At 37.8% G+C, this 288,358-nt stretch overlaps 3 protein-coding genes and 1 pseudogene across 3 annotated transcripts in view; 3 read left to right on the top strand and 1 right to left on the bottom strand.

Moving 5' to 3' along the window:
- The first annotated feature begins 68,993 nt into the window (after window positions 1–68,993).
- Window positions 68,994–69,808, top strand: LOC112415899 (SIN3-HDAC complex-associated factor pseudogene; annotated as a pseudogene).
- Window positions 69,809–94,524: 24,716 nt separating this feature from the next.
- GPR149 (G protein-coupled receptor 149) lies at window positions 94,525–165,176 on the top strand. The gene is made up of 4 exons (XM_024769147.1): window positions 94,525–95,541; window positions 96,642–96,834; window positions 101,958–102,415; window positions 164,604–165,176. Exons 1-4 carry the CDS (start codon window positions 94,525–94,527, stop codon window positions 165,174–165,176), a joined length of 2,241 nt encoding a protein of 746 aa, XP_024624915.1.
- Window positions 165,177–171,607: 6,431 nt separating this feature from the next.
- On the top strand, window positions 171,608–219,272 carry DHX36 (DEAH-box helicase 36). Its single transcript, XM_024769065.1, has 25 exons — window positions 171,608–171,931; window positions 182,774–182,898; window positions 183,685–183,916; window positions 185,444–185,482; window positions 186,862–187,032; window positions 188,759–188,838; window positions 189,569–189,643; window positions 189,789–189,955; window positions 191,505–191,586; window positions 195,421–195,561; window positions 195,840–195,942; window positions 196,323–196,410; window positions 199,149–199,204; window positions 200,678–200,742; window positions 201,465–201,608; window positions 203,813–203,930; window positions 204,933–205,031; window positions 209,580–209,753; window positions 209,902–209,988; window positions 210,927–211,010; window positions 213,168–213,267; window positions 213,360–213,450; window positions 216,332–216,452; window positions 217,118–217,270; window positions 217,669–219,272. Exons 1-25 carry the CDS (start codon window positions 171,665–171,667, stop codon window positions 217,852–217,854), a joined length of 3,048 nt encoding a protein of 1,015 aa, XP_024624833.1. The 5' UTR covers window positions 171,608–171,664; the 3' UTR covers window positions 217,855–219,272.
- Window positions 219,273–226,857: 7,585 nt separating this feature from the next.
- Window positions 226,858–288,358, bottom strand: part of ARHGEF26 (Rho guanine nucleotide exchange factor 26) — a 148,176-nt gene continuing 86,675 nt past the window's right edge. Inside the window, exons 9-14 of the mRNA XM_024769139.1 lie at window positions 278,689–278,778; window positions 271,428–271,582; window positions 251,294–251,503; window positions 237,705–237,772; window positions 236,330–236,434; window positions 226,858–229,521 (exon numbers count right to left, since the gene is read on the bottom strand). Coding sequence (XP_024624907.1) covers window positions 229,379–229,521; window positions 236,330–236,434; window positions 237,705–237,772; window positions 251,294–251,503; window positions 271,428–271,582; window positions 278,689–278,778 — 771 coding nt within the window. The 3' untranslated portion in view covers window positions 226,858–229,378. The remainder of the gene's footprint in view (window positions 229,522–236,329; window positions 236,435–237,704; window positions 237,773–251,293; window positions 251,504–271,427; window positions 271,583–278,688; window positions 278,779–288,358) is intronic.

Genomic DNA, 288,358 nt, shown 5'->3' with positions numbered 1-288,358 from the left:
TTGATTTCTTGACATATTTTTTTTAGTGTCTGGTATTCTGAATTTGCACATATAAAAAACTCTTATAAAATTTATTATGTTGAAAGGTAAAGACAACATTATACTTAATTTTATTCCATACCTTTATATAAGCCATGAATAAGACAAATCACCACATTAATGAATAGATTTTTACCTCTCTGAAAATAATATCTGCATCTTTCAGTCCTTGATTTTTACAGACCGTGGCCAATGGCCTCAAAACAGCTCCATGAGTTTACTGAAAAACATTTTTCAGGATTCACTAATCTATTTAGAAGCAGCAGTATTATGCTTTCATGACTGAAACTAAAAAATGAAATAAATTTCCTTTCTGTACATCTTTTCTCTAGGATTTAATAACTTACTGCTTAATATTAGTTCAGTGACCTTTCTTGTCATATTTATTCACATCTGAAGGAGAATAAGAGTAAATTCTTTAACAGAATAAAAAGACAGAATTCATTTACCTTTAAAAAAAGAAAAGGGAAAAAAACACATATTTGTCTTTACGTTTTTTATCAACAGCCAAATTGTATGCATGTCATCTATCTCCATAATGGAATTATATATTGTTCAGAGCACTATGTACAAAGATTTTATTATAATTAATGATTCTGACATCACAATGATTAATGTACTATTACTGGAAAATCAATTGCTTGTAATAAGTTTAGAAAATGATTCAGTTGAAACATGATTGAGGCTGCATCTAAATAAAATGTCTAAGTACTAGTGCAGCATGAATCATGACTTTTAACTCAAAATGTATTGTTTTACATTTCCCACATACTCTCTAACAAGATCAGCTCTAAAAATGAGTGAGTGGAAGTTCCATCTCTGTATCTAGTACTGCCAAACATTGAGAAATTTACGTTTTAATACTAACACATTCACGAAGAATCACTGACAAATCTGGGCTTTTGCATCTGCTGATTTCATTGGAAGCACCAGCCACTGGGACACTGTTTTCCATAGATTGGTCAAAGCACCTGCTTATAACACCAAAGGTTTTATTTTGTGTTTCTTTCATTATTATATAGTGACCAGTTTTGTTGCTCTGTTCCCCCATTACAACTTAAACATGACCAATAATATCTATATGTATGCTGTTGGTCATAAACTAAATCTATGACAAAGCCTTAAAGAAAATCAACTCAAGACAGATGCCCTCCTGATTAGAGCCTCCTATATCATGAATTCCTGGCAAGGAGGAACACTGTTGCCTTTTTTGTTGAATCCCCAGTGCCTGTCACATAGTTTTGATAAACAGATGTTTGTAGAATAAAACTTAACCACTGGTTACCCATATCAACATAAAATATGAAGAATATCCTGAGTTCTGAAGTTAATGTTACTGCTACCTGCCCTTCCTCTGAATTTCTATAGCACTTGTCTAGAAAACACATATGAAACTTTGCAATGCCTTAAATTAGATATTTTTCTTTTTTTCTTCTTTCCTTTCTTTTTAAATCTGATATATGCCATCTGTCTAAAGAGACTCTAAACACCTGGAGAATAGGAGCTCTGTCATATGTTTCTTTATAATCCCAAACATTCTTATAAAGCACAAAGTTCAAGAAATAAATTCAGATTGAAACATAAAGTTCTACTTTCTTCCCAAAGTATACTTATTCTCTTATAATCTTATAGCTTTATTAATGAATTTGAACACTTACAATAAGGGCAATTTATTAACTAAATCTACTGAATTCACATGAATATCAAGATAAGATTAATCAGGGTCTTATGATTTTAAAGCTATTTGGAGATAGAATGATCATTTTCAAGAGGAAATTCTTAGAGCATAGTGACCTAAATAGAGTTCCTTCCCCCTCCACTGTCAACATTAAGCTATATGTCTTTCTGGCCAAATACCTCCTTGGATCTACAGGTTTAAGTAAGATTTTGAGCTCACTCTGCATAAGGAAATAATGTGGGACTTAATCCAAGTGTCAGGCCAAGGACAAAGAATGGAAAGCGACAGGTACTGGGAAGATTTTCCCACTTAGAGTTCCAAAGGCAAAGTTGCCATGAGCCCCTTAAGACTGTGGTGGGTGTCCCTGACCTTAGAAAGAGACCAATAAAGAGTTAATAGGAGAACTGAATTTTTCTTGCACTTGAGGTTTGGAGGAAAACAACAATCAAAGAGGCTCTGCCAGGTCCCTCAATAGGCAACTGACAGCCTGCCTACCCCTAAAATGGAAGACCACAGGGATGGAAACAAATCAGCCATGTCCCACCACCTCTGGAATCCCACAGTTTAAAATATCCGCACAGCAAGACCTGAGCTGTTGTAAGCCAACAAAGAAAAATTACATCTAAAAGAGGCCATCAGCCAAAAGAATCACTTAACAAGTTCCCAATGAAACAGAACTGCTGGAGGACACAAAGTAACCCTGAATTAAAAAGTAATAATAGGAGCACCAAAAGAGATTCCAAAATTTGGGTACTTCTCACTACCTCCACCACAATTACCAGATTCTATGCCACCATCCTCTCTTGTCAGTGTTATTGCAATACCTCCTATTGTTCTCCTTATTGTCTCTTCTTCACACAGAAGCCAGATTTTTTTATTGAAAAAGCAAGTCAGAGAGGAGGCATTGTGGAAGATTTTGGCTGCACAGGCTTGGTTTGTGAATCTCCCAAGACCCCTCATAAAGACAGAGAGAGCAACTAGGAAAGCAAAAGCAAAGACCCACAGATAATGTATATAATAAAACTAGATGACAAGATATCCACAAAGTATAGGGAGGTGATAAAAACCACTGAAATTCATGTGGTATCAGCATTTATGTGGGAAGAAGTGGAGAGAAAGCACATAGGCTTCTGTTAGCCCTGAGCAGGGAAGCCCTAAAATCATGAATAAGTACACTCTAGGAAGTGCAAGGGACCAATCTAAGAGTTACAGTGGAAACTTTTTAAATTCACAGTGAGTGAAGGAAACTACAATGGACTGTACTATAATGGTGCCGAAACAGTCTGGGCCTTATAAACGCTCAATACTGACAAATCAAAATTTCTTTTCAATAGAAAACCCTACACTATAGAAAAATTGCTTTTAGTAGGATACAAATTGAACAGGACAGGTAAAAATGGACAAAGAGACAAAACAGGGAAATATGGACAAAGAAAGAGATCCATACAACTGTAGGAGGGACACAAAGGAGGTAGAGCTCTGAAAATATGAGGGCATATTTTAATCACTTTGCAAAAATGACAGAAGAAATATTTTAACAAGGGGTCAGAAAACTATAGCCCAGTGGGTGAATGTATCCTGTGGACTGTGTTTTCTATGGTCCCACAAGGTAAGAGTGGGAAGAAGAAGAAGGAGGAGGAGGAGACAAAGGCCTTATGTAGCCAGCAGAGCATAACATATTTGCTATGTGACCCTTTATATAAAGCTTTTGCCAACCCCTGCTCTAGCAGAACGGAGCTATAAATGCTATGTTGACTACTCTTCCTCCTAAAAGTAGATGAAAGATAAGCAATATAAACGAATCAAGGCAAAGCAGTTTTGATGAAAAAAAAAAGAATAAGGAACAGAATGACGTTTCTACATACATACTCACAAAACAGATGAAAACTATAAGTAAACTTATAGCCTAATATTTCAAAATGAGAATAAAGAAATTTTTTTAAAATTATAAAAGAAAAATATAGATTAGAATTTTTTTTAAGTCAAAAACAAAGTGATTAGAGAAAGGAAAAATTTGAAAAGAGAGGTGACAGACTCTGGGAAGAATTAGAAATGAACCAAAAATTATTTCATAAATGAAGACTAAGGATGAACACAAGAGTGAATAAATACAACATACTAAAGCATCAGAGAGCTATTTAAGAATTATTACAGAAAAAGAAGGTACAAGCCATATGTATATATAGCACACAGTGAAAATTCTAATATCACTGTAATTGGAGTCCCAGAAAGAAATAGTGCAGAGATAAGTTTTGAGGGTAAATGATTTTACTGCTTTTGTCTTTTGCTTGTCTCTAAAACTTTTGATCTTGCTATCAAATCTGAATGAAAGCCTTGCTGGGTAGAGTATTCTTGGTTGTAGGTTTAGAGACAATCAAAAGCAAAAAGATTCAGAACCACCAAATGAGCTTTACAAGAGATGTTCAAGGGACTTCTCAAAGTGAAAAACAAAAGGCCAGAACTATAAACATGAAAATTATGAAAGGAAAAATCTCATTGGTAAAAGCAAATACATAGTTAAGGTAGTAAATCAACCATGTACAAAGCTAGTGGAAAAGTTAAGATAAAAGTAGTAAAATCATTTATATCTGCCGTAAGTAGTTAAGAGATACACAAAACAAAAATGTAAAATATGATTTCAAAAACAGTAATCATGGGAGAAGGGAAAAAACATGCAGGGAAATTAAGTAATCAGCAACTTAAAATAAGCACACCTATATATAGATTGCTATTTATAAACCTCATGGTAACCACAAACAAAAATCTGTAATAGATACACACACTAAAAAGAGAAAAGAATCCAAATATAACACTAAAGATAGTCATCAAATCATGAGGGAATAGAACAAAAGAAGAAGAAAGGAACCAAATCAAACTACAAAAACAACCCTAAATCAATTAAAATGGCAATAAGTACATACATATCAATACTTAAATATATATGGACTAAATGCTCCAATCAAAACACACAGAATAAATGAAAGGATTAAAAAACCAAAATCCACAGATATGTTACCTACAAGATTCACTTCAAATCTAAAGATAAACAGAGACTGAAAATGAGGGCATGGAAAAATGTATTCTACGCAAATGGAAATCAAAAGAAAGCTGGAATAGCAATATTTACATCAAACAAAATAGACTTTAAAACAAAGATTATAATAAGAAACAAAGAAGGACATTACATATGATAGAGGGATCAACTCAAGAAGATGTAACAATTGTAAATACATAGGCACCCAACATAGGAGCACTTAAATACATAAAGCAAATATTAACATATATAAAGGAACATAAATTGACAGTAACACAGTAATAGTAGGGGGACTTTAACACCCCACTTACATCAATGGACAGATCACCCAGACAGAAAATCAATAACGAAACACTGTCATTAAATGACACATTAGAGCAGATGGACTTAATAGATATATACATAGAACATTCCATACAAAAGCATGTGGAACATTCTCCAGGATAGATCACATGCTAGAACACAAAACAAATCTCAGTTAATTTAAGAAAACTGAAATCATATCAAGCATCTTTTATGACAATGCTATGAGACTAGAAATCAACTACAAAAAAAAAACTACAACACTCATGAACATGTGGAGGCTAAAAAATATGCTACTAAATAGCTAATGGATCACTGAAGAAATCAAAAACTACCTGGAGACAAATGAAAATCTAAACACAATGATCCAAAATCTACAGGATGCAGCAAAAGCAGTTCTAAGGGACTTGAGGAGTTTACAGTGATACAAGCCTACCTCAGAAAACAAGAAAAATCTCACATAAACAACCTGAACTTATACCTAAAGGAATTAGAAATGAAGAACAAACAAAACCCAAAGTTAGTAGAAGGAGAGAAATCATAAAGACCAGAGAAGAAATAAATGAAATACAGACTAAGAAAACAATAGAAAAGATCAACAAAACTAAGAGCTTGTTCTTTGAAAAGATAAACAAAACTGATAAACCTTTAGCCAGGCTCATCAAGAACAAAAGAGGGCTCAGATCAATAAAATCAGAAGTAAAAAAGATGTTACAACTTACACCACAGAAATAAAAAGGATCATATGAGATTACTTCAAACAACTATAAGCCAATAAAATGTACAACCAGGAAGAAATGAACAAATTCTTAGAAATGTACAGTTTCCCAAGACTGAATCAGGAAGAAATAGAAAATATGAACAGATGGATTACCAGTAATGAAATTGAATCAGTAATTTAAAAATTCCCCAAAAACAAAAGTCCAGGAACAGAGAGTTTCACAAGTGAATTCCACTAAACATTTATAGAAAAGTTAACATCTATCCTCAAACTACTCCAAAAAATTGAAGAAGAAGGAACACATCCAAACTTATTCTACAGGGCCAATATCACACTGCTACCAAAACCAGACAAAGATATCACAGGCAAATATTGCTGATGAACACAGATGAAAAAATCCTCAATAAAATAATTAGCAACCTGAATTCAGCAACATATTAAAAGGATCATACACTATGATCAAGTGGCATTTATCCTAGAGATACAAAGATTGTTCAATATCCACAAATTAATCAATGTGATACACCACATTAACAAATTAAAGAATAAAAGTCATATTATCATCTCAATAGACGTGAGGAAAGCTTTTAATTCTATTCATTTTTGATAAAAACTCTCAACAAAGTAGGTATAGAGGAAATATACACTTCAGTGTAATAAAGGCCTAATATGATAAGCCCACAGCTAACATTCTCAATGGTGAATAGCCAAAACATTTCCTCTAAGGTCAGGAACAAGACAAGGATGCCTATTCTCACCACTTTTATTCAACAGAGTATTGGAAGTCCTAGCCACAGCAAACAAGAAGAATAAAAAGTATCTAAATTGGAAAGGAAGAGGTAAAACCGTTGCTGTTTGCAGATGATATGAAAATCCTAAAGATGCCAACAACAACAAAAAACCTATTAGAACTCATTAATGAATTCAGTAAAGTTGCAGGATGCAAAATCATTATACAAAAATCTGTTGCATTTCTGTATACTAATAATGAACTGTCAGAAAGAATAAGAAAACAATCTCATTTATAGTTGCATCAAAAATGATAAAATACCTACAAATAGATTTAATGAAGGAGGTAAAAGACTTCTACTCAGAAAACTATAAAACATTGATGAAGGAAATTATAGACAACATAAACAAATGAAAAGATATACCATGCTCATAGATTGGAAGAATATTATTAAAAATGACCATGCTACCAAGGCAATCTACATATTCAGCACAATCTCAATCAAAATAGCAATGCCATTTTTCACAGAACTAGAATAAATAATTCTAAAATTTGTATGGAAATACAAAAGACTCCAAATAGCCAAAACAATCTTGAGAAAGAAGAACAAAGCTGCAAGTATATTGCTCCCTGGTTCAAACCATACTACAAAGCTATAGTAATCAAAGCAGTATGATACTGGCACAAAAACAGACACATAGATCAATGGAATATAATAGAATCCAGAAATGACACCACACTTCATATGGTCAATTAATCTATGACAAAGGAGGCAAGAATATAATGGGGAAAAGAATGCCTCTTCAATAAATGGTGTTTGGAAAGCTGGACAGCTACATGCAAAAGAACTAAACTGGATGACTTTTTCATGCCATATACAAAAAGAAACTCAAAATGAATTAATGACTTAAATGTGAGACCTGAAACCATAAAACTCCTAGATAAAAATATGGGCAGTATGCTCTTTGACATTGGTATTAGCAACGTTTTTTTGGATCTGTGTTTTCAGGCAAGGGAAACGAAAACAAAAATAAATGGGACCTAGTCAAACCAAAAAGCTTTTGCATAGTGCAGGAAACCATTTACAAAACCAAAAGGCAACCTACTGAATGGGAGAAGATATGTGTAAAAGATATATATCTAATCGGGTTAATATCCAAAACACTTTTCCAAGAAAGACATACAGACAGCCAACCGACATATTAAAAGATGCTCAATATCACTAATCATCAGGAAAATGCAGATTAAGACCACAGTAAGATACCACGTCATACCTGTCTGAATGTCTATCATCAAAAAGACAACAAATAACAAGTGTTGGCAAGGATGTGGAGAAAAAGGGACCCTCCTGCACTATTGGTGGGATTGTAAATTGGTGCAAACATTATGGAAAACAATATGGAGTTTCCTCAAAAAGTTAAAAATGGAACTGCCATATGGTTCAGTAATTTCACTTCCTGGTATTTATCAGAAGAAAACAAAAACATTAATTTGAAAAGATATATGCGCTCCATGTTCACTGCAGCATTATTTATAATAGCCAAGATATGGAAGCAACTTAAGTGTCTATCAATAGACATATGGATAAAGAAGCTGTGAGATAGATAGATAGATACAGACACATATATGTATGTATGTGTACACAGACACACAAAATAGTATAATACTCAACCATTAAAAAGTGAAATCTTGTCATTTGGGACAACATGAATGGATCTAGAGTGTATTAAGCTACGTAAAATAAGTCAGACAGAGACAAATACCGCATGATCTCACTTACATGTGGAATCTAAAAAGCAAAAACAAACAAAACAAAACAAAAACACATCATAGATACAGGGAACAAATGGGTGGTTGCTAGAAGGTGAGGCATGACTGGGTGGGTGAATAGTTATAGGGGATTAAGGTGCATATAATAAGTCACAAGAATGAATATACAGCATAAGGAATATGGTCAATTACACTGTAACAAGTTTGTGAGGGGACAGATGGTTAGTAGACTTATGTTGATCATTCCATAATGAATGCAAATGTCACATCATTATGTAGTACACATTAAACTAACAAAATAGTGTACTATCAACTATATTTCAATAAAAAAGAAAAATATTGCATGTTAACTCTATAAGTGTATAAACTTCTTGATAAGGATGATTTCCTAGCAAAAGATAAAATTACTAAATTTGACCTTAAGAATAAGTCAAAAATTTGAATAAACTTATTATAATAAAGAAGTTGGAAAACTTGTATTATTAAAAAAGGAATTCCATGTGGGGATTCAAAGGAGCATAGTTGTGAGCATTGATTTGAAGAAAAACAAAACAAAACATTTTTATGTTTGTATCTATTTAATTTGGCAGCCCTCAAAAAAACATTCACAACTGCCAGGAAGAGCAACTTTACCAGTGTCTAGAAAAGTGGCTGTTGGGCATACCCTATTACCTAGCAAATCCCTACAGAGGCTTTCCCACAAGAGCATACAGAGCCATGATCGTGAATATTCACTGCAGCAATACTTGGCAATAGTGAAGATTTGTAAGTAATCCAAATTTTATGGGAAGGGGATAAATAAATACCTTGTGATGCATTCAAGCAAATTAACATAATGCAGCAGTAAAATGGATACAGTTCAAAATATGTTGAGTGAACAAAGCAAGTTGTAGAAAAATACATCAGTATGTGAAACCACTTATGTAAATTTTAAAAAATAAACACAACAATGACTACATATTTGTTTCAGACACATATATGTGTAATGAAAACATTAAAATATGAACTGGATACACAGTAACATCACAAGGATCGCCTCCAGAGAGAAGAGGAAGCCCATACACTAGAAGGGAAACAATGGGATTTCAACTTTAATTTTCATCATTTGAAAAACGATCTGAAATAAACATGACAAAATGTCAACATGTTTTAAAATTCTGGAAATATGCAAATTTTTGTATGATTCTTAGTCAAAGTTTTAAATTTATATTGACTCCCCAAAGCCCTTTTCTGCATCCTTTTCCTTCTGTATGGTCCCACTTTCCTGAGAGGTACCCCATATTGTCTCCTTCCCCATAGCAACTTGCCGAAAGAAATCTAATATCTGCCATTGGTATTTAGTGTAAATTAAAGCAGCTTATTACTCTCAGAGATACCTAATTATCTAATTGTTGAATCTATATCCATATGTACTTTCCAAACATTACAAATATCAGAGAACAGGTGGTTGCATCTTTGTAACTGTAGTGTTGTTTTTCTGAGAAAATGGTTTTCCCCAGGTTCCTGAAATCACATCTGCCAGGCAACCGTTTATATGCTTGTGTGTAATTCAAGGCTAGCTCAATAGAAATCAATTAACTTGAGGGTTGTTTTATTATTAAATTAATGCAAGAGACTTGTGTAATGAGATTCTGGTACTCACAATACTGCATATAATTGCATGAACACATGTCTCAGTTCCCCAGATGGATAAGTTGACCAAACATATCTCACCACTGTGGCCTCTACCATTGCGGAGCACAGGCTCCGGACGCCCAGGCTCAGCGGCCATGGCTCACGGGCCCAGCCGCTCCGCGGCATGTGGGACCTTCCCGGACCGGGGCACGAACCCGCGTCCCCTGCATCGGCAGGCGGACTCTCAACCACTGCGCCACCAGGGAACCCCCAAATCTCAGTTTTACTTCCAGAGACAATGTTTTGCTGAAGGATATAAAGTAAGAGAAAGATAGGTAGAGGGACGGTTCAGTTTGGAATTAGGCACCTGATGCGACAGGTAGAGGGACGGTTCAGTTTGGAATTAGGCACCTGATGCTATCAAGGCTGCTTCTCTTTCAGAGGGACCAGTAGGCTATGTCCCTATAATGTGCAAGCTGCAAAGTAGGATATAACTCATTGACTGTACACATGCAGGCAGGCTGTCATAAGCTGGAACAGAAAGCCAATAACTTCCCTATTTGCATTGGATTTAGATTTTTATCTCGGTTTACTTTAAATAATTTTTGATATAATTCAAGATTCTTTTAATGAGTGCAAACAACAGTTTCGTAACATAACAAGCAGTTTCTCAATTGGCAAATTCACTGGAAATCTCCCAGAATATAATTTCTTTTGAAAACTGCTTTGTGAGTCCTCCCACTGCCAATATGTCTATACAAAAAACAAACAAACAAACAAAAAACCTCAATTTGATGACCCACGCAATTTAATAGAATATTCATTGTCTATCCATTCTTAAAATGTAAAGAAATTCATTCAATTGAAGCTTACCTCTTAGCATTACCAAAACTGTAAGGAAAAAAGTCAATTGAAAAAATGAATTCAGGGCTTCCCTGGTGGCGCAGTGGTTGAAAGTCCGCCTGCTGATGCAGGGAACACGGGTTCGTGCCCCGGTCTGGGAGGATCCCACATGCCGCAGAGCGGCTGGACCCGTGAGCCATGGCCGCTGAGCCTGCGCGTCCGGAGCCTGTGCTCCGCAACAGGAGAGGCCACAACAGTGAGAGACCCGCGTACCGCAAAAAAAAAAAATGAATTCAATATTAGGGAATATTCTAAGTTAACAGAATATTAAAGTCATGCCAATTTATTATGTTGATTTTTAAAATGCAATCTATGTATATATTATATAACTGGTAAGGTATAAAAATAGATATTTATACTAAGATTCAATTTTTGCTAACGTTTGGGGAAAAGAATTATAAAGAGAGAAATTTAAAGCATAACGTCAATTCTAAAATCTTTACAAGTGTTACAGGACACTAGTAAATTTAATAGTTCTTTTCCAAGCATAATGAGAAATTATAATTTATGATGTAGCTAGAATAATGGAAAGTAAACATTATTGTAAACACATTTATGCTTGGTTTATCAAATTCCAAGGCTATAAAATGGGTGCTAATAATATTTACATAAATTTTTGTACTTATATATTACATTTAAAATTTAGAAAATATCTCGCACACAAATGTTAGTATTTCTCCTTCCTAACCTTGGCAACATTTGATTAGGGAAGATGAGAATTGGAGGAAGAATCAAAAGAAATACAATCTATGACAATATAAACTAAAATAGTAATCCAAGTATTATTTACTAACATAAATTTCTCTCAGGAACAGAAAAGAGCTTTATGTAAATAAGACCAGTCTTTTTTTTCTTTTTACCTTTTGACCCCCTTCACCCATTTCTCCCACTCCCAACCCCCTACCTCTGGCAACTACCACTCTGTCCTCCATATCTGTAAGCTTGATTTTTTGTTTGCTTGTTTTTAAGATCCTACATATAAGACAGATAATATGGTATCTGTCTTTCTCTGTCTGATTTACTTCACATAGCATAATGCCCTAGAGGTCCATCGATATTGTTGCAAATGGCAAGATTCCATTCTTTTTATGGCGGAATAATATTCCACTGTAATATATATACACCATAATTTCTTTATCCATTCATCGATCAATGTACACTTAGGTTGTTTCCATATCTTGGCTATTGTAAACAACACTGAGGTGAACATGGGGGTACCTATATCTCTTCGAGTTACTGTTTTCATTTACTTTGGATAAATAACTAGAAATAGATTTCTGGATCTTATGGTAGTTCTATTTTTAATTTTTTGAGGAATTTCCATACTGTTTTCCGTAGTGGTGATGCTAATTTACTATTCTTATTTCCTTAATGCCGACCAGTTTTATTTAATGATTAAATATTTTGTTTCATTATATTTTTTGTATCTTGCTTAAGAACTCAACTGCACAATAGCCTGATGTATGTAGAAATAAGCAAAACCAAACATTTAAAATATATTCTTTTTGTTTGTTTGTTTTTGCTGTATGCGGGCCTCTCACTGTTGTGGCCTCTCCTGCCGCGGATCACAGGCTCCAGACGCACAGGTCCAGCGGCCACGACTCACGGGCCCAGCCGCTCTGCAGCACACGGGATAGTCCCAGACTGGGGCACGAACCCACGTCCCCCGCATCAGCAGGCAGACTCCCAACCACTGCGCCACCAGGGAAGCCCTAAAATATATTCTTTTATTCAGTTAATCAATACTTATTGAGGGCAGACATTCAATTATGTGTGCTAGGAATTGGGTATAGAATATGGTCCCTGCTCTGAAAGAGAACGTGGTATGCCTAGGGTTCAATAATTGAAAAGGCAAACTCACCACCTGATATTATTCCAGGAATCTGACATGTATTAATGTGCAGCTTCATGTAACTTGAGAATAGATCTTATAAAAATGTCTTTAGGGCTTCCCTGGTGGCACAATGCTTGAGAATTTGCCTGCCAATGAAGGGGACACGGGTTTGAGCCCTGGTCTGGGAAGATCCCACATGCCACGGAGCAACTAGGCCCGTAAGCCACAACTACTGAGCCTATGTGTCTGGAGTCTGTGCTCTGCAACGAGAGAGGCTGCGATAATGAGAGGCCCACGCACCACGATGAAGAGTGGCCCCCGCTTGCCGCAACTAGAGAAAGCCCTCGCACAGAAACGAAGACCCAACACAGCTAAAAAATAATAATTAATTAATTTTTTAAAATGTCTTTAAGTTTCCTAATGTAATGTCAGATTTGCTATATTTTTAGTATATTAATTATTCCATGAGCTTATCTGTGCAATTCACTTTAACAAACATTTATTGAGTGGTAAGATTATTTAACTTCTTGAACCTCAGTATCTCCATGTATAAAAGAGGCTGCTAACAGGATCTAACTGGTGGTAGTGTGAGGGTTAAATGATATCATACCTATCAGCTTATCCTTAGTTTAGATGTCAGTAGAAAAACATTTCCCAGTTTCATTCTCATTATCCAGAAAGGGTTCACATGCACAGCTGAACGAACCATCATCAAGAGGAATAGAATTACTTATAACTTTGAGACATAGGAGGAAAAGTAGACACACAAATAAAACTGGGTTTTACCAGCAAGGAAGAAAGGAGGAATGGCTATGGGAATGCCACCATGCATGTGTGCCAGAGCAGGGATGACTTCCCTCAAACAGACTATGGTGAATGTTAGCGGAATTCAATCTAGAAAGGAGACTTTGATCAAGGTTCTCCTAGAACAAGCATGGATTTACTGAGGGCAGGTAGTAAGGTAGATACAATTGTAAGGTCAGAAGACATAGAGCCCTTAATGCAAGTCTGAAGCTCAGTGACCAGAATACAGGTCTTGGGAAAATTGGTGAAAACAAACATAGTGCCACTTTTCTAGGAACTGAATTTAGGTTGTAAATGCATGAACACAAATCAGAGTAAAGTGGCTGGAATTACAGTATGGGAAAGAAATTTTGTCACAGAAAAAGGCCAATTCCATCTCCTTGGGATATTACCCAGGAAGGAATGGGTTAACCACTGGCGTATCCTCCCTCCCAGCCACAAGCACACTTAAGTAAAGCTTGACTCTTAATCAAACTTTTTTCAATACCAACTGCAGCAATGTATCCATTGGAAACAGATGTCCCTGAGCATACTGAACCTGGTTGTCAGGACTGTTTATTGTATAGCTTGGTAAATTATGGACCACAGCTAAGCTATGAATGAAAGCTAAATCCACATCCCTCTGGGTGCTAGAGAACTGACAAAGTATTTAAGTTGAAAAGATCCAAGACCCTAAAGCTGTCCTGTGTTGATGCAACCCAAACACACACCACTTGTCATCCCTAATGACCAAAACACATCCTATGTGGTAACTAGGATAGTGAAGCTGCAACTGGGAATCTGCAGCCTCCATGATGCTATTTTATGCATGATTCTGTGCTCCCTGTACTCTATACTTTCTTAAAATTATGAGCTTTGTGCTGAATAAGCCTATTCTGTTTTATGAGTTTGAATAATCTAAAACTGATACCCACTCTGGTGGTCTTATAGACAGGTAATATGAATAAAATGGCCATGAATAAAGTCTTGGTACTGAGCTAACTACTAAGCAGGTGTTATTTGATGTACACCTAACTAGTAATAGCATTGGTTCCATGGTCTTGGGTGAGAATGAGTCTCAAGATGAATGGACAAAGTTTAAATGTCCCAGATTTAGCAGTTAAAGAGTGAGTTGACAAGGTGTTGTTGACAAAGAAATAAGTAGAAAACTTCAATTCTATTCATATGTTTATACCTTAGTGAATTAACACTATAGTGCAATGAAAAGAGTCCTTCTGAGAGAAGCACCATTAGAATGTGAAATTGATAATGTACTATTCTGGAGAAGGTACAGAAAAGTGCCTTTCACCTTAAGTTTCGCAATTAGATAGCTGTTTACTTCAAATCTTTCCAATTTTTCCTAAAGGCATTAGCGATAATTTACTGACCCAGATGAACCCTACATTAACTAGATGAGTTGGAATATGCTGTTTTAGTTCATAAAAAAGTTAAAAATAGGATTACCATATCATCCAGCAATTCTACTTCTGGGTATACACCCAAAAGAACTGAAAACAGACTCAAAGAAATATTTATACAACTATTTTCATAGCACCATTTTTCACGATAGCCAAAATGTAGAAGCAACCCAAGTGTCCACTGATGGATGATGACGATAGATAAACAAATGTGATATACACATGCAATATAATATTATTTGGCCTTAAAAAGGAAGAAAATTGTGACAGATGCTGCAACATGGATGATTCTCAAGGACATTATGCTAAGTGAAATAAAACAGACAAATATAAATACTGTATGATTTCACTTATAGAAGGTATCTAGAGTAGTCAAATTCATAGATTACAAAGTAGTATGGTGGTGGCCAGGGGCTGAGGTTAGTGAGAATGGACTCTTTTGCAAGATGAAAACGGTTCTGGAGACAGATGGTGGTGATGGTTACACACGTGAATGTACTTAATGCCACTAAAACATATACTTAAAATGTTCAAGATGGTAATTTTTATGTTATGTGTATTTTACCACAATTTAATTTTTTAATGGAAAAAAATGCTCTTAATACTCATCATCTACTTGAAGTTTCCATCAAATTAAACGGTTAGGCACTTTAATAAAGAGAAAAGAAATGAGAAGAGAGGAAAAGGGGAGGAGAGGGGGTGGGAGGAAACAGAGGAAAGGGAAGAGGAGGTGAGCAGGGGAGGGAGGGTCCTTGCTTGGCCTGTACACAGGCGGTTATGAGTCAGTTCGGTATGCTAGATACCCGGCAGGAGAATTCCACAACACCCAGGAGTCATAGCAGCTCCTTCACTCCTTCAGTGGGTGCAATTTATATGCACCCAAATAAGTGTCTGAATGCCTGGATTATATTAAACTACTCGCACAACATGATTGAGTGGCATAAAAAGAAACCGCAGATTGACGATGACACTAACAATGCAAGCACAGGACAGAAACAAGAAAATGATGGAGCTGAAACTTCCCAATTCTAGCATGAGTTATGAGGTCATCAGTAACATAAGACATAAAAAAGTAAACAAATATTTAATCAGATCTGACAAGAAGTATGCCAGTCTCAAAAACTATAAAAAATACTGCTTAGAATACAAATTTTTGTCCACTATACTTGAAGATGAACATGAATCTAAGAATATGCTGTTGTTTGAGACATTAACTAATAATTGGTATATTTATACAAAATATATGTTTTTAGTAAGTGCATACATGCGGGTGCAAACTCAAATTTTGAATGAAAGAGTATGCCATCAAAATAATATGGAGGGCTTCCCTGGTGGCGCAGCGGTTAAGAATCCGCCTGTCAATGCAGGAGACACGGGTTCAAGCCCTGGTCCGGGAAGATCCTGCATGCTTCAGAGCAACTAAGCCTGGGTGCCACAACTACTGAGCCTGCGCTCTAGAGCCCACAAGCCACAACTACTGAAGCCCGTGAGCCTAGAGCCTGTGCTCCACAAGCGAAGCCACCACAATGAGAAGCCTGTGCACCACAACAAAGAGTAGCCCCCGCTCGCCACAACTAGAGAAAAGCCCGCGCGCAGCAACGAAAACCCAATGCAGCCAAAAATTAATTAATGTTTTAAAAAAGAATCTAACAGAGCAGAAACCAAAATTTTAAATTATAATAATAATATGGAGACTACTGCTTCAGGCAAATGGGCTGATAAATTATAGATCATATTCAGGTTTGTTAGAAATCTTAGTTATATCCATTTTAATAAATCTAGTAAATACAGATTTCTATACCATTTAATATCAGGTAGTACACAACTTATGATATTAAATAAAAGCCTGATTGACTGTAGTTTTATTAGTTTAATTTCTTAATTGGTCCATTGCACTTATTTATAATCTCTGAAATTCTCTAATCAAAATTAGAAACTTCTGTTTCTATTATGAAGTTACATAAATGATTCATGGAAATGTTAAAATCATACTGATAATATAAGAATTTCAATACAAGTCATATGATCAACTTCGTAAATTTAAATCACTGTTTTTCGTAAAAGCACATTTAAATGTATAATATGCCCATGCATTATTGGTTCCTAAATATCAATATTCCCACTTCATAGTACAAAAATTACTTACATAGCTTAGGAATAAAATTATATTGTATACTCAGAGCCATTTGAGTTAATTTATATGACTTTTTGGCTTGGAAATATACTCATATAGGCCTAAATTTTAAAAATATATTATGGGTTTAATATCGAGGTTTTAATCTTATGTCACAAAATATTTGATAGTTCTGTGAAAACTGTTGTGATAAAGAGAAATTACAGTAGTCACTAGTATTAGAGTAAGAAATTTCAAGTAGATATATTTATTACTATAATCTATTACTATAGAATCATTGTTATTTGATATGTAGAGGAAATAAAATGTAAAATATTCCCCTGAAGGCAAAAATATTCAATCATATTTCATATAAGAATGAGGTAAAATAAATTAAACATCTACCTCTAAATATTCCATATTTATCCAAAGAATTTGCAAACTCTTTGTGAATAAACCTAAGATGGAATACTTATCAAGAAAAAGTGATCTCAGTATTGAATGTACCCCCCCAAAATATAATTCTTTCTACTTAGTCTAAAACTCTGAAGGCATTAAGTAAAGGTATTTCTGTAGTTATTCAAAAAGATGTGCGACTACTAAAAGAAGTGATAATGATAATGAGTACTGGCTCTGAATAAATGGGTTAACAATCCTTTTTCCCTTAAAAAAAGAAAAAATGGGGGCTTCCCTAGTGGCGCAGTGGTTGACAGTCTGCCTGCCGATGCAGGGGACACGGGTTCGTGCCCCAGTCCGGGAAGATCCCACATGCCGCGGAGCGGCTGGGTCCGCGAGCCGTGGCTGCTGAGCCTGCGCGTCCGAAGCCTGTGCTCTGCAACGGGAGGGGCCACAGCAGTGAGAGGCCTGCGTACCACAGAAAAAAAAAAAGGAATTCTTTCAGAGCACAATGTATCATCAGGATTCATATATACTATAAATGGAAATTTGCCTTATTCCCAAAAAGGTTTTAAACAAATACCTCTAAAATGCTTTAGAATAAGTGCTTTTAAAGATCATCTTTGTTAAATATTTGATGCACTAGTTAAGGCGACACTAGAAACAATAATAACTAAATCCCAACGTGCATAATGACTCAAATCTTAGTTTCTTACTGTAGCAGTCTAGATCTAATCAGGAGAGAAAAACCACACGGTGATGTGAACATGGAAAGCTTAATATAAAGAATTATTAACTATAACAGAGGATTGGAGTAACAAGAGATTGTCTAATAAGAAGTAAAAAGAACACTAAAGAATATACGAATAGCAGATATAAGGAGCAGCCACTGATTTTAGGACTGAGATAGGGCACCCAAAGAAGAGGCTCTTTCTCCTATGACTGAGACCTTAACCTCACTGGAGATGGCATGGTCATGCCTCACTGAATGGCAGAGAAGTCACTATGGTACGGTGTCAGCAGAACTCTGCAGAAATCTTCCAAATAGGGTGCCGGAAAAAGCTATTCATGGGGAGATGTCTCCCCAGAAGCACTCCACTCTAAAAGCACCAGGGGAAGCTGCCGGCGGCTGGGTGCTGCTGACCATCATGCACCAGAAGGAGACAGAAGATGGAGAAGCTGCAAGTGCACAGGAGCCTGCTGAATGAGCACACATTGGAACCAGAAAGCATGGCCCTTTCCTCATTCAATGTCTCTCCATCATCTACTTGCAAAGCCTCAATGGTTGGTGGCAATGGAAAAATAGATAAGGGGCCCAAATCCATTTTCATAGAGTAATACAGAAACGTGAATTTGGAGGTGAGAGGCAACCAATATCCATTACACTTGTTCAGGTCAAGTTCACATGGCTGTCCTGATTTGTGTGCAGGGTTCCTCTAACTGGTGATTTGAAGGCTCTGGCTTTTCCTTCTTTGTGGTTTTTCCATCTTCTACATGCAGTGTTCAGCGTCACAGCCCTTGGTTATATCAAATTAGTCAAAGGGGAAAGAGCATGTAGAAGTTCATAAGAAAGTTTTCTAAGGGCAAGGTCTGGATGTGGCACATACCTTTCAGCTTACATGCCATTGGCGAGAACTCATTCATATGGTCTGAGTTAGGTCACACCTAACTGCAAGACAAACTACAAAATGTAATTGAGGTGGTGTACAGGACAAAGAAGAAATGTTTTTGGTGACCAGCTAGTCAGTCTCTATTACAGATTATTTCTTTTAATTTATGGTTTTATTACTCCTGGCAGCAATGCATCTTACCCCTGGTCACCATTTCCCCTGGACTGGGTGGTGGTAATGTGTGTGCATATATATTTAGACTGTCAGCTAAGATTCCCTGTGCCCACTGAGTTCCAGATAAGATTTACCCAAACTCCCAATTTTATGCCCCAGATAGGTCTGCAAATTCCCAGGGTTCTTATATTCTCATAGTCTTCTCCATGCTTAATTTCTGCTATTGCCATTCTTCACTGCCTTGACTCAGATATGAAATCTAGATTTTTCAGTGATTTCTACCAAAAATTCCTTTACACAACACTTGTGGATATGGAAAAATTGCCTGAAGATTTGAGAATGACACAGGAGGTTTAAATTACAGCATCAGGAATAATTTCAAAGTACATAACAGGCAGCTTACTGTCTTTTAGTAACCACTTCTGGGAAATTTTGGTGGCCCTTCACCTCATCTGGTTTTCTTCCTCACATGTCTCACGGCTCCCTTTCTCCCCTGAGTCTCTTTACCTCTCGAGAAAAACAGATCCCCCTTGCTTTGTCATGCCGAACAACTTAACCATTTTAATTTAGTTGTCTCCTAAGATCCTACTGACCCCAGTGTTCTTGAGGGTCTTACTTTCCATCCCCAAATAATCTGAATGCACTCTAAGAGAAATCCACGTGCTGGGGGTTAAAGCTAAAATTTTCACATTATTTCATACAAAGTCAAAATGGCTTGATACTGACTACAGAGTATATTAAATGAGTTCTACCAGATCAGCATTCCCAAAGTATGTTCTATGGTGCACCAGCCCCATGAAATAATTTGTAAATAATAAGGTCCATGATCAAGCAATTTTGAGAATCCCTGCATACTATATCCCCCCTCTCTTGGAAATTCACAATGTGTATTAAACATACTGAAAGCTGTGAGAAGTCCCATACTAAGAAACTTGTTTAGCTATGATAATAGCTAAGTTACTTCATGACATAACCTTTTATTCACAAAATGCCTTCTAATGTACAGAATGTAAAAAGTCCCTTATAGCTGTAATGTTCTGAAACACTGTAATTCTTCAGCACCTATGTAACTAACAAGGAAACAATCACAAGAGAGTCGGCCCAACAGCGTGGCCAGAATGGGAGCTGTCATGTACTCTCTGACTGTAAGAGCCCTCCCAGGTGACCACTGCCCCCAGCCAGAGCTTAGAGCCATCTGGTTATTCTAAGAAAGTGAGGCAGTGCCCCTCAGAGACTAAGCAGAAACGAACAGGAAAAAGAGAAGGCAAACTTCCCAGCTGGTGCTGAGAGCTCCCTGTCTTTCCACTTTCATCTTCACCAAGGCTACTGAGGCAGGGATTTGGCTGTCTTCCTGACAAATGTCCTCTCCTTTTCATTTTGGATTCATCCACTCTGGATTCCTGTGTTCTCTGAACTGCTCTGCTCCTTGCACCCCTCCCCAAGCCCCACGGTATTTAAACTTTCACTAACCCTGGTCTTGACTCTTGATCCTTTTGGTCAAAAGTACACTTGGTTGCAACCAAATTTTACAGCAAGTCAGCAGTCTAGACAGTAGATGACGGTTATTGCCCCTGCTAATCTTAAGACTACGGAACAGTTTGACTTTTGCTCTAGTAGAACATATTGACCAGTGAATTTTCTTTTAAGGAAGAACTACTGTTAGGCAGCACAATTCACTTGAATATTGTCACTAAGGCACAGGTTCACGTTTTTATCAGTCTGAAAGCGTCTTGAAAAACACAAAGTGTGATATAATACAGTAAACCATTAGTATTTCCTGTAGCACTGTGAGGAAGTCTCCCTGCTGTTTTGGTACTTCAGACACTGGAATAAATGCATGTTGAAGTCTCATTTCTTCTCTTCTCAAATAAACTAACTGTTAAAAAAAAAAAAGTAAAAGCCACAGTACCATGATTAACCTGTTTTGTGAATTCCAATTTGATGTCCTAATGAATAAAGGCTAGAAAATAAGTCTCTCTTTATAGCGAGGATTATGGACCCCTTTGAAAATAGGATAAAAGAGGACAGAGGAAAATGGTTTTATGCATTGTATCAGTTAAGATAGAATTGGGCTATGAAAAAAAAAAAGAAAGAGAAAACCAGACTGGTACCTTGAGCCAAGCAGGGGATTTTTTTTTCCGGAGTTAAGCAATCCATGATAGCAATCCAGCAACACAAGCAGATCTGAGGTCCTTCCCCTTTTCTGTGCAGCCGTCTTTAGCAAGGTGGACGCTCCACGTCCAAAACTGAGTCTGCGCTTCAGGCAAGGAAAGGAGAAGGATAAAGGGCAAAAACTTCTGCCATTTGAGTCACTCTGAGTAAGAGTCTAGTTGAGTCTTACAGGATTTTCCCAGACGCTTCATCCAGTAACTTCTGCTTACATACTGCCGGTCAGAATTGTCTCACATGGGCACTGCTAGCTGCAGGAGATGCCGAGAAATGTAGATTTTTAGCCGGGCACACTGTTGCCCTCAAACAAAATCCAATGGTGTCTGCCAAATGCCCATATACAAAATGTGGAACTCCTTTAAGGATATCCTTTCACCAGAAAAGCCCACCAGGCCCCCGGGGGAAAACGAGATGGAATCCAGGTGATAAGGTCTAACCTCTTTTGGGCTTCGTCTAGTTTCACTTGCCCACAGGGGGCCTCGTGCAGAGGCCTTGGACCTAACACGTCAGATTAGGGTTCCCGGGACAGAACCGCTGCGACGGACACCTCAGCTGGGCGAGCAGACCGCAGAAGCGCTGCGGGAGACACTCAATTCAAGATGGCGGTGGCGGCGGCGGGCCGTGTGCAGAGACGCTGTGCCCCGCTCTGCGATTTGGTGCGTGAGCGGCACAGCTGCGCCGGACGCAGGCGAACTCCGCCCCCTCCCCGCCCCTCCCCATGAGAAGCCCGCGGTCTGTTAGGAGAGCCTGCGCTCTGGAGCCGGAGCTCGCACGTTTTCATCTTTGGTCAAAGAAGAAAGCTTTCCTTTGCTTCTGAGCCAAACTCAGTTGCATTCTCTTGGCTCCAGTGACACTGAGCAAGAGGACCCTTGTTCGAGCCCGACTGGAAAGGGTCCGTAACAACTCCAGGTTAACAATCGTTGATTGAAGGACAACCCACAGGTAAGGCAGCAAGTGATTTCCTATTTATTAAACTTGTTGGTGGTCTGTAGATTGGAAATCAATGTTTTAACCTTAAGGTGGTAGGATGATAATTGTGTTGCGGGAGAGGGAAACGTCGCATTCCGGGACCCGCAGGAATCCTTAGGACAGACCGCCAAGTGAGGATTCTTAGTTTTGTGCAGGAGAGAATTCAAGACGAGCCAGGGTAAAGGGAAAACAAGTTTAGTTAGAGAGATACACATTCCATAGGCAGAATGCAGACCTTCTCAGAAAGTGAGAGCGACCCCAGAACATGGGGTTGTAAGTTCTAATGGGTTAAGTAATTTCATAGGCTAATGAGTGGCAAGAATATTCTTGCTATTTCGGGGTAGGGTGGGGATTTTCCAAGAATTGGGCCGCTGCCCACTTTTTGGCCATTTATGGTCCCCCTAGGAACTGTCAGGTGTAAGGGGGAGTGATTTTTTACTATTACAATGAAAGTATAATGAGCCAGAGGTCAAAGACCGGACTGTTCTCAAAGCTACCCTGGTTTCAGCTGGTTCCAAGTGTTCTTTATCGCATCCAAACAGCTGCGCCCCTTCTTCATTATCTAACATTAGCGTCCTGCCCCTTTCCCTCCTGTCTCAATTATGTATAATAGCCTAAAGCAATGCCTGTCGAGGTGTGGGCCGTAGTATCTGTTATATACATATCTGTGATGCTGCTTCTGGAACACAGAGATACAGAGACCTGAATCAGAATCTCTAGGGAAAGTGCTCAAGAATTTTCTTTTCCATCAGTGGTTCTTACACATACTAAAGTTAGAGAACCAATGGCACGAACTCAAATGTTTATGGAGGTCAGGAAGTAACACGAATAAGTGAATACACTGAATATATATAATGCAATAGGAAATGGGAGACAGTGGGACATATGACCTAGCTCAAGGACATAAACACTACTCAGTGCTTGCTTATGACTACCACATGGCAATGTTGACCCTGCATTTCCAATTCTTTTCACTTTTTTCAAGGGAAGAGGAACATCAGATTTTTATGTAAAATCTCCTGATTTCTAATGGCTGGCAACTAGTTTTAAAATATTTAAAGGAACCACCATACAATCCAGCAATTCCACTTCTGGGAATATATCTGAAGGAAATGAAATCACTATCTTGAAGAGATATCTGTACCTCCGTGTTCACTGCAGCATGATTCACAGTAGCTGAAACAGGGAAAAAACTTGTATTCATTAGTGGATGAATGGGTAAAGAAAATGTATGGCACATATACACAATGGAATATTACTCAGCCATAAAAAGAAATGAAATTGAGTTATTTGTAGTGAGGTGGATGGAACTAGAGACTGTCATACAGAGTGAAGTAAGTCAGAAAGACAAAAATAAATACCATATGCTAACACATACATATGGAATCTAAAAAAAAAAAATGGTTCTGAAGAACCTAGGGGGATAAAGACACAGACATAGAGAATAGACTTCAGGACAGGGGGAGGGGGAAGGTTAAGCTGGGACGAAGTGAGAGAGTGGCATGGACATATATACACTACCAAATGTAAAATAGATAGCTAGTGGGAAGCAGCCACGTAGCACAGGGAGACCAGCTCGGTGCTTTGTGACCACCTAGAGGGGTGGGATAGGGAGGGTGGGAGGGAGACACAAGAGGGAGGGGATATGGAGATATATGTATACGAATAGCTGAATCACTTTGTTATACAGCAGAAACTAACACACCATTGTAAAGCAATTATACTCCAATAAAGATGTTAAAAAAAAAAAAGAAAGAAAGAGAATGCGTGTGTGTGTGTGCATGTGTGTCTATGTGTGTGTATATATGTATAGTAGTTCCCCTTTATCTCCAGGGGTTATGTTTCAAGACTCTCAGTGGATGCCTGAAACTGCCAATAGCACCGAACCCTATATATACTATGTTTTTTTTCCTATGTATGCATATATGTGATAAAATTTAATTTATAAATTAGGCACAGTAAGAGATTAACAATAATAATTAATAATAAAATAGAACAATTATAACAATATACTATAATAAAAGTTATGTGAGTGTGGTCTTTCTCTCCCTCTCTCTCAAATATCTTATTGTACAAATTTAGTGCCTTATCCATCTTAACTAAGCACTTATCACTAACTGTGGCTGTAACTTTTGCAGTTTGAAGTGTGACAGCAAAACTAACATAAATTTCTTTTTCACAATTTCAACAATAGAGGATTCATTCTTACTATAAGTCTTAGCAACCTCAGCATACAATTTTTTTTCTTTCCTTATTAAATCGAGAACTTTCATGTTTTCACTCAAAGGAAGCACTTTACAGCTTCTCTTTGGCATATCTGAATTGCCGGCATTGCTACTCTCGTAGGTTGGGGCCATTATTAAGTAAAATAGGGTTTCTTGAACACAGTTACTGCGATACCAAAACGGTGGATTTTATAACTGAGATACCTAGGAAATCCTGCCATTTGCAACAACATGGATGAAGCTTGAGGGCGTTATGCTAAGTGAAGTAAGTCTTACAGAGAAAGACCGATACTGCATGATCTCACTTATATATGGAATCTATGAAAAATGAACTCACAGAAACAGAGAATAGATTGGGGGTTCCATGAGCTAAAGGCTGAGGAAAATGGGAAGATGTTGTTTAAAGGGTACAGACTTCGAGTTGTAAGATGAATAAATTCTGGGATCTAATGTACAGTAGGTGACTATGGTTAACGATATTATATTGAGGGCTTCCCTGGTGGCGCAGTGGTTGAGAGTCCGCCTGCCGATGCAGGGGATGCCGGGTTCGTGCCCCGGTCTGGGAAGATCCCACATGCCGCGGAGTGGCTGGGCCCGTGAGCCATGGCCGCTGAGCCTGTGCGTCTGGAGCCTGTGCTCCGCAACGGGAGAGGCCACAACAGTGAGAGGCCCGCGTACCGCAAAAAAAAAAAAAAAAAAATCAGCAAAAGACTTGAACAGATACCTCACTGAAGAATATACAGATGACAAGTAAGCATACGAGATGTTCAACATTACGGAATTGCAAATTAAAACAACAATGATATACCACTACACACTTATTAGAATGTCCAAAATCCAGAACACTGACAACACTAAATGCTTATGAGGATGCAGAGCAACAGAAATTCTCATTCATTGCTGTTGGGAATGCAAAATGGTACAGCCACTTTCGAAGACAGTTTGCAGTGCCTTACAAACATACTCCTATCACACAATCCAGCAATTGTGTTCCTTGGTATTTATCCAAATGATTTGAAAATACATGTCCACACCAAAACCTGCACAAAAATATTTATAGCCGCTTTCTTAATAATTGCCAAAACTTGGAAGCAGCCAAGATGTTGTTCAGTAGATGAAAAGGTAAATAGTCATGCAGACAATTGAATGTTATTCAATACTAAAAAGAAATGAGCTCTCAAGTCACAAAAAGACACAGAGGAACCTTAAATGCATATTACTAAGTGAAAGAAGCCAATCTGAAAAGGCTACATACTGTATGAGTCCAACCATATGACATCCTGGAAAAGGCAAAACTGTGGAGACAGTAAAAGGATTAATGTTGGCCATGGGTTAGAGAGGTTGAGTGGCAGGACCGGGTTGGGGTGGGGGAGAGGGAGGGATAGGCAGAGCACAGAGGATTTTTAGGGCAGAGAAACTATTCTGTATGAAACTACAAAGGTGGATGCATGTCATAACACATTTTCAAAACTCATGGAACATACGACACCAAGAGTGAACCCTAATGTAAACTGTAGACTTTAGATGATGATATGTCAATGTAGATTCGTAAGTTGTAAGAAATGTACCACTGTGATGCAGGATATTGATAGTGGGAAAGGTTTGGGGAGGGGCAACAGGGGATATATGAGATCTCTCTTTACTTTCCACTCAGTTTTGCTGTGAACCTAAAACTCTAAAAAACAAAGTTTATTAATTTAAAAAAATATTTAAATAACTTGTATTGGTAAATCAAAGCAGGTCCTGGGTTGCCAGTTCACAACCTCTAAGCTAGAGTATAAACTTGTATTTTTGGAGTGAAAAAGGATATTAGAGATTATCTGATTCAGACCAGTAATCTTATAAATGAGAACATTTAGTCTCGAAAAGTACATGATTTGACCTTGAGAGCAGAGTTATTGTTGACAGAACCTGTCCAAGCACCCAGATACCAATTTGCTTTCTTGATAACTTTTACATGTAGTAGCCCTTAAATTTGAGTTTTAAGAGAGAGTGTCATTCTCTATAACAGTAATATTGGTAGTATTTTATATTTATATTAAAATCTTAAGAAGCATGTCTTCTCATCAGTATGATACAGAATTATCTCCCCACAAAACACCCTCCAACAAAGATCAATAGAGATAAATAAATGTTTTAACTTAAAAATACGTATGTCTGCTTAAAAGTACATGGGGAAAAAAATAAATAAATAAAAGTACATGGGCCATGAACAGAACAGAAGCAGACAGTAAGAGGTAAAGCTGGCCCTTGAACCTACAGAGCTCAGGATTGTTAAGAGGCAGGGGTACTCAGTCTTCTGGAGTTATGGATGCTGCATACAGGCCCTCTGAGTAGAGTGGAGGACTTTTTTGGCCAGGAATGCAACCTCCAACAAGCTGTAACCATTGTCCAGGGCTCTTTGCCTTGAGTTGTGGTAGGAGCAGGGAGCACCTGGGTCAAGTCCTTTTCAGACTAAATCTGTAACTATCCCTAACATCACCATGGGATGAAATATTTAATGAGACTCTCAAGCCACCAGTTTCTGAGCCATAGATCCGGTGAAGGCAAACAAACAAACAAAAATACACAAGAGAAGGGTGAATACAAAATGCAAACAAAACGCACCATTTTTATTGATGAACAAATGGAGTCTCAGAGATGTTAATTATCTGCCTAGCATACAGTACTGGAGTCAGAATTCAAACTCCAGACAGTCTGACTCCTGAGCTTGTGCTCTTAACCTATATAGCACACAGCCTCCCCAGTGAAACAATGACCTGATCTACAGAAAGCCTAACTGTTGTAGAAGCAACTACTTTATTTGGTTATATTTTGTATATTTTGTTATATACCCTGCAGTTTTGAAAACACCCTGCCATAGGCAACCATTGTTTTGATTTCTGTCACCATAGATTAGTTTTGTCCATTCTTTATGAGAATGGAATCATACAGTTTGTAGTCTTCTGTGTCTAGATTCTTTCACTCAATGTGTTTAAGTTTCATCCATGTTGTAGCATGTATCAAGTTCATTCTTTTTTGTACTCCATTGTATGAATACACCACAATTTGTTTATCCATTTTCTTGTTGATGGACACTTAGATTGTTTCCAGTTTTTTGCTACTATGAATAAAGCTGCTATGAAAATTTTTACATGTCCTTTTTTTAGACATATATTTCCATCTCTTTTGGATAAATACCTGGGAATACAATCGCTGGGTCATACAGTAGGAATTGCCAAGCAATTTTCCAGAGATATATTACCATTTTATACTCCTAACCACGTTGTTTCAATTCCTTCTTATCTTCATCAACTGCTTCTAGCGGGGGCAAAATGATAACCTCATTGTAGCTTTAATTTGCATTTCCCTTATGAATAATGATGCTGAGCAGTTTTTCACGTGCTTACTAGCTATTCATATATCTTCTTTTGTAAAGTTTCTGTTCAGATATTTTACCCATTTTAATTGGGTTGATTGTCTTCTTAATATTGATTTGTGGGAGTTCTTTATATTTACTGAACTCAGGTGCTTTATATGATATATGTGTTGCAAGTATTGTTGCTCAGCCTATGGCTTACCTTTCATTTTTCTTTATGGTATCTTAAAGAGCAGAGTTTTAAATTTTTATTAAGTCCAATTTATCCATTTTCTTTAGAATATTTATAGTTTTATGTTTGAGTCTATGATTCATCTCAAAATAATGTTAGTGAATGATACAAGGTAATGATCAGGGTTAATTATCTTTCATACATTTATCCAGTTGTTCCAGAACCAGTTGTTGAAAAAACTTCCTTTTTCCATTGAAATTCTTTATATCCTTGTTAAAAATCTATTGACCATGAAGTTGAGTCTGTTTCTGAATTCTACTCTGTTCCACTGATTTTTTTTTGTCCTTATACTAGTATCACACTATCTTAATTACTCTAGCTGTATAGTAAGTCTTGAAATCAAGTAGTGTAAAAGAAACCTTGTTCTTTTTCAATAATGTTTTGTTTATTCTAGGTTCTTTTATTTCAGAATAAATTTTAGAATCACCTTGTTGGTATCCACCCAAAAGAAAAAAATGGCCCATTGCTATTTTAAGTGGGATTGCACTGAATCTCTATGTCAATTTGGGAGGATTTACATCTTAAAAATATTGGATGAGCCCATCCATAAAAATGGTATGATCTTCCATTTATTTAAGTTTCTTGAAATTTCTCTTAGAAATAATGTTAGTTTACTCTGAAGAAGTCGTGCACACTTTCATTAAATTTATTTATAAGTATGAAATTGTTTTGATGCTATTATAAAGCATACTATTTTCAAGTTCCATTTTCCAAATGTTTGTTGCTAATACATGGAAACACCAATATTTCTGCTGTTTCAGATTTACCATGTGAAAAAAATTTTTTTAATATTTAAAAAGCAAATCAATAAGTTTATGAGATATATAAACCACGTATAGTTTACTTACACATAAAATTGATTTTTCAGAATTTATTTCCCAATAATGACTTCATAAATTGATTTTTTCATCCATAATAAAACTATTAGGGGGAATGTGACAGATGGCACCAGAAATAAAAACTCAAAGAATTTATTTAAATGCCTCAGTTTCTATGTTCTCTGCCCTAGGCTTACCAACCAAGCCTTAATCTAGTAAATTTTAATTTAATCTAATCTTTGTTTTAAAAAGTTGAATTGTACATTTTATTTATTTTTTTTTAAACTAATTTATTTTTGGCTGCGTTGGGTCTTTGTTGCTGCACGTGGGCTTTCTCTAGTTGCGGCAAGCGGGGGCTACTCTTCCTTGCAGTGCGTGTGTTTCTCATTGCAGTGGCTTCTCTTGTTGAAGAGCACGGGCTCTAGGCTTGTGGGCTTCAGTAGTTGTGGCTTGCGGGCTCTAGTAGTTGTGGCTCGCGGGCTCTAGAGCACAAGCTCAGTAGTTGTGGCGCACGGGCTTAGTTGCTCTGCGGCATGTGGGATCTTCCCAGACCAGGGCTCAAACCCGTGTTCCCTGCATTGGCAGGCAGATTCTTAACCACTGTGCCACCAGTGAAGCCCTAACTTAATCTAATCTTTTAATCTAGTAGTTAGTCTATGTTCAAATTCATGTTAGAGGTTAAAAAAAAAGTATTTTAAGCTAGTTTATGAAATATATTTATAAGACACAAAAACTGATTAATAAATCCAGTGTTTATGATAAAATTTATATATCTCCTCTTCAACATCTTTCTAATTTTATAACTATCTTCTCTTCCTTCTCAAACCTCTGAGGTCCCTACCTATTCCCATACATTTTCCTTTTCGTCCTAATATCCTTAGTATTCTTAGGTATTCTTAAGTATTCTCTCCCTATACAGTGCTTTTCTTACTTCTATCTTAAAGGTAATTAGATTTTGCTTTTCTTGAATGAATCTTCATGAAGGCGCTTCCTCCAGCCCCCACCATGTTTTTCTCTTGGCTAAGCTCCTTGAGTGTCTTTATCAGGCACTCACGAAACAGACTTCTCATATCAGCACATGCCTGGAACATAGAAGGGGTTCACTTTATTTCATGTAAGTGAAATAAATCTGGATTCTATTCTCAACTTTCCCTAAATTCCCTAATTAGCATCCCCATAATCAAATTCAGTAATTGTTTTTCAATCCTAACCCCTGTTGAACATTTTTGCTGCATTTGGTAACACTGGAATCCTTGACATCTTCATCTTGTGTTTGTTTTAATCCCTTCTCTTCATGTTATGTTTCCATCCTATTGTTCTGTTCCTTTTCTTCCTCCCACCCAGTTTTATTGATCTCCTAGTTATTTTTCTTTACGCTCATTTCTCAAGAGTTCATCCAATTTGCAGTTTAAATTAATTTTATGGATCAGACCTTCTACTATCTCACAGAGTGCCTGTGTAAATGCAAAAAAGGCAGACTTTCTAGGTAGACACAGCTCTGGAGATGCACAGATTGTGAATACAAGCCACTTTTGTTCAAATTTGAAAGATTTTCACCTTCCTTGGACTCAGCCAGGTACACAAACCATATACAGAAGACCTGTGAATGGTTCCCAATTCTACATTTCTAGCCAGGATACCAGGCCTGGATTACCTCTAAGGGGGTCCTATGAATCCTCTAAGATTATATGGGATTTGACATGTCAAATCAGAATTCTTTCCATCCAAATGGCCTTTTCTTTCTAATTGTAAGATTGCAGTAATTTATCAATGACCAAGCTGTTCTGACACATACTTAACTTTCTAACTTGTAGTTTCATTTTCTTTGAGAGACCACCACACTAAGACAAGACCCTACAGTCTGATGATTTCACTATTCCAGTGGTCTCTAGTTAGAAATGTTTATCTTTTAAATTTCTCTACTTGATGACTTTTCATTGCTCTCAAAATAAAATTGACTGAAAGTCCACAAAACTTTGCATGACCTGGCACTTACCTCCCTTCCCTAAACTTGATAATAGAATTAGTGTCCCTGATATCTCATAAATCTGCATCATCCCTTGACAGTTTATCATTATAATTAAACAAATATTTGTAAAATTATGTTTTATATTTGTCCCTTTCAGACTCACATTCACCTAAAAATATAAGGATTATGTCATCTTACTCAGTCTTTATGCCCAGAACCTAGTACAGCACCTAGCACACAACAAGCAATATGAATCTGTGAGAGAATAATGTATGTATCATAACAGTATCATTTTTAAAATTGAAAGGATCTGGTTAAATATAGCCTATATTTTAAAAGCCTAGAATAATAAAGTGTAAACTCTGCCATGCAAACAGAAGATGAAGAAACCATTAATCATTCCCACAATTTTCAGAGGTCTTAATTTCTCCAAGAACAAAATCAGTCATTGCTACTCATCCAGACCTCATGTTTCAGTATCTCACAAGGGGAAGGGTCCCTAGCACTCACCATTTGACATTAGCATTTAACTAGTGCATCTTACTTTATTAACGAGGGCTAGCACTGACACAAACAGCCAGAAGAAGGAAAGAGCTGTTTAAAAGTGAAACATAATTTTTATTCATGTGTTTAATATTTTAAAGGGAAAAATGGCAGAAAAGCAAATGGAAATACACATGGACAAAATATACAATAGTTTAACTGTACATACTAATGGGAAAGGAAATGAGTGTTCATTTATTTAATTCTGTTTAAGTGTGTGAAACAGGAATGCCAGAGCTAAAACTCCCCTACTCCAGCCAAGTCAGGCCTCCATCAAGCCATTTTCTCTTCCTCCTTTGGCCTACAGAACTTTTTATGTACAACTTTACTACTGACTGAATAACCATATAAGAGTGTATGTGTTTCCTCATTTGTAAAAGTGGGATAATACTCATCCTTACCTGGTTGCACCTAAGATGTTTAATCATAGTGCTTAGTACATAGCAATTAACCTGCTGATTCATTATTATTAGTATATAATATTTATAGATGGAGATTTGATAAATTTCCTTGGCATCAAATTCCAGCATCAGTCACCACTTCTATCAGTTCTTTCTCCAGTTATACCTAAAAGTTTTTATCTACAGTTTAAACTCATCAGAACCATTTGTAAAGTCATTATTTAGACCTACTCACACCAGTCATTACCCCTTTGTTAAGAAGATCTTTGCTCAGTGGGCTGTCCAATTACCTGGCCTTTACGCTATCCCAGTTTGTATCTTGGTTTCATAGGGTGCCATTTTAACCCCCCAGTTTTTGCAATCCCCCTGTCTGCTATTCATTATTCAAATATGGATGGCCAGCTGATACATGCATTAGGACAACAAATATTTCTTCTTTTACACTGCTTTTGCATAAAATGCAATTGATCTACCTCCCAAATCATTATGAGATGTAAATTTACATCTTTTATCACAGTTATTTCCATATTTGCTTCTTTGAACATTTTTAATAACAACGTGGAATAACTGGCTGTTATCTAACAGAATTAAGGAATTTTTCCCTCTGTTAAGAGACTTAGAAGCACATTCCAGCATATCCAGGGCCAAGCACCAAGGAGACTATCCAAGAATAAATGATACCTACCTTTCCTCCTGACAAATATGTATCGCCCATCCGTGCCAGACATGAGTGACCCATTACCTCAGGCATATTGAGATGACCTCCCAACTTTAACTGGCTGCTTCCATGACAATTACACCTCTAGCCCCACTCCACAGCATGTGACATTCCAAAATGAAGAAGATGAGAAGATTCCAGCATTGAAGAGGCATGTGACAATACCAAGAACCCTTGGAAATACCAAGGACTTCTGTAGGACATGATTCACTGGGAATGTTATTGAACAGCAGTTCCTCAAAACTCACTTCCCACCCAGCAAGAACAGAAACCCATCAGGTTTTATAGAGGTAAACCCAAGATGGAGGCTTGGGGAAAATAGAAGTCCCTTCTGTCTAGAACCCTATAAACAGAACAGGCCTACCCAGAGAATATGGCAGCAATGACATCTAATGTTTAGGGGGATTGTTGCCAGTATTTGACCGGACTCTTGTTTGCTCTTTTATTCTCTATCTTTCCGGTTCTGACCCTCCTTGAATTCTGATTTTGGCTCCTAATATTCATTCTAGAAGCCTTACACTGGGAATCCATTGCAGACACATTCCTCTAGCCAGATCCTCAGCAATAGTTCATGATTCTGACCTAGTTTTTCTCCCAGGCTTTAAATAATGAGGATGGTGTTTCTGCTTTCTCCCCAGGTTTTGCAGGCCCTGGTAGGACTAGGAAATCCTCCCAGGCCAGAGGAGTCAAACAGACCCCATTTATAGCTTTACCTTCTATGCATATGGATGAAGCTTTACTCCTGCAGATGCAATACTATAAACAACTATATAAAACTCATTAAGTATGACATGAATATAAGAATTAAACCAAAACGATTAAGGGAATAAGACATATATTTTCCTACTTTCTTATATTAATCTTTGAAAGAGACTGATTATTAAGTTACCACTTATCTATCAATTCTCTTCAAATTCAATAGAGCTAAATTCTTTTTTAATTAAAAACCAAATACATACTTTTAAAAAATGTTTTCTTCTAGACTTTCAAATCTCTTTATAGCCCTCTTTTTAATTTTCATAAAGATATGTGTATAATTTAGAGTCGAATAGTTTTACAAGGCTTGTGGGGGAAAAACTGTCTCTCTCCCACCCCATTTCTTGCCTCACATAAACAGCCATTTACAACTCTCTTTGGTGATTCTTAATGCTAAATATAAAACATGTTCTTTGATTTTCAGTTTTAGGCACTTTTCTATGAATCTATAAGTAATTAACAATTGTACAATTGGGAATAACAGTTTTACCTAACATAATAATTAAAACATAAATTTTCAGTTAGAAACTTTTCACAGTTGTTTCCATTGTACAATTGAGTAATATAATTTAACATTTTCTCTCCTGTTGGATATTCAAGTTATTTCCAACTTAAAGGAGAGGTAGACTTATGTAAAGTAGAAATTAAAATATAATCTTGATTTAGGAGGTCAGAAGGCAAAATGACATTTTCTCACAGAAGGATTTTCAACTCTGGAGTAAGAATTCTTTTGAGATTCTTGACAGATGGATACTTGCTTGAAGAACAGGGTTCCATAAAGCTGGAAGATTTATACTAATATGTCCTTAAGAACTGACACCCAGCCTGCCAGCTGGCTGGAAAATGTGACTCCTTATGTTGTGATGAAAAACAAAAGCAAAAATAACTAAAAAGATAACTTACTGTCTTAATATGATCCAAATCAAAATGCTTAATGAATTTAAGGTTATCTTTGTCAGTAGGAACGCTGCAGAAGGTAGTGAGTCATTTCAAATATGGCAATTCCTCCTCGTTCAGAACAGAAGGAAAGCCATCCTAACATTGCCAGGCAGCTGCCCTGCCTTGACATCCAGAGTGTGGATGGCCCGCAGGGAGAAGAGATGAGTGATGATGAAGATGACAAGCACTGACATCACCACAAGTCTTGTTAAAGGTCAGAAAAGCCAGCCAAGAAGCTGTGGCTTAAATAACCATCATTTGGCAGGTTTCGAGTCCAGTCATTTTAATGAGGTGGATATTTTACTTCTCAAATTTTTAAGAAATAGTTATAAGCCCTGCCACACCATTGGCATCTAGAATTATTTTCCAATTTATTAACTAAAAATTAAAATACACAGTGCTGTAAGTGTTTAATGGCATTAAACAAGGACTGTGGAAACAGTTTCCCCAAAGTAAATACATGGTCTATTTTAAGCCTCTTCACCTTTGCGTACTCCATTTTGTCTACATAAAATCCTCCTCCTCCCCCACAACTCCTTACCTTGTTGTTGGCCAGTGAGGTACTTACTACTCAAGACCAAGGCTCCACTAGTCTCCTCTCCATGGACTTGCTAGAAGCTAATTTTCCAGTGTCCAACTGACAGAAGCTGTTCTACACCTCCCTCAGGACATGCTGCCCCATCACTTACTTGTGTTTCCATTCCCCAGCTGTCCTCGCTCACCCTTGTCCCAAGATTGCTGTCCTTGTCTCGACAATCTCCTCCCACATCCCTATCAATTTCTGAGAGCCTCTCGCCTCGAAGTTGGAGAGGACCTAACCCAGAGACCTGTTACAGGAGGCTCAGTGGGACGTTCCTGCAGTCCAGCTAAGGGTCCCACATTCTGAGCTCAGAGAACCATCAAAGGCTATGCCATCGATTTCACTGCAAGGACTATTTGGAGGTGTCCATTCAAAGACTATGTCCTTATGCCAACCAGGACTCCACACACAGTTCAAGACATTTGAAAGGAATGGACTGTCTTTTTGAGTAATTCATCATTTTTTTTTTTTCAGGATGAGGAAGTACATTTTTTTTTTACATCTTTATTGGAGTATAATTGCTTTACAATGGTGTGTTAGTTTCTGCTTTATAACAAAGTGAATCAGTTATACATATACATATGTTCCCATAACTCTTCCCTCTTGCGTCTCCTTCCCTCCCACCCTCCCTATCCCACCCCTCCAGGCGGTCACAAAGCACTGAGCTGATCTCCCTGTGCTATGTGGCTGCTTCCCACTAGCTATCTACCTTATGTTTGGTAGTGCTGTGACAAAGCGAGAGAGAGGCATGGACGTGTAGTTCATCATTTTTTAAAAGAGTCTATTTCCATCAGCTCACCCCAACCCTCCCACAGGGTAGAAGTGCAGGGGGCTCCTTCCCCTTCACAAAGTAAAGGAATGGGACTCCAGGAGCATCATTTAATAAAATAACTAGAAATATCAATGTATAATTTTATTAATTTGGGTTCTCCTAGAGAAAATCTTGAGACAAGAATTCAAACACCAGAGTTATTTGGGAGGTACAGGAAGTATTGGTAAGGGAGAGGGGAACTAAGAAAGGGAAGGGAAGGCAATTGGAGGTTAATCCTTTCAAGAAATTCAGTCAGTGTAAAACACATGCCTAAGAATTTTCCTTGAGGGGCAAGGGAGCTGGGGTATTTATACACCAACTCCAGTCAGTAATTTGTTGAAGGCTTTCCTGGGGTGGGGGCTGCGGTAATATCGCAACACTCAGAGCCTGCTTCAGGTGCTCCAGGAGGGCACAGGGGACTCAGTAGGAAGAGATAAGGCCCTCAGGTGCCTGGCTGACTGCAGTCCTACTAAGGGTGTTACCCAGTAACTGAACAGGAGTCCACGTCTCCTATATTCTAGCAGTGCTTCAACTGCACCAATTAAGCACTTTCAACTTCTCAATATTATCCATTGCCTTTTTAAATTTTATTTGACCTCCTTCTACATATGAAATAACACTTCAGAGAGGAAACTAAATCATATATTCATGAGTTTTTGAAGGAATCACACAGCTAGTGGCAGTTTGACTTAATATCCAAGACTCCTAACTTTTAAGTCAGTTCTCTTTACACCTGTGAACTTCCTTGGTCCTTCCTAGACATTCCATTTTAAAAATTATCAGTGCTAACATCAATATATTGCTCTTGCCTTGAATACGATGATACTGATTTTCTTGTCAAACTGATGTTCATTTGATGGTATCTCTGCCGAAACAATACACCCGTACAATCTGAAACGTGAGGATGAACCTGACATCCACATGCCTAGATGAGTTATGTCCTAAGTCTCTTCAATATATGCATTACCAAAAAGATCCACTACATTTTCAGAGTGGGGCGAGAGGCCTCTTTGGCAATATAAACAGTAATAAGCTCTTTTTATTTCCTATGTTTTCACATAACCCTACAGTGGAAAAAAATACTGTTGTGAAACAGGTCAAGAAACACTGTCTGTATTAAGGGCTGCACAATAAGAGTGAGTGCATTAGGTGGGCTTTCTTCCAATCAGGCATATTTCTATATTCCTGAAAAGGAATATTCAGGGGTGTGGTAAATGGAGAAAAAGCCTATAATATGACCCTGTTATAGTAAGTAAAATTTTCCCTTGTGAGTAGTAGCTTTCCCTTGCAAAGAGCCAGCACAGAGGTTTTGAATAAATGGTTACTTCAACTGATATTTTCCCCAACTAGTGTCTTGATTTTTATTTTTGACTTTTTGGAGTTTTTTGGAGTTTTTCCACCTTAGAAGTATCAAGGGTTCACATTGGCTTTCTATTTGATTTCTTTTCAGTATCCTACTTAGACCAGTATAATGATGACTGATAGTTGTTTAGTAACAATAGGACACAAGAGAATGATTCGTGGATGGCTGTGTGTTTTCAAGAGCTTCAGTCATGCATGTGAAGGAAAGATAACAAGCATGGCATATATATTAATGCATACAGATTCCACCTAATATCTAGAAAGGAAACAAAACAATTCCAGGGAAGATCATCGTTATGTCTGTAAGAGATTTTCTTAAAATATTAGAATGCAATTTTAATATCTGTATATGAGAGGGGAAAATGTGTTTCTATCCTTCAAAATTGGAGCTGTTTTTGTGATGTAATTCAGAATACTCTCCTAACCAAGCCTGCGTAGAGAATGGCAGCTCACCATTATGGCTACAGAGCGTGAGTTTTCTGCTAACAACATGGTAAATCATTCATCCAACGAATATTGTTGTGAGGCAAAGGGATATAAAAGTTATATAAGTTATAAAAGACCAATTTCATGGTCTTTGACCTCTTGGAGATTGAGCTCAAATGTGGAAGGCAGTTAACTAAACAGGCAAGTGTAATGCAAAATAAGCACAAATTAGGGTATAGGGGAATACATAGGAGGGACAGCCAACTCAGTCTTTGGGATTCAGGGAAGGCTAGCAGTTGGCTTTGTGAGACATGGAGGAGCTAAAAATATATTCCAGGCAAGGACATCGTTGCAGAGGCAAAAGAAAGTACAGCACCTTTGGGGAACTGAAACTAGTTCTGATGGGCTGCAGAGTAATGAGCAAGGACTATAGTCTGGTAACCAATGGGGCTGGAAAGGCGAGGCCTTTACAAATCATGTTAAACAGTTGGAAACCGATCTAAATATAATAATTCATTAAGGGGGTTTTAGAAAGAAAGTGTCATAATCTTGTGCACTTTTGAACAACTGCTCTGGTTGGTACCATGGAGACTACTCTTGGAAAATGTAAGACAAGGCAAGGAAATCCATAAGAATGCTGTAGCAATAATTCAGACAAAAGACAATGGTGGCCTGAACTAGAGTAGTGGTGATAAGTATAGTGAAAAATAGATTGACTTGAAAGATATTTAAGAATTAGACTTTGTAGGCTCTGATGATTGGTTGGATGCCAGCAGGAAGGACGAGGAATGATCAGGACTTCTGGCTTGGGCAACTGGATAGGTGCTGTGCACCTACTGAATATTGGAAACCGAGGAAGAGATGTGGTTTTTATGTATATAAGACACTCCCTGGAAATAAATTTTTTTTTCATAATAACATCTATAGTTTTTTTAAATTGTCTCAAGTTTCTTTACTTTGCCACCAGTTACATAGAATATACATTTTACAGGTGAAACGTTAAGGCTTTAAGAAATTAAATGACTTGCCCAAGATTACATAGGTCATAAATGGTGACACCAAGACTGAAGCAAGATCTTATGTTTCTAAAACCATTGCTTATTGTGCTCTGCCTCCCTTCCCTGGAAGGTGCATTAACTCTTCTGAGCCACAGGGATAATATCTTTAGTAGTATTATTAGTGATTTTCTAAATGATGTTCTGATGACCTGACAGAGATGATGCTGCCTTCCGAGCTATTCGATCCACTCATCCTGCAAGGCAATTTCAATTTCCCAGAGCTTGCTGTCTTTACTGGGATTTTATTTTTAAGAACAACCTTGAAATAGTTTTTTCTCCCTTTCCCTTAAAAGTATTCCACAACTATGATAGAAATAGATATTGCTTCAAAAGTAATAGTTAAACGTTCAGAAATAGGTCCTCATCAGATAATCAAATCATCATATTACAGTATTTGCATGACAAAAATATCATGGAGTCTATTTTATGACTATAGGTAGATTATTTGCCATGGAAGTTTTAATGTATTATTCTATTTTCTGTAGCTATAGTCTTTGTATTACTATCTCAGCACCACAAGTGGTTATCTGATACCAGTGTCCAGTATCAAAAGTTGCTTGTTGATATAAACCAAGTGAAATTCACTTTTCCCAAGTTTTCAAAATACTACTACTAATAAGTAATGAATAGAATCTTCTCAATCTTAATTTTCTTCCATACATATTTATTAAAATTTGATACCTGCTACAAATTATCTATATCAAAGTCTAGTGTAAAAGGATTCTGGGAAGATGGTGACAGCAACAAGCTTTGAATTCCAGTGTAAAAAGAGACAGAACAACCACACAGAACAAACCTTGGACAAAATTAGGTGATAGACAACCCTCATGAACCGCAAAATACAAGCAGGTGAAAACAAGCTATAGCCACAACACTTGATTTTATTAGCATTTGAGCAGGAGAAAGCAGAGGGAAAAAACAGGGAATCTGATGGATCTGAGAATAAGAAAACCCCAAAAGAGCTAACAGCTATCACTGGAAAGCACATCAGACTAATTTGGAAGCAGCAGTTGAAATTGGGAGAGGTTTTGCTCAATTCAATATTGGATAAATGAAAGGAGTCCATGAGGGGAGCTAAAAAAGTTGAGTCTAGCCCAAAGACTCCATGTACTCTTGAAACCAACTTGCCATGGTTCTCTTTTAGGAGAGAGCCCACATTGAGGAGAAACTGCTGGGAACAGAATCAAAATCAAGCAGGACATGTGAAACAGAGATGGTGGAAATAGAAGGTCCAGATAAAAGTTGGGAAGGAGAAGAGAGCTAGGAAATCTCAGAAAGTAAGTTGCCATCTCTTTGAACATTACAAATAACCAAGAAAGGAGAGAGCACTATGAAAGGAGAAAAGCTGTCTGGCAAAGCCTCCTTCAAAAATTGAGGGAAAACAAATTTTATATAAAAATGCACAAAGATTAAGTAGTGAGATCAATTCTCATACAAAGCTATTATATACCAAAAAAGAAAATAAGGAGCAGGATAACATCCTTATAGATAATTTTTTTAAATGCTGGGAAGATGCTCATTGAACAGACCAAAAGAGTTAGCTTCTACTTTAGGCAGAGCTAAAAGACATTAAGAAAATGATATATAAACAATGAAAGAATAATATAAATCAGTGATAGAAAACCTTAGAAATTAAATGACAGAGCTCGGGGTTAAAAAAAAGAGTTAAAAGGAAATGAAGACTAAACCAGAACACAAAAGTGAGTAAATACCAGAGATGATGAGAAAATCTCTTTAAGAGAAATACATGGTGAAAAGGAGGGAAAATATTTTAATTAAATAGAAATAATGAAGAAGACACAAAAGAATTTGAGATAAAGTGATAAATATTTAAGATAGGTTAAAAAATCCAGTGTATGAATGAAAGGAATTCTTGAAGAAAAAAACCAAAGTGAGGGAACAGGACAAATACTAAAACTCTGTAAGTCAGAAAAACTTCAGTTAAAATTTTTTTTTAATTGAATCTATATATTGAAAGTTCAGTCTATGTACTTTAGATTATCACTTGGATAAACTAATGCCAGCTCATATTTTATTAAAACTGTTGGATTTTAAATAAAAAGAAAAAATCCTTTGATCAGCTAGGCAAAAAAAAAAAAAAGCAAATGACCTATAGACACTAAATTGTTAACAGACTTTTCAAGAGTCACAATCACACTTTCTTTCATAATAAAATGGAAGACATTCAAGAAAAAATGAGCCAAGGATTTTAGATACAGACAAACTATTACCAATATGCAAAATGCAGGAAATATTGTTCTCTTGAGCTTTTCCTAAGGAACTTACTAGAGAATGAGCAACCAAAACGACTAAAGAGAATTAAACATGTGTAATATGTAGTCACTTTTAAAACAATGATTAAATAAGAGTTAGAAAATAGACCGTACTGTATGTTATGGTGATAAGAAGAGGCAAGGTAGATACAGTATAACTATAAAAGATGGTGGAGAGTAAGGAGAACGTATGCAAAAAATATTTTAATTGATTATAGTGGTGATGATAGTATTAATATTGTTATTCTACAACAGATGTGTGTATGATGGGAGATAAAGTTAGTAAGCCGTTCTAATTTTACCACCTCCTGTGCCTTTCAGAACTGGGAGTACCAATAATATGGATAAGGTTATGTGAAAATCCTGTAGTCCTGAATTTGAATTGCAAATATAAGTGTGAAATCATGAGGTATTTTATCTTAAAAAATGATGTATATTTTCTGTCTACTTAGGAGCCCAGAAACAGTAGCAAATGAGCATTCCTACCACCCAGACTGTGGTCCTCACCTGCCATTCTCTAGTAAAGAAAAACAGTTTCCTGGAGAAATGGCTGATTCAGGCCTGAGGCAGGAAATGTACATGATGAACCTAAAAAGCTTGTCCAATTTATAGTGAGAAAGCTATAAAAAGATTTCTCCGGTCATGCCAAAAGGAACAACTTGAAGATCTTTGGGCGTTAACATCTTTAAACATCACAATGAGAGATAAGCAGACACTAAATGCCTTCTGATGAAGGAACACACCATGACCTAGGCAGAGTCTTGCTAAAGAGATCCCATCTGAATTTAATTAATGGATTAAACTCCATGTTCCTGCTACCAATTTACAAAGGATAGAGGTACATAAATGACATTCACCATGAAAATGCAATCAGCCAAATCCAGTCGGTTGGAAACTGTACTAGTCAAATGTCTGGGTCTTTCAATAGATACAGTGTAAGGGTATGAGTGGGTGGGAGGAGGGGGAAATAAAAGGGGAAAATTGTAAATTGGAGGAGACTTTAAAAACATTTCCAAAAAAATTTTAAATAGCAAGACTAAACTATATTTTCTAGGGATTCACACTTGGGTGATAAAACTATGTTTAAAAAAAGGAAATGATTACTTTAGGAGTCAGGATATTGGTTAATTTGGGGGTACTGCATACATGGAAGGACTCCTGGAGAAGCTAGCAAAGTTCTATTTCTTGACCTGCTACTGATTCCACATGTGTTCACCTTTAATACATCAATAAGCTATCCATCTGTTTGTAAAGATTTTCTATATCTGTGTTTTACTTTTAAACAAAATGGTTTTATAAAAATCCAGTATAACATGTAACTGTTCTAGGAGGAAACAGCATATTTTGTTATTTTGAGTATTTAAATAACTTTTATAATGAAGCCATGAATCCTCCGTGACTCTAGTTTTGAGTTAATTCATTATCTGACATTTGAGAACAATTTCAATGAGCAAGGACTTCCCCCATTGGTGTTCTCCTGCTTCATGTTGATAATCCTACAGCCTGGCATGTAGTAAACAGACAATAATATTCGCTGAAAGAATAATGGCTGCTTTTCAGATTGCACATTTGGTCTTGAATTTTAAATCTCTTGAAAACAGACACTTGTTCATTTGCCAGCCTTCATCAGAGAACACTACTGTCACATCATAAAGCCAGCTCATTCTTTGTTATCTCACCATTAATCTGTGGACAATTTTATTTTTTAACAAGAAATCCTAATCATTTGAATAAGAAGTACAAATCTTGTTTTCTTACATGAAAATTTTCCTATTTTAATCCCTTTAAAAATACAATTATAAAATAAAGATTTTTAAAACTTAAAAGAATAAAATTAAATTTAAAAAAGATAAAATTCTTATATAAGTTAAACAAAAGTTGCTTGTTTTCAGATGTGAGAATTTATTCATATGGGAAGTCTTAGAAAGTCAGACAAATTAAATTACAGTCATTCATAAATTTAATAATATTTATATATCTGGCTGTAAAATTGAAATTGTCCCCCCAAATCCTATAGATATGTGCCCCAAATTTTTAGAGCAATGTTGCTAGAAAAAGAAAAGTCGACTAATAAAGGTTTTAGTTACAAGTAAAAAAAAAAAAATATATATATATAGGAAAGTAAAGAAATGGTGGGTAGCATTATATAAATATAATGCCCATGATATTTGACATTAAAAAATTAAATTTTAGTTGGAGATTAGGGCCTACAATAGGAATAATATTACACTTATCACCAGAAAATGCACATCAAGATTTTATAAAGTAGAAACATGATAACCAGTCTGAAACTTTCAAGTAAAATAATTTGTGCTTACGGTTATTTAGTTTGATGTTCAAACCTTAGGATCTATTTCAGATATAGATTCATTTTTAATTATGACAGAGTCTCCTAGTAACTTAAATCATGGTTATTTAACTGCTTTCTACACTTTTTTCTCTCGTTTGTTCTTTCTCTGATTTCATTTTTTAAAGTGCAAAATCTATCTCTGTTTCCTAAATATGACAATTACATTTAGATCTTTTTAAAAGGAGAGCTATTTTGAGCTGTTGTGTTTACTTTCAAAAATCATTACCTGTGTCTTGGACAGAGAAACTTCAGAGTAGACAAAGTATCTAAAAAGCAATTATCCTTGATTTTTTTTCCTTGAGAATTCAAAGCCATTTTTATCCTATGCCCTAGATAATATCTCCCTGATCAATTCTATTTTGTTGTTTCTGACATTATTTTTTTCTAAGATTTGGAAAATTTATACGATTCCTCCTAGAAATAGCTTGGAAAATTCCAAAAATACAAAGTTGTTTTAAAGTTTAAGTTTATAATCATAAGCTTTCCTAGTCCTGGGTGCTAATATTGCCAGCAGGATCATTTTTTCATACCCTTGTGTTGGTGATCACAGAATATTGTCCCATGCAGAACTCAGTATAGTGGTCAATTCAGAATAGGCAACAAATTTACCAACTTCATAATTATTAGCAAATTAAAGCTATTAATTACTCAGCCATGAAAACTTTAGATAAATCTGGAACTTAGAAACACATAGATGGTTTATAAGTAGTAATATATTTACTTTGTTTTAATACAGAGCATCACACAGACAGAGATGATGGAGGGGAGTCAATTCTGTACATCATTAGAACATATGGAAAAAATAACTCAGAAGTTCTAGTATCCCAATACAAATGTACACAATGATCAGAGAGATAGAGGCCTACAGCCAACATTCACTTAAGGAGAGCATTTAGTACGAAAGCACCCCTAACAATGATAGAAGGAGAGCGTTTTCAGATGCCAAGCCCCAGTGCTGCTGTTTTGGGCCCTGCAAAAATGAATGACCAAGGAGATAAAGAGAGCTAGGATCCATCCTGTGCTCTGCTCACCAAGCCCCACACCCTTGAATGGAACTGCCTTCTAATAGGCAAGCCACGCCTCCAACTGGCGGCAGTCTCAGAGGGGTGCCTTATCCTAAGGCCACTAAAGAAAATATATAGGAGTGGACCCCCATCACTTTTTATTTTTTAAATCCCCTAGTGATTCCTAAAGACTCTCCATGGCTAAGGGCAATTTTAGAAATAGCACTATTTCTCGTACAACATCCTTTCAATACATAGGAATCAGAGTGTAGGCTGTGAGAGATGTCTCTGGGTTCAGTATTGCCTGTTATTACACAGAAGCCCCTTCCACTTTGGTTGTCTTTGTTGCCTTTGTCTGTCGTGAAATGTATAGCATACTCCAGAAGGACAAAATTGAGTCTGTCCTGCATTGTATCCACACTGCCTATCACAGTGCTTTGCGTGAATTCAGTAAAGATTTCTGAATGAATGTATGTATGAATGGATAAGTGGGTGGGTGAATGAACATGTGAATGAATGAATATATTCATGTGAACCAGCAGTTTTGTACTAAGCTACTTATCTTCATAATACATGGGTTAAATCTAGATGGCACAAAATCAATCCAGTGATAGTTTCAAACTCTAGTCACTCTATCAACATACTAGATATAATACTATTAAACAAATAACTTGAATTTCCCTCCAAGGATTTCATAAGTTGGTCATTTTGGCATTGTATAAAAACAACTGTAAAAATTAATAAACAGAAACCTAAATTAAAATAGAGTCAGGAGGCCAGAAGGGGGATCTCTCATACCCTATGACAATAGCAAAGCCGTCTCCTTCTTCCTGCTTGGTAAGAGCTTAACCAATGAGAGACTGTCACAACTCAGCCAATAAAAAGCCACTAAACTTCAAACTGTCAATTCCTCCAGTGGACTTTTTGTTTACTCTAGCCTTCCCAGCTTCCCTTGCTTCTTTTTAAAAGAGTTGTCTTCTTGCTGTGGAGTGACTTGAAAGTGGCTCGCCATGGTTGCAGCCTCCAAACTGCAATTCTTTGTTGATCACAAATAAACCTATTTTTGCTGGAGAAATAACTGGCAGTCTATTTGTTTTAGGTCAGTACAACGTAAATCACAACTTATAGAAATTAAAACACTAAGAACGGTAAAATGGCAGAGAGAAAAAGGAAGACACAAATAACTTTTAATTTCAGGAGAATTTGGGAACTTTATCTTTTTAAAAAAATTTTTAAATCAAACTGTAGTTGATTTACAATGTATGGGAATATTTTATTTAGATAGTCTCAGATTTTCTTAAAACTGAGATTGTTGGTTCAGGGAAAATAGACACAGAAGAAAAAAAAAGAAAAATTAACTGTCAGCTGATTTAATGAACTATGGCAAAATTAAAATGAGATTTATGTTTTTATGTTATTTAACAGCATGAATGGATTCCTCCAGGGAGTCATCAACAATGACCATAGTTAGGCTTGTGTATAAATATATGCTACAAATGGTGGTAAAATAAGACTCCTGGCCAAGGTAACAGCATGAGAAAATCCAGGGTTTATAGTCAGACGTTTTTAAAAATTCTGGTTCTATTATGTGCTGCCTATAGTACATTAATCTTGCTAATTTCCCTCTTCAAGTTTCAGTTTATTCATAATGCTTCAGTATATTTCATAAGATTATATGTGAAAGACACACAGAAATTGCCTAATAGTGCAGGGTGCAAACACTAAGTATATGTTAACTTTCAGCCATTGATTTACTCATTGGCATGGCTGCTACTCCATAACACTTGAGTCTCTTGAATCCTGAGTGGAAAGCCAACTTTCTCTCTTCAGGAGGAATCAGAAGCAGAGAAAATGAGAGTGTGCATGATGTGTTAGGCATGGAAACCTAGGAAGAACAGAGTCAAGAAAAGAGGCGCTGATTTCAATTTCAAAATTTTAGAGTTGTAAGCTGGTAAACCTCCCTAAAATATTCACTTGCTTCTCACTCCCTTAAGCTATAATTTCTGTTAGTATGTTTTAGAACATATTTTTTTCATTCTCTCTTTCTAGTCCATCTCCTCTTTCTCCAGTTTATTTACTGTGGGGTCCCAACTCTGCCAATCCAACCACCTCATAGAAACTGAGGTGGTCCATTGACCTTGCCACTTGATGATAATGCCCCTCATGTTCTCACTTCCTTCTTTATCCAACTGGGCAATGGGAATCCATCTCTAGTATCACTCTCCTATATAGATCATTCATTCCCTTGCTCCTCTCTCTGTTCACCTTACTCTTTTGAAAAATCCTAACTCTGGTTAACTCAACTCTTTACTCATTCTGCAGCTGAATAGAGCAGGAGAAAGACACACAATTTTGGTGTCCCTTTAGGTTTGAAAATGCAAGTGGGCACTTGGCACTGCTCTGCAATCTAGTTACATTCTCCTAATAAATTAACTTTCTTCTTCTCTTAGAAAACTAATTCACATCTTATTTCTTATACTCAAATCTCCATTATCTCCTCCCTTTTTTCTCACTCTGTCCTGAAGACCTTGACTCCTTTATCACTCAGAAAATTAGAAGTAATAGCAAAAATACTTCTCCAGCTTCCAATACCATATCTGCTAAACCCCCTGCTTCTGTTCCCATATACTCTACTTTCATTCCTGTTACAATATATATTCTTAACATTTTGTGTGTCTGTGTTGTGAGAACTTTTAGCAGTCTGGCAAAGACTATAAACTTTTCAGAATAATGTTCTTGAATGCATAAAATAAAATGACTAGGAATACAAAAACATATTAAAATTTAACTATCAAGATGTTTTAAAATTTGTGTTATAGTAATATGTGTTTCTTTATTAATACATTACATAAGAAGATCTAGCAGGTGGTCTAACAACTACATATTTTAGTGTAGTGAAGAGAGAAAGTTATATTTTAAGATATTTCCAATAGTTATGTGATTTGAAAATATCTATATTAGTACCCAATTCTGATTTGTTGATTACATTCATTATTAAAGGAAATATTAAATTTCAATCAAAGATTAATAAAAAGAAGGATGTAGTCTTTTGCCCATTCAAGTTCACAAACCTTCTGAATTCTCCTGTGGGCTTCTTGGAAGTTGGTGGATACCAGATTTAAAACCTGAGATAAAGCCAACCCTTCCACTTGTACAAAAATTGGATTGATCCCTTAATCATTATGTAGTGTCCTTCCTTGTCTCTTGTAACATTCTTTATTTTAAAGTCTATTTTATCTCTGAGTATTGCTACTCCAGCTTTCTTTTGATTTCCATTTGCATGGAATATCTTTTTCCATCCCCTCACTTTCAGTCTCTGTGTTTCCCTAGGTCAGAAATGGGTCTCTTGTAGATAGCGTATATATGGGTCTTGTTTTTGTATCCATTCAGCAAGCCTGTGTCTTTTGGTTGGAGAATTTAATCCATTTACATTTAACATAATTATCGATATGTATGTTCCTATTACCATTTTCTTAATTGTTTTGGGTTTGTTTATGTAGGTCCTTTTCTTCCCTTGTGTTTCCCACTTAGAGAAGTTCCTTTAGCTTTTGTTGTAGAGCTGGTTTGGTGGTGTTGAATTCTCTTAGCTAGAGCTAATCAATGAATTTGGTAAAGTTGCAAGATACAAAATTTATGTACAGAAATCTCTTGCATTCCTATACACTAACAATGAAAGATCAGAAAAAGAAATTAAGGAAACAATCCCATTCACCATTGCAACAAAAAGAATAAAATACCTAGGAATAAGCCTACCTAAGGAGGTAAAAGACCTGTACTCAGAAAACTATAAGACACTGATGAAAGAAATAAAAGATGACACAAACAGATGGAGAGAGATACCATGTTTGTGGATTGGAAGAATCAATATCGTGAAAATGATGATACTACCCAAAGCAATCTACAGATTCAGTGCAATCCCTATCAAATTACCAATGGCATTTTTACAGAACTAGAGCAAAAACATCTAAAAATTTGTATGGAGACACAAAAGACCCCAAATAGCTAAAGCAATCTTGAGGGAAAAAAATGGAGCTGGAAGAATCAGACTCCCTGACTTCAGACTATACTATAAAGCTACAGTAATCAAGACAATATGGTACTGGCACAAAAACAGAAATATAGATCAATGAAACAAGATAGAAATCCAAGAGATAAACCTAAACACCTATGGTCAACTAACAAAGGAGGCAAGGATATGCAATGGAGAAAAGACAGTCTCTTCAATAAGTGGTGCTGGGAAAATTGGATAGCTACATAGAGAAGAATGAAATTAGAACACTCCCTAACACAATACACAAAAATAAACTCACAATGGATTAAAGAGCTAAATGTAAGACCAGACACTATAAAACTCTTAGAGGAAAACATAGGAAGAACACTCTTTGACATAAATCACAGCAAGATCGTTTTTGACCCACCTCCTAGAGTAATGGAAATAAAAGCAAAAGTAAACAAATGGGACCTAATGAAACTTAAAAGCTTTGCACAGCAAAGGAAACTATAAACAAGACGAAAAGACAACCCTCAGAATGGGAGAAAATATTTGCAAATGAATCAATGGATAAAGGATTAATCTCCAAAATATATAAACAGCTCATGCACCTCAATATTAAAAAAAAAACAACCCAATCCAAAAATGGGCAGAAGACCTAAATAGACATTTCTCCAAAGGAGACATACAGATGGCCAAGAGGCATGTGAAAAGCTGCTCAGCATCACTAATTATTAGAGAAATGCAAATCGAAACTACAGTGAGGTATCACCTGACACCAATTAGAATGGACATCATCAGAAAATCTACAAACAACAAATGCTGGAGAGGGTGTGGAGAAAAGGGAACCCTCTTGCACTGTTGTGGAAATGTAAATTGATACAGTCACTATGGGGAACAGTATGGTGGAGGTTCCTTAAAACATTAAAAATAGAATTACCATATGACTCAGCAAACCCATTACTGGGCATGTACCCAGAGAAAACCATAATTCAAAAAGACACATGCACCCCAATGTTCATTGCTGTACTATTTACAATAGCCAGGTCATGGAAGCAACCTAAATGCCCATTGACAGATGAATGGATAAAGAAGATGTGGTACATATATACAATGGAATATTACTCAGCCATAAAAAGAACGAAATTGGGTCATTTGTAGAGACGTGGATGGACCTAGAGACTGTCATACAGAGTGAGGTAAGTCAGAAAGAGAAGAACAAATATCGTATATTAATGCATATATGTGGGATCTAGAAAAATGGTACAGATGATCCAGTTTGCAAGGCAGAAATAGAGACACAGATGTAGAGAACAAATGTATGGACACCAAGTGGGGGAAACAGGGATGGGAGGTGGTGGTGGTGGTGGGATGAATTGGGAGATTGGGATTGACATACATACATTAATATGTATAAAATAGATAACTAATAAGAACCTGCTGTATAAAAAAATAAAACTCAAAATATTGGCCATATGCTGGGACAAAAAGCAAATTTCAAGTGATTAAAATCTGACCTCAGTGAAATTAAACTCGAAATCAGTAATAAGATAACTGGATAATATCTCTCTATTTACAAATTAAGAAATACTAAATGTGTCAAATAACAAATTAAAATAAAAATTAGAAAAGTTTTTTATTTGAATTATAAAATTATCACAGAAGTTTAAGCATCAACATTTTTGTGGTACAGATTTTTTAAAAGTTGAAGGAAATTTACAGTCATTAAAATTAAATGCATAAATTTGAAAAGAAGTATTGAAAATTAATGAATTAAGCATCCATTTCAAGAACTAAGAAAAAGAAAAAGAGACCCAGATAAAATGAAAAAAAGGTAAGAGTAGAAATCATTAGAGAAATGCAAATCAAAACTACAAGGAGGTATCACCTCACATCAGTCAGAATGGCCATCATCAAAAAATCTACAAACAGTTAATCCTGGAGAGGGTGTGGAGTAAAGGGAACACCCTTGCACTGTTGGTGGGAATGTAAATTGATACAGCCACTAGGGAGAACAGTACGGAGGTTCTTTGAAAAACTAAAAATAGAACTACCATACCACCCAGCACTCCCACTACTGGGCATATGCCCTGAGAAAGCCATAATTCAAAAAGAGTCATGTACCACAATGTTCACTGCAACTCTATTTACAATAGCCAGGACATGGAAGCAACCTAAGTGTCCATTAACAGATGAATGGATAAAGAAGATGTGGTACATATATACAATGGGATATTACTCAGACATAAAAAGAAATGAAATTGAGTTACTTGTAGTGAGGTAGATGGACCTAGAGTCTGTCATACAGAGTGAAGTAAGTCAGGAAGAGAGAAACAAATACCGTATGCTAACACATATATATGGAATCTCAAAAAAAAAAAAAAAGGTTCTGAAGAACCTAGGGGCAGGACAGGAATAAAGATGCAGATGTAGAGAATGGACTTGAGGACATGGGGAGGGGGAAGGGTAAGCTGGGACAAAGTGAAAGAGTGGCATGGACATATATTCACTACCAAATGTAAAATAGATAGCTAGTGGGAAGCAGCCACATAGCACAGGGAGATCAGCTTGGTGCTTTGTGACCACCTAGAGGGGTGGGATAGGGAGGGTGGGAAGGAGACACAAGAGGGAAGAGATATGGGGATATATGTATATGTATACCTGATTCACTTTGTTATAAAGCAGAAACACACCATTGTAAAGCAATTATACTCCAATAAAGATGTTTAAAAAATTAATGAAATAAATTAATATATGTTAAAAGGAATCGACAAAGTCACAAATTAATTCTTTGAAAAGGCTAATAATCTGGTAAAACTCTTGGAAGAATGATCAAGAAAAAACGAGGCAACACATACAACCCAAGGAACATCACTACAGATCCTACAGATATTGAAAACACATAAGAGCATGTTATAGGCAACTTTATGTTGATAAAATGTTGAAAACTGAAGTAATATGGACAAAATTCTAATAAAGAACTGTTAACAATATGAACAGAGATGAAATTAAAATATTATTAGTCCTTTGACTATTATAAAAATTCAACCCATAACTGAAACCTTGTCTAAAAGAAAACTCCAGGCCAAGATAGCTTCCCTTGGTGGAATTTTCCATCCATTTAAGGAAGAGTTGTCCCCAATATTATAAAAACCCTTAGAATTAAGGGGAAAAGTGAATATTGCTCTATTTGTTTTGTGAAGTTATCATAGTCTTGATATCAAAACCTGATAAGGAAACCACAGGGAAAGAAAATTAAATCCAACTCCACCCATAAGCATGGACAGAAAAATCCTAAGCAAGACGTTAGCTAGCAAATCATATTCAACAGATATAAAATCTAATAATCAAGATGATTTACTCCAGGAAAGCAAGGTTGTTTTCACACTTGAAAATCAATTAGCATAATTCACATTAACCAAATGAAGAAGAAAAAGCATGGGATTTCAGCAGATGCAGAAAAAAATGGTATCATAAAATTTGACATCCATTTATAATAATTAAAAAGCACTCAGCAAACTAGAAGTTTATTTAATATGATTTTTAAATAAAAATAATTTACAAGATATTAAATAAATTTAGGTTAATGAGTGAAAAATTGAAAAAAGCCATTTTTTCAGAATAACAGCAACAATAATTTAGAAAATAACCTTCATAAAATAGTACTACTCAAAATAGCATCAACAAATATCAAATAAGCATGTTTGTTCCAATTTGCTAGGTGAGGGAAAGCCTAAGGCGCCCCAGGAGAAATGAGGGGGAGGATATTGAAATGGAGTACGGATGGCATTTAAGGCAAAGACGTGCGAGGGAGGTAAGAGCTATTTAAGGAGAAAATTCTACAGACTGATTAACCAAACATGAGGAGAGCAGGTGCTGCAAAGATGGCGGCAGCTGTGACAGTGTCTCTACTGACATTTTATGTTATATTTCAAGTACTTGAAATAAAAATGAATGCAAGTTTAGGAATCAATTTGCAAGAATAGAACACAACTGTATGTTCTACAAGATCTCCCAGATCAAAAGATTACACCAAGAAAATTTTTTTTAAATAAATTCAGGTTTATTTAGCTACAACATAAATGCAATAAAATTGACTCCTTTTGTATATGCATCTTGAGATACACATTCGGTCATGTAACCACCACCACAATTGGGATGGAGAATATCGGCATCATCCTCAAAAGCTTTGTGCCTATTTGTAGTCAGTCCTGTCCCCTCCACTCTAGCCTGTGGCAAAGATTTATATATTTTAGGTTCTTAGAGTTTTGTCTTTTATGGAATGTCATACGCCTCTTTGCTTCCAGAAATATATTTTAAAAGAATCTAATATTTCTAAAACACTTCAAAGTTTACTCACTACAATAGCATTTTATCATAGGAATCTCTTAACAACTTCATATTCTAGCCACAATTCTAAGTAAAAATTCCATGCACAGTATAGTCACGTGTGTTAAAGCAGACAAAATTTACACAGATGAAAAAATATAAAAATAATTTTAATAACACATATAGTCTCTTCTGTGTGCCAGTTACCTTTCTAAATACATTAGTCACGTGTGTTAAAGCAGACAAAATTTACACAGATGAAAAAATATAAAAATAATTTTAATAACACTTATATAGTCTCTTCTGTGTGCCAGTTACCTTTCTAAATACTTTCACATATATTAAATCATTTCATCCCTACTATTATAAATAATTTTACATGTAATAACTCATTTAATTCAACAAAACTATAAGGAAATTACTATGATCCTAATTTTATGGATGAGGAAATTGGGGATCAAACAAAGTAATTTGCCCAAGGCAAAAAGCTAGTAAATGGCATAACCAGAATTAAATGCAAGCAAGTTTGTTATGTATTCATTCTTTTAAGAAAAACAGGAGAAAGCAGAATATAATATTCAACCATAATAGATTGGATCATAGCAACCTGGAGACTGAGGCTGACCTAGTCATGCACCTATGTATGTACACTAATGAACTAGATTTCACCAAATCATAGCACACTGCATACAGAAAGGAACTTGCAGCTCATCTTGTCAAATTCCTTTACTTTATCACTGAAGAAAATGAGGCCCAGAGGAAAAAAAAAAAAATGTCCTCTATTATTAGGCTAATTTATGGCTGACTTGGCAGTAAAATACAGGTAATTTCTCCCACACTATTTCAAAATATCCCTAATCGCCTTGAAGCAGGTTATCTATCATGTACAGAGCCCTCTTCTGAAAATCCTCAAGTGCCTTCATTCTCACAGACCCCTTCTGAACAAAACTAGACAGAATACCTTATACACAGGCTATTATGCTTTATTTCACATGACTTCACTAGTCCAGGATCTTTGCATGACCAAAGGTGCGTGTAATGTGTCTAATATAAGAGCTGTGCCCTACAGAGGTACTCTCTACTGAAGTGACTGGAATATCCAATCGAACCTTAAACTCCCAGGCACAGTTGGCAGGTACAAATGCAGAGGGTCACAGAGAGATAAAACAAAAAGCAGAAGTCATGAAGCACTGGATTCGATGAGTCCATGGCTTCAAGGACTTGAGATAAAAATGAGAACTGCTATCAGAATAAGATCAAACGAATATGGAAGCAGAGTCGAAGGGACCAAATCACTAGCCCTAGAATGCCCTGAGGTCAGCACAGTGACTTTTATACCACTAGGTCAGGGTGAAGTAGAATCACTTGGGGACTGGTTAGAAGTGCAAATTTTCAGGCCCCACACAGACTTACTAAGGGTAGGGCCCAGAAAACTATGTTTTTAATAAGCACACCAGATGACTCTGTTGTACTATAAAGTTCAAGATCCATGAAACTAGGCCAGCGACTGTACCCTGAACGTTGGTCAGAATGACATTCTAATTCCTTGCTTCTTTACTTAACTTTCCCTAAATCCTTTAAGATAAAAGCCTAGGAGTTATCTAGGAGTAACCCTGCAGTTTCTGTTCCTTGCAGCAATCTAATTAACAATCAGCTTCAAGTGTTGGAGAACTGCGTATAATCAACTTTAATGAATTGTTTGAACTTTATTCAAATTATGCTGCTCTTTTGCATATTAATTTCTTCATTCATTCAATAAATAAATATTTATTATTCACTGTTTACCATGTGCCAGACAGTACATAGCAATGAAAATACAAAAATCCCTGCATTTGTAGAACTTAGATTATGGCGAGAGGAAACAGACAATGAACAGTTAAATAAATAAAGTAGGACATATGTCAGATGGTGATAAGTGCTATGGGAAAAATAATAAAGAGGCAGGGAAGGTGATAGGGAGTATAGAGGGGGCTTTGTGATTTTAAATAGGGTGGACAGGAAGGCAACTCTACTAACGTGCCATTTGAGCAAACACCTGACAGCTCAATGGGAGCAAGCCTTGTGGATACCTGGGGGAAGGGAGATCTTAGAGGATTATAGGAATGGCAAGGAGGCCAGTGTGACTAGAGCTGAAAGAATAATGGGAAGAGCCTAGCCATAGGCATAAAGTCAGAGAGACTAACAGGAAGCTAGATGGTTTAAGACTTTACAAGTGATTGTGAAGACTTGGGGGTTTATTCATTAGTTTTGTAAGTTGTGGATAATTTATTTCTCCAATCACAGAAACTTTGAGATTCTTTATTTGATAGGAATAAGTGGCCTAGCCTTTTAACCAACATACGAAGTACAGTTGTGCCATTTGATAAGGCAGCGTTACGATCATAATTCCAGGCTGGCCCTGGAGAGGAATATACCAAGAGAGTAGTCTATACGATCTTAACCACTGTAACAGGGAGAATCAAAAAATAAATCTCTCAGGCTTCCCTGGTGGCGCAGTGGTTGAGAGTCCACCTGCCGATGCAGGGGACACGGGTTCGTGCCCCGGTCTGGGAAGATCCCACATGCCGCGGAGCGGCTAGGCCCATGAGCCATGGCCGCTGGGCCTGTGCGTCTGGAGCCTGTGCTCCACAACGGGAGAGGCCCCAACAGTGAAAGGCCCACGTACTGCAAAAAATAAATAAATTAATTAATTAATTAAATTAAATAAATCTCTTCTGGTTTTCTGGAGATAGACAAATTCTTCGCAGCATTTTGAGTAAAGTGACTTTATCTGAGGTTAAAATGATTCCACAGAGAAAGCAATTCTCTTTAGAAAAGAATTTATCATTGGGCTGGGAGGATGCATGAATTTCTTCTGAAACCTTTTGTTACTAAGTATATGGAAAGTTATAGTTACATGAAAATATTCAGCTTGACACAGGTCTAAGACCTAAATCCATTAGAACAGACATGCCTGGAGACAGAAGTGATTGTAGAGAACATATCCCTTCTTTGTACACCATCCCAGACACACTGCGTGTGGGGGTGGTCTGCAGGTCTGCAATGAATGCAACAGACAACAGTCCCTGCCACGTGGAGATCACATTACAGGATAGGGATGCAGAAAACAACACCTAAACAGTAAATTGGCTGATTTCACATAGTTATGAGTGGTATGAAAAGGGTAGCAGGACAAGGAGTGACCGGTAGAGTTTGTGGCTTTCTACTTGAGATTAATTGCTCAGGAAAGCCCTCTCTGAGGAGGTGACATTTAAATTAAAACCTAAATGATGAGAAGAAGCCAGCATTGCAAAGATCTTGGGGCCAAGAACAATGTAGATGGTTCAGGTACACAGTAACCCTTAACATTTATATTGTCATCTACAGTTTTCACTTCTGTTTCACATACATTGATTTTTTTTTTATCCTCACAATAATACTGTGGAAAAAATACAGTCGACATTTTTTGACCTATTGTGCAGATTACTAACTAGGTTTCAGAGAGGTCTAAGGGCCTGCCAAAGGCAAGATTAGTAGATGGGCTTTGGCAGGCATTCCTTCCTGGCCCAGTTTGTTGCTATTGTGATTCCAAAGAAAATGAATATTCTCAAGTTGAGAAATACTGATGTCACATAGAGGACAAAAAGAAAAAAAATTGTATTTAGGTTTCAGTTATTTGTAAATGATAAAATATAATTCACCTGTAAATTTTTAACTATAGGTTTTAATTGCTGTTTATTTTTCATTTGAGAGTTTTAATTTGGGCCATCTAGGTTTGAGGGGTGATATAGTGGTCTCTTCTGCTAAGTCTTGATTTGCATTTCCTTCTAATTTTAACCATAAGAGATACTTAAGGATGTAGCCTACACAGATTTTTGCTACATTCTGAGCTTATACATTCCTCATATGCACAGATTTATAGAATAAATCTACGTACAACTTCCAAATCTAGGGTTACCAGGGCAAGGATACACTTGATTATCAAATGAGGTAATTAAAACAGTTTTAAAAAGTAAATGTGAACAATTTTACTCTATTATTGATATTAGTATTAAGATCTGTGCAAGGATAAGTGTTTCTTCAGTTCCTAGAGGCCTATACCACACTACATTTTTCCAAAAATGCTTTTGTTTCCTAACATTCTGATGACATTGACTATGTGAATAACAAGAAATTTTTTCTACCTCTTCTGGAAATGTGTAGTCCTCTGTCATTTTACAATAATAAATTTCAGGGAACAAATTTAAGAAATATTCATGTCATCTTTTCATGAAATGAGAAATTCCTTCTTTGTCTCATGGATCTCAGAAGACTACATTGATAAGTTCAGCTACTACATCACAGTTATATGAGAAATACTTCTAAAATTTACTGAAACATAATATTTTGAAATTATAGCATAAAATATTATCCTATTTAACGTTAAAGCTGATTTTGCACACAGTCATCTATATCAGTACCTAATAAGCCAGGATGTGTGTTCTAGGCTTTTTGAAAGTCACAGCACAAGGCAAGAAAAAAATGGAGAATGACAAGCTTTGATGGTGATAAAGTCAACAGTAGATGCAAGTTGTGGTAATAGTAGTATTTTATGGTTTCCTTTGCTGTGCAAAAGCTTTCAAGTTTCATTAGGTCCCATTTGTTTATTTTTGTTTATTATTTTGTTTATTTTTGTTTTCTTTTGTTTATTATTTTGTTTATTTTTATTTCCATTCCTCTAGGAGGTGGGTTAAAGAGGATGTTTCTGTGATTTATGTCATGGAGTGTTCTGCCTGTTTTCCTCTAAGAGTTTTATAGTGTCTGGCCTTCCATTTAGGTCTTTAATCTGTTTTGAGTTTATTTTTGTGTGTGGTGTTAGGGAGTGTTCTCATTTCAGTCTTTTACATGTAGCTGTCAGTTTTCCCAGCACCACTTATTGAAGAGGCTGTCTTTTCTCCATTGTATATTCTTGCCTCCTTTATCAAAGATAACGTGACCATATATGCATGGGTTTATCTCTGGGCTTTCTGTCCTGTTCCATTGATTTATATTTCTGTTTTTGTGCCAGTACCATACTGTCTTGATTACTGTAGGTTTGTAGTATAGTCTGAAGTCTGGGAGCCTGATTCCTCCAGTTCTGTTTTTCTTTCTCAAGATTGCTTTGGCTATTCGGGGTCTTTTGTGTTTCCATACAAATTGTGAAATTTTTTGTTCTAGTTCTGTGAAAAATGCCATTGGTAGTTTGATAGGGATTGCATTGAATCTGTAGATTGCTTTGGGTAGAATAGTCATTTTCACAGTGTCGATTCTTCCAATCCAAGAACATGGTATATCTCTCCATCTGTTTGTATCAGCTTTAATTTCTTTCATCAGTGGCTTATGGTTTTCTGCATACAGGTCTTTTGTCTCCTTAGGTAGGGGGGATATATGTATGTGTATAGCTGATTCACTTTGTTATAAAGCAGAAACTAACACACCATTGTAAAGCAATTATACTCCAATAAAGATGATAAAAAATAGTATTTTAATAAAAGACAGTATCTATCAGCAGTTGCAATGTACCAGGTGCTAGGCTAAGCACTTTACTTACACTACCTTAGCCATCCTGCTCTGTACAACCTTATTTCCCACTACTCTCCTAAATAAATCCTGCATTAAACCTATCTCCTCCCTCTACCCCAAATATGCTACATTTATTAATGCTTTATTCATTCACTAAATAAATATTTATGGAACATTTGTTATATATTATGTACCATGAAATGCAGCCAGTGACTTCCAGTGAGAGAGACAAACAGAAGGAGCCATGCATAATGACGAGTACTCTGACAGAGGGGAGTACTGGGTCCAACAGCAAGTACAAGCAAACATCTAGCCCAGCTTTGAGAAAGTTTCCCAGAAGAGTTATCATCAGAACTGAATAAAGATGAGTGAGTGAGCAAGGGGGGATAACTGCAAACATTGTTCCAGACAAAGGCTATGTGCAAAGAAGTTAGGAAGACCATGTAGGACTGGGTACCAGCAAGTTGATCATATGGCAGTAATGTACCTTAAGGGGGCAAGTGCAGAGCAATAAACTTGGACAGATAGACTGAAGGGGAATTTTGCTGGTCCTAGCATACATTCCTAAGGAATTTGGATTTTATCCTATAGTATAGACCAGAGATTGGCAAACCTATTCTGTAAAGGATAAGAGAGTAAAAATGTTATGCTTTGTGGGCTACATGGTCTCTGTCACAACCATGTAATGCTGCCATTGCAGTGCACAAGCAGTCACAGACAATAGGTAAACAAATGGATGTGCTTGTGTTCCAATAAAACTGTGTTTAAAAAGTGGTAGTGGGCTAGATTTAGTCCATGGACTATAGTTTGCCCTACTTGCACTCCCAGTATAGATTCTTATTTCTCAAAGTTTTATCTGAGGCCGAGCAGTAGCAGCTGAAAATTTGTTAGAAATGCAGAATCTCAGACATCACTGCAGGCCCATTGAATCTGAATCATTTAACAGTTTAATTGTGTACACATTCAAGTTTAAGAAGCACAACTGGAAAACACTGAAAAATTTTAAGCATGAGAATGACATAACAGGCTTTGTTCCAGTTACAATGTGACTCTTTCTGAATATCCCCCATCCAGTATTTTCCATACGTGTAAACCTTCAACATTGTTCAAGCCCCAGCTTGAGTCTACCTCACCCATGGAACCATATGCCACCAACCTGAAGTGATAATTTTCTCCTCTGATATCTTAAACACAAAAACATGTTTTATCATTTAATTGTTTCTGTGGCTTTTCATAGGTCATAATATGCCCAAGAATAAGAACTATCCGTACATCTTTTGTATTTCCCACCTAACAAACCTAACAATGAATTATATGGAGGAAGAAATGTATTCCAAAAGAACCTGCCACTTTAGAAGTTGGTGTTGGTAATTTAGACTGGGGCTACAGAGTTCTTAACTGTGGCATTGGTATTGCCTTAGGGAGCATAGTTTCATATCCCACAGAAGCCAGCTTCCACTGGGCTGGAAAATTCTCTAAAAGTGTACCTCTAGACCATGAGTACTTCTGGATGCGCAAGGGCTGGGTCAGAGGAATTGCACGGCTCAAAAAGAAAAAAAAAAAACTCATCTAAAGTTTTTGGAGAAAAAACAATTCTAGGCAAGGGTATCATCTTTGCATAGTTCTTCAACTCTTGAAAGTCTGATCTTCAGAAATATCCATCAATACTTTGTTTCACCGTATCAAGAGACTTACGCAGTTCCAAGGCTCCAAAAGCATCGCTGGGTTAACTCGAGAAGTTTGTTATAATCTTGTTACCATCAATTGAAGGTATCTGGCATTCCAGGGTCATCTCATTTTCTCCTAGGATGGGAGGCTACACTGACCCTGAAGGCCTTATTCACACAATCTTGGGTCTCTCTGCATAAAAACAAACATGAATTCCTAGTTCTCCAGGGATATCTAGACTGGAATGCTCAAGAGTTAGGGCACCTACTGACTCTGTCTCTGGACAGGCAAGGGTCTGGTATAATTTACCAGAGCCAAGGTTCTAGGTGACAGGACTAGGGACTGAGTAGAACAATGCTGGTCCATGGGCTGTAGAATATAGAACCAAGGAGGAAAAACTGAAAGAGAGACTGTCTAAGGGTAAAACCAGAATCAAAAAGACTATCTAGTACAAGTGATCAGGATAGTTAGATAAGAAACTGGAACCATAAAGCAGAGCAAGCATATGACTAATGGAAAGTGGAAGGCAGAGCCAGGAGTGATTCCCAGAGGTATGGGATGATAACTACAGGACTTTATGGGGTGCCAGAGACATTTCCTGTGGGAGAAGAAGAAGTTGTTACAAACACTCCACACATTGGAACAATAGCATTTTGGTCTAAGTTAAATATATTTCATCTGGTTTTATAGGGCAAAAGATAACATCAGTCTATGTACCCCGTAGTTTCCTCTGCATAATGGACATCACAATTGTTTTTAAAATTTTTCATGGATGGTTTTGGGGAAATTTAGATTCATTAACTTTTAAAAAGAAACAGATTTAAATTCCCTTCCCTGGCCAACTAAGCCCTTGCCCATGCTTATCTAGAATGAGGAGTGGCACTAAAACACAGAGAAATCCCATCAAAATTGAGGCCTGGCAGCCACAGTTCAATTTAATGCCTAAATATTATCAAGTTTTCTTCAAAGAAATGCCATTAGGGAGGCATTAGAAAAGCAATGGGTTAGCATTTCAGAAATTGTCTATGAAAATGGTACCATAAATTATAGTAATGGAATAAAATTAACTTTGAATACACTGGGCCTCAGCATTCTATACAGATGATCGCATTGTTTCCTCACAAAATTCTTTTAAGATAAGTGCCAATGTATTTCCCATCTTATAGGTGAGGAAGCTGAGGCACCAAGAGGCAGGTTCACACATAGCCAATCCGACACTTTGATTTTAGCCACCACATGGATGGCAACCCACCATGCTGTGTGCTTAGCAACCTATAGAATCCTGGCTTCTGAAGTGATCACTGTCTAATGTAAAAGAACATTATCATCAACGCAAAAGATAGTTTCAGATACTCCTGTTTTATGAATGGCTTTACTAAAATACATTTAATTACATTTACAAACTTTTCAAATATCAGTAACAGCTTTTCTCTCACAAATTCAGCCTCAGTGCTGAAAGTTACGGTGTTTTGTTTTGTTTTTATAATGCACATAAGCCTAAATGTTTCTCCAAATATAGTATTTCCATCAATCATCTTTCCTGTAAAAATGAAACTAAAAGATCCCAGTAACACTGAATTTCATTAGCATGCAGTGATTTACAGAACATTTTAGCATTTTAGCCCACACAGTGTCTATGAATGTTTCAGACTGAAATATGACAAAACCGCAATGAAAAATAAAGATGAATGTACTAAAAATACAGCAATTAATTGATTTAAACATGGTAAATAATAACAAAAGATCTTTTTGAACAGAATGAGAATTTTTTTCTGTCTACTTCAAGAAATCTATAAGGAAAATGGTTGAGTAAAATATTCATTGAAGACAGGACCATTTTTTAAGAGTATATGTGTGTTTACTATTATTTAAATTATCCATAAGAAACATGGGAACTATGACATTCTGCACACTTATTCTTATTTACAGATATTGTTCAGAATAAAAGAAAAAAATACTTTAAAACAGCTCATTTTCTAATTCCTTTCTAACACTCTTTATTTTTATAATCCATCTTTTATAAACTGTTTTGTTATTTCCATAAACTCTGAACGTAAGAGAAATACAGATCATTTAATAAGAATTTTGACTATAAATATGTGTACAAAGTACCTGGAATATCTTAACAAGTTTTCAAGATGAATAAACTAAATTATTTAGTACTAATTATGTGATAATTACACTATTTGTCCTTTTATATACATTATCAAAGAAGCTGTGGGATGTATTTTGCTATCTCCAGATGAGAAAGCTAAGTGACCCACCCAAAGTCACACAACTAGTAAATAAAACTCAAATTACTATTTGATTCTTTTTTTTTAAAGATTTATTTTTTTTAATTTATTTTTGGCTGTGTTGGGTCTTAATTGCGGCACGTGGGATCTTCGCTGAGGCGTGTGGGATCTTTTGTTGTCGCTCTCGGGCTTCTCTGTAGTTGTGGCACGAGGGTTTTCTTTTCTCTAGTTGTAGCACACGGGCTCCAGGGCACGTGGGCTCTGTAGTTGTGGCAGGCAGGTTTAGTTGCCCCGTGGCATATGGGACCTTAGTTCCCTGACCAGGGATCGAACCCACAGCCCCTGCATTGGAAGGTGGATTCTTTACCCCTGGACCACCAGGGAAGTCCCCACCATTTGATTCTTCATATCCCAAATATTTCTGCATTCTGACTGACATCAAAAAGAAATCTTTGTATCAAATAGGTCTACAAGAATCTGGAGTAAAATGAGAATAAGGTCAGAATAAATGACAATGATTCTAACGATGTTGATGCTATTTAAAAGCTTACTATGTACCTGACATTATGTTAAGCATTTTATATGTATCATTTCATCTAATCTTAAGAATATCATGCAATAAGTTGTTTTACTACCTCTGTTTTATAAATAGAGAGAAAAATGTTTAGAAACTCGTCTCATTTCAAAGTTAAATATCTTAATCTCCCCAGGATTAGACATGAAATTGTATAGAAAAATTTGTCAAATTTAACTTTAATGCATTGTAAGCCTATTAAAATTATGTTTATGAAGCCTATATAATAATGGAAAATGCTTGTGATATGATAGAGTTGAAAGGAGGGTATACATATTTAAATATACTACATTATTACAACTATATAAAAACAAGCTTAATGGAAGACTAGAAGAAGAAATATAAGTGAAAGGCAGAATTCTAAAATGATCTCCAATGATCTAAACAAATGGTACAAATGAGCGTATTTAGAAAACAGAAGTTGAGTCACAGATGTAGAAAACAAACTTGTGGTTACCAGGGGGAAGCAGCGGGTGAGGGATAAATTGGGAGATTGGGATTGACATATACACGCTACTATATATAGAATAGGTAATTAATAAAAACCTACTGAATAGCACAGGGAACTCTACTCAATACTCTGTAATGACCTATATGGGAATAGAATCTTAAAAAGAGTGGATTTGTGTGTATGTATAACGGACTCACTTTGCTATACATCGGAAACTAACACAACATTGAAAATCAACTATACTTCAATTTTAAAAATTAATTTAAAAAATTTAAAATGCAGGTACAAGATGATTATGTTGCAGAGATCTCCCATACAATATCATGCTTATGGTTAATACTGTACTGTACACTTAAATTTTTTTAAGAAAGTAGATCTCATGTAAAGTGTTCTTACCACAATAAAAAGTAAAAATAATACAAAATAAAATGATATCCAATGACCCATGCCCTTGGTGAAAACTGTGAATATGAGAGAATTTCACTCCTATGATTATATTATGTTATTTTTTAAATTTTTATTGGAGTATAGTTGATTTACAATGCTATGTTTCTGCTGTACAGCAAAGTGAATCAGATATATATATACACACACACGCATGAATACTCTTATGTGTGTGTGTGTGTGTGTGTGTGTGTGTGTATATATATATATATATATATATATCCACTCTTTTATAGATTCTTTTCCCATAGATGTCATTACACAGTACTGAGTAGAGTTCCCTGTGATATGGCAAAAGAATTTTTGCAGATATAATTAGGGTTCCTAACCAGTTGAGTTCGTCAAAAGGAAGACTATTCTAATTAATTCTAATTAGATGAGTTTTTAAAAGGAGGTCTAGAGATTGAAGAGATGCTCCTGATGTCCTGGAAGAAAGCAAAAATCTGTGTTGTGAACTGCCTGTGGAAGCCACATGGCAGGGAACTGTGGGCAGCCTCCAGCAGCTGAGAATGGTCCCTGGATGACAGCTACTAAGAAGATGGGGATCTTCATCAGATAACCACAGTGACCTGAATTCTGACAACAACCTTAAAGAGCTTGGAAGAAGAGCTTGAGCCCAAGATGAGAACTGCAGCCCTGGACAAAACTTTGATTGTAGCCTTCTGAGACATGAACAGAGGTGCAGCTAAGTTGCACCCAGACCCCAACCTGTGCTTCAGTTTTCTCATCTATAAAATAGGGTTCAAAAGAGTGTCTATCTCATAATGTTGTTTCAAGGATTAACGAGTTGATTCATGCCGACTGCTTGAAACACTAAGTTTTAGTTACCTATTGTTATATAAAAAATGACCCCAAAGTTTAGCATCTTAATACAACAAATATTTATTATATGGTGATTTCTGAGTCAGACATCCAGATGCAGTTATCTGTGTCTTCTAGCTCAGGGTCTCTTCACAGACTGCAAGCAAGGTGTTGGCCAGGGCTGCAGTCAAGGCTTGACTAGGGAAGAATCAGCTGTCAAGTTCATTCATGTAGGTGTCGACAAGATTCTCAGATTGTTGAACTGAAGACCTCAGTTCAATGCTGGCTGTTGAAAGGAAGTTGCCCCTAGTTCCTTATCACACGGGACTCTCCACAGAATAGCTCGCAACACGGCAGCTTGCTTCATCAGAGAGAGCAAGTGAGAGAGTGTGAGCAAGATGGAAGTCATGTTCTCTTTGTAACCTAATCTCAGAAGTGAAAGCCAATCACATTTGCTGGATTCCATTTGTTAGAAATAGATTACTAAATCCAACCCATGGTCAAAGGGAGGGATTGCACAAGGGCATGAATACCAGGAGGCAAGAATCATTAAAAGCCATTTTAGAAGGTTTCCTACCCCCAGATGCTTGAAACAATAGCTCTCAATGAATGTTAGCCACTATTGCTATCATTAAGTGCTTTTAAGAATAAGCTAAACACAAAAATAATAATAATAGCAAGATGACTTTTTGGCAGGCTTAAGAAACCAGTTTAATGAATTTTTATTGAGTGCTACATGCCAGACACTATCCTGTAAAGTAAGAATACAAAGATAAATGAAGCATGGTTACTTACCTTTTAGGAGTTGATGGTCTAGTGGGGGAGAAAAGTCCCAAAAATGTCATGTCATTTGCTGTGATGGAAGTAGGTATACATTTCAGTGGGGCTACAAAGAAAAGAGTGAATGGCCATCTTAAAAATTGAGGTGATGCTTGAGCTAAGTTCTGAACAATTGATAGGTGTTCACAAGATTGGGAAAAGAGCATTCTATGGAGAGAGAAAGCTGTGGATAAAGATAAGAACAGGCAAAAGAGCATGACATATTTGGGGAACTACTGGTTGACCAATATGGCTGAAGAGTAACAATACATAAGTCTTCAAAGAAAGTGTAGATTTCTGGATGTGAAATAATTATGGTTTAGCTTGTAATGTGAATATGAAGACTTGGAGGTAGGACATCTAGGTGTAGAAAGGCAAGTCACATACAGGTTTCTAACTGAAGGGGGATTTTTTTTGTTTTGTTTTGTTTTTTTGCGGTACGCGGGCCTCTCACTGTTGTGGCCTCTCCCGTTGCGAAGCACAGGCTCCAGACGCGCAGGCTCAGCGGCCATGGCTCACGGGCCCAGCCGCTCCGCGGCATGTGGGATCCTCCCGGACCGGGGCACGAACCCGTGTCCCCTGCATCGGCAGGCAGACTCTCAACCACTGCGCCACCAGGGAGACCCTGAAGGGGGATTTTTGAGTTGGAGAAGTAGACTTCAGAATCTTCAGCAATCAGATGTTAATTGAAATTCTGGGATTAGGTTAAGTCTCCTGGTGAAAGTGTATAGAATAAGGAATGGGCTTGTATTAGGAACTTTAGGAAAACAATATTAAAGGGGCAAGATAAAAACATAAGAAAAAGAAGGAATAGTCAAAAGGGTAGGAGTACAATCAGGAAAGCATGATGTCTTAGAAGCTGAGGGAGTAAAAATGTTCAAGAAATAGGGAGTGGTCAACAGTGCCAAAAGACAAGGAGAGAACAAGTAAAAGTGACCAAGTGAAATGTAGATGGTCAAAAGGAATCCGACTTAGTAGGCAGGAAGGAAAGCGTCAATTATCGATTCATACTACAATTGTTATGTCCATCAGCCTTCTATGAACAGTATTATTACCCTTAGTTTCCATATGTACACACTGAACTAGTAACTTGCCAAATATCACACAGCTAGTGGATGGTGGAGCCAAGATTTGATCCCACAGGTTTCAGACCCCAAAGCTCACTCTCTAACCCTGAACATAAACTAAAGTTTGGGTAACGTTGGTATAGTGGGTTAAATGTTGCCTTCTCAAATGATATATCTGCATTCTAACCTTTGGAATCTGTGAATGTGACCTTATTTGGAAAAAAGGTCTTTGTGGATGTAATTAAGTAAAGAATCTGAGATGTTCCTGTATTATCCAGGTGGGCTTTAAATCCAATTAAAGCCATTTTTATAGGAAATAAACAAAAGAGAGACACACAAGGAGAAGAGGAGAAGGCCATGTAAAGACAGTGGCTGAAATTAGAGTGATGCAGCCACAAGGTAGGGATGCCTGGGGCCACACGAATCTGGAGGAGGCAAGGAAGGATTCTCCCCTAGAGCACTCAGGAGGAGTCTACATTATATTTCATATTTCTAGCCTCCAGAACCATGAGAATAAATTTCTGTTGTTTTAAACCACTAGGATTGTGGTAATTTGTTACGGCAGCCTTAGGAAGCTACAGTTGACCTTTGAACAATGCAGGTATTAGGAGGCGCTGCCACCTTGCTCAGCTGAAAATCCAAGTATAACTTTACAGTCTGCCCTCCATACCACAGTTCTGCATCCCTGGAATCAACCAACCACGGATTGTGCAGTGCTATAGTATTTACTGAAAAAAATCTACGTATAAGTGGATCTGTACAGTTCAAACCCATGTTGTTCAAGGGTCAACTGGAATACAGTTGGTTTCTTAGTCAGCTTAGGCTGCTATAACAAAATACTATAAACTGGGTAACTTACTAACAACAGGAACTCATTTTCTCACAATTCTGAAAGGTGGAAGTCTAAGATCATGGTACCAGCATGATCAGGTTCTGGTGAGGACCCTCTTCCAAGGTCTCTCTTTTTCTTTTGAAATAAATTTATTTATTTATTTTTGGCTGCGTTGGATCTTCATGACTGCACGCGGGCTTTCTCTAGTTGCAGCAAGCAGGGGCTACTCTTCATTGTGGTGCGCAGGCTTCTCGTTGCAGTGGCTTCTCCTGTTGCAGTGCACAGGCTCCAGGCACGCAGTCTTCAGTAGTTGTGGCTTGCGGGCTTCAGTAGTTGTGGCTCATGGGCTTTAGAGCGCAGGCTCAATAGTTGTGGCGCACGGGCTTAGTTGCTCCGCGGCATGTGGGATCTTCCCGGACCAGTGCTTGAACCTGTGTCTCCTGCATTGGCAGGCAGATTCTCAACCACTGTGCCACCAGGGAAGATCTCAGGGTCTCTTTTATAAGGGTGCTAATCTCATTCATGATGGTTCCACCCTCATGACCTTATCACTTTCCAAAGGCCCCACTTCCTGATACCATCACACTTGGGGTAGAATTTCAACATATGTATTTTGGGAAGACACAAACATTCAGTATATGATAATTGGTAATGGTGAGGCTTTTTTTTCTTTTGTTTTGGGGGGCTTTTTGGGTGGGGAAGGGGTTGGCCACATTTTAGAAGAAAGAATCATTCCAAGGAAAAAGGAATTAGATTAATCAAATAAACGATTTTCAAATTAAAAGCTTTTAGATTATTGCTATATAAAGGACCATTACTATGTACATTTTTTAGAAGATCAAAGCTGTCTTATCATTTGAATTTAATATCATTGGTATAGCAAAACCTCATAATAAACCATCAAAACAATGGCTTTCAATTAAAGCTTTTGTTTGCAATTAATAACAAATGCTTTAAAAAGCAATATATTTTCCTTTAATATTTTAGCACTTTACGGCAGTAATCAACTGTCTTTTTAAGTCATATTTAACAATTTTTTTCCAGAAAATTCTTTTATTCAACAACATTGAGATATTATAGCATCATGTAAAGCTGTCTTTAGCTTTACTATTAGAAAGAATGTTGGTGATCCAAATTAAGGAGTAGTAAGTGGTGATCCCCAACCAATATTTTCCCAGTGAGTCAAATTTAAGATTTATAGCATATAAAGGGGAAAATCTCCATTTTTAAAATTTTTCAAGTTTATTATAACTTCTTTTTCTATGTCAATATGTTTTCATTGGTGGATCACCAAAGATAATACATACTCTTCTCCAAAGGTAATTTAGAGACCTCACATTACTCTTTCACCAGATTTATAAAGGATAAATGATTTTTATACATGGCTTCATTCCTTTTTACTATTTGACACTGTGGCAGATCCTGATTTTAAACACCATAACTCACTCAATATAATTATGCCCTAGTTTATAGCTTGCTGTATTATATTTGAAAAGCACGTTATTCATTGTGGTCTGAAAACATTCATAGGATAAGTGTGAATGTATTAATTTAGTTAATAATGTCTCAAGCAATGTGCATATAATATTAAAATAGATGTTTTCTTTGACTGCTAGCAAAACACATTATAGCAAAAAAAAAGAAATTATTTATTTTGAAGGCTAGTCATGTTATACTAGTATCTAACAAGTAGTGAGATAAATATCAGAAACTAGATTTTTTTTTTTAATTTTTATTTTACATTGGAGTATAGGTGATTAACAACGTTGTGTTAGTTTCAGGTGTACAGCAAAGTGATTCAGTTATACATATACATGTATCTATTCTTTTTCAAATTCTTTTTCCATTTAGGTTGTTACGTAATACTGAGCAGAGTTCCCTGTGCTATACAGTAGGTCCTTTTTGGTTATCCATTTTAAATATAGCAGTGTGTAAATGTCAATCCCAAACTCCCTAACTATCCCTCCCCCTCCCACCCTTCTTCCCCGGTAACCATAAGTTCATTCTCTAAGTCTGTGAGTCTAGATTTTATTTTAATGCACCATAAAGTTAAAAGGAAAAGGAGATGCGGTTAGTTAATTAAAAATAAGTACATTTTGAAGGCAGTTGAGGAGGAGGGAGCGATTAGGAGGTGGGCTTGGCTTGGCGTGCACTCCGCACCTCGGGAACGTTATTGCGCATGGAACGTCTGCTTTTGGCAGACTATTGTCCAGAAGAAAAGATGTTTGGTTTTCACAAGCCAAAGATGTACCGAAGTATAGAGGGCTGCTGTATTTGCAGAGCTAAATCCTCCAGTTCTCGATTCACTGACAGTAAACGCTATGAAAAGGACTTCCAGAGCTGTTTTGGGTTACATGAGACTCGTTCAGGAGACATCTGTAATGCCTGTGTCCTGCTTGTGAAAAGATGGAAGAAATTGCCAGCAGGATCAAAAAAAAACTGGAATCATGTGGTAGATGCAAGGGCAGGACCCAGTCTAAAGACTACCCTGAAACCAAAGAAAGTGAAAACTCTATCTGGAAACAGGATAAAAAGCAACCAGATCAGTAAACTGCAGAAGGAATTTAAACGTCACAATTCTGATGCTCACAGTACCACCTCAAGTGCCTCTCCAGCTCAATCTCCTTGTTATAGTAACCAGTCAGATGATGGCTCAGATCCAGAGATGGCTTCTGGCTCTAACAGAACGCCAGTGTTTTCCTTTTTAGATCTCACATACTGGAAAAGACAGAAAATATGCTGTGGCATTATCTATAAAGGCCGTTTTGGGGAAGTCCTCATCGACACACATCTATTCAAGCCTTGCTGCAGCAATAAGAAAGCAGCTGCTGAGAAGCCGGAGGCTCAGGGGCCAGAGCCTCTGCCCATCTCCACTCAGGAGTGGTGACTGAGGTTGATGTAGAAGGGGAACAAGAAATGAGTTAAATTTTGGAAAACACCAACAAAATGACCCTCCTGTTTTTAACTTGGATACCTGTTATTCTGCCAAAAGATGATTTCTAGGATAGTTTTGAGTGGGTTATTTTCCCTCCAGTTCCACAAAGTCTGAAGCCAGTATCTAGCTTACTTAAAGGAAAAAAAGAAGTGTACATAATATTTAAGATGCTGAGTATTTCATAGGAAAGCTGAATGCTGCTGTAAAGTGCTCTTTAAGGCTTTTTAAAAAAATCCCCTTCTAATGAATGAAATTAGGGGAATTTCAGGGGACAGAGATGGGATTTGTTGTATGATAAACGTATGTAGTTTTAGTCTTTCTATATTGAGAAGCAGTGGTTGGGGCATTTTTTAAGATGGCTGGCTACACTTGTTTTCCTTCGTTATAATAAATTTGTCATAACTCAGTAAACACAGACTTGCCCCTAGAGGTAGTTGTTAATAACTTTGAAATATTAAGGTGTTGCCAAGGTTCTGATGATTCAAACCTGTACTACTGAATATTAAGCGGGACAGACTAAGCTCTCTAGTGCGAATATCTTGGAGTAATTTCTAAATATACAGAGGTAACTTGACCGTATATGTTGCATCCTGTGTCACCTCCCTCCATATTTTTTTTTTTTTGTACATTTTGGCTGCAGTATTGGTGGTAGAATATACTATAATATGGATCATCTCTACTTCTGTATTTATTCATTTATTACTAGACCTCAACCACAGTCTTCTTTTTCCCCTTCCACCTCTCTTTGCCTGTAGGATGTACTGTATGTAGTCATGCACTTTGTGTTAATATATTAGAAATCTACAAATCTGTTTTGTACTTTTTATACTGTTGGATACTTATAATCAAAACTTTTACTAGGGTATTGAATAAATTTAGTCTTACTAGAAAAAAAAATAAGTACATTTTTACCCTCTTAAGGCAATTTCCAGGTCGTGTAGTGTTAATGGAAAGACCATGAACCTTCCACTCAAAGAGACATGATTTTTAATTTCTGTTCCACTACTAATTAGTTAAGTGATTCAGCACATAGTAATTAATCTCTCTGAGACTTTATTCTTACCTGCAGTGGGAGAGTACCTACTAACTTCTGGGCCTCTGTGAAAATTAAATACAGTAAGTAAGTAGGGCAGTTAATAGTGACTGACATAATAAATAATCATTACATGATTGATGTTGTTGTTGAATCTACCTTTAGAATTTGAAGCATTGACAGGACAATTCCATGATTTGTGAGTCTTCTTAGCTATGATATCATTCCTTTTCTCAACATCTCTTCTCAGATTCTTCTACCATTTCTTTGTAAATTTACCTTATTGCTTATAAATTCTATTACAGAGAAGTAATCACAAATTTGAGATGTCTTATACAGCTGACTATTTCATTATCATGTGGCTTCTTAATATTTTTAGGCAACCAAGCTCACTTAAGAGATATGGAATCCACAATAAATGAAGAATAATATACAGTTGACCCTTGAATAATGCAGGGGTAAGGGGCACTAACCCCAGCACAGTTGAAAATTTGCGCATGACTTTTGACTCCCCAAAAACTTAACTGCTAATAGCCTACTGTTGACTGGAAGCCTTACCGATAATATGAATCATCAGTTAACACATATTTTGTGTGTTATATGTATTATATGCTGTATTGTTACAATAAAGTAAGGTAGAGAAAAGAAATGTTATTAAGAAAATCATGAGGAAGAGAAAATACATACATTTACAGCACTGTACTGTAATTATGGATACTATAAATTTGTCATCTGTTTACAAGATATCATCTTGTCTGTCAGTACCTACATCAATATTGTCTTATCGAATACAAAGCACTATAGATGTTAGATGTATTACTAACACTAGACATTAGAAATGAAAAGATGGTGTGATAAAGGTATTCATATTTTCAGGTAAAACAATTCATGCCTTGATAATGAAGAAGCAGCAGTATGATGGCTTTATGGTAGCCTAGTATAACTGATACGATTGCCTCATGGTAGCCTAGCTTACACACTAATGGATGAATTGTTATGAAAATGTTATGGCGTGTAATATTACAGTCATATTCATAATACAATATTGGAAAGATTGTTACATTTTTTTTAAAAAGCCACTTACCACTGATGATAGGCTGATACATAGTTTCTCCAATTATGAGAGAGAGGGGCATACTGTACAGTAATGTAATTCTTTGAAAGCAAATTATAAAACAGTAAGGAAACCTACGCATTATTAAGTGTATACTAAATAGCACTTGCCGTATGCCTATGTAAGGATAGATTGTCCACCTCAATACAAATCTTGCACACGGTGTTCTACACAATGAATACTTAGGCGTGATGATAATGACACATAAACATCTCATACAGTTCTTGCCATGTAGTTATTACATTTTCACACTCACACACAAACACAACACATAAGTTTATGAACTATACAGCATGATGATTATTTAGTGTGCATTAAGGGGAAGTGAATCATCATAAAGGTCTTCATCCTCGTTGCCTTCACATTGAATAGGCTGAGGGAGAAGAGGAAGCGGAGGGGTTGGTCTTACTGCCTCCAGGGTAGCAGAAGCAGAAGACGGAGAGGAAGTGGAAGGGAAGGCAGAAGAGGCAGGTACACTCAGTGTAACTTTATGGAAATACATCATAATTTCCACCTGAATTTTTGCGTTTTCATTTCTCTAAAAATGTTGCTATATGGTACCAATTCTTCTTCCACCATTTCCTTTGGTTTCAATGCCCATATCATAGAAGGGTCCCTGTCATAAAAGAAGTCAAAAGGAGACTTGAACAATCAAAAGCCTTCTGCCAGATTGTCTAACATCAATTTTTTTTTCTGGCACTGCTTCTTCTACATCTTCTTTCTTATCATCTGGCACTGGTTCAGAAGCACTAATCTCCATCAAGTGGTCTTCTGTTCATTTCTCTGGTGTGGTGTCTATTAGCTCTTGAATTTCTCCAAGAGCCATATCTTGAAACCTTTCACCCTCATCATTTTTTTTTTTTTTTAACCATATCCGTAATCTTTTTCATGATTTCCTTGATTGGCTCTGTCATAAATCTTGTGAAGTCATGCACAACATATGGACATAATTTTCTCCAGCAGGAATTTATTGTTTTAGGCTTAATGGCTTTCATGGCTTTTTCTATTACAACAGCGGCATCTTCAGTGGTGTAATCTTTCCAGACTTTTATGTTGTTCTCTCTGTTGAGGTTCTCTTCCATTGCATCGACAATCCCTTCCATAGTGTACCATGTGTAATGAGCCTTAAAGGTCCCTATGACCCCCTGATCTACAGGCTAAATTTCGAGATGTTGTGTTTGGGGACAAGTAGACCACTTTGATGCCTTTGGTCTTGAACTCATGGGGTTCTGGGTGGCCAGGGGCATTGTTCAATATTGAAAGAACTTTAAAACACAGTCCCTTACTGATACGGTACTCCCTGACTTCAGAGACAAAGCATTGATAGAATAAATCCAGAAAAATGGATCTTGTTGTTCAGGCCTTCTTGTTGTAAAATCAAAAGACTGGCAGCTGGTATTTGTCTTTTTCCTTCCAGGCTCAGGAGTTTGCAGCTTTATAGATGAAGGTAGTCCTGATCATAAGCCCGACTGCATTTGCATAGGTCAGTAGAGTTAGCCTACCCCTTCCTGCCTTAAATCCTAGTGCTAGCTTCTCTTCCTTAATAATAAATGCATTTTGTGACTTTTTTTCCCAGAATAAGACACTTTTGTCTGCATTAAAGACCTGTTCAGGCAGGTATCCTTTCTCCTCAATAGTTTTCTTAATTGTGTCTGGGAACTCGTCTGCTGCCTCTTGTTCAGCAGAAGCTGCTGCTTCTGTTATCTTGACATTTTTAAAGCCAAACCACTTTCTAAAATTATCAAACCATCCTTTGCTTGCATTAAATTCTCCAGTTTTAGATCCTTCACCTTCCTTTTCTTTTAAGTTATCATATAATGACTTCACTTTCTCTTGAATTATATTAGAGTCTACAGGTATGACTTTCTTATAGCAATCCTGCACCCACATAAAAGCTGCATTTTCAATAAGAGGTAAAAAGGTATTTCATGAAAAGTGCAAGGTTTTCATGCCTGCTGTCCTAGCTGCAGTGACAGTTTCATGAATTTCCTTTTTTTTTTTTTAAACGTGTCCTTATGCTGGATTTGTTTACCTTGGAATGGTGGGCAACCACCATTTCAGACCTCAATCTGCAGTACCTATTAAACAACTGAACTTTTTTTCTTGTCATGTCATGACTTTGCTTCTTGGGAGCACTTCCAGCATCACTAGAGGCACTTCGTATGGGTACCATGGTGTTATTTAAAGTTATGGTATTGTACTAAACACAATGAAAAATACACAAGAACCTCGAGAGTTCACTGCAATATGAAATTTCCTGGAGAGGTGAACTCATGTGGAGACGATTAGCATCACAAAGTGTTTTAAGCAAATACTTGCAACACTTGTGCTGTCTGCAATAGCAACAGGAGGTGGCTACAGAATTATTACAGTAGGACAGTGTGTACTACAGTTTTATGAAGCTACGATTTAATACTGAATCTTTATGTTTGTTTACATGTACGGTCTGTGTGCATAAGTTTTGATAAATTTTAACATTTTATAATAGAGTTGTGTATATTTTATGGTGATAAATGGTAGAATAGTATCTACACAGATTTCATGCATTCATATCATATCTTTTTCTTAATTTTTTCAGCATTTCAAGGCTACACGGTTTATCTGAGAGTATTTTCAAACTGTCACAAGTCTCCAGAGTATTTTCCGATATATTTATTGAAAAAAATCCGCATATAAGTAGACCCACACAGTTCAAACCCATGTTGTTCAAGGGTCAGCCATACTTAGGAAATGATTCCCCAGATGCACCTGAAGTGAGGCAATGATAAATTTTTTGTCCATCCTGGTGTACAGTAAACAAGCAGTGGAATATAGTGCAAACCCTCAACAGCAGATTTAGTCACATGCAGCACCTCTTCTTTAAAAGTGGTAAATAAATCAGAGGTTTTTAAATTTAGGGTATTTCCTTCTTTTTTCTATTTTAAAAATTACTCTTTAAAAATACCCAATTAAAGGTTTTTAGTCCAGGTTTTTAGTTTTAGTTTTAGTTTTTAGTTTTTCCTTTCTCACACACACACACACACACACACACACAAAAACTAGCAAAATCATGTGATAATCATCTTTTCAGGTATACTACCTATTATTTCATAGTGTTGACAAAAGTTCAAACTCCTCTGTAAGAATAAGAGAGAACAGAAGTCTATCTAGGCTGGGGTTCTGGGAGATGAGCTTAAATGAGGAGTAAGGTAGGGCCAAGCCTACCTTGTGCAGGAAGGATCCTAGGCGGAAGTGGAGGCAAGCTTCCATGGAGGAGGGCAGCTCAAGAGCCATATAAACTATCCTCACAGACAGTCAATCCCAAAGAGACCAAGCACAGAGATGAAAATGGTTACAAGGCACTAGGTCTGTAAATAGAGGTAAATATATGAAGAAGACAGATAAGAAGATGAGCCTGATAAAGACCCAGTAGGTAGAAGCATGGACAGTTTTTTCAGTTGTCCGTGGTCTTATCCATGGATGTGAATGGAGCCCTTAAAGGTGTCAAATCAGTCCAAAGAATACAACCAGGAGATACTATCATTCCCTCAGTAGCTGACTTTGGCAAATGTTGGTTTAAAAGAGAGCCTTCAGTTCTACCTTCATCAAATGTTCTTTGAGCACTTGTATGGCAGGATGATCTATTAAATGACTTTCCTTAGTCACTTCAAGCTGACAATAAAACTTACCTTTACTAAAAAACAATTCATTGCCAGACCCAGGGTGAAAACATTCAAGGTGAGTCTAGAATATTATTTCTTGCCATACCAATATGCTAGGAAACTATCAGCTACTGGAGTTGTGTCAAAAGGACTTAAGGACCAACTTTAAGAAGCTCTCACTAGCCAAAGTTAAGAAGATTTGAGTATCAATAAAGAAAACTGCAACTAATAGAAAATAATTTTAAAATGTATACCCATAAATTCATAATAATATTTTAAAGATAATAATAATTGGTCACCTTAGGAGGATCTTAGGGTTTCAATCATTATTTTGAAAACTGGTAACAAAGGAAAAGAATAAAAAATCTGTTATGCTGTTAAAACATACTGTACCTCAGGATAACTCAATAGTTGATGAGGGAGCTAACAAATGAAAATGAGTTGACAGAATTTCTTAGCCTCTAATGCATTAATGGATCTGGGGAATGATCATCAGTGGCTCGCGACATCACAAAAATGGAGGCAACCAGACATTGTATGTCTCCTGATGGAAGTATACATCAACTATACAGTATTTTTCAAAAAAAAAAAAAAAGTGAACCTGAGTCTTATCAAACCTCTAAATCTAACTTCCAGTTCACAGAGGACAGAGGAAACTTACAAATTGACAGCACAGGAAGCAGTCTGATCTACCAAATCCAGACTGGAAAAACAATGCATTTCTTCAACAAACAAATTTCAAGAAAAGCAAAAGATTGAAGGAGAACCTATAGTTGAAGAGATACTTAAGAGACAGCAACTAATCTAAACACTAACCTAATCTTATTTGGATCCTGATTAAACAATCTGCTAAAAAGAAAGAAAAGGAGAGAGAAACAGATTTGGTGGGGCTGGGGGAGAGAGAGAGAGAAAATTGGGCAACTGGAAAAATGTAAGTCCAGTCTATAAACTCAATGTGATAGGACTTTTTGCAAATATTTTTAGGCGTGATAATGGTATTAAGGTTATGTTTAAAAGAGTAATATTTATCTTTGAGATATACATACTAAAGTATTTACAGATGGAAAGACATGATATTTGGAATTTCTTTCAAAATAATCTGGAAAGAACTGGTGGAACATAGATCAAAGAAATTTGACCATGAGTTTGTTGAAGGTGGATAATGGGGATTCCTTATTCTATTTTCTCTACTTTTAACATATAAAAATTTCCATAAAATTTAAAAAAAACCTGTTGACCTTGATGACATCCTTTTTGGATGAATTTTTGTGGTTAGGATCACAATTCTAAGCATGTTAAAAGTTATCAAAAGGAAAGAACATTGCTATAACCCCTGCCTTACAGTTTTGATATGAAGTCACAGATAACACACAAAAAGTTCCTAGCCATTGTCTTGCAAATCAAAGTTGTCCAATAAATAATGGTTACTATTATTATATGTTTGACCATTGTAACATCCAAAGTGAGTGCTGCTGAAAAGACAAAGTAGAATCTTCCTGGATATGGGGTAAATTGAGATTATGCCAGAAGCATCATCACTGCACAAAATAGAGGAGAAGTAATTACCCAAAACAAAAGGGAAAATTGGTATGTTTCACCACAGGTAAAAGAACAGAGGCTGGGTAGCAAAAAAAAAAAAATCCACCATATGGAGAAAACAGGAAACTTCTGCTTTAAGCCTAGTACTTGGCTTTATATAAACTAAGGATTCAGTACTGATAGGGTAATACCGGTAACATTTAAGTTACATCCTAAATCCAAACTAAATTTTTATGAAAAGATTTAGAGTATATATTATGGTGATTAATTTTAGTCAGATCGCACAATAATTAATATTTAGTTTTAAGTAGAGTTCTTTAAAATATACATTATTATCTTCCTTCTAATGTCAATTTGAGAATGTATCAATATCTCACAATTTATATAAACTGAGTAAAATTTCACCATCCAAGTTATAGGATAAGTTTTTGAATTATATGCCTAAAATGATAAATATATTTTTGAAAGACCACAATTTACTCTGCCATGCACATATAAAAGTGTCTGACTACAATGAAGAAAACCAAAACATAATATTTTAAATTTTGTTCATATAATGGCTCAAAATATTCTGTTCTGGAAAAAATGTTGACTTTTTTACATGGCTAAGATTTCAAAAGCCCTTAATTTCTTTCAGAAGGCAGTCTGTATCAGAAAACAGCCCTAAAGTGATAATTACATTGGTAATGATTAAACATATAAATTTCTGTTTAGTTTAGCCCTCACTAAAAAAACTGTTCAAAAGATATAGGAGGAACTTGGGGTAAATTATTTGAAAGATGCAACCCAGTAACTCAGCAGATATTTATGATTCTTCCTTTTTCCAAGAACTGTTCGAAATCCTTTGTATACAATGATGAGTAAGATACCATACCATCCCCTCCTTTAGTGCCCAGTGAAGAAGAGAAGACCTCTGTCTAAAGAATGACTGTATGATATAACGAATGCCATGACAGAGGCAAAAACTCAGTGCTCTGCAAGATGGAAAAGAGGTGCTAAGATTTTCTCAGGGTTCAAGAGTAAGAAAAGTTGAGTAGAATATGAAATAAGTAGTAGCAACACAGTTGACTGTAAATGAGAGTCATTAGATTACATACTCCAAATTAATGTTTCAAATTCGTAGAGTCATGGTCACATAATACACATATTTTTAGAAGGATTACTTTGGCAGTAGTAGAAATGGATTGGAATGGGTGAGGCTGGAAACAAGAACACTGGAAGAAAGATATTTCAAGAGGGGAAAATTAGGACAAAGGTGAATGGACGGGAAAGTTGTATGTGAGGATATTTAGAAGGTAGGATTCAGGAGACTTTGTGAATGAGCAGAAAGAGGGAAATGGAGTAAGAAAAGCAGTTAGTGGTTCTTAAAGCAGAGTACCTGGAACAGCAGCAGCAGCATCCCCTGGGAACTTTTAAGAAATGTAAATTCTTTGGCCTCACTCCAGACCTTCCAAATAAACTCTGGATATGGAGCCCAGCAATCTATGTTTAATAAGCCCTCCAGGCAATTCCGGTGCATGCCACAGTTTGAAAAGCACTTGCAGCGGTTGATTCTCAAAATTAGCTGCATTGGGGAATTGCCTGGGGAGCTTAGAAAAAGAAAATTCCCACCTCTGTGCTATACAGTAGGAACTTGTTGTTTATCCATTCTATATATAATAGCTTACATCTGCTAGCCTCAACCTCCCACTCCTGCCCTCTCCCCTCCCCCATCCCATTGGCAACCACCAGTCTCTTCTCTATGTCTGTGATCCTGTTTCTGTTTCATAGATAGGTTCATTTGTGTCATATTTCAGATTCCACATATAAGTGATATCATATGGTATTTGTCTTTCTCTTTCTGACTTTCTTCACTTAGTATGATAGTCTCTAGTTTCATCCACGTTGCTGCAAATGGCATTATTTCATTACTTTTTATGGCTGAGTAGTATTCCATTGTATATATGTACCACGTCTTCTTTATCCATTCATCTGTTGATGAACATTTAGGTTGTTTCCATGTCTTGGCTATTGTAAACAGTGCTCTATGAACATTGGGTTACATGTATCTTTTTGAATTATAGTTTTGTTTTGTATTGTTTTGTTTTTTTTGCAGTACGTGGGCCTCTCACTGTTGTGGCCTCTCCCATTGTGGAGCACAGGCTCGGAAGGGCAGGCTCAGCGGCCATGGCTCACGGGCCCAGCCGCTCCGCGGCATGTGGGATCTTCCCGGACCGGGGCACGAACCCATGTCCCCTGCATCGGCAGGCGGACTCTCAACCACTGTGCCACCAGGGAAGCCCTGAATTATAGTTTTGTCCGGATACATGCCCAGGAGTAGAATTGTTGGATCATATGGTATCTATGTTTTTAGTTTTTTGAGGAACCTCCATACTGTTCTCCATAGTGGCTGCACCAACTTACATCCCCACCAACAGTGTAGGAGGGTTCCCTTTTCTCCACACCCTCTCCAGCATTTGTTATTTGTAGACTTTTTAATGGTGGCCATTCCGACTGGTGTGAGGTGGTACCTCATTGTAGTTTTGATTTTCATTTCTCTAATAATTAGTGATCATGAGCATTTTTTCATAGACATCAGGATTTTTTAAAGTTCCCCCAGCTGATTTCAGTGTGTGTCCACTTGTGTAGACTGCTGGTTCTGATGGGGGAGCTAGTGGATAGTACTGATACTCACGAAGGAAAAGGGGAAGGTTTAAGAGAAGATCTGGGGCTTCCAGATTTAAGTGGGAATAACAACAGAACCTACCTGTTAGGACTGACTGAGGATTTAAAGCATTAATAATCGTAAAGTTCTTGCAACAGTGCCTGGCACATGGTAAGTGCCATGTAAATTTTATTAAATAATTTTTTTTTTAAGTTAGCATGGAACATTTGGTGTATAAATCAAAAGGCAATTCAAGGGCTTCCTAGTACAAGGGAAGTAATTTGTACCAGGCGAGCCTCACTTGTGTCTCCAGGAGACACATACAACGTTATAACTCCTGTAACTAGACTGCCAAATCCTTGCAGACAGGTGCCATGGCTTACTCACCTTTGTATTCCCACTTTCTAGCACAATGCCTAGCCTATGGTAATTAATAAATATTCACTGAATAAATGAACTTGTGATGGATTATTCATTTCATTCATTAAGTTTTACTCTGTGTAGAAGATAAGATCTCATATGGTATCTTCCAAGAGGAAATAACCAGTTTGGGGATGATGATTTAAGCCAAAGTGTCCCAAGATGAAGGTAGAAGATAAAGAGAACTGCACTACACATCCTACCTCATTTAGCTCTAGCCAGGAAATCAGGTAGGTCTGGGCCTGCAGAAGGATCTATCAGAGATTCTGGGAGGGGCAGAGGCAGGGAAATGAGGTTGGGACTGACATTTGGAGTGGAGGGGGAAAATAAAAAGACTTAGACAACCAGAAAATCATTCTGAAGCAGTTTTCATTAGCCTAGAAGAAGAATAGGGCAATTTTATAATGTCAGAAATTCTGCCAAAGAAATTAAAGCGTTATTTAAGACTTGATAGACTTGGAATCAGGGCCAGCTCTGCCATTAGCAAGCTCTGACCTTGCCTGAGTCACCTAGCCTACCAAGTCTCTCTAAGCCTCAGTTTTCTCCTCTCCAAAATAAGGCATTGACTAATGATCCAGAAGGTCCTTTGCAGTTCTGTAGTTCTTTGATTCTAACAGCAGACTGAAAGTTTAAGCTCTTCCAAGGAAAAATAATATACTTTCTTTTTAATTCATGGAGCTATTGCAGGGACTCTATATCTCCTTTCTGTGTGCAATAATACTATCTACTCTTAAAATTTATTCTGTGTTTTAGACTTTCACTTGTAATGATATGGACTGACACCCAGCTTAGGATAATTAGCAAAAAATAGAGCTTAATGCACTAGACCAAATTTATTTTTAACTTAGAGTCACCCATCACAACTCTGTAACAATATGCTATGAAAATCGTAACATCTCTAAAGAGTCTTTGTAAAAAATAGCTTGAAAATACTACAATACCTGTTTAGTTCTTGAACAATTTATTAGTAAACTTAAACAGCTGTACCCTTCATCTGAGTTACAGTTGCTCTTTAGGCTTACAAAAACAAAACAAAATAAAGCAAAGCAAAACAAACAAACAAAACTGAACCACTAACTCTGAAGTGGGTAGGTAAGAAGAATGAGTCACAATTCTATGACTTTTATGTTTCGATGCAAATTGCACATATCACACCTAGGGATTTGTGTCAAACAGGTTTAAATGGTGGAAACTGATTTATCTATTTACTTGGTTCACAAAGGTTCGGAGCCTCTAGGCAATCAATCTAACTCTTTGCAAAAAGACATCAGTTATTTGAGATTTTTACCTCAAAACCTACTGTGCCCCCAATGTGCTATCTCTGATTATTGTTAAATGAAGTCTCAGTTGGCAGAAAAGTTCACCATACTAGGGCTCTTGATAGCTTCAGAGAAATACTTCATTAAATTCTAAAGCACTCAAGCCATACCTCCAAAGCACAAGCAAACCTCCAGAGTTTCCTTCAGAAATTACTCACAGCCCAACTACTATTGGGGCCATAAAAGGCATAGCATCAGAACCACAGAGCTAAGGTAGAAACCAGTTCTTTGCTCTGCTAACTCCATAAGGAATATTTTCTTGTTATCAAGATCTCTAAAGCCCCATAAAATACCATGTTCCTGTCAACATCGACTTCAGATAAACACTACAAACATGAAAGTAGTTCCCAGCAACTGTAATTCAGTTCTTGCTTTGACATATAGCTGGAGCTTGTCATTCTCAATGCAACATTTATCACATTGAGTATTTCTAAGCAATCCAGAAGGTTCATGCCACTTATCAATAGTTTTGCCCAGTTTGTACATGATGAGTCTTTTGTGTAGGAGTGAGACATTAAGCTAGTGAGTAAAGCTAACTGAACACACAGCATCTCAAACTCTACAACAATTTTGTTGTTACCTACTTGCCATCATAAAAAATTGTTCTTTATTAAAAATCTCCTCTGAAGGAGAGTCAGCTGCTCATGATGGTGATTAAAATGCAGAGAATCATAAGCTTCCCAAAGAGAGATACTAACCAGAAAAAAATTCTATGGGGAAAATTACAATATATGCTGTAGTAAATTATCGTCGTGTACACACTGAAATTTTTGAAGTACAGCTACTGCAAACGTTGAAGGTCTGTTTTCATATGCAAAAGGCAAATGATAGTGAACACTTGTAACTATTTGTTAAATCAGCTATACTGTATTAAGAGTAAAACAGTTCACAATGTAGGTGAAATTGCTTAGTAACCTGTAAGTCACTTTACAAAAAAAAACTAAGAGCTATGTAGAGAAAAATACTGAGGCGCATCAACATTTAAGGGTGCTGGGGTGTAATAAAAGATAAAGAGACCTTTTCTGTAATCCTTCTGAGAAAACAAAAACTTCCAGTTATATGTTGCCTCTATGTCATTCATATTTCCACAAGTTCCTAAAAGGGAATTCTGTGTTTGGAAGCGCTACATGAAAAATGAAAAGAGAGAGAAAGACAGAGACAGAGAGAGAAGTAGAGAGAGAGAGACAGACAGAGTGAGAGGGAGAATCTAAAGGGCTAGAAGTTTCGTATATTGCATGTATTCTGTAATATGGGACAATATGGATGAACCTTAATTCTATAATATGGGACAATATGGATGAACCTTAAGGACATTATGCTAAGTGAAATAAGCCAGTTAGAGATGGAGCGATTCCTTTTAATTGATCATCTTTTGTTTTTCTCGGTTTTCAACTATTGCAAAAATATTCTTTCCTTTTGTTACCACTCCAGAAACCTTGTTCATGGTACTTGTTTTTTTAGCAGAAATTCTTAATTTTGATGTAAAAAGCTGCATCAATACTTTTGCCTTATGATTTGAATGTTTTCAGTTTTAATTAGTAAGACCTTCACTTCCCTGGCTTCAGAAGAACTTAGTAGTTTGCCTTTTATATTTAGGTCTTTGATCCATCTGAGATCACCTATATATATAAGATCAGGATCAATTTTTATTTTTCTCCATAGAGTTAGGTGATGATCCTTCAGGGAACCACACTTGTGATATAAGTTGTTACATAAATATATAGGCCAGTCTCTGAATTCTCTGTTCTGTTGCATTGGTAGTTTATGTTGTTTTTTTTTTAAACATCTTTATTAGAGTATAACTGCTTTACAATGCTGTGTCAGTTTCTGCTTTATAAGAAAGTGAATCAGTTATACATATACATATGTCCCCATATCTCTTCCCTCTTGCGTCTCCCTCCCTATCCCACCCCTCAGGTGGTCACAAAGCACCGAGCTGATCTCCCTGTGCTATGTGGCTGCTTCCCACTAGCTATCTGTTTTACATTTGGTAGTGTATATATGTCCGTGCCAAGCTGGGACAAAGTTTATGTGCTTTCGTACTAATCACACTACCTTTAGAACAATGGCATCATTGTATGAATTACTCCTTTTTTATGACACTGGCTAAGCTCTTCATTGACCTCTATCCTTGCAAATAAATTTAAGTTTATTGAGTTTTTCAAGAAACTCAACTAGAATTTAATTGGGATTATATTGAATACATAGATAAATTTAGGAAGAATTTATATCATTTTAATACTAAATGTTTTATACAGAATCATGGAATATCTCTCCATTATTTAGATCATCTTCTATGATCTTTTATTCAAGTTTTCTCTAAATAGGGCTTGAGTGTCCATGGTTAAATTAATTTCTCAGGCATTTCATGATTTTTACTGCTTCAAGGATTTAAATTATGAAAATATATATTTTATTACACTTTCTTTTTTTAACATCTTTATTGGAGTATAATTGCTTTACAATGGTGTATTAGTTTCTGCTTTATAACAAAGTGAGTCAGCTATACATATACATATATCCCCGTATTTCCTCCCTCTTGCCTCTCCTTCCCACCCTCCCTATCCCACCCCTCTAGGTGGTCACAAAGCACTGAGCTGATCTCCCTGTGCTATGAGGCTGCTTCCCACTAGCTATCTACTTTACATTTGGTAGTGAATATATGTCCATGCCACTCTCTCACTTCGTCCCAGCTTACCCTTCCCCCTCCCTGTGTCCTCAAGTCCATTCTCTACGGCTGAGTCTTTATTCCTGTCCTACCCTAGGTTCTTCAGAAGCATTTTTTTTTTTAGATTCCATATATATACGTTAGCGTACGGTATTTGTTTTTCTCTTTCTGACTTACTTCACTCTGTATGACAGTCTCTAGTTCCATCCACCTCACTACAAATAACTCAATTTCGTTTCTTTTTATGGCTGAGTAATATTCCATTGTATACATGTGCCGCATCTTCTTTATCCATTCATCTGTCGGTGGACACTTAGATGGCTTCCATGTCCTGGCTATTGTAAATAGAGCTGCAATGAACATTTGGTACATGACTCTTTTGGAATTATGGTTTTCTCAGGGTATATGCCGAGTAGTGGGATGGCTGCATCATATGGTAGTTCCATTTTTCGTTTTTTGAGGAACCTCCATACTGTTCTCCATAGTGGCTGTATCAATTTACATTCCCACCAACAGTGCAAGAGGGTTCCCTTTTCTCCACACCCTCTCCAGCTTATTAAACTTTCTAGTTGGTTGTTGCTCCTATTGATTTTTAAAAATGAATCCTTTGTCCAACAACTGAATTCTCTTTTTAGTTGTAATCATTTTTCTGTGAGTTCTTTTGCTTCCTAGGTTTATGATTATATCATCTGCACATAATAATTTTCTTTCTGAACTTCCACCCAGTCCAATCTCTTGTTTGTATTTTTTCCTCATAGCATTGGCTAGGACCCCCAGTAATATGTTAAATAGTAATGGTAATCGTGGACATACTTGTCCTGTTTCTATTGGGAGATAATTATCCATGCATATCTTGCATCTCTGTATGTCTTACAAGCAGAGACACTGACTGTCTTTTTATATTTTCTTTTTAGTGATGTCTGTATCCAAAATAAAAGGCAGACTTGCTTACAGCCTTGGAAGAAAGGGATAGTGTCTCCCTGCAGAGTGAAGGACAGGCATACTTACTGCCCATGATAAACTGTTTGTGTTCCTAAGCTAGTTCAGGGTTTCTCTCCTGACACAACCTCCATTGTGTGTGCAGGTGTCACCTGGCTCTCTGCATGTGACCCTGTGGGAATTTGGGCTTGGGAAACTGGCACAAGAAAATACTGATACTCTACTGCTGTTGTTGTGAATAATAAAGTCCTTTGCTTCTGAACCAGGAATCCCCTTATTTTGCCATGAAACTGCAGCAAGTTAACTTACAAGCTTGCAAGTAGGGTAAAATCTACAAGTGTTTGTTTGTAATAGCCCCAAACTGACAACAACACAAATGTCCATCTATGATGGAATTGACACATAAATTGTAGGCTATTCATAAATCTGGAATTCTACATACCAAAGAAAAAGAACCACTATATTAAAAAACATGGATGAATCTCACAAACATGACATTGAACAAAGGAAGCTAGACTCACAGCAGCACATACTTTATCTTTCCAAGGAAAATTAGTCTACAATTATAAATTAGAAGTCAGACCCTAGTTACCCTTGGGGTGTGTTGTTGGAGCGTGGTTCAGTGGTAACTGGAAGGGACACTTGGGGGCTTCTGACATCCTGGTCATGTGTTTCCTCATCTAGGTGCTGTAACACAGGTGAGCTCACTTTGAGAGAGTTTATTAATTTGTGTGTTTATCATTTGCACACCTTTCTGTATGCATGTTATAGAATTTATAAAAATATATATTATTTTATGGGATAGGAATCAACAGAGAATAATCTGTATAACAAAACAGAGATTCGAAAATAGACACAATTCATATAGGAAATGATTATAACTGTATCTTAAAGGTGTCATAGCAAATCAGTTGGGAAAAGATAGACTATATAAAGTTACGTTGGAGCAACTGGATACCTACTTGGGAAATAAAAATCAAGCAAAATTCTTTTCTAAATCCTTGTACCAAAATATATTTAACAGGAAAATTTTAAATGCAAAAGTGATTCCATACTAGTATTTTAAAATGACGTAATTTATTTTACACTTTTGATGTGAAGTATTTTGTGTGACACAAAGGAAACTGTCAATCAGTTTGCCTTAAAAGAAAAACTCCTTTTAAAAATAAGCCATAAAAATATTAACAAGTACCCTTGAGAGATTATTTCTTAGACCCTGCTTCTCCCCACTCATGAAGTCTTCAATTACCTCTAAGTTGTTCAGCGACAAAATTTGTTTTGAACAAAATGGGAGAATGACAATGTTGAACTTTATCTGAACCCTTTGCTCCCAGAAACCAGTAATGGTTGAGAGATTCCCACCCTTTATGCTCTGGGAAATGGCTAAATCCAAAGACGCACCATATTCTGGCATTTCCCCAAATAAAACCCACCTCCATCCTTACCAGTAATTCCTCTGTTACTTCCCTCAGTACAAACAAGGCCCCTTCCTTTTCTTTGAGTTATTTCTCATTAATAAATGCTCTCCCAATTGCAATAGCCTGAATAATAAAATAATTTCCTAAAAAATTTATCATCAGCAAAATCATAATATAATTGACAAATTCATAACAAATATCTGAACATATGAAGTTCTTATTTCTTTCACACCAGAAGACACTTACAAATCAATATTTTTTAACCTAGCAGATGGAGCAAAAATATTTAAAGCTTTCATATCGCTCAGTACTGGTGAGAATGTGGGAGAAGCAGGCAGTCTTAGTATATTTGGGTTTATGCTACCATTATTGGTGCACGTTTTTGGTAGGCACATAGACAAATACGTCAAAATTAAAGCAACTTTGGCCCAGCAATTTCAACTTTAAGAATTTACCTTGTGTATGTACTTACAAAAAGGTGCCTTGATATGTGTACAATGATGTTCACTCAACATTATTTTTTTAGAGCAAAACAAGAGGGAAAAAACCTTACACATTCTTTCATAAGGAACTAATTAAATAAATTACAGTTCATTTATATAGCCAAATATAAAACATCTCTATAAATAATAAAGAAGTGCTGGTATGAAGTGATTTCCAAAATGATTTCATCCATAAACAAAATGTAAATATGATTACATGTGTGTATAGATTCCTTTTTTGTGCACACATGAAACTGCTCATTGTCATCACTTCTCCACAGGAAGAGCAAGGTTTGCTTCTGTAGTTTTAGATGGGTTTTTTGCCATAGCTTTACAGTTACATTTCACCCATTTTCAGGTCTGACTTACTGGCTCTCACCTCCAGTCCTTTCTGGAACAAGTCAATTTTAAATTTTAAATTTTAAAATATAGAATCTGTGTCTATCAGTTTGTCTTTATCTCTTACCCTGAACCTTGCTAGGCCAGCCGTATTCCCTCCAACTCCAATGCCTGTCGCCATGAGTACCATAATGTATCAGCCCAGATACCTCCAGTCTACTATATATTCATTCATTCTCATTCTCTCTCTCTCTCCGCCCCCTATCCCTGCCATCCCTCCTTTTCTCTATCCTCTCTTCATTGCACATTTTATTAATTTGAGCATCAAATTTAGAAATAGCACGATTGCTTGGTGACTTTATGGTTCTGATATGCATCAGACATGGAAGGAAAGGAAGGAGATAAATGCTCCATCACAACTGCTTCCCCTTTATTGTCATCTACCAGAGAACCCTGAGCTGGTGCTAGTGTAGTCTTTCACTTCAAAGGGAACTGCCAGTTTCAGAGATAAGTATACTAGAAACTCATCTTTATTTATTCTAACCTTTTATGATGCTTTTCGTCTGAGCTTTTCAAATTCTTCAGGACAGGTATTATTTTCCTGTCTATGAAGATAGAGGAACAAAGCCATAGGTGAGATGAAGTGGCTTGCTGAAGGATTCAAAGCAAGCCTGTTGAGAGTTAGCAATCATTCTGGTTGTCAAGTCCGGCTTCTCTACCACAGTGACCAGAGGATCAATATCACTTTTCACCTCTGCAGGACTACTATTTCTAAGCCCTTACCGTGTCTCTCTTTCATGCGAGATTTAAAAAATACTTCATAAATACATAACCTTTTCATTTCAAATACACCCAAAACCTGCAGTATTTCTCACTACATAACCCTGAGACACTGCTGCCCCTGTGAGTAGACACAAATGAGAAAAAGGAGGAAGGTGAATTTAATTTCCACCTCAGTCACTGAATTACCGCATCATCTTCAACAAGTGATTTTGCTTGTATGCTCCAGCTTCTCGGCTGTAGAGTTTGGATAAAACTTCACTTCTTAGGGAAGTAAGAACTACTGAGATAATTTCTTTAAAACCCTTGGAGCTCAATGATACTACACGAAAAGAAAGAACAGGCGGCCGTCTGTATCATTCTCTTACTGAGTTAGGACTTCAGAAATTTGTATTGCCTCAGGAAGTTGTCTTCCCAAGCAATCCCTCTGATTTATTAAAGCTCACAGAATGTTTGCAAAGGCAAGAAATCTAGAGAATAATAAACCACACACAATTTTGCCTCTATAAGCGAGGGGTGTGTCTCTGAATAACCTGAATAAAGCCTAACGTCTTCGTTTACAGGCAGTGTAATTTTAGGTGGGTTATTTACTCTCTGTGCCTCAGTTCCTTTGTTTGGAAAGTGCGATTAAAACTAATGCTCACATCTTAGTATTGTATTAGTTAATTAGTTAATACATGTAGTTAGCTTTATTAGAAGAATGTCCAACACATTATAAGAACTAAAATTGTGTTATCTGTTGCTATTATTTTTGTTATTGATATTAATTATATAATTTATATATAAATATAATATATAATTTATTATATAATATACTATATATTATTATATATGTTAGAACACATAAGATGTGGGTTTGTCTAAATCTCACAAATGACCCAAACATTCTATCAATTGGAGTTACTTTGCACTGAAATTTTCCTGTTTTGGATAAACCAAGAATCAACATATTTTTTCTGTAAAGTGCCAGATAGTAAATATTTTTGGCACAGTCTCTGTCACAACTACTCAGGGCTCAACTCTGTTGTTGTAGCTTGAAAGCAACCACAAAAAAACTTAAACAAATGGGTGTGGCTATGTTCCAATAAAACTTTATTTACAAAAACAAACCATAGTTTGCCAGACCCTAAAATAAACCAAGAAATCTTTCAAAGTCATTGTTTTTACTTAGTGAAGTAAACTGGGACCTTAATAAGGAAATTACTCTTCCTTCCAAAAGACATGAGAGAAAACATGTTTCCCATTACTATGCCCCAGATATCACCTCAAGGCAAGACAATGATACTCCTACAGGACAGAGTGCTCAGATTAGAAAGCAAAGCCATAGCACTGAGAGAGAAGCCACTCCTACGACAACGAGTGGCATTCATTTTGCAAAGGACTGGAAAGAGCAATCATCTTTGAGAACATGGTTGATGAAGTTTTGGTACTTAAAGTGAACCTTGAGCCTTTATAGATGTAGAGACTGAGAAGTTTCTGAAATACTAAGGAAGGCTTTATTTAAAAGGCAGCAAGGTCCCAGCATGCACTGGTATGGCTCGCGAACAACGTGGAGGTGGTGGTGGAGCTGGGAGGGGGGATGGTCACATAAAAATTAAGGATCAGCATAACATGGGCCGTGCGGGATGAAGAGAAATCTCGACCAGAATCAAGAACTACTCTCATAGCTACTTAAGAGATTTCACCAGCTCCCCAGTGCAAAGAAACTAAAAAATAATATCAGAACTGCTTCGTATATCACTTATAGTCATAGTACTGAGCTGAGGATATTATTCTATCCTCAAGATACTGAGATGTTGAAATAATTTCTTTGAAACCTTATAGCCCAAAAAATAAGGTACAGGGGCCCTCCTGTATTACTTCATTACTAATTTAAGACTTGGTCAACTTGTGCATAAGGACACTCTCATCCTAAGCATTAAATATTTATTGTGTGGACTCCCTTGGGATGAGAGATTATTTTCAGAGAGGAATTTAGGGAAGAAGATAGTATGAAAAATAACTAGACCATGAGCTTCATAAGGGCAGGAACTCTAATGTTCTGTTTATCGTTAATGCACATTGTCTGAACTTTAGACACTCAAACGAATGTTGAATGAATGAAAGTTTACACTGTATAATTATGGTTAGAATAACTATATATTATTTATATTTTTATTCTATGGAGTGGATTCAGTCATTCTCAGTCCACTCAATGCTTCCCACAGCTCTATATTAAAACTCTCCTCCAGATATAATCTTTATTATATGACTAGCTGGACCTTCAGAACTACCATGAAGATCTTTGCCCAGAATGAATAAAAAGAGTGACCATTAACAGTAAACCTATTTCTCTCTGTAACTGTTCTACATTAACATATATACACATTCATATATATATGAAATTAATCTCTCTGACTTGGCACCAAGTTGAATTGTGTCCTTATTCAAAGTTATTAGACAGTTTTAAATATTGTACATTTCTGATGAGACTTTGAAAAAGAAGAAAATAAATCACAGCATTTGGGCTCTCCTATGACACCAAATTGCTGGTGACTTTTTTTGGAAACTATCAGCTAAAGCAGAGTATGCATATGTTTAATACAATCTGTATTTTACATATATATATTCACATATGTTATAAATTTATATGTGTATTATATATTTATATTCATAAGTTCTAGACTTTACATATTATGTATATGTATGCATATGCATTGGATAATTTATGATATCTTTCGCTTGAGCTTTGATGATAAGTTAGTAAGAGTCTTAACCTGGACCAGTCCTTTAAAATGTTTTGGTTACATCCTATATTTTTAGAAACAAAGAAATGTTATGATTAAGTTTATCTGTGATGCTTTTTTTTAATTTTCATAATACAAGACTAAATGTCTCCATCTGATTCTGTGGTTACTTTTTTATTGCCAAAGCTCTGCATTGCTAAGGATGTTATTTAACCATATTCAGCCAGAATTTTTTCTGCTGTTTCCTACTTTTTGAGGATTTTCAGATATACTGTAGACTTTTAGAAAAATGAGTTGCCTGCAGTTCTTTGCAAAGGTACAATCCCATCAAGGACTTCATAAACTAAAAGCCTAACAAAAGTTTTTCCATGAAATTCTCTCTAGATTGTTTTATAGTCTCTAATGCTATATGTTTCAAAGTAACCAAAGCAGCAGTGGGACAATAAATAACATCTTCACTTAAGCTGTTCTGGTGTAATCATAATGTCAATTTAAATCAAGTTAAATTTGCATTATTAAGTAATTTGCAGACAGGATTTTCAATAATTGAATGTTTAAAGATTTATCATAAATGAGACAAGAGGAGCAAGGCTAATTCACAAGAACTGAGTAAATCTAAGGCACAAAGGGGCTTCTTAGAAATCTTTCTCCCCAGACTCCTAAATGTTACCCTGGTTACTTGAAAGGCAGTTAGGGTGATTCTTTTTTTTTTTTAGCTCTGGAGGATATTGCAAAGAAAATGAGATTATGGCTAAGGGGAAGGCTTACAACTTTCAAAAAACTCATGTATAATATACATATTTATTATATATATACACAATGTGTGTATATATATTATATATATTAAAAAACATAAAGTTTGGTAAAAGGTTGTTTATGAACTACAACTTTGAAAAATGAGATATTTCAAACATGCTTTCTGAGAAAGAAAAACAGAAACAAAACTTTATAATTGTGAACATTCCTTGGAAGTGTTCCCAATCATGAGGTGCTAAGAGGGGGCAATTAGAAAATGTGTGTGTGTTGTGATTAAGAATGCAAAGCCAGGCTACGATTTTAAAAACTGGCTCTACCACTTACTAACTGTTGGGGCAACTCTATACCTAACCGTATTAGGATGAGCTGAGTTACCATCCGATAACAATCAACCCCCAAAACACAGTGACTTACACAACAAACTTTACTTCTTACTCATACAAAACTTACTGTAGGTTCTCACAGCCCTCCAGGGCAGCCATGATCCTTCAGTTGGCCTAACATTCCAGGCTGCTTGAATCTTATATCTTCTTCATATTGACAAGGGCCTCCATGTCATCACAGCAGGGAAAGAGAAAGCATGGAGAACCCAAGCATCAATTCAATGTTGATTATTGTGAAGTAGGCAGAAAATAAAATTAAGATAAAGTTAACCTGAACTATTTAAAAATTATATCATTCAATTTTAGAACTTGAAAGGGCCTAAAAATAATCCAGTCAAGTCCCCTTATTTTACAGATGTGGAAACAGATACCCAGAGAAAGTATAAGAATTTTTGCCCAAGTTTACACAGACAGCAGTAGCACAGTTTGGAATCAAATTCAGATTTCTCTCCTAGCTCCCTGCTGGCTGCAATTCCACCACCAACCTTTGGAAATGTACTAACACTCTTGCCCCTTCTGTCATATCGTAGAGACAAGGGCAGCATGGTGGTTAGGTGTCCTGCCCCTTTTCAAAAATATATTTAATAGAAAACCCAGAGATGATGGTAATGACAGAAGGAATGTCCCCAAGCCTCAAGTGGTATTGTGACAGCCATTATTTATTTCCACTCATTGCATTTGAACAATGTGATACGTATTGTCCAACCCCACTAAAACTCCAGGGTTAAATACCATATGGAAAGGTAACCCAGAGCCTTCTTAATCACACTACACTGCAAGGTCTATTACTATCAGTAGGAAGAGCCAGAGTGCTGAGCTGGCTGTCACAGGTGGCTGAGTGAAGGGGAAATCAAACAATATGTCAAGATAAGTGAAGGGCCCACTGTTTATTGACGGTTATGGCTGGCAATGACTAATACAATTACTTTTCCCTTGAACAGATTCAGGTTCAAAATGTAGCTTCCGTTACCTCTAAAATGAAAGGAATGTTCAGAGTTCTATTGCCACTTCCATGTACTTAGACCATTACCAAATGAATGTTCTCCTTTCCCTTTCCCTGCTTTCCTTCAGACTTCAGCACTGTGTGTGGAAAGACAGCCCTCAGGTCATGAGGCTGAGCTGAGGAGGAATACTACCCCCAAAGCATGCTGGGAAATGCTTGACCAGAACTATTGCTGTCTGTTACTTCTTTGCTAAACCACTCATCTTGCAAAACCAGCGAGGTGGGAGGGAGACACAAGAGGAAGGAGATATGGGGATATATGTATATGTATAGCTGATTCACTTTGTTATAAAGCAGAAACTAACACACCATTGTAAAGCAATTATACCCCAATAAAGATGTTAATTAATTAATTAATTTAAAAAATGAGTTCAGAGACTCAATTGTTTTACCAAACACCCCAATACTCTGGTTAAAAATGTTTTTGTGAGATAACTTCCTTTTTACTCCCTATATAATGCCATCTGACTTTAACAACTAGAAATATTATTTATTCAAATGGAAGCTTGCTTACTTTATGACATTGACATAAAATAGTTACATGGCTAAAGTTAGAATGGCTCCACCCAAAGATTCTGCAAAATCTGTAGTGTAGTGAGGACCATAATGACATTCTTATTAGTAAGTACAATACATATTTTTAAAACAAACAAAGCTGGTACCTCCTATTTTCTTAAAAATGGCATTAATGATATTCTTCCTGCAGTGGATTATGGAACAGAGAGGTCTAGATAAGAGTAAAAGCAGCCCCTTAGTAGAGTAGCTTGGACCTCTCAAAGTGGTTATTTGTCATTCACATCAAGCCTGAGCAAGTATTTGGGTTAGTTTTATATGTCAAAACCGAAGGGGAAGGCTTAGCAAAAACATTGTCTCTTGCTCCGAATAAGGCAGGCTGAGGAGATGTACATCATTTCGCTCACACACTGGACTCCCCTCCCTTTTGTTCCTGCTTCTCTCCTGCTTGGAGCTGACTCCTCCTTCCTGCAGCTCTGAGGATCACAGGCTGATTGAAGAACACAGCGGTTCCGATGGGGAGCTGTGCTCAGTGACTCACTCTCTCTCTCATTTTCTCTCTGTCTCTCTTTGTCTCTGAACCAGCAAAGCTGAAAACTGCCTGATAAGCTCTCTGCCTTTGAATCCAGCTCTGGAACCAAATGCATCATTTTACTGCTCTTAAAAACTGAATAGAGTTTGATTACCTCAAGCCAAAGCTGCTTTGCTCCATAAGAAGGACCCGAAAGGACCCACACATCATTGTTTTTCAATCTACTTGAGGAGGTTTTGCTTTCATGCCTGAAACGTGCTGGTTTCAGGAGGGAGTTTTTGGTTTGTCTGTTTTTAATTGAAATGTTGAAAAGTTTCTTATTGCTGCTTTAAGTGGAACCCAATTTTAAAATATGGGTTGAGTCAGATCTAAAGGAGAGTTGTCCATTTTCTGCCGGGACTGACTGGTGAACATCTTGAGGGAAACTTGATAGGAGATAATGAGATCTGATTTGCAACTAACAGCCATGCTTAATTTTGAGAATATTTATAGACTCATTGAAAAAGAAATTAAATATTGACCAAGGATAATGTCTGTATTTCTCAGTAACTTATCAACAAATGACTCTAGCCTGTGGAAAGAAAATCATAATTCGACAGATCTTTTAAATCCGCCAGGAACCGTGAATATCTATCTTTTTTGCCTGACAGGCTTAATGACTCTCGCAGCCCTGGCAGGCAGCATTTATTCACTAGTTTCCCTAATGAAAACGCGGAACAGAACTGTTGTGTCCATGCTTGTGGCTTCCTGGTCTGGGGATGATCTCATGAGCGTCTTGTCGGTGACCATCTTCATGTTTTTGCAGTGGCCAAATGAGGTCTCTGACTACTTCCAGTCTCTGTGCACCACCTCTGCCTTACTATATTTATGCCAGGGCCTCTCGAGCAACTTGAAGGCGACTCTCTTAGTCTGCTACAACTTTTACACGATGCACAGGGCTGTGGGGAGCCAGGCAGCCTCCAGAAGATCCGGCCAGGTGCTCGGCGTGGCGCTGACGGTGTGGGCAGCCAGTCTGCTGCTCTCCGCGCTTCCTCTGTGCGGCTGGGGCGCCTTTGTACGCACGCCTTGGGGCTGCCTGGCCGACTGCTCCAGCTCCTACGTGCTGCTACTTTTCGCTGTGTACACTTCGGCCTTCGGACTCCTCGCCGGCCTCTCGGTCCCCCTCACTCACCAGTTGCTGTGTTCGGAGGAGCCGCCAAGACTCCACGCCAACTACCAGGAAATTTCCCGCGGAGCTTCCACTCCAGGGACCCCTTCAACGCGGGGGAGAGTGCTTTCCCTGTCCCCAGATGATGCTCCGGGCCCGGCCCTGCGGTGCTCTGGAGGATGCTCCCCGAGCTCGGACACCGTGTTTGGACCGGGTCTGCCCGCGAGGGTAGGGCTGGGGCAGGGGCCGGGGCGCGGTGCAACCGCTGTGGCTGGAGCCTGCAAGCGTGAGGACCGGGGGACTCTCTATGGCACCAGGAGCTTCACCGTGAGCGTAGCGCAGAAGCGCTTTTCTTTGATCTTAGCGATGACAAAAGTCACCCTTTGGCTGCCCATGATGGTAAAAGTGCGGTTGCTCACGGCGCGCGGGGGCGGGGGCTGTGTGCCAGGCAGTATGAGTGCGTGTTGAGACCACCCTCCCCGGTTTGGAGGGTTACCCAGAGACGTGCATTAAGTCCGCTTACGAATGTATCTCGCTTGGTTTTAGAGAAGCACTTGGAGGAAGGCAGTTCACGGGTAGGACTAGCAGCCGCGAAGCCTTTGCTGCTAAGTGCTTCTCGGTTCAAAACTGGGGAGGAGGGGCTTCCCTGGTGTCGCAGTGGTTGGGAGTCCGCCTGCCAGTGCGGGGGGGTGCGGATTCTTGCCCCGGTCCCTGCGCGTCCGGAGCCTGTGCTCTGCAACGGGAGGGGCCACAGCAGTGAGAGGCCCGCGTGCCAAAAAAAAAAAAAAAACTGGGGAGGAGTATGGGGAGTGCTTTCAGGCGCAAGAGACTTAGTTTTCTGAGATCTCTCATGGTCAAGGGTGTCCTTTTCTCTCGTAGCGATATCTGGGAGTATTCAGTAAAGAGGGTTTTTGCCCCCAATCCTCTGTCATGCCCTTCTCTCTGCTCCGTTCCTCCCTAGTAAGGACATCGCCCATCCCCAGCAGGGAGACAGGAGAGGCGTGGTCAGAAGTAGAGACAGCAGAAAGTAGACAAAACAGGCTTTTGTTCAAGCCTCCAGGAAAGAGCCCAGCTGAGAGGTGGCAGGTGGTGCCCTAGTGTGACAAGCATAACCTGGCAGAGGTGAGGGGCCAGGGATGTGACAAAGGACATCTGGAGTACTAGGTACAGGTTTCACACATGCTTGCCTGTTTTCTGGGATAGCATTTTCTGTATTGTGACTGTGTTTCCCTGGTGGAAACTTGAGCTGGCAGCTAGCACAGACCAGGCTGTCAAGAGTGGAAACCCTCAAAGCCTGTGCAGTCTGGAGCAGCGGGCCTCCTCCCAAGGATTCCCAGTCCATCACCCAAACTGAGGATGCCAGCCCAGGAATAGAGCTTCTGGCTCTCAGACAGGAAAGGGCCCTGGAGAAGGGAGCTGGGGCAGCATGCTTGAGGGAAAGGCTTGGCAAAATGGAAAATGTTATCCTAGGATAGGTCTGAAGCTCTCTGCTTTTGCAGATCCACATGGTGGTCCAGCACGTCGTGGGGTTTCAGAGCCTTCCCTTTGAGACGCTCAGCTTTCTGCTAACCCTCCTGGCCACCACTGTAACTCCAGTGTTTGTCTTGTCCAAACACTGGACACACTTGCCCTGTGGCTGCATCATCAACTGCAAGCAGAACACATATGCAGTGACGTCTGATGGGAAAAAACGTAAGTCCTGAACAGTGCAGAGGTTGGGAACAATATGCATATGGTCAAATACAGAAAGGTGGTCTGTTGAGAGAGTTGCCTTAGTAGGGGATGAAGAGTCCAAGGACAAATGAAGTGGTAAATGGAAGAAATTATAATGTGAAACAATTGTTAGCACAATATTGGAGTAAGTTTTAAATGAGGCAAGTTTAAAACAGCTCTGTGAACTGCTTGTACATTGAATAATTATTTTAGGTAAGAAAAGAAGAGAATTTATTCAAAACAGCATGAAGTCAACAAAGGCCTTTAGGTGTTATATCTACCATACCTCTTAGCCTAGAGTAGAAAATAACTCCCCCTCCCAAATCTACGTATGAGAAGTCTGCATCTTTGAAAAGTTAAAAACTCATTATATTAAAGTTCATTATTGCTGAGTGGAACAATAAAGAAAAGCATTTTCTTTAGTGTGCTGCTTATATTCTTCCAGGGTTTTGGAAAGTTTTCAGAGTAAGCAATCGGAGTGACTAAAAACAGTTCCAAAACAAATTTTAAGTGTTTGCCTCTGCTTTTAGAAAACATACATATATACACAAAACAACCCCACAAACACCTATAATTTCAAAAAAGGACAAAGGTGGCAGAGTTTGTCAATGTATGTTCATGTATGAATCTAGCCATGCCAGTTACTTAAAATAAACAAACAAACCAAAAAAAAAAAAAAAACCAACTATGTTCTAAAGAGTACCTCTAGACCAGGAGTGCGGTCAATTATAAAACTCACTAGAGTGTAATTGTTCCTATTCTGAGACAGGAAAAGTTGAAGAATGACCTGTATATTCTGACTCTTCCATAAGGAAAAGGATATTTTTTTGTCATTCCAGACAAAAGATAGGATGTTCTACCATTTAATAAATCCAAGACTACATTAGTGTATGCTGAATTAACTGTTCCATTAATTGTCCTTTGCTCAGAATAAGCAGGTATATTATTCTTTAACAGAGAAGAAAGAATAAATAAAAACAGTCCATCTTAGACTATTTTAGGGCTATGAAAACTGGAGACTATTAAAGAATATTCTGCAATCAGTTCTTCAACAGGTTTATTTTATAAACATTAAATAGTCATGAACTGGTCATTTTCCATGTATTCATGACATTTAATGTCTAGATAATTTTCAAATGACCAGAAGATTTTTTTTAGTATTAAGGATGCCATGAAGTTTTATTGTTAATAGATGCCAAATTCATCTATGCACTTAAAATAAAATAACCATGGAACTTGTAATAATTATGTGCTTTTGGATATTAATATCCAGAGCAACAGTGACACAGAAAATTAATAATAAATCTTTTTGAACCACATAGAAGAATGTAGAACATGTAAAAATCACTTACAAGCCTGAAAGTTCTACCATTCTATCAAACATTAATATTTTGTCACTAAATTAATGAACTAACCCCATCTTAGAGTATTTAAAATTGTGAGAGAGACAAGAAGAATTTAGGGCAGTCATTTTTAAGAACTGAAGGGCACCTCTATCAGAGCTGAAAACAAAGCAATGCAACAGATCTATCCCTATAAATGGTCTAGGAAGCACTTCTGTCTTATACTGCACAAAATAGAAGAAACTACAGCAGACTAGCAGAATCAATAATCCTGCTAATACCTCATGTTTGAAATTAGAACCATGCCTTTCAAGATCAAAATAATATTTTTCCTCTAAAATTATCGTTGCCCTTATTTGTATTCATTTTAAAATTTCAGGGAAGGTGTTGAAATGTGAGCTTAGAGAGGCATGGCTTTGAGAATAAAATGTTGTGAGAAACGTTAGTTTAAAATGGCTCCATTCTCTTTTTTTTTTTTCTAACATCTTTATTGGAGTATAATTGCTTTACAATGGTGTGTTAGTTTCTGCTTTATAACAAAGTGAATCAGCTATACATATACATATATCCCCATATCTCCTCCCTCTTGCGTCTCCCTCCCACCCTCCCTATCCCACCCCTCTAGGTGGTCACAAAGCACTGAGCTGATCTCCCTGTGCTGTGTCTGCTTCCCACTAGCTATCTATTTTACATTTGGTAGTGAATATATGTCCATGGCACTCTCTCACTTGATCCTAGGCTCTGTCACAGGAAAATTATAAGAATGATGTACTTTCCTTGTCTGAGGACCCACCATAAATTTTCCTATTGCTAGGATGACACAAAAACAGAATTTTGAAACTCCAAAGACGGCTCATCCTCAGGTGGGCAGGTGCTTGATCAGTTGTAGTACTTTGATTCTATGTAGTTATAGTACTTTGATGGCTCCAGTGTCACATTTAAGCTTTTTCTCCTTAATAAATTAATATCCCCCTTTTACATTCTTTTGCTGGGAACTCCAGAAACAAGAAAAGGAAAATATTTTTTCCTAACTCATATTTACCGTAGGTTCATTTTGGTGATGTAAGGATAATTCTACATCTCAGCTTCACTGTATGGATACTGAGAGACATGCAGCCAGAAAATGAATGTCAGAAATGGAAAATAATTTCCAGAAATAACAGTTCTCTCCTGTTTTCAACAATAATCTGTATTACTAGTGTCTCAAAACAAAAGTGGTTTAAAAAAAGCTGGTTTTAACACAGAGGTCTCAGGTGGTAGACATATGGATTGGATATGGCTTTCAGACCCATTTGGTTTGAATGACATGATGCGTTCTTTTTTAAATTAAATAAACAGTTAAAATAAAATATTTTCTATAAAAATCAGATTTTCAGCTTCTGTTTTTTGACAAAGTCAAAGTATCTGCTGACATGTTACTCTGAAGAATTATGTATATATATAAGCTGATATAATTACTTATGTCTAAAATTGTCATTAGTAAGATGTGATTAAAAGCAGAAGACTAGAGCTATTTCATGCCGTATCCAGGGTTTTGCTTTTCAGAGCAAATGTAACATTATACTTTTTTTTCATAAGTGTACTGTAGACTTCAAAAGACCCTGACTCTATTCTTCTAAGTTTCTTGTAAGTTACTAGTCAAATATTGTCAACTCTGTTTTGTCGTTATAGCCTATTACCTTCATTGGTTAGTCAGAATTTACCTCTAGTGTTAAGGAAAAGTCAATAACAAGAAATGTTTCTATTGGTAACATTTCATAATTAATGTACTTCCCTTAACTCAAAGATAGCACATCAGGGACATTCTGCTTCCATTAACATACTTCATGGATCTGATTAGCAGTAAAGCAATTTCAAATAGAGGTTAATGACTTCAATTCTGGAGTCAGCTTTAAATTAAAATCTCTTTACCAGGTAAGTAATCTTAGGTAGGTTTCTTCTATCAGCCTCAGTTTTCTCAAATGCAAAATAGAACCAATATGCCTTTTATTATGTAGGGTTGTTGTTTTGTTAAATGTCATGACCTTTGTGCATAACTGTCCCTGGAATGCTCTAGTTCCCCACTGTATCTTTCTCAATCACACTTCCTTCTCATAGCCTACCTCGGACTGCTTCTTGCACCCAGTGATGTGGAAGGAGATTCTCCATCGACACATTCTGCACAGTTCTTTAAAAACCTTACTCACTTTTGCTTTATATATTTCATAGTTATAATACACAGCTAATAAAATATATAGCCATAGATATCCATTTATATGATAAAATTGGGATTTTATGACAGTTTTTGTTTGCTTAATATCCTTGAATTGACCACTTGTCACTTTATAACTTTTTTTAGAGAAAAAGGAAACCCAACAATAACTGAAACGTCTTTTAGTTCCTTCAGCTTTCACACTATTAAAGTTACTTAAAAATTCTAATTTAATTTTACTGGACTATATTACTAGAAAAAGTTAAGTATTACTGTAAATGAAATAGTGTATAATGTTAACATCTGTTTCTACTTTTCCATTTTCTTTGAATAGAAATTTTTGTTTGTATCCTGGCTCAATGAATGTTTTGGCTCAAATAATGAGTGATACCTATAAATTCTCTTTCAGTTAGCAGAATTGGTTTGTAAATCTTCAGTTCTGAGACAATTTCAGTAATAGAATCAGCATATGAATGACATGAGGTTGTATTGTAAAATGAATCAAATTTTACCTGTTCTCATAGAAATTTTATAGTTTTTAATAAATTTTTCCACCAAGGATAGCTAAATGTGTGCTATAAAACACAGAACTACCCAAGTAGAAAAACATTTTGAAATGAGCCATGTTTGGAAGATGAAAATCAAAACATTACATTGCATTTTGTCTACCATCTTGATATAGCTTCATTCTTAATACACAAAAATTATCTAGTATTTAATGATGTTCACATACAACAATTGTATCACTTCTGTCACATTCTCATGTGTTATTCTACTAAGACTTTATACAGTATTCACCAAATAGTAGTGCTATATGTAAGATCCTATCATATTTCACCTGATTTAAACCATGGAAAGTTTTATGTGTTCCTGCTAAACTGCTCTTGTAGTTAATCAGGTATATACATGTTGTAAAGTGCTTCAGTTCACAGAAATATGTCTATAGACTCTTCTTTAAAATTCATTTCAAATTTATTCAGAAATGTACATATTATTTTTAAAAGTTTAAAAACTGTATTGTAGCATTATCTAATTTTTACTGTATGCATTTATAAACATATAAATGTCAGGAATGATATACATCAAAATATTTAAAGCAGTTATATCTGTTGTTGGTATTGCCAGCAGAATAGCTCAAGTAATATTTAGAGCTTTTTAATAATTAAGTTGTAGCAAAATAAAATTTATAAACAATGTATTTTATCCCCAAATAAAGAAATGTAGAGATAATTGGTAGACTGATAGAGCTAAAACTAAAACTGAGTGGATATGAGGCTATTCTAATTTATGGATCAATTTTTTACATAAAATTTCTTTAAAGACTTCAGTGTTCTGGGGTTGTATGTATTTCAAGCCTTCCATTGTATAAGTGAGAACAGTTAGGCCCAGAGTGATAAGATGGTTGAATTTGCGAGGCACAGTTGCTTTGCATAATTGACAAGAAGTAAACGAAGATAATTCAACTAATCAGGTTGAATTCACTTTCCTATTTTTATTCATTTTGTATATCCAAGCACTGTTTATATCTATCTTCCTAATCATGGAATTTTGTTTTTGTTTTTACATAGCCAAGAGGAGATGCTTTGAATTCAATCTATCATTTCAACGAAGTTATGGAATTTATAAAATAGCACATGAAGATTACTATGATGATGATGAAAATTCAATATCCTATCACAATCTCATGAACTATGAGTGCAAAACTACAAAAGACTCTCAGAGAGACTCTCATAATGTATTCAATGCCATAAAGGTGGAAATCAGTACCACGCCCTCTCTGGACAGCTCCACACTAAAAGGCATCAACAAATGCACAAACACTGATATTATAGATGCTAAACAGGATTCCCACAATGAAAAGGGTGTTGATCCACTGCTGTCTGAAAAAACAGAAGGTGATATTAAATATGATGAAACCACCCTTTTGGAAGGGCCAGAAAGAAGACTTTCTCATGAGGAGAGTCAGAAACCAGACCTTTCAGACTGGGAATGGTGTAGGAGTAAATCAGAAAGAACCCCTCGTCAGGTACAGTAAAGGTTGTTATTCCTCTTAAATTAAAAGTGATACCAAATATGACAGCATGCAAAAAAATTATCCGTTGCTTATTTCATTCATCCAACTCCAAGGTTATCTTCACTTAATTAATTTCCATAATACTAAGTTTTATTTCAAAGTGTCTTTTTAAATTTTTTTAATTAGTTCTACATTTTCAGTCAAATTCTATCTATTTTGGAATTGGCAGAGCTAAACAGGATCTTTGAGACGAGCCTCTATTTTAACCTCAAGTAATCTGTGTAAATTCAGACTAGACTCTCAAAACTTATTTCAAATTAGTAAACTTGTAGGTTTTATATTTTTTCTTCACCTGAAAAGTTTACACAAGTGTCCAAAACAGGTTTTGGGGCAAATGTTTATCCAACTACCAGTAAACAGGTAGTCCTTTTGCAACTCTACTATTCACATAGCTTGGCTCTTAGTCTTTTTTTTGTTTTAAATTTTATTTTTTTATACAGCAGATTTTTAAACATCTTTATTAGATATTTATTAAGATATCTTTATTAGATATTTATAAAGATATCTTTATTAGATTTTTTAAAAAAAATCTTTATTAGAATATAATTGCTTTACAATGGAGTGTTAGTTTGTGCTGTATAACAAAGTGAATCAGCTATACGTATACATATATCCCCATATCCCCTCCCTCTTGCATCTCCCTCCTATCCTCCCAGTCCCACCCCGCTAGGTGGACACAAAGCACCTAGCTGATCTCCCTGTGCTATGCAGCTGCTTCCCACTAGCTATCTTATTTTACATTTGTTAGTGAATATATGTCCATGCCACTCTCCCACTTCATCCCAGCTTACCCTTCCCCCTCCCCATGTCCTGCAGTCCATTCTCTATGTCTGCATCTTGATTCCTGTCCTGCCCCTAGGTTCTTCAGAACCATTTTTTTTTTAGATTCCATATAGATTGTGTTAGCATACAGAATTTGTTTTTCTCTATCTGACTTACTTCACTCTGTATGACAGTCTCTAGATCCATCCATCTCACTACAAATAACTGAGTTTCATTTCTTTTTATGGCTGAGTAATATTCCATTGTATACATGTGCCATATCTTCTTTATCCATTCATCTGTCAATGGACACTTATGTTGCTTCCATTTCCTGGCTATTGTAAACAGAGCTGCAATGAACATTGTGGTACATGACCCTTTTGAATTATGGTTTTCTCAGGGTATATGCCAGTAGTGGGATTGCTGGGTGTTATGATAGTGCCATTTTTAGATTTTAAGGAACCTCCATACTGTTCTCCATAGTGGCTGTATCAATTTACATTCCCACCAACACTGCAAGAGGGTTCCCTTTTCTCCACACCCTCTCCAGCCTTTATTGTTTGTAGATTTTTTGATGATGGCCATGCTGACTGGTGTGAGGTGGTACCTCATTGTAGTTTTGATTTGCATTTCTCTAATGATTAGTGATGTTGAGCATTCTTTCATGTGTCTGTTGGCGATCTGTATATCTTCTTTGGAGAAATGTCTATTTAGGTCTTCTGCCCATTTTTGGATTGGGCCGTTTGTTTTTTTGATATTGAGCTGCATGAGCTGCTTGTATATTTTGGAGATTAAATCTTTGTCAGTTGCTTCATTTCCAAATATTACTCCCGTTCTGAGGGCAGTCTTTTCACCTTGTTTATGGTTTCCTTTGCTGTGCAAAAGCTTTTAAGTTTCATTAGGTCCCTTTGTTTATTTTTGTTTTTATTTCCGTTTCTCTAGGAGGTGGATCAAAAAGGATCTTGCTGAGATTGATATCATGGAGTGTTCTGCCTATGTCTTCCTCTAAGAGTTTTATAGTGTCTGGCCTTCCATTTAGTCTTTAATCCATTTTGAGTTTATTTTTATGCATGGTGTTAAGGAGTGTTCTGATTTCATTCTTTTACATGTAGCTGTCCAGTTTTCCCAGCACCATTTCTTGAAGAAGCTGTCCATTCTCCATTGTATATTCTTGCCTCCTTTATCAAAGATAAGGTGACTTATGTGCGTGGGTTTATCTCTGGGCTTTCTGTCCTGTTCCATTGATCTATATTTCTGGTTTTGTGCCAGTACCACACTGTCTTGATTACTATAGCTTTGTAGTCAGGGAGCCTGATTCCTCCAGCTCCGTTTCTCTTTCTCAAGATCGCTTTGGCTATTGGGGGTCTTTTGTGTTTCTATACAAATTGTGAAATTTTTTGTTCTAGTCCTGTGAAAAATGCCATTGGTAGTTTGATAGGGATTGCATTGAATCTGTAGATTGCTTTGGGTAGTAGAGTCATTTTCACAATGTTGATTATTCCAATCCAAGAACATGGTATATCTCTCCATCTGTTTGTATCATCTTTAATTTCTTTCACCAGTGTCTTATAGTTTTCTGCATACAGGTCTTCTGTCTCCTTAGGTAGGTTTATTACTAGGTATTTTATTCTCTTTGTTGCAGTGGTAAATGGGAGTGTTTCCTTAATTTCTCTTTCAGATTTTTCATCATTAGTGTATAGGAATGCCAGAGATTTCTGTGCATTAATTTTGTATCCTGCTACTTTACCAAATTCATTGATTAGCTCTAATAGTTTTCTGGTAGCATCTTTAGGATTCTCTATGTATAGTATCATGTCATCTGCAAACAGTGACAATTTTACTTCTTGTTTTCTGATGTGGACTCCTTTTATTTCGTTTTCTTCTCTTACTGCTGTGGCTAAAACTTCCAAAACTATGTTGAATAGTGGTGGTGAGAGTGGGCAACCTTGTCTTGTTCCTGATCTTAGTGGAAATGCTTTCAGTTTTTCACCATTGAGAACAATGTTGGCTGTGGGTTTGTCATTTATGGCCTCTATTATATTGAGGTAGTTTCACTCTGTGCCTACTTTCTGGAGGGTTTTTATCATAAATTGGTGTTGAATTTTCTCAAAAGATTTTTCTGCATCTATTGAGATGATCATATGAATTTTCTCCTTCAAGTTGTTAATGTGGTTTATCATATTGATTGATTTGCACATATTGAAGAATCCTTGCACTCCTGGGATAAACCCCACTTGCTCATGGTGTATGATCCTTTTAATGTGCTGTTGAATTCTGTTTGCTAGTGTTTTTTTGAGGATTTTTGCATGTTCATCAGTGATATTGGCCTGTAGTTTTCTTTTTTGTGGCATCTTTGTCTGATTTTGGTATCAAGGGGATGGTGGCCTTGTAGAATGAGTTTGGGAGTGTTCCTCCCTCTGCTATATTTTGGAAGAGTTTGAGAAGGATAGGTATTAGCTCTTCTCTAAATGTTTGATAGAATTCACCTGTGAAGCCATCTTTCCTGGCCTTTTCTTTGTTGGAAGATTTTTTTTTTTTTTTTGGCGGTATGCGGGCCTCTCACCGTTATGGCCTCTCCCGTGTGGAGCACAGGCTCCAGATGCGTAGGCTCAGTGGCCGTGGCTCATGGGCCCAGCCGCTCTGCAGCATGTGGGATCTTCCTGGACCAGGGCACTAACCCGTGTCCCCTGCATCGGCAGGCAGACTCTCAACCACTGCGCCACCAGGGAAGCCCTGTTGGAAGATTTTTAATCACAGTTTCAATTTCAGCGCTTGTGATTGGTCTGTTTTTATTTTCTATTTCTTCCTGGTTCAGTCTCAGATGGCTGTGCTTTTCTAAGAATTTGTCCATTTCTTCCAGGTTGTCCATTTTATTGGCATATAGTTGCTTGTAGTAATCACTCATGATCCTTTGTATTTCTGCAGTCTCAGTTGTTACTTCTCCTTTTTCATTTCTAATTCTATTTATTTGCGTCTTCTCCCTTTTTTTTCTTGATGAGTCTGGCTAATGGTTTATCAATTTTGTTTATCTTCTCAAAGAACCAGCTTTTAGTTTTATTGATCTTTGCTCTCCATTCCTTCATTCTTTTTCATTTATTTCTGATTTGATCTTTATGATTTCTTTCCTTCAGCTAACTTGGGGTTTTTTGTCCTTCTTTCTCTAATTGCTTTAGGTGTAAAGTTAGGTTGTTTATTTGAGATATTTCTTGTTTCTTGAGGTAGGATTGTATTGCTATAAACTTCCCCCTTAGAACTGCTTTTGCTGCATCCTGTAGGTTTTGGGTCATCATGTCTCCATTGTCATTTGTTTCTAGGTATTTTTTGATCTCCTCTTTGATTTCTCCAGTGATCACTTCGTTATTAAGTAGTGTATTGTTTAGCCTCCATATGTTTGTATTTTTTACAGATTTTTTCCTGTAGTTGATAGGTAGTCTCATAGTGTTGTGGTCAGAAAAGCTATTTGATACAATTTCAGTTTTTAAAAATTTACCAAGGCTTGATTTGTGACCCAAGATATGATCTATCCTGGAAAATGTTCCATGAGCAGTTGAGAAGAAAGTGTAATCTGCTGTTTTTGGATGGAATGTCTTATAAATATCAATTAAGTCCATCTTGTTTAATGTGTCATTTAAAGCTTGTGTTTCTTTTTTTATTTTCATTTTGGATGATCTGTCCATTGGTGAAAATGGGGTGATATGTCCCCTATTATGATGATATTACTGTTGATTTCCCCTTTTATGGCTGTTAGCATTTGCCTTATGTATTGAGGTGCTCTTATGTTGGGTGCATAAATATTTACAATTGTTATATCTTCTTCTTGGATCGATCCCTCGATCATTATGTAGTGTCCTTCTTTGTCTCTTGTAATATTCTTCATTTTAAAGCCTATTTTGTCTGATATGAGAATTGCTACTCCAGCTTTATTTTGATTTCCATTTGCATGTAATATCTTTTTCCTTCCCCTCCCTTTCAATCTGTATGTGTTCCTAGGTCTGAAGTGGGTCTCTTGTAGACAGCATATGTACAGGTCTTGTTTTTGTATCCATTCAGCCAGTCTGTGTCTTTGGGTTGGAGCATTTAATCCATTTACATTCAAGGTAATTATCAATCTGTATGTTCCTATTACCATTTTCTTAATTGTTTTGGGTTTGTTATTGTAAGTCTTTTCCTTCTCTTGTGTTTCCTGCCTAGAGAAATTCCTTTAGCATTTGTTGTAGAGCTGGTTTGGTGGTGCTGAATTCTCTCAGCTTTTTCTTATCTGTACAGGTTTTAATTTCTCCATCAAATCTGAATGAGATCCTTACTGGGTAGAGTCATCTTGGTTGTAGGTTTTTCCCTTTCATCACTTTAAATATGTTCTGCCACGCCCTTCTGGCTTGCAGAGTTTCTGCTGAAAGATCAGCTGTTAACCTTACGGGGATTCCCTTGTTTGTTATTTGTTGCTTTTCCCTTGTGGTTTTTTATATTTTTTCTTTGTATTTAATTTTTGATAGTTTGATTAATATGTGTCTTTGTGTGTTTCTCCTTGGATTTATTCTGTGTGGGACTCTCTGTGCTTTCTGGGGTTTATTGACTATTTCCTTACCCATATTTGGGAAGTTTTCAACTGTAATCTCTTCAAATATTTTCTCAGTACCTTTTTTTTTCTCTTCTTCCTTTGGGACCCATATAATTTGAATGTTGGTGCATTTAATGTTGCCCAGAGGTCTCTGAGATTGTCCTCAATTCTTTTCATTCTTTTTTCTTTATTCTTCTCTGTGGTAGTTATTTCCACTATTTTATCTTCCAGGTCGCTTATCCGTTCTTCTGCCTCAGTTATTTGCTATTGATTCCTTCTAGAGAATGTTTAATTTCATCTATTGTGTTGTTCATCATTGTTTGTTTGCTTTTAGTTCTTCTAGGTCCTCGTTAAATGTTTCTTGTATTTTCTCCATTCTATTTCCAAGATTTTCGATCATCTTTTCTGTCATTACTCTGAATTCTTTTTTAGGTAGCCTGCCTATTTCCTCTTTTTTTTTTTTTGGTCTAGTGGGTTTTTACCTTACTCCTTCACCTGCTGTGTGTTTGTCTTCTCATTTTGCTTAACTTACTGTGTTTGGATTCTCCTTTTTGCAGGCTGTAGGTTCGTAGTTCCCATTGTTTTTGGTGTCTGCTCCCAGTGGGTAAGGTTGGTTCAGTGGGTTGTGTAGGCTTCCTAGTGGAGGGGACTGGTGCCTGTGTTTTGGTGGATGAGGCTGGATCTTGTCTTTCTGGTGGGTAGGTCCACGTCTGGTGGTGTGTTTTGGGGTGTCTGTGGCCTTATTATGATTTTAGGCAGCCTCTCTGCTAATGGGTGGGTGTGTGTTCCTGCCTTGCTAGTTGTTTGGCATAGGATGTCCAGCACTGTAGCTTGCTGGTCTTTGAGTGGAGCTGGGTCTTAGTGTTGAGATGGAGATCTCTGGGAGAGCTTTCGCCATTTGATATTACATGGGGCCAGGAGGTCTCTGGTGGGCCAATATCCTGAACTCGGCTCTCTCACCTCAGAGACTCAGGCCTGACCCCCAGCCAGAGCACCAAGACCCTGTCAGCCACACGGCTCAGAAGAAAAGGGAGATAAAAAAAAAGAAAGAAAGAAAAAAGAAAGAAAGAAAAGAAAAAATATTAAAAATAAAACAGTAATAAAAAAAGAAGTGAAAAAGGAAGAAGAGAGCAAACAAACAAAAATCAAATCCACCAATGGTAACAAGCACTGGAAAACTATACTAAAAAAAAACAGACAGTCAGAACCCTAGGACAAATGGCAAAAGCAAAGCTATACAGACAAAATCACACAAAGAAGCATACACATACACACTCACAAAAAGAGAAAAAGGAAATATATATATATGTATATATAATTTAAAAAGGAAGAGAGCAACCAAATCAATAAACAAATCTACCAATGATAATAAGCTCTAAATACTAAACTAAGATAAAGATAAAACCAGAAACAAATTAGATGCAGAAAGCAAACCCCAGGTCTACAGTTGCTCCCAAAGTCCACCGCATCAATTTTGGGGTGATTTGTTGTCTATTCAGGTATTCCACACATGCAGGGTACATCAAGTTGATTGTGGAGATTTAATCCGCTGCTCCTGAGGCTGCTGGGAGAGATTTCCCTTTCTCCTCTTTGTTCGCACAGCTCCTGGGGTTCAGCTTTGGATTTGGCCCCGCCTCTGCATGTAGGTCTCCTGGGGTGTCTGTTCCCCACCCAGATAGGACAGGGTTAAGGGAGCGGCTGATAAGGGGGCTCTGGCTCACTCAGGCCGGGGGGAGGGAAGGGTACAGAATGGGGGGCGGGCCTGTGGTGGCAGAGGCCAGCATGACGTTGCAACAGGCTGAGGTGCGCCATATGTTCTCCCGGGGAAGTTGTCCCTGGATCACAGGACCCTGGCAGTGGCAGGCTGCACAGGCTCCCGGGAGGGGAAGTGTGGACAGTGACCTGTGCTTGCACACAGGCTTCTTGGTGGCGGCAGCAGCAGCCTTAGTGTTTCATGCCCATCTCTGTGATCCACGCTGATAGCCTCGGCTCACCCCCGTCTCTGGAGCTCATTTAGGGGGTACTCTGAATCCCCTCTCCTCGCACACCCTGAAACAATGGTCTCTTGCCTCTTAGGCAGGTCCAGAGATTTTCAGAGACTCCCTCCTGGCTAGCTGTGGCGCACTAGCCCGCTTCAGGCTGTGGTCACGCAGCCAGCTGCAGTCTTCTCCCAGGGATCTGAACTCCGAAGCCCGAGCCGCAGCTCCCAGCCCCCGCCCATCCTCGCGGGTGTGCAGACAAGCCTCTCGGGCTGGTGAGTGCTGGTTGGCACCGATCCTCTGTGCGGGAATCTCTCTGCTTTGCCCTCCGCACCCATGTTGCTGCCCTCTCCTCCGCGGCTCCGAAGCTCCCCCTGCTGCCCACACCGTCCCTGCCAGTGAATGAGCTTCCTTCACAGCTCCCTCCCAGAAGTGCAGGTCCCATACCTATTCTTTTGTCCCTGGTTTTCCTTTTTTCTTTTGCCCTACCCAGGTACATGGCGAGTTTCTTGCCTTTTGGGAAGTCTGAGGTCTTCAGCCAGCATTCAGTAGGTGTTCTGTAGGAGTTGTTCCACATGTAGATGTAGTTTTGATGTATTTGTGGGGAGGAAGGTGATCACCACGTCTTACTCCTCTGCCATCTTAAAGGCGCCCCCCTATAGCAGGTTCTTATTAGTTATCTATTTTTTACACATTAGTGTATATATGTCAATCCCAATCTCCCAATTCATCACACCACCACAGCCACCCCCTGTTTCCCCTCCTGGTGTCTATACGTTTGTTCTCTACATCTGTGTCTCTATTTCTGCCTTGAAAACCGGTTCGTCTGTACCATTTTTCGAGATTCCACATATATGCGTTAATATACAATATTTGTTTTTCTCTTTCTGACTTACTTCACTCTGTATGACAGTCTGTAAGTCCATCCACGTCTCTACAAATGACCCAATTTTGTTCCTTTTTATGGCTGAGTAATATTACACTGTATATATGTACCACACCTTATGTATCCACTTTGCCTACTAGTCTTGCTGGAACTAGTCCCTCTAATACTCAGCGAGGAAAAAAAGACCTATTCCAGAATAGACCCAAGTGAATCTTGGCAAAAACCCTGCTAAATGTTCCATCCTTTTAAGGATTGAAGAATAGTTATATAATTTTTTAAATTTTTTATTTATTTATTTGTTTATTTATTTATTTTGGCTGTGTTGCTTCTTCGTTGTTGTACACAGGCTTCTTATTGCTGTAGCTTCTCTTGTTGCAGAGCATGGGCTCTAGGCACGTGGGCTTCAGTAGTTGCAGCATGTGGGCTCTGTAGTTGTAGCTCACGGGCTCTAGAGCGCAGGCTCAGTAGTTGTGGCACACGGGCTTAGTTGCTCTGTGGCATGTGGGAATCTTCCTGGACCAGGGATCAAATCTGTGTCCCCTGCATTGGCAGGCGGATTCTTAACCGCTGCGCCACCAGGGAAGTCCCTATATGATGTTTTATAATGAAAGAATGTGTACCTTAAGCTCATCCCATTCTTTCCTAGATTTAAGCCTGCCTAGAATGATGAGGGGTACTTCTTATTTTATTGAAATTGTAGTGTGATATTGATATAAGATTGTTCTTTCCTCCAAACGCTCATACCTGATAATTAAAGTTGCTCTTGCCTTCCACACAATTGATTTACTAGGAAAAGATATCTTTTTCTACATGACTTAACGTAAATCAGAGTCCACTTGCCCCTAATCTCTGGAATCAAAACTATAGTTTTTCAAATATCTGCTAGTAATAGTGCAGTCATTCATCACAAGTATGACCATCTAACACCAACTATGAATATGAACAGAATAATCTGAGATTTCCTTTATTCTCCTTGATTAATTAAAACTACTAGTTTTTCTTTGATATCACCAGTTTTAAAAGTTGGATAATAAAACAAAATATATGATTAAAATAATTATTCATAGTGATTAGGTATCTCAAAAAAATCTAAATATTTGCTGTAAATTGCAAAATACAGTGAAAATTATATTACTGACAGTATACACTGCTCAGTATTTTTAGAACAATGTGATACCCCAGCTAAGAGGGGAATCCCTACAATATCATCATCAATTTGTTCCTAAATAATCTAATCCTCCTGGTTTTCTTGCACTTAAAAATTAAGTAATATTATGAAGCATGTGTGTATATCTCAGTAACCTGCAACTACAGTACCCTGTGTGCCACTCCCCTATTCCATCCTCATGCTCACCCCTTAGGGGTTTCAGCTATCTTGAATCTTCCTCATGCTTATTTGTTTTACTGTTTTAACACAAATGAATGTATTTCTAACACAATATATTCCTTAGTTTGCTTCTTTTGAGCTTTCTAAAGATGGTATCGTTTCTGGGACTTGCTTTTTTTCCACTCAACATTACTTCATTACATTTCATGTAATGAAATGACTTCATTTTCTAATGTATTTTGTCAAAGCAGTGGGAAATGCCATCTGAGCTAACACAACATACAGCCCTCATTTAAAAGCCTGAGTTATATTTTGGAGAATATAATCAATTAAACACATCTAGAAATATGTGAAAAGATCAGATACTGTTTACATATAAGCATATTGTCTTACGAGAATGGTGCAGCACAACTTACACACCTCTGTAAAACAAACAAACAAAAATGCTACATGGAAAGCATAAAATGTTTATCAATTCAGGTATCTTTCAACTACAAAGATTTGCTTATTAAGTATTAATATTTTAACATTTATGAAGAGCAAGTAGTTCAGGAAACTGATTTAAAATGATACTTGTAAAAAATGTTTAGTGGTTAAATAGATAATACAATATTCAGGAAAAGTAAAATTTATATTTTAAGAAACTAATTAAAATTAAATGAAATACTATCATAAATTTAAAACAACAGTAAGAAGTCCTTATGCCACAGGCTGATGTTATTTGTATGACTTTCCCTTAGCAAAATCACCTGTGGACCTAAAGATTAACATTATAACAAAAATACATTTAGAGTTGAAAAGCTTATGACAACTTTTCCTCTGACCAAAGACCGGTTTTAACTCTTACCCTATTCTTCACCAACAGATATTTCATGGGAGTAGGTGGTGACTTAGAAAGCACTTTCTTTTCATCCTTTTCTTCCAAGTTCCTTCTTTGCTCTGAAAGCAAAGTTAACTTATGTATCTTACAGTGATACAATAAACTGATAGATACTCTAATAACTCTATGAAAACACTATCTCTTTTTATTTTCTATGGTTGTACTTTCAAATATTTAGGTTCAGTTTATCAGTTCATATCTAATGGTACTACATTGAATTGCGTATGTTCTTTGTTTTTAGGCTATAAAAAAAAGCAGGTTTGATTTAAAATGTATTTAATGAGCCTTACTATATTTTTACAATACACATCACTTACTTTTTTTTAGAGTTTATGTGAGTAAACAAATTCTCAGTATATCTTGTTGGAAATCCTGGTAGGAGTGAGAGTGTCAGATCAAGGTTAAATTATAAAGGAAATGGGAGTAGAATGGCTTCAGTAGGTTTAAATGTGATCCAATAAAATGTGTCACAGGTGAGAGTGTTTATAAGACTAAAACTGTGTTACACTTAGCCACACAATCACTTCTTTTTGGACCCCTAGTAAGTAGAGTCCTAAGCAGTTTACTGTTTAAAAATTCAGAAAAAATAGTCAGAAATGCCAGAGTTCTTCGGTTACAAAGTTTTAATGTGGTCGCCATGGTATGACTGTTCCTCAAGTGAATAATGATTTTCCACAACCCCAAAGTTTTGTCATCTATGAATAAAGAAAATTGTACTTATAAAATAATTTAGTAACTTATGGGAGATCACTCTAATTTTCTCTTTTAATACTAAGCTCATCAAGTTATCCATGGATCCCGTTTTCTTTTGTTTTAATGTGTTGTCTTAGAGCTCTAGAAACTCATTTATTACTGTAAATCAGAAGCAAAGATATGCTGTCACTATGTCACTTAGTCCCACTAATAATTCTGTATCATCATAGTATTTGAAAGATGAAAGGTCCTTCACTATGCCAATAGAATATAGCCAACCAGATTCTGAAAAAATCCTTCTCAAATGAGAGTCAAATGGGGGAAATGATTGCTTTTGAATTAGCTACACACCATTTAGTATAAGGATGAATAAACCAACAGAACTAACTTTACGGTCACTGGGGAATCAAAGAAATTTAGTTTTTCTTTTAAGGAAAATGATTTAACTATCTAAAATTAACTATCTAAAAATAGTTTTACAAATTAAAGTTGTGTTGGCTCACAGAGTTCAGGGGCAATATTGGTTTCTGTAATCTTTTTTTAATATTATTATTTCTTTAAATCCTTTTCATAGAAAACTATAGAAAGCAAATGCCTATTTAACTGATTTTGGGTTCTTTAGATCCGAGCTTCTCAAACTTTAATGTGCAAATAAGTCAAATGGGGATCTTGTTAAAATGTAGATTATGATTGAGTAGATCTGAGATAGGGTCTGAGATTCTGCATTTCTGACAAACCCCCAGGTGACTGGTGCAAAATCAAAGTCCCATCCCAGACCTACAGAATCAGTAATGTGTATCTGAACCAACCCCAGTTTAAGTACTTAATTTAAGTACTTCTTTCTAAAATTTAAGAAGTACAGTTTTAACATCTAATCACTAGGAGATGGATACTAGTTTAAAGAGTGGGGCAAAATCAATCCTCTTCATTTAACATATGCCCCATAAAGTGAAATAAGACTTGAAGAAGATACCCTAGTATGCATATCTCTTTCCTCTCCCTAAAAAAAGTGCATCTTCTCTTTTCACTTTAAAAAATAAACTATTTTCCTGTGACACTGTCAGCTTGATAATTGCAAATGCTGAAACTTGTTCTCTGAGTAATTTTTGACATTTTTAACTGAAGTGACTAGGAGAAAAACTTACTTATCACCTCCTATTTGTAGCCTCAAGGCAAAGATGTAGCCTAACACAAAATGAGTGCTTGGAATATAGATATTTTATATTTAGCTACATCCGTTTGTTTGGAGTGGTTAGTTCCACTCACTGTTCAGAGACCTGAAAAATTGTTATACTGCTTTCTTTTTTCAAAACATTTATAATCCTTATTTTTTATGATTATAAGGTAAAATAATTATTGTAGAAAATTTAGAAATTGCTGATAAGCAAAGAAAAACACCCACTTCTAACCACCCAGAGTTAATCACTGTTTACATTTTATCATATAAAACTTTAGGCTCTTTCCTAAGCATATATTTTCACTTTTGACAAAAATGGGATCATATTGCACGTACTGTTTTGGCATCTGCTTTGTCCACTTAAGAGTATAATTTTCACCTGATTTAAATTGTTTGCGTCATTTGTGTGATTATCTGGTATCGTTTAGAATGGCTATTTAGAGTGTGGTTTAAAACTCATCACAAATGTAAATTTGTTCTCAAGTATTTAAAGTCTTGAAAGTTGAAACTAAGGGAATTTCATTGTAAACTAATTTGAATATTTCATAACAGATTTTGTGATCCTCACAGCATGTATCATTTGCTGAAATGAAGTAAAATTGAGCTAACTGTTCACTTTCTATGGATTCAAGGGGATTAGCATTGGGTCAAAGCTTGTGTAGAATCCTATAATTCACTTTTTAAGCTAAGGATTCTGTTAATATCCTCAAAAAAGCCTCATGGTTTAAGGAGGCCTTACAGGCTATGTGTTGGAATCGCCCAGTTATGGCTTGAATCTCTTCTACAACTCCTGTTGAGTGTTATCCCTTATTTGAACTCAAATGGCTGGAAACACTACATTTTTAAAACATTTTATTATGAACTAATTTTAGAGTTACAGAACAGTTTTTTAAATAGTATGAGAGTTCTAATATATCCTTCATCCAGCTTCTATTAATGTTAACATGTTACATGATGATAATGTAATTATTAGGGAATTAATAACCAATTTATAGACCTTATTTCAGTTTTGCCAGCTGTCCTGCTGATGTCCTCTTTCTGGTCCAGAACCTGATCTTCAGTTCCTTACTGCATTTGTTGTCATGTCTCCTCAGATTCTTCAATCTATCGCAGTTCCACAGTCTTTCTGTGTCTTAGATTTTGACAGTTTTGAAGACAACCAGCCAGTTTGTTTTGTTTTGGTTTATTTCTGGAATATCCTTCAATTTGCAATTAACATATGCTTATTAATCAATTGAGCTTATGCATTTTTGACAAGAATAACACAGAAATGATGTTTGCCCTTCCCAGCACATCATATCAAGAGGTACATGATGTTGATATGTCTTATGATGGTGATGTAAACTTTGAGCACTTAGTAGAGGTGAGGTCTGCCAGATTTCTCCATGTAAAGTTACTATTTTTCCCTTTGTAATTTATAAGTATCTTGTAGGGAGATATTTTGAGGCTATGCAAATATTCTGTTTCCTATCATACTTTTGCCCACTAATTTTAGCATTAATGATGAACCTTGCCTGTAACAATTATTATGTGAAGGTGATTTTCTATTTTTATAATTTCTTCTATATTTATTATTGGAATTCTCCTGTAAGAAAAAGTTATCTCTTCTCCTCTGTTTACTTATTTGTATCAGTATGAGATCATAGGCATTTATTTTAATCTATAGGTTATTAGCCATACTATTATTTATTTTATTACTCCAATTATCCTAAATTTGGCCATTGGGAGCTCCTTCAAGTTGATGCCTTTATCCTCAACATGCCATTCTCATCTTTTTGAGCACTTCCTTACTTTCTAGCAACACAAGATATTCCAGCCTCATTTTGTATTTTCCCTGACCCATCCCTAAAATCAACCATTTTTCCAAGGAGTTCTAGTCACTTTTGTTAGAGAATGGGATTTAGAAACCAACATCTGAGTATGCTTATTGTTACAGAGGTGTCTTGTTTCTAGACCCTATCATTGGACAGATCTAGGAAATACATATATATGTGCTCATGTAGAAATCTATATTTCTATATCAGTTTCTCTGTATAAATCATTTAAAACCATGAGTTTACACTGATAGTTCCAAGTCCAATCAAATACCACAGAATTCATTCACACCTTTCCCTTTTCTTACTTATTACTTCTTTTTCTGACAGTGAGGAAACTGGTTCTCATTCTCTACAAATTTCTTTACTTATCTGCTTAATCCTGGTATACACATAAAGTAGTTTTAGAATTGCTAACCCACACCACTGTGGGAAAAAATATTAACTAGAGTATAATAGTTGTGTATAGTTCCTTTTATCTTTAACCTTACAGTTTATCGTCACAATACAATCTTCTACATTTATTAGGTTAGTTATTTTCATTTCCATTCCCTTCATTTTATATTACATTTTGAGTTCTTATTTTGATTCATTTTGATTTTGATTATTTATGTTTAAGTGTGTGAAATTATTACCATGTTTCCAAGAGTCGGAACTATAGAAAAGGTATACCATCCTCCCTCATTCCTTTTTCCCTGTTCTCGCTTTACCATTCTTACCACCCTGTTCCCACCTATCCCCTGTAAGTAACCAATATCATACTTTCTAGTTTAACCTTCCTGTATGTCTTTTTGCACAATGAACAGATACATGCATATCTTCTTATATCTTCTTCTTCCTTACATATACTCTTTCTCACTTTGCTTTTTTCACTAAATAATATATCCTAGAAGTCATTCCATATCAGTTCATAGAGATCTTCCTCATTCTTTTTATAGCTTCATGACAATCCATAGTGTGGATACACCATAGTTATTTCAACCACTCTCTTATATGGACCTTAGATTGTTTCTTATATTTTGCAATTAAAAATAATATTGCAGTGAATAACCTCATGCAAATGTATTTTCATATTGTTGGAAGTGTATCTTTAGGATAAATTCCTAGAATTAGAATTTCTGGGTCAAAAGTTAAGTGTAATTTTGTTAGAAATAGTCATAAAAGTTTGCACTGCCACCAGCAATGTATAACAGAAGACCCTTTTCCCCACCACCTCAGTAATAGCATATATTACCATGCTTTTTAATTTTTGCCAGTCTGATAGTAGAGAAATACTATCTCAGGTTGTTTTAAATTATATTTATATAATTATAAGTGAGTTTAAATGGTTTTCATTTGTTTAAGAGCCTTTTTTATCTTTTTATTTTTTGTAAACTGTTTTTATCTCTTTTCCATTTTTCTATTGGAGTTTTGTCCCTTTATCCTTCAATTTTTAAAAGTTCTTTATATATTAGGGATATTAGTTTTTTGTGATATATATTGCAAATATTTTTTCCTAGCTTGTCATTTGTATTTTAACTTTACTTATGCTGTTTTTTAGCATGCACAATTTTAAAATTTGTTTATAATAAAATCTATCAATTTTTTTATTTACTTGCATCTGGATTTTGTCATAGTTAGAAAGCCAGTTTTATTTTTTATTTTACTTTTTAAAATTTTATTTTATTGAAGTATAGTTGATTTACAATGTCATGTTAGTTTCAGGTGTACAGCACAGTGATTCAATTTAAAGAAGTTAAAAATAAAGTTTGTCCAGATGATTCTGATGAGCACCCATCACCCTAGGCCTCTCATGTGCCCTGCTTCTGCCTCTTGGGCCCACCCAGAACCATTCTGTTACCTCTCCCACTTGCTGTTAATGAAATATGGTCATCCAATTCTTCACATTGCTGTCCTTTCTCATTTATGCTAACTAAATATTGTTACTTTCCTTAGCCTTTCTCGTGATAAATTCACTTACAGTAGCCCATAGGCTTTAATTATGTAAAACCTAGAATCAAACAGAATGTTCAAGCTGTCTTTTCTTCTTCACTCTGTGAGCTACACTTCTCTTAATGCATCTTAAGGTCAAATTCATTTATTCGGCAGCCATATCACACTGCTGGTGTGTTTAACATCAGCTAACAACGCCCTTAAGCCCTTTTGCTCTTGCTGCTGCTTAGACTACCTTTGTAGTCTATTGTTTAGACTCAATCTTATCTCTGTTCAATTTCATCTAGTTCCACTTAGTTAACTCTTCCATTATTTTCAATAACCTTTTCTAATGCCATCAAAATGCTTTCAGATACTGATTCTAAGACCTGACTTCTATGCTGTAATTCCCAAATTTGTATCACCCATGGATTTAATAAATCACCCTTCTTTTTTTTTTTTTTTTTGCGTTACGCGGGCCTCTCACTGTTGTGGCCTCTCCCGTTGCAGAGCACAGGCTCCGGACTCGTAGGGCCAGCGGCCACGGCTCACGGGCCCAGCCGCTCCGCGGCATGTGGGATCTTCCCAGACCAGGGCACGAACCCGTGTCCCCTGCATCAGCAGGCGGACTCTCAACCACTGCGCCACCAGGGAAGCCCCACCCTTCATATTTTTATATAAACTGTTGACTAAAAATGTGGGGCAAGACAGGGCCAAAGAAAGAGGCCTGCTGTACACCACCAGAAACAAGTCCCTCCTTTACTTTGGTTTATTTAAAAACACCTTTAGTATTGTGGTTCCAATAGTTATTAATCTCTTTAGTTACCCTTGCAATCAATATATTTTTACTCTCTCTTGTTCATATGGATGTAATTAGTATATTATGCGATGCTTTAATGAAACACTAATATAAAATTTTCTAACACATCTCTTTTATCTGCCATTAATTCGTTTATTTATTCAATAAATATTATTAATAAAAACACTATGGATATAAAGATATAAGCTTCCTGCCTTCAAGTTAGGAAGTAGACTTTCAAGCAAATAGGTGAGCCTCAGTGAGAAAAGAGTGGACAGAATACAGACAATGCATTTTTAGACCATGGAGGATGGAGTGATTATGTCCAGCAACCGTGAGGAAGAAAAGAATTGTTCTATTAAGACATGGTTTTAGTAAACTAATACTGTGTCATCATCTTAAATCTTCTTTTTTTTTTTCTGGCGCTCAAACTCTATCTTTTCATCAAGTAAATCTTAGAAATGTCCCAGGAATTGATGTAAATATTACTTGTCTAGTTTGTTGATTTCATTTCTTTCCATTTGAAAAAGGAGAAACATTTGCACATTTCCAGTGTTCGATTTCCCGTCTGCATAAAGGTCATCAACCGTGTTTATATACAACTTTTCCTAGTAACTTTGAACATGATTCTTTTGAGGGATTAATCTTGCACTCTTGCAGTAACAAGTTTCTCCCCTATTATTTCTTTTCTTTTTTTTTCATATTTTTTTCTCACATCTTCATTGGAGTATAAATGCTTTACAATGTTGTGTTAGTTTCTACTGTACACCAAAGTGAATCAGCTATATGTATACATATATCCCCATATCCCCTCCCTCTTGAGCCTCCCACCCACCCTCCATATCCCATCCTACTAGGTTGTCACAAACCACCAAGCTGATCTCCCTGTGCTATGCAGCAGCTTCCCACTAGTCATCCATTCCCACTTCATCCCAGCTTCCCCTTCCACCCCGTACCCTCAAGTCCATTCTCTACAACTACGTCTTTATTCCTGCCCTACCACTAGGTTCATCAGTACTGCTTTTTTAAGTTACATATATATTCATTAGCATACATTATTTGTTTTTCTCCTTCTGACTTACTTCACTCTGTATGACAGTCTCTAGTTCCATCCACCTCACTACAAATAACTCAGTTTCGTTCCTCTTTATGGCTGAGTAAGATTCCATTGTATATATGTGCCTCATCTTTATCCAATCATCTGTTGATGGACACTTAGGTTGCTGCCATATCCTGGCTATTGTAAAAAGAGCTGCAATGAACATATTGGTACATGTCTCTTTTTGAATTATGGTTTTCACAGGGTATATGCCCAGTAGTGGTAATATGGTAGTTCTATTTTTAGTTTTTTAAGGAACCTCCATACTGTTCTCCATAGTGGCTGTATCAATTTACATTCCCACCAACAGTACAAGAGGGATCCCTTTTCTCCACACCTTCTCCAGCATTTATTGTTTGTACATTTTTTTGACAATGGCCATTCTGATCAGTGTGAGGTGATACCACATTGTGGTTTTGATTTGCATTTCTCTAATGATTAGTGATGTTGAGCATCTTTTCATGTATTTGTTGGCCATCCATATGTCTTCTTTGGAGGAATGTTTATTTAGGTCTTCCACCCATTTTTGGATTGGGTTTTCTGTTTTTTTGATATTGAGCTGCATGAGCTGCTTGTATATTTTGGAGATTAATCCTTTTTCCGTTGCTTCATTTGCAAATATTTTCTCCCATTCTGAGAGTTGTCTTTTCATCTTGTTTATGTTTTCCTTTGCTGTGCAAAAGCTTTTAGTTTCATTAGGTACCATTTGTTTATTTTTGTTTGTTTTTATTTCCATTTTTCTAGGAGGTGGGTCAAAAAGGATCTTGATGTGATTTATGTCATAGAGTGTTCTGCCTGTGTTTTCCTCTAAGAGTTTTAGTGTCTGGTCTTACCTTAAGGTCTTTAATCCATTTTGAGTTTATTTTTGTGTATGGTGTCAGGGTGTGTTCTAATTTCATTCTTTTACCTGTAGCTGTCCAGTTTTCCCAGCACCACTTATTGAAGAGGCTGTCTTTTCCCCATTGTATATTCTTGCTTCCTTTATCAAAGATAAGTTGACCATATGTGTGTGGGTTTATCTCTGGGCTTTCTATCCTGTTCCATTGATCTATATTTTTATTTTTGTGCCAATACCATACTGTCTTGATTACTTTAGCTTTGTAGTATAGTCTGAAGTCAGGGAGCCTGATTCCTCCAGCCCCATTTTTCTTTCTTAAGATTGCTTTGGCTATTCGGTGTCTGTTGTGTTTCCATTACAAATTGTGAAATTTCTTGTTCTATTTCTGTGAAAAATGCCATTGGTAATTTGATAGGGATTGCATTGAACCTACAGATTGCTTTGGGTAGTGTAGTCATTTTCACAATATTGATTCTTCCAATCCAAGAACATGGTATATCTCTCCATCTGTTTATGTTATCTTTGATTTATTTCATCAGTGTTTTATAGTTTTCTGAGTACAGGTCTTTTGCCTCCTTAGGTAGGTTTATTCCCAGGTATTTTATTCTTTTTGTTACAATGGTAAATGGAACCGTTTCCTTAATTTCTCTTTCTGATATTTTGTTGCTAGTGTATAGGAATGCCAGAGATTTCTGTGCATTAATTTTGTATCCTGCAACCTTACCAAATTCATTGATTAGTTCTAGTAGTTTTCTGGTGGCATCTTTAGGATTTTCTATGTATAGTGTCATGTCATTGGCAAACAGTGACAGTTTTACTTCTTCTTTTCCAATTTGTATTCATTTTATTTCTTTTTCTCCTCTGATTGCTATGGCTAGGACTACAATACTATGTTGAATTATAGTGGTGAGAGTGGACATCCTTGTCTTGTTCCTAATCTTAGAGGAAATGGTTTCAGTTTTTCACCATTGAGAGTGATGTTTGCTGTGGACTTCTCGTGTATGGATTTTATTATGTTGAGGTAGTTTCCTTCTATGCCCACTTTCTGGAGAGTATTTTTATCATAAATGTCAAAAGCTTTTTCTGCATCTACTGAGATGATCATATGGGTTTTATTCTTTAATTGTTTAATGTGGTGTATCACATTGATTGTTTTGTGTATATTGAAGAATCCTTGCATCCCTGGGATAAATCCCACTTGACCATGGTGTATGATCCTTTTAATGTGTTGTTGGATTCTGTTTGCTAGTATTTTGTTGAGGAGTTTTGCATCTATATCAGTGGTCTATAATTTTCTTTTTTTGTGATATCTTTGTCTGGGTTTGATGTCACGGTGATGGTGGCCTCACAGAACTAGTTTGGGAGTGCTTCTCCCTCTGCAACTTTTTGGAAGAGTTTGAGAAAGAGAGATGTTAACTCTTCTCTAAATATTTTGATAGAATTCACCTGTGAAGCCATCTGGTCCTGGACTTTTGTTTGTTGGAAGATTTTTAACCACAGTTTCAATGTCATTACCTGTGATTGTCTGTTTATATTTTCTAATTCTTCCTGGTTCAATCTTGGAAGGTTGTACTTTTCCAATAATTTTTCCATTTCTTCCAGGTTGTCCATTTTATTGGCATATAGTTGCTTGCAGTAGTCTCTTATGATCTTTTGTATTCCTACAGTGTCAGTGGTAATCTCTCCTTTTTCATTTCTAATTTTATTGATTTGAGTCCTCTCCCTTTTTTTCTTGATGAGTCTGGCTAAAGGTTTATCAATTTTGTTTATCTTCTCAAAGAACCAGCTTTTAGTTTTATTGATCTTTGTTATTGTTTTCTTTGTTTCTATTTCATTTATTTCTGCTCTGATCTTTATGATTTCTTTCCTTCTGCTAACTTTGGGTTTTCTTTGGTCTTCTTTTCTAGTTGCTTTAGGTGTAAGGTTAGATTGGGTTTTTTTTTTTGAGATTTTTCTCGTTTCTTGAGGTGAGCTTGAATTGCTAAGAATTTCCCTCTTTCCTTATTTATTTTCTGTCTGGATGATATGTTTATTGCTGTAAATAGGGTGTTAAAGTCCCCCACTATTATTGTGTTACTGTCGATTTCCCCTTTTATGGCTGTTAGTGTAGTGTAGTCATTTTCACAATATTGATTCTTCCAATCCAAGAACATGGTATATCTCTCCATCTGTTTATGTTATCTTTGATTTATTTCATCAGTGTTTTATAGTTTTCTGAGTACAGGTCTTTTGCCTCCTTAGGTAGGTTTATTCCCAGGTATTTTATTCTTTTTGTTACAATGGTAAATGGAACCGTTTCCTTAATTTCTCTTTCTGATATTTTGTTGCTAGTGTATAGGAATGCCAGAGATTTCTGTGCATTAATTTTGTATCCTGCAACCTTACCAAATTCATTGATTAGTTCTAGTAGTTTTCTGGTGGCATCTTTAGGATTTTCTATGTATAGTGTCATGTCATTGGCAAACAGTGACAGTTTTACTTCTTCTTTTCCAATTTGTATTCATTTTATTTCTTTTTCTCCTCTGATTGCTATGGCTAGGACTACAATACTATGTTGAATTATAGTGGTGAGAGTGGACATCCTTGTCTTGTTCCTAATCTTAGAGGAAATGGTTTCAGTTTTTCACCATTGAGAGTGATGTTTGCTGTGGACTTCTCGTGTATGGATTTTATTATGTTGAGGTAGTTTCCTTCTATGCCCACTTTCTGGAGAGTATTTTTATCATAAATGTCAAAAGCTTTTTCTGCATCTACTGAGATGATCATATGGGTTTTATTCTTTAATTGTTTAATGTGGTGTATCACATTGATTGTTTTGTGTATATTGAAGAATCCTTGCATCCCTGGGATAAATCCCACTTGACCATGGTGTATGATCCTTTTAATGTGTTGTTGGATTCTGTTTGCTAGTATTTTGTTGAGGAGTTTTGCATCTATATCAGTGGTCTATAATTTTCTTTTTTTGTGATATCTTTGTCTGGGTTTGATGTCACGGTGATGGTGGCCTCACAGAACTAGTTTGGGAGTGCTTCTCCCTCTGCAACTTTTTGGAAGAGTTTGAGAAAGAGTGATGTTAACTCTTCTCTAAATATTTTGATAGAATTCACCTGTGAAGCCATCTGGTCCTGGACTTTTGTTTGTTGGAAGATTTTTAACCACAGTTTCAATGTCATTACCTGTGATTGTCTGTTTATATTTTCTAATTCTTCCTGGTTCAATCTTGGAAGGTTGTACTTTTCCAATAATTTTTCCATTTCTTCCAGGTTGTCCATTTTATTGGCATATAGTTGCTTGCAGTAGTCTCTTATGATCTTTTGTATTCCTACAGTGTCAGTGGTAATCTCTCCTTTTTCATTTCTAATTTTATTGATTTGAGTCCTCTCCCTTTTTTTCTTGATGAGTCTGGCTAAAGGTTTATCAATTTTGTTTATCTTCTCAAAGAACCAGCTTTTAGTTTTATTGATCTTTGTTATTGTTTTCTTTGTTTCTATTTCATTTATTTCTGCTCTGATCTTTATGATTTCTTTCCTTCTGCTAACTTTGGGTTTTCTTTGGTCTTCTTTTCTAGTTGCTTTAGGTGTAAGGTTAGATTGGGTTTTTTTTTTTGAGATTTTTCTCGTTTCTTGAGGTGAGCTTGAATTGCTAAGAATTTCCCTCTTTCCTTATTTATTTTCTGTCTGGATGATATGTTTATTGCTGTAAATAGGGTGTTAAAGTCCCCCACTATTATTGTGTTACTGTCGATTTCCCCTTTTATGGCTGTTAGCACTTGCCTTATGTATTGAGGTGCTTCTATGTTAGGTGCATATATATTTATAACTGTTATGCTTTCTTCTTGGATTGATCCCTTGATCATTATGTAGTGTCCTTCCTTATCTCTTGTAACTGTCTTTATTTTAATGTCTATTTTATCTGATATGAGTATTGCTACTCCAGCTTTCTTGTGATTTCCATTTGCATGGAATATCTTTTTCCACCCCCTCACTTTCAGTCTGTATGTGTCCCTAGGTCTGAAGCAGGTTTCTTGTAGACAGCATATATAAGGGTCTTGCTTTTGTATCCATTCATCCAGTCTGTGTCTTCTGGTTGGAGCATTTAATCCATTTACATTCAAGGTGATTATTGACTTGTATGTTCCTATTACCCTTTTCTTAATTGATTTGCATTTGTTTTTGTGGGTCTTTTCCCTCTCTTGTGTTTCCTGCTTAGAGAAGTTCCTTTAGCATTTGTTGTAAAGCTGGTTTCATGGTAGCTTTGACTTGTCTGTAAAGCTTTTCATTTCTCCGTTGAATCTGAATGAGATCCTTGCTGAGTAGAGTAATCCTGGTTGTAGGTTTTTCCTTTTCATCATTTTAAATATGTCTTGCCACTCCCTTCTGGCTTGCAGAGTTTCTGCTGAAAGATCAGCTGTTAACCTTATGAGGATTCCCTTGTGTGTTTTTTGTTGCTTTTCCCTTGCTGCTTTTAATATTTTTTCTTTGTATTTAAGTTTTAATACTTTGATTAATACGTGTCTCAGTGTTTTTCTCTTTGTGATTTTCCTGTATGGGACTCTCCTTGCTACCTGGACTTCACTGACTATTTCCTTTCCCGTCTTAGGGAAGTTTTCAACTGTAATCTCTTCAAATATTTTCTCAGTCCCTTTCTTTTTCTCTTCTTCTTCTGGGACCCCTATAATTCGAATGTTGGTGCATTTAATGTTGTCCCAGAGGTCTCTGAGACTGTCCTCAATTCTTTTCATTCTTTTTTCTTTATTCTGCTCCCTGGCGGTTATTTCCACCATTTTATCTTCCAGGTCACTTATCCATTCTTCTGCCTCAGTTATTCTGCTATTGATTCCTTCTAGAGAATTTTTAATTTCAGTTATTGTGTTGTTCATCACTGTATGTTTGCTCTTTAGTTCTTCTAGGTCCTTGTTAAATGTTTCTTGTATTTTCTCAATTCTGTTTCCAAGATTTTGGATCATCTTTACTATCATTACTCTGAATTCTTTTTGAGGTAGGTTGCCTATTTCATCTTCATTTATTTGGTCTTGTACGTTTTTACCTTGAGCCTTCGTCTGTAACATAGTTTTTTTGTCGTTTCGTTGTTTTTTTTTTTTTGAAGGGTGGGGCCATATTCCTGCCTTACTGGTTGTTTGGCCTGAGGCGTCCAGCTTGGAGTTTGCAGGCAGTTGGATAGAGCTGGTCTTGATGCTGAGATGAGGACCTCTAGGAGGCCTCACTCTGATTAATATTCCCTAGGATCTGAGGTTCTCTGTTAGTCCAGTGGTTTGGACTCAGAGCTCCCATGACCAGAGCTCAGGCTCAATCTTCAGCCTGGGAACCAAGATCCTGCAAGTCACATGGTGAGGAAAAAAAAAAAAGAAAAAAAGGAGCAGTATAATAACCAAGAATAAAAAGCAAAATAAAATTAGAAAGATAAAATATATATTAGGAAAAATAAAAATATAATTAAACAACTGCAACAAGGTAAAAGAAAACCACAACAGAAAAACTAAAAACAAGGGAACAGCCAAAAGGAGCAGAATAACAAAGTATAAAGAATAAAATAAAATTAGAAAGATAAAATATATATTAGGAAAAATAAAAATATAATTAAACAACTGCAACAAGGTAAAAGAAAACCACAACAGAAAAACTAAAAACAAGGGAACAGCCAAAAGGAGCAGAATAACAAAGTATAAAGAATAAAATAAAATTAGAAAAATAAAAAATTTATTAGAAAAAATATAAATGAATCAACAATAATGGATCAACAACAAGGTAATATAAAACCCCAATCTAAAAGAGGAGAAAAGAAAACACACACAAAAGAATCTTGGCTATGGTGGGCAGAGTTTAGGCAGAGGTGGAACTTAGGGTTGAGGTTTAGGGTGGGGTGCCACCTAGGTGGGGGCGTGGTGAGGTTTGAGCATGGGGTGGGGCCAATGCTTAGGTCCTGCGCAGAAGGGGAGAGGCAGCATGTCCAAAGGAGGTCCTCTGGAGTGTAGAATTCTGGAGTTTGGAGGTAGGGCCCTGGCTGAGGGTGTGTGGGTGGGGTTTAGGCCCAGCTTGTTGGAGGTGGTCTCCGAGTGTAGAGGTAGGGCCCTGGGTGGAAGTGTAGGGGCGGGGCTTGGGTTCTGCGTGGCAGGAGGGAGGCTCCAAGGGCAGAGGATTAGGCCCAGAAGCCCAACAGGCTCCTTGGTGCCTAAGTGGACAGGGAAAGCACTGGCCCCATTCCCTTCCATTCCTCCACACCCTGGCCCCATCTCCCACAGAGTCTCCCCCATCGCCACTGGACCCCTAACCGTGGGTGGGTCCCCCTGGGTGTAGGAACTCCTCCCCTCCCCCAGCCACCCCTCAGGGGTGCCGGTCTCAGAGGTCCAGCCTTTACTTTTGCTCCCCCTTCCCTCCCTCCCACTCCTTCAGGATCCTCTATTATTTCTTGTTTTAAATCGTTCTTCCTTTATTCTCACAAGTGTTTTCTTTATGTTTTAAAATTCCTTTACAAAGGATACATAAGCAAATCAGGATCTGAGGATATCTGCTGTTCCTCCATCATCCTTCACTTATGGCATTGGCTGCAAGCAGTGGCCTACCCCTTTCTTTGATCTTCTCATCTGAACATGTTTCCAAAGGCCTTTTTTGTTGCCCTTAGTATTTTCACAAGCCAAAGATCATTTTCTTCATTTGTCCTTCTGAATACCAATCTTCCCGTCTTTGGTGATGAGTCATTTATTCTATAGTTCCCCTTAAGCCTGACCTGACCTGAACTGAATTTTTAATATACAATCTTCTTTTCTTCCTTAGCTGGATCACTTATGATTACATAGCCAGAATTGTAATCTTGATGCTCATACCACTTTTGTTTTTCTTTTTTTTTTTCAAATTTGGCTTCAAGTTTAAAGGTACACAGATTACTATGTCTGAACTTTCCCTCCCAGATGGCACATATTCTAGGAATAAACATTTTTCTCCTTGTATGTTCAACTCTTCCAATTTTGCCAGTCATTTCCCCTTATTGGTCAGAGTCTAAGAAACTGTACCCTATTACCTCCTATACTCTCTGTGAGGTGAAACTATCAGCAAAGCAAGGCAAAAGTATGCTAGATGACCTGCTTTATATTTAAAAATACCTTTAAGCAGAATCATTGGAAAACACTGCCTTGCCTCTAGGCAAACATAGATGCTCTGCCTTCATGAATATATCTTTGTTCAAGAGCCACTTTTCTATATCTTTAGCTAAGATCTATAAATCTATATTCAGTTCACTGGCATTATCTGCAAAGCCAGAACAGCTTTGAAACAACCACTAAATCAATACCACTTACTGTCAAGTCATCAATTTATGATAGTCAGGGATTTTAAGCAGTTATAGGAATAAAAGGGTTAAAAAGCTTTTAAGAATTTTAGAAGATAACTAATTTCCTTTTGAATTTCATCCTTCAAAGAAAGATAACTTTTGAACCAGTCCCCTCATCCCATGAATCATATAGCTACAAATGGTCAAACAAGGGCTCAAACATGTGGGTCATCCTGTGAAACAACAAATTCAATAGTATTTTAGTGTAAAAGTCCAGTAAGTATGTTATCGACATCCATTCTTTCTGGAGCAAACATTACTTTAAACAAAATGATATTTAATATACTTTGATGAGTTATATAATCATGAATTATATTGCATTTCCACTCTAGTAGTGGCTAGTCTCTGGTGGAATGTTGCAAGTAGAGCATGAGCTTTGGAAATAGGCAGGCCTGAATTGTCTTGCCTCCACCTGCCTGTACTCTATCCCCCTAGATAATAATATAAGCAAATAAAAAGCCGATGTTGTAAACTTAAATAAGATAATGCATATCAAATATTTATTTCAGTGTATAATTCATAATAATATAGAAATAATGTTTGATACTATTATCTTATTTATTCCTTCCTTCATTCATTCATTCAGCAGCTGTTCAATGAACGCATACTAGGTGCCAGGCACTACACTTGGTGCTGGTGGTAGACAGAGCAATTAACAAAACTGACATCCTCTCTGTCATCGTGCAGTTAATTCCTAACATAAAAGAGAAAAATTAAATGAGTATTTAATAAATAGAGGGTATAACAGGAGTGTCTAACTGAAAACCTAGGGTAGACTTGCCAGAATGTCAGGAATTTATTTCAACAGAGACCTGAATGACAAGCAGGAATTATCCACGCAAAATGGGAGAGAACACAACCAGGAAAAGATCTGTCAAACTCCGAAGTTTATCTTCTTTGTAGAATTCCCTCATCTCTACAATCTTATAATAAATGAAAGAGGATGATGGACATTCTAGATACATTTCCCCAAATCTATTGAATTGCTTTAAATTCCCCTCAAAGATATTCAAGGGTACCTATAAAATGCTTATCAATTGAGTATAACTTAATTCCAAGAACATAGGAAGGTGGTTTTACAACTTCTGTTTCATTGCAGTATAAATGAGGGAGGAATCACTCAGAAATGACGTCACCTAATTCAATAGAATATAGTATTGTATCACCATGGGAGGCTCCAGGATTTTTATATAGATACAGCATCAAAATGACAGTCTTGTAGAAGGGACTTATGTTAAAGTGGTGTTTAACTCACTGGTTATGTTAAGTGGTGGTAAACTCACTGTTTTCCATCGGAAAGCAAATTTATTCAAGTGGCTTTGCGAGCATCAATGAAGAATATTGGGGAGGATGTGAAGACCTTTCCCTAGATTGTCCATTGGTACAACCACTATATATTACAAGAAATATTGTATAAGACAAGTAACGTAACCTCTCTGGCCCTTAGTAAGCTCATAGGACCATTATGAGGATTTAATATTGTAATATAAATGATTTCAAATACATGAAACCATTTACACATGTATATGATTATAATAATATAGAAGCATCAAGCAGAGAAACCTTTAGATATGTATGTATGTCATATAGTAGGGACTCTAATATACTGTCAAATTAATGGACAAATGTCAGTGAAAGCAATTTTGTTTTTCAAGCCGGATTGTGGAAGTGACTTAGGTGTTTGTAAAAGAGTTATTTTCCTGCTCTCTGGTAAAGAGAACTCAGGGTGTCAAATGGCAAGGACTCCTTAATAATAGTGCTACAAAGATACTTCAGGTGATACCTTCAAATACTTCTAACAGTCCTTCCTGGGTAAATGGACCATCTATCTCTGGGCCAGAGGAGAGCTGCCAGCAACTCTGGAAACATTCTATGGAAATTTTTATTCCAGTGTGGCAAGTCAAGTTCCAGGAGGGATTTGAGTTAAAGATAGGATCTGTAATGAATAGAAAGGAGGAGTCCAGGAGCTTCCCTGGTGGCGCAGTGGTTAAGAATCCACCTGCCAAAAAAAAAAAGAATCCACCTGCCAAGTCAGGGGACATGGGTTCAAGCCCTGGTCCAGGAAGATCCCACATGCCCCGGAGCAATTAAGCTCATGTGCCACAACTACTGATCCTGTGTTCTAGAGCCCGTGAGCCACAACTGCTGAGCCCACACACCTAGAGCTCGTGCTCTGCAACAAGAGAAGCCACCGCAATGAGAAGCCCATGTACCACAATGAAGAGTAGCCCCCACTCGCCACAACTAGAGAAAGCCCACATGCAGCAACGAAGACCCAACACAGCCAAAATAAATAAATGTTAAAAAAAAGAAAAAAAAGGAGGAGTCCAAAACTAGTCTAAGGATAAAGATGATGTTTGTTACACAAAATAATAATTGACAATTTTTAAACATTTATGGGAAAAGATAGGTTACAACTTGCTTTTCTTATCCTCAAAATATTAACTTTATAGTAGCATTTATTCACTTTTTAATGTTACTTAAGCTTATCTTTTACATGAGAGTTATAGTTTTGTATAAATGTGGGAAATTATAGCCTGAATATTTGATAAGATATTCACATTATGAATACAAGCTTTGATTTATGTTTAATGAGCCCAATCTCTGGAGAAGTACCTAATAAAGAAAAACACCCTAAATCCAGCCAGTGGTTCTAAACTCCATCTGGACATTAAAATTATGTGAAGTGCTTTTAAGAAGTACCAATACTCAGGCCCCACTTCAAACCAACCAAATGTCAACCACTGCGCCACCAGGGAAGCCCCTAGTATTCAATATTTTTAAAACTATTGATTCCAATAAGCAGCTTAGGTTGAGCACCACTAGTCTGTACTTTATAAACCAAAGTTATAAAATAATGAGAAAAACTGCCCCAGTTGTAATTAATCCCATCCTCCACCTCTTATTTTTACTGGAATTACGTTCAGCTCTATGAATGGGATGAGACATCATTTCATGCCTTAATGCCTTCATGCCTTAATGGTGAAAACTAAACAGGGTTGACTTGATGCAGTCATTCTTCAGTTGGCCAAGTCAATCAAGTGCTAATAACTGTGTCACTGAACAAATGACATTGCTTCCTCTGAGTCAGTTCCTACATCGATAAGCTGAATAATGGACACAATTATTTTGAGATCCAAGATCATAAATGAAAACGTTGGGCCTCAGAACTTGTCATTTCAGCCAAATTTCAATTTTAGTAACTATATTCTGCTTACCTCATTTCCCTGTGATATTTCAAGGTTATTGTTTCTTTCTTTCTTCCTGTCTTCTTTTTTTAAATTATACCCAAAACTTCCTGTTCTCATTTGTGTATATTTGGAAACTATAATGGTTTCAATTCAGATACAAATAGAAATAACCATTCTAAGTGGTCTAATTTTTAATTTAGGAAAAAAGACCATAAAAATAAGCAAGAAAAATATCAGACATGGATAAAATTGACAAAACTTTACTTAATCCCATAAAGCAACTTTCTTCCCCAGTGAGTCTTTATTTCATAGAGTAAAGATTCTTTCCTTTTAAAGCCTTTGAGAAAATCTGGATGAAAAGAAAAAAAGGTGCTTTAACTTCCCTAATCATAATCTTAATTGGAATTTGTATAGCACTTCACAATGTATAAAGAACTTTCACATATATTGCCTAATATTATCTTCCCCCTAGACAGTCACAGATGTTTTCATCTGCTTTGAGCGATAAGTAAATTGAAATGAGATTAATATTCCAATGGTGTGAATATATACCTAAGTATGTAAGTACATACGATTATTATAAATTTTACTGATATAAAGAATATGTAGCACACAATCCTTTTACAAATAATATTAAAAAGATACTACTCTTTATTGTAAATTCCATATAGTTCCTTGATTATCACAAAATGCTTTCACTGATTTTTGCCAAAATTTCAAATCCATAGCCAAGTTACAATTGGCAAATAGATGTATTTCTAATATGAATATTGGTTAACATTCTCATACGTTAATGAGTAAGATGAAAGTGAAACAACAAAGGCATATTGTCTTTTGTTTGCCAATGATATAAGAAAACCTTTATTGACTCAGATAATAGTTTTCAATTTTCTGTGCTCTTCATATGTAATGACTATGGACAAGACACACTTTAATTCTAATAGTAGTATTAATATTTTCTCCACTACTTTCTTAAGTCTAGGGAATTAATAAAACAAAAAAAATCAAGTACTAATTTGTAGCATTTGCTAACTTCCATGGTATAAATACTCCCACCATAGCTGATTTCAAATTACCAAAGTAATATCACTGAATGCAGAGTTAGGAAGAAATTCAGCTGCACATTATATAGTACTTCCAATGTACAGATACAATAGATGTAAATATCTCAAGAGCATATATAATAACAAAATGTAATAAGATAAATAGGAAGGGTGAATTTTGAGTATTCATTATCTTTGTTTTAAATATAATATAGCTTATTATAAGTTTATATAATTTAATTTTTAGCAACTGACTCTCAAGATTGCTGAAAATTTCACGTCAGTACAAAGTCAGCTCCAGCACACCACTGGCATACTCCATTCTTTAAGAAGACTCAACATAAAACACGTGCAGTAACACCCAGTGTCTGATTACATGAGCCATAGTCCCTCCAAGTTGGCTGTCCTGGACCCCTTCTTCCTTGCCTGCCTTCTCTTGGCATGAACGTTTCTGACTCTATCCCTTCTTAGAATCTGATTCTTTCTCTGTTTTGCCATGGGTCTGTCCTTTACCAGGCACCTCACCCCAGAACCGGTTTAGGCATTTGGTCTTCCTAACATGACTCTCAACTTTTCCCGAATAATAGGAATTGGATTTGCTTCCATTTCAGATGTGATCTGTAATTCATGAACACTTACTTCCCCCCACCACTCCCAAAGGATCTACAGAACAGTGGGAAGGATTCAAATACCCAAGTTACAAGGCTAACATTGATACTTCAAACTCAAGGCCATATCTTCTGGCTCAATATTTAGACATCTTTTTAAAAACTATATTCTTTAAAATAAGGAACTAATTGACAGAAGAAACCATTCTCATTTTTTTTACCTCTCTCCCTCCCTATCTCAGGCTGGTGGAAATCATTGAAAAAGGGTTAACAAGACAAGGGGAAGAGAGAAAAGATCTCTAGCTCCAACAAAGTCCTTATATACATAATCTAAATCTTAATATTTATATTCCTAAAAATATTTTATTGATGTCAAGTTTTATTTGAAATTCTGTTTTTAGAATCATGATATTTTGTTCACCTTCAGATATAATTTATATTTTTAAACCCTCTGAGTAAGACACCCTCTCATATTATATAATATTTACTTTAGATGGATAGCCCCTATACTGAGTCATAAGAAGTTTTAGATTTAGGGAAACTTTGAAACAAAAGAAGAGTAATAAAGTCAACTCATTAAAAAAAAAAAAGTTTTTTTTTTTTTTTTTTTTTTGCGGTACGCGGGCCTCTCACCGTTGAGTTGCGGAGCACAGGCTCCGGACGCGCAGGCTCAGCCGCTCCGCGGCATGTGGGATCCTCCCAGACCGGGGCACGAACCCGTGTCCCCTGCATCGGCAGGCAGACTCCCAACCACTGCGCCACCAGGGAAGCCCCCAGAAAAGTTTTTAAGCCTCCCATTATAGTAAGTTAAAAGTCACAAAATAAAAGAATATGTATATATATATACACACACATATATATACATTTGAGCATATATATTTATAATTAAGAATACTGTTTCATTAGATATATCATAAAAATATAAATTCCTTAATAACAGAAACCAATAACATGTGAGCTCCACTATTTCTTGACAATTAATTAGGTGTTTGGCTTTATTTCTTAGCTATTATCATTTTTATAAGTTACCTGACTTATAAAAATGACAATAGCTACATTGGTCTCTCACTAAACAAAGATTGCCGTATAAGAAATGAAGTTGATCTGAATAAAAAATTTAAATGTAATTTATAAGTTTAAGCTCATCTAGGCAACATTTTAAAAATACCTGCTTGGAATGAAATGTTCCAGTGAGAATCTTACAAATTTCCAACCACCTAAGTACTCTAGATTTAGATTCAAAACCGGACACACATTAGCATGTTTATAATTCTTAATAGTTGCTGCCCCTATATGAGTCTAAGGAATCAGGAAAAGTATTAATAGTCAAGAAACATACAACTTTCAAATATTAAATAAATATTTTGAAGCCCCTGTCTGTGTTTTCATATCAATAAATTACTCTTACATGATTTCCTGCTTTCCCATCAAGGTTTGGAAAACATTATCTTTACTTGACAGAGTATATGATTTTTTAGGTATCCATGGTTTTAGTCTTGCTCTAGAAATTACTAAACAACCTGATTTTAAATATATTTCCCCAAATCTACTTCCTAAGCTTTTTGTCTACCTCCCAAGAATAAGTCAGTTCTTTAAGAGTATTATTTATTTGCTTTTGTAGGTCAGTATCTTCAAGTCTGATTTAGCTTCCTATCAGGTTAATGTCCCAGCACTCACTTTTCCTCTAAAATATTGCAACTTTTAAAATGTCTTCCCCATTATAGCTTTTCACATATATGAATTATAGACTTACTGATCTAAAACAATATATTTCAGATGTGCAATCTGTAAGAAAGTACTTACTCTTTTTACAAAGCCAAAAGGGAGGAATCAGCTTGAATGATAACTAGGAGACAGAAACTACTTATTGGAGAGCTGGAATGCTAGTTAGAAGACAATTATCATAAGGTCTCTGGCAGCTGATTGGTTAATGCTAATCAATGAACGTCTGCATATCTATATAGTTGGAATGTTTAAAACATTCAGGTTTGGGTAGAAGCCTCATAGTATCTAAAACTTTATTCCAATTGTATTCTAGAGTAAGTCATACTTGTTAATTTAGTTGTTAATCTAAATTGGACTTTTCATCTCAGTTTTCTGGGACAGGTCTTCTATGCTCTGAAGATGCGCTGTCTAGTAATGTAGCCACTAGCCAAATGTAGCTAAACTTTAGCTTAAATTAATTAAAATTAGATAAAATTTAAAAATAATTTTCTCAGTATCACTAGTCACATTCCAAGTGCTCAAATACTGCATGTGTCTATTGGCTACTTCATTGGAGAGTGAAGTCAACATTTCTGTCATTGCAAAAAGTTCTATTGGATGGAACTGCTCTATAGCTTCTGTGTATTAAAGCTTATTTAAATAGGTGAAGTGCATTTTTTCCTCATCTGTTACTGCCAAAATCAGTTTATTATAAAGAAGAAATCAGAGAGTTTCAGACCTCAAATTTCATCCTACCCATTTTCAATCCAACATTAGTGCCAACCCAAACTCAGGAGGCTTCAGTCTGCACTAAAATGCCTACAGAACATTTGATTTCATATATACTAATCCCAGAAGACCCATGTTTCCCTTGCTCATCTCTGATCTGGAAGACTCATAAGAAATAAGGTCATTTCCGAAGATGATTTGGACCCATTTCCCAGGTGACTTCAGTAAGTTTTGATGGACTGTGTCCCCAGCATAAGTGATTGTTCTTTCCTCTGTGCCTTTTTAAATGCACCTACCCTGTCTTTCATCATGCTTTTTTGTAATTATGTGTCTGCCATTTCCACTCCCGGAGTCTTATATGGTGCCTGGTGTGAGCTTAATACTCCATAATGATTTTCCTACAAGTGGTTACCTTTTTCTTGAAACCCTGAGGTAATCTTTTTGTTCTTCCTCTTCTCCTGTGTTAATTCCCACTCACACTCACCAGGAAGTGCCCTCATACAAACAAAGTGGTTTGTTCACTTTATTTGAATACGTATTTATATTTGTGAAGTGTTTAGCTTAACAGTGGTCCTGGTTTTCCTGACAGTGGCCAATTCATGAGGTAAAATTCTGCTCTCCCTCTGTCTGTGCCATGAATGATATGGTTCTGTGATAGTATAGTCAACCTGCAGGTCATGTGGATTGGAGTCAAGTTAGGGCAATAGAGTAAGTAATGAATCATGGCCTGCCTGCCCCGTTTCTGCCTGTCAACTCCACAGGCCTTGCTATGGTTATGTTTTCTGAATGCTGCTTCCAAGTTACCAGAAAGTCATTGCTTAGTCAGACCTCAGGTAACAGCATATACTTAGAAGCCCAAGTACTTATAGACTCAGAAAACTCAGAAATAAAAGCTTAGAGTACATTGGGAAAATGGGGAGAAAAAAGAGAGACAGGGACAAAAACAGAGAGAAGTTGTTTGAAATTGTCCTGATAAAACACAGGAGAAACAAAAGGAAAATTGGATTCCAAATCGGTACTTTTCCCACAAATTACAGTTCATAAGAGTCTATAGATTTTGGAATGTTGCTATTTTCCACAACTCATTTTATAGAAGAGGAAAACTAAATATAAATGTACCTAAAATGTAAGGTAACATAGATCATTGGGATTTTCTAAATAAGTTATTAACTGAAACATAAGTTTTCAAAACAACCTAAAAAACCAGTTGCAGGGCTTCCCTGGTGGCGCAGTGGTTGAGACTCCGCCTGCCGATGCAGGGGACACGGGTTTGTGCCCCGGTCTGGGAAGATCCCACATGCCGGGAGCGGCTGGGCCCGTGAGCCATGGCCGCTGAGCCTGCGCGTCCGGAGCCTGTGCTCCGCAACGGGAGAGGCCATGACAGTGAGAGGCCCGCGTACAGCAAAAAAAAAAAAAAAAAGTTGCATTTTTAAAAGTACATGTTATTAGAAACTGTGTATGGTTCACACATCAGTATGCTTTCCTCCAACTCAAAATAGGCAAAATAGTATTATTTCTTTATTTTAAAAGCCTCTTGAGGAAAGTTATAAAAAATCATTGGTCCTCCACAAAACTAATGCTCAGGCTTATTTTTTTTCACTCTTTGTCTTATTTTTTGCTTCATTTTTTCTAGGAGTTCACAGGATGTGTACTATTTAATAATAGAAAGCACAGGTATAGTGAAAATGTTTCCAGGTTGTTTTTTGTTCTCGGGGTAAATTTTTCAGCACTCTGGAAAGTGCCGGAAGCTTGCTTGATGTGACAATAATAATGTACTCTCTAATAAGAAACTCTGGTTGTCTAGATGTCGTCTTATGTATTTTCCACCATTCCCATGTTGGAGAAGGTATAGCTTTTTGAAGTTTAATAAGACATCCAGAGATAGTAGATGATTGAACTAGGGAAATAATTTAGGCTCACTGACTCCTACTCTACCAAAATTAAAGAAGACATGAGATCTGATGTATGCTTGGGTCCACTCAGGTTTGAGTTTATGTCAGGTCACTGCATCTTGACCTTGTGGGGAGAATATCGGTACTTCCGACTGGGTCTAGATTATTCACTCAAAAAATATTCATTGAGCCCAGGGCTTAGGTATTAATATTCAAAGGCAATAAGATAGAGCCCTTGCTCTCAAGTAACTCAGGGATAAGGAAGGGAGGAGGGCACAGATAATGACAATATTTCAAGATAATTGATTACTGTGGTTTGGGCAAAAATGCTACAGGCACACTTAATTCTGCTGAAGGGAGAACTAAAATAATCACAGCTTTCATTGTGAGCTTTGAAAGGGATCATAGTTCATCCTGCAGAAAGAGAGGGAGGAAGAGAGCACATTTCAACCCAAAGAGGCATGAAAAGTCCAAGAACTTTCCACTTTTTTTTTGGTACAAAATTTCTATTCAAAAATTGCAGTGATAGGTACTGTTTATATATATTCAGTTATGCATTTTAAAATTTAACATCTAGTGAGCGTAATCCTGAGAGTCTCTTGGATGTTTCTTTTAAAGGGAAAAAGAGAAGAAAAATACACTTCAACCCTTCTTCCAAAAGAGAAAAGCTGAATTTCTCCCGGATGAATAGAAAGAAAATACTCAGATTATTATAATATTTTTAAAATATTGACTCTCCTATTTAGACATTCCTAACTTTATTATAAATGTCTTTGCAAGAAAAATATAAATTAATGTTTTTTAGATGACCAAAGCTTAGTGTCAGCTCTACAAGGATTAAATCTGAAGTGGTTATGTTTCTTTTTTGTCCCTAATCTTGTGTTTTCTTCAGCAACGTCTTTCACAGGGATATTTTGCCCATTCAGAATGCACAGTCTCTCTAAGGCAAGTCCCTGGGTGGAATCAAAGGGTGAGAGGTGGTCTCTTCTGAAGATATGATGAATGTTGCCTTAAGGAACTGGTTTCACTACAAAGGGCTTCCTGTTCAGTTAGGGAGATGGATACAGGCTCCACTGTGGAAATCTGATCTCTTTTAAAACATCTGTACAAACAGCCCTTTCCTGTGATCACGGAGTCACCCCATGAGACAGCATCATCTTCCTCCCTCAAAAGAGTATTCTCTTGAGGTCAAGTCTGAGTCTTTTTGGGGGGTACTTGTCATGCTGATCCCATACTGGTGCAAGCAAAAGCGGAGGGGGCACTCTTGGGTCTTAAGCGACGTCTAGTTCTTTGCAGTTGTGTAAGTTGTGATTGTGGTCTCAGGAGCTCGGAGCTGGCACTTTCTAGTTCTGATTTATGACCAATCTTCAACCTCTATGTGACCCTCAGTTTCCTCAACTGTGAAGGGAGATAAAAAGATTCACCTCACAGCATATTGAGGTGAAACAAGCTAAAAGTATGAAGCATCTTTCAAATACTAGGAGTTTAATGTTGATTAAATATGTATTAATTCATGTATTCATTTCACTAATATTTGTTATGAGCCATTAGTCATTCCCCTTATCTATAGCAAAGAGTCAGAAAGTTACAGAAATTTGTGAAAATTACCGCATTGGAGATCTTTGGATTTATGCCTGTCCCTCAACCAGTTCTTAAGGGTATATAGTCCATGTGTAGACTTGATGGTAAACAAACAAACCAAAAAGGAGCTCCCCTAAAATCACATAGCTGGTGAGCACCTGGTCAAGATTATACTCAGAACGTCAGACTCCAGGGTTCTCTTTTACCTCTCTTCTCGTCCTACTCACTCCCCCCCCAGTAGCTATGAAAAGACTAGGCAGTCACTCACAAGGGGTGAGTGTCATGCCTATGGTAAGTGTGTCATGCCTATGTTAAGAGTTCCTCTTGTGAGTTTTAAGCTTCTTAGTACTCACCACCAGTACAGAAAATATATGAATTCCTACTCTGGATTTTCCATCTCCAAAGGACCCCCAGGGATTGGGGATGAAAACCAGGTCAGATAACCTCCAAACTCATCATCCTTGCCTGCCCTATAGCAGGCATACTTCAAGTTTCTTTTCAGCAAATAACTTCTCTACCTAACAATATCTAAACACCAAGACCTCAGACATAGACTGACTCATATTCAACCCATAAGCTTAGATATGCACTACATACTCGTATCATTTAAGAAATAGTATTTCTCGAAACACAGGCATACACACAACCATACTCACAAAACAAATAATATGCATTCAAGGCTGTAGCTTACTTACATGTCCATTTAGGGGAAGTCCATAAGAGAAGCTGGTAGGAGAGAAGAGGTGAAGAAGAACCAGCAATGCCTCATACATCCTCCTCTTCTGCCTAGGAGAAGTGCTAATAACTATTCTATAGTTATTCTGTAGCCAGAAAGAATAGCCATACTGATGATGGAGTTCCAACCATGAGCCCCAAGTTAGCTCTACCCTGACACACAGTAGTTATACATAAAGGCACACAAGCCCAGGATCTTGGTTGGCTTTCTTGTTGCTGGACAGAATTTGCACTCTCTCTCTGGCTCAGGGACTGATTTTGTGACACTGGGCAGGCTCTTTGCCATTTTTTCTCACCTGAAAAATGAAACATTCGAGAAAAATGAAAAGATTGGAACTAGGTAACCTCAGGTCTTTTCCAGCCCTAGAATGCTATGGTCTATAATTCTTTCATACATTGCACTGTACCCACATTTCACTTCAAAAAGCTTCTCCCCAGTGTAGTAGGGTTTTCTCTATCCCAGTTATATAAGCCCCAATTTTAGGCTTCCATGGCAACCGTGGAATCGCCTCAGTTGGCATTTCTTATTGAAGATGTTTGTATCTACTACTGAGCTGTATACCTTGAGGTAGTTACTGATGAGGCAAACGGACTTCGGTTTTGAATAAATCTTTTTAGGTTTGAGCTGTTCCTAGTTACTTTATATAAATAAAGAGTCTGGAAATGTTTCTACATGAGAAAATGGCTAGACCTTTACTAGTAATAGCTATTTATAACTTTGCTTCTTTGAAGTTTAGTTTACTAGAAATAAAATCTCACCTGAGATTTCAGGAAGATACCTCGAGCTTTTTATTTTTTATTTTTTTAGCGGTACGCAGGCCTCTCACTGTTGTGGCCTCTCCCGCTGAGGAGCACAGGCTCCAGACGCGCAGGCTCAGCGGCCATGGCTCACGGGTCCAGCCGCTCCACAGCATGTGGGATCTTCCCAGACCAGGGCACAAACCCGCGTCCCCTGCATCGGCAGGCGGACTCTCAACCACTGTGCCACCAGGGAAGCCCACCTCGAGCTTTTAAATCGTCACAATTTTCTAAACCTCTGAACTTTCAAGTGCAGAGGGCTTGGTTTCAATTCAGTATCTGTATGTAACTTTCTTCCTCAAAGGTCAAGGTACAACCGTTAACACCTCTGTGTTTCAAGCATATGCCTGTGAAATATGAGATTCTGATTCCTAGGGAATTTGCCATAGAAAGCATAAATTAGAATTTGTCATGAGAAAGGCCATAAATGATTTGACGTGAGTTTTCAGGAGTCCAGATATAACTATATCAAGTCAACGAACACTTTTTAACCTATTTTGGGCGTGCCCAGTACTGTGCTCCATATTCATTGCCAGGGACTGAAACAAAATAAGAATTGAAAATACCGCTTCCTTTCGAAGGAGAAAAATCTGTAGAGAAGTAGGTTCCTGCAGCCTCAGCCAAACCCTACTTGAATTGCCTCCTACCTTGGGACCACCCATGACTTAAAGGAAGCAGAGATGACTGTGTGGCCTGAGATGGTTTCAATGTGGCCTGCTCAGTAAAGCTTCTCAGCCCCAAGGCTGTTTTCTGAGTTTCCTCTTTCCCCAGTTCTCCCACAGCTGGGTCAAATAATTTCATCTTTTGCAGGTCCAGCCTATTTATTTTCAGAGCAATCTGAGGCTATAAATAAGTAGCCTCTGGTCCAATGCCTCCATTCATCCAGGCTTATTATAGCAGCCCTTTTCCAGATATGGGGCATGGGCACTGTGTCCAGGGCTACCCTCACGACGATCTATACTAGAGCAATTTTCTACTCTTTCCAGACCTTGACACCCCCATCTCAGCCCTAATCCTCCCCCAATCCAGCCCACAGAGCAATTCACCAAAAATCAATTTCCTGAAAGAGCGATTTTCTGAATGACTGATTCGCTGAATTTAATAAATTTATCAACATACTCACAATTTGTTTTAGGGAACATTCTTTTTGAAAATATTAAATGAATTTGGATATATTCTTATTGAGAATATATTTGAAAATATATTTGACTTGAATATGATCAAGAATATATTCTTGAATATATTAAGTATGAATATTCACCTTATAAAATTATTCTTCATGAACACACTCATAAGAAAAGTTAATGATCCTATGACCCTCAGCATTTAATAAATTGAATATTATTTAAAGTATAGCTAGAGTAAAACACATTAATTATTCAAGAAAACTGTTTCTCCATCTGAGCTTTTGATAATTGGTAAATTTGATTAAATGGTCATTTCACAAATTGACCTTTTAGTAAGTTGGCTTTCTGCAAAATGACTTTTGGTAAAGGGATCTAGATTCACCAGGGTGCTGCAGCCATGCTTCTGTGGACAGTCTCCTGTACCTTCCTGGATTTCTGAGTATTTCCTTCACCACCCACCCCTGGCTGAACTCTGCTACATCTGGCACCAGGTGTTGATGGGAAAATGAATGTCACTTCCTGAATAGGTGGGATGTACCCATATGTCTGAAATGTTTTTGCTGGCTATTTTGTCTCACCAGTGGGCTTAACTCCTTCTCTCCTCACTCCCTCCTGCTCAGGCTCACTGTCAAATTTCAAGATATAACAGAGCCAAAGGCCTGTCCTCTTTTCTTTCAAACAAGCAGTTTTTAAATGTTTCCTATTCTCTCATAGTAATGCCAGAGTTATAAGAAACCTTGAAGCCCACAGGGAAATATTAACTCCCTATGTTGAAAAAAAACTTTGACTTTTAGCAGAATAACTTCTGTTGGAAGATGTCTTATTGTTTGGAGATGATAGAAGTAGTTGGGCAGCAAAACAGGTAATTTTAACATCAGTTGGACTCATTTAGGTTGAGAATATTACCCCTTACTCTCTTCTAAAGACAAATGCATATTTCTAAGAAACTTGTGCTAGAAAGTCATCACATCTTTTAAAGATTAGTGCATATCACCAATTCAATTTTGAGTGCTATGACTTAACAACATATGACTTCCATGCTCTTGCATAAGAGGACTTCAAATCATTACCTTTATTTCTCCAATTAGATCTTAGCTGTTAGTTCCACATAAAATGTCTTAAAGTCTGTTTTAATCTTGAAGCTTCTCACTCCCACCACCACCAAAATAATGACTTTATATTAAAAATATTAAAGCAACTAGACATTTCTGGTGTGGTAGGGAACGCTTAAAAACAATCATTGTACGAAAAACGAAACCCTAAATATTTGGAGACCAGCAGAACTGAACTAATTTTAAAACACAACAATTGAAACAGTAAAACCTTATTTTGTTGGCACTCTTGAAAAATGCTACCTGAAAAATCTTGATTTCTCAAATCAGAATGGTGTAGTGACTGTTGATCTGCAGCATTTATAATATACAGTTATCTGACAAGCAAGTATACGATGAGGGACAAGAACAAATCTTCAGATTACTGTCAGTGGCAACATGAATGGAAGAGACAAGCTCGCATGAATAGGAAACGTCTTTGAGGTTTAGTGAATGCAGCTTGATAGTCTGCAGTGACCGTCTCCCAAGGGCATCCATGTTGTTTTCAATATATTTAACCAGGAAAAAAAATCTCACTTGCATCTGTCACGATGTCGCACTTAGCTGCCTTTCTGAGGATTTGTTTAGAACAGTGATTCTTAAACCTGAGTGCACATTAGAATTACCTAGTCCCCACCTAAACTAATTAAATAAACATTTCTGAGTGTGGATTCCTGGTATTTGTATCTTTTTAAATTTTCCTGAAGAAATGCTGACGACTCTCTAGACTTAGGAACCACTGGTTTAGAGCATAATATCTGCTAGATACAAAAAGTAAAATTGCTGTACGAACTTTCCTCCTGCTTTTTCTGCCCCTGGGGCTTGGCTATTAGCTTTCATGTTCCTACTTTTAAAATCCTGTATCTGACATTGGCTTAGCTCAGTATATGGTGGGTTTGGGTTTGCTTGGCATTTATTTGGACACACGGCCTAATGGCAGGTAGTTAAGCTAACAGGCTTTTCTTTTTTAACTCTGTATGTATAATCTAACCCTTAAGTGCTTTTACAGAATTGGATATTGGCAGTTTGGATTTAATTTACTTAGGTACAACAATTTTGACCTTGAAATAATTAGTGTTAATTATTAGTTTAAATATTAAATTTGAAACATAGTCATTTCTAAAAAATGGATGGGAAAGAGAGAAATTAATCTGGGGAGGTTTAAAGGGCTATTTGCAGAATAAAAGAGCTTATTTGAAGAAGCACCTGAAGAAGGAATGACCTCTATTTTTCTCAGCCAAAACAAGACCCAGTGATTCTCATCAGTGTAAATGTTTATCATTAATGAGCAATTGTCTCTACAATTTTAGTTAAATTAGGTACAAAGAGAATCACAAAATGCTTTTAGAAGATTCAGAAAATGGATTTGTCATGATTCCTCGGACACACCTGTTAATAATGAAGTCAGGCATCTAGATAATAAAATCACTATCTTTATGAGTTATCTTTTGAGTTATTCATGCTTTAATATTTCCATCCTGTAAGAGCAGTACTATGCTCATGTGTGATCCCATAACAGTAAACTGAGCACAGCACTGTACGTAGATGGAACTCTGGAATGAGAGGTGGAGAGCACAATAGTTAATTCAAAGAATGTGTCATAATAATCTCAATTTTTCATGTAAAAAGGAGTTTAAATGGGGCCTTAGATGGAATAATATCATGTTATATCTATAAATCATGTAAATAAATAATTTAATGTAATCACATATATGTAGGATTAAATAGTGCAGAAGCAATTCTCTTGCTAAAAGGACAACTTTCCTGCTTACTTAATTTTATTTTGTTTTGTTCCCTATTTGTGTTAAATGACTGTGGCAACAGCAGGGGCTTGGGGAAATGGGCATCAGTTCAAATGGTAGAAAAATCTTTCCACCAAACAATACTTTTGCAATAATTATTTGGGTTTCTCTCATACAAAATAATGCATGCAGTTAACTCCCTGGAAGTAGACTTTCAGAATAAAAGTTCAGTTTCATAAGGAACTGCACGTCATTGATACTTACAAGTTTAACCAATAGGAAAACACACTCTTTAACAGAGGTGTTAATGAACAAGGACTAGCTAATGTAAAAACTGTGTGCCAAATAAAAACATTTATATTCATTTACCATACAATCCTAAACCTTTGATTTTCTAGAATATATAAGAAGGTTGGGGATATTTTGTTGTTTTTTGTTTGAGTGTTTCAACCAAAAAGATGAACACATATGCCCCAGCACTTACATCTTCTTTTTTTTTTTGCGGTACGCGGGCCTCTCACTGTTGTGGCCTCTCCCATTGCAGAGCACAGGCTCCGGACGTGCAGGCTCAGCGGCCATGGCTCACGGGCCCAGCTGCTCCGCGGCATGTGGGATCTTCCCGGACCGGGGCACGGACCCATGTCTCCTGCATCGGCAGGTGGACTCTCAACCACTGCACCACCAGGGAAGCCCACATCTTCTATTTTTTAAATGTAAAGGATGCTATGATAGCACAAAAGGAAGAACAAAGAGTTGTAGGTCATAGACTACCTGATTTCAAAACTTCCTATAAAGGCACAGTAATCAATACAGTGTGGTACCAGCATAAGGATAAAAACATAGACAAATGAAACAGAATTGAGAGTCCAGAAAACAAAATCCTTACATTAATGGACAATTGATTTTTGACAAAGAAACCAAACAATTCAATGGGTAAAAGATAGACTTTTTAACAAATCGTGCTGACAATTGGATATCAATGTTAAAAAAAGAAGAACTTAGACCCTTACTTTATACCATATACAAAAGTTAACTCAAAATAGGTCAAAGATATAAATGCAAGAACTTTACTTATGAAGGAAAACACAAGGAAAAAAATCCTTATAACCTTGGATTAGGCAAAGAATTCTTAGGTATGACATCAAAGGCATAATCCATTAAAGAACAAACTGATAAAGTTGAACATGAAAATAAATAAATAAATAGCTTTAATTTATAAAAGAAAGTAAATAAATGTGTGCTCCAAAAGACATGATTGAGAAAATTGATAAAACAGCCACAGACTGGGAGAAAATACTTGCAAATTATACTTCTGATAAAGAAATGTTTACCTATGATATATAAAGAACTCTTACAAGCAATTATAAGAAGAAAAACAGCTCGGTTTTTAAAATGAGCATATTTGAAAAGATACCTAACCAAAGAAGATACAGAATGATTAATAAGCAAAGATCCTTAATATCATAGAGAAATGCAAATTAAAGGCACAATCAGATACCACTACACACTCACTAAAATGGCTGCAGTTTTACAAATACAGTAATAAATGTTGGCAAGGATGTAAAGAAACTGGAGCATTCCACATTGCTAGTAAGAATGTAAAATTGTATACCCACTTTGGAAAAAAGTTTGGTGGTTCCAAAAAAGGGTAAACTTAAACTTATACAATCCAGCACTCCTAGGATTATACACAAGAGAAATGAAAACATATGCCCAAAGACATGTACTTGAATGTTTATAGCAGCACTATTTATAATAGCCCCAAACTGCAAGCAATCCAAATGTCCATCAAGTAGAGAATGGATAAAAGGTGTGGTGTACCCCTACAAAACAGGGATTCTATTCAGCAATGAAAAGGAATCAACTACCAATACATACTACCACATGAAACCAATTCAAAAACACTATGTGAGAGAAGCCAGACCTGAAAGACTATATATTGTATGATTCCATTTATATGGAATGCCCATGAGATTTAAATCTATGTATACAGAAAGCAGATTGGTGGTTGCCAGGGACTGAAAGCCAGAATAGGGATTACCTGCAAATGGGCATGAGGAAAGATTTTTGGGGTGGAGTGATGGAAATGTTCTAAAACTAAACTGTGGTGATGGTTGCACAACTCAATTTACTAGAAATCGTTGCATGGTACATTTACAATGGGTGAGTTTAGCGGTATGTAAATTATACCTTAATAAAGAATGTTAGAAAAAAAGTAATAATTGCAGAGCAAGATGATGTTCTAGCCCAGAGCACACTGCTCATATTAGCTTACACAGATACGCTTTACAGATTTAAAACCAAAACATCCTTTGCCTAAAATCTTTCTTTTCTTTTAAGACATTATTCTTGCTCAAGGGCCATACTATTGAATATTCATTAAGTAATGATACAACATATTCTCTTCCCACTCACTTTAAAATTATGTTCCAGGGCTTCCCTGGTGGCGCAGTGGTTGGTTGAGAGTCCGCCTACCGATGCAGGGGACACGAGTTCGTGTCCCGGTCCGGGAGGATCCCACATGCTGCGGAGCAGCTGGGCCCGTGAGCCATGGCCGCTGAGCCTGCGGGTCCCGAGCCTGTGCTCCGCAACGGGAGGGGCCACAACAGTGAGAGGCCCGCGTATCGCCAAAAAAAAAAAAAAAAAAATTATGTTCCACTGCCAATTTACATCTTTTTAATTTCTAAATTCCTGCCACAATTTACCACCCCCATTTACCCTGTGTATTTTATTATTATCTTCTGTTTTAAAATTCAGGAGTACTGGTGCTTAGGGCTTACAATTATAAACACTTCTTGAAACATACCCTCTTCTACAATACTTTACACATCTGTTTTATTTACTTCTCACCTTACTTCATTTAATTCTCAAAATAGACCTATGAAATAAGCATTATTGTAATCCCTGTAATATGTTAAAGGAGACGGAGGCACAGGGAAGTCGCTTAATGTTACCCATATCTAAAGTGGTAGAGCCGAGATATGACTCCCAAGCCCAACCTCTTAACCACTGAGCTGAAAAGTCTCTTTAGAGCATTGACAGAGAGGAAATGTTTTGCAGTTATCTTCCATTTCTATTACAATGGCCTTGTTGCCTTGCATATTTTTACATAAAGCTCTCTAAAACAGGAATGCTCGAAGTGTATACTGCTGTTTTCCTCCTGGTTCCTTAAGACAAACCATGAAATGTGTGGGCACATTATATGAATTTGTTATGCACTCCTCCAAAATAGCATTTGTTTCATATTAGTAATTGGGGAAAAGTATAAAGATACACACAATGTGAATACACACACATTGGTTATTTGACTTTCTGGTAGAACTTTGAATTTAACCCCAATAACTAATCTCTTTATACACATTGCTTCATCCTGACATGTATAACGTATATAAGGAGGAACAACTTGAACAGGAAGAATTGGTTTGTGAAAGAACAAAGCTACCATAGATTCATTTTTAGAAACTTTAGTTGTAGCGGAGGAAATGAGTCTTTTTAAGAAAATCGAAGGCCTGACTCTTAAGACTTCTTTGTAAACGATGAGATGGGCATTGTGAAAAATGCCTCTTCCAGCAACTAAAGTTTGAGTAATTAAGGAGCAAATGATAAGGAAATTGTTATATACTTTTTATAATCAGGGATATGAACATACACCAAACTTCAGTATAACTCCTTTTATGACTTTTTAGACTGCCACTATGGATTATGAGTTATGAGAAAATATAATTTGATTCATAACTTTCAGTATTAGGATCTATTCAGCATGTTAAAAATTAACATTCTGGCACATCTAGTCCTCTGGTGAAAATAGTGTTCTAGTTTCAAGTTGACGAAATAGCCTAAAGGTATTTTGGACAGGAATTTATACAGATTTAATACCAAAAAAGATGCCCTGTGGTAAGCTTTGATGATGGTATTGAAGAGAGTTCACTGGGGAGAAAAAAAGTTTTAAAAAGATGCAAGTCATTCGAAAAAATAAAATATTTACACAGTGTAATATTTTGGCATGGAACTATTGAGGACAAAATGTTCTCAAACCATTTTAAATGTTTTAAGGTAATGTTTCCTACTTAACACAAATAAAATTGCATATTAAATAGTGTACCTCTACCAGGAAAAGAAAAGGAAGAAAGCAATATTAAAAAGTGGCTCTTGGGTGAATATTTGGATTAAAATTTCATATTGAATATTTCCTAAGGAGCATAGGATATTAGAATTTTTAGAAACAAACCTCTGTCAAAAGCTGCTATAGAGCTAGTCCTAAATAGTTCTCTTTGTTCAAACTGTACCACATCATGTAAGACTTGAGAGGCTAACCAGAGAGAACAAGTCTATTAAGCAACTCTGCAATAGCATTCTGTTAGAAAGGATGGTGGGTTGTTGGAAATGCTGGTAAGTTTGCTTAGCCCATTTCAAGAGTTTCTCTAAGGACCAAAGTCTGCATCTCCAATGATGCTATCAAAAAAGCAAGAGATGGGGGCTTCCCTGGTGGCGCAGTGGTTGAGAGTCCGCCTGCCGATGCAGGGGACGCGGGTTCGTGCCCCGGTACGGGAAGATCCCACATGCCGCGGAGCAGCTGGGCCTGTGAGCCATGGCCGCTGAGCCTGCGCGTCCGAAGCCTGTGCTCCACAACGGGAGAGGCCACAACAGTGACAGGCCCGTGTACCGCAAAAAAAAAAAAAGCAAGAAATGGGCCAACAATCAACTGCTTTCCAATCTTTCCTTGCTTTCTAAGATTTGCCAAGAATGGTTTCTTCTACTAAAACATGACCCCTGAGCTATATACACCAACCCAGATTTGACTTGTCTGTGTGCCTCCCCCTTTGCTACTAAAAATATTGGGATATTCATTTTTGGACATTTTGACCAAGCCTGGTTTGAGTCTGGAACACCCCTTTATTCCTGGGTATTGTGAAAGACTAGAGCCCTTGCCCTCAACTGCTTGCCATTTGGGGGCTCTTGGAAAATGTTGACTTGTGTGAGCCACTTTAGATATGTGGTCTAGCTCTCAAAGAGTTCATAATTTTTTAAAAAACTGGTCAGACAACTCTAAGTAAGCATGCAAAAGATATTTTCTGTAGCAGTTCTTTTCCCCACTTTTCTGTTAGTCATAAAGATTAAAATTGCTTCCTACATTTTCCTTTCATTCATTTGATACATATTTATTTAGGGCGTATTATGTGCTAGACACTGAGAATATAGCAATGAATAGTCATCTACTTCTCTTTGCAGCATATTTTTGTTACCTAAAATCCCACACATCATACTGGTGCAGAAAGGTTGACATGTAGATTCTTGAAAAAAGAGTCCTGAGGGAAGCAGGAAAGGTTCAGAATTCTGGAACCAAACTGTGTGCCTTCTCTTTAGGCTTTCAGTATACAAGAAGGTGGAAAGCAGGATAAACTGCATCTCTTGTTCTCATTATGTCTATTCCTAGAAATATACAGTGACCATATTTCCTTCAACAACCAGCAAAAAAATCTGACTACTATAAACACATATGACAAGAATGGATTTTATAAGCTGGAACTGTCAGACAAAACCAGGTTATTTGATTAAAGTATCTGATAATTAGTGATGAAGTTTCATGGACTTCCTTTAAAATTTCCCAAGGGCTTCTCAACATGCGTTTCATCAGCCACTGTCCCCATGTTGGGCCCTGAGAGAAAAGAGTATATATGTGCATCTTTGCATTGACTCCATTTGTGGTAGCTTGATTCTCCATCTCGTATTCCCTGCCTGTCCAGGGATCAATGGACTTTTCAGTCTTTATCCTACCTGACATCTCAGTAGCATTTGACACTATTGTTATCTTTCTTCTACTCTTTCCTTGGATTCCATTGCATTGTACTTTTCTGATTACTCTCCTATCTCTTTTGCTTACTCCTTCATGGACCCCTTTATGATCTCCCCTATCTCTGCCCATTCCTTAAATGTTTGTGTTCTTCAGGATCCTCTTCTCATTTCACACACTCTCCTGATTCAATTTCATCTCAAATATATATATAAATGTATATTTCAGATTGAATCTCTCCCGAACCCCAAGCCCCAATATCCAACCTCCTGCCAAGTTTCTCCATTTGGACACTCATCAGTCATCTCAATTCCAGCTTTCCAACACTGAACTCTTAATCTTCTCCTGACCCCTCTATCCCATGGCTCCAAACTTGCTTCTCCTCTGTGTTCCCTTTCTCTGGCAATCACACTACCGCCCATCCAGTTGCCTACGCCAGATACTTGGTCAACCTCCTTGATTTCTCTTTCTCTGTCACAATTCACATCAAATCAGTCACCAATCCTACATCTTAAAAATATCTTGCTATTCTCATGACTCACCATAGCCATTGTTTCTCCCCTAATTTAAATCACCATTCTTTCTCTCTCAATTGCCTCTTTGCTGGTCCTCCTGTCTCTCAGTGTGAACCCTTCCAGTCTATTTTACAGACCACAGTCCAGAATAAATTTGCAAAAATGCAATTTTCATCACATCAACCCCTTGTTTAGAACACTTTGTGGTTCCTTTATCATTCAGGACAGGGTTGAAAGTTTTTAATGTGGCTTAAGCAATTGATTCCTGTGGTTTCATCTCTCCTCTTAAACTCTTTGCTCCAGGTTTTCTAACTGTTAATAATTTTACTTCTTGAATATGTCATGCTTTTTCTTTCCACCAGAACTTTGAACCATCTAGTCAAGGATTCCCTCTCAGAGGAATCTTCAAAGATTACCTAGTACTGTATACTATTATGTGATCTCATGTCTCATGCTTCACCAGTGGTGTGTCTCTCAATAAGCCTGATATTCATACTATGATTTCTTACTACTGACCCTTAAGACAGGTATGTATACAGGTTATGTGGAAATTGAACATTACATCTTTGGGGGAGATATCTTTTTTTTTTAAGTATACAAATCATCAAAAATCTCCTGGCGGTCCAGTGGTTAGGGCTCTTCAGTTCCAGTGCAGGTTCGATCCCTGGTCAGGAAACTAAGATCCTGCATTACACACAGTGTGGCCAAGGAAAAAAAAAGTAAAATAAAAAAAAATAATGAAGTATACAAATCATGAATACAAAATAATATATGAAGATGAATATTTATTTAGAACAAGAGAAGAAATCATAACAAATGTATTGGTGCCCTGGAGATTCAGGTGTCTTTTTTCTGAGATCTTGTTAGGCCATTTCCTAGGTACACTCACCTAGAAATACTTTCTGGTTGTAACCTTGTTTCCCCTCCCCACTCAGGAAGCTACAGCTTCCAACAGTAATCAGTTTTCAGAGTAGCCCATGCTTGTGAGTGGCTCTGGAACTTTAAATTTATGATATATCTGTCTCCTCCTTAATAGTTTTTACGTGTCCCAGCCAATGCAAATGCCCATTTGCTTTTTTATTTGTCATTCTGACTAAAGCTTGGAAATCAGAGAATAGGGGCTTGTAGCAAGATATTTCTTAATGTCCTTTTCTGAAGTGTTCAGTAAATTAACCAGGAAATTATTTACTCTGTGTGACATCACAGCTCTATCTTCATTTTCTTGTATCTTCTAAGTTAGTGGGTCCCAACCCTGGCTATATGTAGGAATCATTTGGAGAGCTCTTTACAAATATAAATTCTTGGTTCCAGTTATAAACCTACTGAGTTAGGCTCTCCCACAGTGAGGCCAAAAATCTGTATTCTTAACAGACTCTGCTGGTGATTCTTATGGAGTCAGTTCAGCACCAATCTAAAAATGACATTTGGAAACAACTGGTCTAAAGAACTGAAGAAGCCAGGTCAAAGGCCCGACCCATTGAAGAATAAATAGTCTCAATCGGTGGATTAAATTTTCTTCAAACACTTTTATAATACAAAGAATCATTGGTTCTAAGAACCTAGATGGTCTATTGCAGATTTCTAGGGCTGCCACATTAGGATAGGACTGCCAACTTATTCTGGAACCTTAACTGATAGGGAAGAGAGAAGAAACACTATGCATTGGCCCAAATTTTTAAAAAAAGACTGGAGCGTCACCAATTTTCACCCTGTGAAGTTAAAAGCATGCATTTGTGCATGTGGTTGTCCTATCATCTACTACACAAATGATTTACAGGAATTAAAACCAAAATCCAGGAAAAGTTTAAATTTAAGTATCTGAGTAATTCCATCAATTAAAAATGCACTATCAGGCATGTTACAAACTTGTAGATTAGGACAGAGACTTTAATCTATTCCTAATGTTCTTTTATTTGTGTATATTATTCTCTTCCCAGAAATAAAAAGACTAGTTAGATATGGCATTTTCACTTCCACAGGACTCATTTCCTCTGAAAGCAAGTGGTTAATTTCTGAAGAGTGTTCATATGGGTGATGTATAACTGTATCATTAGCATTCTCCTTCTTTGAGATCAAATAATATCACTAAGACTTTTAGCTAATTTTTTCTAAAGACACTTTGTTATGTTTTTTAAAAGAATTGCTTTAGTATTTGTTGTGTGGGATGGAAAGATTTTGGAGACCTTGACTTCTAAATCAGTCTGAGAAAGCAATTTCCACATGTCATGTTCTTTTGCTTTGTATGTAGTGAGAAGAAAGAACGAAGCAGTCTTTTCATACTCCTTTGAGTTTAAGATTTGAAAATTTACTTTCTATTTCCTTCAAAAGAGAAACGAGTCACATTAGGTTTTATCTTAAGAATAATGACTATTGTTTTAATAAAAATAACACATGCTCACTATTTTAAAAATTCAAGCAATACAGAAAAGTACAAAGAAGAGAGAAATTAACCTAAAATTATACCACCCAGGAAGAACCATAGCTCTCTATGTGCATATAGAGAGAGAGAGGGATAGATGGATGATGGAAGGATGGATGGATGGATGGATGGAAAATCATTTCATACCCCCAGTCCCTGGAATAGTGTCTGGCTTATAGTAGGTACTCAATAAAAATACAGTAAATGAATGAATTGGATCAAATAATTGATTAAAATAAATGATGTTTTTTTCTGGAACAATACTGCCCAAATTGGAATCTCATTTCTATCACTTAATATGTGTTTGACCTTGAAAAAGACACTTAACATCTCTGCAACTCAGTTAACTCATCTTTAAAATGGGGATAATAATACTACTCACCTTCATCAATGACATTCTTAAGTGAAATTGGCGCGTGTGTGTGTGTGTGTGTGCGTGCATGCACATGCGTGTACAGTGGTGGAAGATACAATGCCTACTAGTAGATTTGGTGTTGACTGCCATGAAACATGTTACAGTGCCAGCAGTTTTACCTATCGTTGCTTTTGCACCAGCAGTGAACATGCCAACACAGTGAAAATGGCAAATAAAGCTTTCGTATCATTATGAAAATAGTTTTGACTATACAGACCCCCTCATTTTGAGAACCACTTTTCAAACCACTTCTTGCCAAAATAAAATTTATAGCCGGAGTTATCAGGATATTAAGTCATCTTCTTTCTGTACAACTGCTCTTGGAAGTGGGTGACTCCTTTGTTTCTTTTTGTAGCCACTACTGTACATGAGGCTGAGCCCTTTATTTCATTGTTGCTTGAACCCGTGGCTGTTATTTTTCTTCATGTTATTACTGGATGAGAGAGATTCTGTGATTGGACTACATTCCAACACCTTCATCCATAAGCATAGTTGGGTTTTTGAGTTAATTAAAAATAATCTCATTTTTTTACTCTTAAGGTTGGGGCTTCTCTTCCATTGAATAGGATTTTGGTCAGCTAAGGTTTAGTCAGGGGAGCAAAAGCACTATGTTATGGGGTAAGAGACTTATTTAGAACTGTGGTAAATCTAGGGAAGAGAAGAGTCTGGAAGAGAAGTTGGAGGGCCAGATGTGGAGTTACCAATTAGTCAATTTAAGAAGCCACATATGTCTAGACCCAAAGTAGGAACACGAAGGGGGAATCTGTGTAGAGGTCTATGAAAAACTGTTGCCTGCAAATAAACCACAACCTCTGTGGATCCATAGCCAAGCACCTAAGGGTGGATCTGAGCCACTGCTGGTCAACACTGCCAGGAGTCAGTAAGCAAAGCTAGATGTGGGGCAGGAGAGTGAGATGACATGGTGGCACCTGCCACGTATCTCTTCTTCTGTCTCTATACCTGCCTGTGAAAATAGTTCCAGGTGGTTATGACCACTACCTTGTTCCTACCTTCCAAATATTAAGCAAGCCCTGTCTTGGCCAATTCTAACCTGGAAGCATACAAGGAAGGGAATTCTGGAGAATGGAGTCTGATGGCATGTACTGTCTTTTTTTAAGGTAGAAATATTAGATTTATCAAATGATTTTCTAGACAAGAAGTATAAAAAAGGTTTCCAGAGAATTTCGCCACTGTTTTGCAAAAAAAAAATTTTGCAAAAAGTTAGGAGAAAATCCCATTAATTTAAATAACTCATGCTATCCACATAGGCTGTATAGAGTTGAATGATTCTTTTTTCAAAAGGATTAAAATTCTTAAAACTATAGTCACATAGAAGTCATCCTTAATTTGCTATAACCTAAGGACTGTTTGGTCCATATTCTTCAGATATTATTGTAATTGTAAAAATTTACAGTAATGTATTATTTTTATCATCAGGAAAAAGTTAGCTATAAATTATTATACACACATATATAATACACACGTACACAAACCCCATATATACTCATATATGCAGGGTTCTACATGGTCTTTTAACTATATCTAGTGTTCAATAAATATTTCCTATGATTGAAGCTTTAAATTAGAACTATATAAGCATCGTGAAACTCTCCTTACAGGTTTCTTTCTAAACAGTGGTTTATAATCTTCTTCACTTTCTTTCTTGCCATTTTATTTTCCCACCACAGACATTTTCATTGTACAGAATGCATGGTGGCTTAGGTTTAATATATTTTGAAAACATAAAAAATGTTCCATCAGCAACAATGTCCTATTGGTAAAAAAGGGGAGGGGTCTTTGAAGGGGCTTGGATCCATAATTTTGGGAGCAAGTTTTTAAAGGAAATTTTTATATTTCAATTTCTTTCAGAAGAGCATCCCTGCTTAGATATTTTTCAAGGAACAAAGTGCTTTCTTTGAGGCTAACTTTGCCAAAATAGAGTCAAAGAATATTGAAATGGAAGAAATGAGAGATACTTTGCAGGTCATCTGCCTGACCCCCTCTTTATATACATAATGAAATAAAGGTCTAGAGTGAATACACTACTTGTCTAGGGTCACACGGCTATTTATTTAGTGGCAGAACAAGTGCTGTATTTCAGGGTCTCCTGAGTATCAGTCAAATGTTCTTTAAAACAAAACTTTATTGAGGAACATTTTACATATTATATAATTCTCTCATTTCAAGTGTACAATTCAATGATTTCTAGTAAATCTGTTTTAGAACATTTTCATCACACCAATTAGATCCCATGTGCCCATTTATTACTTTTTAAAATTATTTTAAAATTTTTATTTATTTGGCTGTGCCAGGTCTTAGTTGTGGCAGGCGGGATCTTTGTTGCCGTGTGTGGGATCTTTTAGTTGTGGCATGCAGGATCCAGTTCCCCAACCAGGGATCGAACCCCGGCCCCCTGCATTGGGACTGCGGAGTCTTAACCACTGGGCCACCAGGGAAGTCCCTACCCATTTACTCTTAATCCATCACCATCACCTGTCCCAGGATACCCCTAAACTACTATCTCCATAGATTTGTGTTCTTTTGATTTTATCTTTTTCTTATATTATGCTGTCTAATAAAAACATTTTGTCTTCTGTACTTTTATAGATACCATCAACATGAATTTTAACACCTTTTCTGAAGTATAGTAATCTTACCAAAAACACTGTATTTATCCTTTGAAACTGTCTTACAAATGAAAATATACATTCATTCCTGAGCTAATTCAGTTTCATGAAGTATGAGAAAAAATATTTGTGCAACAGTTTTTAGTAGGGTATCCCTAACTGATACAACACCCAATTGAATTGGTGTTTATCATTTAGGTGAGAAAAACTATTTCACTTCTTAGGATTCGTTTATTCCTGATAAAATTGTATATTCCAAATAGAAACAATGTATGCTTTCTTTCAAGTTACAGTTTATTCTCTTGTTAGAAAAACATAAGGAATTGGTTTCTTCTGGAAATAAAGAAGAAATTTATTTATTCTTTATTTCCATTTATTTCACATGGAAATAAATTTGGATATATATCAGATCTAAACTGAAATGTCATTGTTAGAGTTACAAGAGATTTAGTTTCTATTAGATCAGAGACTAGAAAACCTATCCAATAATCCCAAGAGCTCCAATTTTACACACTTAAATTCAAAATTCCCACAGGGGACTTCCTGGTGGCGCAGCGGTTAAGAATCCGCCTGCCAATGTAGGGGACACAGGTTCAAGCCCTGGTCCAGGAAGATCCCACATGCCCCGGAGCAACTAAGCCCATGAGCCACAACTGCTGAGCCTGGTGCCACAACTACTGAAGCCCACGTGCCTAGAGCCCATGCTCCGCAACAAGAGAAGCCACTGCAATGAGAAGCCAGCGCACCGCAACGAAGAGTAACCCCCGCTCACTGCAAAAGCCCGCACAATGAAGACCCAACACAGAAAAAATAAATAAGTTTAAAAAAAAATTCCCATAGGATTTCTTATAGCCTGTGCTGATTGTGCTCATGGCCTCAGATAAAGCCCAAAAGTATGAATTGAAAATATGAGAATACCAATTTCCATAAATAAAAAATAGAGCAATTTAAATGCAATGATATATTCATTTCAGAAGCTTATGTTTTGGTTGTAAGATCAATGTAAAATGAAGATTCATGCTGAAACTTGATCATTTTTCATCAGGATGGCTCATCATTTGAAATATGTGTAATTTGAATAAAGTATTAGAATATATTAAAAGCATGTGAAAAGATATGAGTTTGTTTCCCATCCTATTCATCTATAAATTAGCTTTGGAGGGGCTTTCTATTATTCTGTCAACTGATACTGAATTCTCTCTACTTTTCTAAACTGCTAACACTATAAAATAACAAAATCTATTCACCTGTGAAATCATGTAATTTTAGAACTGTAAGGAGCCTTACAGATTGTATGTCCTTTGTTACTTAATGTGTGGTCCATGGACCAGCAGCCTCAGCATCATCTGAGCGATTTTATCAAGTGCAGAATCTCAGACCACCACAGACCCACTGAATCAAAATCTGCATTTGCACAGAGCAAAAGTTTTTCATTTTGATGAAGTCTAATTTATTAATTTTCCTATTATGAATCACGCTTTTGGTACCAAGTCTAAGAACTCTTTGTCTAGCCTTAGGTCTCAAAGATTTTCACCTATGTTTTTTTTTTTTTTTTAATTTTATTTTATTGATTGATTGGCTGCATTGGGTCTTCGTTGCTGTGCACGGGCTTTCTCTCGTTGTGGTAAGCTGGGGCTACTCTTCATTGGGGTGCGTGGGCTTCTCATTGCGGTGGCTTCTCTTGTTGCCGGAGCACGGGCTCTAGAGCACAGGCTCAGTAGTTGCGGCGCACGGGCTTAGTTGCTCCGCGGCATGTGGGATCTTCCCAGACCAGGGCTAGAACCCATGTCCCCTGTGTTGGCAGGCAGACTCCCAACGACTGCGCCACCAGGGAAGCCCTCACCTATGTTTTTATTAAAATTTTTATAGTTTTACATCTTACATTTAAGTCTGTGATCCATTTTGAGTCAATTTTTGAATAAAGTATGAAACTTAGTTCTAGGTTAATTTTTTTGCCTATGGATGTCAATTGCTCCTGCATCATTTGCTGAAAAACCTATTGAATTGTTTTTGTACCTTTGTCAAAAAGCAGTTGGGCATATTTATATGGGTCTACTACTTCCCGGTTCTCTGTTCTATTCCATTGACCTATGTGTATATCCCTCCACCAATAACACAGTCTTGGTTTTTGTAGCTATATTGAAGTTAGGTAGATTGATTACTCCCACTATATTCATTTTTTTCAAAATAACTTCACAATTCTGTTCATTTGTCTTTTCATATTAATTTTAGAATAAACATGTCTGTATCTGCAAAAAAAATCTTGATGGAATTTTATTGGGAAGTGCATTAAATCTATATATCTATTTGAGGAAAACTGACATTTTTACTATAATGAGTCTTTCAGTCCATGTACATGTTATGTCTCTCCTGTTATTTAGAACTTCTTTGATTTCTTTCATGAGTCATGTAGTTTCCAGCATGTAAGTTCTACATAGGTTTTGTTAGACTAACATGTATTTCACTTTTTTGAGCAATTGTAAATAGTACTGTAATTACCAATTTTCACATCCATACATTCATTTGCTAGTATACAGAAATAGAAATGACTTTGTATGTTTAACTTGCAGGCGACCTTGATTAGCTCATTTATTAGTTCTAGGAGTTTTTGTAGATTCCTTGGGGTTTTCTGCTTAAACCAATCTAAGTGATCTAAGTGATCTAAGTACTGACAGTTTTAGTTCTTCCTTTTCTTGACTTATTGCACTGGCTGGAACTTCCAGCACTATGTTGAGCAGAAGTGGTAGGAACTGACATCCTTGCCTTATCCCTGCTCTTAAGAGAAAGGAGTCTCTTACCATTAAGTGTAACATTGGCTATAGGGTTTTTACAGATACTCTTTATCAAGGAAAGGAACTTCCTCTTGATCTTACTTTTCTTTTATCATGAATGGATGTTGAATTTTGTCAAATAGTTTTTCTGCATCAATTCATATAATCATGTGATTTTTCTTCTTTAGCCTATTAATATGGTAGGTCACATCAACCTATTCCGGAATATGGAAACTAGCCTTGCATTTGGAATAAACCCCACTTAATCATGAAGTTTAATTCTTTTTATTGACTGCTTAATGCCACTTGCTAATATTTGTTAAGAATGTTTGCATTTATATTGAGTTATAGCTCTCTGTAGTTTTCGTTTTTGGATTATCTCTGTTTAGTTTTATTATCAGGGCAAAATTTTAAATCATTACAAAATGACTAGGAGATGAAGATTGTTAAAGTAGCATTAAATTATCAACATCCTCCTAAGCTCCTTATCTCAACTACTAGTACTAGACACTAGCAACAGAATCTCAAAAACATCGTGGTTTCCTGTCTCTTACCTCCCTAAAATAGCTAATAGTTATGGAGCACTTACTTTGTGTGAGGCACTCAACTAATGATTTTACATTCATTAACTCATTTATTCTTCATATTTTGCAAATGAAACAACTGAGGCTTAGAGAGGTAAGGATTACAAAGACAGTGACTCGACCAAGTTCAAAGACAGGTATACATGACTCCATAGCCGTATTTCACCAGGACCCTCCGCAATCTCAAGAGTTTTGCCTATGCAATTCCCCTATAGTCCATCCCACATATGTGTTTCTACTACCAGTACTGAAGTTCAGATTCCCTTTTCTTTTGTACACAATGATTTTTAAAACTACCTAATTGGTCTCCCTACCACCACACTCATCTTTCCCAATCTGTATTTCACAGGCTACCCAATTATCATGTTAGACCAGAAGAGGCATAGCAGAAAGCACATGGAATCTGAGATGAGTATATATCACAAATCAAAACTTAACTTCCTATGTAACCTAAGCAAGTTAATTAACCTCTCCACACCTCAATTTATTTATGTATAAAATGAAAATAATTTTACCTTCCTTATGGAGTATTATATTAAATTAGATTTCACATGTAAAGTGCCAAGATGAAGCGCCTGTACATAGTAGACCTTCCATATATCTTAATTTCCTTCCTTTCGATAAACAAAAATAGGTGGTTCCTGCTTGCCTATGGGATACAATCAGAACTTGTTATCCTGGTGGACAGGGCTCTTGGCCCTGGGCCCAAACTGTGTTGTCAGTCTCATTTCCCTCTACTATGTCATTTCCCCAAAATTCCAATTGCCTTTGTTCTTACTGTTCCCTCATCCTGGATTACATTTTTCCTACTTTTCCGCCAACTGAAGTTATCTTTTAGGACCCTATTTAGAAACCATCTTCTTTTTTTCTTTTTTTCAGTTTGGAATATGGCATTTGACTTTATTCTTGACAACGTTCGGGTAGTTTTACAACAATCTTGTGGAAGCACATTAAAGTTACCTAAATATTACCAGGGAGCCTGGTGCTCTTCACCCGCTGTGCCATAAGTGCTTGTGAGATATTTGCAAAGTGCGTTATAGTAATGCTCTGAGTTTTCTAATTTTAAATTTCTTTTTCAGCCAAGTGTTTTGTACATATATTTTCAGTAAGTGCCAAATATGTCAGTATTGCATGTAAATAATTGTGCTGGGGTTTTTGTTTTGTTTTGTTTGTTTGGTTGGTTGGTTTTTTGGCTGCACCGAGTGGCTTGCAGGATCTTAGTTCCCCAACCAGGGATTGAGCCTGGGCCCACAGCAGTGAAAGCACCGAGTCCTAACCACTTGACCACCAGGGAATTCCGTTTTTTTTTTTTTTTTTCTTATAATTGTGTTAATTCTTTTACTGTAGCATAGATTCTATTTACAAAATGTTTGTTTATAAAGTTTTATGGACTTTTACAGTCAAGTATAGAAACCCTTTTCTTTTTTTTTTTTTTTTTGCAGTACGCGGGCCTGTCACTGCTGTGGTGTCTCAATGTCTGTACTTTTTGATGCCTGAAAGTCACCTAAATCACATAAAGATCATCTATATGATTTTAATTTAGATTAAAATCGTCAGTCACTTGGATTATTCATGAGTTAGTGATAGAATTCTAGCCTCCTGGACAGAAAACCCATGATCCACCATCCCTGGCTAAAGCAGATTTCTTTCAAACTAACAACATAGTGCAGTGGGAAGAGCATTTAACTGGGAGTTAAGACACCTGAGTCCTGGTGCCAGTCCTCCTACTATTACCTGTGTGACCCTGGGCAGGTAGTTTCACCTCTCTGGCTGTCAGTTCTCCCTTTATAAAATGGTCTCTGGTGAGTCCTATGATCCTACATGCTGTAATACATCTTTCATAAATTGAATGATTCAGATAATCAACAGAAACTTCACCTGTTAGGAGAGATATTTTGGAGCAACTCTTTTATATTATAATTTCACCCTGATTTCACTTAGAGGCTTATAGTGAAGAAACAAAAAGTTCATTATGCTCAAGGTCAGTTAGTCTGAATCAATTATCACAGCAGATTATTTGTGCTAATGTGTTTCCATGGCATGATCTCTTCTCCTGAAGCATTTCTGAGGTTTTGAAAACCACTTTTCATTTTCAAATAAAAAAGCTCCCAGCCACCTACACTCAGGAATACAGCAATAATGGATTGGCACTATTCCTGACAGCATATGCTAATTCATAGGCTTTTAAATGGAAAGAAAGCAGAGACTACGAAATGAGTAGTTTTATGTTCTCTGAATCTACCATTTTTTATCATGCAATAAACTTTCACATACAATTCAGTCCCTCAATATCCTATTTTATTTTCAAAAAAGAATATGTTCCAGGCTTCCCTGGTGGTGCAGTGGTTGAGAGTCCGCCTGCCGATGCAGGGGACGCGGGTTCATGCCCCGGTCCGGGAAGATCCCACATGCCGCAGAGCGGCTGGGCCCATGAGCCATGGCCGCTAAGCTTGCGTGTCCGGAGCCTGTGCTCTGCAACGGGAGAGGCCACAACAGTGAGAGGCCCGTGTACCGCAAAAAAAAAAAAAAAAAAAAAAAAAAAAGAATATGTTCCAATATGACCTTCTGATGCACTTGTGACTATCATCAGGTATTATATAGGGATGTTAAAATAAAAATAGATAAATTTTAAACAATAATACAGGTATCCCCTGCTTTTCGAAAATTCACTTTTATTCCACTTCGCTTTTACGAAAGACCTACATTAGAACCAGTCTTCACTAACTGAAAGAAATCCAAAGAGGATTTTTGCTTTAAATAAGAAAGGCAAAAAGTGAAAATAACATTCAGTTTTTGTTTTGCAACAAGCCTTTATAGAAGCAGCGCACACCCAGAGCTGTGAGAATCGCAGCACTCAGCTCCTTCTCTGGAAAATACACTCAGCATCTCGGCATCAAGCCGCCATAGCTTTGAACTGTGTCTATGAGCATCTGTGCTTTATCTCAATTAATTTTGTGCATCTATTGGCAAGATGTGTCCTAGGGTAATTGCTTCTTCACTTTATGCCATTTCAGCTTATGTAAATTTTCACCAGAACAGTCTACTTTCAGATAGCAAGGGAAACCTGTATTTTTAAAAATTGATCTTACGGGCTTCCCTGGTGGCGCAGTGGTTGGGAGTCCGCCTGCCGATGCAGGGGACGCGTGTTCGTGTCCCGGTCCGGGAGGATCCCACATGCCGCGGAGTGACTGGGCCCGTGAGCCATGGCCGCTGAGCCTGCGCGTCCGGAGCCTGTGCTCCGCAACGGGAGAGGCCACAACAGTGAGAGGCCCGCGTACCACAAAAAAAAAAAAAAAAATTCCCCTAAGTAGATGAGAATACAAACTGTTCTTTAATGTGGGACCCTGGTCCTAGGCTTTCTCTAGCTACTCTTAGGTCCAGATACAAAATGCCCATGGAAAATAGGGTGACCAACCGTCCTGGTTTCCCTGGGACTGAGAGGCTTCCTGGGATGCAGGAATTTCAGTGCTGGGACGGTCACAGGCAAACTGGGAAGGGTGATCATCCTAAATTGGCAAAACATTAAGAGCCCTCACGCCTATTCCCCTGGTGGAAAGACACATTTAAGCCAATCCAGTGAGTAATTCCAGGCTTTACAGATGGTGGGCACACGTATAAGAAGTGTCTGTTAACCACCCCTCCCCTCACCTTCTCTTTCTGGGCTTCAGCATTTCTTTAGTTACAGCAATGCATCTTGAATCTCACCACACAACAGAATCACCTAGAAGGCTTGTTAAAATACAGGCTGCTGAACCCCACCCCTAGCGTTTCTAATTCGGTAGGCCTGGGGTAGGACTCAAACATCGCATTTCTCATACATTACCAGGTGATGCAGATAATGCTGGTCTGGGGATCTAGCTTTTAGTACCACTGCTCTAAGGTTGGCATATTACTGTCTTCTTCTGAAACTAACATGTAATCCAAAAGAGTCAGCTGAAAGTATGAAGGCATGAATCAACAATATAAAGTACAGACTATCATAAGAATTAGTCTTCATTTCTTAAGCAGTCCTCAGTGGTGAGTACAATTTAAAAACAAAATTTTAATACTTCTAAATATAATATAAAAGTTTTGCAGGGATGTGAGGGCATTCTCTATTACTGGGTTTACTTTAATGACTGTGATCTCTCTGTGGAAAAGTAAGTACACTGTACCACATAGTTCTGGTGACATTTGGTTCCTCTTCTGTGTGCTCAAACCTACAGTCGAAATATTCTTTGTATTTAATTTGAACCATAGTTTCACAGGTGTCACTCTCTCTGGCATACGAAACAGGGGAAAAAAAGTGCATTTTGATAACACATTCTGCATTTCTTTCAACCTATATGAAAGCTTTTTAATGTAACTGAAGATGTTACAAAAATATAAAAACAATTCCAGAGTGTAAATATGCATTCGATTTTATGCCCATATTCTGCCCATCTCCTGCTGGCCACAGTACACAAATTTTACCTTAAACTGTGGAAATATGTCCCTTTATCATCAAAGATAGGTTTCTGACTGCCCTCAATTAAATGTAGTATTTGACCTAGGAGAAACTAAGCTACAGAGCTTTGATGACAGAATTTCAATCCCATATCTGTAAAAGGTTTCTATGGAATTGGGTTTGAAATAGAAAAACTTTACCATTTTGATGAATAAAATGAATTACTAAATGGTCCAATCTCAGACACCAGGTTTCAATAATAACCATTTTGTTTTTGTCCCCAGCGTTCCGGTGGTACCCTGGCCATTCCCCTGTGTGCATTCCAGGGGACCGTGTCTCTCCAAGCCCCAACCGGGAAAACCCTATCTCTTTCTACCTATGAGGTGAGCACAGAAGGACAAAAAATTACCCCAGCCTCTAAGAAAATAGAAGTCTATCGATCCAAAAGTGTTGGCCATGAACCAAACTCAGAAGATTCTCCCTCCACATTTGCGGACACCAGTGTGAAAATACATTTGGAGGTTCTTGAAATTTGTGATAATGAAGAGGCCTTGGACACGGTGTCAATTATTAGCAACATCAGCCAGTCCTCCACACAGATCAGATCTCCTTCCCTGCGCTACTCACGGAAAGAAAACAGATTTGTTTCATGTGATTTAGGGGAAACAGCCTCATATTCTCTCTTTTTACCCACAAGTAATCCTGATGGTGATATCAACATCTCCATTCCAGACACTGTTGAAGCACACAGGCAGAACAGTAAAAGGCAGAGCCAAGAGAGGGATGGCTACCAGGAGGAAATCCAGTTGTTAAATAAAGCTTATAGGAGAAGAGAAGAAGAAAGCAAGGATAACTAGTGATCATTTGGCCTAATAAAGGCAAGAATGGCTCTGCAACTTCAAACTACTAAACTAACACCTTTGTTCTGAGGCTACTTAATTTCCTTATTTATTTATTTTTTTCTTTGCGGTACGTGGGCCTCTCACTGTTGTGGCCTCTCCCATTGCGGAGCACAGGCTCCGGACGCGCAGGCCCAGCGGCCATGGCTCACGGGCACAGCCGCTCCGCGGCATGTGGGATCTTCCCGGACCGGGGCACGAACCCGTGTCCCCCGCATCAGCAGGCAGACTCTCAACCACTGTGCCACCAGGGAAGCCCTGATTTCCTTTTTTATTTGTTGGTTTACATAAGCTTTACAGACTTAATAGTTAATTATTTTTAGTGCAAACAGCTGGAACTAGTGCAAACACTTGAGTGCTTTTTAAGTGTTACTTATAGATCGCACACACTGTGGCAATTATAAGATTCTGTTTCTTATCTGATTTCTAAAAACCTTTTCAAAATCAAACCTTGGTCTTGTTTACTAATGTTTTCGCCTATGTTTGTCAACCTCAGAGTAAACAGAAAATTGTATAAGCTCAATGAATATACTGTTCTCATGCATGTGATTCTACACATAAAGTTGGCCTTTACAGCAAGTGGGAAAATATTTTGGGAATGGAAGAAATGTAGCAAAACTCTGAGTTGTATTTGAAGAGGCTTCCTAAATGTGGCTAGCAAACCAAGCTTATTATTACAGTTACTGCTTTAGCTTTACACTGATGTCTAGGAAATATACTCCTGTATAAAACGGCAAATTAGCTTACAACTTTGAAACATGCATGTCCCTAGTCTGTAAATAGTTGTTCCCTTCAGTTCTATAAAATACAAATTGTTTACTGAATTTTTTTTCTTTCTCTCTTAAATATGAGAGTTTTCCTTTCACCTTTTCAGTATGTTGACTGCTCTTCAAACAGATATGTTGTATGTTAGAAGTAGAATTGGAAGTAGCTCTTAAACATATTGGAAAAGTTTGTAGATGTATACTTATCATTTCTAGAATTCTTTTGTTTATTTGAACAGAAACTAGGGAAAAGAACCGTAAGATTAAGTTCTGTGAGGTGCACCCAAGTAGACTAAAAAACTTCTGGGCAGAGCAGAGGGAAAATCCTCTAAGTCCAAACAAAAGTATCTGTTTCTAAAGTGGCAGATATGGCAGACCTTCTTCGCCACTCTTGAAGCACAGAAAATTTTAGTTCACATATTATTCTAAGTTTAGGTGCTTTTTCATTTCCTTCCCAAAGATATGTGTATCTCAAGCAAAGAAACAATTCAATATACTTTATTAAGTGATTGTGAGGTACACATATCAAGATTAATTTAAAATATGTTACATTGCAAAAATGCAGATATCACCTTGTTGGAATATTAGTGATGTATATTTCAAAAAAAAATTAGGAAGTGATTTTTCCTCAAATTGCTTTATTCTGATCTTTCTGTAAACATATATTAAATGTATTACCTAAATGTTTATTTCCAAGGTTATTGAGTTGACATTTTACGTTTTAAACTTTGTACACTCTCAACTCACATATCTTAGTTATTATTTACAGACTAAGTGAATTATTTTTTAAACGATTTATTCTGGTTTCTATTTCATTATATTGAATCAGAATTCTAAATTACTTGACATGGGCTTTCAGACTGTTTTATCTTCAGATGATTATTTTGCTACCAAGAAGTTATTTTCAAAATAATTACCTCAGTGGACTTTCCCTATCTTTCACCAAACTTCTCAATATATCATTATCTAAACTTGGGAAGCAAATGTAATGCCACTAGTCATGTTTGTAAAGAAAGCCTCAAATAATGCATAACATATAAATTCAAATTCAGATGTATTCTCATTACAAATACATTTAACTTAAGATTATACTTTTTATCTCCAAACTTGAGGGTTAATTTAACATAACGACAAATGGCCAGATCAATCTGATGTTATAAATCAACAGCATTAAATGTCTGTTATAAAAGCCAAAGTTGAATTGAATATTCTAATAATGCTTTGTAAAAGACAGGTTTTGATATATTAAATTTAGATGTATAATTTTATAAAAGAGAAAAGTGATTTTGCTGCTTAAAGTATAATTTCTGGCAGCAAGGAAATTAGAAACAGAATCATAATAAAACTGAACAAAATAATAAAGACAAATCCTTTATAACTGCACAGCACTTTGAGTGGAGAGGAGATGATGAAAAACAAGATTTAAAGAATACAAGAATTGGATTGGAAGACAGTAATACCCATTTTCTCTCCTGTGTTCCATTTTATTTTCACTGGACTTGGGCCTATTCTGGGGGAATTGAAAAACAAACAAACAAAAAATCTAGGATATTGTATCCCCATTTAACTGTCCTTGGTTGTTGAATTAACTGTATAATGGATACACTTAAAAGTTCAGACGTATTCATACAATACCAGGATTATTTACCGCAAAGCCACAAACTTTGGCATCACATTACTAACCTGTAACAGTTCAAACTTCAAGGTAACAGTAGTGAATCTACAAGAAAACTCTACAGGGGGCTATGCCTAAGCATGAACAGCTTCTACCAATCCCTGTTAAGAGAGGGGATGGTTCAGCTACACCGGTATAAAGTCTACTTTCTCTTTAATGTGATTACAATTGTAAAAATGCATTCTGGTATAGGACATACCCTTATAGATATTTTGTGCTATATTTAAATATCTTACCTTTGCATTGTTATATTGTTCTTATTATTAATAAATGCTCTATTTCATATAGTTTATCTCTTTTCTCTACAAATTGATGTATCTGAAAACAAAAACTATTTACCTAATAAAAATATCACCATCTGGTGGTGACTTTTATAAACTGAAAACACATAATCCCTAAGATTTCCCAAAATATAAACATGTATTACATAATCCCAAAGACTTCCAAGAATTATGACTGACAGAGGCAACCATTTTGAAGACAGCGAATATCACAGTATTACCTGGAATATAAGTTTAAAAGGCTTGGTTATGCATTACTTGGAAGCTTTTTCTCAACATAGTTCTGTAGTATTGGATTTCATAAATAGATTTTCTCTTAATTTCTTATACTATTCAGCTACTCTCATTCATGTACTCATCATAATATTTAATGAATGCCTATTTCATGCTAAAACTAGCTCTAGGTACACAGGATTATAACTGTAAACAAAACCAAAACAAACATATATACTGTGAACGGACTGTTAGCACACAGTCCACACGAGACTCCCCTCACTCCTGACACCACGTGCAAGGTCAGGGTGTTCCCTAAGCCACTATCAATGTTAATAATTCACTAGAAGAACTCACAGAACTCCTTGAAAGTTGTATACTCACAGTTATGGTATATTACAAGGAAAGGATATGGATCAAAATCAGCCAAGAGAAGAAGCACATACAGCAGAATCCAGAAAAAAGGCCTAAGTGTGGAGCTTCTGTTTTCCTCTCCCCGTGGAGTCAGGAACAGCAGTACTTCCCTAGCATCAATGTGTGACAAAACGCATGGAGTACTGCCAACAAGGAACAAATCTTGGTGTCCCATCTTTAATGGGGCTTCATCATGGTAGGAGTAAGGTAAGCATGGTTGACTGCTCATAAGAGTGATCTCAGTATCCAGCTCCTCAGAAGGTCAAGCTTATATGGAACAAATAACTCAAAGCCTCCACCCTAAATCATATTGTTACTGCCTGGCTGGTCCAAGGCCTCCAAACAAACAAAGTCACTCCTATCAGGCATAACATTCCAAGGGTTTAGAGATTACCTCCTCAGAAGGGCAAAGGCCAGCCCTCTCTTTGGATAGGATTAAGTTCTTCACTACACATATGTAATGTATATACATATATATGTATATGTATATGTGTATGTATACATCTCAGGTAATGCTAAGTATTTTGACAGGAAATAGGCACCAGAGATAATAAAAATGAAAAGAAGAAAAATTAGACTAAAGGGATAATGACAGAAGGAGTGCTTTTTCAAATATTTTAGTGAGGAAAGGCTTCACTGATTAAAGTAACATTTCATCAGAGACACAAGTCCAAGATCAAGGTGTTGACTGATTTGGCTCCAGGTAAGAGCTCCTTCTTGGCTTGTAGACAGCCTCTGTCCTCACATGGCCTTTCTTCAGAGGGAAGACAGAGCAAGCTCTGGTGTCTTTTCTTTTAAAACATTCAAACAATCCACGCTATTTCCTTCTCATTTTGTCCCTACCATCTCCAGTATGACTACCCAGTCTTTCTTACTGAACAGTTCACATACTTGTCATATCAGGCGTGCCCAATGGGTACATTTATTGGAACTATTCATTCCTATAATATTAATATTTGCCAGAACTCCCAAAATGTATAATCAGTCTGCTCTCTCTGTGTCTTTAACTCATATAACCAACTGCTTTCTAGACATCTCAATTTGTATGTTTTACAGGTACCTCAAACTCTACAAGTGTTAATTATACCCATTAACTCAACCCTCCCCCAACCCTCCAAAATCTTCCGCGTCCTATGTTCCTCATATCTCAGGATATGGTACCTTTCTATTAGGTCATCTTTCAAATCTTAAACTTGGGAGCCATCTGACCCTTTCCTCTAATTCTCTACATCCAATGAATCATTAAATCTTGACAATTATTTTCCCTAGCAACTCAATTCCAGTCCTTCCTATATTCTATCTTGCTCTGTCATCTCATTTTGTCTCCCCTACACCACAGCCTGTTAACTAGTCTCTCTACGTCCACTCTTGCCTCCTCCATTCCTTTCTACTCAAAGCAGTCAAAGTAATCACTCCCCTACTTAAAATGTATTATTGTTCTTTCTGTGGCATGTAAGATCTTTTATGGTCAGGCTCTTTTCTATCCCTTTGGCCTTCACCACCAGTCTTTTAAGTTTCAGTGTGGAATTTTCCCACTCCCCAACATTTTATCATCTTTCTTCAAGCACATCATTCTCTCCACCTGTAATAATCTCTTCCCTCCCCATCAGTTTAGCTAAAGTCTACTTATCTCAGTCACTGCTTACCCTCTCATTCCTTAGAAAGAAACTGACTCCACAATTAAATTCTTTTTGCTGTAACATCTCATGGCTTTTGCGAAGGGGTACTTTTTCCTCTACCCTCCCATGTTTAGTTCTTGGAGACTTGCAGACTAAACTGACAAAAACAGATTAGCAAGAGATAAAACAGATATAATCACATATCTATGGGAGTTCACAGAAAAATGTGACTCGAGGCAGTGGTTAGAACTTGGAGCTTATATACCATCTTTTATGGAAGGGAAGGAGAAGAATGGTATTTATGGGAAAACAAGTGACTTTTGGGAAAGATAAATGAGCTCTTATGAGAGTAGATGGAAAATATGTTGGTTTTGTTATAAAGTCTTTTTAGGTGTGGTGCTGATTTGCAGTCTCCAATGCCTAAGTCAGTCTTCCCTGGTTCCTCTCCCAAGGAAGGGATTTATGGCAAGAGTTCTTCTGAGTTCTTTTAAGAGGCTCTGTTTTTAGGCAGATAAGAGATTTCAGGAACTCAAATGCCTCTGCTCAAAATAATTTTTCTGCCACAGAGATGCATTCTGGAACCCTTCATATGGCATTTTCCTTCCTTAACTCACAACACACATTTCTTTAGCCTTTATCTTCTCCTCAAGACTGTAAGCAAATAAAAGCTGATGCCAATCTTCTCTTGTTCAGTGAGTATTCCCAGCACCTTTAAATCAGTCACATGTGTAAATGAACTAGATATTCCCTGGTAAACTTGCCAGCCTATGTGGAGCAGACACTTGATTATACAAGAATAGCCTGTGCTAATCAACAATAGACGGTTTCACATGAACATAAGAATCTTCAGCTGCTGTTTTATTTAAATTGCCTAAGTGCTCTGCACTGAATTTGGGTAGACAGGCTCATCTTATGCCTCTGGATAAAAGTGGTAAACGACGATAACCCTTTAAAAGAGGCAGGGACATTTTTATACTTATAGATTTGAAACAGATGCTAGGCTGTTTTCATGACATAACCACTAGTTTAAAAAAAAGAAAAAAGAATTCATTTCATTTTTTTAAGGACTTTAGGAGACAAAGCATTCGATCCACAGGTTCTTTTACTTTGCCAATCGACGTTTACAGGGCCTACTGGGAAGCAAGCTCCGGATTTTACCGAGAGAAAGTAAAACCCAAAACCCGTTTCCTCACATGCTGGGCGTCGGGAAAGAAAACCTGTGCGCCTCCTGCTGGCTCTGCCTCCAAAGGTACAAACGTAAACAATTGAGGGCACACAAAAGATTTCACCTGATCCAACCCGGGGAGCTCCAGGGCCTACGGCCCGTGACGTCACAGGAAACGTGTGCTGGTGACGCTCAACGTCCCTCCCTCTTGAACGGGGCGCCGGAAGCAAAACGGAGTGGACGCGCACCCGCTTCCGGGCCCGGTCGCCATTTCCAGCGGTTGCAGGTTCTCACGAGTTTTGGCCTGCTGGGACAATGAGCTATGACTACCATCAGAACTGGGGCCGCGATGGCGGGGGCCGCGATGGCGGGTCCCGCAGCTCCGGCGGGGGTTACGGAGGAAGCTATGGAGGGGGCCACGGAGGGAATCGAGGCTCCGGAGGTGGCGGCGGCGGCGGCGGCGGAGGAGGGGGTGGTCGAGGCGGCCGAGGCCGACATCCCGGGCACCTGAAAGGCCGCGAAATCGGCTTGTGGTACGCGAAGAAACAAGGCCAGAAGAACAAGGAAGCGGAGAGGCAGGAGGTAATCTAAGACTCGGTAGTGGAGGGGGATGAAACCGGACAGGTTTTCTTTTCCATCCTTCGACCCCTAACTTTTTCTTTCCTTTTCGGTTTTTTAACTGGTGCATGTGCTTTGTGAAGTGCAAGTGTTGAAGCTTCCAGTAGTGGATATTAATAGCGGTGAACGTTAGCCATGCGCATCTGACCTGAAGCAGTTGGGATTTATGCGAGTGTATACTTTGCTTAAAAGACGTGAGAACTGGGGACAAAACAAATGTTAAATTCAGGGTCCGTCCGAAATTAACTTTTGGGGGGTGTCACTGTCATAGTATATCTGGCTACCCTTTCCCTTAATATAATTAATGTCACTTTAAATTCTTTGCCTGATGAGCTGTAAAATTACGGTTTTATACATTAGACACTGGTTTGCGCGGAACAAAAGCTATCGAGCACTATTTTTGTAGGTCCTTCAGAAGAGTACTTCAACTTCCACTTAGTATTAAAATAGGCACACAGGTTTTTTGTTTTTACGTTGGGCGTTGGGCTATGGAGGTTTCTGCTGATGAGCAGCTCCTCTTTGAGAAGGAAACGTAGGATCCTAGAAGCGAAAGAAATTTCAAGAGATGATTTGGCTTAGTCCCTTGTCTTCAGGTTGGTAATTGTCCATTTGATTTGTATCCTGAAGACTTGTAGTAAAGGAAACATTAAAGTTCCCTGAGTGGCCTGTTCTAATGATTATATATGTGATTAAACCGAAGTTTTCTTAATATAAGCTTTATAAAAGCTTTTTACTGACTTTAAAAGCATCTTTCATATTAGATACAGAGTGTAATTGAATCACCATTTAGGCTTCTGTTTTTAAATCATTCCATTTCTTTACTTTTCTTTTATCCATGTCATTTTTGTTGAATTGGGGGGACGTTATCTATTTATCTTCACAACTTATATTCTTCTTTAAATATATATATATTTCTTCAATAACTAAAAATTAACTTGTTCATTGAGCAAACTTTTTTTTTTAAAGGGAAGCACATCTAAGTCATCTTGAAATTGGAATAATAATTGAGTGATTAGTACAGAGTAACTTCCTAAGAACTCTTTATCAAATTTTATTTACCCGTTTTTTCACACAAGGTTTTTTGCATGTTGCTATGGGGGTCTGAAGAATTATGATATTCAGGGAGCTTACAGTTTAGCTGGAAAAAGTAAGAACTAAACAGACGAAACGTTAAGTAAATCAGGAAAAATTCTTCATTATTATTTCCATCTGAAGCCGGTTGTGCAGTGGGTCATTATGAATTAAACTCTTGATTTCCACCACCTCCTCAAACCTCCATTTTAGTAAAAGTCACTACCATTTATTCACTTGCCAAGGCCAAAATGAGATTTATTTTTGATTCTTCTCTTTCATTTCAGCAAGTCTGTTTTCTCTTCCTTTTTAATATATTTCAAATCTAACTACTTATTTCCACAGTAATTACCATAGATCACCATTTTGTTGTCTGTCCATGGCTCTTAACTGGTCTCCTATTTCTGCTCCTCGTTATTAAGTCTGTCTTTTGTAGAGCCTTAGATCATCTCATTCTCTAGCTCACAATTTGAAAGCCAAGTCAGTTCCGTCTCAGTCTAACATGTTTTCCAGGAATCTTGGCAATTTAGTTTCTACATATCAGGTTTCCCTCTATGTACTTACCTTTCTGAGCCTATGTTCCCAAGATGTAATTAAAGCTTTTGTAATCATACTTTTATTTTTGCTTTTTTATTGTAGTTCTCATATCATTCTCTAAAATGTATGTCTCCATTTTCTCTACTAAATATGATCATATTTCAGTAATTGGCTCATCCTGCCTCTTTCTTTGATCACGTTCAAGCCCTTTGTGATCGCTTCCCAGTCAGAATTTCCATAGCTTTTACTTTTTAAGTAATACCTGTGTTTACAAAGTGACTGCATTCTAAGGATGCACGCTTATTCTTTCAACAGATATGTTTTAGGATCTAATATATTTGAAACAGTATCATAGGCACTGTGTTAATAAGCTAGATATAGTACCTACCCTACAGAAATTGTGGTGTGTTAGGCACTATAGGGCGGTTAGAATACAATGTTAAAGAATTATAATAAGGAGGATGTGGGCTTATCCCCTAACTCAAATTAGGAAGAGCCTAGAAGATTTCCCAGAAGAGGTAACCCTTAAGCTGAAACTTGAAAGATAGCAAAGTATGTCTGTGTTTGTGATGTTGGGGGCTTGGAAAGGGATTTTTAGGACGAGGCAGCAGCATGTGCCACAACTTAGAGGTCAGGAAGACCACGTTCAAGGAACTGAGAAGGGGGTAGAGCAGTGGCTTTTACACTTTTGACCGTTTCCCACAAAAAGGGATATATTTTAATTTGCAACCCGGTGCACACACGTATGTAAGTGAACAAAAAGTTCATGAAATAATGTTTAATTACCTGTACATTGCCCTGGGGCTTTTGTTCTTGTTTGTACCTTTCTGCCTTTTTTAAAATTAATATTGGTCATGATCCTTTAATTTTACAGATCGCAGTATGAAAGCTCCTGGACTAGAAAATAAGCAGGGCTTTGAAATTCTTTCCCTTAAGAACTCTGGCAAGTCATTAAAGCGTTTCAAGCAAAACATGAAATGATTGGATTTGTGTTTAAATTCACCCTAGGTAGCAGCATAAAGAATGGATTGAAAAAGAGGCAATCCTGGGACTGGGAGACCAGTTAAGTAGCTCTTGCAGTAATTAAGGTGAGAAATGACAGTTTGAATTAGGACATTGCTAGTGGAGATGGAGGGAAGCGGACAGCTTAAAGTGATTTAGGAGGTAGATTCAAAATGATTCTATCTGGAGGGAAGGGGAAGGCAGGTGTGAATGGATGACACTAATGACCATATAAAGAATTGGCTTGATGGGGCTTCCCTGGTGGCGCAGTGGTTGAGAGTCCGCCTGCCGATGCAGGGGACACAGGTTCGTGCCTCGGTCTCGGAAGATCCCACGTGGCGTGGAGTGGCTGGGCCCGTGAGCCATGGCTGCTGAGCCTGCGCGTCCAGAGCCTGTGCTCCGCAATGGGAGAGGCCACAACAGTGAGAGGCCCGCATATTGCAAAAAAAAAAAAAAAGAATTGGCTTGATGGAGGAAGACAATGGACTCAGCTTAAGCACACTGAGTGTGATATTATAGAGCATACAAGTGGTGATTTCAAGGAAGTTAAAGGCTGTGTGGACCTGATACCTAGAGAAATCTAGACTGCAGGTGAACATTTGACAGTTTGTGGGCCTATGGATAGTAGTTGTAATATAGAAGTGAATGAGAAGAGGAGTGGGTGCAGGCCTGAACTCTGTAGACCATTGCTTCTCAAACCTGAATCACTTGGCATCTTGTAGCAATGTAGAACTGGGGTGGGTCCAGAGATTCAACTTTTCTCACAGGCTCCCGGATGATGTCAGTACTGCTGGTCTGCAGAGCACTCGGGCTGTACAATGTAGAACAAGAAAATTTAAAGTATGGACTGAGGGAGAGAAGCTTGAAAGAATCTAGGAAGGAACAACCAGAGAAGAGAAAAATAAGGAGATGGATGTGGTTTTGGAATCCAGGAGTATCGTTTAGGGAGAAAAGCGTTTATGAAAAAGAGAAAGTAATCAATAGTGGCAAACACTGCACTGATACCAAGTGAGGTAAGAGTTCAGAGTGTCTTGGATTTAGCAACAGGGTAATTGGTAACCTTGATGAGAGCCCTTTTTGTGGAGTGGTGGAAGTAAAAACCAGATTGCACTGGAGTGGCGAGAGAAGGAGAGAGGAAGAAATGGGGGTACCTCCAGGCAGTTCTCCTGTGAGAAGGAAGAGGAGAAGTGGGGTGGTAGAATTCAGGACAGGATTTTTGTTTTTATTGTTTTAAAAGTGAAGAGATTTGACTGTGTTCAAGTTCACATACTGATGGTAAGGAGCCAGTGGAGAGGAAAAGTAAATATATCAGAGAAGACTAAATTATCATGCAGTAGTAGTAGACAGCCCACAGATCTTAATGGCTTATAACAACAAAGGTTTGTTTTCTACTCACATTACTTGACCGTTGGAGTTCGCTAGAGTTCTCATGAGAATGAGGTCCATATAGCCTCCCACCCATCTGGAGCATAACTGGTTTTGGTGGCAGCAGGGAGGGATACAGTAAATCGCCCCTGATTCCTAGAAATTCCCATTCATATGGCCATGGGAAATGCACTTTTGTGCCTTATATCTGTGAAGAAGCAAACCAGAATATTGATGTACAGCCTAAAGACTACTAGAGAGAAAGAGATCTAGGAAAGGAAGATAAATCTTAATCAGAGATAGCCCTGAGGAGGTGGAAGGAAGGCTGCAGGGCTTAAGTGGAGAGGTTAACTTTAACTAGGAAAATGTATTCCTCTTCCATTTTAACAGAAAAGAAGATAGCAAAGGATAGGTTCTGCTACAGGTGGGTTTGGGTTTGGTGGCAAGCGATTGAGGACTTTTCCTTTGGGTTTTGTTTTCTTTATGAAATACCGCGTGTAAAATGTCAAGGGTGAACAGGAAAGTGGTATCGGTGTGTTACAGAGAATGGAGAAAGTTTGAAGCAGTTACAGATAATTAGAAGCTGATGAGAAAGACAATTCGCTGGATATAATTGAGGGTCTCCTTTGCTAGGAATTTCCAGTTAGAAGCAGAAAGAATATTTGAAGATGTCCAAAAGGGGGGAAATAATAAAAAAATCAAATGCCTTGATAAAATAAAAGTCGTGAACCATAAAATGTGTGTCTGAGATTCTTCAGGCAGGGGGTGAGGTAAAGTGAAGGATGATGGAACTGGAAAAAGGTTAGGAGGGAGGTAACCTACAGAGAATCAGGCTAGATCCAGGTTTGGAATTTCAGCATTCCTAAATTCACTGCCCACAGCCTTTGGGGGCTCATTGTGCAGAGAACCACGTTGAAAATAATTTTTTTTTAAGTGTATATTATGTTTTATTAAAAAGTATAAAATTTTCAGGGGCTATTTCAGTTTTCAGTCATCCCACCTTTTTCTGGATATCTAAAATTCATTTAACAAGGTGAGGAGGAGAACTTTGTTCTGCTAGTAGAGGTAAAAGCTTCAAAATGTGAAGTTCTCTTTGGTTGAAGAAATGCGTTAGTGTGAATGAGTTTCATTAGGAAAGCAATCAGTCTTAAATTACTTAATCTTTGCCATTTTGAAGGTGAATGAAAGAAACTATGGCTATGAACCCTTGAGGTGTTTGGAAGAGGTGTAAAAATTAAGGAACCTGTGCTTAAGGATGACTTTATGTCCTGGGGCTTCCTTTTTGGAGGAGGCTTTAATCAAAGTATTGCTGAGGATTCTTACATTTCTAAGGGCCAAGAAAAAACACAGTAATCAGTAACTATCTTATGTAAGTACACAGAGCAGTAAATGTTAATACGTACTGAAGACCTACAGAATTTAAAGCATAGGGCAAAAGTGTTTTAATAATGATCCTCTGTGTTGGGGGTCCCCAAGACCACCCTCAGGTCTGAAATTTACTGGAAGGAGTCACAAATCTCTGAAAAGCTGGTGTACTCACGGTAGCTGTTCTTAACAGCAAATTATTACAGATTAAAATTGGCAAAGGTAAAGGTGCAAACGATAGAGTCCAGGAGAAACCAGGTGCAAGCTTCCAGTCCTAGTAGAGAGGGCATATTCTATACTATGGAGAAAAGATACATTAGTCTAATTTATTAACCATTTTAAAAAGATTTCTATGTAGTACAATTATTAAAAAGCCAAAAATTTTGGACTTTATTTTTTGAATTTTTCAAATTTATTTTTTATACAGCAGATTCTTATTAGTTACCTGTTTTATACATATTAGTGTATATATTATCAACCCCAATCTCCCAATTCACCCAATCACCACCACCACCCCTGCCACTTTCCCCCCTTGGTGTCTGTGCGTTTGTTCTCCACATCTGTGTCTCTGTTTCTGCCCTGGAAACTGGTTCATCTGTACCGTTTTTCTAGGTTCCACATATATGCGTTAATATACGATATTTGGTTTTCTCTTTCTTTTTCTTTTTTTTTAAACATCTTTATTGGAGTATAATTGCTTTACAATGCTGTGTTAGTTTCTGATTTATAACATAGTGAATTGGCTATACATTTATATATATATCCCCATATCTCCTCCCTCTGGCGTCTCCCTCCGACCCTCCCTGTCCCACCCCTCTAGGTGGTCACAAAGCACCCAGCTGATCTCTCTGTGCTGTGCGGCTGCTTCCCACTAGCTAGCTATTTTACATTTGGTACTATATATAAGTCCATGCCACTCTCTCACTTCATCCCAGCTTACCCTTCCCCCTCCCCATGTCCTCAAGTCCGTTGTGTACATCTGTGTCTTTATTCCTGTCCTGTCCCTAGGTTCTTCAGAACCATTTTTTTCCTTTAGATTCCATATATATGTGTTAGCATACGGTATTTGTTTTTCTCTTTCTGACTTACTTCACTCTGTATGACAGACTCTAGGTCCATCCACCTCACTACAAATAACTCAATTTCATTTCTTTTTATGTCTGAGTAATATTCTATCGTATATAGGTGCCACATCTTCTTTATCCATTCATCTGTCTGTGGACGTTTAGATTGCTTCCATGTCCTGGCTATTTTCTTTCTCAAGATTGCTGTGGCTATTTGGGGTCTTTTGTGTTTCCATACAAATTGTGAAATATTTATTCTAGTTCTGTGAAAAATGCCATTGTTAGTTTGATAGGGATTGCATTGAATCTGTAGATTGCTTTGGGTAGTATAGTCATTTTCACAATGTTTATTCTTCCAGTCAGAGAACACAGTGTATCTCTCTTATCTGTTTGTATTTAATTTCTTTTGTCAGTGTCTTATAGTTTTCTTCATATAGGTCTTTTGTCTCCTTAGGTAGGTTTATTCCTAGGTATTTTATTCTTTTTGTTGCAATGGTAAATGGGAGTGTTCCCTTAATTTCACTTTCAGATTTTTCATCATTAGTGCATATTGGTTTATCAGTTGTGTTTATCTTCTCAAAGAACCAGCTTTTAGTTTTATTGATCTTTGCTATTGTTTCCTTCATTTCTTTTTCATTTATTTCTGATCTAATCTTTATGATTTCTTTCCTTCTGCTGACTTTGGGGGTTTTTTGTTCTTTTTTCTCTAATTGCTTTAGATATAAGTTAGGTAATTTATATAAATAGAGATGTTTCTTGTTTCTTAAGTTTGGATTGTATTGCTGTAAACTTCCCTCTTAGAACTGCTTTTGTGGCATCCTGTAGGTTTTGGGTCATTGTGTTTTCATTGTCATTTGTTTGTAGGTATTTTTTGATTTCCTCCTTGATTTCTTCAGTGATCTCTTGGTTGTTAAGTAGTGTATTGTTTACTCTCCATGTGTTTGTATTTTATACAGATTTTTTCCTGTAATTGATATGTAGTCTCATAGCATTGTGGTCAGAAAAAATACTTGATACGGTTTCAATTTTCTAAATTTACCGAGGCTTGATTTGTGACCCATGATATGATCTATCCTGGAGAATGTTCCATGAGCACTTGAGAAGAAAGTGTATTCTGTTGTTTTTTGGATGGAATGTCTGTTGAAAGTGTATTCTGTTGTTTTTTGGATGGAATGTCCTATACATATCAATTAAGTCCATCTTGTTTAATGTATCATCTTGTTTAATGTATCATTTAAAGCTTGTGTTTCCTTATTTATTTTCATTTTGGATGATCTGTGCATTAGTGAAGTCCCCTTCTGTGATTGTGTTACTGTCGATTTCTCCTTTTATGTCTGTTAGCGTTTGCCTTAGGTATTGAGGTGCTCCTATGTTGGGTGCATAAATATTTACAATTGTTATATTTTCTTCTTGGATTGATCCCATGATCATTATGTAGTGTCCATCTTTGTCTCTTGTAATAGTCTTTATTTTAAAGTCTATTTTGTCTGATATGAGAACTGCTACTCCAGCTTTCTTTTGATTTCCATTTGCATGGAAAATGTTTTTCCATCCCCTCACTTTCAGTCTGTATGTTGCTAGGTCTGAAGTGGGTCTCTTGTAGACAGCATATATACAGGTCTTGTTTTTGTATCCTTTCAGCCAGTCTGTGTCTTTTGGTTGGAGTGTTTAATCCATTTACATTTAAGGTAATAATTGACATGTATGTTCCTATTACCATTTTCTTAATTGTTTTGGGTTTCTTATTGTAGGTCTTTTCCTTCTCCTGTGTTTCCTGCCTCGAGAAGTTCCTCTAGCATTTGTTGTGGAGCTGGTTTGGTGGTACTGAATTCTCTTAGCTTGTCTGTAAAGGTTTTAATTTCTCCGTAGAATCTGAATGAGATACTTGCTGGGTAGAGAAATCTTGGTTGTAGGTTTTTCCCTTTCATCACTTTAAATATGTCCTGCCACTCCCTTCTGGCCTGCAGAGTTTCTGTTGAAATAATCAGCTGTTAACCTTATGGGGATTCCCTTGTATGTTATTTTTTGCTTTTCTCTTGCTGCTTTTAATATTTTTTCTTTGAATTTAATTTTTGATAGTTTGATTAATATGTGTCTTGGCATGTTTCTCCTTGGATTTATCCTGTGTAGGACTTTCTGTGCTTCCTGGACTTGATTGTCTATTTCCTTTCCCATATTAAGGAAGTTTTCAACTATAATCTCTTCAAATATTTTCTCAGTCCCTTTCTTTTTCTCTTCTTCTGGGACCTCTATAATTCAAATGTTGGTGAGTTTAATGTTGTCGCAGAGGTCTCTGGGACTGTCCTCAGTTCTTTTCATTCTTTTTTCTTTATTCTGCTCTGCAGTAGTTATTTCCACCATTTTATGTTACAGGTCACTAATCCATTTTTCTGCCTCAGTTATTCTACTGTGGATTCCTTCTAGAGAGTTTTTAATTTCATTTATTGTGTTGTTCATCGTTTGTTTGCGCTTTAGTTCTTCCGGGTCCTTGTTAAACGTTTCTTGTATTTTCTTTGTTCTATTTCCAAGATTTTGTATCATCTTTACTCTCATTACTCTGAACTCTTTTTCAGGTAGAGTATTTCCTCTTCATTTGTTTGGTCTGGTGGGTTTTTACCTTGCTCCTTCATCTGCTGTGTGTTTCTCTGTCTTCTCGTTTTGCCTAACTTACTGTGTTCGGGGTCTCCTATTCACAGGCTCGTAGTTCCTGTTGTTTTTGGTGTCTGTCCCCAGTGGCTGCGGTTGGTTCAGTGGGTTGTGTAGGCTTCCTGGTGGAGGTGCCTAGTGCCTGTGTTCTGGTGAATGAGGCTGGATCTTGTCTTTCTGGTGGCAGGTCCATGTCCGGTGGTGTGTTTTGGGGTGTCTGTTACCTCTTTATGATTTTAGGCAGCCTCTCTGCCAATGGGTGGGTTTGTGTTCCTGTCTTGCTAGTTGTTTGGCATAGGGTGTCCAGCACTGTAGCTTGCTGGTCGTTGGGTGGAGCGGGGTCATAGAGTTGAGATGGAGATCTCTGGGAGAGCTTTTGCTGTTTGATATTACATGAAGCTGGGAGGTCTCTAGTGGACCAGTGTCTTGAACTTGGCTCTCCCACCTCAGGCACAGGCCTCACACCTGGCTGGAGCACCAAAACCCTGTCAGCCACACGGGTGTTGAAAAAAAGTCCTTTTGTATCATATTGATCTGTTTTTCTCTTTCTGACTTACAATTTTGGGCTTTTGTGTCTGTCAGTAAATCGGTTTTGCTGCAGTTTGTAATTTCCTAATGCTTTCTTATCAGCTGGAGTTTTGCTGTATTGGACTTTTTAAGTGTATGAGCATAATGATGCTTTCAGTAAATCCTTTAATAATTTATCAGCAGAAGTCTTACGGAATTCCCTGGAGATCTCGGTGTATTCTTGTGTGTGTTTTACTTCTTTAAAGAGAAAAATGGTTTAACACAAAAGTTATATATGCTCATTCAAAAAGCTAGATACATCCATGCATTTGATAGACTTCTCAGGGGTATGTACTATGTGCCAGAATTATATCTTGAAGAAATACTGCAAAAGGCATAGAATATGAAAAGAGAATAACTGTTTTAAAAATTAATACTAGTGAAAGCAAGATCCCGTTGCACGTGTTTTCTGCATCTGGCTTTTTTCATTCAATAACTTGGCCATCTTTCCTGTCTGCCCACCTGGGGGAAAAAAATCTAAGCACTCTTCTTTTTTACTTACTGTGTTTACTTATAATTCAGCTAATCATAATTTGCAATTATAAAAGGGCAGTCTTTAAAAGTTCTTATTCTTACTGTGTACAGTGTACCTCATATTTTCTCTTCCATGTATTCTATACTAAGAAAACAATCTAACTCATATTTTCTCTGGTGTCTGTTTTTAAGTAAATCTCATTCTCTGAGGTAACTGCATCGTTGGGAATATTATTTTCATGAGCACTGATCATTTTATTTATCCCCTCTGAGCTCAGCCCTCTTACTTCCTAATTTACTCCTCCTCATAATGTAAGAGATTTAAATGCTCTTAAAATGCTCGTTGCAACCAAAATAGTATTTGCAGTTTTTAACTTTTTACCAGAACATTTGGGTTTTAATAAATTTAATTGTATCTTTTAAAATTTAAGATAAGGAAAAGATTGTAACAATTAGTATTATGCAAGGGTAGGAAGTAAGGGAACCAAAGTTTTAATAAGTGACGTAAATATGATTTCTTTGCCAGTAATAGTAAAGCTAATTTTATAGACATATAGTAGAAAAGGGTCTAGAGAGCAAGTGTGGGGTGACTTTAACTTTATTTTATATATGTTTGTTGGACGCATGTTACTTTGCCTTTATTGTTTTAGTCATCAAATAATTTTGCACATGCTTTCTCACCCTGATGAGGATGCTTTTTCTTTGCACAAAATAGAGAGCTGTGGTACATATGGATGAACGTCGAGAAGAACAAATTGTGCAGCTGCTGCATTCTGTGCAGGCTAAGAATGATAAAGATTCGGAAGCACAGATATCCTGGTTTGCTCCTGAAGATCACAGGTAAAACAAAAAGTATTCTTTTAAAGATGAACAAAGAGTGACACTTCTTTCAGAGCACTGGCCGGAAAAAAAAGATAATAAAAATAACATCTTTAGGCTCTTCTATAAGTGAAATTTAGCCTCAAAGTAATCTTTTTTCTTATGTAGATTGAGCAAATTTGGTGAAATATTTAAAAATTTAGGTGGCATATTTATTCCCACAGGAGATCTAAATGGTAGGAATTGTCTATATAGGATGTTGATGAAGTTTTTACTTAGTTCTTCCTACCCATCATCTTTGTATTTCCGGAATTTTCTTGTGGAGGAGATCTGTGAGAAGTTAAATTGCTACTGTTTTAGGAAAATCATAGGAACTGTATCATCAGGGGCAAATTAGAAGTAGTTTCTCTGGGACTGTGTAATGTAGCATCCCACTTATAGCTCAGAAAGGGTGGCAGGAAAATGAAGTTGTGAAATAAAACATGGCTCAGAAAACTTGATAAGGTGTTTTGATGTGCTTATGTTCACTGTGAGTCTTTGCAATGGAGGAATTACTATTGGGTGGATTTTTATTTTCTTAACTACCACAAGGAATAACCTGTCTGGCAGTGTCTTATTTGTAGGGCGGAAAAAAAATTGAGTTCATTATAAGAATCTTAAATATTTTCAAATTGCTCTACTAAGAGAAAAGAATAAAGGCTTTTGATTTTGATGACTTTGAAATCATTAAACAACATATATTATTTTGTTTCAGGGCTTGAGTGGCTCTTCATTCAATCTTTATCATTTTTTATTTTGTCAAAATAGATATGGGACTGATGCTCCTGCTGAGAACAAACCAAACTCAGTAAAGAAAGTTGAGGATCAGGAAAAAAAATTGATAAATCAAGAAAAGAGGCCATTTAGAATCAGGGACAAATATATTGACCGCGATTCTGAATATCTCTTGCAAGAAAATGAACCAGATGTAACTTTAGACCAACAATTATTGGAAGATTTACAAAAGAAAAAAACTGACCTTCGGTATATTGAAATGCAGGTAATGGAAAGCAAGATGGGGAAAAAATTTTTACTTGTCATCTCTTCTGACACTTGATAAAAATGTATTTATGGTTAGAGGTAGTTGCCTGATATAAATCAGTGAGATTGCTCAACAAGCCATCCTCTGGGAATTTTTTTCCCCCTTATAGTACAGAAAAGTAGTGGGAATGGAATTACACATAAGTAGCCTATCTCATCTACAATAGTTTATATGGTGACGAGAAGAAATATCTGAGAAATGGTAGTGCAGATGAAAAAAAATCACACTTAAGTTTAACATTTCTAGGCCATTTTAGTGAGATGTCATAAGAGACAAGGGTGGTTAGAATTGTAAAGTTTTTTCTTTTAGAACATCTAATCCAACTCTTTCGTTTTACAGATGTTAAATTCCTCAAAAGTTATATGATGTGCTTACGTTCACCAACACTTTAAAGACAGAGGTGTCTTTAAATTCTGAAATTCTCCTGAGTTTTTCCAGTATTTTCTTTTCCTGCTAGACAAGATATTTTACAGTCCTTTCCTGTTAGAACATAAAATTGAATGCTTTATGGATATTCTAGAAAGAGATGTAATAAAACGTTCACTTTTTTTTTAAAAGAAAATACTGAGGCAATTCTGAGGGCTATGTCTTGAATATGCAAATATGTACTGCCATTTTTGAGAAAGGCAGATTATTACATCTCCTGTAGGAAAGAAAGGATCTATTGACTCTCACTGCAGGTTGGATATCCTCATTAGAACAGATCAGCTGAGGTTATCCAGGACCAAATTGTGTAGCTGTTTGATGCCTTTTGAGTGAAAATATGATTTGGGGACAGGAGTTTTCAAGATGTATTAATTCAGAATATTTTAGTTGTCTTATAGCCTTAGGAACAAGAAGAGTTAGCTACTGTCTCTGTTTGTTTTGTATGGAGGACAGAACTCAAATATTATTGAAGATGAGTAATTGATCTAGTTCAGAGAAAGTTAGAAGAAATGTGCAAAACAAAAACAGTGGGTGGTCTTCCTTTTGGTCAGGCACTGTTGTAAAAGCTTCACATGTACTACGTCATTTGAACCTCTCAACAGCCCTGTACAAGAGATTACGCATGTCTGTTACAGAGGAGGAAAAAGAATCTTAGGTTAAGTGACGTATCTATGGTTGCACAGCTCGTAACAAAACCAAGTCTAAAATTTAGGTGTGTTTAAGAGCCCAACTTTTTAATCCTTGGTAATATGCCATATTTTTCTTTCAGTTATAAATTTTTTTAAACATTATTTTTCCACTTTTTAGATGCCTGTCATTCTCCTGTGTTTACCAAAGACTAAATAAGACATTCCCTGTTCTCAGACAGCTTATAATCTCATTGCTAAGTTCATTAGTTCTTTTTTATAAAAATTCTTTGTCTTGACACCTCACATAAGCTGTGAGGTAATACTTTTGCACTCTTAACATATGTATCTATGATATATTCTGTTTACCAGGATTATAATTTGATTACATTTCTTTTGTAAAAAAATTTAAAACTTTTTTTTTTAATTTCAGCATTTCAGGGAAAAGCTGCCTTCATATGGAATGCAAAAGGTAAAATAAATATACACTAATTTGATTTGCAAAATGTTTAAATACATTTTTTTAAAGCTCTATATCAAGAAGAAATATAAATTAATGAACCTTTCCCTAAAGGATATTCTTGGAAGTTCATTTTATTCCTTTGAATTGTTGAAGGACTTAAAAAAAAAACAAACCCAGTTCTGAAACAATTTTCCTGAAGTTTTCTCATATGTCCATGAGTTTAAAAATAGAATTTTCACTTGTAAGTTGCTTTGGATAAATAACCCTTGCTCTTAATTTGAGATCAAATATTTTAATTAAAATTGGGGCACTGCTGAAAATACAGTACTTTAATTAACTTACTATGTTTCCTCATACAATCATCCTGTGTAGAATAATATAGTCTCCTATCCTTCTTTGACTTCCTAACCTTCCTTTATTTTTCTTTCCTTTTTATAGCACTTACTACCACCTGACATGTGTATCTTCCCCTCCTAGCAGTGTTAAGTTCTTGAGGACAGAGTCTATTTTGTTCACTATGTACCTCTTGACTCAGAACAGTGCCTAACATTCTATAGACCCCCAGTAAATATTTGTTGAATGAATGAATCACATTCTACTTCTCAGTACTTGCCACCTGTAATTTCAGTGTCGAAACTTGGAACTTGTTCTGATATATATGAGGTGGTAGAATAGATAAGAAATTTTTAAATGGTGGGTTTTCATGTTAGATTGTTTCATAGATAAAGATACCTCATGACACCCCTTTGAAGTAGTGGGATGGTTTTGTTAGTATGGTGAATATTACTTTAAAAATACTCGTGTTTATCTAAACCTTATAAGAAAGAAGATCTTTCCCAAGTAGGCAGTTTTCTAGATATCTGAATTTTAGTCGTTTGATTTAGGTATTTAAAACTTGTCTTTATTTTAATTATTTGAAAGGGAGTCGTCTTAAATTATACTCTTCCTTGTTCTTGAAAACAGTATACAAAACTTGTCCTGCAGACAAAGCCATATTTATGATTTATGATATAAATCCTTAATGTTCCTAGTAGTTTTTTAGGTATCAGGGGATTTACCTAGTACTCAGTAGCCCCACATGTCACCATTCTTTTTAATTTATGTTAATTCTTATGTATGGTTTTATAACCTGTCTCTTCTTGTTCTTGTCAGTGTGTTTTTCATTAACAGAGCCATGGCTCTGTTCTTTTTATAATTTGGTGCTTCTTATCTCTTGAAAACTGGTAGATCCAGATATCCAAACTGCCAGCATTGCATATAACAGAATTTTAGAAGTATTAATATGCTTGTTAAAAACAATTACCTTCAGTTTGGTAGGATTTTGGTAACTATCTTTTCAGACTTAGTCAACATGTGATGTTCTTCACTTATTTTCCCTTTTGAAATAGGAATTGGTAAATATGATCGATAACCATCAGGTAACAGTAGTAAGTGGTGAAACTGGTTGTGGAAAAACCACTCAAGTTACTCAGTTCATTTTGGATAACTACATTGAAAGAGGAAAAGGATCTGCATGCAGGATAGTTTGTACTCAGCCAAGAAGAATTAGTGCCATTTCAGTAAGTAATCTTTCACTTTTTAAAATTCCCCACTTTGTTTTCTGTTCTCCTATGTAGTCCTGCTAGAACTTACTGATTTTGAAGGTTGGGGTGATTTTTTATTAGGTTTAAGATATGTTGCTATAAAAGCAAAATTTGGTTAACAAGTATTTGGTAGTAAAGCCCAAAAAATTAACCTCTCTCTCTGTTAGTGATAATAGATGTTTAGGAGTCAAGATAAATTAAAAATCCAGACAATTTTCAGTATAAAAGTAAAAGAACAAAAAATTGATAATGTTTATAGAATTGATTAGGAGCTTCAAATAATCTGCATCATTAGATGCTTTACATTTTACTCCCTGATTCATTCAATACTGTTTTCGGCACTCTCTGATTGTTTTTTTCAGTATATAAGTACACTGAGTGGTGGTAGCTGTATTTCTGACGTTTTAATGCAATTCAGTAAGAGGGAATTTATCGTAAAAAAATAAGGCATTGTTTCAGGTTTATCATTAAGCAGGTATAAGTACATGTTTATTACAAATAACATTTTTTGTGTTTAGTTAGATGACCTAGTTAAATATATGAGTTATATGTTCTTTAAAAATGTTCGGGGTTTCTTACAACATTCATTGTATATAGTACATTTATTTCAGTGTTATGGAATTCTGTGTGTAAATTTAAATTATGAAGATTTATGGTTGTATTTGGTTTTATGATAGTACTATTTATTACATCTCTAAGTCATTTAATACAGAATCTGGTCAGGAACTGCATTACCAATTATAGCATTGTTTTGTAGGAGCTACTATATACGTTTTAAACTATGGTTTCTAAGAGATACTATTTTAAAAAAAGTAAAGTAGCAGTCTTTATGGGAGGACGATATTCCTAGAAATGGCATAGGTTCATAGAATGGTGAAAAGTAAGCCATTTTTGTCATAACACTGTTATATAGCCTAACTTAAGTTAAAAATCTAATCTTATCATTTTCACTAATATATGAGTGTATATATTGACAGTAAGGAGAAATGCAAATTAGGTTATTTCTTTGCTTATTTTTCTAAGATCTGTTGGTATTTGAATGGGCAGTTTAATCAGTAGCAGAAAGTGAAGTAATGGTCCAAGTCAGTTTATATGGGATAGAATGATTGAAAACTTTTCCTTCTGAAGTATTATTTCTCAAAAACTAATCATGTCATTTTCTATTTCTAACCTCATAGATCACTGTTCTGTCACTAGATGACTGGTGGTTACTTTTAGTTCTACAAATCAGTGTTGGATTATAAGATTTCATCTGTCTAGAGCTTATCTTTGGCAGCCATAACTTTAAGAACATAACCAAGAACTAGAAGTTAAGCCTACCAATCTCTACGAAAAAGAAACAAATGAAAAATAGTATCAACGTATGTTTACCCTCAAATTATATACAAGTTTTACAAGTTTAGATTACGATTTCCAACTTTTTTTTAAAAAGACAAAGGTAGAGAGGATTTATAGAAAGTTGCTTTGAAAATAGTTATGAGGGAGAATTTCAGAGGAAATGAGAAGTAAACATAAGAAGCAGGTAGTCTTCAGCTCTTAAGGGACACAGTTTTAGATACCTCAGATTTTAATATCTGTTTCTATTTTTTTAATTCTGAAAATCTAATGGATAGTGTTTCAGCAACCAGATTTTCATAGGCATTCACGATATTTACTGTAAAGGAGATGTTTTCTTTGTAACTGTACTTTATTTTAATTAAAGGTTGCAGAGAGAGTGGCTGCAGAAAGGGCAGAATCTTGTGGCAATGGTAATAGTACCGGATACCAAATTCGTCTCCAGAGGTAAAGAATGTTCACTTGTTTACAGGTAGATTTTAGTGAAACTTTGAAATTAGAGATCCAAAAGAAAGATCTTTCCCCTATTTTTATGCTGATTATTGCTATTAGAATTAAAGTAACTGCAACATATGAGGCTTGCAACCCACAAAATCATTTTTTTAACCCAAATTCAGATTTGGATTGCCATTTTAAGATGTCTTTTACATTATGGAATGATTAGAAAGATAACATTTTTCCTGGTTATATGTTAGTAGACCATCACTCACTCTGAAAAGGAGTTGACCTCCTGTATATTTTGATACCACCTGCAGCCACTGACTGACTGAATTTAGTTTTGTGTCTTTAACCCCCTATCCCATTCCACTGTATTTCTTTAGTCCTTCTCTGCAGGTCAAGATTCCATTTACCTTTTTAAATGAATTGATTTTCTAATCACTGAACAGAAGTTTAGTTCTCTAAATATTTGGTCTTTTTCTGAATGGTAGCACTTTTGCTTTTAAAAAGAAATCATTAACGTTGTATCATAACAGAAATAATGTATAATGAACTTGAAGCTAGTATGTCTCATTACTGTATCATTGTAAGGGTTCCAGTAACTAAAATTTAAGTATGAAGTTTTTCATTAAAACTGAAAAAAAATTTTTAATTGAAGATATTCTTTTAAACTTTTGTAGTACTTAAGTAATTTATTAGTAAAGAAAACCAAGAATTAACTCATGTCTTTCATTCACAGTCGGTTGCCAAGGAAACAGGGTTCTATCTTATATTGTACGACAGGAATTATCCTTCAGTGGCTTCAGTCAGACCCGTGAGTATGTTTCAACTCAGGACATTTAGTTAAATGTTATCAGAAGATGTAATTAGGAAACTGGATTTTATTAATTTATGTAAAAGTAAAATGATTCTGTTTTTGAATTTTGTGCCGAGTAACGAACTTTACACTTCTGCTTTAGGCATTTGTCCAGTGTTAGTCATATCGTGCTTGATGAAATCCATGAGAGAAATCTACAGTCAGATGTTTTAATGACTGTTGTTAAAGATCTTCTCAATTATCGACCTGACCTGAAAATAGTTTTGATGAGTGCAACATTGAATGCTGAGAAATTTTCAGAATATTTTGGTGAGTAAAATTTATGGTTGTTACTTTAGAAAGTTATCACAAAGCCATTGAATTTAGAAACAGTTTTTTAAAGAAAACTAATATAGTGCTAGGTACAGAGTAGTCAAAATAAATGTTTAGCAGTTCATTTTATTTGAATATTCATCTACCCTCTAGTCTCACAGAGAATTGGGCCTGTTTTTTAAAAATGTGGCATCATCTCTGTTCTTATAGTGAAGACATGTAGCCTTTTGGTGCTTCCACCAGATAATTAAGGTGACATCAATGAAGTCAAAGCACAGATTTGAAGAATTTTATAAACTTTTTTTGTGATTCTTCTGTGGCTTTTATGTAATATCACAGGCTAGGGTGGCAGTTTGCTAATAACAGTAATAACTAGCAACCACTGTGGAATACCTTCAATGTGCCAGGTAGTGTATTTGGCATGTCTTCATCAGTCCTCATAATACCTTGTGAAGTAGGTGCTATTCTTATTTTTACAGATGAGGAAACAGCCTCAGAGTAGTTAAGTAGCTTACCCAAGGTTGCATATTTAACAGAGACTCAAGATGATTTGAAACTAAATTTGAGGGAATTCCCTGGCAGTCCAGCCGTTAGGACTCAGTGCTTTCACTTCTGGGGCCCGGGTTCAGTCCCTGGTCAGGGAACTAAGATCCCACAAGCTGCACAGAGTGGCCAAAATATAAAAAAAGAAACTAAATTTGACTAGCTGCAGAGTACATTCTTTTAAAATTATGCCTTACTGTCTCTCCTGCTTAAATTGTTGGAGCAAGGAGAAAACGGAATTAAAATGGAATAGAACTATAATGTGTTTATATTCAGCCCGGTTGACCCTCAAAGCCTTGTGAGATTAGTTGAGCATATTATACTTTGTCTTTGTCTCTGTCTCAGTCCTTTTTGACGAGAAATCCAGAACTAACTTTGAGTAAACTTACGCAAGTCAGAGGCAGAGTTTGGTGCCACCTCAGATACTTTGATATGTGTCTACAGTGCTGGCCTTCGTTTACAGTGTATATGGTTTATTTTGTTCGATACAAAAAACCTAAATAGCATTTAATAACAATACTAAGACTTATTTTTTCACTAATGATTCTAAAATAGTAAGCAACAGTTTAATATTTGGTCAGGTCTTACTTTAACTACGTTTCTTCTTTCCATAATTCTGGATACCACAGGGGTTACGTTTCTTATGTAGATTTCACTAAAACTTAGGTTCTCATGGCACTATCTTGGCTAATGACGAAGAGAAGTAGACTTAATAGGTCTTGAATCCAACTTAAAATACTCTGTTTTTTGGTATTCTGGGTTACTTTGTAGAACTGTGAGATGTGTGTACAGTTTGGCAACAGTAAATCAGTACTGAGTGAACACTAGACTGCTGATTTTATTAAATTAGATATGGAAAAATAAGGTAGAGCTGTAAAAGTGTCAGGACCACTTTCTGAAGTTAAAACTAATGGAGTCATTGTCCTATTTACAGTCTGTTGAGTTGTTTTTGGGTTTTTTTTGAACATTCAAGTACAGATTTATGTTTTATCTACCATGATAGGTAACTGTCCAATGATACATATACCTGGTTTTACTTTTCCGGTTGTGGAGTATCTTTTGGAAGATATAATTGAAAAAACAAGGTAAGTAAATATTAGGAACTAAAAGAGATTAAAAATACTAACATGTCACCATTTTGTCAAACTTTAGTCTCAGAAACTCACCCTTAAAACTGTTTCGAACTCATCTCTAAAACATTGTTTTTCCTTAAATCAGGGATTCCCAAACTTGGTTGCACATTAAAATGACCTGGAGCTTTTTAAAACCCACATTCACACTTCATACCATAATTATATTACAGAGTCTAGGCTGGTAGCCAAGTGTCAGTGTTGTTTAAGGACCCCTGGGCAGTAAAGTTTGGGAACCTCTGTCTTTAGCGCTGAACCTCTCTTCTGGTTCTCCTACCTGGTATTCATTCTCTTTTGCTGGCTTCTATTCCCCACCCTTTAAATATGATTTCCCCCTAGAGTTCTCACTTATACTTTTCTCAGCCTTTTATTTCACTGTTAAATCTTTTTTCCATGACCATAGTTCCAAATTTTCAGAACTATTTTCCAGTAGCTTGCAGAACTACAGCTTCAGAACTGAAGCTCTTCCTGAATTCTAAACGTGTTATCTAACTCTATACTCAACAGCATTGCAGTACCACAGATTTCTTGAACCCCACATTTTTCAAACAGAAATCATGATCTTACATTTGATTCCCGCCATGCTTCCACCAAAAAATTAAAGCAGTCTGTGTTGCTTAGTATGCCTTATTATAATGGTTATTCCTATTATCCTCCACCCAGTTGTCTAAGCTGTAAATCAAAAGAGCTGGTGTTTATCAAGCAGTTATATACCAGGATATGTTAACTGCTTTACATGCTCAGTAACCAAACTACTCTAAGTCATTCTATATGCCATCCCACTCTGCCCCTCAAAAACCCGGAGAGCTTTCTCCTTGAACATACCTTCTCATTTTTATTTCTTCTACTTAAGGTCCTTATTATCTCTCCTGTGTTAATATAATAGTTCCTCTCTTGGCACTGTGGTCTTCACTCTTACAACTGCTGCCATCTATTTTCCAAACAAATCTGGTCATGTGAGCTTTCTCCCCCAGGGCATGCCCCTTGAGATTTCTTTTTGAAAACTGATTGAGGAACCTTTATTGGTATGTCATGGCCTGTAGCAGAGCTCCTCAGCTGGTAGGCCCAAGTTATTGATCCCCTCCGCACTGGTCATTAGCTGCTAGAAGGCTTCTCGAGGAGCTGTACAAAATTATGTTAGTATTCCTTGATGAGGAAGGGCTGGGAAAGCACAGCCCCGTAGGATCAGGTTCCAGTTCCTTAGCCTGTCACCCCAAGGCTCTTTTACAGTCTGGCCCTGTCCTCTCTTTCTAGCCTCATGCATCCCATGGTCTGCGCATCCTAAATGCACTATTCTCTAGTCTGCCATCTTGTGCCCTTTCATGACTTTATGCTTTGTTACGTGCTATTTCCTCCTTTTAGAGCTACGTTTGCCACCTTCTTCATCTTTTCATCTATAAACTGTTATGTAAGAACAAATTCCAGCTTCATTGCCCATTAAGCCTTCTCTGATGCCTCTCACAGAGTGAGTTACCTTCTCAACAAGACTCCCAGAGCACTTCTGTCATATCTCTTGTAACACTTATTGCCATGTAATGTATCTTTTTATATTTGCCTCTTGCACTAGATTTCAAATTTTCAAGGTCGAGGATTTTGTCCTGTTCATCTTTGTGACTAGTGCATAGCATAGTGCCTGGCCTGTAGTAAACATCTGAAAAATATATGGACAGATGTAGAAACATTTGTGCTGAGATTTTTTTTCAAGATTCCACAGCTTACTTGTTAAAGGAGAAAATTAGGAAGTGATAGTGGGAAGGTGAGAACAAAGATCCTGCTGCATATTTCACATGGAGAAGTCAGCTTTTGAGTGGACTTTATTTAACAGATATTTTTTAAACTTGATGGCTTGCACTGTGCACTAAGATCTGAGCATAAAACAAGTGAAAGACTCATTACACACCCTCAGAACTTATATCTAGATAGGGAGACATACAAGCTATTACTCTAAGGTGTGATTGACCTGTTCCGGGGAAGTGAGAGTACATTGGAAATGAGTTTATAAAGCAGGTATAGGCTGGATAAGTCAGGAAAGTAGTGAAATCAGTGTAGCAAAGAGGGAAGTGTGTATGTCAGGGAGGAACATATAAAAGTGAAAGTGTATGTTGGTCTTCCATGCTCTGGTTTTATCATCAATGCTTATACATTTTTATGCTCTCCCTCCTCAATTCCACTTTCTACCATGTGTCCCATTTCCTACCATAGCACATTTACCAGTTGTTTTCTAAGATAATAATAGGCAACAGCTTGACAATAAAAGCAAAGTTCCAGGGATCAGTAATCTAAAATTACATAAAGATGGATTGCTTTCTTAAGGTCCCCATAAGGCAGGGAATGTACAAGGAATGGTAGCGAAGGGGAGTCTCTTGAAGCAAAAGGATGGTATCTGTGCACTTGTCATTCTTTAGCCAGCCTAAGAGGGGAGGTGAAGTAGGGTGGTCATTGGATAGAAGTTTTCAGCAGAGGCCCCCAGCTGTTCCTTTCCCAGAAGAAGAGCTGCACTACAGGGAAGTAGGGAAGAAAGTAGGTGAGGTGTTACAGAGGGTTGTGATTGGGTTCTTGGGGAGGGGGGTTAAAGGTTACCTCGGTTTTTGGAATTGCTGGGAAGGGAGCCAACTGTGGGTCCATCCTGCTGACTAGACTAATCTCTGTCTCAGGTTGTCCTACCTCACGTTGGTGCCTCTATATGTATCGAAGACTTAGGGGAATCCTGGGTCACAGGTACTGAATAGGGAAGGGGATTGATTAATACTTTTGGGGTGTCTGCTATGTGTCAGGCACTGTGCTTTATCACTTTTTTTTTTTTTAATTCTCATACAATACTGTTAAAAGAGTATTAGTCTCTCAAATAAGGAAACTAAAGACCAGAGGTTTATACCTTGCCCAAGGTCACACAGCTAGTCAATGGCAGAGCAAGGACATCAGTCCCATTCTGTCTGACTCACGAAGCCCATGCTCCAAATCCTCCATTCCATCTGGATGCTCTCCTCCAGGTGAACTCTGAGGGGCTTTGGGGTTAAAGTGTAGGTTCATTTTTCTTTGTCCCTCTCTACTCCCATGCCTCTGAGAACCCACTTATGGTAGGTGACATTCTTGGGCAGATGTGCCCTCTGCTTTTAGCAGTCACTGCAGCATGGTGGAATCAAAGCATAGCATTGGACTGACACGTAAGAGATTGGAATGCTGATTCTCGCTCTGCTGTTACTATGTCTGTGAGACTGAGCAGAACTAAGTAGTTCTCAAGCATGGGTCTGTAGATCTCTACACTGTCTGAATCTCCTGGGGCACTAATTAAAATTCCTGGATTAGCAGACCCCAGCCAGACCTACTGAATCCAAATCAAAATATAGGATTTAGGAGTCTGTTTTACAAACTCCCCAGGGGATTCTTATGTGCACTCAGGTTTGGAAACCTCCTATATTCAAAATCTGAGTCTTCTAGGCAATCATTAACTTATTTTAGACTTACATTAATGTTAACTTTTGATTTAAAAGCAAATTCAAACTTAAAGATGGAAGTTACTCTAGTTATTTTTAAATTTTTATTGCTGAAGATGATCTAGAAGTTTATATATATACTGTGATAGAGAAGAATGATTTTTATCTAAAATGTCATTTTATATGTTAATACTTGGCAGTAAATTTATGTTTAACTAGCATTCACTAGAAAGGATAGTGAAGATGTTCTTTAAAGTTTCTTTTTAAAATCCTAAATGTAAAATAGAGATATTGAATATTAGCTAAAACCAGAGTTTCAAAAAAGTGAAGCTATTTAAGAATGTTTTTATTTTAGATATGTTCCAGAACAAAAAGAACACAGATCCCAGTTTAAGAGGGGTTTCATGCAAGGGCATGTAAATAGACAAGAAAAAGAAGAAAAAGAAGCAATCTATAAAGAACGCTGGCCAGGTTATGTAAGGGAATTGCGAAAAAGGTAAGTCTGTTTTGTTTGAAAGTGAACACGGTGGCTAAATGACTAAAACAAAAAGCAGAATTGTCTTGATTTCGTACGCATTTAAGGATAGCATTGTAAGTCTCATTCTAGCTGAATACTGTACTGATTTGACTTGTAAACACTATCATAATCCCAGTAATTCTTTCCTATTTATTATGTTTTCCCATTTACAGATTGAGTTAATTATAAGATTTTATAGCAAGTTAAACTTCAGGAAACTATCAAGTATTTCATGGCTTTCTATTTGACTTTGATAGGTATTCTCCAAGCACTATAGATGTTATAGGAATGATGGATGATGATAAAGTTGATCTGAATTTGATTGCTGCCCTTATTCGATACATTGTTTTGGAAGAAGAGGTTAGTTTTGTTTTTAAGTTTCAAAATTGAAATACAATTTCAATTTTATTTTTGTATCAAGGCCATGAAAAAAATTTTTCTTAAATGCTGTAAAAAAAAATAATAACCTATGGAAGAAATGGCTTTTGACACCAGAAATAGGAATTTCATAATACCAAAGATTTAGGCATTTGACCAGTTTGAAGAAAAGACTAAACAAGTGAAATGTCTGGATTATAAATCCAATTTTTAAAAAGTGAACTTATGTTCTTTAGTTATAATTGGTAACTAAAGTTATCTTGAGCTAGTATAATTTTAATGAAGACTTAATTGTGCACAGAATTGTACTTAGTGTATTTTGTTATGTGATCCTTTGTAATGGTTCTTTCTCCTCCATATAGGATGGTGCAATATTGGTCTTTCTACCAGGTTGGGACAATATCAGTACTTTACATGATCTCTTGATGTCACAAGTGATGTTTAAATCAGGTATTATAGAAATGCATTTTATTGTAATTCCAAGAGTGGTACTTGAATCATATGTAGCCTGGTTATTTTCTTTCATTTGAGCTTGGTGGTCTTAGTCCAGGTTGGGTTTTTTCAAAAGTTGGATCGATCTTTTTTCTTTTTTTTTTCTTGGAAGTTCTATGTCAGAGATGAAGATGGTAGGTATGTAGTGAAGTTCCTTATTTAGTGTTATGGTGAGACTATTCTTCCTCTCTTCCTAAATTTGCCTAATAAAATTGAGTTCATAAAGTTAAGATGTTGGCTTTGAAGTTTTTGTTTTTCACTCACTTCTGCATTTAGTTGGGCAGAAAAGAAGCTTGAATTTATCCGTTAGTCCACTATTTCTCAGCTGCCTATACAGCAGAGTCACCCATGGCACTTCTTTAAAATGCAGATACCCACATCCCAAAATATTAGAATGTGACCTGAACATCTGAATTTAAAAAAAAAAAAAAAGTCCTTAGGTGATTCTGATTGTTTAACAGCATGTTTTTAGAGATATAACCTCTTACATCTTAGAGAAATGCATGGGAACATTTTTCTCCTATGAAATTCAGTTAAAGCTTTTTCAGGAGTCGTCATTAACTTTAGCAAAGCAAATTCTATTTAGTATTTTATAGTTCTGAATATACTTCCTAACCTTACTCTGTTGAAGTGCTTTTGATACATTTTATTTTTACAGAACACTAAAAAATATTTTGATCTAATTTTATTGGCTAAAATATTTTTTATTCTTTGTTAAATCCCATCATGGTAATGCCCTCAAGGATTCTCTATAATTAAAATTATTTGTAATTATTAATAATTTAAAATTTATTAATAATTTAAAATTATTTATAATTAGAATTATTCTCTAGCCAGAAAAATATTTTTATCTGATCACCATGAGTCCTCTCTAATGAAATACTGCTTTCTCTTCTCCTTGTCATTGATAATCTTTCTCTATAGAAAAAGTATAGCCGTGATTGAACTATACAACTGAATTATTTTTTTAAACAATTGGATTACTTTTTTGGCTGAACCTTCCAATTTTGGCCTCTCCTTCCCCCATCATAAACACTATTGTATGATCTACTTTTCGTTTTAAAGAGTATGGGTGTGTATATATTTTTCTAGAAGAATGCAGGGAAGATCATTTTGGGGGGAGTGGGGAAAGGGTGTAACATACATTATTATAATTGACTTGATTAACTTTCTAATTGAATTATTCTCAAGGATGGAGGTATTTATACTTCCACCACCAGCTTAATTTCTTTTAAAGGAAATCTTTCAAAAATTTAACATACCTAATCTTTAACATCATCTGATAATTGTCTATAATCAGATTTTCCCGTTTTTTTCCCCTAAAGTGTCTTTCACAGCTAGCTTGCTCAGACTATAGAAAAAGTCAAACTGATAGATTGTTTACTGTAGTTCTAGAACATCACTCCCATCCTCTCCTTACTTTACCCATAGTGGAAAAGACTAGGTCTGCAACATTCTGGAACTGTCTGAATCTTTACGGTATCATTTCATTTGATCCTCTCTTACCTCTGTTCCCTTGCAAACTGGAAGTTATATCTGAAGGCTTGGTTCAATTCGAGTTAAGTATTTAGAGTTGATGTATTTCATATTGTGTCACAGAGACAAGTAATTAAGAGCATTCTTTTTTAGCAATAACAATTGTTTGACAGCATTTTACTGCTTTTTAAGTTCAGAGGGGTCATAGAGAGTCTATGGGGGAGCACCATGTCTCCTTTGAATAACAACAGTTCTTTATCTGGGGGAAATACAGCTATCTAGGGGTCATTTGAGCACTCTTGCTAGAGATGTAAGTCAGGTTGCACTTTGGTAACTATATCTAACTGAAATTTACCCTTGCTTCCTTAACATTCTCTCCTTCCCATTACCGTATTACATCAAACTTTCTGTTTATTGGCTAATAATCATGAATGGGCTTGAGCAACTTCATTTTGAAAGTTAAAACTTCTTATATTCCTAACAATTTTTTTTTAATATGGGTCACTTTTGGAATGTATTACATTTAACCAGTGCTATTCAATTATTTTTAAGTAGGACATGGAAATTTAGTAAGTAATTGGCTTTAAAAATTTAAATATTCTTTGTATGATTAAAGTAGGATTACCCAAAGTCTACAGACATATTCATCCATATTAAGCAAAACCTTTGGTCTTCAGTTAGTGGTGGGAATGGAGTTAATGATATTTTAGTATAATTTGAAAAGAGAGCTTCTAACTTTTTTAAGCATTCTTTAGGAATTTAGAATTAAAAAAATATTAACAACATAAAAAGAATCAAGTTGGTCTGATTATCAGGTGGCTTAGCATCTGAATTCATTGTTCCATATATATATATTTTAATAAATTTATTTATTCGCTGCGTTGGGTCTTCGTGTTGCGCGTGGGCTTTCTCTAGTTGCGGTATGCAGGCTTCTCGTTGCGGTGGCTTCTCTTGTTGCAGAGCACAGGCTCTAGGTGCGAAGGCTTCAGTAGTTGTGGCTCACAGGCTCTAGAGCGCAGGCTCAGTAGTTGTGGTGCACGGGCTTAGTTGCTCCACGGCATGTGGGATCTTCCCGGACCAGGGCTCAAACCCATGTCCCCTGCATTGGCAGGCGGATTCTTAACCACTGCGCCACCAGGGAAGTCCCTGTTCCATATTTTTTTGATGGAGCTTTTCTGCAAGTATTTGTCTTAAAGTTTAATTTTCTTTTTAATTTTCAGACAGGTTTCTTATTATACCCTTACATTCACTGATGCCTACAGTTAACCAGACACAGGTATGTTGTTAAATTTATCTTTCAAACTGCAGCAGGCTTTAAGGACTGCTTATTGTAGGTTTTATTTTCTTTTATTTTTTAATGCACATTTTCAAATAGTAATCCATATAAAAAAATACTTCTTTGAGAACCTTTGCAAATAAGTCTTCAGGGAATGATTGCACAAAAAGTTGAATAAGAGAGGCTAATCCACAAATCAAATTAGTTTTGTCGGCATTAGGGAAACGTTTAAAGATTGGTTTTACCAAGAACTTGTTTGGGTTTCCTGAATAAAAGAAAAAGGTATGTGAATACCAATAAAAATAGCTCAACCTAGAAATTAATAATTGACATGTACAGCTTGATATTTGAAATTTTGATTTAACAGAATTAGTACATTTGCAGGCATGAGATTTCAATAATGTATTATTATGGTTTTGGATGTTTTGGCTGTGTCAGATGCAGGGATTTCTCTAGTTAGAATGAACACTGCTTTCTCAAAGGCAAGGTGATTTTCTATTGTTTGCAGTTCCTGGTAGAATGAGATGGATCCATTTTTCCACTCTTTGTAAGAAAATATCATGACATTTTTTATTGAGAGCTTTTTAATATCCTTTCTGCTGGTACCTTAGTCCTGAGTAAGGCTCAGCCAGCTGGATTAGATACAGAGTGCATACCTGAGGGAAGAGAAGAGGAAAGAAAGAGAACTTTTGATTCCAAAGATTGGACAAAATTGTATCCAGTGTGGAGGTACTGCCATCTCTGACACCCTCACCATAAATTATTTATTCCTTTCTTAGAGAATATGTGACTAGACTGGCAAACAACATTTTCTTTATTGATTATCATTTTTATAAACGAGGGGATAAGTTTATGCATTTTTTTGCTTTTCACCCAAGGTGGTACTTGCCATCATGACATTGTAGGATTCGCTATGTGAAGGGGATTTTTTTTAAAAATCCAGTCAAAAAGCTAGTATACGGTGGCACAGCCAGCTGACATTCATTCTGATGATTGGGCATCTGCCTGGTTGGTTGGTGATCTTACCTTTATACTTTTGGGTAATTCGTAATTCTTATCTTTAAACTTCTGTCCCTCTTCCTTAAAAGTTTGTACAATAAGACGTTTATACTCTCCAGCATTTGTTAAAAAACAAATTTTAAATTATCATATTTAAATATTAGTAATTTATATACTACTTAAATATCTATAAATTCAAATTATCTCTATATTTAAATTATCACATTTCATTTGAAATCCTGTTTGTGGTAAGGTTCTGACATCTGTGGGAGATTCAGTTTGGTTTACCAAAAGAATTCTCTGGTATTGAAGATGATGTATACTGTATAAATATATCTATAAATATTAGATGCATATGTCAGTGAACACAGAATTGCTAAAAATGAACAGTACCTGAAGTAATTCCTCTATTTGCAAGAATGATGTATCAGAAATTAGTTTACTTTTGGGATTTTGATGTATTTATTCTTACAGGTATTTAAAAGAACCCCTCCTGGTGTTCGGAAAATAGTAATTGCTACCAACATTGCAGAGACTAGGTAAAAATTGTTTTAATTACCAACTACTGATGATTACATTAGTTTTGAGCCCCATAAATTATTAACATACTTTAATCTTTTTCTTCTACAAAATACTTTGTAATTTCTTAAAAGTAAAGCTATTTTAATTTAGTTATGGTAGTGAACATAGGTTTCGTGGGGTTTTTTTCAGCGTATACTAATGTTCTAGCCTCTTTAGAAATAGCCTATTAAGTGGTTGTTTTAATGCTTTCCTAAAGAAGCATGGGGACTGAGGTCAGTTTTTCTGGTTGGGAGTAGAATTGTTTGGTAGTTTGGTAATTAGTTATATACAGCATTTAAAATATATTGTATTCCCTTGGAGGTACTATTATACCAGTATGGTTGCTGGAACAGATTGTTCTGTGGAAACTGATATTAAATCATGGAACTGGAGGGCTTATAAAGCTAGGTACAAAAGTCCTCAGGCAAGTTGTGAAGTTTGGCTGTAGGCAAATAAGAATTTAGCACATGATCTGTAAGATTGGCCCTATGAGCTGCCACTGAAGCTGCTGATGCTGCCTGTATTTGGTGCTTGATTCCCCTTATGTTGGTAACTGGGAGGAGTGGTGAAAATCCAGAACTGCTAAAAATCAAATTGATTTAATAAAAAATGCTTTAAAATCCCTGTTTGTAGGCCTGTTATCGGTTCATGTATTTTTCATGTGTTTTTAACATTTTTTATATATTTATTTTCTAAACAGCATTACCATAGATGATGTAGTTTATGTAATAGATGGAGGAAAAATAAAGGAGACACACTTTGACACACAGAACAACATCAGTACAATGTCTGCTGAGTGGGTTAGTAAAGCTAATGCTAAACAAAGGAAAGGTCGAGCTGGAAGGTAAGATGGGACCTTTGAATGAAGCCTTAAAAACAAAAAAATTTTGTGTAGCAAAATGTGTTGGTGGCATTTAAAAATATTTATTTAGGACAGTTACCTTTCATATTTTTTAAAACTAACTGCAGCACGTTTTTAAATGGGAAAGTTGTTTTAATCATAGTTGCTTTGGAAAAACTATCCTACCAAGTTTTCTATTTTATGATATTTCTACCTCTCATTCCTCAGTCTGCTTAATTAAAATTAATATTCTTTGTTATTAGCTATATTATAATTGTGTTTCTTTTTAAAAAGCATATATTACTAATAATGATAGCTATTAATATTTGAATGTCAGATCATCTCATAGATACTTTATATACATTAACTTGCTTAATCCTTACCACAGTGCTATGAAGTATGGGTTATTATCTCTATTTTAAGGGTAAAGAAATTAAGGTACAAAGAAATTAAGTCATCTATCCAAAGTCACACAGTTTTGTAAGTAGCAGAGCCAGGATTTGAAGCCAGGCAGTCTGGCTCCACAGTCTGGGCTACTCATGAGTATACTTCACAGCTGTGCTGGGTTTTCACTATCAGTTACCAATGAAAGCACAGGGAAAATACCTTTTCCCCACTGATGTGGTGATAACAGAAGAAATAGAAATATCTCTGTTTTAATGGTAGGAGAAAAGCTTTGCCTTTAACACAAATAATTGCACTTATTTGTTGTAATGCATACTTCACAGTATTTTTACACTCTTACTCATATGAGTAGTAGAGTCATGTCTGGAGTTTTAGAAGAGAGTTTTTATTTTGCCTCTTACACGTAGAATAAAAAGATTCCTATTAATCTTCAAATACTGCCTTAAGTAAGGAAAGGAGAGTTGAAAGAAAATTTTACAGACCATTTTATCAGTCCTTTAAGTTTGTACTATATCTTTAAAGCTCTGACTCACTTGCTATGATCTTTGCTGATTATCCCAGTATAACTTGACTTCCAGGTAGTTTATTAGATTATGCATTTGGTGCTGTTGAGCATAGTCACGGCTTAATTCACGAAGTGTACCTTCTAATCAGTTAACCGGGGCATACCTTGATTGGGGACCTAGCAGGATTAGAGTTTTCCCATGCAGACCTGTCATTACTGGATACTGATTCAAAAAGTATTCACTGTGGTGAATGGGTTTTGGCACACTTTCATAAATGAATAGTAAACACACTAGGCACACTAGGCCTTAGATTTGATCCATGAGAACAATTATGGAAATAGAGTAAATGAAGTATTACATTTTATCTAATTCTTCATCACCATTATCCTGGTGAAGGTTAACTGTGGAATTACAGTGGGATTTTTTCCTAATTGAAGTATAGTTGGTTTACAGTGGTGTGTTATTTTCTGGTGTACAGCAAACTGATTTCGGTTATACGTATATATACACGCACAGTGTTTAATTCAAATGGAAAATAGTCCCTTGTGGGCTCTCTAGATATAAATTCCTTTAGCAAAGCTAATTAGATTGATAATTATGTTGAAGGCCAGAGCAAACTATATTAACTACGTGGTCCTCAGTGGAGACCCTCTTACTTTTAGTTTCTGCAGACATGTAATATACTAGATAATGGGTCTTTGTAGACTCATGACAGAAATAGCTAAGATTTTTAGAATTAATTTATTCCTATAGGAGAGGGCCTCCCCCTCCTTTAACAGCAAGCGCCTACAGAAATATTTTATTCTGCTTGAAGATGAATGAATTCATTAACCTCTTCATATCTGTCCTTAACATTGTACAAAGAATAGTATCATTAAATAACCGTTTCCAACATGCCTCTGAGAACTCAATAAATAGCACATACCTAAAAGCTTTTAAAATAATATAGACAGGTTAACATAATACATTGCTCACAAGGCCCAAAGAGATTAACCTACGTATACTGCTGTTATTGTGAATAGAAGTCTGGAATCTGTAAGATAGAAACAGGGAACCAAATTATTGGTAGGGGGAGGCAATCCTGTATCTTTTAGAACTAGGACTTAGGGTTAATGGATTTAAGCTTATTCAAAACAGGTGGGGAGAAGGAATATGTGATTAATAAAAATGAAATAATAAGTAAATTAGTTATGGTGTGGCTTGAAAGAAATATTGACTACTTCCCCTGCCTAGTCTTTTCTCTAGAGTTCTAAAAAGTCACTGATAATACACCCCCCGCCCCTTTTTTTTTTTAAGAGTTCAACCTGGTCATTGCTATCATCTGTATAATGGTCTTAGAGCAAGCCTTCTAGATGACTATCAACTGCCAGAAATTTTGAGAACGCCTTTGGAAGAACTTTGTTTACAAATAAAGGTAAATTAGCTGGGAGAGTTAAGAAAGTAAATAGGGTTCTAGTTTTCAGCATCTTTTATAGAGGAAAGTAGTATACTAATCTGCCAGAAAGAATTTTTACCATGCATTTGTTTTTCTCTTTGTGTCAGTACGGTTGATCCTTGAAGAGCGTGGGGATTAGGGTTGCCGAAAATCCACTTGGCCGCCTTTTCTGCCTCAAAAACAAAGGAATTGATAAATGACTCACCCAAGGGTGGTTAGTTGAAACAGTTTGGGTAGAATCAGGACTTAAACCCTAGTTCTTTTGATTCTACATATTGTGACCTCTGATTGAACACAAACCTTTCCCCACGCTTAGTTAATTTAAAAATCTGTAAAATAAAAATGCAAGTACTATATTTATTGAAAAAAAATCTGTGTGTAAGTGGACCCATGCAGTTCAAAAAAGGTCAACTGTAAATTATATTTTTTAAAGTTTTGATCAGATATTGACTAAACAGTTTTAAATTATATACTGCTCTGGAGCCAGACTACCTGGGTTTGAATCCCAAATCATCCTGTGGCAAGTTGGTTCTGTTATATTGGGCAAGTTATTTAAATTAACTTCATATAAAATTCTTAGAACAGTGCCTGGCACATAGTAAGTGTCCAGTAATTGTTAGCTACTGTTGTTGTGTCTTAAGATCCCTCATTATAGACTGCTTACCATTTTTTCAGCATCTTAATGTATTTTGATAAAATTAGCTGCCTTATTTTGTAGGTAATTGGTAATCAACTTGTTTGTTGAGATTTTAACCAGCTACTTTTCTCATTAATAGAGTTGGTGGGTGTTAGAAAGTAGTATGTTGGCCTTTAAACATGTTTTTATAGAATCACAAATATAATTTTTACTTATTCTGGTAAAATAACTAACTTGAAAATCGTGTATAGGTTTGATGCTTTACTTTGAGTCAGTGACACAGGCAGGATTAAACTGTTATGTCAATATATGGTATATGTTTAATTATATTTGTCTCTCCCCAGATTTTAAGGCTAGGTGGAATTGCTTACTTTCTGAGTAGGCTAATGGATCCACCATCGAATGAAGCAGTGTTACTTTCCATAAAACACCTGATGGAACTGGTAAGTTTGATTTTTAAAAAAATTCTAACTTAGAGTGTTAAAGTAAGCAAGCCAGCTAATTATAAAATTTACTTTCATTATGGCAAGGTAGGCCAATGAATGTGCAGTGCCAGATTGATTCACTTTTTGGCTATTCAGCTTGGAATATGAAATATAAATTAGAAAGTTATAAAATGATACCTTTGTGAGTTTTCTTATACTGGGCTCTTTCCACACAAGTTTTTTCATTATAGGCCTGATTTCAAATTACATAAAATTTTGAAATCTTTCAATTACTGGTCCTCTTCATTTGTATTCCAGAAATGAATTTGGTTGCTTTATTCTACTCTGATTACCATAATGTTTTTAGAGCTTTTGTCAAATCCAGGTAACTTAATAACAGTATGAACATTTTATAAAGGCAGCTCTTCTATTTTTGAAGGAATACTAGCAGGTGGCTTTTCTCCAAAATATCCTATCCCCCTACCTATCATTTTATTCTTACAGCTTTTTTCCTTAGATTCTTTTTTGAAGTCAGTGTTTTGAGGAACTAGTTTCAATGTCTTAGTCAAGTGACCACTTAGTTGGTAGCCATCCCTTCATGAGACCATGTTGAGAAGCGGCACAGGACTGGAGAGAATTAGTGGGTGAGTTAATACCCAAAGTGGAGAGAAAGAATAGAGCTGTGCGTTCCAACACAGTAGCCACTAGCCACAGGTGACTGTTTAAATTTAAATTTTGAATTAAATTACAAATTCAATATCTTGGTCACACTTGCACATTTTAGATGTTCAGTAGGCACATATGGCTAGTGGCTACCACATAATCAGTGCAGAAATAGACATTTCTGTCAATGCTGCAAGTTCTGTTGGTTAGTACTGGGCTAGAGGATGCTGAAGATGTATTTTACGTATTTCAATTTTATTTGTGCCCATCCATGTAGATAAATTTGAGAATTTGGTCCATGTAAAAATAAGTTCTTAATGTGAGTATTAAGTTGTTTAAATGAAAAGCATTGTAACTTATCTGACCATCTTTGTTGGAATTTGGATTAGATTTAGTGAGGTTACTGGTATTTTAGGGAGCAGTGCGGTTTTACTCCTGACCTCTCTTCCCCTCCAGACTTTTATCGAATAGAACAGCAGTAGAGGGCTACGGGGTGATCAGAGAATCAACGTATTATTTGTGGTAGAGACAGACAACCAGAGGGCGGCTGGAGTCTGAAGCCAGAGTGGGATGACTTCCTCTCCCAACTGAATTTAAGAACCAGTCTTTACTTAGCCATTTGTAGGCAACGAAATTGTGAAAAGGCTTGGAAAATCCTTGCCAACAGTAGGGTCTGAAGCCTACATTTTGAAAAAAACTTCTTATTGTGCAATACGGCATGCCCATCCAGGGTAAAAGAGTAAAACAAAAATGTCCAGCTTAATGGTTTATCACAAAGAGAGCACTCTTATTTTTATTCATGTCAAGAACATTTCCAGTATCCTAAAAACCAACTTCCTACCCTCGCCCAATTATTCTACTCTCAGGCTCAAAAATAACCTCTATCATGACTTTAATGGTAATCTCTTGCTTGTTTTTCTTGATGGTTTTACCATACCAGTATACATCTTTAAAGAGCTCAGTTTAACTTGGCCTTTTGCGAACTTTACATGAACTCACACAGGATGTGGTGTGTTTTTTTTTTTGCAAGGTGGAATGGGGTTCTGGATTCTTTCACTGAAACATTGTGAGATTCATGTGCATTATTGCTTTCAGCTATAGTTCATTCATTTCTTTACCATATTTTATTATATGACTACTGAAAGGCATTTTTGTTATTTCCAATTTGAGGCAGTTACATATAGTGCTGGTATGACTGTTCTTCTATATTTATTGTTTCTTGGTGCACGTGTTTAAGTATTTCTCATGGGTGTACACTTGAGTGAATTCACTGAGTCATAACGTATGTGTATGATTTACTTTGGTAGGTAATGCCCACCATTTCCCAAAGTTGTCAAACTACTTACACTCCTACCAGTGTCAGTGGTAGGTGAACATTCTCAGCTCTATAGCATCACCAACCTGTAGTCTTTTATTCTAAGCATGTTGATAGGCATGTAGTAGTTTTGTGGCTTTAGTTTGCATTACCATGACTGCTGTTGAATTTGTAGGTAGCTTTTTATGCTTATTGCCCATTTGGATAGTCTCATTTATAAATTATTGATGCCTGTTTTTCTGTTACATTGTAGGAGGTCATTATATACTTTTTGTGTACTCTTGATCTGAGCCTTTTGTCAGCTGTGTATTGCACATGTCTGTATTTTTACCTTTTCACTTTTTAATAGTGGTTTGATAAACTGAAATTCCTAATTTTAATGTGGTCAAATGTATCAGTCTTTTTCTTTATTGTTACTGCTTTTTGTCCTTTAGTAAGTTTTTCTCTACCCTGGAGTCATGACGATATATTGTTTTAACTTTGTTTTCTTTTTCACACTTAGCTATATAATCCGTCTGCAATGGATTTGTGTGTGTGTGTGTGTGTGTGTAGGTGAGGTAATAATCAAAGTTTTTAGATACGTAGAGCAGTTGACCGAAACCATTTATAGAAAAGTTCATCCTTTTCTTCTTTGTTCTCCAGCCATAGTCATAGATCAGGTGTCTATGGATTTGTCTGTTTGTGGGCTCTCCTTTATTCTATTGGTGTATATTTCTATCTTGAGCTGCTGTCACACTGCCTTAATTATAATATTGAGTCTTACCAAACAAGAACATGATCTGTCCCATTGATTTAGTTATTTAATCTCTTGGTGTTTCAGCGTTTTCTGTGTATTATAGAACTTTTTAAAAGATTTATATCTGGTTTGTAGTATTTCTGGATTATATTCAAACTTCAAAATTTTTCATTTTCTCGTGAGTCTGATATACAGAAATCAAATTGGTTTTGAATGTTGACCTTGCATTCATCAATGCTATGAAACCCACTTACTCTGATAACTATATGTAGATTTTTGAGTACACAGTCACATCTATAAATAATTGCAATTTTATTTATTCCTTTCCAGCTGTCATCCAGGATCCTTAGTACAATGTTGAGCAGAAGTGTTATGATAGTGTGCACTCTTATGTTCTTATTCTCAAAGGAAAACCTGTCAAAAATTCGTTGAGCATGTTTTTTGAAGATTTTTGATGGAAACTATCAAATTAAGGAAGTTTCTATTCTTAATTTACTAAGAGATTTTTATCATGCATGGATAATGGATTTTATCAAATACCTTTTCTGCCTCTAATGAGATTATACAATTATGCTGTTTTTTTATGTTAAATTTGTAATATATTGAATTACATTGATTTTTCAATTGTTAAACCAACTTTCATTCCAGAAACAAACCTATCTTGCTGAGATTCAGTATGCCATTATTTTATTTTGAGTTTCTCATGCGTAAGATTATTTAGTTTCCCTTTCTCCAGATGTCCCTTGTCAAGTTGGTACCAAGATTATGCTAGGTTCAGAAAACAAGTGGAGAGGTTTTGTTTTGTTTTTTTCCTATTCTGTGAAAGAGTTTTTATAAGATTGAGGTTATTTCCTCCATAAATGTTTAGTAGAGATCTTTGTCTAATGAGACATTTGAGTTATTTTTGTTCTGTTTTTTAATTTAAATTTTTACATTTTTATACAGTTCTTAAAGGTTACACTCCATTTACAGTTATTACAAAATATTGGCTATATTCCCCATGTTGTACAATACATCCTCGTAGTCTGTTCTACACCCAATAGTTTGTACCTCCCACTCTCCCACCCTTACAACAAACTAGTGGTTGGTTGCCAGTGAGGGGGGGGCAATTGAGTTATATTTTTTATTATTTTTGTTGTTGTTCAAATCTTGTTATTTTGAATGTGTACTAGACATTGTATTTACAGAGGTCTTTGTAGATAAAAACTTGGAGCTTGGGGTGATGGTAATTTCTTCCAGAGAGGATTTATGTTGCTTCTTCTGGGAAAAGATGCCCCAATGTTGGGTTCACTTCCTTGGACTTCTGTACCTCCCCTAATCCTGGACTTATGATTTTTGTAATTCTTTTGTAACTCCTCAGTCTGCAAGCAGCTTTTCCATCTGTGCTCAGTAGGGTGATTGGATCAAATTACCTAGGTAATCAGAGCAGAAGTCACCCCGTTGTGGGGGGTTCTAGATAAATATTTTATCTCTTGCTCTCCTGTCCCATGTCTCCTAAAGTACTAGAATCTAGGGGCTATGCATTCTATATTCCAAATATGTAATAGTGTCTCGTTTTTTGTTTTATTTCTTCTACAACTCTTGTACTTTACTGGGTGATTTTATTTGAAGACTTACTGGTGTGTTATTTCTCTTCCACCATTTATAGTAAAGCCAAGTTGTTTCTGTTTAAGTAAGTTTCTAACCTTTGCTGACCTCAAAACTTATGTTGCAAACTTATGTTTTGATGAAGAGAACTAAAGCTGAACAATATTAGGGCATTTGGACTTAAGAGTGGCCTATTATTTTTTCTTAAGCAAACTAAAATGTGGTGCTTACAATGTGTTTTAAACATAAAACTCTTACTTTACAGAACGCTTTGGATAAACAAGAAGAATTGACACCTCTTGGAGTCCACTTAGCACGATTACCAGTTGAGCCACACATTGGAAAAATGATTCTTTTTGGAGCTCTGTTCTGTTGCCTCGACCCGGTGCTCACCATTGCTGCTAGTCTTAGCTTCAGAGATCCCTTTGTGATTCCACTGGTAAGAAAGATACAAGTAAAAGCCCAGGTATTTTTAGATACACAGGGTAGTTGTTTTCTTAGATAGATTTTTCATTGGCTTTTTATTAGAATGCCATTCTCTGTTATATACCATCAGAGCAATTTAAGTTGCCTTCATCTGTTTTAAGGGAAAAGAAAAGGTCGCAGATGCAAGAAGAAAGGAATTGGCAAAGGATACTAAAAGTGATCACCTGACAGTTGTGAATGCATTTGAGGTAAAAGGAATATATTTAAATGTTTAAAATCTGTATTATAGTTATCAGGAATAAACTGCTAAGTGAGAATGCCTAAAATTAGGTGAACATTTGGAAAAAAATTGTACATCATTTTTCAATTTTGTGATAACTCATTACATTTACCCTTTTGGAAAAAAGTCTATTTTTGTGTTTTGATAACAATAGAACAAGTGAACAATTTATTTTAAAATTTTATTTGCTGCTATTCTTTTGTATCTTTGTCTTACTGACATTTATGACAGAAGGTCCCTTTTTGTTCATTAAACTATGCATGTATTCAGATTTAACATTTTTGATAGAGCATGATAGTCATGTACACTACTCAGGATAAAGAGACTTTTTCTCTTATAGACAAGCTTATCTGAGGATAAACATTTATCATCCATCTTTGCAACATTTAAATGTAATTTGGTGTATAGAGACAGCATCTTTTTACTGTAGTTCTAGTCTCAGTTTTGTACTACCTATTATGGGAAAGTTTATATTTTTTTCCTTTTAAGCTCATTCAGTATTTTCTTTTTTCCCATCTTCCCTCCTTCTCTAGCTTAAAGCAAAGTAAAACAATATATGTTTGAAGTTGAAAATATATAATAGCATTGAAATTTGTTCAACAGAGTGCTCATTTTGACTAATACAATCATGTACAGAATGATGCTATTTTATGTAAAATGCACAGTATGTTACTATATAACTTGCTCTTTTTTGTGTAAAGAAAGGTCTGCAAATTCAGTTTTGGTTATCTCTTAACAACTAGGATCATGGGGAGTTTATGTTTTTTTAGTTTGTTAATTTGGAAATTCTTTGAATTTTTTACAAGAAAATGAAATATCAGTAGAAAGTAAAATTATTACCAAAATAAAGACAAACTGGTAAGCAGTCTTTGCTTTGGGGAACAATATCAATACTTTTCTTCATAGGGCTGGGAAGAAGCTAGACAACGTGGTTTCAGATATGAAAAAGACTATTGCTGGGAATATTTTCTGTCTTCAAACACACTGCAGGTAATGGTGAATGTTTTGAAGTGCTTCTCATATGTTAGGTTAGGGACTTATGTATTTTGTGTAGTCAAATCTATAGCAAAAAGTTAAGTTTTTGCTTAACTTTTGTGTGAGTTTGTCTTATGAAGTTGAATCATTATACAGAATCATAAAAGGAATCTTTATTAAATCAACTGCAACAAAACAAAAAAGGTGTATAGCATAATAAACAAAAAACTAATGGCTAAGAAAAAAAATGAGCCCAGAGTTTAGCAGGAAAATACAGAGAGGCTCGATTACTGTTCCTGCACCATTTTGATGATTCATCCTGAAAATTTTCACTAATACTCCTAAAATCTGTTTTAAAATCTCAGAGCGAGTATCTTTAACTTTTGGGTAGGTATTTTTATCTTCAACTGACTTAGTGTAGTGAGAAAACACTGGACAGGAGGCATTTGTGAAATAGAGGAAAGTGAACAATTAACAGGGCAGATGCACATCAGACTTCAGACTCTGCACTGAACTGGAGAAGTGATCTCAAGCCAGTGGGAGTAGAAATATCCTCACCTTCCCCCATTACATGTACATTCCATCTTTGTGGCATAGATTTAACAAATCTACGGGAGTAAAAGAATCCAGAATCTAGAATATTTAATCAAAAGTGCCCAAACATTAAGAGAATGAAAAGAAGGGTAATAACTCTGGAAGATACTACAGCCAATGGAAAAAAAGGTAATAGGTGTCTCTACATAGAAAATTTAAGAGTAATTGAATATGTATTTAGAGATATATTGTAAGAACATTTCCCTTAAGTGGAAAAAAATGAAGTGAAGTACAGTATGAAAAAAGATGGTTGAATCCAACCAAGTGTTTTTTGAAAATATTATATCCAGTCAAGATACTAATTCAAGTTTAAAGAAAAATGACAGGCATTCAGGAAAGCACTTGAAATACTGCACCCATGAGTTGATCTTGAAATATTTACTGACAGTGAAATGCTGCCTATTAAGAAGTGAATCAGAAAGAATTCAGGAATGGAGAGTACATGCTAAGTCAGCTGGTGGTAGATACTGAAATTAAATATGGAAAAATGCAAAACAGTATTGGGAATTATGGATACAGAATAAAGGTTATTATCCTGAACAATATAAAATAATGGTGATAGAAACCAGGAGATGACCTAGAGAGTCAGTTATAAGAGAATGTAGGTGGGGAAACTAAAGTCACATAATTCATAAAAGGGATATATACTTAAATGTGACAATTTTATGTCTCATAATCTCTTACTTTAAGCTCACAAGGATCCTTTATTAAATATCTCTTATGATTATAAGAATGTAAGATTCATCTAGTTCAGTTTCATTTCTTTTTAACTTCCTTAAATTGAACTAAAATTAATTTGAATGCTTTTGTAAAAACAGCTTCTATATTTACGTTATCCTGTTGTTAGGATAGCATTTTTGTCTAATTCTTCTGTCCGTATAAATGCATAGGAAGTGTCTGCAATATTTACTTAGTTAATGATACTTCTGACAGTACTGAGATTAGGGTAGTCTTCTTTTGTACTTTGCTATACTACTTGAATGCTTTTTATAATGAGTCACGTATCATTTTTACCCAAAGAGTGATTTTTCTTATAAACACAAGAAACAGGCCTTAAGCTTTTGTGCCAGGATGTAACAGTAGTTAATTTTCAGTAATACATATATGGATGTTGGTTATTTTCTCTATGCTTTCCTGTTTGTTTTTTTTTTCAAAATATGGGGTAGAGAGCAATTTTGAAAATTATGAGCCTTTTTGTAAACTGAAGTAATCCTTAAACATCAGTTGTTATTCCCTACAGCGGGCAAGCCTTAAGATTGGACAATAAATATTTTTGGCTTACAATCCATATGGTTTCTGTTGCAACTGCTCACCTCTGCCATTATAATGCAAAAGCAACCAAAGATAGTGTGTTGATGAATGGGTGTTGTTTTGTTCCAGTAAAACTTTATTGACAAAAACAGGTTTTTATAAATTTTGTAGTTTACCAACCCTGCTCCAAAACATCACATTTTTGCAAAAGTGTTTCATAAAGCAGGGAAAGCTCAAAGCTAAATTTATTTATGAGTACATGCTTTATAACCCCTATCAATTTGTGTGAAAGGTATTCTAGTTCTGTTTGTTACCATTGCTCCCTAGATGCTGCATAACATGAAAGGGCAGTTTGCTGAGCATCTTCTTGGAGCTGGATTTGTAAGCAGTAGAAATCCTAAAGATCCAAAATCTAATATAAATTCAGGTAAAGCAGAAAGTACAGTGTAAATAACTTGCTGCTGTTGTCAGTTGTATCCGTATTTTACTTTTTTTTCTCTACCTTCCCACCCCCAATAGATAATGAGAAGATAATTAAAGCTGTCATCTGTGCTGGTTTATATCCCAAAGTTGCTAAAATCCGACTAAATTTGGGTAAAAAAAGAAAAATGTAAGCATTGAAGATTATTATGAATTATTTGTAGTTCTCTCAAACTTTCGAAATCCTCTGCTGCAACAGGGCTTATATTGTACATTTGTTCTTACTCATAATAGGGCCATATTCTTGTTACTTTTGGTCATTGAAGAGAAGGCAAACTGTTTACCATGGGCATCACTTTCCCTCATAGCACATCCCTGGAGTCTGCTGCTTCATCACCCATTTTTTCACAAAGAATGTTAGTGAAATATAATATCAATGTAAATATGAGAACAGTAAGCCAGCTATACCTTGTTTAGAGTAAATTTTGTTTCAGGATTTTTTTCCTCTTTTTTTTTTTTTTTTTTTTTTTTTTTTTGCGGTATGTGGGCCTCACCGCTGCGGCCCCTCCCACCGCGGAGCACAGGCTCTGGACGCGCAGGCTCAGCGGCCATGGCTTACGGGCCCAGCTGCTCCGCGGCATGTGGGGTCTTCCCGGACCGGGGCACAAACCCGTGTCCCCTGCATCAGCAGGCGGACTCTCAACCACTGCGCCACCAGGGAAGCCCTTTTCCTCTCTTTTAAAACAAGTAATTTTCTACTTGAGCTCTTGGAATAAAATTGTGGTGATTTTACTATTTTGAGAAATAAAGTATAACTTTAAATGTATGTACAAATAGAGTCAGCCTTAGTTGTAATTGGAGACAACAAATAAGGCATATTTTTGCCCAGTAAAAGAATTCATTCCAGTGAGGAAAAAGGAGAAACTGAAAGTCACAAATGGCTAGTGGTATGTGAATTGGTGCCACCCTTTTGGAAGACAATTTAGATTAGAATTATGTATCAGCAGTCATTAAAATAGTCACTGGCCCCATGGATTCATAAGTGAATATTTGAATTTAATATTTTCTAAGGAAGTAATTCCAAATGTTTTTTGACAGGTATATTATAAACAACATAGATGTCTAGTAGCAGTGGGGAAATTATGGTTTTTTTTTTTTTTTTGCGGTACGCGGGCCTCTCACTGTTGTGGCCTCTCCCGTTGCGGAGCACAGGCTCCGGACGCGCAGGCTTAGCAGCCATGGCTCACGGGCCCAGCCGCTCCACGGCATGTGGGATCTTCCCGGACCGGGGCACGAGCCCGTGTCCCCTGCATCGGCAGGCGGACTCTCAACCGCTGCGCCACCAGGGAAGCCCGAAATTATGGTTTTATAAGACCATATTATATGGCATTTCTGTTAGGCGTATAAAACATCACTGTATATTGACATAAAATATTTGAACTGATGTTAGATGAAAAAGTTGGATGTTCTATAAACATGAAAAAATATAGACCTCAAAGATAGCCTAGAGTGCAGCAGTGTAGTGGTTCTCAACCTGGGTGATTTCGCCTCTCTGGGACATTTGACAATGTCTGCAGACATCTGTGGTTGTTATAAGTGGAGGAGTATGTACTACTAGCATCTAGTACATAGAGGTCAGGGATGCTATTAGGCATTCCATAATGCACAAGACAGTCCCCCACAACAGAAAATTCAATATGTCAAGAATGCTGATGTTGAGAAACCCTATTCTCACGTGGAAGATTATGGGTAACATGAATTTTAATCACTGTAGTTGGATTATCCACATTTTAAGTGATCTGAGTACTTTTTTGACATCAGTACTTTGTCAAATTCTTCTTCATATCTATCCCTAAACTTACAGGTAGCTTAACAGAGAGACTCCTTGAAATACAAACATTTTATATATCCCTCTGCCATCCTGGGAAGGCTTTATGAAAGAAAGGTAGTTCTCTTTGGGTTTATGCTTTGTTTTGGTCTAGTCAGCACATTTTGGCATACTGGCTAAGAGTTTTAAGTTTTTGTTGGAACACAGCTGTGCCTGTTTGTTCACATGTTGTTTGTGCCTGCTTTCCACCTGCACTAGCAGAGTTGAGTAGTTGTGACAGAAGGTCTGCAAAGCATAAAATATTTTCTCTCTGGTCCTGTATAGAAAAAGTTTGCCAAACCCTGCTGTTCTGGTGATGTAGGGTTGCAGGATGGCATTGGTTAAATTGACTGTGCGGTGAGGAAAAGCAGTTGCTCATTTTATTCTGAATAATGGCTCATGACTGTGATTCAGATTTTGGTAGACATATTATGGATTCCTAGAACCATGAAAAAGATACTCTTAAAAACAAAGAGGAAGGATTAATGGATTATCAGCTTTATTCTGTAATTACCACTGACTATATAAACTATCAGACATCTCCCTGTTGAATAATATTAATTAAAGACTCCTACAAATTGAGGTGAAATTTTTGTGACTATCAAAGGAAGGACCCATAAAAATGGAGAGATTGAACTAGAGCTGTGTACATTTATTCCAAGTATTCCTGTTTTGAAGGGTGGGGGGAGTTCAGTGAATGTGAGACTATTTAAAACATATTTTAGAATAGGTTCTTAAAAACCAGTTTTAGCTAACTCCCTTTTAAACAAAATTCTTCATTTTAAATTTTAGATCATTTCACAGAGTTATTCTGTAAATTGACGGCTGTTTATCAGTAGCATGATTTACAGTAAAATGTACAGACTATTCTCTTGGTCTGATTCACTTAGAATTATATCAGGTATTTCATTTTTTGTACTTTACTGGTATAGTATATATACTAACATAATTAGGGAATATTTTGTCATCTTTCTAATATGTTGAGTAATTAATACCTATAAGAAAAGGATTTGTTGTATGATTTAGAGTACTCTTATTTAGCCAATTATTTTTCCATGTCTTATTAAAACAAAAATTTGGAAATTTATATTGCAGAAATAAATTGAACTCATCTGTGGAGTTTGTTTTGATTCTGGGATTAGTTTGGAATCCTCCAGAGTTTTGTTTTGTTTTGTTTTTAAACTACATTTTAACTTCTTTAAAGGGTGAAAGTTTACACAAAAACTGATGGACTAGTTGCTATTCATCCCAAATCCGTTAATGTGGAGCAAACAGAATTTCATTACAACTGGCTTATCTATCACCTGAAGATGAGAACAAGTAGTGTAAGTGAATACATAAAATAACCATGGGTCTGAATAACAGTCTTGTTGTATTTTTTAAATTGTATAGGTTTTCATAATTATAAACAAAATTTATTTTCTTTAAAAAAATTTTTTTTATGACATGACTTATACCTTCTTTAAGCAGATAGCCTATACTTTTAATGTGCAGATCTGTCATGATGTATCTTTGTATTTTAATTAATTGGGATGGTTATTTGATTTGCATAATTTTCTTTCAGAGCCTGCTTTCAAGACATACTGGCATCTTATGGTATATAAGAGTACACTTTTCAGAGAATTTTGTTGGCCTGTCAATATACAAGTATTGGTCAGAATATTAAGTGGGAATTCTGTTAATATATAAATAAAAAGAACTTCAGCTACATTAGTGTTTTGGTTTTATCACTTAGGCAATATTTTGTTTACAGAACAGTGCTATTGATTGAATTGAAACAAAAATATAAAACTCCTTTGTTCTCTGAAGTAAGAATGGCTTGTTTAAATGATATTTCTTCAAATTTAGTCTCTGTAATTACACTAAAAGGATAATACCTGTTTTAGAAGGAAAGCACTAATAAATTGGTACTAGTGATATTATTGAGTTAATGTGACAATAATCCTTTCAGACTCCTTAATGTATTCATTTGCCATAATTCTCATTATAGATATACTTGTATGACTGCACAGAAGTTTCTCCATACTGTCTCTTGTTCTTTGGAGGTGATATTTCCATTCAGAAGGATAATGATCAGGAAACTATTGCTGTAGATGAATGGATTATCTTTCAGTCTCCAGCAAGAATTGCCCATCTTGTTAAGGTGACTGACTTTACATGATTGTCTTTGATTCTGCATACAAGTTAGTATGTGGTCTTGTGGTTTTGTTCTTCCAAGTGTTATACATGTTACGTTAAATATTTCTTGCTTTATTTCAACAGAGGAAATTGTGCTGAGAAATTGATTCAGTTTTTCTGAATTGTTTTTTGAGATAGTTACAGACCAACCATTCTAAATGGCTCAGTGTGATAAAAGTTTGAATTTTTTTACTTAAGTTGGCTACTCATAACCACACTTTAGTTAGTTGCTCATTAGATATTTCAGTCTTTTTGTATAATAGCTTATTAAATTTCTTGTACCAGCTGAAGTCACTTTTATTTATTACGTTGTTTGATAGTACATCTGCCTTTGTTGAACATGTATAATTTTTCCAACTTCAGGAATTACGAAAGGAACTAGATATCCTTCTGCAAGAGAAGATTGAAAGTCCCCATCCTGTAGACTGGAAGGACACTAAATCCAGAGACTGTGCAGTACTCTCAGCTATTATAGACTTGCTCAAAACACAGGAAAAAGCAACTCCCAGGAACTTGCCACCACGATTTCAGGATGGATATTACAGCTGACGGCTTTTCTGTGGTGCCCTGAAAAGCCAGTTTGATAGCCATTTTCCATCATGGTTTAACTTTTGAGTAGATGTCAAACCGCAGGACATGAATAATTTTCATGTGTAAGGTAGAAACCTTCAGTAGGTAGTAAATAAAGACTTAATGTGCATGAGTTAACAGTGTCATCTGTAGCTATTATAAATATACCATAAAAAAGTTACTCTGTAGTGGTCATGTCCACAGTTTGAGAGTATTTCTCATATATTTTGAATGTTGTACCACTTGAGAAATTCCTTTGTTCTGTTATGAAAGATTAATCTCTCTGCCCATAATGACTGAGTATAGAATCAGTAAAAATAGAATGGTTAGCCAAAAAGCAGTATCAAATAAGAATTTGAATACATCCACATTTCTTCTAATGAAACTTCTATCAGAAGTAAATTGTTGTGATAAAGCCCAGTATTTAATAAAATGTACAGTGTAAATCTCAGCTAGCTTTTTGGGTTGCTTTCTGCATCTCCACCTATCCCTTGGTTTATCTGATGGATTTTTATCTTAGAATGTATTTGTACCACTTTACATCACCCTGTGCAGTGTAATGTAGCAGTTGAGAGCATGGGTCTAGAGCCTCTGTAAGTTCAAATCTTAGCGCCATCACTTACCACGTATCTTAGGCAAATTACTTGGCTTCCCTCTGTTTCCTTTTCCTTATCTGTAAAATACAGGTAACAATTATGAGGATTAAATATGTTTTCATATGTAAAGTGCATAGACTAGTGTCTGGCATGTATTGTGTACTTAGTTATAGTTATTATTTGAAACATTTTTTTAAACAATCCATTATGTTAGACTTTTCTTCCCCATGCTGAGTGCTATTTTACCCTCTTAGCCAGTGGAAGCTAGTGTGACATGTACTGTATGTTTTCAGCCCTGTCAGATTTTGACAAATACTGTTGGTTGCTATCCAACAACCATTTTGTCCCTCCCTTCCTGGTTGCTTGTTCATGTGTCCCCTCCTCTGTGCAGCCTTGTTCCCAGGGATGTTGGACCCTCTTCCCCAAGGGTGGATTGGATTGTTCTAAGCCAATCATGCATGGTCTTTTTCTCCTTATAAGTAACTGATGAGGCATGAATATGTGAGCCTGTCCTGGCTAATGGCAGCTGAGAAGAGATCTGCTAGGGGGCATCTGAGAAGATTTTCCTCACTAATAGACTTAAAGAAGGAAATTCTGTGTTCCTCCTTTGGACATTGTTTTGTCTGACTCTGGCACTTGGAACTGCTGCAACCCTCTTAGGATCACAAGGTTGGCTCAGCGGGCAGGTGGAAATCACCAGAGTCCTTGATAACGCTAGTGAGCTGTTGAATTATCCAGACTTTGCATCTGCCCTGCACATGGACTTATTCTGATGTAATAAACCCTTCTTTGTTCTAGCCACTTTTAGTAGGGTCTTTTGTATAACTTGGCAGAAGGGTATTATTAACTGAAACACATACTATCCATTGTTGAGTGTTGTTTGCTGAGGCTTCTATCACTTATTTTGTGATCTAACAGTCTGACATGTCTGAGAAAAGTTGTAGTACTGGAAATATTGGGAAAAAAGACATAGGAAGAACATCCTGCTGCACCCTAAAAACTACAGATTTTATTGTGCCTTCCAAAGAAGCCAAAGGAAAGGAGTATCGTATGAAGACTGGGATTGATTGATAATTCTATGGTGATCTTAACAGCACTGGTTCAGGTACTGCTTCCATTTCTGGGAATGTATGTCAACCTATCATTGCCTTCTAGGGTTCTGAATGTATTTGTGTGTTCTAAGTCCATTCTCTTGGCTAGTATCCCAAAAGTGATCTGCCTCTCACTGAATTCTTATACTGGGTCATTTTGTGGCATATTAGTTTTGCCCCTAAACTGAAGGTGATCATTAGGTCCTATTCTGTAAGAACGTTTGTTTTTATGTTTGTGCTTTTTTTTTTTTTTGGCTTACTTTTACTATCCAGTTTAAATTCAGTCAGTTGGCCAAAATGGTCTTCGCAGAAAGCATTTTAAAAATCTGTAAAAACAGATTACTAGTTAATTGGCTGCATGTTCATAGACAAATATTTAATCTCCATAAATGGGGAAAATGTTCCTGCAGAACTGTTTAACAGATGAGCTATTCAGAGAGATCAGAGGAGTTGTTATCACCTCCAATTTATGTCTTCTCTATAGCCAGTCAAGATGGAAATTTTGCCTGAAGGTGCTATTTATGTTTTTCTTTTGTTTACAGAATAGGGTGTTACTTAGTGAAAAATGTATTCCAGGTCTCAGAACTATCTGCTATTTGGTAGTTTTAAAGAATAAGATACTAAATTACGAAGAAAACTATTTGCCTCACCATTCTGAGTGATACCAAGGATAACTCTTAAAAAAAATGACCCTGAAAGAGAAACTTACAGAAAAACAAAACAAGAAATAAACCACTGGATAATCTTTACGAAGTGTCTTCGAAAAGTGAGTCCATGCGACACCTTCCTAATTCATTAACTTGGGCAAAAGCTCTAGATACATTTATACCAGTATTGCAAGTGATTTTCACTTCTTCATTTTCAAAACAAGGTCCACCCTACAAGTTAGAAATCATAGAAGAGCTATAGGAAGAATTTATTTTCGTACTCTGTTACCCAAAGTAAATGGTAATTTTCCTTCCCCTCTTTTAGCTCTGAGTCTGTGTATATTTTTAAGTAACTGTGATCATGTAGTGTAATATATTTATAATATGCTAATTGTTTTTACATGGCAGTTTTATTCTGATTTTTAAAGTACATATTCATTATAGAGTATCTGGAAGTGCAACATATAAAAAAAATGTTACCGCTGTTACAAACTCTTTTTTAATAAGGTTTAAGATATTATTTTATATATAATAAAGTTACCCAAGTATAATTCTGTGAATTTTGTCAAATGTATAAAGTCATGTAATTGCTATCACCACAATCTTGATATAGAACATTCCTGTCACCTAAGAATCTCCCTCTTTCCCCTTACAGTCAATCCCCTGCTCCCACTGGCAACCATTTGGTCACTAGTTTTGCCTTTTCTAGAATTTCAAATAAATGGAACCATATGTAGTCTTTTGTGTCCAGCTTCTTTCACTTAACATAATGCTTTTGAGATATTTATGTTGCTGTGTATATCAGAAGTTAGTTCATTTTTTATTATTTAGTATTGCATTGTATGGTTGTACCATAGCTTGTTTATTCACCTGTTGATGGACTTCTTAGTTATTTTCAGTGTTTTTGCTATTATAACTAAAGCTGCTATGAATATGTGTATACAGGTCTATGTGTAGATAGATGTTTTCATTTCTCTTGGGTAAATACCTATGATTAGGATTGTTGTGTCATATAAGAAATTGCCAACCTGACTTACAGAGTGGGTATACCATGTTTTATACACCCACTCTCCATATAGTATGGTTCCAGGTGTTACAAGTTCTCACCAGTACTTGGGTATTTTTAGTTATTTGTTGTTTTAATTTTTGCCTTTAACGGATGTGGAGTCTCAGTTTGTTGTGGTTTTGTTTTTTATTTCTATTGAATATAATAATCATTGATGAGCGTACTTCATGTGCTTACTTGCCATTTTCCTTGGTTGTCTTATTATTTCCCACCTCATATGTTAAGTAATTGGGGCTTTAGGGATATATCTGATTAAAAAGAAAAAGGATTATTCTTTATGAATTTTAGAGCTGCAGAAAATTTTAAGTTCATTGACCTTTAAAATGGCAAAATGTGCCACTCTTCAATTGGCTAGTACAGTGGCAAGAGTTAAGCCACCGTTACCAAGTGCCAGAAGAGAAAAGCACCAGTTTTAGGGGTCCATGATGTCAGGAGGTTGCACATCCACCATGAGATGATGAATAGGGCATAATACAAAACATTTCTGGTGTGGGTAAAGGCATGGGAGCGAAGGAAGACGGCTGATGTGGAAGCACTGCAGAGCCAACCTTTAAGACTGCTCAGAGTTTTGGTAGTTTGTGGTTTTCAGTGAATTGGCCCATTTTATCTAAGTTGTTAAATTTATGTCGAGTTGCTTGAATATCCTCTTAACCCTTTTATATCTCTGGAATCTGTAACAATATGTGCTCTTTCATTCTTGACATGGACAGTCTCTTTTTTGGTCAGTCTTGCTAAAAGGTGTATCAATTGTGTTCGTCTTTTCAAAGAACTAGGCTCTTTGTTTCATTGATTTTCTCTGTATTTAAGTGTTTTAGTGCCATAAATTCCTAAGAACTGCTTTAGCTGCCAACTACATGTTTTGATGTATTCTCATGGCATTCAGTCAGTGTGTTTTTTATTTCTTTATATATTTACCTCTTTGATCCACAAATGGAGTGTGCTGTTTAATTTCCAAGTGTTTGAAGATTTTCCTGTGGTGTTTCTGTTGTTAATTTCTAGTTTGATTCTTTTATGCTGGTTGGAAAACATACTTTGTATGATTTGTTCCTTTAAATTTGTCAGTTTATGACCCAGAATGTGATCTGTCTTGGTGAATATTACATACCTACATGGAAAGAAAGTATAATCTGTTGTTGGGTGGAGTGTTCGCTAAATAAATGTTAGGTCCCATTCCTTGATGGTGTTCTGTTCTATACCTTTAACCACTATATTATGGATTTGTCTGTTTTTCCCCTTCAGTTCTGTTTTTGCTTCGCGTATTTTGAAGCTTTATTTATTTGGTACATACACATTTAGGGTTGTTATGTCTTCCTCACAGATTGACCCTTTTATTGTGATGTAGTATTCTTTGTTCCTGGCAATCTTCTTTGCTCTGAAGTCCACTTTATCTGTTCTAGTATAGCCCCTCCAGCTTTCTTTTGATTGGCATTTGCTTGATATTATTTTTTGATTTATTTACTCTACACTTATCTATATAACTACATTTTAAATGTGTTTCCAAACATATAGTTAGGTCACTTTTAAAAACTATTCTGGGGTTTCCCTGGTGGTGCAGTGGTTACGAATCCCCCGGCCAATGCAGGGGACACAGGTTCGAGCCCTGGTCCAAATATCCCACATGCTGCGGAGCAACTAAGCCCGTGCATCACAGCTACTGAGCCTGCGCTCTAGAGCCTGTGAACCACAACTACTGAGCCCGCATGGCACAACTACTGAAGCCTGCGTGCTTGTTTATCAGTATATCTCTTTAAGTTTTGGGCATTTTTTGCTTGCTCTATGGATTACAGTATACATGTATAGCTTATCATAGTGAACAAGTAGCAACATTTTGCCACTTCAAGTAAAATATATGTAAGACACCACCATTGAAGCCTGCGCGCCTAGATCCCGTGCTCCACAAGAGAAGGCACTGCAGCGAGAAGCCCACTCACCGCAACTAGAGAAAGCCCCCGTGCAGCAATTAAGACCCAGTGCAGCCAAAAATAAATACAATAAATTTATTTTTTAAAAAAAGACACCACCATTTAGTTTTCCCAAATAATTCCTTTACATTCGTTGAGAACCAACCATACCAGACAATGTAATACAGCTTTCAGCCAACTAACATTTTAAAACCTTAAGGATAGTCTATTATATTTACCCAAATGTTTACCTGTTCAGTTGTTCCTTCTTTGTTCCTGATGTTTCAGGTTTACTTCTGCCACTTCCTTTGTTAGAGGAACTTCTTAATTACTGGACTGTATTTTTTTAGAGCAGTTTTAGGTTTACAGGAAAACTGAGCAGAAGGTACAGAATTTCCTTCTAGAAACTCCCTCCTAGTTTCCCCTGTTGTTAACATCTTGGTACGCTTGTTCAAGGGATGAGCCAATATTAATACATTATTAACTAAAATCCATAGTTTTAGTTAGCTTAACATTAGCTTAGTTTAGTTAGCTTAACATTAGCTTCTTTGTGTTGTATATTTTGATCAATGTATTGATACAATGACAGGTATGCACCATAACTTAACCATGCAGAATACTTTCACTGCCCTGAAAAAAGTCCTGTGTGCTCCACCTATTCCTCCTTTCCTCTCCTTGAACCCCTGGCAACCACTGATCTTTTTACTGTCTCCATAGTTTTGCCTTTTCCATGTTATATAGTTGGAGTCATACAGCGTATAGCCTTTTTACATTGGCAACTTTTTCTTAGTAATACGCATTTAAGACCCCTTCATGTTTTTTCATGGATAGCTCATTTTGCTTATTGCTGGTTAATATTTGATTGTCTGGATGTATCACAGTTTATCCATTCATCTATTGAAGATTATCTTGGTTGCTTCCAACTTTGGCCATGATGAATAAACCTGATATAAAAACTTGTGTGTAGACTTTTGTGTGGACATAGTTTTAAACTCATTTAGGTAAATATCAAGGAGTGTGATTGCTACGTCATATGGTAAGTGTTTAGTTTTCTAAGAAACTGCCAAACTCCTCCCAGTGGTTTTTGCATTCCCACCAGCAGTCAGTGCAAATCCCTCTTGCTCTGTGTCCTCACCAGTATTTGGTGGTGTCAGGGTTTTGGATTTTATAGTCATTCTAATAGGTGTGTAGTGGTATCTCATTTTAATTTTTCAGTTCCCTAATGATGTTTCATCTTGAGCATCTTCTCATATGCTTATTTTCCATCTGTGTATCTTTGGTGAGTTTTCTAGATTTTTGCCCATTTTTAATTGGGTGTTTTGTTTTCTGATTATTGAGTTTTAAGAGTTCTTTGTGTATTTTGGATGCCAAACCTTTATCAGGTATATTTTGCAAGATTTCCTCCAACCCTGTGGATTGTCTTTTCATTCTCCTGTCTTTTAATGAAATTCTGCTTCTCAGTTTTTTCTTTCACTGATCATGTCTTTGGTGTTATATTTAAAAAGTCTCCAAACCCAAGACTACCTAGATTTTCTCCTGTATTCTAGGAGTTTTATAGTTTTGCATCTTAAATTTAGGTCAGAGTTTCTACATAAATGGATATTTCTTAATTTTTGTTATTGATTTCCAACTTAATCATGTTGTAATCAGAGACCTCACTCTATATAACTTCAGTCCTTTAAAATTTGTTGAAACTTGTTTTATGACCCAGGAAGTAGCCAAAAGTAAATATTCTACGTGTGCTTGAAAAGAATGTATATGCTGAAATTGCAGCGTGTCCTATATAAGCCTATTATGTTATTCTTGTCCAAAGCTTCTACATCTTCATTGATTTTTTATTTTTCCTATCAAATGAGAGAGGTGTGTTAAAGTCTCATTCTGTGACTTTTAATTCTTATATTTCTGCTCATTTTTGTCTTATTATTGAGACCATATTGTTGGAAGAATATATATTTAGAATTGTTATATCTTCCTGGTTAAATGAAACTTTCATCATCATGTAGGCTCTATCCCTAGTCATACCCTTTATCTTACAGACTTGTTTTATATAATATTGACATAGCTACAGGTAGTGAATGTTGTGATATTCTGCCCAGATCCTCCATTAGGACTGATGGTACTCCCTTAGCTGCTGGAAGTGCTACCAGATGACAGCCTTCACTCACCAGCCCTCTGCAGGAATTGTCCTCGCCTCACCCAAGGCCACAGCCTGCATCCTATGACTGGTCAGAGCAAGGTTAGAAAGACCTAGTCTCCTTGCCAAAGCTCCCTCTCTTTCCCCTCTCTCTCCTCTGAGACTCCAGTTAAATCCTGCACTTCCCATCTCTCTCCTCTTCGTGCTTCCTTGTAGGTTTCTTCTAGCCTCTCTTCAGTTCACCAGAATCTTTTAACTATCAAATCTGATGTTAAATCCAGTTCCATATTTTCTAGTTGTTTTTTCTCTCACTTCTTTTGGTTGGTTGTTCTAGATTGCTTTTTGAAGTTTGGCTTTATCTCCATAAACGAAGCAATTGTATTTTACTAATGATTTTACTGTCTAGAGTCCCTGTGAATGTATCAGTTTTTTTGTTTTGTTTTTGTTTTTCCTGTATCCAGATGCTGTCTCTCAGAGGTTTTTTTTTTTGTTCTTTTGCTGATCCTTTCATTTGAGAATTTGTTTTTTGGAAATAATTGAGAACTAAGATGATGATAGCTTTCTCCAGAGCAAGGTTTTATTTCCTCCTGTCAGGACCTTGGTATGCTAGATGCCTGAAGAGTGAAGCTCGAGGCCCTTGAGGTTTACTTCCTCACTCCAGAGTAAGCCCTTTGGAGACCGAACCCACAATGGAGATTATGGTAGGCACTAAACTCTCGCCTGTGTTATTTAACACTGACCTGTGTTATTTAGTACTGCAAGTCTACCAAACAAACAGCTGCCTCTCTGCTGCTTTCCAGAGTCCAAGGAAAACGCAGCAGTAATTTGGGATGGAGGAGGGACCAAAGAGGAGGATGCATCCTGCTACTTCCAAAGATGATATTCCCCATCTCTTCCCTCTTTCGTCACTACCTTGAGCGAAAATCCAACAGAGATGCCTTTGATTTATGTATCCTATCACATAGCTGTATTTTAGCTGCAAAGAATGCTGGAAAACTAGCATTTTAAGGTTTTATAGAGGGTGTTGTAGACAGAATTCTAAGATGATCCCATGATCTCTGCTTCCTTGGTGTTGCAGCTACGATTAGGTTACACTGCATGGCGAAGGAATTTTACAGATCTAATTAAGGTCCCAAATCGGTTGAATTTGAGTTCATAAGGGAAATTATTCTATGGGTCTAATATAATTATATGAGTTCTTTAAAAGCAGAGTTTTCTCCAGCTGGTAGCATAAGATGTAATGAGAGAGATTCCAAGTGTGAGAAGGACTGAACACGCCACTGCTGCCTAGAAGATGGAAGGAGCCACGTGGCAAGGAATTCCAGTTCCTGGAAGCTGTGAGCACCCTCCAATCCCCCCACCCTCCAGCAGCCAGCAAGGAAACGGGCCTCAGTCCTACAGTCACAAGGACTGGAACTCTGCAAATAACAGGTATGAGCTGGAAAGCAGTTAAGCCAACACTTTCATTTCAGCCTTTTGAGACTCTAAGCAGAGAACCCAGCCAAGCAGTCCTAGACTTCTGACTACAGAACTGTGAGACCATACAGGAATGTTTTAAGCCACTAAGTTTGTGGAAATTTTATTCAGGAAAAGAAAATAACACGGAGTCATTCTTTGTCTTCCACCAAGATGCACAAGGTGGTGAAATGTCCCAAGCACAAAGGTTCAGATACTGAGGGGCCAAAATGAATGATAAGGTATATACTCCAAGGGTCAGCAGCAGTTAGGAAGCTATGAACTATTTGAGGTAAGCTGTTCAGTCATGCAGTTTTGTGGAAACTATAAGAAGAAACAGGATGGCCCAGTTCTTAAAAATGCCCCAGCCTTCTAGGGCAGCTAAGGCCCATATGTACCCAAAAAAGAAAGATCAGACACCTTCAATGTTAGCTGCAGATACCTTTTGAGTAGAACTCTGATTTGGTTCAAAATTCAGCAAACTATGTACTTAAATGAACACATCCTATAGTAAATTAAATCACATCAGCACAAAAGAACAAGTATATACAAAATCTTTATAAGCTCACATATTTTGCCAAAAGTGTACAAGCAATCTCAATTCATTGGGACAAAAATGAATATTTTTGTTCTCCACAGGTCACTGAATGAAGTCATTGTACAATTCAGAGAAGCTACTAAGTTTGAAAAACAATACTGTGTCATGTTCACGGTTGAACTGAAACACTGTGAATGAGTTAATACCTGCCATAAAACAACACTTTATCTAATAACAGTATTAACCTGCTTGCTAAATAGGCTCTGATTTATAACATGCACATATTCCAAAACTGTTCACCATCTCTACTGATAAATTAATTCACAGGATTCATATAGTTGCTTTTTAGTGTCAACAGGGTGTTAGCAAAAATAATACGAAATGGTCTCTTTGCAAGCAACACATTTACCTTCCTTCCTAAATGAAAACATTCCATTAGATTAGATTTCAATTTGTTAGCTTCTCCTCCAGAAATTCTGTGACATCAAAGAGGAGATAGGTTTCTTGTTTTACCAAACCCAAGACCTTGCTTGCTGGGTCCACTGCTATTCTCCATTGACAGACTGGCCCAGAACTCAAGGAGCTCGGGGCCTAGCATGTCTTTATACTCAGAAATGTGTGCATTGATAAAGGAGAGCAATCCACAGGCAAAGCAGCTGCAGGTGCCCCCTGCAGGCTCACTGCTGCAGTGACAGGACACAGAGCATGTGGGCTGAGCACACTCACCTCCCGCACTGGGCTTCTGCAAAGTTACTCACAATTGAGTAACTGGTTGGCAGTCAGTAGCTGGGGACATGTCACACATGGATCTGAGTCCTTGAATGATGTACCCTTTGCCAGGTTTACCCCTCCATGAAAGAGAATGGAGTAGAGAGGGAACGTAGTTGCCAATAAAAAAATCACTCCTCCCCTCACTCTTCCAAACCCTCCAATTCCCTCTTTATGAAACGTACTATTACAATGACTTTCCTCTCCTTGCATCAGTGGAAGAAATAAAGTTCTACAGACACCCGCAGTTAAGAGAGACTTCAAATCCAGCAAGCAAGGCCTTTAGTGCAAATAAAATGAGTTCCCATTAAGGTCAAAATGTTATGTTGCAACTAGGTACACCATGTTGCCTTCTTGATACCTTTTAAGGTCCAATTTTATCTTCCTTGAGATTGTTAAAATGTGTTTCAGCCAATTTCCTTTTGGAAATGGGAGTAGGGACAGTCAAAAACCGTACATTATTGAAGGCAAAGCAGCCTCACGTCAGTTTATCATCTCATATAGGTCTATTTTTAAAAAGTACGACCCCTGTCCTATATTCAGGATTTTCTCACATATATGAACCATCTAAATTCTATATTGTTAGAGTAGCTTACGTTTTATTAGAATATACTTACCAAAGACCGAAGTTGGGTGAGATGGATTTTTAAAAAAATCTTTAAGGCTCCTTACTTCCCTTCTAATGAGGAAAGAGGTGGAAAAAATTCAAGTGTCAATTTCCCTTTCCTGGGAAGAGGTTTAGAAAAACTGAGCTCACCTTCAGAACTCTACCAGTTCCTTTTGAAATCAAGAAAGCATTAGCATCAGATCTAAAATATAAGAGGCAGGAGCAATATTTACAAAACTGGGTATTCCTTAAAGATATAAAACCTTGCTAATACTGGAAGAACCATACGAAGGAGATGTTTAAAGAGGGATAGCATACATTCTTGGTTAAGTGAGGATAGAGAAAACCAGGATACAGCATCTTACATATATATATATATTTTTTTTTTTTTTTTTAATGCCAGAACATGATACAACTAGGAGTAGCTGAGGCTGCCTCATCCCTGAAGTGGACTGCTCAGCTATTCTGTTTACCTAGAGGTTTGCAAAAGGATTGCTGTGCACAAACTGAGCTTCGTGGACTAACTATCCAGTAGCTGTTCTCCTGAGAGAACAGAACCACCTGGCAAGCTTAAAGGCAAGTGTTTCCTTTCTTTTAATTAAATAGGCTGTGTTAAAATTAACATCAAAACCGGCCTTGAACCAACCAGCCCACCATGATGTAGTGCAAATCTCCCAGTGACAAAATACCATCAGAGAGGCTACACGTTGGTCTCCAGCCCCAGCAAACGTCCCATTCTCTCCACATTCTTATCAATTGTAGCTTGACATGTTATCTCCTTGGCACATTCCATAGGAAACCAGCCCCTTTCTCCATCTCGCAGTCTTTCCCCTTCATACCAGCCTGCAAAGAAGAGCAGAGTCCTCATGGGGCACCAAGTATTTGGATGAATCCTGACTGTTCAGCTCCGAGGGAGGACGATATGGGCAAATTTCAGAGGCAGTATCCTGCCCAAGGTTGGGTACCACGGATGATGCAAGGTGAGAGAGAGAGGTGGAACGGGGGAAAGGTTTCAAGAGGGACTCAATGGTGTATCATGATGAGAGGCAGAACATGATCAGAGGCCCTGAAGTGAGGTGTCTAGGAGAGTGTTGAGCTTGGGCTGAGTTGCAGAAAGGGATGATGTTTTGGGTAGGAAGAACATGACTTTTATTTTTTTACTTTATTGAAGTATAGTTGATTTACAGTGTTCTGTTAGTTTCAGGTGTATAGCAAAGTGTTTCAGTTATACATATATATATATATATATATATCTTTTTCAGATTCTTTTCCCTTATAGGTTTTTACAATTATTGAGTATAATTTCCTATGCTATATAGTAGGTCTTTGTTGGTTATCTATTTTATATATAGTAGTGTGTATATGTTAATCCCAAACTCCTAATTTATCCCTCCTGCCCCCAACCCTTCCCCTGTAGTAACTGTAAGTTTGTTTTCTATGTCTTTGGGTCTGTTTCTGTTTTGTATACAAGTTCATTTGTATCTTTTTTTAGATTCCACATGTAAGTGAAATCATATTTCTCTCTGGCTTATACTTCACTTAGTATGATAATCTTGAGCTATAGCCATGTTGCTGTAAATGGCATTATTTAATTCCTTTTTATGGTTGAATAGTATTCCATTGTATACATGTACCACATCTTTTTTTTTTTCTTTTTTTTTTTGCGGTACATGGGCCTCTCACTGTTGTGGCCTCTCCTATTGCAGAGCACAGGCTCAGCGGCCATGGCTCACGGGCCCAGCCGCTCCATGGCATGTGGGATTCTCCCAGACCACAGCACGAACCCGTGTCCCCTGCGCCACCAGGGAAGCCTGCATGTATCTTTTTGAATTATGGTTTTCTCCAGATATATGCCCAGGAGTGGAATTGCTAAATCGTATGGTAGCTCTATTTTTAAGGAACCTCCATATTGTTCTCCATAGTGGCTGCACCAATTTATATTCCCACCAACAGTGTAGGAGGTTGCCTTTTCTCCACACCCTCTCTAGCATTTACTTGTAGGCTTTTTGATGATGGCCATTCTGGTCGGAGTGAGGTGACCTCATTGTAGTTTTGATTTGCATTTCTCTAATAATTAGTGATGTTGAGCATCTTTTCATGTGCTTTTTAGCCATCTGTATGTCTTCTTTGGAGAAATGTCTATTTAGATCTTCTGCCCATTTTTTGGTTGGGTTGTTTGTATTTTTGATACTGAACTGTAAGAGTTGTTTGTATATTTCGGAGATTAATCCCTTGTCAGTTGCATCATTTGCGAATATCTTCCCCCATTCCATAGGTTGTCTTTTCATTTTGTTTATGGTTTCCTTTGCTGTGCAAAAACTTTTAAGTTTAATTAGGTCCCATTTATTTTTGTTCTTCCATTATTCTAAGAAAGAGATCCAAAAAGATATTGCTACTATTTATGTCAGAATGTTCTGCCTATGTTTTCCTCTAGTAGTTTTTAATCATATCTGGTCTTACATTTAGGTCTTTAATCCATTTTGACTTTCTTTTTGTGTGTGGTGTTAGAGAATGTTCTAATTTCATGCTTTTGCATGTAGCTGTCCAGTTTTCCCAGCACCACTTATTGAAGAGACTGTCTTTTCTCCATTGTGTATTCTTGCTTCCTTTGTTGTAGATTAAGTCGTCATAGGTGCATGAGTTTATTTCTGTGCTTTCTAACCTGTTACATTGATCTATGTGCTGTTTTGGTGCCAGTGCCATACTGTTTTGATTACTGTAGCTTTACAGTATAGTCTGAAGTCAGGAAGCCTGATTTCTCCAGCTCTCTTTTCTTTGGCTATGCATGGTCTTTTGTGTTTCCACACAAATTGTAAAATTTTTTGTTCTAGTTCTGTGGAAAATGTCATTGGTAATTTGATAGAGATTGTGTTGAATCTGCAGATTGCCTTGGCTTGCAGTCATTTTGACAACATTGATTCTTCCAATCCAAGAACACAGTATACCTTTCCATCTGTTGGTGTCATTTTCAATTTCTTTTATCAGCATCTTATAGTTTTCAGAGTACAGGTATTTTGTCTCCTTAGGTAGGTTTATTCCTATGCATTTTATTCTTACTGATGCAACGGTAAATGGGATTCTTTCCTTAATTTTCTGATCTTTTGCTATTAGTGTATAGAAATGCAACAGATTTCTGTGTATTAATTTGTATCCTGTGACTTCACTGAATTCACTGATGAGCTCTAGTAGTTTTCTGATAGCATCTTTAGGATTTTCTATTTATAGTGTCATTTACAGTGTCATGTCATCTGCAAACAGTGACAGTTTTACTTCTTCTTTTCCAATTTGGATTCCTTTTTTTTTCATCTGATTGCTGTGGCTAGGACTTCCAAAACTATGTTGAATTAAAGTGGTGAGAGTGGACATCCTCGTCTTGTTCCTGATCTTAGAAGAAATACTTTCAGCTTTTCACCATTGAGTATGATGTTAGCTGAGGGTTTGTATCAGGATGATCATGGCCTCACAGAGTGAGTTTGGAAGTGTTCTGTCCTCTGCAGTTTTTTGGAATAGTTTCAGAAGGATATGTGTTAACTCTTCACTAGATGTTTGGGAAGATGTTTGGTAGAATTCGCCTGTGATGCCATCTGGTCCTGGACTTCTGTTTATTCAGAGTTTCTAAAACACAGATTCAATTTCAGTACTTGTAATTGGTCTGTGCATGTTTTCTACTTCTTCCTCATTCAGTCTTGGGAGATTGCACCTTTCTAAGAATTTGTCCATTTCTTCTAGGTTATCCAATTTATTTGCATATAGTTGCTTGTAGTAGTCTCTTATGGGCCTTTGTATTTCCATGGTGTCAGCTATAACTTTTTTTTTTTTTTTTTTGCGGTATGTGGGCCTCTCACTGTTGTGGCCTCTCCCATTGCAGAGCACAGGCTCCAGACACGCAGGCTTAGCAGCCATGGCTCACGGGCCCAGGCACTCCACGGCATATGGGATCTTCCCGGACCAGGGCACGAACCTGTGTCCCCTGTGTCGGCAGGCGGACTCTCAACCACTGCGCCACCAGGGAAGCCCCTATAACTTCTTTTTAATTTCTAATTTTATTGATTTGGGCCCTTCCTTTTTTTCTTGATGAGTCTGGCTAAAGGTTTATCAATTCTGTTGATCTTTTCAAAGAACCAGCTTTTAGTTTCATTGACCTTTTCTATTGTTTTCTTAGTTTCTATTTCTGCTTTGATCTTTATGATTTCTTTCCTACTACTAATTTTGGGTTTTGTTCTTTCTCTAGTTGCTTTAGGTGTGAGGTTAGGTAGGTTATTTGAGATTTTTCTTGTTTCCTGAGGTAAGCTTGTATCACTATAAACTTTTCCTCTTAGAACTGCTTTTGCTGCATCCCATAGGGTTGGATCATCATGTTTTCATTTGTCTTTAGGTATTTTTTGATTTCCTCTGATTTCTTCAGAGATCCATTGGTTGTTTAGTAGCATATTGTTTAGCCTCCACATGTTGGTGTTTTTTTCTTGTAGTTGATTTCTAATCTCATAGTGTCGTGGTCAGAAAAGATGCCTTGATATTATTTCAATTTTTTAAAATTTACCAAAGCTTGCTTTGTGGCCCAGCATGTGATCTATCTTGGAGAATGTTCTATGTGCACTTGAAAAGAATGTGTATCCTGCTGCTTTCAGATGGAATGCTCTATAAATATCAATTAAGTTGATGTCGAGTGTCCTATAAGGCCTGTGTTTCCTTATTGATTTTTCTGTCTGAATGATCAGTCCATTGATGTGAAGTGTTAAAGTCCCCCACTATTATAGTGTTACTGTCAGTTTCTCCCTTTACAGCTGTTAGCATTTGCCTTATATATTGAGGTGATCCTATGCTGAGTGCATATATATTTACAATTGTTCTATCTTCTTGGATTGATCCCTTGATCATTATGTAGTGTCCTTTTTTTTGTCTTTCTTAACAGTCTTTATTTTAAAGTCCATTTTGTCTGATATGAGTATTGCCACTCCAGCTTTCTTTGATTTGGAAATCCTTTTGCATGGAATTCCCTTTTCCATCCCCTCACGTTCAGTCTGTACGTGTCTCTAGATCTGAAGTGGGTCTCTTGTAGGAAGCCTGTATACGGGTTTTGTTTTTGTATCCATTCAGCCAGCCTGTGTCTTTTGGTTGCAGTGTTTAATCCATTTACGTTTAAGGTAACAATATGTATGTTCTTATTGCTATTTTGTTAATTGTTTTGGATTTGTTTTTGTAGGTCTTTTTCCTTCTTTTCTCTTTTGTTCTCTTGTGATTTGATGATTATCTTTAGTGTCGTTTGGATTCTTTTTTGTGTGTATATCTATTATACATTTTTGGTTGCCATGAGGTTTTCATATAGCAGTCCATATATATACGATTGTTTTAAGTTGCTGATCTCTTAATTTCAAATGCATTCCAAATATCCTGCATTTGTACTCTCCTCTCATGATTACTGATTTAGATATCGTATTTCTGTGTGGATGATTTCCTACCTTTACTGTATGTTTGCCTTTACCGGTAAGCTTTCCCATTTTGTAATTTTCTTGTTTCTAGTTGTAGCCTTTTCTTTACTGCCTAGAGCAGTTCCTTTAGCATTTGTTGTAAAGCTGGTTTGGTGGTGCTCAATTCTCTTAGCTTTTGCCTGTCTGTAAAGCTTTTGACTTCTCCATCAAATCTAAATGAGAACCTTGCTGGGTAGAGTATTCTTGGTTGTGGGTTTTTCCCTTCCGTCACTTTAAATATACCATGCCACACCCCTTCTGGTTTGCAGAGTTTCTGTTGAAAAATCAGCTGATAACCTTATGGGGATTCTCTTATATCTTTCATTTTTGTCAGTTTGATTACTGTGTGTCTCAGTGTCTTCTTCCTTAGGTTTATCCTGTATGGGACTCTGTGCTTCCTGGACTTGAGTGACTATTTCCTTTCTCGTGTTAGGGAATATTTCAGCTATTATCTCTTAAAATATCTTCTCAGCACCTTTCTCTCTTCTTCTGGGACCCCTATAATGCAAATGTTGGTGCATTTGATGTTGTCCCAGGTCTCTTGTACTGTCTTAATTTCTTTTCATTCTTTTTTCTTTATTCTATTCTGTGGCAGTGATTTCTACCACTCTGTCTTCCAGCTCACTTATCAATTCTCCTGCCTCGTTTATTCTGCTATTGATTCCTTCTAGGTGCACTTTTCATTTCAATTACTGTATTCTTCAACTCTGTTTGGTTGTTCTTATCTTTTCTAACTCTTTGTTTAAAACTTCTTGTAACTTCTAGCTCTGTGCATCTATTTTCCCACATTCTTGGATTATCTCTACGATCATCACTTGGAATTCTTTCTTAGGTAGACTGCCTATCTATCTCTGCATCAGGTAAATTGTTTTTCTGGGCTTTTATCTTGTTCCTTCATTCTGGAACCTATTCCTCTGCCATCTCACTTTGTTTAAATTTCTATTTGTATTTTTATGTATGAGGAAAGTTAGTTATGTTTCTCAACACTGGAGAAGTGGCCCTCTATAGGGGATGTCCTGTGTGTTTCAGCAGTACACTCCCCTCTCATCACCCAAGGGCCAGGGACCAACTGGTCTCAGGGTAGGTTCTGATCTGCATTTGTGTACTCGGTTCTGCAGGCTGCTGGATCGTAGCTTTCTTGCTTGTGGTGTCTGCCCCTGGTGAAGTGGGCTGGATCTTGGCCCTCTGGAGGCAGGGCCGTGTCATGGGGTGGGTCTAGAGGTCCCTGTGGGTTCAAGAAGTCTTTAGGCGGCCTGTCTGCTGATGGGTGGGGCTGTGTTCCTACCCTGTTGGTCGTTTGGCCTGAGGTGTCCCACTACTGGAACGGACAGGCTGTTGGGTGGAGCTAGGTCTTGGTACTAATGAGCCAATATGTCATCCACCAGGATTGTTCACGTGGTTGAATGTAGCCCAGTATGTCTGCCACGTCCCCACAGTAAGCCAAAGCTAACCCCCACTTCTAAGGAGCCCCTCCAAGACCCACAGGTAGTGACTTCATAGGAGCCTGGGACAGACCTGCTTTTGCCCTGGGTCCTGGTGCACACGAGACCTTGTGTGAGCCCTCCAAGAGTAAAGTTTCTGTTTCCCCCATTCCTGTGGAGCTCCTGCACTCAAGCCCCACTGGCTTTCAAAGCCAAATGCTCTGGGGGCTGCTCCTCCTATATGCCAGACCCCCAGGCTGGGGAGCCTGACATGGGGCTCAGAACTCTTACTTCTGTGGGAAAACTCCTGTGATATGATTGTTCTCCAGTTTGTGGGTCGCCCACTTGCGGGGGGCGGGGTATGGGATTTGATTATATCACGAGCTCACCTCTCCTACTATCTCATTAGGTTTCTTCTTCATGCCTTTGGATACAGAAAATCTTTTTTGGTAGGTTCCAGTCTTTTTTTTTTAATCAACGGTTGTTCAGCAATTAGCTGTGGTTTTGGTATGCTCGTGAGAAGAGGTGAGCTTACGAGTCCTTCTACTCTGCCATCTTGTCTCCCAACTGACTTTTATTTTCTAAGTGAACAACCATGTGACCGGATCCTATTAAAAAAACATTTAGAAGCAATAAAGTGTAGATAAAGGAGAGGCAGGCGCATATGAGGAAACCAAAGGGATAGGGAATATAAGCAGTGATGACAAAATGAGACCCTGAACACTGGACCACCAGCGCCCCCATCAGAACACTCCCACTCACCATCGCTGACACACTGATAAATGAGGACCACGTCCGCCACCTGCAGGGAGAGTTCATCTGGTTGCTTGGCAGTAAATGATCTAATGATTTCCACTTGGGTCAGTGCTAAGGGCAAAAGGGGACATAATGAACTTCCGGTAGCAGTGGAAAAACAAAACAGGTACAAATCAATATTCTGCATTCACTTAGTCTTTCTGTGCAATCAGAGCCAGCACAGATAGAAACAAGGTAGACTCCTAAAAAGCAGAAAATCTTTCCCAGGAATTCTCTGACTTGGCTAAGAGCTTTAGGATTTTAGAAGCTCAGAATTGAGAGAGGCCTTTTACGATACATGAATCCCCTCAAAAATAGCCTTGATAAGGAGTCATTAGATACATCACACAATAGAGCAGAAAACAGTCACTGTGCATTGGGGAAACTGAGTCAAGATAGATTAGGTATGTGCCAAGGCCATGAGGATAAAATCCAAAATCTATCCAGTTCTCCTGGCTCTCATCCAGGGTGTTCCCCCAGCCCACCCAACAGCACCTAAAAGCTGCCAGAGTTTAGAAATAAAAGGAGGTCCAAGCAAAAATTGGTTAGAAAACATTTTAGTTTCCCCCAAATTCTCGATCATAACAAATCAATTTTTACTTCAGTGACTTCCTACTGGCTGGCCTGAGTTTTTACTCGGTTTTTTTTAAGATGAAACTTGATTCCAGAGAACTTTCAAACCAGTCACTTCAGCTCTGACTCTAAGCTTAAAACTATGATTTTTGAGTGCTCCAGGAATCCACTTTTGCTGCCCTAATTTGAATTTGACCTTCCAGCTGGAATCACGCAGAGCAGCATAGCAAGATGCTTAGCACATGACACTAATCTTTACTGTACCAGTACCGAGTTCCCTAGAAAAATAAGATTTAATTTAAAAGTCAAAAGGAAGGGTAAAGTAATTTACCTTAAGGTTAAAAATCCATTTCAGCTTAGATTCACAGTCAGTATGGAGAAGGTTTAAACATGCTACTATTGCCCATAACAGCTAGAAATTTCAGAGCTTTATAGTATAAGCAGGGCTTTCAATGTAAATTTAACTTAATCCTCACTATCATAACGCCGTGTTGTATGTAATAATGCACCTAACTTGCAGATGATTTAAGAGGCTCAGAAAGGCTATGCAGTGATCTGCCATGTTTACACAGCAAAGAACTGCACTTCGAATTCAGTCCCCTTGACTTCCAAAGCAGGGAGCATCCAGAGCTGAGGTGGGGCGGCAGGAAGGAAATCTTGGAGAAAACTTACAAAGCAGGTACTGTGGAGGTTAACCACTAATAACCCAGCGACCAGCAGGGGGCAGAGCCCTCCACGTTCCAGAGCAGACGGCTCTCCAGGTACTTACAGGTTCGGTCCGGAGGCTGCTTCCCGCTGCTGTGTCCCAGGGCAGTTATCCAGCGGGCTCGCTCGCTCCTAAACACAGAGGGCAGATCGTTGAGAGATTCAGTGGTGCTTAGACACAGAATGAAGTATGTTCTAGAATACAAAGGCATTCCCTGAAAACAGGGCAGACGTGCTCTAGAGAGGTAAGTGGCTGGCCTTCAAAGCTAGGGTAAGAGTTATTTAAAAATGAAAAACAATTACTAAGATAAAAATGATCATCTGGGAAATCTCAAATAGGCCTCAAATGAGTCATTGTCAAAAGATTCCGAATGAATTTAGCTTGTTATTAAGTGGAATTTCTCATATAACAGTTTAACATTTAACAAATATCTGATTACACTAATACATTATAATCACAAAAAGATATTTCATACACTCACAATCTGATGTTTAACATTTCAAAAAAGTAAATTTCATTTTTAAAAATCCTAGAAAATCAGTCTCTTGCCACTCCCTCCCCTCTTTTCCTTCCCCCACACTCACAACGCATTTCCACATAAATGAGAAACCTGACATTAAAGTTGTTCTGTTCCTCATACAACAAGTGTTGCCAAGTATGAGCCTTAGTGAAATAGAAATTCTTTGTTCTCAAATGCTTAAAATAATTTAGTGATTACAGGAAAAAAAATTTTTTTAAGATAAAAAACAACCAAAAGCTTTTAAACAATATTAAGCTACAATTACATGAAACAGAAGTTTCAGATGAGCAAGCATTACTCCATAATATAGTAACCAGGTTTTTGATTTGGAAAGTCAAGTATTAGCACTGTGATTAAATAAACCACACACACATACACACTTGAAAATCTTTTAAGAAGCATTTACATGGCAGATACAGCACTTGATATCCATTATTTCCTGTAAGCTTCCCAAAAGCCTGTTTAAGGGATGAGAAGACTGCACAGAAGTTCAGAGGTAAGCGACCCAAATGAAAGGTCAGTTTCTACTATGCCACTCTACCTTCTTAAGAAGGGATGCCTTATAGAAGTAAAAAATAAAAATTTTAAAAAAGAAATGGGACCTAATCAAACTTATAAGCTTTTGCACAGCAAAGGAAACCAGAAAAAAAAAAGACAACCTATGGAATGGGAGAAAATATTTGCAAATGATGCAACTGACAAGGGCTTAATCTCCAAAATATACAAACAGCTCATGCAACTCAATATCAAAAAAGAAACAACCCAATCAAAAAATGGGCAGAAGATCTAAATAGACATTTCTCCAAAGAAGACATACAGATGGCCAACAGGCACAAAGAAAAGACGCTCAACATCACTAATCATTAGAGAAATGCAAATCAAAACTACAATGAGGTATCACCTCACACCGGTCAGAATGGCCATCATTAAAAAGTCTACAAATAAATGCTGGAGAGGGTGTGGAGAAAAGGGAACCCTCCTACACTGTTGGTGGGAATATAACTTGGTACAGCCACTATGGAGAACAGTATGGAGGTTTCTCAGAAAACTAAAAATAGAACTAACATATGATCCAGCAATCCCACTCCTGAGCATATACCCGGACAAAACTCAAATTCAAAAAGATACATGCACCCCAATATTCATTGCAGCACTATTTACAATAGCCAAGACACGAAAGCAACCTAAATGTCCATCGACAGATGAATAGATAAAGAGGATATGGTACATATACACAATGGAATATTACTCAGCCATAAAAAAGAATGAAATAATGCTATTTGCAGCAACATGGATGGACCCAGAGATTATCATACTAAGTGAAGTAAGTCAGAAAGAGAAAGACAAATAACATATGATATCACTTATATGTGGAATCTGAAATATGGCACAAATGAACCTATCTCTAAAACAGACTCACAGATATACAGATCAGACTTGTGGTGGTCGGGGGGAGGGGGGAAAGGGAGAGATGGATTGGGAATTTGGGGGTGGTAGATGCAAACTATTATATTTGGAATGGACAAACAACAGGTCCTACTGTATAGCACAGGGAACTATATCCAATCTCCTGGGATAAACCATAATGGAAAAGAATGTTAATAAAAGAATGTAAACGTGTAAAACTGAGTCACTCTGTTATACAGCAGAGATTGGCACTACGTTGTAAAATCAACTATACTTAAATTTTTTAAAAAGTAAAAAAAAAAGGATGCCTTTATGCCTGGTACTTTAAACAAAAAAACTTGGAGAAAAAAAAATTTTTTTTTTTTCTCCCACAACGGCCTGCACCTAAGAGACGCTTCTCACCATCACTCTATCTTCACTCTGTGACGTGTATCTATCCTTCCATCCAGACAGAGCAGACTTCTTACAGTCTGGAACTCAACATGCTATTCCACACCTTTCCTATTTGTTCTTCTCACTCTCAAGTACGACCTTCCTTCCCCCTGTTTTTACCGAGCTGTGCCCACTCATCATCCCTATTTGATTGCTTTATTGAAGAACACACACATAAAACACTGCACTAATCTTAAGTGTATACAGATCTGTGTTTACTTAAGTACAACCACGTACACATGCCCACAGATCAAGACACAGACATGCCAGGAGGTTCCTTTTTTGTCCCTTTCCAATCAGTAACCTCCTGCAAAGGTAACTGCTGTTCTGATTTCCGTCACATAGACAAGTTTTGCCAATCTTGAACTTTATGAAAACGGAATCCTATAATGTCTACTTTGGTGTCTGGCTTCTTTTGTTCAACACATCTAACTCAATATTGAAAACACAAGCCTCACCTCCTCCAGGTGGCCGCCTCTGCTATGTGAGCCCACACTTCCATCCCCATCCCATTCTTGAGAATCCTGTTCTCACGCCCCCTCTGCACAGCTCTGTCACACTGCCTGGCAGCTGTAGGCCTCCTGAAGCCAGGCATCTTATCTCCGTAACTGCCTGCACATAACAGGAGCTCTGTAAACCCTGACCTCACTACTATATATATATATATATATATATATAAATCACTACTACTCATTGACCCCCGATGTTTTATGGACTTGTCTGTTTCTCTGACTGGGCCATAAACTCCCCAAGGACAGTAACTGGATCTTGTTCTAAATAGCATAAGGGAGCACATATACGCCAGGTACTGTGCTTTTTTATATTTGGCGAGTACCATCTAGTCTAATCTTTACAACCGTCTTGCAAGTATTACCGTTATCATTCCCAATTTTTTTCAGAGGACGAAGCTGAAGTCTGAACTGTTAAGTACCTGCTCACAGTAAAACTGCTAAGTGGTAGAGTCAGAATATACGCCAGGCAGCCGGGGATCAAAGAGGTGGTGCCCCCTAGCAGGTGCTTACAAGATAACGAGGGACCACAGGAAGGGTGGGAACTGCAGTCTGCTGAAAGACAGACGGACTTAAAAGAAGAAACTGAGGCTGGGCCCTGGTCGAGCTCCTGAGTCACGTAGTAATATGCACAGTTTATGTAAAAATTGATGACACTGTCTTGCTTTTAAAAACTTTGTCTCTAATACAGGACAAAAAGACTTCAGGGTGGTTTTATAAGGAACAAGTAAAGCACAACCTCCTTTCAGATAATCCCAAGCAAACACTTAAATCTTTGATATCTCTTTGTTGGGTAAGATTTTTAAAATTCAGGCTCAACTAGAATTTCCAAAGTACAAAGGCAATTGAAAGCTAAACAATATCTTAAGGATGGAAGAGCTGTTCGCCAAGAGTAACCTAAAACGATACATTTGCGTCTCCACATGCCATACCCAGACATGTCAGATTCATCTTTGGCCTACCGTGACATTTTCACGTGGCCCTAACTGCTGTCTGCAGTCCTTCAAGTCAGATCTCCCAGCCATGGACCGTCTCTGGCATTTGAGTGGCCTGTTTTAGCGGCAGCCTCACCCTGCAGCCAGTTTCTAGAAGTCCAGGTGAAATCTTTCACTCCTGTAGCATGCTGCCTGGATGCTAATGGCATTCCTTCGACAAGGCAGTCCCTCACAGGGGCTCCAGAGGACAGAGCAAGACAGTCCTTATTGCCTCACTGAAAGGAGCCGCTTCTTGAAATGGCTTCAATTGAATCAGTCCCACCCCCTCTGAGATGCCATCAAAACCACACGACATTACCCAGGGCTTCCGAGAGCCATGCCAAGGAGCTCCCTCCTATCATGAGGCAGAAAGCACTGCATCTCTAAAGCAGGGAGGAGACTCACTCCACATAAAATGGAACTCTAAGAACAAGAAAACCCCGGGCCTAGACATACCCATTATTAAATTTAGATATCAAGTCCAAGGCTCACACACAGACAGCTATTTTCTCCAGGGACGAGGTAAGGCATTCAACACGAATTCACAATCCACGCCACACCCAGCTTACTGAGATTTCTCTTTGCCCAAAGTGCCACAGTCAGCAATGCCACTAACGGGGACCCGGGGCAGATCAACTTCTAAGGCGCTCCTGACCCCTCCTTCCTTCAAACAACATTCACCAAGTCCCTGCTTCTGCAGGAGTCCTGTGCCAGGCTGGGGCTGCCAAGTGAGTAAAATGGAGCCTCTTGCACTTCACAGCCTTCCTTCAATGAGGGAGCAGACGGAGCAAAAGACAAATGCACACAGAATCCAACACATTGTGCAGTTGCTGGGATGGCGCCCTCTAAATAAAACCCGTCTGAGAGTTGAGAAGAGGCCCTTTCAACATAAATATCTGGAAGCGCAGTCCTTTATGCACGGCATGAAATGATGTTCCTTATAAAACCATCCTGAAGCTCCCCACTCAGGAGTCAGCTGTCACAGTATCTTGTCCTGTCCCCCATACGATTAATTAAGCACCATACGTTTAAACTTAATTACACAAAGGTTGAAGATACAGCCAAGCTGGACTTCGCATTGAATACCAGGCATCTGCTAGAAAACACAGATCCACACTAAGAAAGTAGAAAGCAGGGTTTGAAACAGGTTAGGACTGTGAATGAGACGGAATGGAACAAACGCCCACAAAGGGTTCACCACTGGAGGGGGGTCTCCCTGGATTTTCAATAGAAGTGAAGAGACCTCAGCTGCTGTTTAACCTTTCTTTCGTCCCTTTAAAAATGGCATTTGACCAGATGTATACCTTTTGTGCTCCGTTTCACAGCCTACAAACTTACCTATGGTTCCTTGTGAAACTCCTGTACCCATGGCCTTTGGGAAGAAAGTCTTCCTAAGGAGTAGGATCATGGAGATGGCTGTTTTTGTTCATTCTCTCACATTCAATTCAACGAGATGAGTTCAATAAGGTGATCCATTAAAGAAAACCCACAGGGCCAACATCGTCCTCATGAATGCTGTGCAACAAAGCCTTATAAAACTGGACACCAGCTCAACTTACTAATTTAAAAAATCTGGGCTTCCTTGGTGGCGCAGTGGTTGAGAGTCCGCCTGCTGATGCAGGGGACGCGGGTTCGTGCCCCGGTCCGGGAAGATCCCACATGCCGCGGAGCGGCTGGGCCCGTGAGCCATGGCCGCTGAGCCTGCGCGTCCGGAGCCTGTGCTCCGCAACGGGAGAGGCCACAACAGTGAGAGGCCCGCGTACCGCAAAAAAAAAAAAAAATCTAACCAAAGCAAAGTAGTTCCCCTAGCCCACTAAGAGTTCTAGAAATTTAGATTCCATGACATGTTATATAGTTAAATCAACTGTTTCCTGTTTATCATATCAAACAGCTCATGAGACCTAGTCTGGTCCAGAATCCTGAAGTTAACCTTAAGTGGGTCAACTACCTGTTTCCTTGGAAAAAAGACCCACCTGCTCTCCTGTTTTACTGGAGGTCAGTGATGAGGAATCACCAAAGATTTAAGTACCTTGACGGGCATTGTACAAATGTAAAAGATTATTGGACACAGATTCCAGATTCAACAAAGAAAAAAATACTACAATCTGTAATAAATACATTTTTTTCCCATACAAATTGTGATCTCTATGTGGATTTTTCTTCAAGGATAAAGAGTATGTCAGACGTACTATTTACAATTTTATCCCATCCTATTTACTTCCTGTTAATTAAATCATTAACAGAAGCAGGAAGAGAGCAAAAGACTGCCCGCAAACAATGCCCCTTTATCAGGAGGGCCCAGGAATGGGTTGTCAGAATGGCTGACAGGACTATTAGGCGTCTGGTTCAATTTGTGAGACAGAAACTTTGAGAAGGGCCTCTGCTTACAGCTTAAGGTGATTATATCTCATAGCTAAATAGAACGGGTGAAGAAAGTTTTCGTTCATTACTGAACGTGTCCTTGTGTCTCATCTCTGCACAGGCTGGACCCAAATGCCATCCAAATTCCATTATGGACGCAGGAAGCCAAGGACGCCACTTGCCACAGCGTTGCTCTGTGCCAGCTGCAGCTGTCTGGGCTTCATTTTAATGAAGGCAGACAAAGGGGGCTCTCGGCCTTGAACATTCCTCTTGCAAGGCCCAGAGGGAAAAATGACATTAGTAAAACATTCCTCCTTTGTCCTTTTACCAAGGGTGAGCTTCTGTATTTTCCACCAAACACTGTCTCATTAATAATGCAATGACTTAAGATCTTTAACAAGCATACAGATATAACACAGTATGGCTTAGAGGTACATGCTAAAAAAAAAAAGTTTAACTACATCCTTGACAGCAAATGTTGAAAAACAAGTGGAATTTAGATAAAACTTGCTCTAGCAGCACAAAACAAACAAACAAAAACCCCAGTGAATAGAGACATAGAGGAGCAGTATTTCTCTACATGCTGCTACCTTGCCTTGGATATAGAAAAGTAAATTTTATTAATTGTAGGGCAATTCCAAAAAAATATTTATTGGGAACCTGCTACATACAAAGTGAGAAAAGGACAAAACTGAAGCTGAGTGTGGGGATTAGTAATAAAACTGTGAAGAACTGACTGGAGAGAAGAATGGTTAGGAGACTTTGAAGGTGGTTCAAAAGATAAACCATGTATGGGTTGCCCTGGGAAGGAGGTAGTGGGATGGAAACATGTGGGAAGATGCAACAGCGTTTCATACAGGAAGAACCAGTCCAGGATGGATCTTTTCAGATCTAGAAGCATCAGAAATGACACCAAGTCTCCAGACTGGGTAACTTGAAATGGTGTCAAGGGTACCATTTACAGAAATGTGTGTGTCAGGGAAAGCAGAGCGTACTGATGATGACTGGTTCCAGACAGGCTGCATTTCTGAAGGGGAAGTGAAGAGGAAAGGTTCCATGTGGGAGAAAAACTAAGAGCACACAGATAACAGCTTGAGAACATCTCAAAAAGGGGGTTAGCGTCAGAGAGCTGGGCAGCTAACAAAATTAAATGATATTAGAGGTAAAGCGGAAGACTGGACTGCTGGGTGTGGTACCTAGGAAGCCACTGCTCATCTTCTGATGGAGCGCCCTCAACTGGGTGGCAGAGGAAGACGCCATACTGAAGATGGTCAAGGAGTAACTCAATATAGGGCGTCAGCTGCTCAAGCCAAAAACCCAAAGCATCATCGATTCCTCTCTTTCACTGACAGCTACCCCAACTCATCCTGTCCTTCAGTTGGTCCTGTTGTCTCCACCTCCACAGTGTTAGGTTTCCATCTCCTCGCACAGACCACAGTCCATCCCAACATCAAGACTCCCCTGGACTGGGACTTCCCTGGTGGCGCGGTGGTTGAGAATCCACCTGCCAATGCAAGGGACACGGGTTCAAGCCCTGGTCCAGGAAGATCCCACATGCCACGGAGCAACTAAGCCTGTGCGCCACAACTACTGAGCCCATGCACCACAGCTACTGAGCCCATGCACCACAACTACTGAGCCTGCACTCTAGAGCCCCATACTCTGCAACAAGAGAAGCCACCGCAACGAGAAGCCCACGCACCGCAACGAAGACCCAATGCAGCCAAAAATAAATAAGTTTTTAAAAATCATTAAAAGACCCCTGGACTAATGCAACAGGACCCTAACTGCTCTCCCCATTGAAACTCCTGTGTCCACACCAGTCTTCCATGGAACTCCCCATTCCAGCCTACGAGGCTCTAAACCAGTGCTTCTCAAAATATCTGGGGTGGGGCTTCCCTGGTGGCGCAGTGGTTGAGAGTCCGCCTGCTGATGCAAGGGACACGGGTTCGTGCCCCCGTCCGGGAAGATCCCACATGCCGCAGAGCAACTAAGCCCGTGAGCCACAACTGCTAAGCCTGCGCGTCTGGAGCCCGTGCTCCGCAGCAGGAGAGGCCACGATAGTGAGAGACCTGCGCACCGCGATGAAGAGTGGTTCCCGCTCACCACAACTAGAGAAAGCCCTCACACAGAAACGAAGACCCAACACAGCCAAATAAATAAATAAATTTAAATAAATCAATAAATTAAATGCTCTGGGCTCCACCAGCCTCTCAACCACCCACTCTCTCCCTGCCTTATTCTGATCTAGCCAATTTCACTATGTTCAAGCCAAGTTTGATGGCCTCGAACTTGTTTCCCTAGGAGTTTGGCACTTGCTGTGCCCTCTGCCTGGACCGTTCTGGCCCTGCATTTTCCCATGGATGGATTCCTTCCAGGCACTCAGGGCTCAGTCCCAAATGTCACCTGGAGAAGTCTTCCTCTGCCATCTAATTTAGAGGACAGATCCCCATCCCAGCACTTCACACTCCGGAATACATTCCTGGCTTTACTGTTTCCACTGCACTTATTTATTTTTAAAATTGGATGAAGAAATGCTTTCCCACCATTCCAGTTCACTGTAGGCCATCTGCCCAGGCAGCCTGGCAAAAGTTCAGTGCCACCAAAGCCACCTCCTTGAGGGCAGGAGGCACACAGGCACAGGTTCTTCAGTGGAACAGAAGCCCCCAGAGGGCAGGGATCTGGTCTCTGCACTGTGCACTGCTACGTCCCAGCACTTAGAATAGCACCTGAAAGGATGCTGGGGCACAATAAAAATTCACTGAGTAAGTAGGGAGAAATGAAAGCTGCTCTCTTGAGACGTGCAGCCGTAAAGGGAAGGAGAGACTCAGGGGTGGGTTGGGGGCCCGGAGTTGTACGGCAGAGGGTGGGCAAGACAGGAAACAGGAGGAGAAAAATGAACTAACAAGAGGGGCACACGCACCAAGCACTTGGAATTCTCGGGGACAAGATCACTGAGGGGCCTCCTTGTAGAGGAAAGACTTGGCACTTGGCGTGAGCCCTGAGAAGTAAGATATTTGGTAATTCGAGGAGTTCTGAGAAGGGCATTCCAGGAAGTAGGAAAAACATAGGCAAAGGAACAAAAAAGGAAGTTTTAAATGGAAGATAGTTTGAGGGATGCAACATCTAGTCAGCATTTTATTATAAAATATTTCAAACCATATGATGCCTTACATTTACCACAAACTTTTTCATTTTAAGTCTATGAACTTAAAAAGTCACATTTTAGTAGTTTTTCACATTTAATAGCAACTAGCTTCCTGGAGTTTCCCTTCCAGAGCCAGAACAAGGCCAAGTTGAACAGCAAGATGGGGGTGGAATAGTCTCCGAGATGGCAGCTTCTCAGTAAGAAGCTTAAAATTTGTTATTAGAAAGAATTTCAGATTCAGGAAGGTCAGGGTCTAGTCCCATTTTGGCAGTAACTCACCTCCTGTGTGGCTTTAGGCAAATCACTTCACCTTTTTGAGTCTCATCTTACATCTGGGAGAAAACTGAGGGAGTTGGACTACAGACCTATAATTAGGGTCACAACATATTTTATCGTCTAAAGACACTTTGGAAAGTCAAAGAGGGTGCTATTCTTAATTTTGCCAGAACAACAGACATAATAACACTGATCCCAAAGAAACCAAGATGTACAGTCATCTTACTTAACTGCTTCAGCTCGGAAGCACCATCCTTCTCTAGAAACACCCAAGGCTCCCTCCATGCTCTCTAGCTGGTCCTGTGCCTGGCACATCCCAGATGCTCACTAAGCGTTTGCCCCATTTCCTTTTGGTGAGCTTTTCTGCATTCTTTATGTAATCAAAGCTATTGATCTGTTCTTCCACAACTTCACTGCCTTATAATAGTTGAACCGTCCTTGTGCCAAACAGCTGCACCCTTCTTTCAGCCGATTTCACATTCCGTATAGCCCCAGGTTCCTCTACTAGGAACAGTTTCTCAAAGAAGGTAAATATTTAGGTACAAACCCTATTCTTTTTCAAACCACAGAATAAATAGCCAGTAATCGACTGGTCTGAAATTCTGCAATTACTCAAGGCCTGGGTGGTGGTGAAAACCTTCTCAACTAGATTGCTAATGGACCATTTTAACCATGTATAACATCAAAGAGAGAAAAGTTAAAAAACATACTCACCTATACATCTGGCAAATCTTAGAAGCAAAGAAAATATTCTACATAGGCCGGAACTCTGATTACTCAAGACCAGGTAACCCAGAGCTGGCCTGCACATTTCCAAATACAGCATGTTAACGACTCGCTGGAGTTTTAAAAGCTGATTGGGTTTTTTTGGTTTTGTTGTGTTTTCTTTTAAGGAAAGTGCATCCTGGCTGTCATATATTTTCTTTTAGCACTAATGATACTTTATGCCTTGTAGGTTTAAAAGTATTTGTCCAGTTATTTACTTTAACTGTAATTGAGTTGGGGTGGGGGGAGTGAGGGAGTCACTCCTTCCGTACCCAAGGAGACAGCCGCCCCTCTGCCCCTTCTGGAATGTTCTCTTGCTATTAATTAAAGAACTACAAATATGAGTCATACCCACGGGTTTACGGGTGACATAACTAGATATTCTGAGAACATTTCTCACTGAGGAAATGAACATCCATTCAGTCTATGGCAAGATCAAAAGGCAAGAGGGTGGAACAAAGGCTACAGAACGTCCCAGGAAAGGATCTAGCCTTGGTGTAAAAACTGGACATGCCGGGTTTACGGCCTACTCTCTTGGAATAATCTCAGAAACCAGCAGTAGAGATTACATAAATTATGAAGGAGACAGTCAGGAAAAAGCTCTGCTGATAAAGAGCAAACAATCCTTATAAACACAGAGAAAAGGAAAACGTAAAGTGAAACCAACAACACTTTCTCCCTGACTAAAAAAGACAAAATAAAATCTTCATTTCTGAGAATTCTTTATAATAAGCAGTAATCTCCAAAGTGTTTAAGACTCTTTCATCCTCAAAGTCCTTTAAGATCCAAAGGTCAGACATACTAAATTCTCTCTTTTAAGAGAGGCTTCCCCAAACAGAAGAGGTCTAGGTCTGTCTTCACAAGCCAAGGGGTTTAATCATTTTTAGAGTCAAAGAAATGCCTTCCTCAGCCCTGGTCTTGGGTGTGTCCCCTGCTGGTCACCTGCACAGACCAGCAAGCACTGCACCCACCGGAGGTGCCCTCCCCAGAGGGGAAAACATAGAGGAGCATCCTTGGAATGCAGCAGGACTTTCCATCAGTTTCCTGGAAGAATTCTGGGACCTTAGGAAGAGGCATTTCTTTGTTTTATAAACAAACACAGAGGATGCCGCTCCTTTTCTTATTCATTCCCTCTGTTGGCTCTTGAGCTCATTTGTAATACTCTCTTTCGGCTGTTTTTAAATCTCAAATAGCTTTCTATCACCCTGCCCTTCTTGGTTTTCTTCACCTTTGGAAAAGTTACTTCTAGTGCCAAAAACATGAAATGAGCATTTATCGTTTTTATGTGGATGGCTTTTTTCCTTCTTTTTCTTTTCTTATATCTCTCTAACAATCCAGGGACCCTGTTAAAATACTCTTAAAAAGTGGAGATTATCTCTTTGGGTTGGCTTTCGCTAAGATTCTGTTACAGTCTTAGGGTTGTTATTCAAGAGCTACTGATCCATTTTAATCACACCATGTAGGAGCCAAGTGGGAGAGGGTGCAGGAACCCCAGAGGACCAAGAATTAGGGAACTTCTCCTTTCCCTCCACTGTTCCACCCTCTGACCCGACATAATACCTGCCTATGATGATTGTTCTAAGAGGAGGTTTCCGGTTTCCAAACAAATTGGTCAGCTATCTCTAAATGGACAAAATCGCAATGTAACCAAACAGGACCCTACAGGGCCTTCCCAAGGTAGACATCACCCCGACCCCGCCAAAACCCTCTGTTTGTGCTCTCTCTGAAGTACCTAGGTAACAGTATCTGATGCACATTTCCTGAGTTGTTTTACAGATGCTAAAACCACCACCCAAGGGAAGAACTTAACTACTTCATGAATGATCATGAGCCCCCAGACCGACTGGCACCTAAGGATTCATCATGTCAACCACCCTCTCACCTCAACACCAACCAATCAGAGAACTGTGCACGAGCTGATCACATACCCTGCGACCCCCTCCCTCACGTGGCCTTGCCTTCGGGGATTTTGGGGTTTTTAGAGTGTGAGTCACCCATCCTCCTCGTATTGGTGCCTTTACAATAAACACTGCACTTTCCTTCACCACAACCCGGTGTCAGTAGATGGGCTTTACTGTGCACGGGCAAGCAGACCCAAGTCTGGTTCAGTAGCAGCACGGGGGGACTTGACAATTAAGCCCCCTTCCCTTCATCCTGTGTGAGGATGGACTGCCTACTAACTGCTGGTGAAACTGCAGGCACAGACAGGATGGCTTCTGCCTCTGCATAAACTCTGGATGGCAAAGAGGGATCAACATGTGAGGGAACCGTTGATCGAAGCTGCCCACCTTGGCTAGGCACGATGCTAACCACTTGTATGAGTCGTCTCACAACAGGAGGTCCCGATAAGGACACGGTGCTGCCGTGGAAAACTAACCAGGAGAATTCGGGAGGGGCCGAAAGCAGGGAGGAGACGCCAGCCCGTAATGTGCGCCAACCTCCCAGAAACGGTCATGCTAGATCCATCTCGGCTGAGAGATGCGAGAACCACCAGGGAGGACCCTGAGTCAGATCAAATATGGGCACAAGCAAGATGATTGGTCAGAGACAACCCCACAACTAACCCTATTACCATAAAACCTGAGACCGAGAGCCACATGGCAGAGCAGTCCTCCTGGGTTCCCTCACCCTGCTGTTCTCCGCCCAGGCACCCCTTCCCAATAGTCTTTTGCTTTGTCAGTACGTATGTCTCCTCACACAATTCATTTCCAAGTGTTAGACAAGAGCCCATTTTCTCAGGCCCTGGAAGGGGTTCCCCTTCCTGCAACAAACATATTTCCCCAAACTGAGTATCTATCTCTTTTGACAGAAATCGCTGGTCTTTCTGCTGCCTGGTCGAAGGTAGGTGATACAAAATGACTTCTATTTCAGTACCTAAGAAAACTCAGGGCCTAGGATCACACTGCCAGTTAGGTCATATTCCTAGGGCTCCCAGGTCATAATTTTATCAATGATTAAAATGATTTATAAAACACACTGTAAATATAAAAGCACACCACCTAAAGCACAACACGTCCATCAGGAGTCATGGGGATGAAAATAATAATATCCATCTCTCAGGACACTGAGAAGATGACAGTGAGAAGACAAGCATCTGTATAAAGCACCCAGACCTATGCTCGGTGCATAACAGGTAATCAATAAAAAAGAATAAATAGTAGGTAGAGTTTACTGTTTTTAGGGAGTCTGTGGACCAAGGGTAATTAGGTAGGGAAGACCGACAGCAGATATTCTGAAACCCTCTCCTCGCACATACTTACTGAGTCTCAGCTCCCAGCAGCATCTCCACTTTCTCGTTCACGTGGTTACTAAGGACTGTCAGCGTGAAGAGGTGACTAGCAGAGTTCTGTCTTGAATAAAGCACTGTGGAACTGTTCTTCCCTGGAGAAGAATTAAGCTCTTCGCTGTCACAAGACTCCACCAGTAGCTGATCTCTTAAGGAATAATCATTGACATTGTAACTTTCTTCACTGTAAGGAAGAGGGAAAAAGAACACAGTAATTCAGTGGATGAGACTGTGACATTATCGGTTTTCAAATCACATTTTGGGGGAAGGTGGCAGGGGAGGGAAGGAGGACAGGGAGAGAATGATTTATTTTATTTTATTATTATTATTTTTGCAGTACACGGGCCTCTCACTGCTGTGGCCTCTCCCGTTGCGGAGCACAGGCTCTGGACGCGCAGGCTCAGCGGCCATGGTTAACGGGCCCAGCCGCTCCGCGGCATGTGGGATCTTCCCAGACCGAGGCACGAACCCGCGTCCCCTGCAACCGCAGGCGGACTCTCAACCACTGCGCCACCAGGGAAGCCTGAGAATGATTTATTTTAAAATAGGAATTGGACTCTGAATTAATCTACTGAGTATGAGTCAATATAACCCTCCAAAATTAAACCTGCTAATTACTATTTTTCTGTAGTATACTAAATTTTATCTTACATATAAAAGCAATATTAAAAACAAGTATTAGCACCTACTGTATAGCACAGGGGACTCTATTCAGTTTTTTGTAATGGCTTATATGAGAAAAGAATCTAAAAAAAGAGTGGATGTATGTACATGTATAACTGATGCCCTTTGCTGTACTAACACAACATTGTAAATCAACTATACTCCAATAAAAATTTTTTTAAAAATTATTAAACCCTCTAGGTTTTATTTTACATTTTCCTGGCATTTCCTTGCAACAAGTGAGACACGCGTGCATCATGGTAAGGCTTGAACAGCTATACTTCCCCAGCCTTACCCCCATCCGCAGGATAGAGGTCGTCCCAAACCTGCTCACACTCTGGGTAGCGAAGCTGCACTCGCAGCCTCCAGACCACCAGGCACAGGAGGGAAGAACAGCCCCAGAGGTCTGCTTGCTTCTGGCAAGACGCCCAACCCATCCTTCTCTCTAACATGCACGGCCTCACCACCTGTTCAGAAACCACCAGGACTGATCCCGCCACGCCCTTTATCCCTGCTTTTATGCCCAAGACTGCCTGGTATACTTCATTCCCCTGAATGTACTCTCACCTGCACAGTGCTGTGAGCATGTCTAATGGGGCCTCACCTCCCTAAGCCCCTCGGCTGAAGCATTCCACTGCATCCTCCGGAAATGCACCTCATTTAGGGAATCCAACAAAATCTTCTAAATCCTCAGCCTCTTCTCTGAACTCTCCCTTCACCTTGTTGCCTTAACAGAAACTTGGCTGTTCTAGAGAGCACAGCCTCCTCTGAAGGCTCTCTGCCTGCCTGAGTCTCATTACTCCTAGACAATGATCGCTTTGTCCTCCCAGAAGCTCCCCAGCTTTGATGCTCATGCCATCAGTCTCTATCTCATCCTCACAGTCATCTCCAGGCCCCTGGATCATGCCTCATCCTCACGCATGCGTTTAGTTACTGGCTTACTGTCACTCTCCAACACTACTTTCTTGAATTTCCATGTGGCAATCCTTCCATTACCCCAGCCTCTCAGTTCCTTGACTTCCCCTTCAACAATCAACCTTGTCACTACCACCAACTGCAACCTCTCTGCAATCCCAACGTCAAACACCTCTGTCTAACCAGCCCCGCCAATCTCTTTGGCTCACCTCTTCTAATCCTCAACCTCAACAATTTTAACCCACCATTCCTACAACCCACTCACTCCACCACCTTTCCCTCCACCCTTAAACCCTTCATGTCCTCTCATTCATGCTTATTCACTTATCCAACTTGAATTTCTCGATACCTACTTACAATCACTCCTTGCAGACACACTCATTTCCTTGGCAAATCCCAACTCTGCTTAGATACACCTCCCCTCTATTCTCTATGTGTACTCTCAATTGAACAGGGCAGAGCTCAATAATAACTGCTGAGTAAATGGATGACCATGCAATACATTTTAATGTATTCTAGGAACCATATTGTATAATAACCTTACCTAATAATAAATGCAAATGTATGAACTCAGGAGAGCTAAGAGGTAAAAAAAAATCCTTGCGCCCAACTATACTAGGAATTTCAGAACAGGCCATTTTGTTCAAGATTTCTTAGAAAGTTTTTCATTCGGTGGTGGGCATCTGCCTGTCAACCACTCCCTGTAACTCTCCTTTAAAAACTTTATAATCATTTTTAAAATTTAGTTTGATTCTTCCCCCTCCAAAACTGGCAAACACAGTTATATCATCTATAAAAGCAAAACACTGCCTTTTGATCAGGTCTGTTTGTTGCTAGGGTAATCATCTGTATTAACTGAAAGTTCACATGGCAAGGTCACCTCCAAAGCTCCCCTGAGACTGCCAACGGACCAGCACAACCACACTCAGAATATATAAAATATTTCTCTTATCAAAGGTCACATAATTTTTATAAAAGGAGGAACCAGGGTAATACACTTTACAAACAAACAAAGTTATACTTTTAAAAGAAAGCAGTCGATTTTTGGCAAAGCTGGTGTCAGGCTGCACCCTGCAGGCCTACAAGCCTCGTAGCCGCCCAGCCTCGAGACCGAAGAAAGAGCGCAGAAACAGCGACAGAGACATCAGTGGTTTATTGGAGAGGGGATCTCACACATCCGAAACATCTGCGCCCTGTGCTGCAGACAGCAGGCGGGACAGGGCAGCAGTCTTCATTGCCCAGGGCGGGGGAGAAGGAGGCTCCATTTATAGGGGGAAGTGACGCCAGGTGGGCTTATCAGTTACCAGGGAGACCAGCAGCTGGGGCACATCACTCACAGCCCCTCAGGTTAATGACCATCACGAGGGTAGATGTTTCTCTTTAATAAACTAGCAGATGGAATCATTCTGGCCTGATGATTAGAACAATCACTAGCTGGGGCAGGGGGCAAGCACGTTCCTGTGAGTAAGGTGTAGGTAGGTGGCACTGCTCCAGCAGGGGATGTACAGAGAACAAGAGAACAGCCATCTTGAGTGGCCTGACCCTACAGCAAGTAAAGCTTATAATATTGTCTAGATAGCTCAGACACAGATGTAGAAATACCCAGGACTCAGGATAAAACCAAAAAGTAACAAAGACAAAAGCAAAACCTCAACAACAACATCAAAAACAAGAGAAAAAAACAAGATGAACAAGGACTTGCCTGTTACTGTCTTCTCTCTGCACCTTTGAGTTACTCTTTCGGTCCAACTCACAAGTTTAAAAAGATGACCTTTTAGTTAAAGACGCCCATTTCCAGTTAAAAATAATTCTGCTTCGGACAGAGAAATCCAACCTCCTTAATGCTGCGCACATGGGGTATGTAGGCAGTGCCCTAAATAATGACAGTGCAAAGGTATTCTTTGTATTCCCAAAGAAATAAAAGGCAAAGAAATCTATATGCCATAAAGCCATCATTCAAGATGACTCAAGTTCCAAAAACTCTTCAGCATAAAGTGGCCTTACTTACTAGGTAGTCCCCAGTAGAATTCAAGACGAAGAGTTCACAGGAAACTAATGTAAACAAATAGGAAAAAACTAGTTAAGTCTTTTTTTCCCTCTTAATTTTCAGAGTTCATATTTCTCCCAGTGTTTGCCTAAGTACAAACAATACCAGCTACTGTTATTTTGGGGGGGGGGGGGGGGGTGTGTGTGTGTTAATTAGAGACAGAAGAAGTAGACAAGTTAATAGAATGTTTTTTTAATTGTTCTCTTAAGCCATGACAACTACAATGCCATTAAGACCTAGGGTGACCGTTTGATCCAGTTTACACCTGTGGTTCCCTCAGGTGTCCGGTTGGGATGACAAAGAGCAGCCACTTTATTTATAGCTATGTGAGTTCACCTCAAGGTATCCGTGTCTACACACCTGCACATCTGGGTCACTGAATGTGCCTGCACACAGAACTTTCCCTGTTTTGCCTTCTGTATCCAAAATAGGATGCAGGAAACAAGTCTGCTTTTTTTTTTTAACTGATTCAATAGCAGTCACCCAATATCATTTCATCTAGACCTGCAAACATCTTCATTATGTGATACATAATGTCCACAACTTCTTCACTACTCCTTTAATGAATTTAATATAAAAAACTTGATTTAACAGTAGTCAAGTAAGTTGGTGATTCATCCCTGTCAGCTATTATTCAAACCCAATGGAATAAAAACTGAAAAGGAGCTCACTCTTGCTAGCGTGTTTGTGCTCTCACACACAGACACATTCACACACTTAATCTCATAAAGGTTCAAAATAATATTTTCCCCTCTCTAACTCTGCTAAATACTGAGTGAAATTCATTCTCCTCATGTCAGCCAGCCCCTACTGTCTCTCTCATGCTAATACAGAAGGATAACTGTTAAAATATGGGCTTAAGCAGAAAGGAGAGGAACGAATCCACAGTCAGATGCAGCCATTTACAACCCCACTTCCTCCTCTGCCGACCCACTTACTGTGTCCAGTAAGTACAAAGAGAGCTCAGCTGGGCTGGGGAAGATGCTCCCTTCCTAGGGAAGTTGATGCTAATCAAACTTCCCCATGTTTGTTTCTTCCATTTAACAAACATATGGTTTACACAGTCTCTGAAACAATTTGGATCAAGCAATTAGGAAGTTAAACTGCTCAGAAAAAGGCAAATGGAAAAACCACCTTTCCTCGCACAGAGACGTTTATATGTAGACTTCCTCTGATTGTCTTAGATGGGCTCCAAGTTTACCAGCTGCTCATGAAACAAGCGGCAGCTTTGTGCAAGCAGAGGCTCCTATCAGGCGCAGCGATCAAATCTATACAAGTCTGTTGCTCTGTGGTATAAACAATGATGGGTCTCCCTGTTGAAACCCACTTAAAAGTCCTAGTAACCTTTGTTGAGATTCCTTTCTTTTCTTAACAAGATAAAAACTATCAGTAGAGAACAGGATATGGTGGTAAATAAGTACCTCAATTATTCTTCCCTTGGAAGGCATTCTTTTGTTAAGCAGCTTGATAGTGTTTGGTTCTACTACATGCTACCTAACAGCATGGGCTGAAAACTGATACACCTTTTTGTGAATAGTGGATTTCTTTTTTTTTTTAGTTAATTAATTTGTTTATTTTTGGCTGCTCTGGGTCTTCGTTGCCGTGCGCAGACTTAGTCTCCAGTTGCAGCGAGCGGGGGCTACTCTTTGTTGCGGTGCGCGGGCTTCTCATTGTGGTGGCTTCTCTTGTTGCAGAGCACGGGCTTTAGGTGCGTGGGCTCAGTAGTTGTGGCACGTGGGCTCAGGAGTTGGGGCTCGCAGGCTCAGTAGTTGTGGCTAGTGGGCTCGAGAGTGCAGGCTCAGTAGTTGTGGTGCACGGGCTTAGTTGCTCCGCGGCATGTGGGATATTCCCAGACCAGGGCTGGAACCCTGGCAGGGAAGATTCTTAACTGTGCTACCAGGGAAGTCCCAACAGTGGATTTCTTAGAGTGATTATTACGGAGCACTTTGAACTTTCTCTCCCACAGATTTCTATAAAGGTGGGAATTTTTCATACTGGGCATATATTTATTACTTTTAAATCAGGACAGTATTTACAACTGCATACAACATACATACATTTTTAGAATACCAAAGCTGCATATGTACATACTCAGTAGTGAGTGCAGGGTGACAGACACCCAGCTCCACTCAGGACTTACTCTGGGAAGGAGGGGGAGGAAGAAGGGATGATGATGAAGAGGCTTTAGGTATACCTGCAGTATTATGTCAGGGTTTTTGTTTAAAAAGAAGAGATCTGACAGTGATGTAACAAAAAATTTATATCTGTTAAACATGGATGATAGGCATGTTAGTGTTCGATAATTTTCTGTACGTTTGAAATATTTTGCAATTCGAGGTAAAAAAATTTAATAATAAATGCATAGACGTGAAGACTATCATCACTCCACGTGTCTGTGGATGCCTGAGGGTATAGGTGAAGGGACTCTTGGGCAATGGAATTTTTTTGGCCCTATAAACAGCTGATTATTTGCATATAACATCATTGACTGAAAATATAAGGTAAGAGTGAATTCACTAAAGTGGCTGGGTTAAAAAGAAAAACGCTTTTCTGAGACTTCCCTGGTGGTCCAGTGGCTAAGACTCTACGCTCCCAATGCAGGGGGCCTGGGTTTGATCCCTGGTTGGGGAACTAGATCCTAGATCCCGTATGCCACAACAACGACAACAAAAAGATCCCGCAGGCTGCAACTAAGACCCAGCGCAGCTAGCTAAATAAATAAACAAATAAACAAACGAATAAATAAATGTATTTTCCATATATGAATGAATAACACTCAGAAAATATAATGGTAGAAGTGATCTTATTTATAATAGACACAAAACCCACAAAATATTTAGGATTAAACTTAACACGTTTCTCCTATATGAAGACAGCTTTCAAATACTTTAGAAGAAGGCCTGAATGGATAGAAAAGTTTGATATTAAAGAGGTATCAATTCTTCCTAAATTAATATATAATTTTACCACCATCTCATTGAAAAAAATCTCAGGATTTTGGGGGGCAGCAAGGCCGGGGAATAGTCAAGCTGATTCTAAAACATCCAGAAAAATAAACATGTAAGAACAGTCATATTGTGAAAGAAAATGAGAGTGGACTAGCCATATGATATATTAAAGACATATTTTAAAGCTACAGTAATTCAAAGACTGAGACTGATAGGTATTAGCTGACAGACGGACTAGTGAAACAGAACAGCGGCTTCACAAATTGACCCCAAATACATCTGAGAATTTACTACATGATATAAATGACATTTCAAATATGTGGAATACTGACGGTTTAGTCAACAAATAATATTGGGACATCTGGAGAAACATCTGAAAAATTTTTTAAAGCTGGCTCCCAATCTCACTCCATAAACCTGAGTACTTCCTTGGGTCCAAGCCCTGGGTACATAACAGTCATGAAGAAGAGGTAGTGATGGAACAGGTCTTTCTGTGGGGCCTTGTGACCAGGGGGTTGGTTTTATGCAAATACCATCAGAAGGGTTCCCACCTTACCCCTTATGAGCAAACATCTTACGTTAATAAGGATGACCAGGAATGAGAAATAGGCTAGATGACCAAGATGGAACCAGGAATATGAAAGCAAAGATGGAGATGGGGAAAACGAGAAGAAGGGTTAGACTATAAAGACCAGCTTTCCTACCCTCCTGCTCAAGTCAGCCTTATCTGTGAGCTGTCTCACCTTCCACCTTGCGTTGCTCTTGAACTTTCTTTCAGAGCCAAAATCTGACAGACTGGAAGGAGAACTTCCAATTCTTCCTTTTGTAAAAGAGTTAAATTTAAAAGAAAAGATGCTAGTAAGGATTATCCAAAAGAAAACACAATGATTTTCTGGCTCTATCATCAAAAGTAACATTTATTTTTCACCTAGTCGGTAGCTCCTTTTCCATAGGCTTTGTTTAAAACATTCACACAGTTTCCCCGTGCTGAAAAAAATCTTTACTTGAATCTGCTCGTCAAAAGACAAATGTCGGGCTTCCCTGGTGGCGCAGTGGTTGAAAGTCCGCCTGCCGATGCAGGGGACACGGGTTCGTGCCCCGGTCTGGGAAGATCCCACATGCCGCGGAGCGGCTGGGCCCGTGAGCCATGGCCGCTGAGCCTGCGCGTCCGGAGCCTGTGCTCCGCATCGGGAGAGGCCACAACAGTGAGAGGCCCGCGTACCGCAAAAAAAAAAAAAAAAAAAAAAAAGACAAACATCTCCTGAGCTAGCAGCTGCCTGTGTTTTCTGCCCACATGGCAGTGAAACTGCTCCCCAAAGCCATGGCGGCCCAACACGCTACCAAATCCAGTGAGCGGATGTCACCACTTTCATCTACAGAACTGGATGAGGCTGAGCACCTGTGACATCCTGAAACTCTATCTTCCTCTTCTAATGCCTTCTGCAACAGTTCTAAGTCATCCTTTTTTATGGCCATTCTCTACGATCCTCTCCTAGACCCTCCTGCTTTTCTCAGGGATTTACAACGACTCTGCCATTTTCCTCATGTGCAGATTCACAAAAGTCCGTGGGGTTTTATAAAATCAAGGAGATTCTTCCCATTTCCCTTCAAGACACGTACAAGAATTCTTCCTCTGCAGATTTCAACTTGTTTCTCTTCCCCTTCTGAAAACATGACTGCTAAATCCCCACGCTTGATCTTGTGCTTAACTGGAATAAGAATACCCTAGTTAAACATTTCTAGGATGGAGGAGATTGGATTATGCTGAAATTTACTTTGAGTTAAGAGGTTAAAACACTTTTTTCACATGACTGAAGTTGATTTCAATTTTAAATCTTGGTTTTAGAATTAAACACATTTTTAGTAGAAGAATATACAATTTTAAAGTAATAAAGTACAGTATAACAGGTAAAAGTACAGACTTCATTGAGAATGTCTGGTAAGAATCCCAATTCCATCTCTCACTCGCTTTGTGATCCTGAGCAAGTTACTGATCCTGTCTGTGTTTTCTCATATGTAAACTGGGAATAACAATACCCATCTCTTAGGATTGCTGGGAGAATTAAATGAGATAATACATTTATTATCTTTTTTTTTTTTTTTTTTTGGCGGTACGCGGGCCTCTCACTGTTGTGGCCTCTCCCGTTGCGGAGCACAGGCTCCAGGACGCGCAGGCTCAGCGGCCATGGCTCACGGGCCCAGCCACTCTGCGGCACGTGGGATCTTCCCGGACCGGGGCACGAACCCGCGTCCCCTGCATCGGCAGGCGGACTCTCAACCACTGCGCCACCAGGGAAGCCCCTATCATCTTTTTGCATGTAGAGCTTTTACAGTCATGCCTGGCTTACCGTCAGTCAATGTTATTAGCTATTATTTCAAATCTTCCTGCAGAACATCATGCCTTTAAATTGCCTGGCACTTTGTTAAAAGCCTAAGAATTATAGGTGCTTTGCAAATGAGTGAGCGGACTAAGCATAATTAGAGCTAAATACCTGTGTCAAGAAATTCATAATGTGGCAGGGGCTCCGACCGGCAAAACAAGGCATGATATTTACCCAAAACCTGATTTCAAACAGACTTATTTGCTCAGCTCCTCAAAATAATTCTGAAGACTGACAAACATGCCACACGCATGTTATGAACATTAACCTACAAGTCTTTGTGAACAGTTGTCATTTCTCTTAGGATGGAACACTGCATGGAATTGCTGGGTCATATGGTAAACCGCTTAACTTTTTAAGAAACGGCAAGACCACTTTCCAAAGTGGCTGTATCATTTTGAATACATTCTCACCAGCAGCGGATTAGGGCCCCAGTTCCTCTACACCCTCACGAACACTATCTTTGTCTTTATTATAAAGTCATCCTAGTGGCTGTGAAGTGGTACCTAATTTTGCTTTTAACCTTCATTTCCCTAATGACTAGTGGTGCTCAGCACCTTTTCATATACAAAACCATTTGGAGATCTTTGCTGAAATGTCTATTCAAATTTTTGCTTACCTAAAAATTGAGTTGGGGGCTTCTCTGGTGGCGCAGTGGTTAAGAATCTGCCTGCCAATACAGAGGACACGGGCTCGAGCCCCGGTCCGGGAAGATCCCACATGCAGCGGAGCAACTGGGCCCGTGAGCCACAACTACTGAGCCTGCGCGTCCGGAGCCTGTGCTCCGCAACAAAAGAGGCCGTGACAGTGAGAGGCCTGTGCACCGCGATGAAGAGCGGCCCCCGCTCGCTGCAACTAGAGAAAGCCCTCGCACAGAAACGAAGACCCAACACAGCCAAAAATAAATAAATAGATAAATAAATAAATTAATTAATTTTTAAAAATTTTGAGTTGGTTTACTTTTGAGTTTTAAGAATTCTTTATGTAATCTGGATATAACTCCTTTATCAAGTATGATTTGAAAATATTTTATCCCAGTCTGTGGTTTGTCAATTCATTTTCTTAATGATTTTTTTCCTATTATGTAAGTTTCAGGTGTATCAATACATTGTTCAGGACCACTTTACAGCATAGCCAGCTTTTAAAAGACTTTTAAAAGACTAAAGACTAGACTTCCAAAAAGGAAAAAAAAAACAAAAATAACATGCCATACGCTTCCTATTTCATTGTTGAGAAAATAACAAATAGTAGAGAAGAGGGTCACATTTGTTGGTTAAAATAAGGATCTGTTGTGATTCACTGACACCAAGAATGATGGCCAATAATCCACAACAGGACCAGAAAGCCCCCATTCCTGGCACCACGGATCTCCAGATTCTCTAACCTGGAACCTCCCTGGCTGCCACAGGACATCCTGAACCCATGGTCCTTGACAAAGAGGAGATGGGCAGGTCCAAGAGGCTGTCTGACATTACTGAAGCTTTCTCTCTGGCATAACCAGAATTAAGCAAGCTCTGAAGAAAAAGTAGGCAGCTTCTGAAGCTGGTGGCTCCAAATTACGGGAGTAATCCCCACACTGCAATCCAGGTTTATCTCCACTGACCTCCTTGAATAAAGGGAAAAATATACTGAATTCACTTTTGTCAGCCAAAAAGTTATAGTGTCTCCTAATTGGATATGAGGGATGTTACAAGAAAATCACTACTACAAACATATACACATGACTCATAACAATTTATAAAAGATTAAGAGTCGATCAATGGTTATCTCTCACTCACTTGCCATCTGACGTGGGTTCTTGATGGGGGATGGGAAGGGAGAGGCATGGCATTAAATGTAATTATTCCTAAGGCCATATTTCAGAGGCCATAATCCAGGTTTGTCCTTGGAGTGCACCAAACCTTCAGCTGTGTAGCAGTGGCTTAAAGTTTCAAACCATTTTTTTAAAACAAGAAAATATTCTAGAAGCAGAAGAGCAATGATGTGATTTGTGCCAAAACTTTGGGGAGATACACAATACTAGGAATAATGATGATATGCAGCAGGTATCAGTCCCTCAGCAGGGACAATTCACTGTGTTAAGAGCTTTGTGTGCACTATCTCACTTAATTCTCATAGACATTCCAGGAAGATGATGACATTGTTATCCCCATTTTACAGATGAGAACACAGACTGAGGGATTAAAGGCAACTTGCCCAAGGTCACACGGCCAGGATTCAGGATTCTGAGCGCAGTTCTGTCTGACCCCAGACATTGATACTGTGCTTCTCAGTTGGTGAAGCTTTTGACACTGAATGGCAACATCAATTCTTCTTACAGACACAGAGGAGACAATACTCTTACTACTCGCAATGTCAGGGGATCAAGGGTAGGTGAGGTGGCGAGAGCAGGAAGAGGAAAGGGGGCTCTCATTTCTCTCCCACCTCATCTCTCCATCTTGATCTTAGGACCTGACCCAAGTGGTCAGAAACAACCAAGTTGTATGTTCCAGGAATAAAAGTGCTTTGAGTCCTATTGCCTTTTCTTTATCCAAGATACTCAAAGTTAATTTTCCAAGGAAGGAGTTTATTCTGCAGAGACAGAGGGACAATGTCAGGTGGCCTCAGCTTTCTATAATGGGAAAGCTGTCAAAATGGAAAAACTCAAAATGGGGCCAAATCAGGCCATGACCCTTTCCAGGGAGTCTGCACCGCTTTAAGCTACTCGGCAGTCAAACTACTTAGGGAAATGCAAGTTCTAACTTAAATCCCTGCACTCCTGATAATGATCAGGTAGAATTCTATTACAGAAAGTCTTTCTTTTAAAACCCGAGGATTTGTAATGTGTCACAGGGTTCAAGTTATGTCAATACACACAATATTTATGGAACTAGGAATCAGGAAGTGGAAAGCTCCTTTCTTAAATATCTGCGGGAAGGAAATGTTATGAAAAGGAAATGCTCTTCCCCACACTCCGACACTAGATTAGCTAAAGGTAGAGAAAAGCTCACAAAAGCAGTTTGGTACCACTTCTAACTTTCTCCCACGACCAGTAAAACTATAAAAATATTCACTTAAAAAAAACCTTGCTTTGAAAAAGTTGTTTATCAAAGCAAACAGAAAAGGTGCAAGTTTCTAGGTTATTTTTCCCAATAACGTTATAGGATAGCGGAAAGGTGAAAATATTCTAGAAAAATGAAATTGAGAAGTAACGAACATAAATTGTTAAGAGAGAAGGTTTTAGAGTCAAAGACTCAGATTAGAATCCTGGCTTTGATGAGAGACCTTGAAAAGAGACTTTATCTCTCTCTGCCTCAGTGTCCTCATCTGTAAAATGGAAATAATACTAGGTTGCGGTGATAACTCAATGGTATATTGCATATACATTCTGAGCACAATGAATGGCACACTGTAAAGCGCAATAATATAGGCGCTTATCATCATTATTACTATTACTACTCATCTAACTATAGGGATACCCAAAAACATCATGGCTAGATCATTTGTGGGTACAGAATCCAGGAGAAGAATGAAAGAAACAAATCAGGACACGATTACGTTTACTGGTATGTATAACAAGACTAGACTAGATTTCTGCATTCTTTTGGTACTGTGCCTAACACCCAGACCAGGCCAATCTATCTGCAGCTCTAAGGGCATAGCAGGGCTGACTGGAGGAAAAAACGCACTACCAACGAGATACTCACATGAACCACAGCGGGAGGACTAATACCAGCCAAGGGGAAGTGGGTTCTAAATCTCCAGTCACTTCTGGCTTTTTTTGAACCCACCCCCCAACCCCATTTATCTCAAAGGCAATGTATTAGTTCTTTTAAAGAGTTCTTGGGACTTCTCTGGCGGTCCAGTGGTTAGGACTCCGTGCTTCCACTGCAGGGGGTGGAATCATGGTTGGGGAACTAAGATTTCACAAGCCACACAGAGTGGCCAAAATAAAAACTCCTCCTGTATTCCAAACTACCCATGTCAATTGGTGTTCTGTGGAAAAGAGGGTTTCCTAGTTGTGGCTGGAACTACCTACTATCAAACCACTGCCTCCTCCCCTGCTTCACAGCTAATCTAAAACAACCCTGGCTGTCTGATTCCCCTGCCGTATGCTGCTTTCCCAGCCTCCTTTATAAGGACAAGTTTTGTGAACCAAGACTGACACGTGAGATACAAGAAGTCTTCTGGGCTTCCCTGGTGGTGCAGTGGTTAAGAATCCGCCTGCCAACGCAGGGGACACGGATTCAAGCCCTGGTCCAGAAAGATCCCACATGCCACGGAGCAACTATGCCCATGCGCCTCAACTACTGAGCCCGTGTGCCACAGCTACTGAAGCCTGTGGGCCTAGAGCCCACAAGCCACAACTACCAAGCCCATGCACCACAACCACTGAGCCTGTGTGCCACAACTACTGTAGCCCGTGTGCCACAACTACTGAGCCCATGAGCCACAACTACTGAAGTCTGCAAGCCACAGCTACTGAGCCCATGTGCCACAACTACTGAGTCCGTGAGCCACAACTACTAAAGCCCACAAGTCACAACTACTGAGCCCGCAAGCCACAACTACTGAAGCCTGAGCACCTAAAGCCCATGCTCCACAAGAAGAAGCCACACACCGCCATGAAGAGTAGCCCCTGTTTGCCACAACTAGAGAAAAGCCCGTGCACAGCAAGGAAGACCCAACTCAGCCAAAAATAAATAAATAATTTTTTTTAAAAAAAGAAGTCTTCTGAAGACTGTCTGAGAAAGGTTTTCCTCTGCTGATAAAAAGAAAAGCCACTTGAGAAAAAGAGTCCCTTTGGCCAGGCTCTATTCTTCACCCTTGTCTCCCTCCTATGTCTTTGAATGAAATGATGATGCCTGGACCTGCAGGAGCCTCCTGCAACCATGAAGCTACGTGCACAGGGGCAAAAAATGAACAGAGCACAGTGCAGCTGAAGAATGGGAAGGGGCTGGGTTACTGGTGACCACTGGACCTGGACTGTCCACCCTCGGTCTTCATGTTTGGTGAGAGAGGTAAATGTCTTAATCACTTGAGCCACTGCTATTTGGGAATTCTGTCACTTGTAGCCAAAAGCCTTCCTAAATGATCCAATAGTGAATCTTCCAAAGGGGGATGGAGTATGTAGGGTTTTCCAAATTCACTTGACTTCTTATGTATGTGTGTGATAATTTTTATCTCTTAAACCCTTTTGTATGGGTAGCTCAAAACATCAGTTGACACAATAGTACAAAATAAAAGCAAGCTAAAAAAAATAAATAACTTCCTCTATAGAGCACAGTTTTGCAAATACAATCCTAGGTGTTTTTCAGATTGAGGTTACCTGTCATTTATGGATAAGTTTATAGATAAAACTCCAGAAGATGTGAGAAGCCACATGATAAAGTTCCAGACTTGCTTTTACCAAAATTAACTGAAAATGAGTCTATAATGGAGCAGAATACAAAAATCACATGTCTTTTAAAAATAAAAGAGAATTCAAAGAAATTTTAACTTGGGTGTGGAATAGGGGGAGCCGGCCCACTGAGTAATGCAGCCACTCAAATTGTTTATATTTAACCATCTAGATGGATTGGTTCACGTTTGACAAATATTTATTAAATGGTCATTACAGGCCAGGCGCAGTCTCTGCACTGAGGATGCAAAGGTCAACACGACAGACGTGAACACATAGTAACACAAATATTATGACAGAGAAAGTGCAGGGTTCTATGGGAACACAGAGCAGCGGAAATCAACCCACTCTAGAGGAATGGATAAGAGCTCCCAGTGGGTGTGTGGCAATTAATCTAGGACCTAAAGAATGAAAAGCACTTTGCCTAGAAAAGATTTGGGGTGGAACAGGGTTATGAGGTAGAGAGGGTATTCCAGGCAGAGAAAGAAGCACGTGCCAGGTCCTGGGGGCTAGAATGCCTCAGTGAGTGCAAGGTGGGACCATGGAAGGGCTGTTTGCAAAGGACAAACTGAGTCTTTTAAAAAGCATACTCCGGCTATGGAATGTAAATGGATGGAGGGATGGTGGCATGAATCCAGCTAGGTGTGTCTTCTGGGCGAGCTCAAGGAGGTGGTACGAGGGCGTTGCAATGTGTGAGTAAAGAAGCTGTTTCATCATGAGTAGAAGACTGGGGATTCGACGGACGGGGAATACAGTGAGGAAAAGGACAAAGTGGGCTTTCAGATTTACTGTGGAGCAACTGGGTGGATGGAAGTGCCCTTTACTAAGCAGGGAACAGACCCTGGAGAAGGAACAGGTTGGAAGGAGACTGGGACATGAATGTAACCTGAGAAAACTCCAAATACAGCTGTTCACATCACATGACCATGATGACATTCAGAAATCTATGAAAAATGGCATCAATGTTAAAAAAAAAAAAAAATGTGTGTTCTAGAACTAGCTAAGACATTACAGCACATTTCTTCATTCTGTGTTTAAGTGAGGCAGTGGTGATGTGCCGAGGAGTACAGGAGGTTGAACTGTGTCCTCCAAAAAATATGTTGAAGCCCTAACCTCTGGTGCTGTCCCATGTGACCTTATTTGGAAATAAGGTCTTTGCAGATGGAATCTGTTAAGATGAGACCATTCGAATTAGAGTGGGCCCTAAATCCAATAACTGGTGTCTTTATAAGGAGAGGGCGATTTTAAGACACACAGAGACACAGGAGGCAAGAAGGCCAGATGAAGACAGAGGCAGAGACTGGAGTTACGCTGCCACAAGCACCACCTTCGGAGGGGCGTGGCCCTGCCAGTTTCTTGATTGCGGAATTCTGCCTGCAGAACTATGAGAGAATAAATGCCTATTGCTTAAAGCCATCCAGTTTATGGTACTTTGCTACAGCAGCTGTAGAAACTATTACAGGGAGGAAGACTGTTTTTAGCTTCAGAAGAAATTGAAAAGGAAGACCTAAGCCAGATACAAGGCACTGAATGAGACAAGAAGACAGATAACTACCTTGCAAAGTAAGTGTTTGGGGAGTTTGAACCTATTTAGGTCTTGAATTCAGTTTTCACGTTTCAAAACCGGGGACAATGGTACTTAATCCAGAAGGTTGTACATCGGGGTGTAGTCTGTGCGCTGTAATGGATAACTAATTATAAGTTATCGCTGGGCAAAACTTGGATTTTATAACGTTATTATTCATTAATCTATGAGTACAGCATGGCAATCTATTCCTTTTTTATTACAATGTTACTGCTACTGCTGTGACAGGTCTGATAGATTTGCACACCTCTGAAGGCAAAGCTGGTTGACGGTTTGCCATCATTCTAGTACAGTGGTTCTCAACTGGGGGACATACGATGATGTCTGGAGACATTTTTGGTTGTCACAACTGGGAGGGAGGCGCCACTAGCAAACAGTAGGTAGAGGGCAGGGATGCTGCAAAAACATCCTACACAGCATAGGGAGCCCCCTACAACAACGAACTGTAGGGCTTCAATAGTGCCGAGTTGAGAACTCTGCTCTGGAAGTAACCAGACAACGTGCAGTCAAAGCTTCAAGTACCAAGAATTCACTTTCTCATCCAAAGTAGTCAAACCGATCACATATCCTTCTGAAATCTGACAGAACAGACTATCAATACGGTGACTCACAAGCTGTCCAGAGCTAATGGAAACTTTAAACTTCTTTTTGATAGTCTAAAAAAGAGTGAAGGGCTTCCCTGGTGGCGCAGTGCTTAAAAGTCCACCTGCCGATGCAGAGGACACGGGTTCGTGCCCCGGTCCGGGAAGATCCCACATGCCGCGGAGCGGCTGGGCCCGTGAGCCATGGCCGCTGAGCCTGCGCATCCGGAGCCTGTGCTCCACAACGAGAGAGCCCACAATGGTGAGAGGCCTGCGTACCGCAAAAAAAATTTTAAAAATCATAAAATAAGATAAAATAAAAAAAGAGTGAAAATTCCTGTCCTAGAAGACAGAGGCATGGTCACTAGCCACTCTGCAAGCACTAGCAGTGACACACACACACACTGCAGAGCTGAGGTAGCCACTCATCCCATCCGCCAGCATAAACCATCTCAGCATAAACCTTCTGCCAGACCGGAGAAAGAGTAACTGTCCTCCCAAGCGGTCCCTCCCAGTAGCCAGGGAGTCTCCCTGAAGCTGAAAACCAGTGGAGTCCCAGCAGCTAAGCTCCTTGACTGAATCCTAGAATTCTACTTAGGCAGTGGGCAGTTGGATCAGTCCTACAGAGCTGGCATACGTAGTTATCTTTCATCTGTACCTCGTAGCCAAGCCTAAGCGATTGCCTTGTTCAAAGCTGCTGTATCCCCTTCATGGCTGTCTCTGGCATGCAAAGCATTTGTAGCTGCCTCCTTGAAGCTATAATAGAAATACGGCTGTGCATACTGTACATTTTTAACCCAGTCTGTTTATCAAGACTCTGTGGTCTGCTTGTCACCCTCACCAAATATTCAGGTCATAAACAACTTGAACCTCCAATGCTATTCTCGGAGTCAAGAGCACCTTAGAAATATGATGAGCTAATTGGTAAAGGCAAGAAAACCCCAGTTTTGGTAAAGGCAGTTAGGTACTCAGGGTTGCCCTCTCCATTGAAGCTGTATTTCTTTCTTTTATTAACACAGAAGTGCAAATATATCTAAGGAAACAAATAGCTCACAGTGCAACATTAAATATAATGGCAAAATCTCCTGTGGAGGGCAAAGTACACTGCTAAGTAGAATAGCATATATCTCAATTCTGACTTTCAAAAGTCTGTATTTATTGGGTTCTAGGCAAGTTCAAGAATAAAAGTTGCGGGACTTCCCTGGTGGTCCAGTGGCTAAGACTCCACGCTCCCAGTGCAGGGGGCCTGGGTTTGATCCCTGGTCAGGGAACTAGATCCCACATGCCACAACTAAGAGTTCCATGCCGTAACTAAAGATCCCATATACCATAACTAAAGATCCCACATGCCGCAATGAAGATCCTGTGTGCGGCAACTAAGACCCAGTGCGACCAAATAAATAAATATTTTTTTAAAAAACGTTGTTTCTTTTTTTTAAAAAAAAAAAGAATAGAAGTTGTGACATACTGGTTTAATACCCTTAATGTTTTCATCACCATAGCAAAACTACATTTACGTTTAAAATTGGCTTGGGGACTTCCCTGGTGGCACAGTGGTTGAGAGTCTGCCTGCCAGTACAGGGGACACGGGTTCATGCCCCGGTCCAGGAAGATCCCACATGCCGCCGAGCGGCTGGACCCGTGAGCCATGGCCGCTGAGCCTGCGCGTCCAGAGCCTGTGCTCCGCAACGGGAGAGGCCGCAACAGTGAGAGGCCTGCATACCGCAAAAAAAAAAAAAAAAAAAAAAAAAAAATTGGCTTGGTACTGTCAATGTATATTTTATCATTAAAAATCAAAAATTCAGTGAAAGCTTTTGGTCCATTGAGACAGAACAAATATTTCAACAGCTGGAAGATGTTAAAAGTCAAGAGTTCTGGCATTTGAAGAGTCATATATAATCACCCTCCTCTAAAAACAAAACATCGCAAAGAAAGCCAAAGAAACATGCTATCTCATAGGAAACCAACAAAACACAAAAATACAAAAATTATAATTCCTCTCCAATCTGTATTTATAAAATTTACTTAACTACTAGAACTATTTAAACTGTCCCAGGTAAGAGAAATAATCTCTTCCTGAAGTTATGGGAACACTATTTTCCTAAGTATGAAAAATAATCATCAGCGTCTTTATGTATTCATCATCGTCACATTGTGGCTCTTCAGGGCAGACCATACAAAGTTTTCATGTCACCTCGACAGCCGAGCAGCCTAAATAATTCATAATACAGTCTGATTAAAAGGAGCAGAAAGAAAAGCTCAACCTCTGTTTCAATTTAGTTTGAACTTTCAAGCTAAAATGTCAGCCACTCAGAAGTAGAATTTGAATAAACATTTCATGATAAATTTGGGCATTAATTTTATATATCCACAGAAGCCTGTTTCCATGATTCTCTTTACTTTGTCTAAACTGTACCCCGTGAACTAACTACTACTATTCCTATCATATGCCAGCAATTCAGCCTACCTTCATCGCCTTCATATGTGGAAATAACAAACCACAGATTTATAATTTCATTCTAAGTTCATATTCTAGGAAAGACGGACTATTTATGGAGAAACAGCAGGAAAATATTTTATAATCCAACACATACTGAGTACATTTAATAAAGAATGCTCCCTAGAGAAAGGCAGCGCTAAGGGCTAAGGGGAATATGTGTATGTGTATGTGTATGTGCGTGTGCATGTGTGTGTGTTGTGAGTGGGAACGGTTAGAACAAATGCTGTAAAGAAAAGGCTTGTACAGTATTCCTTCTGGAGCAGGACCTGATTCCACAACCAGAAGTCTAAAGTAAGAGGAATAAACACTCTGCCAACCAAGGGATTGACTTTCTTCCCTGAAGCAGGGAGTATTGCTAATATCTTCCCAGTCACGGGGAAACTTTTTTCTAAAAAAAAAATCTAATCTTTCTAAAGATTTTCTAACAATCTTTAAGAGCAGTGGATTTTAAATTAAGTTACAAGAAGTGCTAGAGTCACACCCCAGCTTGTTCTCAACCGGAGCAACTTTTGTCTGTTTTATACAAAGGTCCTATGGCAGAAGAACTGTGAAAAATGCTGATCAAAAATATTAAGAGAGGATTCCCTGGTGGCGCAGTGGTTGAGAGTCCACCTGCTGATGCAGAGGACACGGGTTCGTGCCCCGGTCCGGGAAGATCCCACGTGCCGCGGAGTGCCTGGGCCCGTGAGCCATGGCCGCTGAGCCTGTGCGTCCGGAGCCTGTGCTCCGCAACGGGAGAGGCCACAGCAGTAAGAGGCCCGCGTACCGCAAAAACAAACAAACAAACAAACAAAATATTAAGAGGGTTGCCTCCCCAGGGATGTCAAGAGAATCCAATAACATAAACCTGTCAAATGTTTAGAGCAGAGGTTTGCATGCTATAAAAGCCCAGCAGCAGTTGGCTAGGATAATGATGCTGGTAACAATTCAAGTCTTCGCTGTAGAGGTAATTTTAAAAAAATGAAGCACAGAGGCTTGTATGAGTCCATGTGTAGAAACTATACACCTAACATCTCAAGCTTTTAAAGGATGATCACCTCCAACAGGTGTCTGAATTACAGAGTTTCAAAACTGGATGTACAGCGAGCAACGCCACAAGAAGGCTTACCTCTTCTTCTTGGTGATAATGAGCACGTCGTTAAAGAGGAAGAAGTAGACTTGCTGTTTGGACGTCCTTTTTGAGAAAAGCACAGTGTCTTCCACATAGGCTGTCAACTCACCTCTTTTGACCAACCAGCGGGAAGAGGAGACTAGAGGAAAAGGCTACAAAAAGAGAAACACTCAGTACCCAAAGCCAAAGTAAAGTCCTTTTAGGATAATTGAAAGTAAAGTATAAAACTTACATTCAAACAAATGATACATCACTATTTTATATAATAGTGTATATAACAAGTACGTAATAGTGAAATACAGTTAGAGAAGGATAGCACATTCTCCAAGAGAAAATCAGGAAGAACAATTTATTTTCCAATATAAAAAACTATTAGGGCTTCCCTGGTGGCGCAGTGGTTGAGAGTCCGCCTGCCGATGCAGAGGACACGGGTTCGTGCCCCGGTCCGGGAAGATCCCCCATGCTGCGGAGCGGCTGGGCCCATGAGCCATGGCCGCTGAGCCTGCGCGTCCGGAGCCTGTGCTCCGCAACGGGGGAGGCCACAACAGTGAGAGTCCCGCGTACCACAAAAAACAAAACAAAATAAATAAATAAACTATTAATATTAACTTGCCTATATAAAAACTAAAACTCAATCAGAAAATGTTATTGGGTCAACCAAAAGTTATTACCCTTCCATTAACTCTTAACTGAAAAGAAGATTGATAAGGAGTCACTTAAAACTGAAAAGCCTCAAAAGGAAAAGGAGTCACTTAAAACTGAAAAGCCTCAAAAGGAAACCTATTGGTATCAACTGAAGTTATTTTAAATATCACAAATCAGAATCCAAACATATGAAAAAAACATTGATAGCTGCGGTTAAAAAGAGACAAATTAAAAAGTCTGCATTCAATTCATGAACTAAAAAGACTTTATTCAAAAGGAAAGAAAAAACCCTGCAAACGAATGTTTTATCTATTGATTATCTACTTAGCTGTATTCTGGAGAAAACCTTTGCTTAAGTTTATGGTAGTTTCCCTCATGGAAGTTCATCCCTGAAAGCATCATGCCATTTTCTGGTTGTGAAAATGAACTTCTTTCAGAATAATCCATCTTACTCTCATAGAAAAGGCTATATTCAAGGAACTGCATACTGTCTTTTCTTTATTCAGTTTACAGTTTCCAACTGGAAAACTCTCAAAACCTCAGAATGATCCTTACCCATGAGAGCTTTTTTTTAAGTTACCAGAAATGCTTACTGCCAAAAATCTGATTGAAAAAACGACATCCATAAAAATAAGCAAAAGTTCTTGGACACACAAAAGATAACTCTAGTAAGTGTGGTGCAACCAAATGTCATCCATTTCAGGGAATAATGATTAAAAATAGCCAAAGGGGAAATTGAGGATATTAGGGAGGAAATAAGAACGCTAAGAAAGGATTTCATATTTTTTTAATTTATAAAGGACGTTTATAAGAAGGTTGCTCATCAGTTATATACTATTTTCCTGAAGATTTAACATGTAAGATGAAACAGTATGGCTGATCTCAAAATTTCAAAACTGGCTATTTCAAGGAGTTCATGTAGTTTTCAGCCTCTAAATCTCAAATCAGACTATGGCTGAGACTTAAAAGGTGACAGAGAGGTTGCTTAGATAACTCAGGAGGACCCCACCAGCACACACAAGAGGTCACCACAAATAGTCAGAGCCAGGTTAGGTCCTGCCACAGGGCTGCAACTACTGGGAACGCACTGCTATCTTGTTATTGCGTGTGTAGGATAAACCAATGACAGTATTATGTAATGGCACCCTATGACTGTTCTTAGTTTAGAGGACGGGGAAGAAAGTTTTTTTAACTCTTGGTCTTTTTTTTCTTTTTTAAAATTTTTTTTATTTTTGGCTGTGTTGAGTCTTCGTTGCTGTGCACAGGCTTTCTCTAGTTGCTGTGAGCAGGGGCTACTCTTCACTGTGGTGCGCGGACCTCTCACTGCGGTGGCCTCTCTTGTTGCAGAGCAGGGGCTCTAGGCACGCAGGCTTCAGTTAACTCTTGTTCTTAAAACAGATTGAGTTTTATGAACACCTCATACTCCACTGGGCAAAAATAAATTTCCAATGTATATCTAAAATTGACGGTGGCTTGCAATATGTCTATGCTTCTTTAAAAAACAAAAATCTGATACTATAAATGTTTTTTGTTTCAGTTTATTGTTGAAAGATTAAACTCATTCAGATGGCTTTCTTTTAAGAAGAAGCTATAAAAATGACCAAAATATTTAGAAGAATCACAGTAGCCCAAATTGCTCCTAAGTGAATTCCCACAGTTTAGAAGCTTCGTCTAAGACTAGAATCCAGGTGTGAATCAAAAATAAGAAAAGAGGGCTTCCCTGGTGGCGCAGTGGTTGAGAGTCCGCCTGCCGATGCAGGGGACACGGGTTCGTGCCCCGGTGGGGAGGATCCCACATGCTGTGGAGCAGCTGGGCCCGTGAGCCATGGCCGCTGAGCCTGCGCGTCCGGAGCCTGTGCTCCGCGACGGAAGAGGCCACAACAGTGAGAGGCTCGCGTACCGCAAAAAAAGAAAGAAAAATTCATGAACAAAAACACATCCTTAAAGGTACTGATATAATTCCCATGGAGAAAAGATTTTCATTCTTTTTGGTGTTACTTAGCATCCTAGAAAACCAGCCTCAGCATAAAATTTAACTAATTTTATGGGCCAGTGAGACAAGGAAGAACAAGTTTTTTCTAAATTGAGACAAAAATGCATCATTTAGCCATTCTAAAGTATACATATAATTCAGCGGCTTTTAGTACATTCAGTGTTGTGCAGTGATCATCACTATCTAATTCCAGAACACTTGCATTACCCTAAAAAGAAAGTCCATATGCACTGAGCAGTCACTCTCCACTCTGCCCTCCCATTAATTAAGTTAATCCTTACAATAACTCCATGAGGGAAAGTACCATTATCAGTCCTACTTTACGGTTCAGAAAACTAAGAAATGAAAGTTAAGTAATGCCCAAAGTCCTACAGCTAGTAAGTAGTGGAGCTACAACTAGAACTCAGGCAGGCTGGCTCCAGAGTCCACGCTCTTAATATTGGCTTCCTGTGCCGATCCGGTGGACTCTCCTCACCCCTCACATTACCACGTACAGCACATGATACTCGGCCAGAAACTTGCTAATTTAAAAATGAAAAACACATGTAAGTAAACATACATACATACATTCATACATACATAAATATCTAATACACACACACACAGAGACATATATATATAAGCTTTTATCCCCTTCAAATGAGAAAAACACTAGCATTATTTTGCTGCCATGGTTAAGAATGTGGACGCTGCAGTCAGTCGCAGATCTGAATCCAGGCTTCAGTACTCCTTGGTGTATGACTTTGAGCAAATAATTTACTATTCCTAGCTTCGAATTCCTCAACGATAAAATGGGAATAATAATTAGATACTTCATGGGGTTCCTGTGAGAATTCAATGAGACTATGTGAAAATGGCACATAGTAAATACTCAGTAAATATTTTCATGGCAGTAATGGCTACGGTAGGACCATAAACCAAACAGAACCAACACAGAACCCGCTACCTTTCCCTCAGGGTCGTTCCTCCTCTTGGATTCCCTACCTAGGTGGATGGTGTGACTCTCCATCCAGTCGACCAGACTAGACACCTGCGGTACCACCGCTACAGCCCTCCTCCAGGCATACCGCTTATCTCTCTGCCTCTGCTTCCAGTCTCCAAACTGGTTTTCTGCCTCCGGTTTTATTACATTCCCAACTTACCCTCCACATAGCTGCTGTAATACATTTTTAAAATAATAAACTGAATCTGGTGTATGTGTGTAGAGTGGGAAGGGGGGTTGTTAAAAAAAAAAAAAGTCCTATGAAAACCTATTAAGTGGACAACCTCCTTCCCACCCCGTACCTCATCTACTCAGTTTCCAACCACTGATTACAGCCCCTACAAGGTAGTAACTGTTACTGTTCTTCTATAACTTTCCAGAGATTTCTTACACATAAGCAACTTTTATACTCTCTTTTCCTCCTGTTCTGCACCTTACTTTTTTCACTTAATAATGTAAGATAGAATTTTAGATTCCTAAAATTCTTCATTTTTTTTTAAGTTGAGCGGTCTTACATAATTTAGGTATACTATAATTTATTTAATCAGTCCCCTATTGATAGATGTTTAGGTTGTTTCTAATCTTTTGCAATTAAAACAATGCCATATCAGTAACTTTGTGTGTATGTCTGTATGTGTGTGTGTGTGTGTGTAATTTTACACATTCATGAGTGTATCAATAGGATAAATTCTTAGAAGTAAAATTGCTGGGTCATAGTAACTTGCATTTGTAATTTTGATAGCTATTGACATATTGCCCACCATTGGGGTTATAACAATCTTTCCCACGAGCAACAGATAAACATGGCTTTCCCAACAACTCACTGATAAAATGTTTTGAATTATTTATAAATCTAAGTGGTAGAATACATTATTTTAATTTCAATTAGCAATTTTCTTCTGAATGAAGTAAAGCATCTTTTCAGATGTTTAACAGTCATTTGTATTTCCTCTTCTGAGGACAGTTTTCTAGTTTGCAATTTTCTAATGGATTTTTTCCTTTTCTTCTTCTTATCACTTTGAGGTTATATGTTGGGAATATTAACGCTTTATCTATATGTGAGTTCTAAATTTTTTTTCCCAGCTTCCTATTTCCCTTTTCACTTTTTAAATACCCTTTAATTTTCACTCTATGGAGAAATTTTTTATATTTTCACATCGATCAATTTTCCTTTTAATGACTTCTGGATTTGGAATAAGTTTAAAAGGCTTTTACTATGATGCTAAGGTCATCTTTACTAAATGCGCATCTGACTGTGTCACTTCCACGCTTTGAACTTTTCAGTGGCTCCCAGATGATCCGGCTCTGCTCCTTCTTTTGGCACACAAGGCCCTTCCCATGAGTTCTAGTTCTGCCCCGCTTGCCTCGACCCCACTGAAAGTGTGCAATTCCTGGGCTACAGCAGCTGAAACCATGTCCTGTGCATTTGCTCCTGCTCTTCACTCTTGGAAGACCCTTCTCTCTCTCCTTTCAAGATCAGCTCAAGCGTACCTCCAGTATGAAGCCTTGCCTGGCTGCTACAAGCTCCCCACCCCTTTGTCCCTCATTCTTAGGGCCGGCCACGCCCTCTCCATTGCTGGTGTTCTCAAAACTCTTCTATCTCCCATAACAGCTGTAGACTTGGCTCACTCCTTTGTATTTCTGTAGTCTTCTACTAGATGGTAAGCTCCCTGAGGGCAGGGATCGTGCTTTTGTTTTCCCACTTCAGTCCACAAAGGTGCTCATGAAATTTGTTGAAAGAATGCACATGCTTGGACAAACCACTTAACTTCTTTGAACATCTGTCTTCGCGTCTTTGAAATGAACTGAATAAAAATGTCCATTGCTATCCATAAAGTGTTACAGAAATGAGGTCTTAAGGTTGTATTAGTATTTCTAAGTGGTCTGAATTAAGTCCTTCATTATAAATCTAAACTTAGAATACTTTCCTTTAAGTTTGCAATCTTAATCATTGAACCAAGAGAAAACAAAAAACCAAAAACTCATGCACTCAGTTGATGTTAATCACTTATTTATTTATTTATTTTTTTTGCGGTACGCGGGCCTCTCACTGTTGTGGCCTCTCCCTGTTGCGGAGCACAGGCTCCGGACGCGCAGGCTCAGCGGCCATGGCTCACGGGCCCAGCCGCTCCGCGGCATGTGGGATCCTCCCAGACCGGGGCACGAACCCGTGTCCCCTGCATCGGCAGGCGGACTCTCAACCACTGCGCCACCAGGGAAGCCCCAATCACTTATATTTAAGAACCCTTGGGGTAAGTATTTTTTCAGTTACAAATTAATTGTGGTTCTAGAGAAACAGAGCTTAAAGGTATCTTAAACCAACTGATTATCAGTGAAGAAAGAAAAAGAAAAATGGTTAGGGAAGGACTTATCAACTTTTAAAATGGAAATGGTTAGAGATTTATCATCTTTAAAAAAGAGGGGATTAAAAAGAATCTTTTGATGTATAGATATATTTTCTAAAATACTTAGAAACAAATGAAAGTGAAGGACAGGATTCTTTTTGAAGGATGGGAAAAAATGGGTTTTGAAATTGCCGTAAATTTCTACACAAGCGTATAATAACTAAAGTGTGCGTGCGCGTGCAGGCACACGCTGTTTTTAGCAAGTACCCATCATTTTCTAAGAAGAATCATGGATCACCTTTCTGCATTTACATCTTTATAGTCAGGGTGTCACAGTGGAAGAGTTTACACTGACCTGCAAGTCAGGATGTCTGGACCCTAGTCCTGATTTTGCCACCACGAGCCGAATGACCCTGTTAACAATTAATTATTCTCTGGGTTGTATTTCCCTCATTTATAAAATAAAAGGGTGTAGCTGTACTATATCAGTGGCCCTCAAACTATATGACACAGCAGAGAGTTATCTGCGTAATGCCACGATCGCTCTAATCCCACTGCACAAATTAGCAACACTTTCACTATGAAAAAATATGACCGCTTTAAGTTGCTTCATTAAATTCAAGTGGCATAAAACGAAACAGAATCACAACCATGAACACTCACACCCATTAAGAACTGAACTGTGAGCCAGCAAAGGAGCTGACCATGGCCTGGCCTCGCCATTAACTGTTATTTCCTTCTTTGTCCGTCCTGTCATCTGCCCCTGAGCAGTATGAGACACGCAGTAGCAGGCAGCATAGATGCACAGAAGAATTATGGGAGAAAAAGAAATTTGAAAAGAACAATTCACTAGTAATCCTTTTGTGCAAACTGAGAAAGGAGTGTACTTATTTGATTTAGGAGAACACCCTGGTCCAGCTCGTGGGATACCACTGTTTTGCAGGATACTTTGAGAATACTAAAGGAATCTCCTTTCTATTCTAAAATTCTATTATTTTTAACCACCCTTTTCTCAAGTTTGGTGTCTTCCTTGGGAAAAAAGGAGGTGCCGGTTAGATAATACCTAACTCTGTGGCCTAGGGAAAGGTCACTTTATCTGGTATTAGCAAGAGCTGAATTGTCCAAAGCAAAGCATCTGCTATTTCCCCTGCTAGCCTCTCTGTAATCAATTTATGGCCCTGCTGTGAAAAGCAAATTCCTCTCCACTTTGTCGCCCTCAACTATCTCTTTATTCGCATAAGATTTAAGCAGGAGCAGTAACAAATCTATTTATGAAGAAGTATGAGAGAATACCTTAATTTTAAACTCCAGCTGGGAGTTAATTGTGTACATCATTTCAGTCCTTTCCATCTTCCGAGCTCCTTCATTGCAGAGTCGAACCAACTGGAAACAGAGGATAATAAGGAGGGTTAAGAGGTGAACGAGAGAAACCGCACTTTCAAATGCAGATCTCACAGGAAACAATTAGCACTGTGGAAGCTCCAGAGACTCATTCCAGACAGTTAAAGAACTCACAGTTTCACACAGTCAAGACTTTGTACCCAGTTGGAAGTGGTGTCATCAGGATGTGAAGACAGAGGAAAAAAAATGTCCTGAGAATTTTCAGGGACACACATCCTCTGTGCGTTATCACACGATGCCCTCCACATACACTTGGCAGATTCCTCAAATGGTCCAGTCCACTCCACTCTGCTCCTTTCCTCTGCCCCTCCTCCTTGCCTTCACCCATGGGAACATCACCAACCTCAGAGCAAGCTGCACCTCTCTCCCCACTTCATATCAGAGCAGCTGGGGGCAGACCACTGACTTCAAAGGCAAATTCTTAGCAGAATTCTACATGCAAAGCATGTGACCAGTAACCTGGATGCTGGAAGAGGAAAGCCTTCCATTGGAACCTAATGGTCAATGATTCTTCAAGGATGGTCAAGCTAAGGGAAATTCAGTTTAATTAGAACTACTGATTTATCTACAAACAGAACAAACTCATAGTCCTTTGATGAGTAGCTGTGATATCATGATTTATAATAAACAAAATATATATTTTGTCTTTTTCCATGGTTTCTGGCACACAGCTCCTAAAACCCTTGTAATTTCCTATGTAAGAGCCACAGGGGCATCTCTGGTTATAATTTAGTTTTGCTACCGGTTCCTGAAATAGCTCCAGGGCATAAAAGTGAAATGGGTATCTTCTGTTATTCATAACAAGCCCCCCCTTTCAACCACGTCTGAGTTTATGTTAATGAGGTGACTTCTGGTAAGCCCCTAAGGATGGGGCTGGTTGCCAGGGGAACCAACAAAGTGATTAAAAAGAAGGCTGGAAGTTTCAGCCCTGCAGGCTTCCAGGGAGGGGAAAGGGGCTGGAGATAACATGATCACTATTGGACAGTGATAGAATAATTCACGGCTACATAATGAAGCCTCCATAAAAATCTCTGAACTTTGGAGTTGGAGAGCTTCCAGGCTGGTAAACAAGAACACTCCTGCATGCTGGGAGGGTGGCATCCTTCTAGACCTCACCTTATCTCTTCATCTGGCTGTTCATTCTTATCCCTGAATAGCCTTTGTAATAAACCACTCATCTAGTAAGTAAACTGTTTTCCTGAGTTCTGTGAGCCCCTCTAGCAAATTAATCAAACCTGATGAGGGGGTCATGGGAACTTGATTTATAGCCAGTGGGTCAGAAGCACAGGTAACAACCTGGAATTGTGATTAGCGACTGAAGTGAAGTTGGGGGTGTAGTCTTGCGGGCTTGAGCCCTTACCCTGTGGGATCTGATGCTATACCTCCAGGTGGAGTGAGAACTGAACTCAATACAGTAAGACACCCAGCTGGTTCAGCAGAACTACTTGGTGTGGGGAAAAACCCCACACATTTGGTGACCACAAGGGTCAGAAATGAAGTGCTCTGTGGGTAGAGTACTGAGCACAGAGGAGACACACAGGAGTTTCTCCTTTACACTGTACCTAATACATAATTATTAGTTCACTGGACTAAACCAAAACAAACTTTGTATTTGCAATTTCTTATTAACTGAAAAATCTACAAAACTTGTCCATAACAAGGATCATTGGCCATAAAGACGTGTAATTGTTAAAAGCGAAGCTAGAAATTCTGATTAGATTTACTTTAATATTACTGCTTCATTAAGTTACATATGCTTACTGTAAAAAATAAAAAATGATAATACATAAGTAAACAAAACAGGCCATAAAAGGCTCTGACCTAATCCTACTCCACGGAGGTAACTGGAAACAAGATGGGTTATACACTTTCTCTTTTTTTCCTATGCTTATATGAACATATAAACACACACATATAATGTGTAGAAATTCTAATTTTTGTAAATGGATTATTCAGTGCTTGTCTGTGACTTAATTTTTTTCACTTGCCAATATTTCGCCTTATACATATGACATTCACTGAAAAAAAAAGTTTATCTTGTACATGGTATGTGTCAGATGCTAGGGTTACAACATTTAAGAGGTACACAATCCCCATCCTCATAAAAGAAGGGCAGACACAATAATTACAGACTGAAATCCTAAAGGGGGGGAAAAAACAGGGGTTCCTCCCCTGAGGACCTCCCCTGAGAGGTCATTTGGGCTGACAGCTGAAGGAGAAAAGGGAGTTAGCACCCAAATCAATGGAGAGCGCTGGTCCAGGCAGAGTGAACCCCAGGAGCAAAGGGCTGACACTGGGAAAGTGCCGTGTGTCTGAGAAAGTAAAAGGTCCGGACACAGGAAAATGGCACAAGAGGAAACTAGAGGACCAGCCCAGGGTCAAGGCATGCAAGTTCTTCAGGTGTGTGGATTGTATTCTAAGTGCAAAGAGAAGCCACCAGCAGGCTTTCAGCAGAGGAGTGATAGGATGCAACATATGCTACGACCATATGTGCTTTCCACAGTGTACTTATTCAGTCCCCCACTGATGGACACTTGGATGTTTCCTAACAGATATTCTAGGCTTAAAGGGTATACCTGTCTTCAGTTCCAGCATATCTTTAGGTCTGAATGGTCTTAGTAGTTCACTGATGCAGGGACTGATGGCTGCACCTGATCAAAGCTAGGCGCAGAAAATATCCTGGCTGGGCTGGGGCAACTGTAATTAAAATATCCTATAAGGGGGACTTCCCTGGTGGTCCAATGGTTAGGACTTCACCTTCCAATGCAGGGGGTGCAGGTTCGATCCCAGGTCAGGGAGCTAAGATCCTACATGCCTCGTGGCAAAAAAGCAAAACATAAAACAGAAGCAATATTGTAACAAATTCAATAAAGGCTTTAAAAATGGTCCACAACCAAAAAATCTTAAAAAAAAAAAAAGTGACTTTAAAATAATATATATATCCTAAAAGGATTAAGACAGAACAAAATCCAATCAAGCAGCCGCTGCTCAGGGTATTTTTATGATTTCTCTTGAAGAATATATGTTCATAGTTCCCAAATCTGTGCTCCCAGACTTGGTCCGTTCCCTAAGCTCTACATCCAACTACCTGGACGGTATCTCTTCTCGGGTCCCCCAGAGCCATCTCAAACTCAGGATGGAACGACCAAACCTCAACACTACCTTCATCACCCCCTCCCCCGGCCCAGTGTTCTCTCTGTGATCAATCCCAGCATCATCCGCTTCCCCAAGCCAAAAAGCTGGGTCCTCACCACTCAGATGCCTCCGGCTCCTTTGTCCTCCACATCCAAACAGTTCATAAAGTCTCATTCATGTTGCCGTCCTGCTGTCCACTCATCCACCAGCCGCCCTGTCCCCGCACTCAGGCTCAAACTCCCTCTCCTTTGGATTACTGGCCTCCTAATTCTCTGCCATCACTTCTGCCCTACCCTTATGTGTCATCCAGAAAAACATTTTCAATCTTTCTAAGTTCAAATCTTTTTTTTTTGCGGTACGCGGGCCTCTCACTGTTGTGGCCTCTCCCGTTGTGGAGCACAGGCTCCGGACACGCAGGCTCAGCGGCCATGGCTCACGGGCCCAGCCGCTCCGCGGCATGTGGGATCTTCCCGGACGGGGGCACGAACCCGTGTCCCCTGCATCGGCAGGCGGACTCTCAACCACTGCGCCACCAGGAAAGCCCCTAAGTTCAAATCTAATCATGCAACTCCTCAGCTTGAAATCCTTAAAAGGCTCCTCGAAGCTTTCAGAATTAAGTCTTAGCAAGACCATGATCTGGCACCTACTTACTTGATCCCTAACTTCCTGTTTCTCTTATCTTGGGCCTCAGTCTTACCAAATCTCTGCTCAGAGCCGCACACCCTTCCACGTCCCTTTGCACTTTTGCACGTGTGTTTCCCTCTACCTGAACATTCTTCACCCCACTCTGTCCCACTGACTCCTTCTTATCTAGATTTATACCCCCCTATTTGTCTTTCAGGACTCATCTTGGGTATTACCTCTCTAAAAAGACTGGAGAGCAGAGATTGTGAAATTTCCATATTTGTTAGTTCAGTGCCCAGCCCAGTACCTAAGACACAAAGGAACGCTCAGCAAATGTTAATGTGTAAACTGCCTTCAGAGATCATTTATAAGCCACTTAAAAAAAGGGGGGGGGGGCAATTCCTTTTTAGTTATCCCACTTTAAAATGAAAGGGAAAATGGAAAATAAAGTTATAATCTTTATTTCCTAAACTTCCAAACATAGACTCCACCAGCCGCCACCTCCAAAGGCGTATTAAGAACAAAAAAGTTCCCCCAAAATATATCAAGCAATGGTATCATTAGTGGACTCTGATTAATGACTGTGTTGAAGGGACAAGCGCTAATTTGGATATAGTGTTTTTCTTAAAATCAGCCTCCACATATTAAAGCCGTGCCTTCCTTTAGCGTCTGTCAAAGCTTTATTAAATTTGGCTGAATTTTTTGTTTTAGGCCAAATTTATGTGGCAAAAAAAGAACTCAATCTCTCTAATGTAGAAATATAAATTGAAACAAAAATAAAATATTTTCAATCTATCAAATTCACAAAGATGAGAAGAATATTGGATGCTGGGGAGTGCAAAGTAAGATAGACACTTAGAAATACTTCTGGTTGTCATGGATACCTTTTCTTGAAGGCACTTGGGGGTCTTTAAATCATACCTACCTTTTTTTCCCCCAATAAACCCATTTCTGGAAACTTTTCAACAGAAATCATCAGAGGAGCACAATCATTTATGTAAGGCCATAGTCCATGCAGCACTATTTAGAAGAGTAAATGAAATGGGTACCACATGAATCCATGTGTAAGTGTACATTTACATCCACTGGAAGGACACGCCATAAAATGGCAATAGTCACTATCTTTGACAAGATTACTGATTACATTATTTTTAAAATGTTATCTCTGTAAACCTTAAATGCATTCTTTCAGAGCAGTACTTGGAGTGAAGGAAAAAAACCTTATTAATTCCTCCCTTCTGCTCTCCTCTCCCTTTACCATCAGTGACCATGGTTGAAAGTCTGATGTGTATGATTCTGGGTACTATTTCTATAAATTGATGACATACATATGTCATCAATTTAAACACATCAAAATAAACACATTTTATTACCTAGATGTCATTACACTATTTGTTCTGTTCTGCAACTTAATGTTCTTCACTTGACACAGCTTAGAGATCTTTTTATGTTAACAGATAGATATCTACCTCTTTTAAATAGCTGAAGCAGTAAGTTACAAGAAAAGATTCAAGAGAACTTGGCTCTTCTGCCACTATGAGAAAAGCTTATAACTTAATATTATCTCCAAATAGAAGTAGAAGTTTTATGAGGTGCACGTTAAAGCAGTTATTCTCTTTCCACAGGAGAGTAAATAAAAGAGAGCAGCAGGGACGATTTCATTGGCATAAGAAACCACGTCCTGAGCACCACTCCTTAGACACCAGACACGACTCTGCACCAGCTGAACTATCAGATTCCCTGGAAATTTCCCTCCCCCCGGCTCCGCCCCAGCATCTGAGCCGAAAGTCTGGAATAAATACACATTTCACTTGATAGAAACATCTTTCTTGTTTTTGAGTTGTTTGACTAAGTCAGTAAGTCTTTCCAAAGCCCCAATTCAGTAAGTTGTCACCGTCACGTCGGCCACATACAGGAACAATTTCACTGAAGTATTATTCACACTATGCAAAGAAATTTCATTAGCATTTTAATTACCAAAAAAGACATTACTCATTTTTTCCAAGAATGAATAACTATCTAGAGAGACTTGCCCAAGGGCCTTAGGTGGAGTCCGGTTCTAAAAACTTGGGCCTCATCATACAAAATTTCACTCTCTAAAATAAATACTGGGAACTCCCACTTTCTTTCATTTCCGATAAGGGAAGCAATTCTTATTGAAATTCTGCATTTTGATTTTGAACCATAAATGCTCTATGTACACAGTTTTTTTGTTAAAAATACTGACATTGTTTTCCCAGAATCTATAAAACCCCATCAGTAACCTGCACAAATGAAAAAGAAGATGAATCCCTAAGCTGGCTGTATTGATAACCTCAGTTCCCTACAACACTAGGAGATTGCGGGAAAAATCCTGATATTCAGGACTCCTACTCAAGAGAGAGAAACGCTGCCTTAGAAAAAACAATTCACTGGAACAGCACTTCTTCACAGAGGGTCCTTCATACAGTAAGTATCCAGGTAAGGCAGTTACATGACATTTTTGCCAGCCTTTCCTAAAAGAACCAGTGTCACATCAAGTGAACCAGAGACACCTGAAGGAATGTAGCAGTCTACTGTAACTGGGATGTAAAAGTCTCAAAAAAATTAAGGATCACTGCTCGTTCAATTCAATTACTATTACCCTCCTCCTTTCTCTTCTGTGTGAATTCTTTTCCAACTTCTCAGTAACAACCAAACAAAATCTGACACAATCTCTTTTATGGCCAAGGCTGGAACTTCTCTAAGTACAATAGCTTCTCCTAAAGACCCTCCCCCCCCCCCATAGGATTTGGGGTCCTGGAGGAGAGACCCATGGGCAGTAGGACCTTAGGTAATTTCATACCAATTTCTTCACTTAGTGTTTCCCAAAGTGGGATGTGCAGACCACTGATGGGGCAAGAGATGCATTCAAGTGGTTGACAGATTGCTATGGTTTGAATGTTCATATCCCCCCAAAATATGTGTTGAATTCTTAACCTCTGAAGACGATATTAGGTATTAGCAAGTGGGGACTTTGGGAGGTGCTTAGAAGTCATGAGGATACAGCCCTCACAAATGGGACTCCAGTAAGTCCCCTACATACAAACCTTCAAGTTTCGAACTTTCAAAGATGCAAACATGCATCTAGTCCCACATAGGAACCAGAACCTGTGCCACAAACGTCAGGTGTGAATGAAATTGCAGCTTGCCCTCCATCTCCTATTGCTGACAATCCTTCAGCTCTGCCATGTCCCGCCTCGTCTCCCTCCTCCAGTCAGTAACTCTTCTTGCCTGTTCACTCGATGCCAGCCCCTGGATGCCAGCTGTTGTACTGTGCTACCGTACTTTTCAAGGTACTGTACTGTGAGATTTAAAATGTTTTATTTTCTGTGTTCATTTGTTTTTTATGTATTATTTGTGTGAAAAGTATAATAAACCTATTACAGTACAGTATTGTGTTAGTTGGGTACCTAGGTTAACTTTGTTGGACTTACAAACAAATTGGCAAACAAATTGGACTTACAAGCGCGCTCTCCAAATTGAATTTGTTCGTATGTAGGGGACTTACAGTAGTGCTTTCTACAACAGGCCCCAGGGAGCTCCCTAGCTTCCTTCTGCCGTGTGAGGCTATAAGGAGAAGTCTGCAACCTGGCTAGAAGAGGGCCCCAACCCAACCACGCTGGCACCTTGATCTTGGACTTCCAGCCTCTAGAACTGTGAGAAATAAATTTCTATTGTGTATAAGCCATGCAGTCCACGGTATGTTGTTCTAGCAGCCAAAACAGACTAAGACACAGATAAACTTATTTTTAATATAAAAAAAATGGGCAGAAGACCCATATAGACATTTCTCCAAAGAAGACATACAGATGGCCAATAGGCACGTGAAAAGATGCTCAACATTTCTAATTATTAGAGAAATGCATATCAAAACCACAATGAGGTACCACCTCACACCAGTCAGAATGGCCATCATTCAAAAGTCTACAAATAACAAATGCTGGAGAGGGTGTGGAGAAAAGGGAACCCTCCTACACTGTCGGTGGGAATGTAATTGGTGCAGCCACTATGGAGAACAATATGGAGGTTCCTCAAAAAACTAAAAATATTTTGAGTTGCTATATGATTCAGCAATCCCACTCCTAGGCATATATCTGAACAGAACTCTAATTCAAAAAGGTACGTGCACCCCTATGCTCACAGCAGCACTATTCACAAAAGCCAAGACATGGAAACAGCCTAAATGTCCATCAACAGAAGAATGGATAAAGAAGATGTGGTACATGTATATAATGGAATATTACTCAGCCATGAAAAGAAATGAAATTGGGTCATTTGTAGAGATGTGGATGGACCTAGGGTCTGTCATACAGAGTGAAGTAAGTCAGAAAGAGGAAAATAAACATCGTATATGAATGCATGTATGTGGAATCTAGAATTTGGTACAGATGAACCTATTTGCAGGGCAGGCATAGAAACACAGATGTAGAGAAAGGACGTGTGGACACAGAGGAGGAAGAGGAAGGTGGGACGAATTGGGAGATTAGGTCTGACATAAATACAGTACCGTGTGTAAAATAGGTAGCTAGTAGGAACCTGCTGTATAGCACAGGGAGCTCAGCTCAGTGGTCTGTGATGACCTAGATGGGTGGGACTGGGGGGTCTAAGAGGGAGGGGATATGTGTATACATATTGCTGATTCACTTCATTATATATATAAAGAAACAACCAGCTCATAAAACCCATGGTTTTGTAGTTATTATTGGCAAGGAAAAGTAAAATAGAGTCAATTTAAAGTTGATTAAAACAAAAAGTGCTTCACAATAAAGTGGTAGAAAGATGCACCAAACTCAGAAGTAATGTGAGGCTTCGAGCTATTTCGGATGCTTCTGATGCGATCATGAGCTTTGCTCCCCTGGGCCGTATCCTCACTGATTCCCATAACTTCCATTGCTTTCTCGCAGCTAAATATTCCTGTTAGCATTTAAACATACCCACATTTCTCTAATCTTTTAAACAAAAAAAGACCCTCCCTCACTTCCCTTTCAACTACAGCTCTCTTTTTGTCTTTTTACCCTCAGCCTGATTGTTGAAACAGCTACACTAGCTGGCTGCATGTTCCCACCTCCCACTCAGCCCTCAACATACTCCAATCTGGCTTCCACACCCACCTCTCCAAGGACACAACCCACCTGATGATAAATAAACCCAGTGAACGCATCAATCATTATCCCACTTTGTCTTTCAGGAGCACCCAATGGGGCTGACCTTCCTTCCACCATATTACATGCAATTTGCCAGACCACTGATTAAGTTTTCCTCCTTCTTTGGTACATTCTGTTTTGTTTTTCAAGTCTCCTCTGTTGGTTCCTTTCCCCTAAACAAGATGAAGTCCGGTGCTCTTCACAGTTGTACTTCGGACTCACCAACTACTCTTCTTTTTATACATACTCCTTGGTACTTGCATCCATTCTCCCAGCTTCAAAAATCATCCCTAAGCTGATGATTCACAAATCCATATCTCCAATTCAAGTCTCTCCACTGAGCTCCTGACTTGGATGTTCTATAGGAATCTCAGTTCCGACACATTCTAAATGGAACTCATCAGCTTCTCCCTATGTTCCTACTGTAGAGATAAACAAGAGCATCCATCTGGTTGCACAAGCCAGAGACTATTTTCCTTGATTTCTGTCCGCAAATATGCCCACCCAAACACTCTCCATGCCTACCTCCCCTATGCTGTAGGTTTGCTTCTCTCCATCCTACTATCACATCAGTACAGGCCCCTATCATCTGTAGCCTCATCAACTACAAAGGCCTCATCACTGGAGCTCATCCCCAC

The sequence above is a fragment of the Neophocaena asiaeorientalis genome, unplaced genomic scaffold (genome assembly GCF_003031525.2).
Source record: "Neophocaena asiaeorientalis asiaeorientalis breed wild unplaced genomic scaffold, Neophocaena_asiaeorientalis_V1.1 scaffold118, whole genome shotgun sequence".
NCBI classification, from domain to species: domain Eukaryota; kingdom Metazoa; phylum Chordata; class Mammalia; order Artiodactyla; family Phocoenidae; genus Neophocaena; species Neophocaena asiaeorientalis.
The sequence above is the reverse complement of the archived record's forward strand: the minus strand, read 5'-3'. Positions and strand labels throughout refer to the sequence as shown.

Coding starts and splice junctions, on each gene's coding strand:
- GPR149 (XM_024769147.1), top strand. CDS start 94,525: ATGTCTGTATTTCTCAGTAACTTATCAACAAATGACTCTAGCCTGTGG. Junction 96,835..101,957: donor GACGTCTGATGGGAAAAAAC/GTAAGTCCTGAA, acceptor GTTTTTACATAG/CCAAGAGGAGATGCTTTGAA. Junction 102,416..164,603: donor CAGAAAGAACCCCTCGTCAG/GTACAGTAAAGG, acceptor TTTTGTCCCCAG/CGTTCCGGTGGTACCCTGGC.
- DHX36 (XM_024769065.1), top strand. CDS start 171,665: ATGAGCTATGACTACCATCAGAACTGGGGCCGCGATGGCGGGGGCCGC. Junction 196,411..199,148: donor ACAAGTGATGTTTAAATCAG/GTATTATAGAAA, acceptor TTTAATTTTCAG/ACAGGTTTCTTATTATACCC. Junction 203,931..204,932: donor AACTTTGTTTACAAATAAAG/GTAAATTAGCTG, acceptor GTCTCTCCCCAG/ATTTTAAGGCTAGGTGGAAT.